Source organism: Patagioenas fasciata, chromosome 4 (assembly GCF_037038585.1).
Source record: "Patagioenas fasciata isolate bPatFas1 chromosome 4, bPatFas1.hap1, whole genome shotgun sequence".
In the NCBI taxonomy this organism is placed as follows: domain Eukaryota; kingdom Metazoa; phylum Chordata; class Aves; order Columbiformes; family Columbidae; genus Patagioenas; species Patagioenas fasciata.
Window position 1 is genome coordinate 23,904,990 of NC_092523.1, and position 288,358 is coordinate 24,193,347.

The window sequence follows — 288,358 nt, forward strand, 5'->3', positions numbered from 1 at the left end:
TATCAAATCTATAGAATAACGGTCATGACTCTTTTCCTACTTATCTGAATTCTTATGTTACCATACTGCCACTAAATAAAATACACACAACTGTTTCAAAAGCACAAAATTAAGTGCAAATACAGAACCAGTAAAAATAAATACATTCACTCCTATTGAAAGAAATGGTGCTGTTTGTTAAATACACTTAGGAATATTATTTCCTACCAATAATATAATTTTATTTTAATCCCTATAGATCTTTAAAAACTTACAGAAAGTTCAGGGATATATTGTTACACAAAGGGGAAAATTCTAGATAGATTGGGTTACATAGTGTAAAATTGACTGCAGAGAAATTCTTGAAGATTTTTGCATTAACTAAGTCTTGGTGCAGCGGTATGGGGGAATCATGAAAGTGTTTCTAATAAGGCATTTGCAGGTGCTGAAAAGTTATTACTAAGCTAGCAACTGCTTTGAGGAGTCAGATGTGAAAAATTCATTTCTGGTATCAGAGGAGCCACCACTGAAACAAGGTAAGAAAGGATTTATATGTGAGGAGCTTCAGTTGTTGCAGAAATCTTTTGCACATCACAAAACCTGAAAGGCTCCTCATTAGGATTCATTTGTAGATAAATGAACATGCTTTGCATGAAATCCAAACACAAACTCAGTGAAAAACTTGCTTTCAAAGAGCCTGAAAGTGATTTCACAGACATTGCAATGCAGCACCTTCCACATAATTTATTTAAATCTCTACTGTAGTTCACATTTTCCTCTAATTATGAATTGGAAACACTAGTTTTCAGCATGTCCTGGTAATACTGTGCTGAACCTGTAAGCTATGTGGTATAAAATTATAATGAAACAATAGAATACTAAGTATAATCCCAATTCAACAGGAACAGAATAACCTCAGGTGTTGGAAAAGGACTCCACAACCTCTCTTTTCTCAAGAGGCAGTCTACACTTCGACAGGCTAGTAGCAAGACATTTTAGCCTCTAGCTAAGATTTGACCAGGGAACAAACCAGCAGTCTACCAGTGCAGAAAAAAACACACTTGTGAGGAAGAACCCCAGCCCTCTCACCTTGCCATGGCATTATACGGTATCGAGCAGCAGATGAAAAAATGAAGGTCCCACCCTGAAATAACATATTTTAACATTAAATATTTAAGCAAACCCAATGAAAACAGCAAATTACACAAGAATAAACTGTATGAATAAACATATCTGTATGCTTATCTGTCCAACATCTGGGCATCAAAGGCAACTGAGGATTTGTCATTTTGAAGTTTAAGGTTAGTGGGATGCATATTCATTTCTTTCCTAGGACTGGTGTTCTTGCAGGTGGTGGCATTTCAGCCTAGACCACAGATGTCAGCCTTCGTGAAGTCAGGTGTACTTCACAGGTGTGGGTGCCCAGGTGCTGGCACAGTCGAGTTCCTCAGACAGGATGTGGGTGCTCCTTAAGAAAGGGCAACTGTCAGAGAGAGGAGTGAGAAACATGAACAATAGCCCTGCAGACACACAGGTGAAGTCTGTGAAGAAGAAGGAGGAGGAGGAGGAGGTGCTTCAGCAGAGATTCCACTGTTGCTCACAGATGACCCCATACCCCAACAGGTGGACTGTAACCTGTAGAAAGGACCCAGGCTGAAGAAGTTCTTGAAGAACTGCAGGCTGTGGGAAGGACCCACAGTGGAGCAGTTCACGAAGGATTGTCTCCCGTGGGTGAGACCCCACATGGAGCAGAGGAACAGAGTGAGGAGGAGGGAGTAGCAGAGACAGTTAATTTTAGTTTAATTTCTCAGCATAAACATGTGCTTGCCTTGCCATTTTCTCTTCTGGTTTGCCATTTTGCAGGAAAACATGACCCACGAAAATAAACCTCCCCTTGCCAATATTTATAAAATTTCTAAAAGCAGATTAGCCCATTCTGAAATGCTGAGTTCATTTTGTTTCTATCATGCTTTCTAGCAGTTTTGGAGTCATACACGAGAAGAACATGACCAGAAATTAGTGTTTGTTCAAGAGGATCATCTGTGTAAATGGGTTAATAGTTTTACACCTCCAGTGGGAGAAAGATAAATTAGTTATACTCTATCCATTCCTCTGGTTGTCATATGATCCTTACTACTGCTCTGCCTTGTGGGTTTGTTGTGGTTTTGGGATTTTTTGTCTATTTGTTTTTTGCTGTTGTTGTTGGTTTTAATTTAATCAGTAGCATCACAGAACTCTTGTCTGTTGGTAAGATCTTAAAAGGTATCTCATCTATCATTTCTGATGTTTGCTGCTTGGCAGACCTATTCGCAAGCACTCAGTGAATTAGATGATAAATGTGGTATAAGTATTTAGAAAAGCAGACAAATATAGCTCTCTAAATTCATTACTTTCAACACAGTACTAATCCTTATGAAATCAGGTGGATGGTGTTTTATGAATATTATTAACACAATTTTTATTGTACAAGTCAAAAACCCAAATTAAAATAAGAACTCTCTCAACACAATAAAGTTATTTTATTCTAACTGAAAACTAAGTTCAATTGTTTCAAGTGCAGCAGTTTACCAAAAAAAAAAAAAAAATCTTGTGGGCTTTTTAAAGCATCTAAAGACATATGAAGAAGTTTTCCTAAGAATTTTTAAGGAAATAAATATAAAACTTCCTTTGTTGGTAGCCTTGACCCACATGCTCAAGTTCACAGCAGTGGTAGTTAAGGACATGTAATTTTACCAATAAATGAAAAAAAAAAAAATTCACAAGAATAAATCTTGGCTTTGGTATAAATATTATCATTAAAATTGCATGAAAAATACCATGAATGGTATGAAAATTGTGCTGATTCGTAAAGTTAAGCAAATTGAAAACAAAAGAAAATACATGACCCACATACCCCACCAAAGCAAGTCAAAAGCTCTAGAGCTTTGAATACTAGAAAAATGCTCACAAACAAATTTTACCTCGTGAATTGTATGTAAAATTTATTAAAGAAATGATTTTAAATACACAGAAAAATAAAACACTACTTATTGCCAAATTACAAAACATACTGCTTTTATGAATGCATTTTACTATGCATCTATTTTTGTTAGTATTCTATACTCAATGTTTCTTTAGACAATGCTCTTTCTTCACCTCATTCTTTCATGGTGTTAAAAATAACATAGAAATGAGCCAAAAGTACAAGTAAATAGGCATTTTTTTCTTTTGCTGCACACTATAGGTATGCTTCCTTTTGGATATGAGCACCACTGAAGCCCTCTGTTCATCTTTAGACCATGGTATATAATAGCAGCACTGCATCTACGCATAGCACCAGAATGGAGCTGGAAAGATAACGTGGTGTGTCTCTGATGAGAGGTCACCCTCAGCTATTTCAGTCCTGACAGACCTTGTTAGACCTGTATGCAGGGACTCCATAAACTCCTCAGGCAACTTGTGGTGCCTCATGAGAGTCTGTTAAATTTCCTGACCTCTGAACTGAATCATAAGCACTTTAATTTAGCCCAATAAACAGAAATAACAGATTTTTTCTTTATTACTTCGCAATAGCTGCATTGGTATTTTGAGACAGTTAATGTCCTACTCAGTCCTCTCTTGAAGCTAAAGAGTACCTGTATTTTTAAATCTTTCAGACCAAAGTGGGAAACGGCAAGACAAAAAAAAAAATCCTATAGAATAGGATGGGGAAGTTGCACTGGATCATAATCTTAATAAAAGTCAGTGTCACATTGTGACAATGTAATGGCCTGTAGAAGGGCCATACTGAAATGTACAGTCCCTGTACTACTCACATCACTCACTTGAAAGAATAATACTAAATTTCTTTCCTCTTACCTTCTTGGTTGACTCAATCTGCTCGTTCATCCCTCAAAACAAATGTGTTTGCTTGAAACAACTGTCTTGCTTTCGAAAATCTAACGATAAAAATAAATAAATAAATAAATAAATCACATTTCCTTCAGATTAAGGCCATCCTGCTTAAATAAATGTGAGGCTAAAAATGACCACATAAGCAATTTAACTTTCAGTCCTTTCATGAAGGTGTTTACCATACCAACATAACTTAATCATGTGCTTTTCTGTACAGAGGTGGCTTTGACACCGTAAGGGTTTTTTAGATTTTGGACTTTTTTTGTGGATGGCTATGTGTGTATATATGTATATGTATACGTATGTATATGCATGTGTATATAAACAATACATACATTAAGTTATTGCAAATGTACAATTGGATTTAATTAACTTTGTTTGCTTCAATTATCTCATTATCAGCATTCAATGCTGCTGGCCAACTTGTTTGCCATGTGCTTCATGTGAATACCAAAGAGGCTTCAGCAAAACCCTACAAAGAATTTTTTTTTCCTTAGGCATTTCCTTATCATATAGCTAAAGGAGCAATTGAAAAAGAGCTCTCTGTGGCCTTTTTTCTTGCCATACATTCATGTATATTATATCCTCATATTGTGCTGCTATGACACTCTGCATTCATTAGCTGAAGCTACTGATTAGTCCTTTCATACTTTCTATTTGTAGTTTATTCCAGCTGCAGATCATACAGTATGCTTCCTGATGGCACAGATTAGACTGAAACTACTTTTCTACTCTTCCCTTTACTCCTTCTGGATATATTTAAGGTAGAAGTCAAAATCAGGTCCCTGGTTAGGTCAATGCATAAACTTCAACCAGTGTCAGTGGAACGAGGGTTTCATCTCAAATGATTACATTCAGACTTCACTTGCCTTTCAACTCTGAAAACTGGCAGTTCTGGACAAAGTAAAACTATACTTTTTATTTAACTGTTTCTTGAAATGAACACAGACAACACCTATATTTTCTCAGTATAGTGTTCTGCCTACATGGTTGATTCAATGTTGGTTACTACACACATGCAAAGTGGCATAGTGTTACACCTCACAGGAAAACAGAAAAATATTCCTAGCTTGCATCAAATCACTAGTACTTACCCTTTCCTTCATGCCAGAACAGGCATCAGTTCCTTTGAAATTTCAGTCTGAAGTACCAATTCCCACTACACACTGACAACAGAGAGACTTGGAAAAGAGCAAGACAGGGCTCAAAAGCTATGCTTTTGAATATCTGAGAAAATACACCCAATAAGGTTTATAATTTAACTCACTGGAAAACATAAACTAAGCCAGACAGCAAAGAACAAGATGTACAAAACATGGGGCTACATGTGAAATAATGCCTCTCTTGATGTTGATGGTTTGGGCTCAAGGGAGACCTTGTATTCACAGGTTAAGCTCTGTCCCAGAGCAGGACACTCCCACTGTTCTTTACACAGCAGCAAACAAACCTCAGGTTTTGCTTTCATGATAATGACAGTAGAGACTGAAGTTCAGATGCATATTCAAAAGAAGTCAAAAAGGAAGAAAGAGGAAAAAAAAAACAGAGAAGGAAATTTTAATGCAAAATACATAAATGGGCATGGAAATATTCAATGAGAGATAAAAATGGTGGCACTCAATAATAAAATTAAAAAAATAAGGAAGGGAAATAAGAAACTCAGAAGAAAAACACTGTAAGAGAAAAATAACCTTTTAAGGAAAAGTAATACGGTCATAACTCTCAAAACACCTCGGGAGCCCTCTGGAGGTATTTACTGCATGCTGTACTTTTGCAGCTGTCAGTCAGCACCACAGCACGTACACAATCAAGGCTGTGATGCTTGCATATTTTTACCAAGAACAATAATTTGGGGAACCAGCTGTGCAATTATTGTATATTGTTGAAAGACCAACTGCATTGCAATAAGAGATAAAAATGCTGCTGTTTAACAAAAACACTATAGATAGAAGTGTAAACATGACAGAGAACTTGAAACTGGCATCAGTTGTATTGACCTTTGTGGTTATGTGGTTTGTGTGGGGTGTTTTTTGCCTTTTTTTTTTTTTTTTTTAAACAACAGTGAAAAGTATCATTTCTTAAATCTCTGAACTTTTTTTTTAATATAACAAGCTATTTTTATACTGGTATGCTGTCTTAATATCTGATAAGTGTGTGAGTTTCTGCAGCTACAATTTGACTCAGAGAGTAAAGCCAGTAGGTGAAAATTACTGTTTTTCATTTACTTGCTCTGTCATATCTGATCATCTTTGGAAAGCACAAGTATATATTTCACAGTTATCAGTATATTTGAAAACTGCTAGTTTTACTTCCACAAAGCCTTTTTTGTCATTTTATTTCAGTGACAACTTTATGCTTCTGGATTACTTCATTCTTTCTCTTCAGATCCTATGTTCTGTAATTCACTTTTTGGTTGTTATGTTGATCTTTCAGCATTATCTGAGTATTCAGGAAATGATCCATCAGACTTTCAGGTTACCACTAAGCTTGTTTACCAATTAATTTTGCATGTGGTACTACATAAAATTCAGACTATAAACTAGTCAATGAATATTAGATGAAAAGCAATAGTTAAGAAAAGTGAATAACCTTGCCACTGTTTAGTGTACTTTGTAAAAAGCTCAAATTATATCCCTCTATATCATTCTAAAAACGTGGAAACTTGTTGAATCTTGCACTGATAGCAACATCAACCCTTCCACCCCTAACTGTACCAAAGCATATCAGGAAAAAAAATAGTGAAGGTAATGTACTCAACAGCATAGCAGAGTTCCTGTGCTCCAGCAACATAATAAGGCCATACATCATACAAACTCTATTCTCTCCTGGGAGTTTAGTTAATAACAGAAGGAACTTTCTTTGGGTTTACCTGTCAGATATATGATACATATTTCAGTGAGTGGAATTGTTCTACCTCATTCTACAATGGTGGCTTCAGAAGGACCTATCACTTCTAATTCATCAGTCTTGTAAAGACAAGTCAGAAGCAGAGAAATGTAAATCTCTTTATAACTAAATTAATCCAATCCTTTTTCATTTGTCACCACAGTGACAAAACTCCATTGTCAGCTGAACAGTTGTACTCAATGCTTGTCACTCGCATGTGTTAAAGGAACAATAACTTAAAAAGCGATAATTTCTCCTGACTTAACACTTGTCAAAGAAGAACAATTGTTTTTTTGTTTAGTAGTATGCTTGAGTGCTCTGTTTGCTTTACATCACATATGAACTTCTAATACCAGTGGTATATGGAAGAAGAATCATGAATGCATTATACCTCCCAAAATTCCAGGAATCCATAGCTCCTTTTATGCTTTTATTCTGTCTTTATATTGAAATGTACAGAGTTTATATATCATAATGAAAGAATACTTTGTAAAATATTCTTATTAAAACACAAATGTTGACCTTCCACCAATCCTTAAGTTAGTACTTTTTCCCTTTGTTTTTTCTGGAATAGACATTGCAACAGGAAAACAATTCTTTTGGCAGACCATGCTTCTTTTATTTTTCTAATGACATAACATTCTTTAGAGGTTTTGTTGTTGTTACTTTCTTTAAAAAATTGGAGTAGAATATTTTCCTTGAAATTGAAATGAAAGCATTACTTTTTATTATTAGTAAATTAAAGATTAATAGATTAAGTCACTGATTACATAAGAAAAAAATCAAATATTCTTTTATCCCATGGAAAAATGACATAAATGACAAAAAATAATGTAACTATATATAAGTAATAAAGATATTAAAGGATCATCCTTGAATTCCTAGCTATAAATTACAATTTTTGTACTCTATTCATCTACCTTAATTCGTCTGCAGTCTGTCCTGATTCTGGGAGATGCACTGCAAAGTGCTGACTGCTGACTTAGCTTTGTTTGCATTGAAATACAGTAAGAATGAAAATTACATCATCCTAAGATGTCTGAGATACATGAAGGTATTTTAGTCTTGGAAAAAGTAACAATAGTTGCACTTGAGTAAAGGAAAAATACTGTATGTTTTGCTAACACTTTCAGAGTTCTGGTGGAAAGGAAACTTATCAGCCCAGTTTGTCAAACTCAAACTGCAGTTTAGGTTAAGACACCCTTCAAGAAGAGTTCCTAAGAAGGCATTTCTTAGCGAAGCGTTCACTAAGTCAAGAAGAAGTGCGCATTAGGTCTAAATAGCTGATACTTTCAAATGTCCTCTCTGAGGGTCTAAAGCCTATCTTGTATCCTGCTACCTCCAAGAAAAATTGAGCACTAATAATAACCTATTTCCAGTATCTCACACAGGCTCACTTCCTTACCTATTGCAGGCTGATAATCTCTGCTCTCTTCCAGAGCAGTAATGAATAAAAGTACTTGTGTATTCATCAAGATCTGTCTCAAGAAACAAAGCAATACAAATAATGATGACAAATCATAAGCATTTGGGACTCCAAATAAAACTGTAGCCTCTTCATTCCCAGCCTGAACAACCAGGCCCTTCTGTCTGCTTATAGCCAGGAAAAAAAAAAAAAAAAAAAAGAGAGAGAGAAAATTCTAGCAATCCTAGTTGCCACCTACATAAATAGTCGAAAAAGACATTGAACAAGAAATTAAGGCGAAACTCTGAACAAATACTGTTCTGTATGATTTTTTTTTTCTATTCCACAAATGAATTACAGTTTCTATAATTTGTATAATGATTTCTATCAGATTTAGGAAAATAAAACCAAAGCTGTGCAAGCTGTAATTGCAGTTTGACCACAAATCTCCGTTTCCACATTAATCTGCATAAAGATGTCAATCCCTGTACATGTATACTTGAAAGGATGGAAAAAGGCTGAAATCAGCCAGTGAAAGTTGTGCCGTCTCATTTGTTTTTGCAGCACAAGGATGAACCTCCTTTCTGTGTAATGCGAAAAAATAACTGCCTGCATTGCAGAAAGGATTCCCTCTTTTTCTTGATTTGCACCAGGAGAAAAACTTCTTACGAAGGACTGGAGATCACCTGTAGATAAAGGCAGGTCAAGATGCATGGCGCTACACATTTTTTTTAAGATCTGTAGGTCATTACTGACATTTCTTGGTCATTTAAAATTTTAGTCTGGAAAAATTATTTCCTCTGTCTCAGAAAAAAAAAGGGTTTTAAATCTCTCTTCGCCACACATGGTATGTTATACCTTCCAGTCACCTCCACATGTGATCAATTGGTAACAAATTCCATTTTCTTTCTCTTCCCTGTGCCCATTAAATGGCTACTTCTGGCTAAGCAGCACTAGTCTTTCGTTTACCATTTAGTGCGGCCAGTGTGTGATCTCCAGTGTGTGTGCAAGAGGAGGAAAGAGAAGTGCTTTGGTTTGGAATTTTTTTAACTTTTAACAGTGATTGTAGGAGGCTGGACACAATGATGCAGGAGACCCCTTTCAGTTCTACATTCCCATGTCAGAGGTATTTAAAAATAAATCAAAGTTAACTGCCTTAATACCAATAAAGTGAATGCATTTGACTTGACTAGTTTTCCCTCTATCATATTAGAGAACAATTTTAGCATCTCTGTAATGCTGAATTCACCTTTCAATATACATTACTGCTGTTTTTTCCACCACCACTATCACCCCCCATGCTATGTATTTGCACATATTCTAGAACACTCAGACTGACATTTCTGGGTAAAGCCACAATGTAACTAATAACAAAAACAAATTCTACACCTAAGTAGAAAGACTACCAATAGATAAAAAACCAAAATTAAACACTGGCTGTCACAGGCAAACAAATGCACATTTTCAGTCTTATGTGGTCATTTTGGATAGACAAGAAAAAATAAAAGACAAATCAACAGTATTTGTAATCAAATACATCAACAATACATTTAAATATCTAATGCTTGAAAGTTCTTTTTACCACCTATTCAAAGTGAAAGCATACAACCTGGATACAGTTTTAAACTTATTTTCATTTGGCTTACCAGAAGGAAAAGGAAGGAAAAGACAAGGAACAAAATTAAATGTTACTGGCAGAACATCCATAAATACACTAAGCTCATCAGTTCTTTGAAAAATAATATTGGGAAATGGCCAAGCTATTTAACTTTGCAAAACAGCTGATTAGCATTCACATCACTCAGTACCACTAATGCTACGAATGTCTCACAATGTCTCGGAATACTTTTATTTAAAAGAATGTCATTTGCAAAAGTAATTCAGAAAAGAAAGGTGCCAAAAAAAAACCTCTGAGAAGCCTCAAACCTGCTCTGACAAATATACCTTGATTTCAGCCTTAATCTAACCCTAACTATGAGAAACGTCTTCCAACTAGCAATTCATTTAAGAACAACTTCAGGAAGTTGGTGTAATCCTGGGGATAATGCTCTATCGTTCATATCCCAGGTTCATGGAAACAATTTAAAGCACAAAGGGAAAACTATACTCCCAATACCAGTTTTCTACCACAGTTTTTTGGGAGGGTTGTTTTCTATTTTTTCTTCATTCTGTTGTATGAGCAAGGTTCCAAGAAAACTCAGCAGCATTATAAAAGCCTGGGCTTTCAGCAGAGACATAGGTTAAAATACTTACTGGTTCAGTCAGTGTAAGAAATCAGGAACTGGTTGTTGCAGGATATCGATAACCTAGTTCTCATACATAGCAAAAGAGATGCCTTGATGCCAGGTGGTTTCTGAGAAGCATGAATGAAATTATTCTGCTTGCAATTCTGCCACTTTGAGCACAATGAAGAGGTGGGTAGAGCAGTGCAAAATTAACCATTCAGATGTGGCAAGAGAAGGGAGGAAATAATACAACAGATGATCTTGAATCGTCTTGAGAAAACTGAGGAGGAAGGAAAGGATATAGAGTGTGGTGTAGGAGGGTGGTAATCAGTGGCATGAACGGCTTTTAGCTGAAAATCTGAGCCTGGGAAACTTGCCTGATCTCACACTTGTAACTATGATTTTCATCACTGGCCCTGCAACTTTGTGACATTTCTTAATCCAGCAACTAGAATCTACAATTTCCAGTAAAAACGTACAACAGTATCTATATTGTTCTCCAAAGTGACTCAATTCCCTCTCTCTTTTGAAAACAAATGGATGTTTTCATAGTTCAATAAAGCATCTATTCCTCCTAAAATCTTCATCTGAGCCATCCCTTTTGGCAGAGCTGTCATGTTGTTAAGAACTAGATACAATATTTTTTAAAATAATTTCAAGACTTAATGTGTTGTATTTCCATTGAAAAATCTTTTCATTCAATGAGAATGAATCCTGCCTTTCTTCTGTGCTGACAGACTTGCAAAGTCAGAACAAAGACAAAAAAGAAGAGGCTGCCACAGGGGCTGGCTATCATTTTATGGGAAATTTTCTCTAACATCTGCAGCTGCCAGTCTGCTATGAAAACATGATGAATTTCTCATTACTAAAACTGTGAAGTGTAAATCTTCATATATCAAATCTAAGGAAATTCTAATGTTGTTCCTTTATGAACACTTTCCTTTCCCCTCTTTTTAACCTAGATATATAGCCCAATAAAATGCCTATGCTCTTTCCTTAGGTCTCTTAATGATGCTTTTTTTTTTCCTCAGTATTAGTTAAGCAAGCACTAGCTCCATGGGAAAGCTGTTAACCTCATCTTGTAGCTACTTCCTTTTATATTTTGAAACATACTAACATTTCTGTCTTTTGGAGAAAGGTTGTATATTAAATAGAAGCTTATTATTCTCATTACAGCACCAAATATATTTCCTAAGAGGCCTAGAAGGTGCTGTGCTGCATTACATATGAAACATTCAGACTGCTCCTTCAATATGAATCACCTTACATTTACGCAAAACTGTGCACCTGACCTTATACTCAGCTTTTCCTAGCTTTGGTTAACCTAAGCGACACCTGCAAATTTCCTTCCTTTTCCCTATTTGTCTGCCAGTAAATTCATAACTAAATGTGTATTTCAGAGTGACTGGGGAGAAGAAAAACAGGACAAGTTACACAGATTATGTTTTCATGGCAGCTGGCCATAAAGGGTTCTGCAGGAGGTCCAGACAACACATATACGGATTGATTAATTATTTACTCTACAACACTAGGCAGAATAAATATGGGCTGCATTCATATGGACTAATGGTGTGTTGACCCTGGCTGGACACCAGGTGCCCAACAAGCTGCTCTATCACTTCCCTCCTCAGCAGGACAGGGGAGAGAAATCAGATTGAGAAAAACTCCTGGGTCAAGATAAAGGCAGTTCAATAAACCAAAAGCAAAGGCTGCACACAGAATCAAAGGAAACCAAAGGATTCATTCTCTACTTCCCATCAGCAGGTGATGTCCAGCTACTTTCTGAGTAGCAGGGCTTCAGTATCTGTAGCGGTTGCTCCACGAGGCAAACATAATAACAAATGCCATTCCTCCTTTCCCTTAGCTTTTCTTGCTAGACAGATATCATATGGTATGGAATACCCATTTTGTCAGCTGTCCTCGCTATGCTGCCTCTCAAGATCTTGCCCACTCCCAGCCTATATGTGAGGGCAGGGGGGCATGTTGAAGACACAGCCCCAATGCTCAGCAATGGCCAAAATACATGCATGTGTTATCAACACCTTTCTGGCTACTGATACAAAGCACAGCACTATGAGGGCTACTATGGGAAAAATTAACTCTGTCTCACGGGCTGGACCTTTAAAGGTCCCTTCCAACCCAAACTATTCTATGATTCCATTATCTCAGCCAGATCAAATATAGGAATGTACACAGCATGGAAAAACTGAACTTCAATCTGAAATAACAACATATTTTCTCCAAATATCATTCAGTAGCAGGAAGTTGCTGTGGGTAAACTGCTTTCGGCATGCAGGAAATTTATCTGTTTTTCTGCTCAGTAGAACTTTTCCTGAGAAAAATGTCTTTTAATTGCCAGTAAACTTAAAAAAATATATATATAGAAACTCACAAGGTATTGCAGGCTACCCTGAAAAAAACAGTGAACATGATTTCAGATTCTTGTACTAGTCTCAAGGAACAGCATTCAGCAGAGCCAGTCAATATGACTAAAATGTGCATTTATAAAGCAACTACAAAAAGACTTCCATGTCAGTGACAGGAGGTGATTCAACTACAAGGCTGGCAGTAAAGGTTGTTTACTAGGTTCTGGATTCCTAATTGGGTGTCTAGCTTGCTAAGTAGCAGCTGGTCTTTAATTAGTTGAAGAATTATTATCACTAAAAGTTGCCATAAAAAGAAAAAGAAGACTATAATTAAAGCATTAGAATTCATATGGTGGGATACATATCTTCACTTGTCAATAGCTGCTTTTCCTCTCCCACTCAACATTAATAAGGCAAAACTGTTCCTTTGCCAAAAAAAAGCCTCCTTTTAAATTTGTATTGAAAGTAATATTAAAATAGAAGTGTGCTGAAAGACTGTACATTGTGAAATGTTTTTCTTTGACTGTGAAATTATCCATGATACTATTTGCTACAGGGATGAGCTAGGATTGATGAGTCACCCTTACCCGTACACCTAATCATGTAGGACATAATTATCTCACCTTTGTTCATTACTTATAAAGCAAAATTAGATTAAAACCTCTTTGCACGTAAGACTTGGCAAAATACAAATGTTATGCCTGTGATACATAAAATATGACCATAGCCTCAATGCACATTGCAACCTGTAACTGGAAATCTGCGAGCATTTGCACTATAATTATCTGAAAATATTTTATGCACGGATATTTTTAGAGTTTTACAGACCTTCTCTGCACTTAAGGAATATTTGCCAATGTATGTGGAATGATCAAATTACGTGTGAAGCAATATGCTGTTAATATAAAAGAATAAGTATAGGCATATTTTTTTCTAAAATATTTTAAACACCTGTGCTATCCATTTTAATATTATAGAGTATTATACTATTTTTATACTTACTATACTTACTGAATTGGTCAAGTGGGGAGGGAGGAGGACAATTTTACTTGGTTTTGTAACAGTTGAATCCCCTTCAGTTCAAAACCTGACAGAATAATCTCTTTCATTAACCCTTTTTGTGACAGAGAAATTCAGTAGTTGTTCTCCTTCTCCGGAGACATTCAAAACACACCTGGATGCCTTCCTGTGTATCCTCATCTGGGTGTTCCTGCTCTGGTGGGGGGATTGGACTGGAAGATCTTTCGAGGTCCCTTCCAATCCCTAACATTCTGTGATTCTGTGTAAAAGTATTTACTTAAAACAGTGGTGCAGTATAAAAAAAAAAAAAAAAACAACACAGAAAAAATGTTAACTCTGTTTAGTGTCCAGATTCGTTGTGGAAAATGGATAAACTCTACATTGCTCCTTTTAGCAGCAGGCAACTTCCACTTATCTACATTTGTTAGTGTTTATACTGCAGCAGAGAAATCTAGGAAATTAAATTATCTTCTGCTCCACAGGAGTAGATTGCCCATGTTCCAAGCCTACAAAATCTTTGTTAGCTGGAGCTAAAACCAGGACATTCAGTATGAAAGAAAGGAACTGTTTGAAAGCCTAAATTTCCAAGTGACTCAATTATCCTGAACTCTACCTCTGCAGCGCAAAGTTGAGAAAATTAATTTTAAAATAACCTGTCACGATAAAATAAATTGATTCTTGGTAGCAACTACATACAGTGGAAAAAGCTTTTCATAATTTTACATAAATCCTCTTTTAAGGTTAGGAAGTTTCAGGCAAAGCAGAAAATCTTCATCAAAAAAGCAGCCTCAGTCCTTCACCATAATGCCTTCCAAAGTGTAAGAAATTCTTCTTTTCCCAACTGAAGTGTTGTTTCTGATCTAGATTCTTATTCAAACCTTACTCATATTAGGCTACTGTAAAGCATCAGAAGAGATTAATGTGCCCTAGAGCAACTATAATACAGTAAAAAAAAAGTATCAAATTTTCAGCTTAAAATATATTATCACCAGGTCTTCAAATTACATTGCTAGGATGAAGTACAAAAGGTTTATCCAGGAATTCCATTTCATTTTTCTCTTGAACTGATTTTTATAGGATGCTAGTGTAATTTTCTGTAATTTAAAATACAAAGGTTTTTTTGGTGAACATGAAATTATTTAACACTTATATGTCTATAAAAAAGACATGACTTCATTTTGGCAAACTATAATAATATTGGTCTCTAATTTAGATTTAAGGTGTATTCTGTGCTGATTTACCCATTTGAAGAAAACACCTTGAAAATGCACATTTCAGCAAATTACTTAATTATTTAAAGAAGTTTAATGAAACAAATATTTATAATTAATAAAATAGTCAAATAATTCTGTGTTTAACTACTAACTGATCAATAATAATTCTATAACACTTTAAGACAGAATTCAACAGTCATGGAGAACTGAGACCAAATTTCTGTGAACCAAAATTTCTTTTAAAGTGTTTCACAAACAGCCACTGCTTTTTGCAGTCAAGGGAATTTGAGGGGGTGAAGGGAGGGGGTGTAGGAAGGAATTTGGTTTAATATATTTATTTCTTCTCCTGTTCTTAATAATAAAATAAGCCATAATGATGGTTAATACTTTTTCTACCTTCTGTTACACACAGGTCAACAAAAATCTCTACGTGACTGAAAAAATTAGTTATATCCTTGACTCCTTGTATGGTGAAGAAATTCAACACACTACAAAAAGGCAGGGAATGCACTTGTAACTCGTCACTGCATTACCGTTTAAAAAAAAAATCACTGCTAGTGTTTGTCCCCCATAATGTTATTTAATATTGTCAGCAATATTGTAGTAACTGAGCTGTGTTACAGCTTCCCAGTCTGGGTGAAAAAAAAGAGAGGTCCCAGTTCACTCTGGCAGTAGAATGGGGGCCGTGGGACTGGAGAGACCTCTCTTTCCACAGTACTATGAAGCACAGGAAGGTGAAACATGGAAAAAGGGGAAAATGGAGCCAGTACTGAAGAACATGTTGTCATTCCACAAGAATGTGATCCCCTTGGCTTGGACAGCAAACCTGCAATCAGGTTAACCATAAGATCAAACCAGCAGCTTTAAAATACATTTATTACACACATATTAATACATACCAACTAACAGCAGCAGCAGAGGCACTAGCATTAGAGAAATACTTGATGAACTGCAAAGGAAACTAAATATTTTCACTCACAAATACACACGTATAAGGAAAAACGTATGTATCATCAGTCTGGTAGACAACAATTTTCCCCGATTTTATAATAAATATAACAGCAAACTGCCATTTATTTACACTTACAGACAGCTTTGTCATGGTCAGGACTCCATACGTTTTCTTTCAATTAAGTTGAATCCATATTTATTTATTTTTTTCCGTTTTAAAAATCATTTTTGAATCAGTGTGGAAAAATGTATCAAAATAAGGCATCATAGCTGCCATGTTGTTGCACAGACCTAGATTCATAGAATCATAGAATCGTTTCAGTTGGAAGAGACCCTCAGGATCATTGAGTTCAACCATAACCTAACTCCAGCACTAAACCTAAGAACCTTGTCTAAATGCCTTTTAAACATCTCCAGGGATGGTGACTTTCCTGGGCAGCCTGTTCCAATGCCTGACTACCCTTTCCATGAAGGATTTTTTCCTAATATCCAATCTCAACCTCCCCTGGCACAACTTGAGGCCATTTCCTCTTGTCCTATCACTTGCTGTTTGGGAGAAGAAACCAACACCCTCCATGCTACAACCTCCTTTCAGGTAGTTGTAGACAGCGATAAGGTCTCCCCTGAGCCTCCTTTTCTCCAGGCTAAACAGCCCCAGCTCCCTCAGCCACTCCTCACAAGACTCGTGCTCCAGGTCCCTCACCAGCTTCATCGCCCTCCTCTGAACTCTAGTATTTCAATGTCCTTCTTATAATGAAGGGCCTAAAACTGAACAGAGGATTCAATGTGCAGCCTCACCAGCACAGAGTACACTGGCACAATCACTTCTCTAGTCCTGCTGGCCACGATATTCCTGATACAAGCCAGGATGCTGTTGGCCTTTTTGGCCACCTGGGAACAGTGCTGGCTCATATCCAGCCGGTTGTCGATCAACACCCCCAGATCCCTCTCTGCCAGGCAGCTTTCCAGCCACTTTTCCCCAAGCCTGTAGCACTGCCTGGGGTTGTTGTGACCCAAGTGCAGGACCTGACACTTGGCCTTGTTGAACCTCATACAATTGGCCTCAGACGGCCCAGATCCCTCTGTATGGCCATCCCACCCTCCAGCAGATCAACACTCCCACCCAGTTTGGTGTCATCTGCAAACTTACGAAGGGAGCACTCAATCCCCTTGTCAGATCATTGATAAAGAGATTAAAATGAACTGGTTCCAATAACGAGCCCTGGGGAATACCACTAGTGACCGGCCGCCAACTGGATTTGGCTTCATTCACCACAACTTTTTGGGCCAGGCCATCCAGACAGTTCTTTATCCATTGCAGAGTAAACTCATCCCGGCCATGAGCTGCCAGCTTCTCCAGGAGAATGCTGTGGCTTACAGTGTCAAAGGCCTCACTGAAGTCCAAGTACACAATATCCACAGCCTTCCCTCATCTACTAGGTGGGTCACCTTGTCATAGAATGAGATCAGGTTTGTCAAACAGGACCTGGCTTTCATAAACCTTTATGTAATTTCCAGTGGTAGGTGATAAATAAAGAGATGAAAAAAGAGAACTGTTACAGAATTCTGATAAGCAAGACCTTTCTAACTTCAATGACAAAAATGAAGACTTTATCTGATTTCCATGAAACAGACTGTATATTACAAGCTGGAAAACGGCTTATTAAAAATGTTAGCTGTTAAAAGACAACACTCTTACAGTATCTATTTTCTGTGAGGGCTAAGCTACCCTGATCTGTCTTATTGAAAGTTCTTTAGACTCACTAAAGCTTACAGGGAGAGAAGGATTAAATATGAAAAAATCACAGAAAAAAAAAAGGTAAGAAAATTTTTTATTTATTTAATTACAGTTATCAAATACAATAGTTTTGAGCTAGTACTCTGCACTATAGAGTGAAGACTGGTAGAAAAGATGAAAAAAAAATGTGTTCATTAATGCCACAGAGGCCACCTGCAAGATGTTTAGATGTTAAAAGCAATCACTTTAGAGAGACATGTTTGTAAACCAGTGAAATATACCAGTTGAAGAATCTGCTATTATTCACTAGACTGCACTGGTATGGGAAAACCCAAAGAACGTACTTGATCTTTTTGCTCTTTAGACTTTGTTTCATTGTTTCTCAATTATATGCCTCAACAAGGTGAGCTGCCTGGTACACTGCTCCCTCTTAGCTCCATGTTCACACAAAGTTCTGAGATCAAGAATCTACAAGAGGTAAACATAAGCAATTTATAACAGCTTGCTTACATTATTCAGCATGTGGTATATGAGCACAAAATATTTACAAGCTTCATTTTACATGCACATTAATTACGTAAAATTAGAGACACCAAGAGAGAGCCATTAAGTGTCAATTAGACAATAAGATCAAGAATACCGGCAGTGCTGGTAATAAGAAATCTAGAGTTTACTTCCAAAGGGAAGACAGTTCATTAACATTTTAATTTCTTTCTCAACAGTTCAATTATAGCATGCCTAATGGACTGGACATGAACCTTAGGGGCCATAAACTAAACTGTAAATCAGAAAAAAATGACCTTACTCTTTTCATGAAGATGCAGATGTGACTTTTTGGGGAACTTTTATTGCTGTCAAACCACCTTATTCTGGAATCTCTTCTAAGAGGCAGACTTCCTTCACCTGTTAATGTTTAGGGCAACACTCAGTAAATTGATGAGAAATTTTTCTTTTCCACTGCAAGATGGAGGTCTGCAACTGAAAATAAAGTGCACACAAATGTCAGTGAACACAACAGTAAACATATGTTCTTAAAAAGGAACATAAAAAGTGGTAACACGACCCTTTTTTCAATTGCAAAAAATGTGTCGCACAATGAATATGTTAGGTATCTTTGCCTGTGTGGTAAAGCTTTCTCGTGGTTCGGTCAATTGTCAATTAACTTGAATTAATTGATTGCAAAATAACTTAATTATTTTTAACATACAAATCTAGATCCCGATGTTTTTCCAAGAAATCTATGGACGAGTTCTGATTCTGGGAAAGAAAACAACTTCTGTGTACATAGTAGTTCAGAAGTTGTTATTAAATCCAGATAGTGATGTAGACTTTAGCCTCTTTAAATTTATTGTCTGAAAATGGAATATATAAATATGAATCTTAATGAGATTTTTTTCCTCAGAGTAAAGCCTATATAACTTTGCTTGCTTTCAGAGTTTTACCTCCTGTTGCCCTAGTAGACAAAATAAAAGGAGAAAGTAAGTGATTTTTGCAATCCAAGTAACATATAAACTGGCCCTCTGTTTAAGATCTAATCATAAATCCAGCTGCATAGCTAATATCCTTTTACTGTGCAATTTCTTTTTGCAGTTCATTAATTGTAAAGAGGTAACTTGAAAGAAAAAGAAAAGACTTTTATAATTTTATGGTAGTGTCTTGCATGACCATGGTGATGGGATACAGTTTTATGTGTTCTTCTCACTAATCATACATGAGGGAATAAAGGTGGACATCCATAGCTAAGAAGCTGAAAACATTAATAAGAATAGGCAACATATTGTGCTTTCGGAGGCAAGAAACTATCTGACCTGCCTTTAATTTATACTACTTATTTTTCAGCTCTGAACAGCTGAAAATAGGCAAGGCTAAGGAAGATTCTCATCATAAGAGTTAAATAAAAACAAGGGAATGTGAGTGCAATGGAACACAATTTGACCACTCTTCATTTAATAAATAACAAAAATATAACTTCGAAAGTAGTAAGGAAGCAGCTACTGGAAAGAGTAACGTAAGGTATATACAGCAATAATAGATCATTTCTATCCATTGCCTTTGCTTAGGACAAACAGGAAAAAAAAAAATGAGCATTGTCTGTCTATTAAAATAACTGCTAAAAAAGTAAAAAAAAAAAAGCTTGAATAGAAAACTTGAATGATGTTAGTTTATTTGTAAAATATCTTTGAATTACTTTTTATTTCTAATGAAAGATTTACTATGAAAGACAAAGTGATATAAGTGCATTATCAAAAAAAAAGGTTCCCAATTCAGTCACAAATCTATGATACTACTGACTGTATGTTTTAACAACTTTTTCCCTTTTATTACATACCAGGTAATGTTCTACCAGAGATCCAATACTTGGCTGCCTGACTTCCATTGCTTGATTAGACAACAAAAGCAAATCACATGAAATCTCTATTACCTGTGAAGAGGAAAACTCTATTTAGATGTAAATATCCAAAAGGAGTGTTCACCCTAATAGTCTGGTACACTTAACTAAAATCTGACTATAAACTTTCTCCATTTAAAGTGTGGTCGCTTCCACAAAAAAAAAGTTATTTGACTATAGATTGCATTAATCTTCACTAAAAAGTCCAACACCAGAATAAATTCTAATAAAGATCATTTACAAATAATATATTCTTTTTAATGCAAATCTCAGATACAGGCCACAGCACATGCTCAAATATGAAAAATACTTTGTTCTTTATAGAGCGGGGGTTTTCACCTTTCTTGTCCTAGCTGTGTATTCTAGACATGCCAGACAAATTGTAGAACTCTGCAGATCAGTTTAGTCCTACAAATGATTTTTCCAAAAGCTACAGCAGAGAAGTAATTAGCAACAATCAGTAAAAAACACATGACCAGATGCATACCAACAAGGCCTAAGTCTGGACTATGGTGTCCACAAACTGGAAGGGAATTGCAGAAAGTCCTAAATTCCACTTGCTTAAACTACATTTGAGGCGTTTTTAGAACAACTGAAATAAAAAATTTGGTGAAATCATGGAGAGAACATTGATCTTTGAAGTCTATTGCAAAACACAGGTGCAACTTCTTGACAATGACTTCTCACTTGATTCAAGCCTTTTTAAATATTATTTTGATCACCCTCACCCACCTGATGGAGAAAGAGCTATTCTAAAGCCAAAAATATTCATGTATTGCAGAACTGATACGTATAGATATGTATTTCAGCATGGGTAGCATCCCTCTGTTTTGTTATATGCCTCTCAAAAATAATTCAATGTAGGAACCTTGTGCAAACACATTAAGGAGGAGGCTTTTTTTTTTTTATAAATAGAATTTTCAAGATGAATCTCTGGCTGTACATTTCAAATTCTAAACTAATGCAGGTCTTTTTTGAAACCAAATGAGTTTGGAGAAAGAGAAGATGGCCACAAGAGACTCAACTGGACATAAATTGACTACTAACTGCAGAAACGTCAGATTCTGTGTAACTACTTTGTCATCAATAGCTGTAACAAATTAAGGTTGCAAATACTCAAGCAACATATTAATGGCTGTTGAATTTCAATAGCAATATTTTGCCTAATGCTGTCAGGATGTTTTGACAAATTCCAATAGTAAATGGTAAATATCCTAAATTTGCATTTTTTATGAATTCAGTCATATACAAGAAACTTCCAAACTCTTTTCATGACTGACATTAGAAAAGACAAATAATCATCACAGGATATGTATTTATCCCATTCAGAGAGCATTAAACAAACTAATGCTGCATTGATGTAGCTAATTTGTAGGAATACAGACTTTCATAAAAGGTCTTTTTAAAATATTTTACATTTAGTAACTTCTCTCTATTAAGATTTAAGTCTTGGAAGACAAGGTTTCAAAATGAAATTCACAAATATTGAAAATTCATAGAAAGTTCAAGCTAGTGAGAACTTTTATTTAAAAGCTGGGGAAAAAAAAAAAAAAAACTCAACAATGACCCTGAATTAACTCTTATTTTGCTATTTAATGAGCAAAAATAAACTTTCTTAAGTGAATGGTGAGATTTCTCACTTTTTTTTTTTTTTTTTCTGTACACTAGTTTTTGGAACAGATCCTATGCCAACATTTTCAAAACTCATTTACTTGTCTAAGCTGTGCTATACAAGATCAAAAAGTGAACTAAACCAACAACCTTCAAGATATGGATAAAATGTACTGTTGTTTCATTCAGCAATTTAAACAAGACTCCAAGGTATATTCTCCTACATGAAAGTTGTTTTATCTCCCATGAAGTCTGGTTTCCCTGGAAGGAAAGCCTGTAGGGATCCTCTTGAAAAATGTTCTACCTATAAAAGAAGCCTAGGAAGACCTTAAGATTGTTATACGCAATTTATGATATTTATCATCCAATGAGCCTGAAAAGTTCCTGTGTACAAGATGAATTAATAAAAAGTGGAAGAAAACCAACAATCCTGAAAACAAATTAAGTGCTGGACACCAATCACAAGTGAAACTAAGACACAGCGAACTAAAGGCTAATGGCTAAAGCCTATTCGAAGAAATTATATTTTGATCACGTAATTTAAACAGACACACAAAGTAAAACAACTCAAATACAAACAAATTATTAGCTTTTAAATTGAACATATTGGAACCATAGATAGGGAAGAAAATAACAAGTTCTAAAACTCATATGTAAAACAAACCTCTATTTATTCAGACCTGTTAGTTCTTAAGCAGTCTGCATTACTGGACAAACCAATGCTAATTAAATTTTGAAAGAAATGGCTTTATGTTTACTGTTTAGGCTTTACTGTTTATGTAACCAAAGGTACAACTTGCAAGAAATTGCATTCTTATTACCAGGCACAACACATATTATAGGATCATTAAGGCAATTAACTAAAATAATTTTAAAAAAGCAAACAGAGTACATCTGCTTTAGTTTGCCTTCTAATTTGCTGAGGACTACAAATGTAAATATGTAAAAGACCTTCAGAGGCATTTATAAAAATAAATTACAGAACTTTGCAACACCTATTTGTCAACATCAAAACCTCTATCTCTCGGCCAGTTCAGTGAAATCCCTTTACAGTGAAACACTGAGAACATTCCTACCAGGACTTAAGACAAAGGTTAAGTCAAGCTTGACCATAATGCACATACCATCTGCAAAGAAAGCCAAAGTCAATAGTCAAGAGATGTCATCAGATCTAAACAGAAAGCATGGCTGAAGTTTGAGTCACAAACTAGAAAAATAGCACAAAACCACATCAAGCCAATGAGCAGAAGAAGAATGTATATGGAAGACAACCTGGGATGTTCCAGAGTCTATGACATTGAATAGGGTCTAGAACAACAAGCAGGAAGGCCAGGCAGGCCAAGCAAGTATTAAAGCACTTCAAAAAACTGAAGTGCATTGCAAGCTTGGTAGCACTCTTAAGAACACAAACTGTGCCAGCACTGTATCAGGGGTGACAAGAATCATAGCAATTAGATAAAATTCCTGTAGCTTCAGCTCTCTGATAAACCTGTATCTGCAGAGCAGTACAAAACTACCCCTCTATATAGCCATGGAAGGCACTCCAGGGATGCCTCTGGCATCCTAACAACTCACTTTAGGCACAACAGCCCAGAGCTCTTCACAATGAAGAAACAAAAAAAAAAAAAATCAATGACATGGCCAAGCCCTCCCAGTTAACTGAAGAAATCTTTGGGGAAATCCTTCCCCTGCTGGACAGATTCTTGGATAACATTTGCAGAACCTTAAAATGTAGAAATTGCGTCCCAACCTGAGTCACACAGTAAAAGTAAGCTCTGCATCAGCTCACTGTAGAACTCGTATGATTCAGCTGACCACACACTAACACGCTCTCTGCTGGGGGACAAAAACTGTTCAAACTACTCTTTTGAACCCAAAATAATATCTCGGAAAAAGATCTGTTTCAAAGAAAAATGCCAGTAGGGTAGCCAATAATCAGCTCAACTAAAGGAAAATATAAAACAGATTCCAGATTGTATTTTAATTCAGGTTTGATGTTGTTTCCTTCCCCCATCGTGATAAATGTGAGAAAAACCACACAAATAAAACCAGGCATTATGTTCAAACAATTAGCATAAATCAGGTTTACATGTCAGCCTTACACCTGCATTCGTTGCAAAAGTCTAACAAGGTAATGATGAACCTGAGATTTACCGAAATTCTTTTAATCCTAGTCTTCCCACTTTAATAAGCCATACATAAAATACCTGTCTCTCATTTAATTTAATTTTGCTGATCAGAAAGTAAACACCGGGCTATTTAATATGGAAAGACACACATATATTTTTGTAAACATTTTTATTGATTTCATTTTTTCTGAAAAAATTCATTGCCTGTTTTAGAGAAATAGCATTTATTAAAATAATTACCATTTATTGTCTGAAAATTACTCTTCCTTTACCATTCCATAACATAAGAGAGGAAGAATAAAAGATCAGCAGCCATTAAGGTACTGCAGTAAAGCATTTATTCTTCAGGTCTTCAATCAGTCTGAAATCTGTAGTGCAACAATGATATATCAGATAATTTGTCCAAAACTTTGGTACCTATTTGAAAGAATTCATTGCAAATTTAGTTTCTGTTTTCCTTGGGTTAACACTGTCACCATTCAATGTATCTCTGTGGATGTGCACGTAACTGTATGCACACATACACATGTACAGAGTGAATGTGTATATACACATACAAACCCAAATTCAAACATATTTTAGTAACAAATATTTTCTTCTTGATATTTAGGGCCTTTTAAAAACAGCCATACAGATAAATTATCTGTGATATGCTTTTGAAATAGAACAAATAGTTCTATAGTCCTTAGATCCAATAAAAATACACAAAACATTTTCTTCACAGACATACTTCAATGCACGAAACCCTTCCATTGCTCCATTTGTTCCATTAGTGTAGAGGCTTAAATGGTGCACAAGGCTTTCAGCAGAGGTAAATGTCATTTTTAAGAACCCAATAAAGAGATAAACAATACAGCAATCGTTACTCGACACTGAAAAATATCTGCAAATAAAAGTACAACTGTAAACAGTACATTCAAGTCCAGCCTCAGCCAGAAAGTAATTTCTCTTGATAACACTAAGCCCCGATTCAAATCGGCAACTAAGAATGTGGTTATTAACATTAAGCACCAGCTTTAGTCAATACAATTTAAGTTCAGGTTTATATGCTTTCTTAAGCCAGGGCCTCAATGATTAGAAGAGGCTCAATTACAAATTAAAAGTAGCAAAACTCTCAATAGTACACCGGGAAAATTAAAATCTGCACACTTGTTTCAGATTTAACAACTGGTCAGATATGGTAAGTGCAAAGTCTGAAAGACTAAGGTTGCTTTGTCAGGGCTACATTCCAGATGAATAAATACAAAACATGATAAAATATTTGAGTTTGATCTCATTTTCCTTGAACTTCTTAGCAGAGTTGCCAGATACATTATTTGAGTCATTTGTCTGATTTCTTTGATCAAAGAAATTATTTTTCCAATTAAGCTGCTTAATGCAATTAAGAATAGAAGTAAATTATGTGAGAAGTGTTACGGCACCTGTGATTACCGAAAATAGAAGAGAGGATAAGCGAGCATCCTGCTTCTCTACGGGAAGAAATTCACTAACATAAAGCAGCCTCAAAACTATCCATTAATAAAAATCAAATTTCGTTCATGCTGATTAAATTTAATTTTTCCTCTGAAATTTTAAGGAATTAAGATACTATTTAAAACAATTTTCAATAAACCATTTATTTTATTCAAAGTTTTAAAAGTTTAAAATTCTCTCTTCTAACCTATGAGGTCTGGCCAATTCCAATAAAACTAAAAGCATCAGTAAGTTCTTAAAAGGCTGGTGAAAATCTGTGGCAGAGTGGCTAATCAGACCACAAAAGTGACAGCCGCAAAATAAAGCAGATGCCCTTATTAATGCCTCCCCTGAAGCAAAGGTGCAGTGTGAGCTCATTAGCTCTCTGCTCTGTTGGTTGTGCTGCTTAACCAGGCAGCACCTGCAACACTGGAAGCAGCCTCAGCACAGCGGTGCCTTCTGCCCATCCAGCTGTTATGGCACACAGTAAAAGTTGAGATATGCCATAAGAGAGGAAGGAGGAAATCCCATGGGACAAGTGAAAGTGAGATCCACAAAACAACTGAAGAAAACCAAACAATTTCATTGCTCACACAGGTATTTTGAAGCCAGATTCTGATTTTTAAATCTAAGCAACTCGGGGCTTAAAAACTAAAAAAGCTGCATGGTAGTACATCACGTGTCGTCAGAAACTGCCACCTACATACTCAGAATGCAGCAAATGAGGTGAGGCTGTCTCAACCTTGGGACCTCTCCTCACACACAGAAGAAGATCCTTGTGACAGTTGTAGCACAAGCATTTCCTAGTCCCCGCGAACAGCATACTCTTCACCTTGCTCCTCGTGGTAAAGGGAAGGGTTAATCTGCTCACCCATTTAGTAACTGGCACTTCTTAATCAAGTTAGCACCCTTCTGATAGATATGCTTGTGCATGGACCATTTTTGTTAAGGAAATTAATTTTTCATGTGAATATTATATATTCATCAGATGCCAGCAACTTTGTCAGCACCAAGCAAGCTCTATCCAGACAGTGACAGAACAGTCTGCCTTTGTCAGCCTGAGCTAACCAAGGCCTGTTGAGCAAAAAGAAATGATGCTACTCTTCCAAATCATATACCCTTTTAAACTAGATGCTGCTTTGAAGACTTACTTTTGTCATCCTCAGTATTCTGTCTCATTGCTTAGATGTTATAATCAGATGTATACCATACAGACACAGTTTTGAGATGTCAGAACTAATACATTGTCTTATCTACTACATTCCTCTTCGTTTTGATTATTTCACATGCCATTCTGTCAGACCACAAGTCTATGGAAGCAAATACTAATTTTATTCTTAAATAAAAAAAAAAATGCAAAAATCGCTTTTCAAAGCAGATATTACTCATTTTTATAGTGTTAGACAATTAAAAATACTGCTGGCCAACTGTATGAATTTCAGTGTATATCTTGTCTTCCTTTCAAAAAGTTATCTTTCCAGTACTTAAAAGATAGTACAGAATATAAACAGAACAAAAGCTTTCGATAGAGCTTAGAATTATTATATCAAAGAAAATCTGCAACAAAAAAGTAATAGACAAAACCCTGGTGTCATTGCACTGCACAGGAAAACTTCCAGATTTTAGGGGGTTTATATATTTAGTTCTCCTTGTTCAATCTTAAATTATAATGTGGCATACACATATACAAAATCAACACCTGCATATAAACAAATCATATTTCCTCTGCACTGTACAAACTACAAACATCAAAAAACCACTACTTTTGTCCAGGGAATACAGACACACATAATACAGACACAGGATATCAGCTGGAAGTTTCATCATGAAGTGCTCTGTTCTTCTGAAGCACTGTATTTAGTTCCTGAATCACATTTGATGGCAATTTGTTGTCTAATTCCAAAGTAGTTTTGTTTGTTTTGTTCTTCTTCTTCTTCGGTGCCCTATGTGATCTTTGGTGTAGGTCAGTCATCCCTGCACCTACATGCTCAACAGAAATCAAGCTCCGATGTGTTTTTGCATGATTTTGCACTTTCTCCTCCTTCCGTTCCAAACATTGTGCCACAATAGATGCTTTTTCTTTCAAGTTTTTTCTGTCTTCCAGAAAGTCAGTTTCATGATGCTCACCAAATTTTGATTTCCCAGACTGCAGTGCTATATTCTGAGCAAACAAGCAAAGAGAAGATCATTCACATTAACATAATATTAAATATTTAGACTGCAATTCTTGCTCATTAGTTTCACATAAGTTTAAAAGAAAAATCAATAACTTGAGCTGAGACAGCACAGTTAACAGCTTTAAATTCCAACAATTTGTACTATTAACACTTAGTAAGTATTTTTAGTGGACATATTTCCTCTATTAGCAATACTTCTGAAAATTCCATAAATCTTTTAATTAAATGTACCATGACAATAAAGTCATTAATTTTCATATGTTTACAATTGGTTTTTTCATTCTACCACAGCAGACTAAGTTTTCAAGTTTTTCATGTTTTACAGCAAACCCGTATACTCTTAAAAACTCAGAATTCTTAAGCTGAACAAATACAACTCAGAATTTTGCAATTTTGCTAACTTAATGTCTGAGCTACATGAAAGTATGAAAGATTATTTTATATGATCACACAAACATTCTCAGCAGCTGTTCAGTATTCCTTGATAAAGTCAAGAAGACTGTAGCGACTCAGACTGACTGCTTGCCCCGAATCGTGGCTGTTCAGGTCTCTGGCTGCAGGGAGTGCCAGAGTCTGTTGCTGCGGGTGGAGGATGGCCAGCATCCCAACCGTGTGAGGTGTGAGCAGGTGCAAGATCTGCTCAGCATGGTCGCAAAACTTAAGGAGGAGGTTGAGATGCTGAGGTCCACCAGGGAGTGTGAAAAGGAGATCGACTGGTGGAGTAACTCCCTGGCATGCCACTCAGAGAGGCTCCAGGGGGATACCCCCCCAAAATGTGATGGACTGAAGACCTGAGACAGCCCCTGCCCTGTTGCTGTTGGGCAGAGGTAGGGGACCAAAAAGATGACGAGGGTTGGAAGCAGGTTCCAGTTCAGTGCCGCAGGCAACCGCCCTGCAGACCTGCGTTGCTTCCCCAGGTGCCCCTCCATAATAGGTTTGAAGCCCTGGATCTTGAAGAAGAGGTAGGTGAGGATGTGATGCAAGGCCCACCTATGAGGTCACATAGAAAGAGGCAGTTGACTCCACACCTCAAGACCACCTCAGATAGAAAGAAAGAAGGGTCATTGTAGTAGGTAATTCCCTTCTGAGAGGGACAGAGGGCCCAATCTGCAGAGTTGACCCTCATCGTAAGGAAGTGTGCAGTCTACCTGGAACCTGGATCAGGGACGTCACCATGATGCTGCCCAACCTGGTGCACCCAACAGACTACTACCCACTGCTGATCTTCCAGACAGGTGGGGAGTAAGCTGCATCCCATAGTCTGAGGGGAGTGAAGAAAGATTTCAAGGCCTTGGGATGGATGGTAAAAGAGTCTGGGACTTAAGTGATTTTTCTCATCCCTCCTTCCAGTTTTGGGTGATGACATGAGATGGAATAGAAAAATTCAGTCCCTAAACAATTGGCTACAAGACTGGTGCTACAGGCAGGGCTTTGGGTTCTTTGATAACGGTTGGTTTTACAAGACACCAGTCCAAACAGTGATATGTGGGAAAGGTTTAATCTCATGGGGCAAAAGGATGCTGGGATAGGAAGTAACAGGGCTCATCTGGAGAGCTTTAAACTAGATTCGAAGGGGGATGGGATTGTAGGTGGCCTTGCATCAGTGGGGCAGCACTCTAGAGTTGATGAAGGCTGGGTGGCCTCCCATACCTCTAGGGTAAAATTGGTGTGCTCAGTTCGATCTCTGAAATGCCTGTACACCAATGCACGCAGCATGGGGAACAAGCAGGAGAAGTTAGAAACCTCTGTTAGGGCAGGAGACTATGACCTGGTGGCAATTACAGAGACGTGGTGGGACAGCTCACATGACTGGAATGTGGTCATGGATGGCTATGTCCTTTTCAGGAAAGACAGGTCAGCCAGGCACGGTGGTGGAGTTGCTCTTTATGTGAGAGTGCAACTACAACATATTGAGTATTATCCAGGCACAGGTGAGGGGCAAGTTGAGAGTCTGTGAGTGAGAATTAAGGGGCAGGCTGGCAGGGGTGATACAGTTGTGGATGTCTATTACAGGCCACCAGAACAGGGTGAGGAAGTTGATGAGGCCTTCTACAGGCATCTGAGAGCAGCCTCACAGTCACAGGCCCTGGTTGTGGTGGGGGATTTTAACTTCCCTGATGTTTGCTGGAAAGACTACTCGGCTGGCCAGCCACAGTCTAGGAGGTTCCTCTAGTGCCTTGACAATAACTCTGATACAAATGGTGGAGGAGCCGACTAGGAGAGGTGTGCTGCTGGACCTCATGCTCACTAACAAGGAGGGTCTAGTTGAAGCAGTAAAGGTCGAGGGCTGCCTTGGTTGCAGTGACCATGAAATGATGAAACAAACAAAAGTGAAACAAACAAAAGTGAAACAAACAAAAGTGAAACAAACAAAAGTGAAACAAACAAAAGTGAAACAAACAAAAGTGAAACAAACAAAAGTGAAACAAACAAAAGTGAAACAAACAAAAGTGAAACAAACAAAAGTGAAACAAACAAAAGTGAAACAAACAAAAGTGAAACAAACAAAAGTGAAACAAACAAAAGTGAAACAAACAAAAGTGAAACAAAAGTGCTGGGAACCTCTTCTCTATGTGTTTGAATATTTTTTTCACATTTGCATTAAAATACATGAGGTATCAAGATTCCATTTGACAACTTGCTCATGTGCTATGGATGAGTAACTCCATAAAAATCCAGCCAAACTGAACAAGTGGCACATAGGAAAGACAAAAAGACCCAACGTCTCCCTCAGCTTTGAGTACCTTCTAGTAGTCAACAAAGATGTCATACACAAAAGAATTCCAACACCTTATTTTCTTCAAGAACTATAAGGTTCTTTCACAAAATGAATGACCTGCCTACTGCCACACCAACTGAGCAGACAGAATACAATAAATTCCTCTGCCGTTCTTATTTGCCTTTATATTTAAAGTGATATTTCTTTCTTCATGAGGACAGTAAACATAAGCCCATTACAAAAAATGAGTGTTGATGCAGCAAATTAGTTGCTATGGAGGAAGAAAAACAATAAATATTAAATGAGTTTACATTAAAGAGATCTAAGGTATAAAACAATGTCTAAATTTGTGTAGTCTCTTGAAATTTCACCTGAGCTAGCATCTGTTCAATAATACAAGAAACAAACATTTGGGTGACATAAACCACAATTTTTAAAAGAGCAGATAGAGGGGTTATTTTATTGCTATCACTTTTAGCATTAAGGAGGCTAGTATTTCTGTTTGCATTCACTGAGAATGAAAACTACCCATTAATAATGAAGCACCAGTGGCCATCACATGTCCAACAAACAAAAAAACAAACAAACAAAAAACACAAGTAAAAAACAAAACAAAGCAAACAAAAACCCCACCCACAACAGTCCTAGAACAACAATGCATGCAAGAGTTAATACTGCTGCATGGGCTACCACTGATGCATGCTATGGAGCATATTTTAGCTTGCCTGAAGATTCCTTTAAATTTTACTGCCCTCAGTAACAACTGCTACCAGTTTAGGATCTCCTGCCATCACCTAAGCCAGCCAGAAGCATCCTAATATTTAACGTGTTCAGCTATACCCAGTGGAAAAAAGTTCAGGGCAACTGAGGAAGTGTACCAATGACTCATGAATGTGGGGAATTCTGTTCTGCCAAATATTTTAAAAAGCTCTAATTTTCCATTTAAAATAATGTTATTGCATGAACAAGAAAACAGGGAGATTATCACCAGTGACTCATGTTCAATCACTAAAATAATAGCAAAGAGACTATCTGTGAAAAGCTGCATGTAAAATGTGGAATGTAAATTTCATGCAGTACCTTTTGGAAAACATAGTAACACATTCCAAGCTACACACTGTTGCTCAGCAAACTAAGAATTATTAGTGAAATTCAGTCACGAGCAAAAATCTTCTATTTACAGAATTTTTTACATCAAGTTCCAATTTTGCATCTTTTCAAAAGAAAAAACACCAACTACACTTCTGAAGTCAGTATAGTTCTCATTTTAAACTGGGCATAGCAAGAGTAGGAAGAGATCAAATACAGGACAGATTAAATTTAAAGATTGCATACTCATCTGAAAAAGTCTTATATATTGGTATGTAGACCCTTAACACAGACGACTACTCAACATTTTTAGCTTTTAAAGTAGATTCAGTATATACAGGAATCCTAAACTCCAGACATTTGCATTGTAATATTCAACTGATAGTGAAATGCTGTTGTTCAAATTAGAGAAATAACAGTTACAGTTATAAACAGATTCCCTTAAAAATAACTTATCACTATGATGTGTGAAAAAAGCTGCCAGCTCGAATTTCTTGATGATAATATTATTTCTTAGCATTTGATCCACTGTTAGTCACATACTATAAATTACACTGCTGGACTCCATACTTTTCTCCCAATAACCCCTAATGTAAAAAGCAACAATTTCATGTTAGAAACAGATGTTTGCCTCTAAATTTCAGCCCCTTAATAAAATAATTGATGAAAAAAATGATGATAATATTCGGTACAACTAACTACATTTTTCCTTCTTCTGCACATCACCAGCAAGAAAATATAGAGCAACCCTATCTGCATCCTTCATTATCACTGTGACATACTGTTCCTTTCAAAACACTACACAGGTATAACCTATTATGTCAGTATGATTTTTGACTACAACTTGAAAGAAAAAGTTTCTGGTAATTTCCCAGTCTTCCCATATTTTGAAATAAAATCACAGACTTACTGTAGACATACAGCAATGTATTTCTATTTAAGTTAAATGATTCTGTATGAGAAATATGCATATTTGAAATGCACAATCCATGGATGCAACAAGTGGTGCAGAAATAATGGAAATAGTTTGATGGTATTTGTTATTAGAAGTTATACAGTGTTTCCAGACTTTCTGTATTATATTTTTCTCTCATTAGGACACAATAAAATTACTTCCAATAATGGGGAAAAAAGTAGACATTCAATATAGACTTCTTAGCATAGAACATTCATAACAAACTTGGTTTGTAGATATCTTTGAGTTGTTTGTTCTTTTTTGTTGTTTTTGTGTTTTGCTTTGTTTTTCACGTGTGTTTTTGTTGTTTGGGTTTGGTTTTTTGTGTGGTTTTTTTGTTTGCTTGTTTCGGGTTTTTACTCCTCTTTTTATTTTTTCTTTTTTTCCTCCTTTTGTCTTCACATCAAAGATGTCACTTTCTTCACCATTTGTAAAATTTTCAAGTCTCTTTTCCTGCCTATATGAAGATAACTTTGATCATATTTCCACTACAAGTTTGTGCATTGATCTGTAATCAGATGTCCATTTTTCATAAACCATCACATTTCTAAAAATGCTTACTTCCCTTATTACACTCTTAATGCTTAAAAATGGAGATATCTTTGCTCGTTGGAGAAGTACTACAAATATATGGAAAGAATGAAGGCATAGTCTCCAATGGGTATCTATTGCTTTACTGACTACACTGCTGTATGATATTTCTCCTTAGAAAACCATATCATATATTTACTTCCCAGTACTGTTTTATTGTTCATTAAAGTTTTAGGTTTCCATGAAAAAAAAAAAAAAAAAAAAAAAAAAAAGAGTATTAGTTTTTATTTTCCATTACATAATTGTGTCACCCTTCCTAAAGTATACAAATTCTCATTGCATAAAATTTCTCCAGATCTAGTCATGGCATAAATAAAGGCTGTGATCTTCTACTTTTAAGTTTAAATGCAGACTTATCCTATGTTGCGGGGTTCAAAACGTTACAGTCCTTCCTAATGAAGCACATTATCAACAAAAATAACAATTAAAATATAATTCTAGTACTATAAGGTATTAGGGATTTTAAATCATGAAGCTCAAAGTCCAGTAAACCCCTTTATCCTAGAATGTCTGAATTTGTGGCCATTTCAAAGAATGCGTTAGAGATCTCAACTGTACCTGCATAAAGGACAGGTAGGAGACATTTCTAAGGGTTATGAAGCTTTTTGAATTATCTACTTTCTTCAAAAAAAGTTTAAAGATGCTAACATTAGAAGGAAATTATCAAAGAATTGCAAAAATACTTTCTGAGAGAAGGTTGAAGTGAAATGAGATATTAAACAAAATCAGAAAACCATAATTGCATTCATGCTGTGTTATGCAGTAAGGCAGAGCAGAAATGCTGGAATAAAGTGTCACAGGAGAAAGACAGAGTTGCTGTTTAGATAAAGCACTATTTCTGCCTTCGCTCTCGGTTTGCTATGGAACTGAGCCAGCTTTGCCAATCTGTGCCTGAACCACTGTCTCTGTAAGTGGTGATAACACTGTGGCAGTTGCACATCCCCTCCCCACCCCCTTTTCCTCGATGTGGAAGGTGCAGGTACACCCCTCTCTTCCCCAACACATTCCCCCTCACCTTCAGTGGGGCAGTTGACAGCTCCTTTTGTTTGCCGCTAGCCAGGACAAGGGAGAGGCGCGGAGAAGTGGGCCACAGCCAGATCTGACAAGACTATAAAAACAGGGTTCCCGCCAAGGATCCCCTTTGTGCGCTCCTCTCTGAGCTGCGGGACTGCTGCCATCGAGAGCCCTCCTGCGACTGGGACGCCATCTAAAGTAACCTCCCGGGACTGCCTCATCTCTGCGTGTGGGTGAGTGATAACTTCCTAGATATTTTCCTCGCTGCACAAGCAAGTGTAGGTCCTTGCTGGAGACAGGGAAGTGTATTTCCTCACCAGATAAGCGAGTGTATTAAATAATTCCTTGCTAAGATAAGCAAGTGATTTCCTCACCAGATCAGCAAGTGTAGTATCCTGAAGTCAGCAACGGCTTTGGCGTTGTTTTTTTCTAAGTGCGGGTATGCATGCTGTGGATCTCTATTATTCTTATTTGCTGTACCTCAATAATTTCCTCAACTGATGTCCGAACCTGTATTTTATGTTACTGGAGTGCTAACTAATTGTATAAACCCTGTTTCTAATTGGTTGTTTTGCCCGACTTTTCCGGACAGAATAGAAGTCTGGACTTGGTTGTCTGCCTAAAACTAATTTCAAAGTCCCTCCATGACAAACACAAACCATACTACCTACCTCCCTTCAAAATCCTTTAAAATATGCAAGAAACAACACTGCATACAGTCAAAGGACCAAGGTGTTCTGTTTCAACACTTATTCTCTGCTGCATTCAGTTTAGTGACCACTATTTTTCCCCAAGCAGAACAGCACCTCCACTACCACCACCACTTCTCAGCTGGAAGTAAGGCAAATAAGTCCTCCCCTGAAGCATCAGTATCTCTGTATAGATACCAGAAATTAATCTCAAGCTAATATGGTAAGGTTGAGATATATTATTAGTGCACGTAATGTAGTGAGACATCTCAGCCTCTGCAAAGAGTTGTAACTAAATCCTCTTGTTCTTCATTGAGACTAATAATATTACAACTTAAATGTATCACAGTCAGCTCCATCAGAGCTTTTCCATGACATTCATGGAGCAGATAACCAGAACGGTGCAGTTATTTTATACAGACGATACGGTGGAATACCCATGCAGAACAGTTTTCAAGTACCTTGTTAAAATAAAACTAATCACATGCACTGTAATAAAGTGCATTATATTTCCAGCTAAAAGTCCTATTTACTTCTAAGGAACAGTCATTGTTCAAAAATCCTCAAACACACACAATCCACTATTGATTTACTCAATAGCCAAAGAGGTGACACAAGTTTAGGTCACAATGTTTTTTTACATTAAATTGTCCTAACTGTTCCTTTAATAATAAAACAATGAAAATTACATACGAGCATCTACATTTTATATTTATCCATCTCTAGAAAGTTCAGTATTACTGGACTATTTAAAAGTACAGTACTGTGGTTAGAAACTCAAGATCAAGTTTAAACCTCACTTACTTCTGTACTCGCTCTGATTTTGCAAGTGTTCTTCTCCTGTTGAATGGGAATGAGTGATAAGCCTCCAACCTTTGGACTTTTAGTTATAGACTGTTTTCTTGCTTTTCCAGCAGGTGGCCATATATCTGCATGCTGAAAAACAAAAGGACTCCTTATTTTTGATGTTCAATTGTATAAATACATTATATTCTTTAGTATGTAAAACTTATAGAAAAAGCTATCTACTGTACAACACTATGCCCTCCTGCTGTGGAAGAAGAGGGGAAAACACTATGGTGTTTGAAATTACATTAATATTTTCTAAGTGCTGTACACTATCGAGTGAACAGAACCAAAATGTCTCTATACAATTTCATGTATTGACCATCTTCCTTCCATATTATTATTCCAATTATCTTCTAAGAAAAGAAAATATCATAAATCAAGACAAACACATTGACCTGAGTCACAGTTTCAAAATTTCACATAAGTGTGCTTCCAGGAGTCCCAGCAAAAGTTTCTGAAATAGAATTACTGCAATTTTCAAAAAAAGTGTTTCAAAATTTATATTAATAATTTAGGAGAAAATAATTGCTTTACAAACAATAACAACACGTGTTATCCAAAAAAGAAATGGTTTGACATTCTGAATGCTCTAAAATCATAATCTATAAATAAGCAGATCTGACTTCAATAATAGTCTTTGCTTTAGCTCTATTGAAACAGGTCAGTTTTGGGGAGAACTCCAAAGTGTACAGTTTCACTCTGAGTGAAAAAAAAAATAAGTGGGAAGAGAAGGGAAGAAAAAAAAAAAAAAACACGACACCCACGTTAACTGAATATTTCAAATAAAACGTTAAGAGATCTTTCTGTAAGAGGTGTATAATGAACTTTCATTAGCAAATCATGTAGAATTTCACATGCAGAAATCTGAGTACATGTGCTTGTAGCTCAGAATTCTCTGGCGATGTTAATGGTAACCAGAAACACAGCTCTGAGGACAAGGTAATGGAAAAGGATTTTCCTAAAAAAAGCTTCAACATGAGATTCTGTGAATCAATGAGGATGTACAAGGCCTACAGAAGAACAGTTTCTAAAGCTTGGAGATGAGTGCACAAAGGGAAATTAGCACAATTCCAAAGGAAAACGGGCAAGCCAGAACTGCAAAGGAACCCTCATGAAAGCTGAGAATGCTTCATGTAAATATTGGCAAGATACTAATCTGAAGCATCAGTTACAATAAACAGGAACAAGAAATTTGCATCAAAACATAAGAAAAACACAACATTTTTTACTGTGAGAGTGGTTAAACATTGGAATGATCTGCCCACAGAGGTTGTGGAGTCTCCAGTTATTCAAAGCTGACTGGACACAGCCCTCAGCAACCTGCTCTAGGTGACCCTATTTTGAAGAAAGGAATTTGACTAGATGTTCCCCAGAGGTCCTTCCAACCTAAACAATTCTGTGACACTGCCCAAATCTGTAATAGATTTCACAGATATCAGAAACTTCAGTGTCCTTTATTTTTTTAAATGGTATTCAGTCTTCCACACCCATGAAGCAGGAAGGCTCTTCAAGACTGTATACAAAAATCCACAGTTGTGGAGCTGTGATCATACTTGCAGATGGTTTGCAAGTAAAAACAGTATTAGTATTTAAAAAAAAAATAGAATTATAGGGTTAGAATAGTAATCTAGAAATCAGAAGCTCCAATTCCAAATTTAGAAAAAGTATTTCTATAGATTCATATCTTTATGGAGTAAAAAATCTCACACATGGTGCTGACCCCTTGGTCATGATGTTAAAGTCTGTTGTAAGAGTTCTCCCCAGTGACCATTAAAAACACTTTCTTCCAATGACACATCGGGAAGGTATTACCTGAAGGAGCAGGTCTTGCCAATCAAAATCAGTTTGTTGTGGACCAAGATACAACAAACAGATACAGTTTAGAATGGGACTGAGAAACTTTAAGTCAGCTTCTAAAGGAAACTGCTTCCCTTAATTCTCAGCAAGCTTAAGGAAACTGTTCCTGTCAGTTAAGCAGCCTGATTTCCTTTTTGTGTCTGTTGCATTTCTTAAAAAGAATTCTGGGAAAGTATATCAGAAATACTAGTAGCATTTTAGGCCACATAATAAATGTATTTATTCATAGTTTTGACCTATCTGCTTAACTGCACCTCATGGTAATGTAATGTGCCTCTCTCTAGTTGATCAAAGGCAGTGGAACTGGAAGAATATTATTGTGTCCATCTTCATATCAATTAATTGCTTCCAACAGTATGCTATGGATGCTATTAAGTGATTTTGTACAAAACTATTATAGAATTCCAGAATGAACTTTCAGCCATACTTTTGAGGAAGATTTTGCATAGAACTTAAAGAAACAATAGGCACCCTGCAAACCTCCTTAGCATTTACCAGCTTGAAGTACAAGATTAATAACCTCTGGACTATCTTGACTTTATGTATCAAAACTACTCTTGTTACTAGATGACAGTGGTACCTACTCTTTGCTATTTATAGTCTCTGCTCTGTTTATACTACAGGAATGAGCATTATCAGAAAAGAGGGGAAAAAAAACAAAAAACACCCCAATAGTAATACTATCTTCCTGAAATTAATTACCAATAAAATCTTACTGTGTTCAAGGACTGAGGAGCACAGTAACATAGATTTATCCCCCTTCTAATTGCAGTGGATCATTAAATGTCAATGTCTTAACACTTCAAAACCTGCTTTGCATTATTTTTCAGTTTGTAATCTAACCTATTCCACTTACAAAATGTGCAGCCTGCAGTCTCTGTAACATAAAGGTGTTCAAATATTGTGATAACAGATAAGGTAAAAGACAACCTATCTTCCCTAAAGACGACCTCAATTTGAAAATTTAACTAGAAATATTCTCGGTTGACATTTACATTTTTTTATCAGAAGTGGAATAATGTGATAAGAATAGTCTGCTGCTGCATGATACAAAATACTTGGAGATCTCACAGTAAATTTTAGTAACATGAGTCATTGCATTCTCAAGGCTCAGCATGTATTTAAAGCAGTAGATTGTAATAACAACAATACAGTTGTGGTGGATGTACTTGATCCCTCCAGCCAAACCAGCAGCAATTTGGTCCAGGCTCCAGAGGAGGCAATGGCCTGAGCCATAGCCAGGCCAAGAACTCCTTTTAGGAAATGCACAAGGAAGCAGAATGGCACACTGAACACTGATAAGTTGTGGGTGCAGGGAGTCTTTTCCTACTGTACGCAATTTGACTGCAAGTCAACCACTTTATTCTGTAAATATGACAGCCTGGGCAAGCCCACTTTGAGCTCTCTCTGCTAAATAAGTAGGCTGTATGGCAATGGTTTTATTACTCACAGGTCAGTGGATGAGCCCAATTTAAGTTTAATATTAATCATTTAGCTTAAGTAAATGCACACTAAATATAATGAATCATATAGAAGCATAAGGTTGAATGATTTTTAACATACTCTCTGCTTCATGTTACTTAGTAAGCTGGATTTGCTGAAATCTTAAGTTGCAAAGTTCTGCTCATATTTACCAAAAGCAACTACAAACTCTGCTGAACACTTGCAATATAAGGCCTGCTTTGCACTTCGCTGAGAAGGATTTATTCAGACAAAACAGAACCTGCAAAGCTATGAACCATAAACAATGTCCACAGCTAAACAAAACAAAGAGGCACGTATGAGATCAGTGAAAAGGATCTAATAAGAAGCAAGAAGTCAAATATTGCTATTGGACTGAATCACAGTATGAATGGTCTGTAAAGATATAAAAGTCCATGGTTTTCTATACTCTGCGCAGGTACCCAGCTTGAGCCAGCGCTCCTACTATTGTACTCCTCCCCTGAAAGTTTGCCTTCGGGGCTCTAAAATACAGACTTCAGAGCAAACAGAGAAGCAAGTAGAGAAGAATCCTGAAATTTGCACCATGACAGGCATCAGGCCTTGCCAGAAAGTTTGCCTCTGGAGTTCTAAAGCACAGACTCTGAAGCAAACGGTTACCAGGGCGGTAAGATGTCTGAAAGTTTGCTTTGTGAACAGGTACAGGCACCTGGAAAGAAAGTAAGCAGCATTCGGCTTGGCATATTTCCCCCATGCAGTAAATAACAGAGTGAATCTGCCACCAAACTCTTTTAAGTCGTACTTCTCTTTGAGAAATCTAAACACTATTCTGCAGTAAGCAGAACCCTAAATCACTTCCCTGCAAAAATGGCAAATCTGCATCATTAGCACTTAATTTCTCATGTAGTTCAAAGACTGACAAATTTACTGATGTCCAGAATGCTGATAAAAAAAAACAAACAAACAAAAGACCAAAAAAACACACACAGAATAAAAAACAAAAACCACAAACACAATGAACTCCACAAAAAACCCCTCTGAAAACCAAAATCAAAAAACCCTCTGAATGTAGCTCATTAGTACTGCTAATTCAGTGTACTGTTTATTCATCGGAATGAAGTTTTTTAAGAAAACAGTATTAATTCATAGGATTTTTTTCTTAATGCACACTAAATTATTTAATGTTTTATTAGAAAAGTATCCTGAATACTGAGCAGTACCTCTCAGTTTTTTATTTAGATTGTCAGAGGAACATTCTACATACCACACTACCTGATCAGAATCCTAATAGAGTACCCTTCTTGTGATTTTACGTCAAAAGGACTTCAATAGTTACCAGGCTTGCATGAGTTATTTCTAAGTAGCCTATATCAATAACCTCTGAGCCTATTTGTTGTGACACTGCTCATGTTATGCCCATGAGATGTATGCCAGGACCAGTGGCTGTTTCCATAGAAACTGCAATAGTTACTTCAGTTAAGGGAGCTGAAAACAAATAAAAAAAAAATTTGGAAGTCTTCCTTACGAGTCATGCATTAGACTTCTAGCACTACAATACATGAAGGTCAGATTCTGTTTTAGAAAGCCTGTATGTATTGCAGTAGTCTTGTGCCTAGTCTACCTTATGCAATACGTAAAACTCAGAGGTAATATACCTAGTGATGTTTATTGACAGTGATATTCTCAAAAGTTCCTTGAACACTATGGGAAAGACAAGAAAAATCTGACACAAACAAAATCTTTTCAAAACATGAAACTACATTTTAGTTTCCTGTCAGGTTGAATTCTTCCCATCTCTCTTACTCCTACTTCCTCCTGTGTAAATATTAACTCAATTTGCAAGGATGTGTTATATGGCACTCAAATGCACACCCTCCTCACAATCTAGTAGCAAACAGAAGATTACTTAATTTAGGATAATGCCTATCCAACACAATGAACTATGTTTTTAAACAGGACGCTTTTCTTTCACAACTACTTTGCACGCAGCATCCAGACTAGTAAGTAAAGAAATAGCATTCACGCACTGTGGCACACAGACACACCCTTAGGTCAATGGCCAGAATTTCACTCAGAAGAGTTTCTTACTGCAAAGGAAATGAGTTGTCTTTCTTTAACCAACTTCTCTACAACACAGCAGGGAAAAAAAAAAAAAAAAAATTATGCCAGAACACAACATTCTTCTCCCTTACTCTCAAAGCACTCAGTTTTCACATAGAAATCACATTTTAAATAATAGTCTTCACAGGCTAAGACTCACCTTTTGGCAGTTTTATTACATTGAGTATTCCAGAAACTTCAATGGCATAGCAACTTTATATATAACATATCCATAACAAATACATATAATTGTTTAATGGGATTTTCATAACAGTAGTAAAATTTACATTTCTTTGATCTGATTAGTACCTGTGCAGTAAAAATGCTGATCATCCACTCCATCTGTGCATCTTGTCCATGACAACATATATACCTAGAATGCAATATATAATTAACAAGGAAAACAACAAAATCTCCTGTTGCAGTAAAACATATTAAAAAATAGGCCTCTAAACAACTTCAAACAGTGCTTACATTTGTTTATGAATGCTGTCTATATTTATTATTGACATTCACATTAGAAGACAGGGAAATATAAATACTTCAAATTATCACTTTACCCTACTTTCAAGTGAAGGCATGTGCTTTATTTAAAGCACATGCATAGGTTTAAAATCTGTCATTCTAAATTTATGAAAACTGTTTGCTTTATAGCCACAGAAGGGAGACAGAAACAACCCCAAGAGATTACCAAAGCATTAGGACTGTTTAATTATTTCAGAAAAACATTGCAAAAAGTCAATATGCAAGGAAAATAATGCCCATTAATTGTCATACATTCTTATTTTGAAATTGAACATTTCAACAAGTATTAGACACTGAAGTTAAACCAATGCTGTGTTTTGCGTTTACCTACCACTGGTGCTTTTCAGAAAATAATGCGAGTCCCCAGCTGAAACAAATAAAATTTTCAAAAATTAGTTCCAGAAACTCAAGACAGGGACACATTCCTCAAAGTACAGAGAAACACTGCTTTCATGTAGTGCTTTTAACCAAAAAGATAAAAAAATACAAAGTTTAAATGTTTACTGCAAATCTAGAATGAAACTGTGGGTTTGATGATGGATTTTGCTCATTTTCTTACAGTTGATTCCAAGGTAAAAGAACATTCTGTTCTGGGCAAAGGGTTACAGCCAAGCCCTGCAGATGACGGCTGACTACTTGCCTCATTTCGGCTGTGGCTGTACTTTCTGAAAGCTGTGGGAAGTAAAACTGCAAAGACGGTGCCCAGCAAAGAGTCCTCTACAGTGTGGAAGTCAGAGAGGGAAGAGAGGCAGGCTTGCACTAGAAGCAGAAGGAATCATACAAGCTTACGGAGATTTAAAAATTGTTAGAACAAAGGGAGTAGGTGCACAATGAAGCTTCTGAGGTGAAAGAAACACGAACGCTCCTGGAGACCCAGAAGACACTTTACAAAATCTGCTTTTGAAAGTAGACTGAAAATAAATGGCAAGAAAATAACTTATTTGCAAAGAGTCATTTACATAATCTTTTTATGCCTGTTCTGGACTAATGTCCTACTCATTCTGTGTTTAACTCAAAAAAAGAAAACAAACAAACCACCACAAAAGAAAACAAACAAAAAAACCCCCCACAAAACAAAACAAAAAAACCCAAAGAAAAACAAAAACAAGCAAACAAAAAAAAAACAAACAAGACACCACCAACTTTTTCTCTAACAGAACTAAGCTTTGAGATTTACAGACCTTTTTGAGGCGTTTTGATGTGCCAACTGTAAAGGAAAAGTTCAAGTAGATCTGTTTAAAGGCTACAGTCAACTTAGAATCCCCTTAGGATAGGATCCTATGTACATTGTCTCAGTGCCTCAAAGCTTTGACCAAACAAGTACTGGAAACACCTGAGAAAAACAGGTGTCATTTATCACTACTCTTTTCCAGAGACATAGTCACTGATGTTTGTAAAGGGCACTGTAGTCTTCAGCTAGAAGAAACATCAAAATAGCAAGGTTCCAGAGAAAGTAAAATCCTTTACTGAACAACAGGGACTGTCACTAAAGGCCATGACTAGTTGGTTTTCTCTTGTCTCGTTCTTTTTGGTGCAAAGAAGGTGTGTCTACCAATCAAATGCAGGACACATACTACAAAATTAAGTGAGCTAGCAGCACACATATCCGCAAAGATAATACATTTAAGATTAAGAAAAGCCAATCAATAAAGTAATTTCCTAGCAGAGAAGAGCTAACATGTAATACAAAAAAAGAGATAGAAACAGAACAAATAATATTATGGAGGGTAATTTAATTCAGCATAGTTCAACTGGCTTCTTGACTTCTCCTTGTTCCACAATGTTTTATGTTCCCCTTTCTTGAGGATACTGCAAGTACCTGGCTACACAGCGTTTTAACTTATTTTCTTCTCTATTCTTACTTTGTTGGTGGCTTCATTTTCTTTTTCACTCCAAGATAAAGCTTCGTGGAATTCACAGGCAACACTTTTTCAGGTTTGCTAGCCTGCAAATAAAATAAGATTCTAATTATTGTATCAGGAATGTGCAAAAGAGAAAATGCCACATGGCCATCTTTACAGTTAGACTTCTTTCATGAGCTGCACCCCTTTTTTCTAACAGATCATTACATTTTTTCTCTCTTTCTATTCCATTAACAAAGTCTGACAATCTCTACTATAGGAAGCAGACTAATGAAGAACTTGAGGTCCACATGAAGGCACAAAACTCTAACATAATTGAAACAATGAAGATGTGGTGGTAACATTTACAAAACCGGAGTGCCATAATACAAGGAGACAAGCTCTTCAAGAGAGACAGTCAAGGAAGACGAGGAGCGGGGTTGCCCTCTGTTAAAGGAGCTCTTCTGCAGGATGGACAATACTATGGTATTTCACAGAATCAGAGAACAGTTGGAGTTGGAAGGGACCTCTGGAGATCATCTAGTCCAAGCCACCTGCTAAAGCATGCACATCTAGAGCAGGTTGCACAGAACACATCCAGGCAGCTTTTTACTATCTCCAGAGAAGGAGATTCCAGAACCTCTCTGGGTAGCCTGTTCCAGTGCTCTGGCACCCTCAAAGAAAAGAAGTTTCTCCTCATATTCAGATGGAACTTCCTGTGTTTCCATTTGTGGCCATTACCCCTTATCCTATCATTGGGCACCATTGAAGAGTATGGTGCCATCCTCTTGACACACAACTTTCAGATATTTATAAGCATTGATAAGATACCCTCTCAACCTTCTCCAGGCTAAACAGGCTCTCTCAGCCTTTTCTTATAAGAAAGATGCTTCAGTCCCTTAGTCATCTTCATAGCTCTTTGCTAGACTCTCTACAGTAGTTCCTTGTCTTTCTTGAACTGGGGAGCCTAGAATAGGACGCAGTACTGCAGACATGGTCTCACTAGCGCAGAGGAGAAGGATGACCTTTTTTGACCTGCTGGCAACGTTCTTTCTAATGCACCTCAGGATACCGTTGGCCTTCTTGGCCACAAGGGCACGTTGCTGGCATGGTTAACTTGTATACCAGGACTCCCAGGTCCTAAGGTGGTGGTGGAGACTGAACTTGGTGTCCTTTGGACCAGCATTCTGCAACCTGGCCACTGGTCTAACAGAGATCCCCACCCATTTGCTTCAGCCCACTCAATCAGGATGAAAAAAAAGCAGATGAAGCCTTTAAACAACCCAATGAAGTCTCTGGATAATAGATTCTGGCTCTTTGGAGCAGGGGATGGAGAAAGCAGGGATTTGCTCTCCCTGGTATCTTCTGGAAGGGCAACACAGTGGGACACTAGCAATCCAGCTGGTCTTTGGAAGGTGTCAGGGATAAATTCCTGACACTGGAGAGGCCAACAAGGGGCAACGCACGGCTGAATCTGCTATTCACAGGCAAGGAAGAAATAGTCAGGGATGTGACAATGTGCAGTATTGGCCATAGTTACCATGAAATAATAAAGCTCAAGACCTTGAGGGTGAAAAAGATGACAAGTTAGCAGACAACAGAAGACCACAGAGATTAGAAGAGCAATATCTGGCTTTTTCAAGGAACTGATAGGTGTGTATCCATGGGAAGATGCAACTCTGAAGTATGAAGGAGCTAAGGAAAGCTGGTAAGTCTTTAAGGACAGCATTTTCCAAGAACAAGAACAGTTCATCCCTACAGTCAGGAAAACAAGTAGATTTATCAAGAGACAAGCCCAGTTAAACAGGTAGCTCATGGTGGAGCTCCAATGTGTACAAAGCCTTTATACAGCAGGTGGAAGCAGGGAGAGACTGTGAAGGAAGAAATTGAGAAACTGCCCAGGACATGTAGACATGGTGTTAGGAAAGCCAAAGCTCATTTAGAATTTTGATCTGCTACTGACATTAAGGGCAACAGGAAGAGTTTCCACACTGGTACATCAGTAATAAAAGGATGAACAAGGAAAACGTAGACCCAATACTGAACAGGGAGAGTGAATTAGCAACAGCAGACACAGGTAAGGCTAAGGTAATTTAATGTCTTTTTTGCATCAGTCTTCACACCAGCAAAGTCTCCTAGGCCTCTACACTTACATACAGGGTTCAAGAAGGAGAATGACAACTGTACCAGAGGAGCACTGGACAGAATCAGGAAAGACTTGAGAGAATTTGTCATGCAAGTCCATTGGATCAGACAGACTGCATCCAAGGGTTCTGAGTGTACTGGCTGACATTCTTGAAAGGCTGCTCTGTGCCATCTCAGGAATGTCAGAGACCAGGGGCAACTGCTGGTAACTGGAAAAAGGAAAACATTGCATCCACCCTCATCATCAATCATCCTGGAATGAGTTTTCTGGAGCATGTTTCTGAGCATGTGGAAGAGAAGGTGCTACTGGAGAACACACAGCATGACCAACATGATTGATTCCTGCAATAAAATGACTGGACTTGGGGATGCTGGGAAATAGTGGATGTAATTTACCTCAACTTTATCCAGGCTTCTCACACTGTCTCCCACAATATTCTCCTACCCAAGTCGGGATGTTACAGTCTGCATGGGTGGACATCAGACTCAGAGGGTGACAGTTAATCAGATATACTCCAACTGTGGACCTATGACAAGGGAAGTACTGCAGGGGTCGGTCCTGGGACCTGTCCTTTTTAACATCTTCGTCAATGACCTGGAGAAGTCAAGCATCAGGTTTGCACAACAACCCAGAGGACCCATCAGTATGCTTGGTGGTATGGCTGAGTTCCAGAGGGTCCTATACAGGACAAAGAAATGGGCCAACAGGAATCTTACAAAATTCAGCAATGACAAATACCAAGTTCTGCACTGGGGAAGGAAAAAAATCCTCCAGTGACACAGACTGGAGAGCAGGTCTGCTGAGAAGGACTTAAGGTTTCTGGTAAGATAGCAAGCTGGGCAAAAGCCAGCAGTGTGCCTTAGCAGCCAAGAAGGTCTCCTGGGCTGTGTTAGCAGAAACACAGTTGATAGGCTGAGGAGAGTGATTTTACCCCTCTCCTCAGCACTTGTGAGACTGCACCTGCAGTCCTGTATCCTAGTTTTGCACCCCCAAAAGAAAAAACTCTGGAGCAAGTTAAGCAGCAGCCTACCAAACTGCCTGGGGTTGCAACACTTGCCCTGTGAGGAGAGGCTGACCAAACAGCAGCCTCCCAGCACCTATAGCAAGCTATCAAAAAAACCAAGTGAGGCTCTTCACATCATCAGAAGATGACTACATATGAGGAGAAATTTTTTCCCATGAGGACAGTCAGGTATTGCAACAGGCTGTCCAGAGAGTTTGTGCAACCTCCACTCTTGGGGATTTTCAAGACTTATCTGTACCAAGCCCTGAGCAAGCTGTTCTGACCTCAGTTGCCAGCCCTGCTGTGAACAGCAAGTTGAGCTACTGATCAGAAGTTCCTTCCTTCCTTGTTCCTTCTTGAATAAACTACCTTTAGCCAATCTACAATATCCATACTAGGTATGAAAACTAAACACGCCTGGAGTACGAAATACTGAAAGGAAACAATGAAGTTCTCATGTATGCTATTGTACTACAGAACACAATCACACGGCTTTAGTAATTTCATGTCAAGTGGTTTAGCTTCCTATTTAGGAAAAAACAAAAAAAACCCAACACAAAACCAAAAAAAAAACCCAAAACAAGCAAACCCAAAACCAAATTATTAAACAAATCTTATAATCCTAGTACATAAAGATACTTCATAAGATCCTGGATTCTCAGTTTCTCCCTCTACAGCTTTTAATATCTAACACTCCAATGTGGGGAAAAAGAGACAGAAACTGAGAAGCCATAAACATTTAAAAAAACAAAACCAAAACACCACACAACAGTTGTATCATTTGTCTTCTTGTGTAACTTCTCGCTCAAAACAGCAGTACTGCCAGGATGAAAAAAAACACCCCTACAAAACACACTATTTAGTTAAACAACAGTATATTTCTCACAAAAATGCACTTTAAGGAAGACATTTGTCTCTACGTGAGCTTGTCTCTTAACAACAGTATATTAAAGCAGTATGCTATTTCAGTCAACTAGCACAACGTTGTAATTTAACATACAATATTTAAAAAGTGAAAAGTTTCCATGATAATCTCTCCTGAATGAGAAAAACCCTTAACAGAATGTATCTCCACCTGCACATACAAACTTAATTTGCTGTTAATGAGAATATATAAATTAATTAGTACAGGCAGTCTTATTAAATACAACTTCCCATCTGCAATGTCAAGCTTTCCTACTACTCATTTCTAAATATGACTAAAATTAAACCAAGATTATTAGTGGCAGACAAACATCTCAAAAGGAAACAAAAACTGATATAGACTATTTTGTCAGAATAGTATTTCCATTTGCATTTAAAAAAAAATGTAAAGCCATTTAAAAATAACACTGTTCAAAACTCCACTTGAGTTGGGAATTTAATGTTTTATAAATCAGAATGGCTAAAAAAAGCAGATTGGAAAGTAGTACAACAATCCTATCATAAACTCTTCCCAAGATACTAGTTAAGGTTTTATGGGCATATTAATTTATTCTCCCATATGTGCCAATTTGAGTTTTAGCACTGCATTATGAGACACTATTTTTGACATTCTGGGGTCATTCTAATTAAGATTATATCCACAGTATCACAAGAAAATACAATATTTCTTTTTGCATTAGCTTACTTGAGCAATGGATCTGTTTATGAAAAAGTAGTTTATGAAGGTCAGTAAGTAAACCCCTGTATTAACTGCATGGGCAAAACCAGCAGTCAGCAACAATAAAAATGCTTTAAGACTTTTTTTTTTTTTTTTTGTAAAAAAAAAAGCAAACAAGCAAACAAAAAGCCACAAACCAAAACCGAACAAAAAAAAACCCACCACAAACCAAAAACCAGAATTTATAAAATCTAAATGAAAACATAGTTCACAATGTATATTAGTTTCATACTTTGATACAAGCTGCATATACCCAAATACACTTTTTAAAGAAAACTCTCATAAAATATCTAAAATCAAACCCTCCACGCTTTAAAGCATGCTAAAATTTGCTTCTTTGTCATTGTGAGGTGTATCTAATTATCAAATACTAGTTTTCAGAGGACTCAGAATACATCTGAAAACTGTTGGTAAGCAGGAGAAGATTTTGATACTGTATTGAGAGTTATTGCTTCCTATAATCTCTTCTGTCATGACACTTGTAGGTATAAGAATCCTACTGCTTGTAGTTTCTAAAGGCTTTGTATGAGATACCAAGAAGAAAAACAGCACGCAGCTCATTTAAGTTCTATATTACTTCTAGTACTGCTCTCTACAATAGGTTTCCAAAAAACTCAGTCACAGCCTAAGCTGTGTGCATTCCTAAATATAGGTTTATTTTTATTTTTTAAAGCTTCTAATAATGCATAATTATAATAGCTAAAAAGACTCTCAAAGTTCCCATTTAATATCAGAAATGTTGATTTGTTTGCCTTTCTTCTCTTTTTTGTACAAAAAAAAAAAAAGCTTAAGCAAGTGCTTAATCGTTTGGTGAAGAGTTTGTCTGTTGTACCTTCATATCTTTAAAAAGAAGCAAGTTTCCTTCCCGTAACACAAAATAACGCTCTTGAAATTTGTTTCCAGACAGCAGTTTTGATGGTTCTTCTTTGTACTTCAGATTGCCTGCTTTCACACTACCTTTCTCATTTTTCTCTATCAAGAAAATAAAAAAGCATTTTGTTAGAAGATTTTAGAACAATGGAAGCTGCTAGTTTGTAAGTGCCTCTAGTAGTACTGTTTATCAAAAGATTAAAATTACAATTCCTCTGATCTGTTATTATCTTACATAGAGAGAAAATGAAATTAATTATACAGAATATATAAAGTACCATAGCTAAATGCATATTATATGTTAATATATATTATATATTAATAAGACAGGTATTCTTAAATATTGACACCATTATGACTTCAACTACTGGGGGGGAAAGAGGTCTTCTCTGTTTCACTTCTAAGATAACATGGAAAGAATCCACCAAAACACTTTAAAGGAATCTTTTCAGAATAGAATGTGCAGTTAAGTCCAAAAGCATGACATGGATACTTTCATAAAGATCTGATTTTATCATGATTTTTTCAGTCAAAATGTACACAGAAATACATATTTATTTGGTATTTTGCCCAATATAGGTATATTTTTTTTAACGAGTTTAGCAGCTTTTCCCAGCAAGTCGACTTTCAAATACCAAAAACTTCTGATCACTAATTACAGTAATTACCATGCTAATACGACTCCTGCATATAACTCAAACCAAAACAGTACTTTAACAAACCAATGACCAATAAAAGAAAAAAAAAAAAATCCAACTTGCATCATACAAAGTCTTTACAAAAGAGCATCGAATTCACTTAGGACTTCAGCATCTGATACAAAAATCTATTATTAAGAAGCAGCACACAATATAATCTCAAGAAATAAAGCTAAAATGTTTAAAATAAATCAACACTAAAATTTAACATAAATTACACTTTAATTTGATCAGGAAAGACAGGAATACAGAAAAGACCAACTTTGATTTTTTGCCTAATTTTTTAATGTGTGAAGAGTGGTTTTACACAGACACAGCTAACTACACAAATAGTCATGCTTTGGAAGTGACATTTTCTGTAACACGTACTAATCAAAATTACATATTTTGTCAATCTTCATACATTCTGCTAAATGAACAGTCAATATCTTCAAGTACTCTATGACATGCACAAAGTAAGTATGAGAGGTGACAAGGAATAATTAAGAACTTGCATGAAACATCACTAATGACCATAAAATTCAAGGTATATTGCGTGGTTCCGTTTTGCAGCTACCTGTATTTCATTATTACTTGTTCTTTTTTTTAAAGAACTTGTAGACAGTTATTCCACTGTCCTGGTTTCAGCTGGGGTAGAGTTAATTTTCTTCCTAGTAACTGGTATAGTGCTGTGTTTTGGATTTAGTATGAGAAAAATGTCGATAATACACTGATGTTTTAGCTGTTACAAAGCAGTATGATACAGTGGGGCCTAACAGAGCAGTCAAGCAATTTTCAGCTTCTCATAATGGCCTGCCAACGAGAAGGCACGGAGTGCACAAAAGGTTGGGAGGAGATACAGCTGGGACAGTTGACTTCAACTGACCAAAGGAATATTCTGTGCCATATGATGTCATGGTCAGCATATAAAGTGCGGGAAGAAGAAGGAACGAGGGGATGTTTGGAGTGATGTTATTTTGTCTTCCGAAGTAACTGTTGATGGAGCCGGGCTTTCCTGGAGATGGCTGAACACCTGCCTGCCCACGGGAAGTAGTGAATGAATCCCTTGCTTGGGTTGCATGCGCAGCTTTTGCTTTACTTATTAAATTGCCTTTATCTCAACCCACATGTTTTCTCACTTTTACCCTTCTGATTCTCTCCCTCATCCCACCAAGAGTGAGTGAGCGGCTGTGTGGTGCTCAGTTGCCAGTCAAAACATGACATCAACACATGACTATGTAGGAACGGCCCCAACATTTTAATATAGTGAAAAATGCATTAGTGCATTAGATGCAAGGTGCATGGCTGTGCATGCACAAAAAGTACATCACTGATATCCAGTCTCAAACATCCAATTACGCAAATAAATATTAAAATAAATTTTAAAAAGACAGGTTATATTTAAAAACTCAGAATCAGATTCTACTATCATTGGTACAGTGTAGAGAGACTTTGAGACTAACTTGAAAAACTGTATCTCAGTCCCATCTTTCATATTTGTTGAAAACAAGCCATTTAAAGAGTCATAATTAAATTATTCCTTTTAGTAACCCTAATTATTCACAAAAGGAAGATAATTAAAAATTGCAAATCTAATTCCTTCTTGCTTTATATCTTAGTACAAAGTGAAGTTATAAAAAACATTTCAAAATATAACAGAAATTGAAAAGATAATAAACTTCTTTGATTTCATCAAATAAACCCAACTATTTTCTCATCAGCATGCTAGCCATGAAAGGAAAATCTCAAAAGAAAATTTCCCAGTATTTTTATTAGAGTTTAAGATAGAATCTAAAGTCAGAATCAATACATTTCAAAAATTAAAATCAGAAGTTACTTGGATTGCCTCAGTTATAAGTGCAAATATACACGCACAATTTAAAAAAAAAGTTTTAACATATTCCTTTGCCATTAAAAAGATTTATTTCATATTCAGAATAGAATACCAGTCCTTATCCACACAATCACAAGTGGTGGTGTTGTTTTGTTTGTTTTTGTTTTTAACCATACCAAATGAAAGCAGCATGATTCTTCCACATCTGTACCAAAATGGAAAGTTTTGAATTTCTGCACATAGTTCTCAATATTGCAAAAACTTGTTCTAAACCTCACAGCCTTCCCACCACAGCAAATCTATCATACACTTGATACTCCAAAATATCTTAGAAAAACCTGAAGAAAGAAAAATAATAATCTTCTAAATTGATGATATTCTATATTATTTAGAAGCTAGTATTCCATAACATAAATCTAAAATAACTGTGTCCTAATCAGAATTATTTTTCAGATACAAACTTTACAACACTTGCAAAACTTTCCAGAACTTTGCAACTACGAGGAACTATATGCACTTAATCCATTCAGGATTGATCTACCTATGGTTTAGAAGATTGTGTTTCAAATATCTCTGACTAATAGCCCCTGTTCTCAGAAATCAATACTTCCCACTCAAATTATACAACTCTTTACTGATAAAATTTCAAGGACCTATATACACACACTTCATAGCGAATCTATTCTCTCCTATTTTTCTAACAAATAAAACTTTAATGTTGGAAATTTTCAGATAAGAAGAAAAAGGGTCTTGAAATAGAACTAAGCTATACTGAGTATCTCTTACACCACAATATAATGCACACCTTGCCCTTCTGAACAGCACTTGAAACAGTGCTCCTGCAACAAGTATAAAAAGCTATGGAATACATTGTCAAGAGAGAACAAATAAAGATCTGGTGGAAAGTGGAAAACTAACCATGAATGTACTGAAACTTATCAGTACAAATCAACTAAAATTTTTTCTCCTTCGAAATAAAGTTGACTTCTATACAAGAAAAAATTTACATCTATTAATGAAAAAATAATTTAAAATGGACAAAATTAGAATAAGTATAATAATAATGAAAAAGGAGAATATACTATGTATGAAGAACATGGCAAAAGTTGCACTGACAGGGAAGAAAAGAACAAGTTGCCAGGATGAAACGAGAGCAATAGAATTATTCTATCAGACTCACTATTGAATCAATATTATTTCAAATGCCATGGAAGTCTCTGAAGGAAAAAAGGAAATAGTGCTTATGGCATAAAGCTCTGAGGTAACAGAAAAAAATGGTCAGGGATATTGTGATGTAGTCGGTAAGATTCTAACATAAATTAGAGAAACAAAGGAAAGTAATGGAATTTAATTATAAACATAATATGGAAGTCAGCACAAGCCTTGGTAAATCAGTAACTTTTATAAAGCAGTAATAATTCAGATGTTCTGTGACAGTTTCCCCCAGAGGAACAGCTATAAAATAATTGCCATCTTTGTGTCCGCACACAAATTATCTAAATTTCAGAAAAGATACATACCATTGTAGAGTTTTATCATGTCTGCTGTCAGAAATCTCTTTATTATCAGATATGCAGTGCCAGGGTCTGGAAGCAAACTCCAGTGAAGAACTTGTTCTAGTACATTTTCTGTGTAATGCAGAGGACGTTCTGAAAAATGACAGAGGGGAAAAAAAAAAAACGAAATAGATTTTAAAAAATATTGGATGCCCTTAGAAATTACACATACTTATACATAACACTGTTTCATTTACATTGAACTACAGAAGAAAAACACTGCTTTCAAAATAAGACAATAAGGCACTTCATTGGCTTTCTGCAGCAACACCTTTTTTGGCATGGTCTGCACAGATAATGAATATACTGGGTCTCACTGGCCTAGGCTCAATACAAAAATGGATCATCGTAGCTACCAACTCTCTGCAATCAAAACCCAACGAATTTGGAGCAGCTACAGTGAGGGGGGAAAAAATGGGGGAGGGGAAACTAGCATAGATTATTTGTCTATTAATCATCAAAGCAGACTGAGACAGACTCTTGGTTTCATTACAATCCTCTAACTAGAAGGGAGAAGTATGCTGGTTTACTATGTCTTCTCCCTGTTGCTGCGGTCAGGGAATTTCCAGACTTGCACCTTTATATTCCAGCATCACACCAAGCGTACAGCAAGATTAAAATACCAAAGAGATGAAGGCATGATTGCACTGTATGCATGCACTTCAACACTTCAGTTGCTCAAACATAACTTTGTTGATAGGTATCATCCATCCTAAAAGAGAAACTCTGAGACCCTTTCACAGGATTGAAAAACTGCAGTGATAAGAAAGTCCAGCCAGTACTCCATACAAACCCCAGTTCATATACCAAATGAAAGAAGGGAAGATCTTGCAAACAATCCCTAAATCTGCATGACCAGATCCAGCAGAAATCCAAGTGTGACATGTACTGCAGCACAGCCTGAAGTATCATACCAGAAAAAATTGACGTGGATGGAGGGAAACTGCACAGTTCCTCTCTCTATTCAATCCTTTCTCCACACACACACCTGAAGGCTTTCACCTGCTCAGCAGTAAGAACCTGCTGTATAGAGAGAGCTACTTCCTCCACAAAACCCTCAAACCTGGCTTTGTAGGCTACAACTTCGAGCAGTGGACCCAAGTGTCATTTTATCTCCAAAGAGAGATATTTCCAAAAGTTTGAGTTCACATTTGCATACCAACTTTTGCAGGTCAGGCCTTGAGAAGAGCTGGATACAGCTCTTGAAAAGTCACACCTGTGTGACACTGTCACGGTTGGGTCAGGTAGTCTGGCCCTGTGTCTCTTGAGTACTGAAGGGAAAAGTATGCCACCATAATCTCATTTTTCTTTTCTGCTAGGGTAGATGAATATGAAATGCCAACAGCTGCTTTGGGACTGTCCAGCATTACACTCTAGCAGAACATACTTTCCTGAACACCAGAGCTTTAGAAAGTGGTAGCCACAACTAACACACTTAAGGGACAGAAAAAAATGACCTCTTTTTTTTTTGGATACAAAAACAAAGCAGCAAAGCAAAGCAGCCTGACAAAAATACCATTCTGCAGACAGCAGCTCAATCCCTGCTTCATAAGACCAGTTCTTCTGGCCTTTTTGTTTTAAATGGTCAAACTCAAAAACTTTTCAACTTTTGGGAAACTGCAGAGTCCGTTGCAATAAAGTTAAAACAACTTGTTGCCTTTGTACAAGAGAGAAAAATAAATTTTAAAGAGAAGAACTTTACAAATCAAAGGCAGGAAAAACTAGCAAATCATAACATCTTCCTAGAACACCAGCACTCACAGAGTAAACACCTACTGTTTTATTTATAATTACATTTAAGACCATCTGTCATAATGGATTGCATGGTACATAAATCATCATGCTGAAATGCATTAGCTATTTTACTGGCAACACACCTCATTTACAAACTATCCATCAAGTAGAAATTACTAAAAAAAGATATGCACCCTATTTTGTAAAAGCATATGGTATTGAACATTTTGCATTAGGCTAGATAAAGTTATAAATTATTTCAAGTTTTCCATATGCAAATAATTTAGTTGATTTTTAATATTGCAATTTCAGTATTTTGAACAGGAAGCAGTCAACACATACATCCAATTACCCTTTTACTTAGGTCATCACATGCTGGTAAATATCCAAAACCAGCCATTTTCGCCTTAAAAAACATTAGCTATCAGGAGAAAATTATTTTTTAGGAAATATAAGATTCTAATTTCCTTGCCTCCTCATGGCTCATTTTTAGGGAAGTATATCTTAAAAAGTAAAATAACTCTCATAAAACTTCAGGATCAAGTGTAACAAACTGAATATCACCATGCACTGGATAGGTACCAGACCATGGCAGGAACAGAAGCAGAAAATTCATTTCTGTCACAAAGACACTGTAATGTACCTTTGAAACAAATAAGCAAACTTTGTTTCTGCCATGACATGTCAGAATCTCAACTTATTTGTAAATGCCTTGGGTTATGTGATGTTCAATGATGTTTGTTAAATGATGCTAGTAAGATCAACTTAAAGTAGCAAAGACTCAAGAAATTTTTTAGTTCTTTAGTGTAAAATTTGAACAAAAGACTGCAAAGGACTATTTTTCTCTGTTTTTTTTCTGTGTTTCAGCCTTTTGAAAAATCTTTGAGATTTAGCCATAGCACCACAGGAGTCTTCCTGAGTAAATGCCTCTTACTACATGTATATTTTTATTTTTCAACACTATTAACTCAGTTCACCTGTTCTGATGCACAGATTCTTCCAGAAAGGGGCCCATGAAGTACACATTTTATCATCATAATCTCTACTGACAGGAGCCAGGTGCCGATTAGGACTTTATTTAGTTTGTTTTTTGCTTGTTTGTTTTGGTTTTAAGACACTGATACACCATTTCTACTTTGTGTTGTAAACTCTTGTTTCAATGGGATACACTCTAATTCCTTGTCAGTATTTATTGTATCAGACAGGGCCTATAGTGTCTCAATCTAAGCTTAATTTTGCCAATCTTCCACAGTCATTAGCTCAGACAACATTTCTAGCCCACACTAAAATACTACATGTTGCACTCAAATACCTCAAGGAGCTGCTGTGGGGCTTATCTTTTGTATTTATTTGCATGTTCTCTTGGTTATATCTAGTTTAGTCTTCTTTTGCCTGGCAGTGTTATATATCAAGCTTAAGAAGGTAAAATTCTGTCTTCAATTGTTTCCATTGCTCATTCAAAAGACAGGATTTTTAGAGTACTTGTAGGAGTTATCAGGACTCTTCTAAAGATAACAGATACTAGCTTTCATTGCCAGTTGACACACACATCTGTGAATCTGGAAAGGTCCTCTGTGTTACAACTCTACACAGCATCAACACAAACCTGCAAGATGCAAAGAGGGAGCGGGATCATTCATTTTAAGTCAAAAGGGAAAATGCACTTCCATTCTCATTCATAGTGCCAAGGTTAAGACTCAGTGTATCAGGAATATTAGTAAATCTGAAGAGATTATTTTAAGTGCATCTGAAAATCAAGTACAATAAAACTATTCAAACAATAACACTTAGTAATCTTAGTATTCTCATTTTTTAAAATTTTTTAGCTTGAAAATAGCTGTCTTTGCTATAGAAATAAACTCACTCACAGTCCACTACTGTAACATAAAAATAGTAAGAGCAGCAACTTATTATGAAGTGCAAATAGATGTTTTTTACTAAAAGCATACTTTTGTCCCCCATGGATTCTTCAAGAATCAGATAGCATTAGTGAGTATTCATCAAAATATGTTTTTATTAAAAAAAAACTCTTTTGCTTTGTGTTTTTTTTAAGTATCTCTAATGATAAAGTGCAAGTTCCAGCATGCACAGAGCACTCACAATGTTAAAACCTCCTTATAGTTCATGAATATTGTGATCATGTGACATTTGCTCTTGTTGGCAGCAGAACCATATTTAAAACAAATGTTTCAAGATTCTGTTAGATACACCATAATGCCACTTGCCATAAACACATGATCACACACTTTATGCCTCCTTTTTCATCTAAACAGATAAAATAATTGACTAAATAATAAAAAGTCATTTCACCTAAATATTACATGTATTTTTGCAATTCATTTCTGAAAAACATTATTCCGTATAAAATCAACTGCTGACATTCTAGTGAAAATAAGTTTCTTCTATAAGACTTATTGGTAAAACCTGCTTTCCTATAGCTGATAACTAACAAACCATGAAGCAGAGTAACATAAAGAACATTTTTTCAGCCCCTAATTCATAAGCATTTTAAAACAATTCATCACATTATTTCTGATAAAGTATAGAAAGAAATCATCCAGATGCCCCAGTAACGAAATATAAGACAAGGCTTTGAAGGCTAATTGTTTTGTTTGTGTAAACTTTTTAATAACTCTGTAGCTACGCTTTTGATTATGTTAAGTGTTGAGAAGTAAAAATAACAAAATTGAACATGCATAAATTTAAGTGTCACCAACCTAGTTCTCCATTTTCAAGTACTTCAAAAGCAGCCCAGATATCATCTTTGTTGGGAATAATGTTTTTGATTCCTAAAACATCATTAGTTAATTCTTCTGCTTCCATCAAAGGTGATATCTGTAATAGAAATTGAGTCAGTTAATAATATATTACAATTACAGATTTCTGGCTTTTTTTTTTTTTCCAAAATCCTCCTCCCTGCAGTTGACTAAAAAAAAGGCAGGTATATAAAGTTGGAAACCCATAATTTATTTGTCAGAATGCAGCATGCTTTCCTTATTTTGTTCCACTACATTGAAGTTATAATTTTTAGCTGACTGATAATTTGGTAACTTGAAATTCCTTTTCTCTACCCTTGAAAAATTAGGGGAAAAAAAAGCATCTTGGTGTGGGAAGGTAAATACTACCATTTTTTTATCTTAGTGATACATATTTCCATTTTTTCCTATTTAAAAAAAGCATGTGTTATCTGCATGTATCTGTGTATCTGTGTGTACCACATACCACATATATGTACAAACACAAGCATTTGTGAGTCATATGCTGAACAGAACAAAAAGGAAACAGGTATAACATTTAAACAAACATACCAAAAAAAAAAAAAAACAACATTCCCCTACATTTTCTACCTCCTTCTTAAAAATATCTGTCCTTTATCATTACAAAACTGGAAGTTTTTTCCTCAGCATCCAAACAATAGAGGACTACTAGATGGAAATGAGTGTATTTAAAATACGCTATCAGATACAAGGCTGAAAAAACTCAATTATAGTAAACAATAAGCTTTGGTTTCTTAGCACTCAAGGAAAGCAGAGAGCCATCAGCTAAGAGAAAAATCAGAAAAGCCATTTAAATGGCCTTGTACTATTGAATAAAACCATTGTTCAGTATGTACTTATTACAGTTTTTGTGTTGCACCCATGGGACTGCGAGAATTTATACTGCTGTAAAACTGAAGGAACATATCTCCCCTTTAAAACTGTATCGTAACATTCTCCTTAAAAATACATAAAAATCAGTTTTTACAAAATGTATCCAACATGGTAAATTAAAAATGAAAAAAAACAGTGATAGACACAAATTCATACTTGCATTATATATGTGTGTATACATGTATATGTGCAAAAATAAATTTGATATACTTCATGAGAAAGCGCTTAGTAAAAACACTGTATCACTTTTATACACTAACCCTGATTATAATACTACAGTCTGGCTCCTTTCTTTCCACGTAAACTTCAATAAGCAAATCCCCAGCCTGGGAAACCTAAAACAAAACAATCGGGGAAAAAAAAAATTAAATAAATAAATTAGACTGTATCCTTTTAAATGGAAGTACAATTATTATCTAGTAGATTTGTTAGAATCTACTGAACTCAATTTTGGTTTTTTTCCCCACCCACGTATCTATAAAAGTAGTCCAAATGTTGACTCTAATGAGAAAACGTGCACTACATTCACTTTTATTTGATTAGTTTAAAAAACAAAACCAACAACAACAACAAAAAAAAACATTCACAGATTCAGGAAGAAATCCAACAGAATCATATCAAACAAAACGAACACACTTTATAAATATACATTCAAGAGCAGGAAAACTAGGAGAGACTTGAAATAAGTGGAAATTTTAAACTCACATTTTAGACTGTAATGTTTAAGACACGGGATACCTTTGTATCTTAAACTGCCAGAACAACAACCCTGACTTAGATGTTAGCACAGCCAAAACACATGAACAGAATTTAAAATAATGAAAAAGGGCAAGAACCCCAAACTAAAATTATTTAGTTAAAAATTACAAATAACAGAATATTTCAGTGCTATAGCCATAAGTACACATCCAGATAATCAAAATTCATTCCTACAAAGACTACACTTATTATTATTAATCCCAACGAAAACTTGTCATTACATATTTACAAAAAGAATCAAAACAAGTGCTCTTGATATCAACCTTTGTTAATTATAGCTCTTCAAATCTGTTGTAGAGACATCTGAACTCTATGTACACTGCTAACATGTGGAATAATTAGATGATAAAGCAAATATATTACTTAATGTATAATAGCTTAATATACCCAATATGAAAAAACATAATTTAAGAATGTCTAACAACACAAAACTTACAAAGAAATTGGAAAGTCATTAAATCCAACTTTTTATGATCAAGCAGAAAAACCTGATTCATAATAATTTAGTATTTTCCATTGTTACTGGGTTTGCTCATCTATGGTAATATCTTTGCGAATGAGAAATTACTGTACTTTTCTACAGTTAAATATGTCTCACATGTTGTCTGATCCAATTCCCTTGTAGCTTAGTCATAAGAATCTTCAAAAGATCGCAATTCATCCCAGTACTAAAAATATTTTCTAAAACTAAGTCCATGGTGATAAGCATAAGAAGAAAAAATAAGGCAGAAAACAGGACCTTTCAGGAGGCGTACCCTTTAAATAACAAGCCAATAAAAATAATTAATAATCAAATTAACAATAACTATTTGTGTCTTGAGAACTGTATTCATAGTGATCCTACTTATTTATATATTACTATAAATGAAAGAGGCTAAGTAAAAAAACCTGTATCATATACAGAATAACATAGGGAGAAAATGACAGAAACGGGCAAGCTTTAGGATACATTTTGACTAATGTACAAAAAGCTAAAATTGCACTTCTATAGAAAAATAAATGGCAGCACTCAATTTTATAGAACTAACATTCTGAAAAATGGTGACTTTAAAGTTAGTTTAGCCTCTGAGAATAGAAAACTAATGGAAACATTTGCGAGGAAAAACATTACAAAGCTACTTTGAAGAAAGCTGCTTAATTATAGTGGCACAGACTCAAAAAAAAGCTCATTTAGTTGTAAAATTTGCTTTTCAGATGATATTACAGAAAAAGGTTGGAAATAAGAATGAAGCTGACATTTGATTTCCACTGGGCTCATGTAAACAAGCGTACGGAGAGAAAATGTGATGTTAATTACAGAAGCAAATAAAAACAGCTGGCATAAGTATATGGTGGACAGAAAATGAAGAGCAGCTAATGAAGTGCCACCTGGAACGGAACTTCAGTGACATTTCAGACACGAGAAATTCTGGGCCTTCAGCAGAAATTTGGTTCAGTTGTTCTTCTCTGAACACTGCATCACCAGCCTGGAGATAACACTACTGTAACATACAGTACATACATATTAAGTATCCGCATCAATGATTTTCCCAAAATATGCACACATTTTGATGCAATGTCAGACTATGAGATGTTAAATGGAAAGAATTCTTACACACAGTTCTTAACTGTAGATGCTTAAGGCCTAAGTTGTCAGTCACCCATGATGTAATATCACTCAATCTGCACCATGTCATCAGTTTTAACAGGAACTGAAAGCCCATCCAAAAAAGTTCCCAAAGAGCTACCTCTCCTGCACAAGTCTGAAGTCCAGTCTCCATGCTACATGGTCTGTATACGCAAGACTTCAACATGCATGGCCTTACAAACTGCTTACAGGCTGAATGGTGGTAGCTACTCATAGAGGGAGCAGAGCAGCTGAAAAAGAATGTTTCAGCCCACCCTTTTCTTTCACTGAAATAATGAAAGATATCAAGTTAAAGCTACAGGATTCCAATTTAGCCCTGCTTCTCTTCTGAAATGCCTATCCAGTTTCAGGTCTGTGCTGGCAAATACAGCTCATGACAATTGGCTAGGGTCTGGCTATTCCTTATATAGTGTTAATAAAAGCATCCACTGCTAATTTGGACTTAACAAGAAGCAGTTTAAAAGAAGTTTATGTGGCCAAGACTGGTAAAATATAAAGTGTAGGAATCCATGGAATCTAGCCTCTGAAATGATGAGTAATATGCACTTTATACTCATGATAGAATTTTTAAATGAAAAATCTAACAAGGAGGAACATCAACATTTTTCAAAAGTACTTAGTCCAGGTTGGGCTCTCATGTATTCCCCCAGCAAAACCTACTGAAAACACCATGCATAGTTAGGGAAATACCGAATTCTTCTAGAGAAAAAGTTACATATAAAATCTCAAAACATCCTTGTAACCACCTAGACAAAGTTTCTTTAATCAGTGGGCTTACTGATCAAAGTAATACTTTGAAATAATCACCTTTCATCAGAATTATTCCCTTCTGCATTGAAGTGGTCCCAGGCATTAAACCTTCATCCATTTCATGTGTTATGTGCACATGGAGTTTCAAAAACTATTTTTAAATTGAAACACTAATTACATTAATTATGTCTACTACAGAAAACATGGCAACTGGCAAAAAAATCTTTCACAGCTTAATTCAGAGGGAGAAAATGTTCACAGTTACAATCAAATTGCCACAAATGACAGTCAGGCTCTTGAGGACTCCATTTCTCAGCTGTTATATTCCAAGGGTAAGCGGCTGACCTAAAAGAGAGATTGCAATCCCTGTCCTTAAAAACAGTTCAAACTTCAGCCTATCAACCATTAAAAGGCAGATGTTTTCTTCTAATGTTAATCACTTGTTTAGAAAGCAAAAAAGAAAAATGACGTTATCTTGGGGACAAGTGTTCCCAAACAACTAAGGTCTCCCGAGTTCATTTTTGCTATCTTGACTTTGCTATCTGGTGAATCTTTCTCCAGCAAGTGTTATACAGCGTAGAGATACAAATTATTTGATAAGATACAAGAACTTTTTCTACCTTAAGCTTGGCATTTCATTATGTCTTCAGATACAATATTGACAAAGATCAGTTAAGAAAATCTAGCAGCTCAGTTACTATTTTCCTCAACAGGCTGTGAAAGAGAGTACTGGATATAAAGAATTCATGTTTTCAAGTAGGAATCTGCAGATATATCATTTCAAAATGCCCCAGTGACCAAGTTTGTTCAGAATTCTGCATTACTTATTTTCTTTACAGGGAGAAGAATACCAACCACAGTCAAGACTGTTGTCCTGTTTGGGAAACAGGGAAGTCAATAATTCTGTACGTTATTTTCCATTTTATGCCATTAAAGTCTATATGAAAGAATAAAGCCATAAACCAATGTTCATAATTTACAGTGCAAATCCAGTTTGCACACACAATACAAATAATATAGCATAAAATATTTCACTAGGTCTAAATAGCAAAATGTTTCTAGAAGAGAGTGAAAAAGGTGTTACTTCACTACACAATTTTGTTATTAATAATCAAATCTTCTGTCTCAATTTCAAACTGAGATTTTCTAGCATACAGGTATTTCTGATATATTTTTCCTTTGTTTACAGTTCATATGGAAATCCAAAGTACTTAGTCACAAAGTCCTGAGCAATGCAAAAAGATTTTTCTGTGTTTAATTTCACGATAGCAATCCTAAGAACAACCACATACATGGGGATCCAATGAATTAACCTTTTCTACTAAAATATTCTTGGTTCCTAAAGTATCTTTTCTTACATAGGAGTGGTGCTACCTTGGTAAAACCAGCGAGTTCAATCTATCTAACCATTAAACTCATCCTGAATATACTGTTTATGAGCCCACTGTCAAACCCAATTATTTGAATTCACATTTCTAAGACAGTGCCATTACATATAGTCTCTAAGTTATTCCAGGTGATTGTAAAGTTGTGGAAGGATTGTATAGGGGTGGAATCAGATACAAGGGAAATAATACACTCCACTGCAGCTAATAGCTGTACTACGCTGTAACCACAGATATTCAAGTGAAGAAAAAATGCATTCAGGTCAGCCCTTAACCTTGCTCAAGGAGGCATTTTGCTTCCTCATTCCTCATCTGCATATTAAAATGGAAGAAAATGTTCAAATTCTTCAGAAAGTACCTTATCTTAGGATGATGGTTTGGCTCTGTGAATCAGTATCTGATACACACATGTTCAAGCATGCAAGAAAGGGGGAATCTAAGAGGGTTCTTCCTTCAGCATCCCAGCTACTGGCTAGGTCAGAAGGCTTTCTATGCAGTATGCTGATTGTTAAGACTCCAAATCTTCCTTCCCTACCCATTTCACAAGTAACTTCAGTGTGTGACCTGGTACATCTGGAATCCAGGAGCCTTGCACTACAGACTTAAAATGGAAATACTGCTTCTTACTTGACACGATGTCTGTATTCCTATCATCAGAAACCTAACACTATGGGTCTGGAAAGAACTAGGGCACACTCCAGTCAGGTCTCTTCCCCGAGCAACGGGGGTCCCAAGATCACAGAGCGAGTCCGAGAGTGCTTCTGTACCTCAGGTAATGTTAGACCTTGTGCACCTAAGACCTTTGGACTTTCACAGTTCTTTGTGGTACACAAACACAAGGCCACTTGCCACAAAATCAGCAATACTGATACAGAAATCACAGTTGTGGCGTATCTAGGGGACTCAGACAGGTTCTATAGTCCAGCTGAGACACTCTCATACACCATATCTAAGTATTTAGCGCTTATTTAGTACATTCTGTGGAGAACCTTTTTCCCCATGGGATGAAAAAATACATTTTCAAATTTATATGTTCAGATACAATTTCTAATGCATCTCTATTTAGCCCTTTCTCTCCTTTTAAACTAAAATAGGAAGTGCAATTTTGTTCAATTTTCTAAGTTCTGTTTGTACAACTGTACTAAAGTAACTAAAAGTAGTCATTTCTAGTAACGTGTTTAGAATGAAGAAGAACAAATTTGACAGTTGCATACCATCTAATAAAATTAGAAGTCCTTTCACTGCTGCCTTCCAAATTTGAAGTACTATAAATCACTGCAAATCATCCCTTTCTACTTATGAGGCCTGGATGGATTAGCAAAGAGCTTCTGACTGAACTCAGACACACAAATGAAGCATGGAAGAGATGGAAGCAGAGGCAGGTAACCCAAAAAAAGCACAGAGCTACTCTCCTATTATACAGGAATGAGGTTAGAAAAACCAAGGCCAACCCTGAGTTGAAGTTTGTAAGGGATGTGAAGGGCAACAGGAAAGGATTCTACAAAAGGAGACAAGGGAAAACATGGGTTCACTGCTGAATAGGGCAGGAGACCAGGTGACAAACCACACAGAAGAGGCCAAGGTACTCACACCTTCTTTGCCTCAGTGTTTACTGGTCAGGCTGACCTTCAGGAATCCCAGGCCCATGAAACCAGACGAAAGGTCTGAAGTAAGGAAAATTACCCTTAGTAAAGGACGAACAGGTCAAGGAGAACTTAGAGAAACTACATGTAGCGAGTCTGACCAAGCTGCCATTAGGGTTCTGGTTAGGGTTAGGGTTCCAAGAGCCACAAAGCCTACAGCTCCAGGGACACTGGGGCTGCAAAAGCTATGCCAAGCGGAGCACGGCACTGTACCTACAGTGCTCCCTCCAAACCTTTCCCATCTGAGCCCTTGATCGTGCTGGAGACCTCAGTCCAAAGACCAAGCTGCCATTATGGTTTGGGTTAAGGTTCCAAAAGCCAGCAAGCCTACAGTTTCAGGGACCCACGAGTGTTGAGGAGTCTCACTGATGTCACTGTAATGTCAATCTCAATTATCTTTGAAGAGTCACTATGACTGGGAAAGGTTCCCAAAGACTGGAAAAGCACAAGTATCGATGTCATCTTTAAGTAGGGCAAGAAGATTTGGAGAGCTACACGCTGTTCAACATCACTTAAGTCCCTGAGAAAGTGATGGAGAAAATCCTCCTGGAAAGTGTTTCCAAATACATGAATGAGAACAAGGTGACTGGAATTAGTCAGCACGGACCTACAAAGGTGAAACCATGCTTAACCAAACTGAGAGCCCTCTACAATAAGGATACTGGTAGATGAAAGGATAGCAGTGGATGTTTCTTACCTCGGTTTAGTAAAGTCTTTGGCAGTATCTCCCATAACATCATCATCAACAAGCTGACAAAGTTAGATAAGTAGATAGTAATGTGGATTGAAAACTGGCTGAACAGCCAGGAGAGCATTGATCTTCATCAGTGATCTGGATAACGGGCCATAGCACATTCTCAAGAAGTTTGCAAATGGTAGTAAAATGGGAAAGGCAGCTGATACATCCAGAATGACATCAATGGGCTGAAAAACTGGACAGAGAGGAGCCTCATGAAGTTAAAAAAGAGGAAATCCAAGTCCTGCACCTTGGGACCAGTAATTCCAGGTATCGGTACACACTTCTGGAGAGCAGCTTTGCTGAGAAGGACCTTGATGTTCTAGTATACAACAAGCTGATCATGAGCCAACAATGTGCCTTCACAAAAAGAGAATGCCAATGCCTCCTGGGTTACATTAGGTAAAGCACTGCCAAGCAGGTTGAGCTAGGTGATTTTTCCCTTCTATTCAGCACTGGTGAGGCCACACCTGGAGTACTGTGTTCAGGGCTGGGCTCCTCAGTACAAGATAGATATGGAACTACTGGAGAGAATCCAGTGAAGAATCACCAAGATGATGAAGGGACTGTAGCATCTTTGATATAAGAAAAGGCTGCAAGAGTTGACACTGTTCAGCCTATGGAAGAGAAGGCTTGGGGGGAATCTTACCAACATGTACAAATATGTGATGGGTGGGAATGAAGAAAACTGAAATACTCTTCTCAGTGACATTCAGTGACAGAAGAAAAGGCATTGTTCACAAATTAAAACACAGAAAATTCAATCTGAACATGAAAAAAAACAATAATACTCTGAGGGTGGGCCAACACTGGAAAAGGTTGACCAGAGAGGATCCATCCTCAGAGATATTCAAAATCTGACAGAACACAGTTCTAGACAACCTGCTTTAAGAGGGCCATGCTTGAGCAGCAGTGTAATAAGACTAAACGATCTCAATAGGTTCCTTCTAACCTAGACAAATGGAATAAAGTTGCATCAGTGGAAGTTCAGATTAGACATTAGAAAAAGGTGGAACAGGCTCCCCGGGGATCTGGTCACAGCACAAGGTCTATCAGAGTTCAGGAGCACCTGGAAGACAGTCTTAGCCATATGGTTTAGTTTTCGTCAGTCCTGCAAAGAAAACGAAGTTGGGACTGGATGAGCCTTGTAAGTCCCTTCCAACTTTATATGTTCTATGATACTGCGATAATCGTGTAATGAGGTAGCAGATTTTGTTTCATATTTAATGTTTAAATGATATTTCTATTTTTTGTAAACAATTTAAAGCTCAGCCATGTGTGTTATGAGAATCAAGCCAGAGTCTATTAACACAGTAGGTATAACCACTGATTAAGGAAGCTCATTATTAATGCTAGAGACTTTCCTGAGAGCAAAATAAGAACAGTTAAAATCATGGTTCAATCTTTTTATAACTCCGCCTCCCAATAACCTGGAGAGTCCCAGGGAAACCAGTCCAAACACGCCCAATTATTCATAAAGGTTCAAATTTGATTATAAAGTTTAAAATTTGGAAGACCAGCTTTTCAGGTCCTGGAAGCTTTTTAATAAAAAATTTACCAATTTTAGAAAGCCTTTCCTTCTATTTTAAAAAAAAAAAAAAGTATTTTTCTTCAATAGGTACCCATCTAAATACAATAAAACTCATAAAAGTTTATTTTCACAGCGGTATCTGGGATGGGAAAAATACAGAACAAACCCACTTTATATTTGTCACAGCTTCAGCTTTAGACAAACCCACCTAGCCAGTAGTTGCTACTATATTATTCAATCCACCAACAGCCTTTCAGTTTCCTTTCTACCTTTTTCTCACTGTCTATTCAAACTTCCTCCACTATCTCTTTCTCTGTTCATGGAGATTCTCTTCAAATTTTCCAGAAGGTATTGCAAACATTTAAGCATTACAGCTTCCCAGAGTTGCTTGGAAAATGTTAATAGTGTAATAAACTGTAACAAGTAATTTTTGGGTTCTAAAACCACAGAAAATACTGTATTTAAAAGTCTAAGCATTTTCACTACCTTAGGCTTCAAAATTGTATTCTTTAATCTCAATAAAGTCCTTTTCAGAGACACCAGAATTAATAAATTCCAAAGATACTTCAACCCCTGCCTTGCAGAATGCTCTTAAGGATCTGAAATTTGGGTTGTTGTGTTTTGTTTTTCCATTACCAAGGTAGATATTTCTATTCTGCAAGACAGACATTAGAAATAAAATTTTAAATGTTTCCCAGTGACTTGGGTCACTCCTCATCAGGCACCAAAAGGATGAAATAGGCATTCTACCTTCTGTATGCACATTCACAGGTGGTCATCATGGTCAGAAAACTTCACACCACTCTGACCCAGACAATAAGGGAATATGAGATAAAAATAAGACTCCATATAGCAATTCACAGAACATACAATTTCAACATGTGCCAAGACCCTGTCTTCTTAATGACGGCTTACAAGGTACCACAAAATTGTTGCTGGAAGGGGGAAGGCAGCCAAGAGAAAAAGCATTATAGATTTTTTTCTTCTGGCTTTCTGTTAGTTTCTAAAGCCCTAAAGCTCCAAAATCACTGAAAGCTTTCTCCTCCACTACTTCACATTTCTGAAAAAGCTTTTAAGCTCCCTACATTTTCTTTTCTTCACTTCATTCAATCACCTTGGTAGTGTCATGAAACTTACCAATTTTTGCTTTAATTCAGACTGTACATAAATACCATTCAGACAGTGAAACATGCTGTCACTTTGTTGCTTCTTGCCACCCTGAAGTTATTCAAAAGCTGTTACAGGTAAGACTGGAACTCAAGATCATAATGAGTGGTATAAAATCTCCCAACTTCTTGTCCTGAATTTTGGTTTGACTGTTAATACATGTCTGAAGCTTCCCCAAATAATATTTGTGCTTTGGGATTCTAGAAGTGGTCACAAAACAGGATGCGGCTAAGGATTCCGATGCTTTAAACACAAAGGAATCATGAAACTTTATTGAAGAGAGACCAAGTATACTCAAAGCTCATGAAATAATAAAAGTATTAATATACACTTGAAGGTATTTAATATGCATGTTTAAAAATTTTAAAAAGGCAGGTAATCACTTTCACACTTGCAAAAGTTGACCATTTCCTTCTAGTACAATTTATGAAGCGTAGTAAAAGAATTTAACAACCTGTAAGATATCCAGGTGCTCGGGCCAGAACATAATTCCACAGTATGCTCTACCGAGAACTGTTTTGCTTTAGCAGTTTATGCCTGCTCTTTGATTTCATGTTATTTCCCCTTAGCTCTGTAGTTAACAACACTGGTCACTATACAAACTTAGAAACTTACCTTTAGAAATCTAGTTACTAAAAAAAAAAAAAAAAAATATACCCAAACCAACAAACTCTAAACAACGAAAGTCTCTGTTAAACTTGTTTTCATACCAGTTGTTATTTGCCACGTACCTGAGTGTCTTTCCACCTGGTAATAAAGCTGTTCTCTATATCCATTTGGTTGACCTGGTCTTCATTTATCTGTTTAAAAAGGATAACTTTTGATCAATTAATAAGTATACAGGAGCTAGTGTAAAAATTACAACATAAACTAGAAAACATGAATTTGATATAATAAACACAGATAAATACACATATAAAGGAATGCTTACATCTAACAATAGTAAATAATTAATAATAATGTAACATTAATAAATATGTTTACAATTAACAATATTGTTAATCACATTCTTATAGAAGCAGCTATGCAAAATATTCTATCAGAAATAGCACTTCATTGATGGGACTCACTACTATAAACTTTACAAATATATATCAGAAGAGAGAGGACTCCAAGGAGAACTGCCAAACAATGTTACAGTGGTGCAGCAAACTCTAAACCAAAATAGCTAATACAAATTGCTGCTAGTAGTATCTTTTCTATCCAGTTGGATTTAATGTTCTTTCTAGGTCTAAGGAACTGAACACCTTCTCTAGTCTTTATTGTAACCACAGCTCTGAGACTAGGAAAACAGAATTCTTCCATGTTTCAGTTCTGACCAAGCCCATTCAATTTGAATAGATTATTTCTTATAGTTATAATCTTAACATTTTCTTAAAATGGGTATGCTGGTGTAAGCAAGAAGGATGTGCACCATTTCAGAAAACAGCAGCTCACAGCAATCCTATGAATACAGTTTTTCCTACACAGGTTAAGCTAGATGGGAAATAAAATTTAAAGCAAACAATGCCCACTGAATTGGAGTTCAAAAGCTGTACAAATCCCTGGACAGCACAACTAATAGGAAGATCATCTTTTAGAAGATTTTTATATTTTAGCACATCTAACAGGTGAACAATTAGGACACTTCAATATAGATACTTACATCAAAAAGTTGCACATAATTTTTAATTAGATCTTCAATTACACTGACTTCTTCACTAGTTTGGCCTTTAGTTTGAAATAAGCATGAGGAAAACACCATGGCTAGATTGTGAGGGTTCATATGATTTATTTCAGAACACTTCTGCACCCTGTTGAATGAAAAAGAAAAAAAAAGTATTTAGAAGGTTTCATTGTTCCTTTAATTGTCTGAGGTTCTTCTACAGAATACGGAGTGCATTTCAAAAAGTATAACTTTATTAAGTGTAATTAAAAAAATCTAATTGTTTTTTCTATTTATTTATTTGTATTCTTTAACTCACATCTCATTACAGAAATGAAAGCTTATCTCAAGTGATAAAAAAATTATTTAGAATAGAATAAAACAGAATAGTTCAGGTTGAAGAGACCTACAACAGTCCAACTGCCTGATCACTTCAGGGCTGACTAAAAGTTAAAGAATGATCTTAAGGGCATTGTCCAAATGCCTCTTTAACGTTGATAGGCTTGGGGAAATCAACCACCTCTCTAGGAAGCCTGTTTCAGCACATCTCCACCCTCTCTGTAAAAAAATATGCTGCCTATTATCAAGTCTGCACCTCCCCAGAAGCAGCTTTGAACCATTCCCACACATCTTGTCCCTGGATCCCAAGCAGAGCTCAGCTCCTCTCTCTACACATCCCGTCCTCAGGAAGCTGTGGAGAGCAACAAGGTCACCTCTCAGCCTCCTTTTCTCCAAACCAGACAAATCCAGAGTCCTCAGCCTTTCCTCACACAACATTCCTTCCTGCCTTTGCACCAGCTTTTTTGCCCTCCTCTGGATACATTCAAGGACCTCAATATTCTCCTGAGATTGTGGCGCCCAGAACTGTACAAAGTACTCAAGGCCACATCAATGCTAAATAAAGCTTTACTATATTATGTTACATAAGTATATCCTAGAAACTTATGATCTAAGATCAAACAAAATTAGGAAAGAAATTAGATCCTCCTTAGTTTCTTTATTTATGGTAAAATTTTCATATCAGTTCTGTTGTTTGCATGATGTGCCCTCTTTTAGAAGCAAATATTTTAAAATATCACAGAATTTTGGCTGTTATACACATGAATTCAAACTACTTTCAGAACTGATATAACAGCATATAAGTACAACTGAACTGGATATGCCTAGAAATGTTGTTAAACACAATACTTAATATAATCTTTATCCCAATAATGGTACCAATCAATTTAATAATCATATAAATAGTTTTTAAAGGACATCTGCTATATAACATAAATTCTGAATGCAATGTCCTGTAAAGAAAATGTTCTACACATTCTCCACCCACTACAATTCACGAAGAATATAATTTGACTTCTACAACAGCTAATATAATGTAGGGTGTTTCAAAAAGATGGACCCAATTTGAAATCACTGTATCTTTGAAGTTAGGTCCATCTTCTTGAAACATCCTGTATAATACAGACCATTAACATTTAACCGTGAAACATCAGAATAATCCAAGTAACAAAAATGTTTATGTATTTGCTGCTGTTTATTTGACCTAGAATATGAAATGACCTTTCAAGTTTATATTTTGGATACTCTACTGCTATCTCAGTTGCAAAATGAAGCATTGGTGAAAAACAGAAAGGGCAGTTAATTCTCAAAGTTATTAGGTGAATACGGATTTTGGAGAAGGACATTTTCCCTGAAAAAATATTTTAATTTCAAGAACCATTTGCAACAATCCTCTGGAACACTAGCAGACTTTGAAAAATGAGTTTGTATAAAGAAGCTACATCAAAAATTACCCTGCTTGGACACATACACTGGCAACCCTCTCTCGCTGTAAGGCTGTTCCATCCCATTGATATTTATAGATATCTACTGCTAAAAAATACAATAGAAGAAAAAACACATTATAAATTAAAGGGAATCAAATACAATTAATCATCACAACTAGGTAAGCTTTTGATGCTTACTAGTTAATGAAACAAGCCACATTTCACTTGTGGTAGAGCTATACTGAGAATACATTACAAGAATTTCTCCAATACAGTGCATCATTTGCACTGACCTGTAAAGATGTTCAATTAAAGCAGCCAAAGTTGCCCTGTTCACTGGTGGAAGTGTCCGAATAAAAGCCCCATACTTCCTCACACGTTCCTTTTCACTCTGTGTATCTGTTGGAAAATAATCATCATTGGGCATTAATAACAATGCACACAAAAAACAACAGCAGTTCTTATTAACTCTTAGCATCATCTAGTCATTTAAAATTACAATTTAGCCAATCAGCGTCTTCTTCATAACAGTATAATAGATTGTCAGTATTGTTTTTAACAAAGTCCATTTTGTACACCAGTTCAGGGAAATGGCATCAGCAATAAAGAGAGACAATTCTACATTTAAGCATCATTTGCTACAGTTTAAGACTAAATCCCAGGAGAGCAATTGCTTTTCCTCTCAAAGGTACTTAATCTGTAGTTTGTGTGTGCACATGTATGAGTGCACCTGCCTATGCACGAGTGCAAACGTATGTCTAAGAGTTCCCAGAGATGAGACAGGAAAAGACCTTTTAATCTTTGTTATTTTTATTGAAAAGGGTCTCAAGGCCCAAAGTAGTTTAAAGATCCAAATATATAAAACTGATGAGAGTAGAGCAATGGGGGAAGGGCGGTGAACAAACTGGACAAAGTTACATAGCTTAACAGTGGCAGAGCCAATGATGGGAATTCCAGTATCTGAGACACAGTCCCAGCTCTCTGCCTTCGACTTAAGTCTGCATGCCTCTGCCACACAGATACTACAGACCATAATCCTGCTCAGGCCATAAGCAGAGCTAATGTAGATTTTATGTATTTATTTTTTTGTTCTCAGTCCTTTGCTTCACTCAAGTTCTGAAAAGAAAAAGCACAGCAGAACTTTCACCTCTTCCAGCTGATTGCTAGCACTCTCCACTAAGTACTGCATTATGTTTTATTTCTTCAGCAGTTGGAAGAAAAAATGAATGAACAAAACAAAACAAAAAAAAAACCACACCAGTTGAAAGGCCTTTTTCTTTATCTTAAGAGTTTTATTCTTCCCACAAGTACTGTCAGTGTCCCTTAACAGGACAGAATTCTCTGCTGTAAAGTTTAAGCAGAATTTTATCCCCATGTACAGATGCTCAGGAAGTTAAATCACTGTAACACCATGATGCACTTTCCAAAAACAGCTAACTTGAATTTAAACTGCTACAGATACAAGTATTTCTGATTTCTAATAAGACTTGAGAAATCTTGTGGTGAGAGAATAAATTCTTGTTATTATTTCCTGTAGTTTGTTCAAATCAAGGTTAGAGGTCAAAAATGTGTAATATTCATACTTGAATTTCCCAGACTTCTAGTGGTTCATATTAAAGCAACCTCTATATGTTTGAACTTAAGCAAATCAGAGGAATATGGTTTTACTATCTCTTTTTCAAGACAAAACTTGCCACACAGCAAAGAGGCCTATATAATTTCAATGTATTAAAGCCAAAATTAATGTTCTTAGTTTTTTCTATGCATCTCTTATTGCTACACATCATCTCCAATTTTATAGCACATTTTGGGAGGGAAAGAGTTTGTTTCCTGCATTCTGTGTATACTGCAATATAGAAACAAATAGAAACAAAGCTGTTTTGTAAGAGCATCATCATTTATGTAATGAGTAACTAATTAAAATTTTATTAATCTCATCATTCAGTTTTCAACCATACAGAGACACACATCCTCATATTTTAAGTATCTTACAAGTTACAGTTTGGGTTGAAGTTAATTTAATCTGAAAGAAAATTTAACTAATATTTCTAAGGAAAAAATGAATTATTTGGTACACTGCTCATACAGAACTTTCTTAGCATAAGTCCTTAACATAAGTAACTAAGTTTGCTGTGGACTTTCAGACTTTCTGCCTGTTAAGCGAAAAGGGCCCCAGAGACTGTTCAAGCTAGAAAATGAAGGAGCTTTGGATTGTCAAAAGGAACTACATCCCTAGAGATAAGTAAAGGAATGGAACAGCGCGTCCATAAGAAGTCAAGACACAGAAGATCATTTTGGTTATTGCCAAGGACTTATTTATCTTCCCAGTTGCAGGTGCAAAATAGCAATGGAAAGTCAGGACTTGACTGACATCTAGTCTGGTCAGTAAAAGGCAAATAACTATCGGCAGGGATCAGAAATTACCTGTCTGATGAAAATGAAGAGATCTAACGAAAAATGGGGAGACCCCAGACTCTAATTTTACAGTTGACCAGAAATGACAAACAAGGGGTGGGAAGCTTAGACTGGAAGTGTATAATTGCCTCAGGTTTTCTTTATTTGAGGTCCCTCTAGCATAGGCACCCAGCTCAAGTTGCTCTACACTGTATCTTATAAATAAATTATTTAAGAATTTCTGGAATCTGTGGCTGAAGCTCTGCTTCAGGAAACCTAGGGAAAACAATCTTCCTTAACAATAACTTTGTGTGAATGTTCATAAAAGATATTTGAAGAATTTAAGCAGCAAGTCCGTAATTTAACTGTCATGCAGATGATAGCATCAGCATTTGAGAAACCTGATCTAGTTGAGGATGTCCCTGCTCACTGCAGGGAGGTTGGATTAGATGATTTTTAAAGTTCCCTTCCAACCCCAACTATTCTATGATTTTGCCCCTTCTGCATATGGTCGAAAGACAGAGCACAGGCTTTTTCCCTATACTACCATTCCTCTGTTTCTTGAATTCTACCATAAATGCCTCCAAAATATTAATCATCACTTCTTACCTTTGCTGATCCAACTATAACAGAGTACAGTCCTGGGCTACTGTTTACAGAAATATTGTCAAGGAAACATTGCTATTTGTTATTATTATTCTCATTCACTTGAAGGCAATAAAATCATCTCTGATTAACATAACTCTATTGCAGCTCAGCTCTAGATGTTTGTTTTCCTCACTATAATTGTTTTGCTGGTTATCAAATGACCTAGGTCAAAGGGCAAGTAATTAACAACTCCTTCAAATTTGATACTGAAAATGTACCTACAACCTTTTTTGTATTGAGTGTTATTGAATACATTACCTAACACAGAGATCCAAAATGGATAAAGTTCTTTAGTGAGAAGTGCATCATCTATTTGAGAAAGGAAAATTTTCAATACATCAGTCACATCTTCAAGTTGATGTTTTCCTGCTCTTAGTTTAACACTTCTTGCATCTTTTTTGAAGCTTTCCAGCAGTTCAGCCACATTGGAAGAATCACCATTCTTAAGGTAGATCTGTTTGCTACCTAAACCTAAGTTACAGAAATACAGGACAGAAAAATAAATAAATGTAAAAATCAAGAATTCTTTTAAATATTCCAAACATTATTATATAAAAAGCATATTTGGCTGTCAAACACATCCTATTTACTACTAAAATCTCTCCCACCTTTTGCACATACTCACTTTTTTAGTAAAAACACTGCCCAGTTTGCTTACACCCAACTATAGTCAGTAGCACTTAAAAGAACTAATTCTGTCTGCAATTGCTAACCTGAAGATATGTAAATCCTCTCAGTTTTAGGTCAGTTTGCTACTCTATCAAAGACAAGAGTGACTTGCAAAACACCTAATCAGAAACTACAGACACCACAGACCTTGCAGCTTTAGACATTTTGAAGCCCGCAGAGTAGTTGAGTCTTGTTTTAACACATCTCAAGACTGTTGGATAAAATGCCCTTTTACCTGAACATTGCTCGTTATATGCTAAGATGATTACATAACCAATATGCAAATGTGTAACCAATTGGCTCTTTAGGACTGTCCCGAGTAGTGATAAGATTTTGTATATAATGGCTGTTACTTTTCTTTCTGGTCTGCTGGCTTTATTCCAGCATCCGGACATGTGCAACTCTGTCACAGACAATATCTTCATCTCTATGTGCTACAATTTGGCTTATCTGCCCTCTGTTTCTTAGAAACCTGTTTTTGGGACAACACAACCAGACCTTTTTGCAAAAATACACATCATAATATTAAGCAAGCCTGAGGTCGCAGTTTCAGGAATACTTTACAGGCAATTCAAATTCCAAAATCTCTTCAGGACTTTCTAAAACAATAGTTCCAAAAGGTACAATAAAAGAAACAAGTTTTGATTACTGGTATTGTATTATACATAAAATACAGCCATTTTCATGAGCAAAACTATCACTATTTTATTACTGCACTGACCAACTCGAGAGTCAGTAAAGCACTATGGTATTCATCCAACCTGAAACATTTCAGTCTTAAAAGCCTCTAGATTAGTAAAAAGAATTTCTTTTTGCCTGATTTTTTCTCATGTTCAGGAAGACATCAGGCAGCCACTACTGTTGTGTTTAACAACTGAAAACATCAAAGCCCAAAGCCAACTTCAAAGAAAATTCATAGTCTAAACCACAGCCAAGGGTACCTTAAATTACTGCCTATAAGAGTAACCAAAACTTTTTTTTTTTTAAACTTGTGGAAGATGTTGGCATAGATGTGCAGTCCTGTTGTCTCTTTGTGTTTCCCACATTCCCCACATTTCTTGAAAGAGAATAACATTTTATTAAAAAAAAAAAAAACACACCTGTTTTTCTTACATAAACCGCCAAATTAAGTATTCTTTCAAAACATTTTGTTGTGGTTAAACCCAGCAGGCAGCTAAACATCACATAGCTGTTCACTCACTACCCCTCAGTGGGATGGGGTAAAGAATCAGAAAAAAAATTAACCCTGTGTAGTTTAAATGGGACAGAAAAGGAAGGGAAAATAATAATTAAAAAAAGAATGTAAAAAACCCACAAGTGACGCACAATTCAATTGCTCACCACCTGCTGACTGATACACAGCCAGTCCCCAACCAGCAGCCCCCAGCTAATTTTACCCCTAGTTCATATACTGAGCATGATGTCATATGGTATGGAACATCTCTTTTGTCAGCTGGGGTTAGCTGTACAAACTGTGTTCCCTCCCAGTTTCTTGTGCACCCCCAACTTCTTCGCTGGCAGGACAGTATGGGAAGCTGAAGAATCCTTCACTTGGTATAAGCACTGCTCAACAACTAAAACTTTAGCATGCTATCAATATTATTCTCATTCTAAATCCAAAATACAGCACTGTATCAGCTATTAGGAAAAAAAATTAACCTATCCCAGCTGAAGCCAGGATGCCTGCAAAATCACATTTTATGTTCTTGCCAACCACCTTTCCTGTAATGCCCACAAGCACTACTATTGGATACTGCTCTTGTGTTGCTACTGTCAGGAACAGCTGTGGATCCAATAGTGTTTGTCATCTGTAGACCACAACTACAGACAAAACTTTTACCATGACGACAGAAAAACATGTATAAATGCAAGTAATGCATACAAATAATTCCTTCAGCTTTCAAATGAGTATTTTAACATCCAGTAATACTGATCCTGAAAAAAAACGTTTTCAATAGAAACCTAACATATCTATAAGTAATTAGAAAACTGAATTTTAATTTAGAACACACAGGCGTGAATGTTCTGTGAGGCAGGCATAACTACCCTGCTTTCACACTAATTCATCACATGAAACAGTGCAAACTATACTTAGAAAAATTCCTATAACTAATGATTAAAAACTAATTCATAAAAATCTTTTTTTATTGGTTTCTGGCAATAGCTGTAACCCAAACACACTGCAGTGTTGTTATATTCAAAAGTTATTTAGTTAAACTTCAATCACTCGGATATAAATTAGTCTCTCTCATACTGACAGAGGTTATAGACACATTTATCATAAAAACAGATTTGTATAGAGTTGATATGTGTTTAGCATTTCACAAGAAAACTGATTTGCAGTAGTAAAACGGACACAGACATCATCTGCATGTTATCTAATGCTATGGAACCTTAAACAAGCAGTAACTGACTGCATGACTTGGGTCATTATGCTGAAAAAACAGCAGCCTCAAGACTGAACTCAGCTCCACAGTTAATACCAGCTTCCCAGAAGATGTGTTGACCAGCGAAGCCATTGCCTTTCCTAGCTCATGTAGCTTATTTTCAGGGCTGAAGTGTTTTGCACTGAGGCATTGGACCCCAAGGCTGAGCTACATCAGGCAAACAAATCATTTTTTTAAATTGGAAGGTGTCAATAAAGGGCATCTACCAACTTGTATTTCCCCAAATTGCCCATTCTCAGATGTGTCGCAGTGTACTTCAGCGTTGCATCAAAGAGCAATGAGGATACTGAGGAATACGGTTTTACAGTAGGTAATATATAAACTCATTCAATAAGATCTGGTGGTGTGGGGGCTTAGGTATTATAGAAACGATCTTAGGTTGAATAAAATCCACTGTACTTACCATATTGTGTAACAAACGCTATACAGCTGTTCACTATAATAGGAACATCATTTTTGCTGAGCTGCTGATCTTGTAATGCGTTACCATCTGTACTTGCTGCTTTTTCAATTGCAGTATACCAGACCGTGAAATCCAGCTTAGTATGGCCATGGATGTATAGTGTTCTGAAAAGTACAAAAATATTTTGAATGCAGGAAAGAAATATAAAACTGATGTCATCGTACTACAGTAACATAGCAGATATCTGGAACAGATAAGAAATAACTTAGAATAAGACACCAAGGCACCTTCCACCACATAAAGCTGTGGTGGCCTATTGTTACAGTACCTTTTTTTTTCCAATTACGTTTGTACTAGCAATGTCACAATAAATGAAAGATCCATGAACACTGTGAAAGGACCTGACCAACACTGTATTTACTCTTCAATCTTGCTCCTACACTGTGCATTCATAAGTCCAAATCATAGTGAAGTGGGAAACAGGCTTGGAAACAACTTTCAATACTGGAAAAGGCTTTCCATCTTCTGCATTTCCCACCCCCCCAACACTTTGATGGAGAATCTGGGACATATTGAACTTCCTTCCTTCACATGTACCAAAATGATCACCCCACAGGAAACCACAGAGCTAATGAACATGTATGAAAAACCTAAGAGTTGAGGTACAATAAACAAATGCAACACTCGAATTACCCATTTATCTCAAAGCGTGGCCCTGTTCAGATATTATTTAAACCTGTTACAATGGTCTTCTCTGTTTACCCCTGACAGGCTAGCTTCTAAGAGACAATTCCAGAATCAAAAAGTTTAAGGGTATATGTCCACCATATGCATATATGTGTTAAAATAGCAAGCAAACTTGCATACATATGTACTCTTTGTCTCCCAGTGAAGAAACATTAAGGACAGATTTTCTTTAATGACAATTTAATTGCTTATTAGGAAAAGTTAAAATGTTCTACTGAACTTCTGTGAAAAATACTTTCATCAAAATATAAACGAACTTTAATTTTGAGTATTTTATTTAGGAAAAAAATACAACAAGGCATTTTATATAGTGATGGAATGTTTCATTTCCATTTTTTTACTAGCATCTTTCCATTTTGCTTTTATAAACATTTTCTTCTAGCATTTCTGTCTTGATAGGAAGTGAAGGGAGGATACAGTCAATGCACACACACACACAGACATAGTATCTGAAGCATTCTCATCCATCAGCAGCAGAATAGGAGACACTAAAATGTTTCATTTTATTTAAGCTCCTTTTTAAAAGCCTCTACTTATTCATGAGTCCGAAAGCCATATTAACCAGCACACATGCCTGGCTAATAGAAACACTCAGCCTCTCTCTTCCATTAAGAAAACAAAAAACACAAACACAACAACCACCACCACCAATAATTTGCATAAAGCTCTAAAGTTTTTACAGAAAAATGAATGTGTCTAATTCAGTACTTTCAAGTATTTACTGAATATCTGTCAGAATAGATATCCTATAACAGTGGTTCTCAACCAATGTCTTCCAAGCAACACATCGCACTGACATCCTCCAGTATTGCTGTAGCCATAAGCAAGAGGAAATGAAAAAGCTTGAACTGAGTGGAAGAGTCTGTGCAGTGCATGTTTCACTATTCCTTTAGTACTATCATTCATAGATCAGCAGAGGTTAGGACTATGATTTATGAAATATTTATGGTGCTTCCCAACACAAGACATGCACACACATATGCATATTCCTGTTTTTTTATTTTCCCTGCAGAACAGGATTCGCATTACAGTATTATGCAAAAGGATAAATGGAAGTCTCAAGAGATTATGTTTTTGTTATATAAAGAATTATGATAGGTACAGGAAGCTGCATACTGTAAAGTGAAAATATTATTACATCTAAACAAGAAAAGGGCAACTCTACTGTATATGAATGAATTGGTACCAGAAGAGGAGAGAGGAAATAAAGTAGTGTATTGAACTTCAAAAGGTAATTTAAACTTATCTGTATTTTTTCACAGAGATATGAAAATCTAAATCATGTAGTCTATGTATCTTCCCCATCTTCTCCTCAATGTATCAGATTAGAAAAAAAGTATCAGAACTACCAAGAACTACCCAGAGATGATGCTCTAATTGTTTTCTAAAATCTGAAAAGCTGTTGAGTTAAATTCAAATTACGGAGGAATAATTAACAAAGAAAATTGGGTATCTGTTTTAAATAGCAGTCCTACAGCAACAACACAGTCACGAAATAGAAGCTGCTGCTAAAAAAATATGAACACGAAAAATCTTGCTGCTTTTTTGGAATTGTGATTGTTCATGAAAGGCAACTAATTATTTTCCAAACAACTATTAACTTTGCCCAGTCAAAAATCTCCAGAGCACTCACCTAAGAAAGTCAAATAAGTGAGAAAAGCAATTTCAGCATTTACTACAACACCATAAAAGAGAAGGAGAAAAAAAATGAAACCAGTATCAAACACAGTTCAGAATTCAGTCAGTTTGCTGTGTAAGTTGCTTAGAAAGCTCATCTCGGACTGCAATATTTTTTTGAAGGTACATTTAAGCCACAGAAACATACAACAATGTATGAATAAGAAATTTAAGCATTCCTCCTCATCATAACAATTTCAGCCAAACCCAACAACATTTTTTTCCTACTTGGAAACCATTTATTGATCTCCATGAACCTGGAAAGTTGCATGAAAAGGGAAGGGGAAATAGTTATCAGCAGAAAAGCAGAACTTTCCTCAAAGCACGGTAGCAGTCTTCTATAGAACTTCTTGAAGTAACAGAGACAGCTTTTCAGATCTAGCTTCTGCTTTTCAAGTCAATGTCATCATCCCTTTCACAGTTTTCAGATATAGTTCCGTGAGAAATACATGTTTTTCTTATTACTACTAACTGCTATTATAAAAATTTAAAATTATATTAAATGCAAGGCTTGAGACTCAACATAAAAACACAGGCTGAAGTGTACTGATGTCCCATGTATCACAAAAGTGAACAACCATCTCAAGAGTACTTCTAATCTTATAGAAGTAATCATGTTTGAAAGAGTTTTACTGCAATGTTTACAAAGATCCATCAGGCAGACTAACAACTATGTTGCAGGGGCTCTGAACTGAAATGCATTCCTATTACACAACAGAAATCCAGTACCTTCTGTATTATGTTTATATATGTGCTACTTCTTCCACTTAAAAAAATTGATAAAGAGCATACACTTCATAACAAAGAGTTGGCAATAGTGACTACACAGTGAGTAATGGCAGAGTTTTTACTCTGTAAAGTGTGAAGCACATACAGTGCATAAGCAAGAAATTAATAATTTAAGTACTAGAGTAAATAAGAGACCTCATCAATGTAGGTTTCTGTCTTAGCAAATTGAGGCAATTGAATTGGCACAAATGACGGCAGCAGTCCAAGATCACCTAATCTCAACATCAAGGAAACTATTGTCTTTCCAACTTTATTGTGGACTACCATCACATCCTTCTGCACCAGTAGTCAGACAAACAACATATGTGACCACACTTCATGCACAACAGTGCAATGGTTTAGCTTTAACCCACCTTGCAAAGTCCCCCAGCTTTAGCCATGCTTGTATGCTTGCACAATTCTGCTTTGGGAAAGCAGTGATACTAAGGGATTCTGGGTAAGGGTTGTGGGGAGAAAGGGTAAGAAACAGACATCAGTACAACTCGGTGCCCTCCAACAATTTTCAGGTGATGTCTGAAAACAAAAGTACTAAGAAGGTATTCATTGCTATGTAATTATATCAGAATAATTAAACTGCAACTAAAGCATGGAAATTCCACTAATAATTACAGATTTATAATAAAGATCAGCAATATTTCTTGAAAGGATATTAGGGGTCTTATGTCCAGCACATCATACTGGAAGCACAAGTCCTTTCACTAATCTGAGTCGTATGTTCAGATAAGGGCTATGACCTTATTGGCATCACAGAGACATAGTGGGATAGCTCCCACGACTGGAGTGTTGGAATGGAAGGATACAGCCTCTTTAGGCAGTGGAGTCAAGGAGGGGATTTCAGCCTCTATGTGGCTGACTGGCTGGAGTGTATGGACCTCTGCCTGGGGATGGATGAAGAGCCGACCAAGACCTTGCAGGTCAGGATTAAAGGGACGGTAGCGACAGGTGAAATTATAGTGGGGCTCTGCTACAGGTCACCTGTCCAGGAAGACCAAGCAGATGAGGCCCTCTATAGACAGATAACAGCAGCCTCACGTTCACAAGTCGTGGTCCTCATGGGGGACTTCAACCACCCTGATACCTGTTGGAGGGACAAAATAGTAGGGCATAAGCAATCCAGAAGGTTCCTGTGATGTGTTAATAACTTTCTTCTCCAAGTGATGGAGAAGTCAAAGAGGAGAGGGACTGTGCTGGACCTTGTTCTCACCAAAAAAGATGAGCTGGTGAGGAATGTGAAGTTCAAGAGCAGCCTTCACTGCAGTGACCACGAAATAGTGAAGTTCCTTAGGGCAGTAAAGAGGGCGCACAGCAAGCTCACTATCCTGGACTTCAGGAGAGCAGACTTTGGCCTCTTTAGGGATCCCCTTAATAGAGTACTGTGGGATAAATCTCTAGTGGAAAGAGGGGCTCAAGAAAGCTCATTAATATTCAAAGATTACCTCCTTCAAGCTCAGGAACGACGCATCCCAAAGAGGAACTCGGGCAAAAACACCTGTACTGATCAATAAGGAGCTCCTGGACAAATTCAAACACAAAAAGGAAGCCTACAGAAAGTGGAAGCAAGAACAAGTAGCCTGGGAGGAATACAGAGAACTTCTCTGAGCAGTCAGGGATCAGGTTAGGAAAGCTGAAGCCCTAATAGAATTAAATTTGGCCAGAGACATCAAGGAAAAAGTTTCTTAAGTACACTGGTGATAAATAGAAGACAAGGGAAAATGTGGTCCAGAAGGAAATAGCAGACCCAGTTACCCAGAATATGGAGAAGGTTGAGCTACTCAATGCCTTTTTTGCCTCAGTCTTCACCAGCAAGTGCTCTAGCCACACCACCCAAGTTGCAGAAACCAAAGGCAGGGCCCTGGCAGAATGAAGAACTGCTCATTGTAGGAGAGGACCAGGTTTGAGACCATCTAAGGAACCCAAAGGTGCACAAGTCTATGGGATCTGATGAGATGCATCCTTGGGTCCCTCTCCAGCTTTCCTGTAGGTCCCCTTTAGGTACTGGGAAGCTGCTATAAGGTCTCACCAGAGCATTCTCTTCTCCAGGCTGAAAAACCCCAATTCTCTCAGCCTGTCTTCATAGCAGAGGTGCTACAGCCCTCTGATCATCTTTGTGGTCCTCCTCTGGAGTCGCTTCAACAGGTTCATGTCTTCCTTATGTTGGGGTACCAGAGCTGAATGTAACACTTCAGGTGGGAGTCTCATGAGAGCAGAGTGAAGGGGGAGAATCACCTCCCTTGACATGCTGGTTACACTTCTTTTGATGTAGCTTGGGATACAGTTGACTTTCTAGGCTGCAAGCACACATTGCTGTACAAGCTGAAGAGGGACTTTTTACAAGGGCATGCAGTGACAGCACAAGGAGTAATGGCTTTGAACTGAAAGAGGGAAGATTTAGGTTAGCTATAAGGAGGAAATTCTTCACTGTGAGGGTGGTGAGGCACTGGAACACGTTGCCCAGAGAAGTGGTGGATGTCCCATCCCTGGAAGTGGTCAAGGCCAGGCTGGATGGGGCTTTGAGCAACCTGGTCTAGTGGAAGGTGTTCCTGCCCATGGCAGGGGGGATGGAACTGGATGGTCTTTAAGTCTTTTCTAACCTAAACCATTCTATGATTATATGATTATTTCTGGATTCTAGAATTGTGTGTTCATAACTACATTTTACAAGAAATCTTACTGCTATCGAAGGGTTAAGAAGAAAGCATTGTAATTGATGAGCCATCAGCATAAAAAAAAAAAATGTGCCAGTATGTAGGGTAGGTGTACGATCTACAATAAGAAAGAGCTAACTACAGAAGGAGTGTAACAGGAAAAAAAACCAAAAAAAGCAGCACCATCTGGATTACACTGTTACATTCACTGACACCTAAGAGAAAGCCTAAATAATTACAGGAAATAAATAAGAAACATTTGAAACTGAATTGTCTGCACAACTGTTTTACCTTCAAGAATGGCATTAGAGATTTTGCACTAAATTTTATATAGAGAGGATATATTTCAAAATTACTGTATAAAGTTGTTTGCAAACACCTTTCCTCTCTTCAATGTACAGATCCCTCTCTTGACCTCTGTTGAACTACACAGGAATAGTTTCTTCAGTATGTAACTTCTGTTTGGATGGCAACAAGAGATCAAATGTCACCAGTCATCACAAATTTTACAAATAGATAGGAGAGATCAAGGGGAAAAAAACCCCAAACTGAATATGAAATAAACGAGAGGACATCTCTAGGTGACCCGGGTGGAAGTGTCAGACTCAGGAATCCAGAAAATGGTTTGCACTTCTAGCAAGTCAAAAAGCATTTTAACTATGAAAGCAGAACATAAGAGGAGGCAAATGACAGTATTGCGAGAAGTCAGGATTTCCAGCTGGGTTGGAGGCAGTTCTAATAGTTTGGACAAGAGAGATCAGAGCACAATAAAACTTCAATAAGTGCTACATGAAAGGGAGCATATTCCTCTCTAATTTACTTGAGCAAATATACCCAAATTTGAGATATGAAAAATATAAACTAGAATTACAAAAAGTCTAGGATTACTGTGAAAATTTAGGAAGTAAACTGAGCTTCAAAAACAACCACAATTTTCAAGAAAGAAACAGTCCTGTTGAAAATGTTTTAACCTGGTTCAGCCTCTTATGATATGCTATTGCTTTGCAAAGTAGAGTGTGATTACCACTTCTTATTTTTGATCTACTAGTCTTCTTTCACTGAAAGTGTCAGATAGAGAATAAATGAACAGCAGAATTCATAGATTGATTACAATTATTTCAGCAGTAAGACCTGGGAGTTTTTATAGTTCCGAAACTGTTTACTTGTGTATGAAATCACACTTAAGTTGTTGCAAACAGACTTCTCACTGAAGTCATTTTTTGCCTACAATAACCAATGGAAAAAGTGTCAAAGAAAAAGGTATATGGCATATTCAATGTACAGTTTTCCCTAATTAGTCAACCCAATGATTGAGACTTGAAAATAAGGCATATTTGTAAGTAATGGGAAGTTAGTTTAAAGCTAGTAAAAAAATGAGCAGAAGAACAGTATGACCTTCAGTAGAAAAATACTCCAGGTATTTTCATTGCATTTTGTAATAAAATTTAGCAAGATATTGTAAGACATTGACCACACTTATTTCTTTATGCAAAAATGGGTGTGGTTGTTTAATATATTTTTGTTTGGTTTTGTGTGTTTGTTTGTTTTGCTTTGTTTTGTTGTGGGGTTTTTTGTGGGTTTTTTTGTGTGTGTGTGTGTGTTTGTGAGTTTTTTAGTTTTTGTTTTCGTGGTTTTTTTTTCCTTTTTTTTTTCCTTCCCTCAAAATTCTCTGTAACTCTAGAAAAATCTTACTTGTTTTGTTTTATTAATGCAATGCTGTTTTGGAGGATTTTCTCATTTATCCTGCATTTAAGTGACTAACAAATTAACGTGAAATACGTCAACAGATCAGTATACATGGTTTCTTCCAAGTGATTACTCTATGCCAAAGTTGGCATTAGACAAGCACTGTTATAAAATAAAAGACAAAATAGGAAAACCTAGAAACTATGATGTATCATTTAGTTGATGCCGATGACGTCTCAGCAGTATTAATTCTTTTATCTAGGTTTTGCAGAGGCAGGAGGAGGTTTGCTGGTTTTGTTTCCATTTACAATAATTGAGTCTAAAGATGAAGGTGATTTAATATGTAATAATTTTCCCCACGTACACACACTAAGTTTCTTATCACTGCAAGATGCAATATCATGCAACTGTGCTGAACACCTGAAAACTTTTGGAGTAATATCCTATGCAAGAATCATTATGCCAAGGCTTATAAACCCATACAGTGTATGAGCGGTTAAGATAAAGTGAACACTATACATTTAAAATCTTCGTGGCAGTCTTCAGTGAAGAAAAATTAATCATACTCGTGGCCACCGTAAATCAGCCAGAGCCACGGTTGAAATTATTTTCAAATAGTTCCGAATTTCCATTAAACTAATAAAGCAGTTCAGGAAAAACCCATCCTCACTTGACCGAAATATTATCATTAAAGAAATAAAAGCTAACTTGGAGCTAGAGGTTTTGCTCAGCACTGATATCTATGAAACCAAATGCACAGTTTGTATTAATCTCTTGGACTGCAGCTTGAACAGGATACCTCTGGTTGCCGGTTTGGTCTATGCATCTTAATATTGAACCTTTCAAAGTGTTTCTTTGAAATTAAAAAACAAACCCACAAAACAAAAGCAAACGAACAAACAAAAATGAAAAAAAAAAAACAAACAAACAAAAACACACACAAACCACCAAACAAACCAACCACAAACAGGAAAACAACAGGAAAAAGTGTTTGTTTCTGATCTGCATCACCATACTGAATTCTAGAACATACGTAGTATCTTACAAAGAGTTACAATTCAGAACACAAAAGTTAAAATGACTGTCTCCAAAAAGCTTCTCCAACTCTGAACAGATGTCAAAGTTATCTCTGGATTTTGGTTTGGTTTTGGTTGTTGTTGTTTCTCCAACAAAGAGAAAAACAATCTTCCTTTATTAACCTGTTATTGGCTGTTCAGAAGACTGTAAACACTGTACCACTTCTTACACAGACATTTGCCCAAAAATCATTGCAATAAAAAAAAAATATCACCAACCTATTACAAAATAAGAATTATTTTCAATAATTCTACTTTCATCATTAAATTTGTATCCATATATGAGGCAGAAATACCCTACCTCACTTCAAGTTTCAGCCTCCCATATCACTATATTTGACAGTATCATCTTAGCAGAATATTACCTACTTGGAAACAGATACACATCATGTTTGCTTCACAAGTATGTTTGTTTTTTTTTTTTCTAACTAGTATGTTGTTAACTGAGATCAGACATTACAATAAGACTAACCAAGGGACTCATACATACCCTCTCAATTCCAGCCTGCGCAGAATGAGACAGAGAATTCTGGGATGTAAGAGTGACAAAAAATTTGAGAAGTGGTAAATACTCCACAGAGGTACTCTTTCTTTACAGAGTAAAAGAAGTTAGGTCCTTTAGAAGGAGCCGTTATTGGCAGACTAATCTGACTGGGAATAATTTTCTCAGTGGGAAAACTGCTTTTAATTAAGCAGTACTTGTTAGCACTTCCTGACACAGACATAGAACATAATTAATCCACAAAGACTTTCCCTCCTTTAAAAAGTCTGCAAATTTACTCTCCAGCAACTGCAAGTGAAAAAGCTCCATGACTGATCAGCAAGAATCCTAAGACATCAATATAAAAGCAGATCAAAGCTTTATTGAGATGGGAACTTTACCTTCCTTTTTCAACAAGCAGCAGGACGTCTATTTTCTCTCCATTTTGCATCACACTACTGATTGCTGAAAAAAGAAACCACATACACATTCATGTTCTACACAGACATGTACACTTAAACACATGCATGCACATATTGATATGTTTTTTTCAAAATTACCTTTGGTGATAAAAGGAACATGGAATTCTTAAACATTTCAAATAAAGAACGCTGCTGATAACAGAAACAAAACTCCATAAAAATACCACAATATACTCACATTCCCAAGAAAAAATAATACAGAAAGTTATAAAGAAAGGTTAAAGAGGTACTTTCTAACATAAAAATATGCTACAGTATTTTATGATATTAAAATTCAACTTTTAAATAGAAGTTTTAGATTCAGAAGTAAGCTGGATTTTTTTAATCCATTAATTTACTTGCACCCTAATGATTGCAGGTATTTACAATGACATAACCTGAGTTATACTGTGAAGATGACTGCCACCATTCTTCATGTTGTCTTATGCTATCCATGCTAAAAAAGCAGCTGGCAAAACACCTACATTATACATAATACAGAAAATACATCTGGACATTTTCCAGTAACAGTGCATATAAAGCTATACTGTGCACTATACTAAAAATGGTAAAATAAATGTAACCTGTTTACTAACTCAAAATTCTGAAAAGTTGATTCTTTCAAAGTTTAGATCTTATATATAATCCACATCTTATCTCAACTAGTTCCCAGAGACAGTAAAGTCCTGAAAACCAATGAGACTCAATAGATATATCCTGATGCAAGTTTTTTGATGTTTTTGTATCACACATACTCCTGACCTCATTTACATTTCCTGACTCAAACACCAAAAAAGATAAGTGACTATACTTCCACTGATGATTCATTATTTGGCAAGTTTCAGTTATACAATTCAGTCTCAATAGTGGAGCAGATCTAATTTGGGGAAACCAGAAATCAGAGAAAGGACAGAATTTTCCAAGAAACACAACTCTGTTATCTAATATTGAAAAAACAAAACCCATTTAAAAAAAAAAAAAAAGAAAAAAAGAACCAACACAATCTTCAGCTGAAAGCTAAATGTGTGTTTCATTTCTGTACTTGAGATACACAGAGATTTTGAATGTTTGTATGATTAGGGTAGAAGCAATTGCACTTGCATTATCAAAACTAACATGCAAAACAGTTATCCTGCTGCCTAGTGTTTTAACTTTGAATCAAAATCAAAAAGTATTCACAAGTCAAGAGATAGCTATAGGCATATAAGTACTCCTGATTAAAAACCATCTTCATGGTGTTATTGCATTATAGCAAATGCAATGTGGCAGTAAATAAATAGTAGAAACCTCAATAGCATTTAGGCAAGTTCCTGCGAAACAGCATTTACAAAGAGGATCATCAATAAAGAGCTAAATTATCTTCTCTATGTTACTTTAATATAAAATCTCAGATTATTTTTGCTTTCCTACACAACATATTGCCTTGTTCAATATAAAAAACAAGTTGGACAGATAAGCTTAAAGAGGATTCAGAGCATAATTACAGACAATGATATAAAATTAGTCATAGAAGACCATTTGTATAAATACTGTTATCTTTCTACATCATTATATTGAGCAAAGAGTATTTTTAGTATCAGAAAAAAAGAAAAGTCTATTAGTCTGTGAAACAGTTTTCCAAGAGAATTATAATTTTTCCAGTACATTTGAGTATTTTAAAACTAGGCTTGTCAATCAACTCCAGAACATGTTCCGCAGTGCGTACTTCTGCCCTGCCAAAAATATGAGATAATAATCCCAAAAGGTCATGTATTATTATTCAGTTCTGTTCTCCTGTAAGAAAGATACTGTTGTAACTGGAACAAAAATTGTCTTCATTCATTATGAAGCTGTGAAAAATCTCTCTCGTATGCATCACTAAGGAGGGAAAAAAAATCCAAGACAGAACTTTAACACCCTCATGTTTAGATCAGACTTGGAAAAGAATCTGGCTCATGCAAAGGATTAGATACTGAGTTTCCTGATGTTTATGACTTTGAAATGTAATAGAAATGTCCTTAACAGTTCCATAGTTACATAGAGTATTTCCTGAAATCTAGATGTTAAGTAAAATTCTTACTTAGTTCTTGCAACCTCCTTAGATATATGGAATCTTCTTTAGCATTCTCCACTTCAAGACAAAAATAAAGGCTCGACTTCTCTATAGCAAACCAGCCTTTTCTCCACTGATCCAGGTTATGGCAATCTTTGTAGTACAGCTGGCCAATCAGGTCACAGTTCCTCTCTAATAAGCATTCAGCCACAGGGGGAACAAAATGCTACCAAAGAAAATGGGGTGAGTCAGATGAAGAAAAAAAACCCTCTTCCCCTACAAGAAAACAAATCAAGATATTGCAAATCTCTAAGACTCAAGGATGAAAGTCACAGTTATAAAAAAAAAAAAAAAAAAAAAGACTTTTAGATTTATCATTTATAAACCCTTATATAGACTAAATTTATGTTACAAAATCAGGTATAACATTTTTTCCATTCATATTCTACAATTCGAACATTTTTACTTTTTAAAACACAATTGATTTAATTAGCAATGTGACTATTAGCATTTGGCACTGTATAAAATATGGTACTGCTTTATAAATTCTGTTTCTGCAAATAAAAGAATATAATTGAAACCACAAAAAACTTAGCTGAAATATATTCGTATAGTTTATGTCTTTATACTAGGAGAATCTTTAATATATTCTTAAGGTTGGCATTCAAATTTTGCTTCAATTCCTTTTCCATTTTATTTTATTATCTTGTTTCAAATATCAAATCACAAAAGTTATTTCTTCCTGCTGCACAAAAAACCTTTACACACAAGATAAATCTGTATTCATCACAAATGATTTCTCAGAGGATTTTAAGCTAACAATGACACTTTATTCTTTGTGCAAAGGCTCCTGGCCTAACTGGAAAAGAAAATTATCAGCATTACCTTAGTTATTGCACAAGTCCATTTTCTCTGTGAATATGCAGTTTCAGCTCCAAACAAAAAAACGCGCTCCGACATTAAGTAGATTTCAAAGGTAAAGATGTCCCTAAAGCAAGCAAGAGGAAAAAAGCAGCTCTATTTAGTCTTCACAACAGTAGACACACACGAGTCCCATATCTCTCTCTATTTTTCATTATTTCATACCTATGGAGTGAAATTTATCTGCTTTTCTTCTCCAATCTTAGAAGAACAACCCAGCTATTAACTGAGCATTTTATAACACAACATGAGCAAAGTGCTTTTAGGTCAACAATACATGTTTAGAGGCTACTGCAAAACAGTTTTTTCAGTGATTCTGAAATTAATACTAATGTTTATATATAGTCACTAAAATTCACAGAGAAATTTTCACTTTTGCAAGTTCACGTGATTTCAGCATGTATATTTTTGTGACGTATAAGCAGACTAATTCACTGAACGGGAAGTTGTAACTGAGTTACCACGGAAATGTTGCTTCAAAGGGACTTTTAGATGTCACTTGGTCTAATCTCCTGCTCAAAGCAAGACTATCACTAACCATAGATCAGAACCACAATGAAAAGCCTTGAAAACCTTTGAGGATGCAGAATACTATTTCTCTCAGCAACCTCTTCCTGTTCACCATCATCCTGCTAATGAAGAGCATTTCCTTATCATCCAGCCTGAATCTCCTAGGCTGAAATACGTGGTCACTGCCACTCCTTGTATCACCTGCCACCACCAAGAAGAGCTTGGTTCTGTCATATTTATTACTATCCTTTGAAGCTGCTGTAGCTCAAGAAGTTCTTAACAGTTGGGTTTTTTTTTTGTTTTGTTTTTGGTCTTTTTTTTTTCTAAAGTATATCATACTTGAACAGATGAATCCTGTTTTTCCATTTTTAACTGACAAATAATCAGGATAGTAAAATGAGAAAAAAATCAACCAGTTGAAATTGGTGAGGAATTCGGAAAATATCTTGTTTGACTTAGGGTGAGCCTTTAACTTATAAATGATGGCTCAATGATTTATAGTGCGACTTCATAAGTAACCTTTCCCTGGAATCCAAACAGATGGAGTATGCTTTTCCCTTTAAATGCTGGAGATTGAGATTTGCCTAAATCTTGAGAACTGAACATGGGTCAGTTCTCTCATTTTTCAATAACCACTCTGAAAATCATATATAAGTACTTAATTCCAACTAGTAGAATAGAAATTTTAAGGACTGTTTCGCTACATGAAATATCAAATTTAGTGAAGTTTCTCATAAAACTACCCAATTGCAGGTAAAGCACAGAAGATTAGTCATTCCCTAAAAGCGAAAGTATTTATGTATTATCCTGATGTGGAACCATTTGGAGATGTAAGAAGCAACAGGTTAGATTCTATGACAGCAGAAGAAAGTGCTAGTTTCTTTTTTCTGGATACGACAAAGCTATGCTACTGCAGAACAGTGAAGGTCATCTTCACTGTACTTTACAGCATATTGAGCCATCACCATGTTTCAGGATTTCTCCCCTCTGAATGCCCTTAGTCTCTGTAGTAGCTGAAGTCCTTTGCTCCCATTACCTTTCCCAGGAGCTCACTGATTAGACACTGTTTTCTTTGCAGACACTTTTGCTTTGTAACTACAAGCATTACAGTACTATACTGCAGAAAGTTGTTCTTATTTTACACACAAATTTAAAAAGAAGTGTTATGGAGTTTGTTAGACAGATCCAAAGTATAGTTTAAACAAAAACGTTGCCCTCAAAAAATCAACTATCACTGGGATACAACTCGGATTTAGATGAATTTCCACAAGATCTTTTAAATGTATAAATGGGATATGAATGAAGTTTTAAAAGAAGACCACAAAAATCTTATCTTCAAACTAATATAATGTTCAACAGTTACAGTGTTGTCCTCAGCTGCAAAACAAGGAATGGGTTTCAAAGGCCGATAGATCTATGACCAAAACCAAGAGCACAGTGGAGACCTCTAATCTGCTGCATTATTATCAGGAGGAAACAAAGCAAGGATTTTGGCTTCAGGCAGAGGTCAATCCCAGAAAGAAAAATGAGCATTAATTGTACAATTTATCATCGTGTAACCTTTTAAGCACTGAGGATATGCATTACAGTTTTAATAAGAAACAGATGTATCTAATTTATGCTGCCCTTTAAAATTACCTAACATTTTCATTATGTCAGATAAAAAAAAAAGGAAAAAAGAAAATCCGCAAATACCACTTAGCACTTCATTTCTTGAAGTCAACATAAAATAATCCAGCTTTTTTTTTTTTTTGTAAATCACAGGTTCAAAATTCAGGAACAAATAACTCTCAAAACCCAGAATCAAATCGGTGAAATACCCAAGTTTGTTTATTGAAATATTAATTTCAGAACCTACCCTCTATTTAAAAAGAAGTCAGACTTGTGCACTACAAGACAGATAACTTCACTGATGTCAATCATACCATTAGGAGTGGTAGTTTTATCATTTTCATAGTAGCTCAGAAAGCCACTTTCCAGAGTGCACCATCTTTTGTTGCAATCTGTGATTAAAGAAATAATAGAAAAGTCAGTTGACTTAATCATAAAAATTACGTCTTCCTATAGAACCTGACTCACAGAATGCATAGCTCTGTTGTAATTAATATATATATGATGAAATCTCAGTCTCATTGACTTCAGTAGGCAAGGAAATCCATGTCTGTGTTGATACTACTTAACCTACAGAAGCTTTAGCACATAGTAATTCAATACAAGAATATTTCAATATAACACACATTTTTACTTTATGAGTATACTGAATCACTTCATAAGTTAACTTTATCATTGTATAGACCTTTCACTTGCTGTAGACCTTGACGGGGGAAGAGCTAGTACACAATACGATGTTACATGTTTAGCAGAAGAGAGTTCAGGAAGCAAAAAGAAAACATGCTACTAAGTTAAAAACATTGAAAGTTACCTAGAACAATATATTCTGACAAGAGCCGATAGCAAAAGGAGCAAGTGAATCACCGTGTGCATCAGAAAAAAAATGGCTAATCTTTCTTTCATGTTACTGGAATTAAAGGCCAAAACCAAGTCAATCTGTCCTCCACTGTTTGGTAATGCTTGGGTGACCACTCACTGTCACAATACCAAGGAAAACAACTTAAGCCTTTCAAATAGTCTAGAAAAAACAACGTCATACATGCCAGAACTTGTATCCCTTGCACACTACTAGAAAACACAAGGAAAACCCTATCAGAAGTTGTGTTATATAACCAAAATAGTAGATGATGACAAACTGTCTGCTTGCTTTCTAGATAGATCAGTGGTTGAGTTCAATTCTCTCCTACTGCAGGCTCAAGTGTCAGATAGTAATGAAACTGTACAGAATTTATTCCTGTATACTGGGGGAGATAAATTGATGTATTGTAGACAGGCGGGAGCTACAGCCATTTCAGGATGGCATGTTCACATTAGAATGAATTGGAGATCTCTCTTGTTGCAATTCACATACAGACCTGGCAAGGGTAAATTTATTTAGCAACACGGTAGTTTACAGAATGCTAACATTTGTAGGGTGCTTTCAACATGTAACAATTTGCAGTTTCTGGCAATGGTTAAATTACCTAGTTAAGAATTCTATCTCCAAGTACCTAGGCACTGGATATATTGGAGTACTTAGTAATTGCCATATATATTTTATTAAAAAAAGAATACAAGGTGGAAGAAAAAAATCTGGAGAACTTAAAAGTATTATTTAGCATATTTAATTAAGACCAAAGGTCTATTTCCTCTTATGCATCCAAAATATGAATACAGCACAGGACGTAGCATATTAATGACTATTTGCTACTCAAAATACTAATCCATCAATTCTACCTTGCATTTAGTTCTTAGAATATAATTTGAGGTGCACCTATCTTGAGCCCACCGCTGCAGAGAAGCAGATCTTAAAATACTCTGTTTATTTCTACAGTCTTTAAATTCCTATACAGCTGCAAATATTCTGGTTAGGTATTTATGAGAATTTTGTAAAAAAGCTCTGGAAAAAACAAACACATGCCAAACACACACTCACCAAAACAACCAACCAAAAAACCAAACAAAAACCAACCGAACAAAACCACAACAAAAAACACCCCAATAACCACAACAAAAAACACCCCAATAACCAAACTGCAGTGGTACTTAGCCAATACCTGCAATTAGTTTTTCTGCTAGTTGATCTATGATTTATACATGTTTTATAAATATCTTGATATTATTTCATTAGTATTTATTTGTATCATACTACTTGCTATCTAGTTCTATCTATATTGTCTAAATATGTATTTTAAATATTAAAATAAACATAAGATAAAGGATTTGAAAATGTATAGATTTACAGAGTTGAGCACCAAACTCGGAGGTTTTAATTGTTTAGCGTTTCTTTGTCCCCCACCTTTCCCCCTCCCATCCCCTAAAGCCTATTCTACAAAATAGCTCACTGTTCCAATACTCATTAAAATCTGTCAAAGCTTTTAAGAGGGCTCCATAAAATGTTTTACACTGAAAACAGAAGCCAAAAATCAAACCTGAGCCACTAAACCTCTAACCTTTACTCTTTGATCCACTGCATCAGAATAGCACCACCGCTTGAGCACTCTTCCTGCTGATCAACAGCTGTTAATTAACAACAACCTTCTTCAGAAGTTACACACCCTGCTGAAATCACTGATGCTGTTATAATGAGAAGTACACACAACGCTGGCTTACTCACTCCTGCACTAGGTGAAGCCCACATAATGAAAAACTGGGCTGTATTTCCAGGTGTTCCATCTGGTTTCTCATAAAACCTGGGTTCAATTCATAGCAACGAAGGATTTCTTGAGTGTCCTTTTACCACGAGGGCTCAGGCCACAAAGGGATAACAGTTTTCTGTGACAACAAACACAGCAGTTAAATTTTCAGCCCTTGGCAGTAAAGGCAAGGCTGACAACCACCTCAGAGATTCGTAACACTGAGGGAGAACTTAACTCTAAAGTTTAGACAGCTTTACAGGATTCTGGCCTTTTCCACAACCAGCACTCAAAAAACAAACAAACCATCACTTAACGTACTTTGGGACAAGCACCAAAATTTAGATAAGTGCTGTAATCCACAGCCAGAGAACGGTGCTCCCTCTTTGGTCCAGTGAGAACTCAGTTCACAGCAAGTCAGAGCTTATTTCTTTTCTCTAGAAGCAATAGAAGCAAACAGCTAGGCCACTTTTTGGTGTAATGGGGCCTTCTTATTTGAATCTTCACAGGCAGAGGAGGAAACTGAAACTGTATCTGCCACATATTAGTACTCTAACCAACAAATTATTTTCTGAAAACAGTAAGAAGGAAAAAAAAGTATTACCACTTATTCCCAACAATCTGCAATATGCACATCCCATATTATTTCATGTTAATGTGATTTTATAAAGGTAAAACCAGTTCTTGATGTAGGGGGGGGGGAATCAATACAGAAAACAGATTACATGTTCTATGTTTTAAATAGCAAAAAACCCCACTTCTGTCATAATACTTCTTACACATGGCTGAGACATACTAGAGCCCTCAGGCAAGAGCAGTTTCTAATTCCAAATTGCAGGGATTTTTTTTGTTGTTGTTGAAAGGATGTTATTTTTACATCTTCCTCCCTTCTTCAATTTGTCATTTGTTTTCTTGTACTGCAAATGGTCAGGGAAACCTATCTTGCTATATATCTGTAGAGCATACATTCCAGAACCATCAGGTTTGACAAATACATGGGTAACTCAACAGTAATGCAAAAACAACAACAACAACAACAACAAAAGCCTCCCTGCACCTGCCCCCAAAAGAACCCGCAAAAAATAAACAGCAGAATATCTACCATCTGCAAGACACTATCATAATTTCAGATGCCAAAACCTGAGTTGAGGGAAATCTGGTTTCTTTCCATTTATTGTGTGTTCCTCCAAGTAGTAAGTGCAATACTAAGCAATAGACTACAAGCTCTCAAAATAGCTTCATTTCTGCCCACTAACAACTTATGATGGAAAAAAGTCAAAACTCCGTTGTTTCTTGTCTGAGGCTTTTCTTCATAAGTATTTTTCAGGCATCCTTCTATGATGCTCTCTTTCACTGCACCTCCCCCCGAAATATTATATATTCTATGAAGTTTTTTAGCTAAATCTTCAATCTATACAGGTATTTACAAACTTGCAGTGCACTTCTAAACTACCGTTGTGTTAGAAGAGATCATTCATATTGCCTTGTATTTGCTCTCTACTTCTCTTAGTGTTTTGGGTTTTTTTCTTTAAACTTTTTTTATGGACATAGATATATAGAAATACCCACAGTACAGAAGACAAGGTCTGCACTTAGAGCAAGCAGTGCTGAGGCTTCAGAACACTTGTCAAGGCAGTCCTGTCCAGCAGCAGTCCTCTGCCACATCAGTTGTCTTTGTTAACAACTGCAGAGTTGCTGGGAAATACCCATAATCAGGCATCAGCTCTGTTGATCACCCAATGCTTCAAAGACTTTGGACCCATGCTAACATAAAGATACTTCAAAAAGCATAATTAAATAGGAGTTCACTTGCTTTAATCTCCACTAAAGATCTTAAAGGCATACACCATGAGAATATGCACATAATCATACAAAAATATGAATATATTGACACAGGATATCGTGTCAAGGTTTTAGGAGAAATAACCATAAATCAGCCCAGATTTTAAAGATCCACATCATTTGTCTGTTTAGATTGAAGAAAAATGAAAGAACACAACTGGGGAGAAAAGGGAAAAAAAAAAAAAAAAAGGCTAGGAAAATTATCTGATAGCATCTCTCTCAAAAAAATACAGAAGACCAATATATACTGAAGACCATATGTATCTACTGCAATATACACACATTTTCACCCCATAAAACCCAATTTGTTGTAAAGTTGTTAGAAGTGCTCATTTCCACTTGGAATACTTTTAAAATTCGTGAGCTTGAGAAATATCCCAGGTGTTAGCCATTTGTACTCTTACTAAAATGTGACTAATACTTCTAAATTATTTCTGAAATCTTACAATTTTAGATGGAAACTACTTTTTGTCAGTTAGTAGCATCCATCTAAATATACATAAAGAATTATTTTTTATTTATCAGTAAGTGTTGTTAACTGAATAATTTTTCAGTAGTTCATTTTTCTCCTCTGTCAACCGCTGAATAAAAAGATCAAGACAATTACTATTTTTGTTATCTGAAAGAGGTCTATGAAATCAAAAGAGGATATGTTATATCAAAGACACTTTATCTTTTAAAAAGTGATGCAAAAAGTTAAAAAGAACCAAATTCATCCAAACCATACATATTCATGTAATATTCAAATGCACAAAGTAAAAGTGAAATACCTTCTTTTAATTTCTTCTCTGTAAGAAGCTTAGCAGTATTAGAAGAAACTTTGTATAAAAATTCACAAAGAAAGGTGGAATGTGAAGAATCTTCAGAGAAGCCACTTTCAAAACAAGTATCATAGTTTGGGAAATCTATTGAAAGACAAAGGAGTGAGTAACATACAACAATTCAGTTATATCAGTTACAACCATTTCTCCACAGGTCTTTCTAACTGTGCATCTACAGGTATGCAGTTGTTCTGCAATATTTTTACCACAACACAGAGACACCTTATTCATTTATTTTTATGATTAGAGTAAAACTCTTACATACTGATTAAAAAAAAAAAAGTTACAATGTTACAGCATTGTCATTTTCTACTACTGCTTGTCAATGTAATCTAACATACAGTCTTTTGGTGTACTGAGCTTTTCTTTTCAACTCTTACGTAACATACTTCAACAGAAGGGAATTGTTTTTCTTGAGGGCTTATGGAGAAGTTTACCATCAACTCTGGCAGCAGACAGAAAACTCAGAGAATCACTATCAGCCTTTCTCTTCAGAGAACAAAAAACACTAGCACCAGCATATGGTTATGCTGCCTTGGCTGGAAGGCTACAAGTAGAAAAGACAGAGCCAAGATGAGCAAACTTCTCTCTATAGCCTTAGGACCACTGGAGAGCACTGCTAGTAAAAACCCAGAGCTGCACATTTGCAAAGTGACTGAGCTCAGCATCCTGCAATCCAGTGCCTTGTGACAGAGGAATGCTCAGGCAGAACTAAGGCACCATGTTTGCTCTGAAAACCGCTAAATCATTCCTGTGTTTCCCACTAAAACTTCTACTGGTAAACCTAAACAGTGTTGCTTTGCAGAGTGGCATGAAACAAAGGGAAATTGGTCCAGGAGTGTGTCCACAATGCCGGCTGCAGTACAGCATAGCTAATCTTTTCCAATGTAAATCTGCATGTCGACTTTCATTCCTAGACTGCTTCAGATCCTGTATAGCCCTTTCGAAAGGTAAGTTCAGGCACATCCATACTCTACAATTTATTTATGTATTTATTTTTAAGAATGGCTGTCTGTTTTCAAGAGCCTCATAAAGAGTCATACACTTCAACCAGAACTGTTGACTTTTAAGGCCAAAGTTTATCACGTGCTCTGGGCTTTAACTGAAATTGTGATCTGGGATAGACCATATTACAGGTTCAAGAGGTGAGTTTTATACTGGGAGAAGAGTGTGTGAAAAAACAGGTAAGTCTGTGTGCAACAGTGGTAGGTTATCACTTTATTTTTAAAAAAAACAAAGCCCCAGACAATAACTTTAGATACATATTAACTGAATATACCATTTTTTCTGCTAAAAGCCTGACAATATTGGCAGAACCAATGATGTTTTTCTTCTGTGTTATAAATAAGGGTATGAGTTATCACTGATTACTTTATTATTTAAGTCCTAAACTTGACATCTGAGAAAAAAAAAAATATAACTCCTACACAATTACATACACTGTCTACAAAATACATTTAATGGCACCACAACTACCCTTCCACTATACCACTCTTGTTCAACTCAATGCCTTTTTCTTCTGAATTCCTTCTTTCCCTCCCTTTTGCTCAATATAAAATTAGAAATTTAAAACCAAGAAAATATATCCTACCTGAGAACTTATTATGGTACAGGAATTCCATTTGCAGTCTTTGTCCAGCCTTCTTGGCTAATAAGTATGGAGTACTGTAAACAGGGTCTCCAGTTGCACATATAGCATCAGCCCCACTAAACAGCAACATCAGAGTTTCTAGCACATCTTGTTTAACTACGGCAGCACACAGGGCCTTATAATGGAGAGGGAAAAAAGGGCTGGTTAAATTAGAAAGCTATTGGCAACAAGTACATGTAGCAAATCCTTTCACCTCCAGTATAGTTACTCTGCATTTTCAACGGCCATACACATACAGAAATAGCCAGAGGCATGCAGTATGGTCTGAATCTAAGAAAAAAGGAGCAACAACAGAAAAAGAAACCCCAAAAACATAAGCAACCCCAACCCTGCAAGTTGTTGCTGACACAAGTTTCACTTGGGAAGGATAACATGAATTAATACAACTGCAGTGGAAACTTGTTATTTATTTACACAATAAATTCCCCCTCATTTTGCTTCACACACCAAATCACTAAAAAAAAAAATGAAAAAGTAAATAAAATCTTCTTATTTCAGACCTTCAAAGTTCAACCAAAGAGACAAGATTTGATCCTTGAACTCTGTCACTAGGAAATCAACTGAAATTCACAGGTAGTTTTTCAAAACTACAGTCAGTCAATAAGGCAACTGTTCTTTAGGGTATCTTCATACCTGGTCATCTTTCCTGCGATTTAAAGATCTCACCACATCCTAAAACATCAGTCTCCTTTCATTTTTGCACACATGAAGACAAATATAACCTTTTTATTTTTTAATTAATTTGTTCTGAAATAATTAAAGCAAAAGTCAGTAAAAAGAAGAAGAGTGCTACTATGAAACTCAGCTGCTCTAATAAACATATAAGCATCCAGTAGCACAACATGACAGGGCAGACAGTCCAGTAAAAGTTTTAGAATTACTTAGCAATGGCCACCTCATTACACAGTAATTTCATGGCTTGACAGAGATTTGACCACTACATCTGATACTTTCACCAGTAGTTAAATGGTTAATTGACAGACACCCCCTACCCACCAAAAAAAACCACCACCACCAAAGACTTGAGAAAAATCAAGCCTGTAAAACACAGAACTATTTTTTCTAGTCCACAGTTATAATTCTTAAATAAATTCTCTTCCATAACTGCTACCAATAAATAGAAAACAATCCAAATGTTTTATTTGGAAAGACAGAATTTCCCATGAAGCCTAAAAATGTTTCCCAATTCCAATGAAATGCAGAAAACTAAATGGAAGTTATACAGTGAAATGGTTCAATACTTCGGCTAGAGGTGTTTTAATGACAACTTATTTTAACTTCTTATGTGTATAACTAACACACAACTTAAAAAATGTACAGAAAATAACAGTTCCTTTTTGACACAACAGCCACTAAACAAATGAGACCTCTCTAGTTCAAACCACAATATCTCATAAATGCTACAGCCTCCCCACAATATTTGCATACCTTTTGAGACAATGACTCATGTAACTGAATTAATTAGCTTTGTAATATATATGCATTTAAACTCTTCTATATTCATAAACCATAAACAACCATGACTCTGAAATCAACAAATATTTGAAGTCAGTCAAATGGACATAAAAAAATTACACAGAAATTTATAATTATAATTAGCATTTTCCACTTCATAACTGTAAAGAATTTGTGTCATTTGTGTAAAAGGAAACACTGAGAACACACATTTTTCATCTTTAATTTAGCTTGTTTCATTTCCAATTATCTACAAGTTACTATATAAGCGTGCATGAGCTACTTTCACCATTGATAACACTGAATCATCTAATGTCAGATGTCAGACATAAAAGATATCAAAAACACAAAGAAGGAATCCAAAGAAGTGGGAATTTGCATACCCAGAGTGTGCATTTGAGGAAAAATAAAGATCCACATTCATTGACGGTTCCAGAAGACACAGTACTGGCAACATATAGGTACCACAACCTTCTGCAAACTAACTGGAAAAGCTGGGAACTAAGAAATCATGAAATGACTCCTGTAAAGGCTCCGAAACAACCCTTATTCTCCTCTGTGAACATGTCACTCAGGATTCTGAATTTATTTATCACCAGTCTAACATGACCAAATTGCACACTAATAAAGTACAAAGGTATGGTACAGGCTTACTTATTCCAGTATTACCTTATTCAACTGTTCCTTGGTTTTGTAGGAAAAAGGTGCTTTCCTGAATTTTCCCTCTTTGTATTTTTGTGTAATGAATGCTATCCTTTTTTCTGCAGGGGCATCCATATGTAGTTCTTCATCTGGAGGAAGATTTCCTGCCCAAAAACTGTTTGCCCTCTTATTTCCAATGACGATAAAAAGCTGGATGAGGTGCAAGAAAAGAAATATGAAGGATACAAAGCTAACCTCTAAATAGTTTTCAGCTGCTCCAAGTAAAAAAAAAAAGTTATTAAAGAAAATTGCCTGCAGGAGATGGAAGAAGCCTGTCTCAGTCACTGCCTATGGTCATCTAGAAATGAATAACAGTCTGTCACAATCATTGACCATCAATAGCAACTAAGCTTCACAAGACTAATCAGTTATAATATTTCAATATGTATTAGAAAATACCAGTAAAAGTTCAGAGAAGACTAGCATATGTTTTAATGAAAGCACTGATGATTCAATCCTTCCTATCAGAACCACTTTTTCATACCCCAAGCAACTAAACTGCTGGTGAGAAGTTTCCTTTCTTTTCTCTTTCCCAATATTGCCTTTCCTGATTGCACTCCAAAAGAATTTTGTTTCTGTTTCCCCCCAAAATCTAGATGCTTGGAGATATACTAAGAGAATTTGTACAGGTAGTTATCAAAACAAACGAGTATTTTGAACGACACAAAAGTACATTATTCCTGGAAACACCAAGTTTACTTTAACAGCAGCATGTTATTTAGAAGCTATATGTTCAGTTTTCTTGCGAGATAAACAATAAATAACTCTTACTCATACAGTAGTTTTCAGGATGTAACAAAGAGTCATTAATAGAATACTACCACATACCTCAATAAGTTCATTGCTCCAAATGCTGGCATCCATTTTTAGACTCCGGACCTTTGAATCTCTCGGTCCTAAAGATCTGTGCTGTCCTGAAAATTCAAAAGTATTTTTACTTAACTAAAGCAATTAAACTGGGTTTTTCTTTTGCTAACAAAAAAATAATGAAGACAGATTTGTTCTAACTGCTGTTCTTAAAAAAAAAAGGTTGGGTTTGACAATTAAACAAAAAATAAAAGCACCAAAAAACTCCAAAATGAAAAAAGTGGATTGTATTTGACAGTAATGAATAAACAAAGTAAGGTGTCCAATTCAGAATACGTTTGGGAGGGTTTGTTTAGAACAAAAGCCAAGAGTTACAAACTTTCCCTGAATCTACTGCTTAAACACATATTTAAACACAAAACATGATAAAACTGAATTTTTAGTAGTATCTGGAAAAGCTCTCCCTGTTGGCAGTAAAATATGTGCTGATGTAACACAATTAGTACCCCAAATTTATACACTGAAAATTGTTATCCTTTGGCATCCAGCCTTGCAAAAGCCAGCCATCTCCCACAAAGCGTTAGTGTGTTAATTTCCACTGATTGCAAAGGGTTATTCATCTGAGTGAAACCAATCACCTTACAGACCTGTCATTTACTCATGGAAATGCTTTAAAATAAGGATATAAGGTATAATTTTAAAAAAAGGTCACTTTTTGTCAAAACTTTCACAAGGATGGTACTAAGAAAAATGAAAAAAAAAAAGCCATTTCAAGGACATATACAGATATGCAAATATGACATTTTGTAGAAGCCACACAGGCTGTCATTAATTACTCTACCTGCACACTTCTTACAAATGACAACACAGAGATTGATGGATGCCCAGTCAGGATCAGGAGCTTTACAATCGGCACAGCTCCTGTTCGACTCATTGAACCAAATCTTCTCAGCTACTTCATAATCAGAGAGAGTTTCTGCTATTGATTGCTGCAGTGCTTCAATCCAGTCTTGTTTCTCTCTTTCCGACTCTGCTGTAAAGCTGAAACAATTGACTTTTCTGTGTTATTGATCTTCATTTTAAAGCCAATTAGACATAGCCTGTAATCTCTTCTATTTATTACTTTTACACCCAAAATCACAGTCAAAAAATCCTCCTCTACACAGATATAAATACACAGATGGAATGTATTATTTTGTGATTTTAGTCAATGAAAACTCCCTCTGTTTTGGTGTTCAGATTTCAACAAAACCACTACTAGTTAAATACCTTTTGTCGCATTCAAGGTACATTCCTGAGTTACTCTTTTTATGGTACCACATGCTAAATTTAAAATCTGAACTTTAACAAAAACATAGAATGAGCTACAGAAACACAGAGAGTTACTGAGAAGTAAAACTGAACTTGCTAACTACAACAGCAAAAACCTGCTTCTCATTTAAATTGATATTTTAAAAAAATATAAATAACAAGAAAACACCAACATGGTAATGGATTAGAGAAAGTCAAAGGACTAGCTACCTACCAACTAGCCACAGCTTCAGATCACTGATCAAGACTACTTTACCTGCTCCTCTAGTTGACTGAGAATGAAAGGAAATTCTTTGCTAACAACTCGCAAGCCCGGGAGAACAAAGTGACTCCTTCTCCTGCATTACTCAGATTTCACTTAACAAAAACTACAACACTTAACAAAAGGCTTTTATTAGCATATACTTTTATTGAAAATAATTACAAGTCAAAGCATCAGCCAAAATGAAACTTTCTACTGATTTCAATGGATGATGTCTACAAGGCAAGGGACAGAGTGGTTCTTTGCTAATAAAATGCTTAATGTTAAATGGATGCACTACTGCAGGTTATTATATCATTATATTATTCTTTAAGATGGAGTCAAGTTGTTAAAGTGACTTATTTTTTTCCTTTCTGCCCTTGCACAGAATGAACAAAGAAGGCTACAAAAAATACAAGTCTGTGGGCATAGGATGTCTAGTCAGGCAGGTAATGGATGAAGCACACAGCTAAACAAAGGAAAAAAAAATCCTTTTTTTTTTTCTTTTTTTTTTCTTTTAAATGCTGAGAATTCTTATTAAAAGCATTACCTTTTTATCCAAGCTAGATATGTCACTGTAGCATGAAGCACATATTTTTTTTAGCTCGTTAGTTATTTGCATATCTTGTAACGTAAATATTAAAGTCCTCACCTAAAGCTTTTATAAGGAGTAATTATTTCAAAAGATTGCTTTGCAGTTCGATCCACTTGTTTTACATTTGCCACATTCATCGGGATTAAAGTGATACCGAATCCTGTTTTAAAATCCTAGGGAAAAGACAATAAAAGTTCAGGGTTTTATCATTCAGGAATCAAATATATATAGAACAATTAAATCAGCATGGTCCAAAAATCCAAGGTCAGTAATACACATTTTGGCCACAACATGCAAGTTCCTTCTAATTCATTAACATATAAATAAACTCATACTAAATTTCATCCAAACATTATGCTTCTAATTGCTAGAATGACCTTACTTGATTGTTATTAGGAGAAAACTGCACACTGTAACTATGAATAAAGGGGGGAAAAAACGGTTAAATAAGAGACTGCATTAAAATGTGGATCCAAAATAGCAGAAGTATCTCACTTAAATCATGCTTTAGTGACTAAATAATGTTTATCTATCTAAAGCCTTCTTATTGACACCAGTGTTGCCTGTTTTAAGCAGACTTATAACAAAATAAAATATTTTATGTATAAAATTCTTTCTTAAACGTTGCATTTCTCAGTTTCTGATGTATTACATGAACTAAACATGTCAAAAGTGTCTTTGAAAAAAAAAAAAAAAGTCCTATACAGGAGCTATGATAGACAACAGGTTATCTGTGACTCTCATATTAGAAACGCTAAGCATTTTTGCTTTCTCTTACACAAGAAAAATTATTTCTTTTCTGCTGCATGGAACAGTGTACTTAAATAAAAATCAATCTTACATCAATACAGTTGGGAAATAAGTGTTCAATGACCTTTTGTGAGGCTCTCTCAAATACATCTATTTTGGAAACACTGATAGGCACATGCGTTATTTCTGATCTGTTCGGAACACCATCAGTATCTGCTCCTTAAACTGATTTAGATGTTCATCTAACGGTAGTCACTTCCACAAGTTTTATTTCTGGAAATATTAGCATACTTCTTGGAAACAGTAACTGTATCAGAAAAAAAACCTAAACAACCTATTACACATCACCCAAGCAATAAGCCAAATCCACACATTTTACCATCTGCAAGATGTTCACTAAGTTACCTCTCAAACAAAGTATGGATGGATAAAAAATACAAGCACTGAACAGAAAAGCTTCAGAGTCACTTGCCTGTACAAAGACGATTGTTTTTCTAGTAAACGCATATTTAAACCTGCATCACTGGCAAGTTTATCTTCATAAGATTTTCAAATTTTGTGAGCATTAAAGCTTACGTGGAGAAGGTACTTCATAAAACTCTTTTCACCTCATTCCCCTGTTACAGGCATGAGCAAATAAAAATATTATAATGTCCATTTTAATATGATGTTTTTAAAACTCTTTAATTTCCACTAATGAAACACAGTCTGGGATAAGTCAGCTAATGTTTCCTTGACAGAATTCTTATTCAGAATCTTGTTTTAACTTTGGTTACATTTGATACTAATGGTGCAGAATCCAAGTGTGGATTTCAGCACAAACCTTTAAAAAGTAACAACTTTTCAACAAGTACCCTGGCTTATCCACTCTTCATATAATATATTTTTTAATATTTCCACTTTCCTTATACCCTCATATCCTGTAAGAGACATTTTTATTCTCTACTCTCATCTTCAGCATCCCCCCATTTTCCTATAAATCAATGGTTTTCATACTGACACATCTGCCTTAGAAGAGAGCAGAGAGTTCTGTGAAGCCTACACAGGCCCTAATTCATCCTCAAAGATCAGTTCTGTGGGAAAGGAGTGGGCAGAATAATCTCTTTTTGAGTATGAACTTGACAGCATGCTCTATAGCCGTGAAGCATTCTAAAGTCAGACATCACCAGTGAGAAAAACAGAAGCATGAAATACAGAGTAAAAAAAAAAAAAAAATAGGGGATAGACAGATACTAAATTTGTGTTTCTCTTAGCAGCAGCGTCTTAAATGAGCAAAATAAAAAAGAAATTAAAAAAAAAAAAACAACTCCCCCTAACTTTCTAGAATTAAATGGTTTGTGCTTCTGAGATGCAACTCGGATACAGGTTTTGTTTGTTGGTTTCAACTATTTCAAATAATTGTCCTTAAGAAGTCTTGATTTTTAAAGGGCAGGTAAGAAGACTATAGTTGTACCTGAACAACATTGCAATGTATTCTCTGTTTATTAAATAATAGATGAACAACTGCCAAAAGCCACGATTAATAGGAGTTCAATAACCTCTTAGGTCTAAATTAGAGTTTACTGAAGGTAAAAAATGAGTCACGAAGACGACTGCAATAATAACTACCATACTGAACCAGATCAAAAGTTCAACTGGTACACTAGTTTTCCTCTAAGCAATTGCTACTGGCAACTGTCATAAAAAGAATGTAAATAAGAAAGTGTAAATTCTTATCTTCTCAAATAAGCTTCCAGCTCGGAACATCTCTGAATAAACAGTTGCACCAAAGCAATCATACTTACTAGCCACTGACAGCCACATTCTCAAGTAATTTAAACAAATCAATGTTTTGAGGCCCACACAACACCCTACTTCAAAAATTTCCTAAATACTCCTTGTGCAAAAAAGTAGTGCCTTTTGTGCAGGTATGCTGGTTTTTTTTTCCCAATAACTGAGCATTTCATTACATGATACTAGAGAAAACAAACAGTAACTAAACTTTATTAATCTACCTATACTATCCATGCTGTTTCTTCTTGAAAAATCTCTATCCAATATTCCCTTCAGTCTCTTTTTATGCCTTCAAGCAGCTACACCCACTTCCCTTGAAGTAAAAAGGGAACAGGGCTGAAGACTGCACATGGTTATGTTTGTGAAGACAGACACCAAACCTTGTACTGAACTTAACTACGCAGAACTAAGAAAGCCCTCTAGAAATTAAATGCATTAATTCGAAAGTCTTCACCTTTAGCTGGAGCACCAATCCTCTAAAATTTGCACACATACCTAGCGCATAAACAATCCCACTGAAGAGAGAATAACTATTATATTTTAAAATCAGCAAATTAATGAGAAATTACAGTACTGAATTTTAGGGTGAGGAATGTCAGAAAGGTTAAGAAATTCAAAGTGAATATACTTTTCAGAACTGAAAGTGGTGGCAAATTAACCGATTCCATTGGTACATTAGAATGAAGTTACTCCCGTAGTAGTCCAAACAAACTCTTCAGAGTAACAGTACAACGCTTGGCATAAACCAGGCTTTGTGAGCGACAGGTACACTGGAATCTAATTTTCAAGGTTCAGAATTATATGCTTTCAGGAGTGCCGTTCTGTTCCCTCCTTCAGAAACAGAAGTGGGAATTGGTACAGGGAAGAAAGAAATGCTCCACTTTGAAAGATAAATTCATTCACTTTGAGTGCACAAGAGGACAATAGGGTCATTCAAGCACTACACAAAATGTACTGACAGCAAGACCAAGTAGTATCTTTTCAGAATAAAAATTGTCTTTCTTCTACAGACTGAAAGCTCATTGTTTCAGATAGGTTAAATTGTGTTACACTTTTCGACCAATGAAGAAAAGCTTAAGAAGGTTCAAAAATACACAGAGAAAGCTAAGGTTTCGTTGTTTTGTTTGTTTGTTTTTAAATATAGTTATGTCTTAAATGTCTATATATACACAATCCTCCTGAATTTGAAGAAAGCTTGAAAAATGGGTTGACAATTTGAGTTTTTTTTAGAAAGCCAAATTCTTTACAGATATAATAATAGATCAGAAGTATTCAACAAACACCACGGTTAATTGAAGGCTAAAAATACTAATAGGGGAAAGCAGTTAACTACAAGATGAGTACTGGCTTTCTGGTAAGCTGTTTTTCCATCTTGAAGGAGGAATGACTATAATGTGTGAGTTCTGCTGTTGTTACCATCCCTGTCAGAAAGAGACATCACCTATGAAAACTTGCCATCTGTATATTAACTGTGAAATGATAACTTAATTTTTTAAAACATACCTTTAACATGTATTTATGAAGTGCATATCCGTGTACAAAATCGCTTACTCTGTTATGTATTATCTTTTCATAGGCAAAAGCTACTCTGAGACAGACTACACTAACATTTCTTCAATTGTATTTCAGATGAAATTAAAGGAGCTTCAAAATTAGTCTCATACCTTTTCTAATATATCACCACTGGTTTACAGACATGGAAATAAACACCCAAGATAAGGAAAACTTCAGTACATGAATGAATAAAATCATGCAGCTATATCTAAACAAGTCTAATCTTCAGAGCTGCTAAACACGTAACTTTTGGTACGCTGTCTTAAAAAGACAAGCCTAGGCATCTTTCTCTATGGAATTCTTAAATAATTCTGTAACCAGAGGTTGAATCTTGTGGTTCTCAATTAATGAACAGACCTTCTCTACAAAACCACTGTTTGCTTCCCTGAACAGTAGCAAATTTTTTTTTTTTTTTTATTATTTTTACCCTCCCCCTCACTTTTGCACTAGTAACACTTGGCCTGATATAATTGTTGGTTTAGCCAAATCAAAATTCACCTGAACACAGGAGTTCTAAAGCTGCTGCTTGTGCTCCTCAACTTCCACTGTTTTAGCCATTCCAATCATGCCTTGATATGTGCTGTCTTTTATGAATCTAATATTATTCCCACAGTATATAAAGTTGACCAAAACAAACAACAAGCAAAAACCCACAAACCCAAAACCCAACCAACCAAAAATAACAACAACAGCAATGACAACAACAAAAACACAAACAAAGAAAACCCGACAAACTTGCCTCAGGAAAATACCTTGGGAAACACACCCCTCCACCAAAAAAAAAAAAAAAAAAAAAATCACATAAAAATCACATTTACAAGTTTACCCTTTGAAATATACCATAAGAAATATTAGTCCATATTTTTATCTCAGTGTTTTGCTGGAGTATTAAGGGGATAACAGCAAGGAAAATTGCTGCCATAATTTTAAGATCATATGTTTGTACATACACACATGTATATACATATGTAAATATCTATTTGTAGCATATTTTGAAGTACAAAAAGTACAGAGGTACATAACTCTGAAGTGCAGAAACTGTACTGGTGTATGCTGGGAGAATAGCACTTTTGGAAATTGCTACAACTGAGTATTCTCACTGCACATCGGTTTCCTTTCTGTGAATTAAGAGGTCATGATCTGTTTGCTTTTTTTGTCTTCAGCTGTCAGATCTTGAGGTCATGCAATATTCAAGGATGTGTGTGCACACACTTACATAATAAGGCTCCAGTAATGGTAAGAGGTATCAGATAACACAAGAAAAACATACTGCATACATATGTGTGTTTATATATGCACATGCTTTTTTTTTTTTTTTTTAGTATCTATCAGCTTACCATCCCACCACTAATTTACAAATAGCCCATTCATATTTCTAGCATTACCCTTGTCCTACTGCCATACATAGAAAGTGCTTGACCTTTAATCACAATATTTCTGATGAGAGTTCTAAAATATGACCTTACGTGTTTCCTTGAGTTTACCTCTGCTTTGGAATAACTCTTTAGGTTTGCTTTGGGGAAGCTACCACAAAATTTCTGACAATTAGATTAAGACTTATTTCTGAAAGATCTGAAAATTCCCTGAACAATTTATCATGATGTAGACTTTTCCTTCATTCTAACCCCATGGCATTTGACTCCCTTCAAACAATCAAATTATTCCAGCGAGATTAAAAGCCAATAACTAGAATTCTTCAGATAAAGCAACCATAGTTTCTCTCCTCCTTAATTGGAGATATATATTTCAGCCTTTCCAGCTAGTAAGCAAGGCTAATTTCTGCAACAGAAAGGTGGGAAAAATTTGTTTCCATGTTAATGAAAAATTAAGACATTTATGTATGAGAGTTCGAGAAACAATAACTAGTAACACAGGAATTGCTTTGATGATATTAATTCTTCTCCGCAAGTTTATATTGATTTCCTCTTCTTTTAAACTGTAGTTCAGTTTAGCCTCCCCAGTTACCTTTCATCAGGCTTTTCAAATCTTTAGAGACTTACATGCCTGATCGCAGACTAAAATATTTTAATATAGATTTTAGCCGATAGTTACATATCATGGACTGAAAAAATAAAACCTGCCGCAGTAAAGACATATGCACTCTCTCTTCCTAAAGCAGTCTCAATATGCAACCACAGTGAAGGATACAGTATATAATTATACAGACAAAAAAAATTATGTTTAAAGAACATGAAATCAAGCCCTGATGAGCAAGGAGATGCTAGAATTCAAGTCATCTGTGCACATTAACGCAGTAGCTTCCTGCTCATCTGTTACATACGAGGCAGTCACATCATCAGTTTTAAGTTTTTTAGTTAGCTAAGCAAAATTCCTGTGTCACATAATAAAACCACTTCAAAATGATTCTAAGATATTACTGCAAAACATTTTCTAATGGCAACCGAACATGCATAATTTTGGAGGTTAAAAAGAAGGAAGAAAGCAAAAGGTATGAAAGACCACTTAGATTAGCTCTACTCGGTGCCTTGCAGTAAGCTTGTTTGCAGTGGAGTGTACTGGATGTGCTACTGGAGCACAACCCACTCCATATTACTGCATTATAAAGAAATCTAGTACAAACACTTTGAGATGGCTCTATGATGAAAGCAAATACATAAGAAGCAGGGACAACTCAGATTTGTTTCAAAAACACATGCCTAAGCAACACCCTAAGGTAATTCCAATCTTAGAATTTATTTTTCATATAAGTTACAAATCTCTCTATTCACTTAAAAAAGTAATTTATATTCCTGACTTCATCAGCTATATGTGTGCATTTTGTAGTATCATACGATTGCCCAAGAAAGTTCATTAATATTCAAAGATCACCTTCTCCAAGCTCAGGAGCAATGCATCCCAATAAAGAGGAACTCGGGCAAAAACACCAGAAGGCCTGCACTGATCAACAAGGAGCTCCTGGACAAATTCATATACAAAAAGGAAGCCTACAGAAAGTGGAAGCAAGAACAAGTAGCCTGGAAGGAATACAGAGAACTTCTCTGAGCAGCTAGGGATCAGGTTAGGAAAGCTGAAGCTCTGATGGAATTAAATCTGGCCACAGACATCAAGGGCAACAAAAAAGTTTCTAGAGGTATATTGGTGATAAATGAAAGACTAGGGAAAATGTGGGCCTTCTCCAGAAGGAAACAGCAGATTTGGTTACCTGAGATATGGAGAAGGCTGCTATTCAACAGCTTTTGTGCCTCAGTCTTCACTGGCAAGTGCTCTAGCCACACCACACAAGTAGCAGAAACCAAAGGCGGGGCCTGGGAGAATGAAGAACTGCCCACTGTAGGAGAGGATCAGGTTCAAGACCATCCAAGGAACCCGAAGGTGCATAAGTCTACAGGACCTGATGAAATGCATCTGAGCAACCTGAGGGAACTGGCGTATGAAGTTGCTACGCCACTATCGATCATACTTGAGAAGTTGTGGCAGTCTGGTGAAGTTCCCACTGACTGGAAAAGGGGAAACATAACCCCCATTTTTAAAAAGGGAAAAAAGAGTAGAGCCAGAGAACTACAGGCCAGTCAGTCTTACCTCCGTGCCTGGCAAGATCATGGGGCAGATCCTCCTGGAAACTATGCTAAGGCACATGCTAAATAAGACAGTGATTGGTGATGGCCAGCATGGCTTCACTAAGGGCAAATTGTGCCTGACAAATTTGGTGGCTTTCTATAACAGGGTTACAGTGCTGGTGGATAAAAGAAGAGCAACTGATGTCATCTACGTGGATTTGTGCAAAACATCTGACACTGTCCCCAGATGACATCCTTGTCTCTAAAATGGAGAGACATGGATTGGACAGATGGACCACTAAGTGGATAAATTGGCTGGACAGTCACACTCAAAGAGTTGCGGTCAATGTCTCAATGTCCAAGTGGAGATCAGTGACGTGTGGCATTCCACAGGGGTCAGTATTGGGACTGGCGTTGTCCGAAGGAGGGCCATAAAGATGATCAGAGTGCTGGAGCACCTCTCCTACAAGACATGCTGAGAGAGTTGGGGTTCTTCAGTCTGTAGAAGAGAAGGCTCTGGGGAGACCTTAGAGCAGCCTTCCAGTACCTAAAGTGGATCACACAAGAAAGCTGGAGAGGAACTTTTTACAACAGTATGTAGTGACAACAGGTAATGGCTTTAAACTGAAAGAAGGAAGATTTAGATTAGCTATAAGGGGGAAAGTCTTCACCATGAGGGTGGTGAGGCACTGGAACAAGCTGCCCAGAGAAGCTGTGAATGTCCCATCCCTGGAAGTGTTCACAGCCAGGCTGGACAGGGGTTTGAGCAACCTGATCTAGTGGAAGGTATCCCTGTCCACAGCAGGAGGGCTGGAACTAGATGGTTTTTAAAGTTCCTTCCAACCCAAACCATTCTACAATTCTTTGAATTTTAAATCAGTTGATTATGCACCTTCGGGCCCATGCCTTGCTTGTTTTATGGGATGGATCTAGGACACATGAAGATTAAAAAGCTCCCTTCCCGTATAGGCTGGAAAAAAAAAAAAAAAAAAAAGAGAGGATCACATAATTAAAGTGACTGAATACTATCCTGGAGGGGAGCTGGCTCTTATCTTTGACTTTGCCTATTCCTGCTCAGTGTAAATCAAAAGCCTTCGTATACAGTCATTTCACAGTATATTTTCATTTCCTAGTACCTGACTTTATGCTCTAGGGTTTGATTTGCAGAACTGCTGAGCAACTGGAACGTCAACTGAGACCTATGAAAGCAATACTTTCAGCAGATATGGTATGACAGAAAAGTATTCTCTCCTAAGCCCCCATAAAAGACAGAGAAAACAGAGAATGCAAAATATATGGATATTTGAATCATTCATTCTGTTTCTCAGAAAGGAACATGACCATATGACCACACGGTTACCTAACAGGAACTGATGAAGACTGAATTAAACATCATTCCTCAAATAGCCAAACACACCAATTACTGATCATTTCCTCACAGAACATTACATTACTGGTGAACAATTCTTTCTGTAGGGCATTTTTCAACAGTGTGCAAATAAAAAGGCACAGGTTACTCCACGAAAAGAACTTGAAATTATCAAATAGTTACTAAGTAAACAATGCACTGAATTAAGCAGCAATCCTGTGGAAGAAAGTATCTTATTATAGTACCTACTGCACAACAATAAATTGTATTTGTAAATTGTAAATGGATGAAATTAAGTTTTTAGAAATAAGCCCAGTTTTACCATGTTTAGAGTGCGTGCACAAATCTATAATCATGGTAATGTTATTTCACACAGACTTTCTTTGGATTTTCACAGGTTTTTAGCTAACTTCTCCCCCAAAATGAAGTTTACATAATCACAGAAGCGTTTGTTTCCCTGCCTAATGCCAAGTAAATTTTTAGTCTAGACAGATGCTTGGCTTCAGACAAATTCAACATAATTGCAGCCACTGAATACCTCAGTTCTTAGTAAGATTTAAGGAACATAAGGCAGAGCAAAGGACACAGACTCTGAGGTTTCCCCACTCCCCTCCCCTCCAGTCCCAGAAGGAAAGGCTTTAGCATACGGTCACAGTGAATGAAGACAAGATGATACAATCTAGAAAGAGACATTCAAAGGCAAGGGCTACAAACAAATACATACCTACATTAAGTAAAAGCTTCAATATCTTAGTCCTCAAAATCAAAGCAAAAAGATGACAGAGAGGAAAACGTATAATGCCAAATATTCCTAAGTTTCTCACTTGTGCAGAAACATGCTGAAAGTAGAGTAAAAACACAAAACAAAAACCAAACATGCTGCAACCGAGCACTGCCATTAGATATAATTTGTATGCATGCCGTTTAGTGATGGTTCAATAACCTTTACGTTATTTCTGAAACAATTTGTGTGAGCTGTTGCACCAACGTAAGGAAGAGAATTCCACATACATTTTAACACAAAGCAATTTAAAGCTATTACTTGAAAGCAGAGTTCGTGACTTGAAGGGACCACCGTCATTTGCATTGCTGCTTTAGAAAAAAATAATGAAAGGACTGAATTCTTCAACTATTCTACAATTCAGAGTTCAGCTGAGGTACAGAAAGTGTGATTCAGACCATACTTCATTCTGTGTGCACATGCTTTCTTTTTCTTGTCACTCAACATTCTAGGAAAGCCACGTTCTCACATCTGAGGCACAAGACAGAACTGAGCATCAAAAGCAAGCTGGTAACACTGCACACAACACCTGCCTTGCTATCTTCTCAAATACCCTGACAGATACCAAGCAAGAGAGACAAAACTGCTCTCTGTTGCCAACCCCACGCCCCAGTGTGACAGACAAGTGCAGACAAAGCTCCAATTTGAACAATTACAGTAACTCTCTTCCAGCAGGGCTGCTCTGCAGCATGGAGCTCATTCCAGAATCAGCATCTTGTTAGCTAGAGAGGTTGAAGCAACTGCAGCCTGCCTGGGCTGTGATCTTAGCTTTTACTGCTTCATGAAACATCATGACATAAAGATAGTGCAGTTAAATAAACACACAAATAAAATTCAAAGCCTGTCATGTGCAAATACAGTACATATTCAGTGCTTTTACCTTTATTCTAATTCCAACAGCCATTTATAACACTGGCTTGTATTAAAAGAGACAATCATCTTCCTTAAGACGCACAACTTATAACACATGGAAATTCATTCCATTTCAGAGTTCATTTCTTGCTACTCACTTCACACATTTTTCATCCCAAATGGATGGCAGTTTAACATATGAAAAAATCTTGAAATTCCTCAGTTTTACTCACTTCTGTTGTTTGAACCCTTCCACCTGCCTATGCTATTTTTTTCCCCTTAGTGGCTACAGCAAAAACTGTTCCTGCTATCTCAAACTCACAGTTTCCCAAACACTTTCCCTGTACTGAGGACCCAGAACATCTCTTGTTGAGACAAGGCCATTCTTAAATAGAGCTGTTACTATTAAAATTTTAAGTAGCCATCTGGACTGTTCTTTGGAAGTGCTTCACAACCGAAATCCTTCTTAGAAGATTTATCAGGACTGTTCTCTCAAGACCAGAAGGATCTGTGTATTTTAAAAGTACCTCACACAGTTATGGTTTCCTGAATTCACATCTTTATAATTTTCTTGCTGAAGCTTTACAAACACATCAAAGACCTTGTTATATATTCATAGTCCAGACAAACTGCTAACAAAATGTTTCAACTCTTAAAGGAAGGACAGATTGTGAATGTTTTTGTGATATTCTAAAATATAGAATGGTGGTCATGCAAAATTTATAAGCCTCTTTACAGACCTTTTTGTACGGTTGTCACTGGACAACATAAAAAAACTGGTATGATATCTCTACTGTCAAAGATCTCCTAATGAGTCTCCAAATAATGGAGATCCTGTTTTCCTCCAAATTTACCTGTGGAGATAAGCAAATATGACATTGACCAGTAAAAACTGTTGTTGAGCACACACAATGCTTTTACTTTTTGACCACAAACAGTAAGATGCTAAGACTATCAGTCCTCACTGTATATATATTTTATTTACTGCCTCCTACTTCAGTAACATAAAATTCTATGATATTGTATTCCACAAGTAAAAATTCACAATTAATTTAAAAAGTTTCAACACTTTTTGAAGTGCCAACCAAATAGGATTAACTTTTCTGCGGCTGGGTCTCAGCTCCACCGTGGACCTCCATGGGCTGGCAGGGGACAGCCAACCTCAACAAGGTGTACACCACAAGCTGCAGGAGAATCTCTGCTCTGGCACCTGGAGCAGCTTCTGCCCCTCCTTCTTCACTGACCTTGGTGTCTGCAGAGCTGTTTTGCATATTCTCACTCCTCTCTCCCAATGCAATTGCTGTTGCACAAGGTTGTGGGTTTTTTTTCAGTTCTTAACTACATTATCGCAGAGGCCTTATCAATGTCACTGATGGGCTAAGCCTTTGGCAGTGGTGGGTCCATCTCGGAGCTGGGTGGCATTGGCTCTATCAGACATGGAGGAAGTTTCTGGCAGATACTCACAGAAGCCACCCCATAGCCCCTCCACTACCAATGCCTTGCCATGCAAACCTAATACACTCTCCTGAGAAGACATCTTCCTTACATTTAGTTCAACCAAAAATAAAGTGTTTGGTTTTGTTTCATTGGCTGGGGTTTTTTTAGAGGAGGTGGTGGTTGTTTGGTTGGTTTTGTTTTAAAGAAAATATTTTCTTCTGCTGGTTTTAGGTTCACATATAGTAATTTATCTTTCTGACACAGGCCCAGATGAAAATAGCTGATGAATCCACAGAAAGTATTTTGATTTTTCATAAAGCAAAATAACTAATGGACAAACGTAGAGCTACTGCTTAGCAGCTGTTCACTTCCATATTTGCTTAGGTTTTCTGTCATGAAAGTAATGATTCCACATCAAGAAAACAGTTAGTATAAAAGTAAATACGTAAAAGAGAGTTTCACAAATCAATGCAGTTTACAAATAAGCAATCTACTTTTCAGTACTTAAATACCGGAATAACTGGAGTATTAAATGCTTCAGCACGTTTACTGCACTCCTAGTAAACTCATCATAAATAATTTTTATTATGAGTTCATGTAAAAGCCTTTGCTATTTGTTTCTAGTGAAATTTTGATTTTACAAATGATTAAAGCTAAGAAGCTACACAATTTAACCAAAGGCATTCACAACTCAAAGAATAACCCCACACATTAACTGAGAAGCTAGTCAAATATTTCTATGATAGTGACAAGTAAAACAGGGGTCCAGCTCTAAAACTTCTGCACTATACTCACGTGTCAGGATTGGATCCATAATATAGGCTTACTGAAACAAAACGCCTTTGTCTTAATTAACATAAGTTTAAATTTTTAGAAATAACAGTCTTCCAAAACTCAAAACTTACGAGCTAGAAGTACCTTATGTAAAAATCGAATAAATTCAAGCTTGCAATGAAACTATTTTCTGCTAATGAGAAGCAAAGGCTAACATCCAACAGAAAAATACAAATTATTTGTACAAATATGGAGCAATCATACTCTAGAAACATACTATGACAAACTAAAAGTTAAAAACCAAAACAAACTGAAAAAAATCCTTAAAACACCCCATAACATACTTCTTTCAAATACCCTTCACGCTCTGTGTTACTAACTAGCAAGCTAGTTGACAGAAAGAACACCAGGAATTACATTACAAATTATCTCTGTTTACCATTTATCTTCTGTTTGTTTCACCAAGCTTTCCATTATCACACAATGAACAATACAGGAAAGTCTTGTAGGACCCAGAAAAGGTACAGAAACTGGCTCCCTTGTAGCAAAATGATTCCACCTGTCTCCTGTGTTCTTTTCATTTCTCAGGTATCTCACTCCTACCCATCTCCTTACACAAGGAAGAAACAAATCTTGCTCATCTGAATTTAATGAGAGACTGAAAAAGCAACACTTGCCAATAGCAATGTTAACTCTGCTTCAGAGCACGTTCTTGGGGTGGGGCAACAGGCCTTGATCGCTACTTAAACTGTGATTCTAAAACCATTATTCAATTCTGAGTAATACAGCAAATAGAAGCTTAACACATTCCACAAGTTTACAAATTTGTTTCCTCAATGTTCTAATAGAACATCCTTCAAAATCATGCAATAATAAAAAATAAACATTATTTTAAAACATATACATATTACTATGTTCAGATAACTGAAGATGCCTTACAAATCAGAGATTAGTAAGGAACAGCACATACAGTGGCAGTTTGTTCATGGAAAGTGACAAAAAAAGTGAAGCACCCATTTATGGGCTGATCTAACAGCAACGTCCTGGCCCAGACACCAGCAAATTAACTCCATGTCATGGTGAAGTGCACCTATGAAAAAGCTGTTCTGGCTCCTAACTGAAAGTACACCTGTACACCTCATCACACAGAATTTGCATCAAAATTGCAAGGGCTTGATCCAGATAACTCTCTAAAATAGAATCTCAAACAGCAAAATAGAACTAAAATTAAAATTATAAAATTGCTCCATTTCAGGATATTCAGAAACCCTGCAGCAGCATTTTGTACCAATTGTAGGTGAGGAGGCTTGTAACATGCTACAATGATTTTTGAAAACAGAAAATCTTCCCAAGAAATCCTTCCATATTAGCAAGAATGGGTAGCTGCAATCTGCAGACACAGTGATGTGGAGAGAAGGTATATTTTCCCAGCATGACCATGCTATTTTAGAAATTAGGACAAACAAGAATTCTGCAACGAAACAAAATAAAGGACTAAAATGGGAAACTGGCAACTCTGACATTAATGGCGAAGCTCCAACTGACGTTCACAGAGCTGGAGATTCACCCCAGGCATCTGTGTTTAGATCCTATAAGCAACAACTTTCCTTAAACTGCCCTGTATATACTGAAAATGAATCTTTAACTTTTCCATTTAGAAGGACAAGCAGCTAGAAGAAAATCAGCACTGGCTTCTTAAGGTTGATTTTAAAATACGTCTGCCTGCAGTGTAGGAGAATGAAATTTAAGTCTCCAGATGAAAGACCTGCACAATTAGAAGACCTGAACAGCCAGCACAACAGAATCATGCAGAACTGTGATGAGATAACATCTTTCGGTTTTGTACCTACAGCGGACTCTATTAACCTTTATTTTTCTTCTCCATGTAAAATTCCAGTACAGCACCACCTGCATATATTAAAAGATATGTTCTGGTATTCTGCACCTCAATGAGAGACAGATGAAGAAATAGTGTCTCTGAAACAGAGCTTTGTGTGGATGTGACCCTTTTCTTTCTACATTAGAATTTATTGCTGAGAACCCCAATGAAGACACACAAGTTTCACATCTACACTGCTAATTGTACACATTCACTGTTATCAAGTGAAAGTACCTAAGATCATCCTCAAATCAGGCTTCTAAGTTTTACCAACTGCACATTGTCATTAAATAAAACAGAAAAAGCAAAGGAAGTTATATACCATCCTTTTTAGCTGTAGAAGGAGAGTGAACAACCTGTAAATAAGTAATGCTGAGCAATGATTACAGAGCACACAGAAAACAGACAGAGAAGCAACTGATGTATTTATTAAAGTTGAAAGAAGCCCTTTCCAGATAAGTCACATAACAACAGCAGGCACCTCTGCTGTGTGGTTGGTTTGTTTTAAACAAAATAAGACAAAAGATGCTAGAACCCTCCTCACTTTTCTTTGGGGGAGAAAAAAAGCAGCACAAGGTAAAACAAACCAACCTATGAGTCAGAATCCATCTGCCACCTGGGCACCACTGACAACCAGACTGCAATGTCTCCTACTCCTATGGCTACTCAACTAATGAATTTTGCCTTGATCATTTTCTCAGCTTTGGCTATGACCCCCATCTCCTGGATCATCAGTTTTCTTGCAGCCCAGTAAATTGGCAGCTGCTCAGTTCCTTCAGGGGAGAGAAGAGACAGTCAATTGTAATAATGGGCTGCAATTACTCCTGTGTTGCAGGAACTGAGCTCGTGTTGCTGACTGCTGTCATTTTATCTGCCTTTGAACTTCTCCATGACCCCATGGCAAGGAATTACAGCCCTCGGCTAAAAAAAAACATCACACTTCTCATAATCACACAACGTCCTGCAAAGCCTCTCAAACAAGTGCCAGACAGGCTGATTGTGGAACAGAAAGCAGCATACAAAGCCACATTAATTTTACTAATGCAGCCACACTGCTTCAAGACCTTTGTCAAACTTCACTCACGTATCTCTAACACAGTTCTGCATAATGGACTTAGACTGTAGACATGTATAAATGTGGACAAACGCAGTTGATATAGACTCCTCTCTGCCTAGAGGCAAAGTATTGAAATATGTACAATTTGAAAACACCGGACAGTAGAAGACAGAGACAACAATTTTGCCATAATCAGAAGGGAGTCATATCCAATAGACAGCCATGTTGTTTTGTGGGTTTTTTTTAATAGCTTAATTCACCTTATACAAAGAAATGGACAGGAGCTGTAATAATCAATTAAATATTAGATAACAGAATCCCCAAAAGGACTGGCAAAGCCAATAGTTAAAAGTGTTTATCTTCATGAGTAAAACACAATCATCAGCCATCGCTTTCTTTGGCTCAACATTTTTTTTGAGCAACTTTTATTGGAAATACTGCAAAAATACAACAAAAAGGTCCCTAAAAGACAAGAGACCCCAAACAAAACCAGTTGTTTGAAATGCTCAAAACATATTAATGTCACTAGGTGTCACTTAAAATTCAAACAAGATTATTTCCACCTTTAGCTGCCTGAGTCATTGCTTTCCATCTTCTCTGTTATTTTCCTTCTCAACCCCTGTCCTGGTCTGTTCACGTGGTCCTCCAGCTGCCCACTGCCAATTGTTTTGACAACCTTCTACCTTAAGTGAAGGTAACAGCTTGATTTTGCTGCAATTCAGTGCATGTAACATTTTTCAAATGTTTCTTTAAAAGTGTTTAGATATCTATTAATAATTCTGGTGGATCTCTGAGGTGGGCCTGACCCATATACTGAGAGAGAAATAACTTCTGAGTGAAGTTTTCTGGAAATATCTGTAAGATATTTATTTTTTAATGAATGAGATTTAAAGCGTACCGTCTCTAACGATATTATTTTGCATGCAAAATATTTAAGAGGGGGAATTTCATTTACTGTCAATGGCATTGAAGTGTTACATGAGGTAATAATTCAGTTTGAGTTGATTAAGTTCAAATTTGTTGGCCTAGCAATTTATTAACCAGAGACAGAAATTATTGCTGAGAAAGCACACTGGGGTATTTCCCAAATTCTTACTATGCTGTAAGTTATAAATTCCCTTCCTTTTGCTGTGAGGATGGTGCATTTATTTAGAATAAAGTTTGTAGGCATCAGATGGTGGAGTACAGAAACTAATGTTTTGTTATTATCTGAAAAAAATGCCATACTGTTACAAACAACATAGAGAAACCAGCACAAATGAAAAACAACTTACTTGAGGTCCAAAAGATTAAAATACCACGTAAGCTACAATGATATTAAAATTCTCAGTATTTTAAGGATCATCTTTATAATGCTTACTTTAAACCATCCACTGTGCATAACTGATGAAAACTCAAATGGCTTAACTATTTTATCAGTAGTCCAATACTAACTCCCAACCTGATCTCCCTCCACTGCCAGCAAAGATACTGTACACATTTCCAGTGCACACTGTGCACAAGACAACAGTTCTGGAGAGGTGATGGGAGGTGAAAGTGTATGAGGGACCGGAAGAAAGAGGGACCGGAAGAAAGAGGGACCGGAAGAAAAAAGAAATTATTAAAATTTCTGGGCATTTAAAACAATTCCAATGGTCCTTACTCTGCTGAACTCCCACAGATATTGAAGTGAGACCACCTTATCTTGAAAATCATCATGAAGGAACAACAGAAATCCACAAATGCTGAACAGTTTTCCTCATGAACCATTGTGCTTTTCCTGCTTGTTCAGCTTCTGCAAGCTAAATGCATTATGATCAATCACCTGGCCTTAAGTGCTCAGGGTTCTAGACATTACAGTGTCAGTCACAAGGCACATTAATGAATTGCAGGCATACTCTTTGGTCTCCTGCTGGTGCATGCTAATCCCTTTTATCTAGTATTGCAACCTAGTAAACATTTTAATCATCATAATGTCACTGCCAGTGCTCATCTGATCGTACTCATCATATATTAGGCAAACCCTAAGGTCTTCAAGACCATTGCTTTTCCACTTCAGACTGGACAAAATAATAGTCTCACCTCTCTGTTAAGCTTAGTTTTCACAGAAGTATAGCCATATAACTTAGCTCTTTATCATATAGGGAATGTATAAAAATCCCCAAAATATCAATTTGTGATATTATTTGTCTGAGCGCTGCCACACCAATTAAATTCATAAACCACATTTAGTTAATTGAGTTGTAACAGATTTCAAAAATGGCAAGTTGATGACAGAAGGTATACACTACATAATTAAAAATTTTCAATGGCATAGCATGGTACTTTTAACTTTTAACTAATTACAAAATGGAATTCACATACACTATCACATGTGTGTACCCATCTTCAGTTTATGGAATGAATACTTCAGTGAGAATATGTTGTCTACACTGTCTCAGAAATGCTCTACTTTTCACTGTTGTAACAACTTTGTAACTTTACCTAAATTTTAATATTTCAGCTCTACAAATTAGTTTAATACCTGAAGTAAAGGATGCAGACTGAGGAAAAAAAAAATGGTAATCAGTTTTGGCACTGGTATATTTAAATTTCCTTCTGTCTCAAACACAGCAAAAGCATGGATAGGAAAAATTAATTTTATATTGCGCACAATTTAAAGGCGCTATAGCAAACCAAACTTACTGAGTAGTTTTTGAGCATGTTTCCTATAAGAATTGACTGAAACGTTTACAATAACACAAGAATCAACTAGGTGCAAAATAACGTTCTAGCTACATTTAACTCCACAGCTATTGAAAGATGATCTAATTATTCTTGAAAAATACTTTTTTTTTCAGTTTCATTGTAATCTCAAACCTTCTTGTTGCACGCACACACAAAAACCCACACCATTACTTAAGTGTTTATGTACATATGGACACACTATACTATCCTTCAGATTCAATGAATGCAGAAGTGACTTGTTCATATGATTTAAAATAAACAAATGCAGACCTGGTCTACCATTATAAATAAAAGTACACATAATGGTGCTATACTTCCTACATTATAGGGCTTTTGATCCAATAGATTATTTTAGCATAGGATTTGAAGCAGAGCTAGTAGTTCTTAAATGCAAGTAACATGTAGTGATGGATAATGCTCTCAGGTAATTCCAGTACTCTTAGAGGAACAGATTTCCCCAATACTGCATTAAGGGTGTTATAACCTTATGATAAGCAGATATAAAGCCTTTTTCAAATTGTTTACACATGTGTTGTGCCACTCTGTAAAACATTTTTCTTCATAATATTCAAACAAATCCTACTTTTCTTCACTGTTAATTTTTACGTGATCAAGGTAGCTAGCTGTATATGCATTAATCATTCAGAAAGCTTGACTGAGCATTAATAAGAAGCTGAGAACTTTGTCATTTTCCTTCCTCCTTCCTTACCCTCCACCCTCAATCAATCATGAAGCCTTTGAACACTGTAGAAGCATTAGACTTTCTACTATGGTTCATGATTGCTTTAGATGTACTTACATTTCAATGAGATCTTAATAGCATAAAAACAAATGAACAGGAAAAATAAAATCCTCATAGAGCCAAATCTAACTGCACATGGAAGAGTTTAACATTTTTTAATCTTTGATAGAATTGCTGTTCATGCCCTCCTCCCAATTCTTTAATTCTTATATGTAAAAATGTAGATCTTCCCTGTAAAGGTGATCACTGACTCATTTTTCTTGTCTGATTGAACCACCTTAATGTAATAGCGTATTATTTTAAATCCATTTAAAAAATATTTTTGGAGGAGGGGTGCTATTAGTTAAAAAGTGAAGAAGTAATGGTCAGATCAACAACAACCTTTGCCCAGTCAACACAATTTCCTGTAATCATTAATTTCGTATTGCACAACAAGCAAAGGAAATTTTTAAGATTTCTTACAAAATTCAAGGTATCTCCTGTTTAGTTGTTTCTGTTGTCATGCACAGCAATCCATCTTTGCCATGTTTTGAGTGTGGAAGATTTGAATTAATTTCTTGCCAAGGAACTGCTGGAATATTAGGAATATGACCTTAATCTATCATCCCAGCTACAGCTTGATGGAAACAACTGTATTTGAAAGAGGCTGGATCATGTGCTTCCACTTCAAGTCACCAGTGTAACAGTATATTCATTCTTTCCCCTCAAATATATGCGGTATAGTTTTAGGTTGTTTTGGTTTTTAGCATCTTGCTAAATATTTGTATTGCTCTGAGGTAAAGAGTAAAACCTGAATGAATCAAACATGGACAAAGGAGGACAAACATTCGTTTTTTCCATCACCTCCACCTGTTTAAGGCATTCCAGGCCAGGTTCATTCATATGTTTGTAAATATAGAATCATAGTCCACAGCAACAATCAAGTAGGGAATTCCTTCTTTATAGAGCTTCACAGTTATTATTACAAATAATAGCTTATCACCACAAAATCTCCAAAAAGACACGTGTTCTTGGGGCAGGGAAGATGAGCATGTTGGACACGGGGAACACGACACAGACAACACTTTGTTTTCTCATTCTCAGTAGTTCCACCTTTCACTGCCCCACCCCAGTGCCTATCAGCCATTTCTCTCTCCTCTCACCTCCTATCTGAAAGGTCTTCCCATTCCTCCTCCTGGTTTCTTTTGTTGCTTTTAATTCCCTACCTCTTTCTCTAGTTTCCTTCCCAAAACTGTCAGCTGCTTTGCTCAGGGTTCCTCATTAGATCTCCAAATCTTCAAGTAAATGTTTTGCTTTCTACTCAATTTACATTCCACTAACTCTTCTTTCATATTGCTGTTGCCATCACCTTGGACTCATTTTATATTCACACATATTATCACGATGATATAATGAAGAATCTAAATACATCAAAAAGCCTTTTTCACACTGCTTCAGCATGACAAACAACCACTACTACTCATCTTCAGGACCTCATTTAACTGTTCTTCTCTGTTCACGTTCCATCCTTTACTTAATTTTTTTAAGGGCTTCTCTTTCTCATTCATCATGTTCATGATTATTAATCAGGATTTCATTTTCTCCAGGGGAAAACCAGAACATTTCCTAATGAACAATCCCCTTGCAGAAGATCATTTTAAATTCCCATCACTACATACTGAAAAGTCACAGACTTCTAAGTCTGCCCCTGAATCCCAGCCACATTGTTTCTGGCACTGGATTTCACAGAATCATACAATGGTTTGGCTTGGAAGGAACCCCTAAAGATCACCTAGTCCAACCACCCGCATAGACATAGTCATCTTTCACTGGATCAGGTTGCTCAAAGCACTCCCCTTTAAGCCTGTGTTTCTTAATAGAGTTAAGAATAGGCACACAGATAGTCGCACACATCCCTTCCATCTCTTTCAGAATACCAGTCTCAAGAATCATCTTTAACTTGCCCTTCAACCTATCCCCTTATCAGTTCTCCACATTATCATACCCTTTGCCATCTTCTACATGTTTAATGTAATTTCTTCTAATACATCTGTTGATGTTGTCCAGTTTTGCTTTAAATGCACCATTAGCATTAGAGAGGAAATGAAAATTACTAGGCACTCTCTTACTGGTTCACTCAACATGAATAAACATTTCCATCTGCCACAGAGCAAATCACTTCAATCTTTGACAAAACAAAAAACCCTCTGAAATCAATAAAAGCAGTGAGCCAAAATGAAACAAGAGGTTTTAGATAAGCAATTGATACCATTGCTTGTACATAACAGAAAATACTCACCGCTATTTGAGCTTTAACTTGGAGTCATGCAGGAAAGAAAAAAGTCACAATTATGGCACACAGCCACACATACCATTTCCCAGTCTTTATATTGGGCAAAGTTCCCTCAAATATCCCTGGTAAATACACCTATTTCAGAACCACCGAAAGCAGTAACAAAGAGCATCCTGAATTCTCTTTATCAAAGCCAAATTCTGGTGCAAACACTGCGACATATACGCACTCCCTGACTTTAGATACACCCTAATGAAGGAGGTATATTCTAGTAGACCAGGGAAACACCTGTCAGAGGCCTTCTGATGGTCACAGAGGGGAGATTACCACTGGCACCACCACAGCAGACTGACGTTTCAAGTCAATGTCTGAGTTATCATGAAGGATCAGATGACATGTTTTTATTTAAGCACAAATGATTTTGAAATAGCAATGGGAATTTCAGCAAGTTGCAGGTTGAACAAATTGATTTTGTACAACGTATTTTTCACTTTTGCTCCAGAGAGGAAATTTAAAAAAAATTCACACTATATGGAGGGTCAAAGAAATTGATGGTTTCATACTAGCACTATATCACTGCCAGAAGCTGAAGCTAAACCAATCACTTTTAAACTAGAAATGAGCCTGAGACATGATATACTGATCTCAATTGGAACTTCACAAAGTTCCTGGTGGTTATGTTCGGATTGGGCATTTGACTTAGGATCCTCTCCACTTTAACAAAGAAGAACAGTCTTTTAAAGTAACAGTGGACTCTCCTCTATCAAGCTTAATAGGAATCAATGAATCAGCTTGATCCGATCTCATTTCAACATTGTAAGAAGTCTAAATAGGTGTCTTTTAGCACTGCAGTTGTTATAAACCCCTCTAAGTCTCTCTGGGAGTCGTTCTTGTATGGATGTGAATTCCAATATGAACAGGATTTGAGAACACCTTGAACATATTTTCCTGGTAATTTGCTGAATTGCAAACCTGAGATGGGGAAATATTTTTAGAACAACAGAGCCCTCTAATGGATTAATGCTATATTACTGGGTTATTTTTCAGTGCTGCAGTAAAAGTAATTCAGTTTTTAACTTGAAAAAAAACCAAACATAAGAGGTAGCTAGAGAAGAATTACAGACTATGAAAACTTAAAGACAGAAGCTATTTCTTCTGACTCCCAAATAGCCAGAAACCACATAAAGAAAGATACATTGTTCAAATGGAGGATCTAAAATAAAACCTCTTAGGACCATTTGATATTTTTGGTTTTAAATAAACAAGCTTTGGAAAGAAAAAGCTGGTTTTGCACCACTGTTTGTAATATTCATACACACACAAGGAGCTGACAGGCTGGTATAACTTCTAACCTTCACTCTGTTTCAGGGCTTGATTTTCATTTGCCTTCTGTGGCACTGCAGTCAATGATCTCCGTAGAGCATCCATGTAGTAGAAGGGAATAAACATATAGTAGAAAGGCTGTATAGGGGTGTGCTTTCACAATCAGCTAAAGTAAAACTGAAATCGGTTGATGTGGAAAGCACAACTCACCATACAGCCACACAAGAAACAGAACCAACACACATGTGCACACACAAAATAATAATTTAAAAAAAAATCTGGAAGAAAGCACAAGAAGGGGGAGGGGTAAGCAGTCTTACATTACTTTAGATAAACATGATCTCCATCTTGAAAACATAACGGAGCAATCAAGAACCCTTCAACAGTGAATGGCTCTGGAACAGTTTTGTATCAACACAGGCAGTCAGAAAAACTGACTCAGCATAGTGGGCAGAGCTGGGAGTGCCCAATAGCAACAGAGAGAGATCCAAAGGACTACCAGAGGCAAGAAAGATGCTCCCAATGGTTACATGCAGGTAGAGTAAGAAAAAAGCAAGAAAGCAAAAATTGGATGTCTGGTATTGAGACTCTCAAGAGGGTCATACCTAGTTTCAAATGACGTATCACTCTGGAAGGGAAATTGGTCCACAAATCCATATACCTCATTGAAGTACCACATTTGTCCCTTAATCAAAAAGTTCAGAACACCCATAACGGAGCACTCTAAAGCATTCAGGGGCATAAGATGAATATAGTATTGATTCTGAAGGTAAATATGGCTCCTTACGATGAACATCCACAAAGACTCGACTCTCATTGATGGGAATGCATTCCATGGACTCTTACTGACAAAATACCTTGAAACCCCATGATGGAACACTAACATTGAGCATCGCAGCACAGTGTGGGTCATCCCAAAGGTAGGGGCTATTAAGTAAGTTGGAGAACTACTGAAATGATGTAAAGAAACCTCAGTGAAGCACAGACTTTGATGGTAAGGGTGTGGCATTTGTGTTTTGGTTTTGTTCCTCCTTAAAGACCTCTAGCTAGAAACTTCAGTTAAATACACTAACTAACTGGCAACAACAATTGAGACTGAGGATTTCAGCATATCTAAAGAGTGCTGTGCTCAACTATGAAGACTAATTCCTCTCCACAGTGCTCATTTAGCAAAACACATGCTGTAGGCTTAAATTCAAATATCTGTAGCCAATACACTTTTGGTCAAATATTACATCTAAATCATTTGTGGAGTTTTGTTAGAGCCACAGAACAATATAAATCCATAAATTGCATCACATTTCTGATTAGGTGTTTGTTGCCCAACCTCAAAGAATGTACCTGACAAGTAAAACTTTCTCGGAGTACAGTACATAGGGAGAAGAGAGGAAAAAAAAAAAAAAAGGGGGGGGGGGCTTTCTCAGTCTCAAATTTCCTGCCTTTCCCTGGGAAAAAACAGTAAGATTAAATATTGAACATTATGTGTTCCCTCAAGCTTATCTAAATAATTTCACACTTAAGAGGATAACAGGAGAAGACATGAGATCAACTCCAAAATGACAGGTCTTACTAAAAGACCAGTCGTTTGAAACTGGAGTTTCCTTACAGAAATTTGAGAGAAAATGAGAACAAGGCAAGCACGTAACAACATTCTCCCCCAAATGCCCTCCCAGGTTCCTGTTACTTGCGGGTCATCAGTTTCCTCACATACAAATAATACTTTCCATTTAATGTCCTGCAATAGATGCTTCTTCCGCACAGCCATTCATCAAACCCAGTTATTCCCATTCATCCTCTCTCTACAGTATCCTAAAGAGTTCCACAGCTAACTACTTCATATCATAATACATTCATGCCCAAAACGAAACACTCTGGATTTTGGGATTTGCTTATACTGTTATAGTGCACAACAGAAACCGGCCAACCTACATTCTTAAAAAACAAACAGAAGATCAGTTTTGAACATTTAGCTGAAGTACCGGTTAAATCTACTTCTGTATAGCACCCTTTAGAGAGCATTGTATTATAGGGCAGTGAAACCAAGGCACAAAATAAGCCTTCTGATTTAGTAGAGTGCTTATGGCCTACATTTTAAGAGTGAATTAATCCCAGTCCTGTCACTCACGTGTTGTGACACTCAGTGCTTTTCACTTCACCTCACTATATATTCATTTTTTCCACTGTACAATAGACATAATGATACTTCACCTGCTTTTTGAAGCCTTCTGAGAGTTGCAGCAATAAAGTACTACATAAAGAGATATGCATTTATATTGAAATGCACCTATTCACAAAGAGCCATCGGTGTCCAACTCACTAGTTAAATCATCTTTATAAGTATTTATTCACAAAAAGCATATGAAAAATTTACCTGCTCATTTTTGCAGATCCACACAGTGCTCCCCTGAAGTAGAATAAAGATTTTGGCTTTGTATCCTTTCAGCTCAAGATATCCGCTTTTCTCAGGGGTGACAGAAGTTCGAGACTGCAACTTATTGTCAGACTGCAATTTCAAGGCATTGAGCATCGTATTAACCCAGTCATTCCTTTCTTCTAAACAATAAAAAAAAAATAGACAAAGATACATGGTTATGCAGCAGCTCAATTCATCTCTACGTATTGGTTTTTCTGTTCTTCCTACTATGCTGGTTGATGGTATAGCTATACCACAGAGAGAACATCCACCTTGAAGAAGAGGTGTAAATAAAAATAACATGAGAGTCTGCTTCAGTGGAGATGTTAACAAAGACAGCCATTCAATTAATTCCCAACAATCAACACACAAACTGAAAGATATACAAACCAACGACCAAGATTCTTAAAACCATGCCTACTAAGATGCTTGATTCCAAACAGCTTAAAGACTGACGTGGTAAGTGGTACGCTCACTTTCTAGAAACCAGATCAATGGGAAAGAAACATACAAGCTATGTAAGCAAAAACCAGGGAGCCTAAAAATCATCTGTCACTAAAGAAACAAGCCATTGCCAATGCTATTCCATGTCTGGCCATGCTTTTAAGCAAAAACATTTGGCAATTTACAATGTATTCCATTAAGGTGTAGTGGTTAAGCTTGATATTGTCAAGGGTACTGTGTAATCAAGAAAATGCATGTTTGAATATCTGTGCATGCATTATTAATTTAACATCTTACAAATACATGAATATAAGTAGGTGAAGTAATAAAGTTCCACTCAGTGTCATTCACTATGTTCAGATATTTCACCAGACTAAGATCAATATACTTTAATGCTGAATACTCCGAATGAATTAGACTTGCCCCATGCAACTGAAACACCCCTGAATATTTCAATTCTTTCCTCTAAAAGGTTCAGGTCATAAAATATATTGGGGTAGGGGTAGAGAGGGAAGGAAAGTTCTATCCATGGTATCTCTCAAGTTGACATAATCATTGCCGAACGCTGCAAACAGCACCATTAAAAAAGTAACACATTCACTTCATCAATGCCATAGGTGTGCAAGAAGGAACAAATACACGAATTTAAGCATCAAAAAACAGTTTGAAGAAGAGGAAGATAGCAGCTCGACAGACTAGCACAGAGAAGGTGATACGGGTGCTCCTCTTAGTAGTTTTGTTGTAATATGTGGGTTTTTTTTTTTTTTTAGTACTTTGTAAACACCACTTGAATATCTCAGTATAATTAAGGGTATCAAATTACTCTAAAAGTTGCTTTTCTAACCTTAAGTAAACAGCTTTACAGACATGCCACTATGTCCAGAGATGGTTATATACCAAATGAAAATGCAATTTCATGTATAACAAGTGGTTGCTCTGAATATATAAGTCAGTATAAGCTGTTAACATTTTCATATTCAAAAGCAACAGTCCATAAAGCAAATTAAGGCCCTACAAAATGTACTGCACTAAGATGGTTATGTACCAATTTACACATACAAAAAAAAAGTTAAAAATAAATTTGGAAGAGAAAGGTAAAAATAATAAAAATAGGCATACTTCTAAATTCAGCTAAGAGCATAAAAATGCCTGAAATTATTTGAGCCGAACCTGATAAGAAGGATTTGTTCACTGATGCTGCACTTGTGTTACAGCCTGCAGCAAATGTTTACAACCAAGCTATAACCCATAAAAATGAGATTTGATAATGGAAATGCTGAGAGACCCTCAACTGTAATGGCTCTGGCAATAAATACATACCATTTTTTTCTGTAAATACATATAATTTTTTTCTAGGTATTCCATTTTATTTGATTGTTTCCAGAAATAAGTCATACATAGACTGACATTGATTCCATGTATTATGGCTGTAGGTTGATAAAACATTAAATTAGACAGCATACTAACTTGCTTGCTGCAATTAACACTGGTATTCTCTATTAATACAGCAGTGAAAATACTGTATAAGACAGAAAATAAAGATACACAGAAAATCTCAGATTTCCTTTGATCACAGCATCGCATTCAAGCCATCAACTTCTTTGTTGCTCTTTGTCAATTTTATATCAAGTGGTGACTCAGAAAAGATGGCTGAGAGCACACAGGCTGTAAGAGCTGCTAGTGAGACCTGAGGAACATACAGAAAAATTCATCTTTGGGAAGGATGGGGAAGGAGGTAGAAGAGCTGGAAAACAGTATTCTAAACAGTATTCTAATTTTAATATCTTTAAAAGCCATTCCCCAATGATTTCAGTTGTTCTTACAAAGCTTACTGTTATCTCCAGTTTCACTTCATGATCCCAAAAGAGCTGGATTCCAGAAATATTGCTGGTAGTATAACAAGTTATATTTCACAAACATAATTTATCAGCAATGACCACACAGCTTTTTGGCAATCATTAGAATTACACACGTTCTACTTACCTTCTTTATCCACACGGAAGACAAAAGTCCTATTGGATGTGACAACTTCAAATTTATTCTCCCCGTGAGCTCTCACTGTTGCTATAGCAGAGAGCAGTATTATTCCCTTTGAGAACACTTCCTATAATAGAAATGCAATAGAAACAGTTAAAAACACTCAAGGACTTAAATGTCTCTCAGGTAATATTACTTGACATGATGTTCAGAAAGTTTGCATGCACAGGTTATGCTCCTAGAAGTTCACTACACTATTAGTAAAACTGCATCAATAAGTAAACCACTTTATCACCTACACACCATCAGCTTCACTGTTCTGGGTCTATGTAAACCCACTGCTTTCTAAAATAGAGTAAAATCCCATGGTGCGATAGAATGCAGATATTTGAGATACCACTTCATGAATAGTCTCGTGACACTAATATCACAAAATATCACATAAAATTTACAATTTTATGCCAAAGTAGCTACATTGCCTATGTCACAGAATCATAATCTAAAAAATATAATTATGATACCTGTAGAATAGAAACAGACAAGGGAAAAAATTGTGCCTTCTCCAGGTAGAGAATTCCAAATGTTGTTTCTGTTCCTTCCCTGCTCCTTCAGTGGCTAGTCAATAAGAAAAGTAAATTCACTGATTTTATCCTTAATTTTTAACTCAAGGGCAGTCATCACTCTAGAAAAATCCATTGCTCTGTCATTACTGTCAAGAATCCTCTAGCTTGAATCAGGTATTTTTCTGCTATATGAGGTGGGAGGAGAACAATCCCTCAAAAACTTCATTTGGCATCAGAGCAAGTTTTCCTAAAAGATGCTCATTTCCAACTAGGAAACAGGACAACTGAAGTGAACACAAAGGCTATATAGGAAAAAGGAATTCTACAAGTACTTTCTCCAAGAGGCTTGTCTTTTAACCTAATTAACTCAAGTATTGCATATAGGGGAAAAAAAAAACAAAAAAAAACAAAACAAAACAAAAAAAAAAAAAAAACAAACCAAAAAAAAAAAAAACCACACACACTCAAGCAGACATGCAAAAATATTTCTCCACATTTTCTGAATTCCAGAGTTAACACTGCTACTCCTGTCCTCACTACACTTTGATCAATTGGTTTTCTGACTAAGACAATCCAGATATACTGCTAAGATTTATGATCCAGATGCAGTAATAGTCCAAGAGTCAGCTCCCCATAAAGAATTTGACTGCAATAACTTTCCTCCCAAACTATAAATTATTATAATGGACTTCATACAAGGACTTCAGAACCACTGTGAATGATAAGCATGAAGGATACACACAGAATCACTTTTTTGTTTACTGAGTTTAATATGCTACTGATTTTCACAAAATCCACACTCTCATGTTGTTTCAATTGCAGGTACTAATATACATAAGTGAATGCAATTTAGCAAATAAGTAGAAATACATGTGAGCATGTTACTATCATTACACACAATAACTACTCTGTCACTCAAAATGATCTTAGCATTGCACACCTATTTCCATTATGGCTATGTTTGTTAGAAGATTTTAACAGATTTGTTAATAAGGACAGATATTATGTTTAGTGATCCTTAATAATGGCACAGCAAATGTATTACATGTTATTTGTAAATGTGTTCGGATTCAATTATATAATGGTGTTTGCAGGCATCTACTGGCTGTATTCGGTACTGTAAGAGAACAATTCAGATTTCTGAAAGTCACAACTATTTTATTGTATTTGCATTAAAAAAAAAAAAAAGTGTTTCCTTTTACACTTAGCATAGTTTTGGTTTTGCTATTTAAACAATTATCATTTTTAAAGCTTTTTATCCGAGGCATATATTTCAAACCATAATAATTTCTTAATCTTTTTTCTGCAGCAGCTTCTCTTTCATGTGCAAGAAATTATGCCTACTGTTCAAAAGCTCTTGTTGATCAAGAAACAATTTCTCTCTTTTAGATACTCCGGACTAGAAATTAGGTGAATTATTTAAGAATGGGGGGGGTAGAGGGGAATAAACACAGCTAAAAACTTAACAGATACTTCTTCTGTAACTGAAAGGTGTAGACTAATTTTAGGGCTGCTACAAATTATCTGACAGAACAATTTTCTAGTGAGGGAAGCTTTTGGATATAAACTAATTTAATGAAAACTTTTATTTTCAAATACAGCCCAATGGAGTCTTCCTTAACAGCTGTGTTTCAGAGCTGGGCTAAAAGATACTGGAAAACATCATTTTGCACTGCTCTGGCTTTCCATCCACAACAGATTGTTGATTTCAAGAATGACAATGATTCACCTGTTTCATAGTGGTTTTCGTTTTGGGGTTTTGTTTGTTTTTTTTTTTTTTTTCAATTTTTTATGCTCACATGCAACATAACACAACAAAATATTTAAGTTCTCCACATGAAAATGCAAGACTTTTTCTTAAATCACTAATGTAATTGTCAGGGACCAAAAGATGTTTTTTTATAAAAGCTTTCAACATCATCACCAGATTTTGCCTCACCATAAAGTACATGTTAGAGCACTAAAGTTCTCCTGCCCAAAGTGGGAAGAAATTTGAAACAAGAACTGTACATATTGGGTAACCGAAAAGAATTCTCAAATTCTACCTTCCCCTCTTCAGTTTGCTCTCACTTTAGGTAACCACATTCTGTTATGACAAAACCACATGGGATGCTGCTCTGACCACATTCACTTGCTCACAACCATGAACATATTAAAAGAAGAAATGAGCAGCATCACAGATTCAAAGTCAAATCGTTCCTAGGTCAGATGCTCTTTGTAGAAAACTTAATATATTTTTCATATATGCAGATATGACCTAGACATCCCTATCAATTAGACGTTTACACACAACTAGATCAGGGTTAGTGAAATATTTAGAAAATTAAGGTATAAATCAGAGAAGCATTTAAATGGACTAAGTACACATTTTCAGGAATGTGTCTTCCCTTCCCATCCTCCACTTGTTTCATTCTTCGTTAGCCATGTAGCACACTTCCCCTTCTTGAGAACCTCACTCCTCTCGAGTTCCTAATTTGAATGACAAATAGAGCTATTTAATATCAGTAGTGTTTCTGGGTAAAATAAACAGTTTCATTACACTGAGTCTACCCTTCTCTGCTTGTACTAATCAGAAAAATATCCTAATATGGATTGGTTTCCTTTTAAGAACTACTTTTAATTGATATATGAAACCAAAACTACAGCAATTCACACAGAATCACACAGAATCACAGAATGTTAGGGATTGGAAGGAACCTCAAAAGATCATCTAGTCCAATCCCCCTGCCAGAGCAGGAACACCTAGATGAGGTTACACAGGAAGGCATCCAGGCAGGTTTCGAATGTCTCCAGAGTAGGAGACTCCACAACCTCCCTGGGCAGCCTGTTCCAGTGTTCTGTCACCCTCCCTGAGAAGTTTCTTCCCAAATTTAAGTTAAACCTTTTGTGTTCCAGTTTGTACCCATTACCCCTTGTCCTATCATTGGTTGTCACCAAGAAGAGCCTGGCTCCATCCTCGTGACACTCACCCTTTATATATCTGTAAACATTAATGAGGTCACCCCTCAGTCTCCTCTTCTCCAAGCTAAAGATTCCTTTATAACATGCTTGTCTGGGTAGGAACATCCTTGGACACACAATAGAATAGACAGATCTTGCACTTATTATCTGAAGTTAAAACAACTTCCCCATTTAAATATCTAGCTAGCTAACTAGCTACGTAGTGAGTAGGAACGACCCACTGCCTTGCAGGGAACTGTGTAATTATCCCTTTCCCCAGAATTTCACTCCCAAGCTGCATGCAGGTCTTGATGGGTCTGCAAATAGTTGCTTACCATGCCAAGGTAAAAACACATAAGCAACAACAGGAACATGCTGGTTTGCATCTAGCAGGCAATATGGATGCTCTGGGGGTGGGAGCAGTGATCCAGCAGATACCAATGTATCAAAACCTCATGCTGTCCAGTGATATCACTGACCACACAACGCAATCCCACTCCGCAGAGAACTATTAATAGCCAACAATGTTTTCCTCCTAACAACAAGCTAGTCCAAGAGTTTCACCAATTTTCTGCTCCCAGAATTTGCTTTAGGCCTCACAGTTTTCAGACATACAAAGTACTTAGCATATGTGACTCATCAAGCTAACAAGTCAGACACCCAGATTTGGTCAAACTGTAGACACACACAGACCAACCCAGGTCTCTTTCAGTCCCAGGAGTGAGGTTTTGTACTAAGATTTCAGGAAAAGTGAGACAAAGAAGCTTCAGAGCAAGCCTTTTGCAAGCTCCTGACAGTCTAACCTACCGCAAAGAACTATTAAATAGAGAATGCAGCTTTCTGTGCATCATGTGACACACCAAATATTCTCCTCAGCAGAAAGGAAGACTTCTGGAATCTCCTACCACAGACAAATGCACAACAAGTACTATTCTAGAGTAACTGACCTCCAAGTAACTTTTTCAGTGACCTCCAAAACAAAAAAAAAAATCCCCAGTGCAGATACAAGATTTAAAATTCTGAATTAGCAATTCCTTCACTAATTATGCTACAGACAGTGTTAAGCAAATCCCAGTGCTGTATTTTCCAAGTCTTTCTTAATGACTAACCCTGCTTTTCAGCTCCTCTAAAGCCCTGGGATGAATATCACAACGGGGTAACATTTTTGGCAGTGAAATCCCTATGTTATTCCATTGTTCCCTTCATCTACAAAATCATATATTCTACTGTGAGCGAAGCAAAGTAAGCAAGTAAAAACAGATCGTTCCATGTTCCTAATCAGCAGGCATAAAGATCAATGTAAATAATTTTTTGAGTTTGTTCTTAATTTCCCTGGTCTCTCAGGAAATAAGCAGCCTTTCCTACTTCAGTTCTATGCCCTCCCCTCCATAATCTGCTAAAATAAGTCTAAGAGTATGCATATTATAAAGCATCTATAGAGCACTTACTAATTAACACCACCCTACTGCTTGGGAACTTTTACCTGAAATTGTATTTTTTTTTCTAATTTAATATGCATCTTCAACAGGAAATGCTTTCTAGCATTTCAGGTAACATACAGGTATATAAACTCACCTGTGCCAAACACGCCTATTATACAATCACCTATCACTTTTGAGTTTAAGAAGTTATTTATTTCTTCAAGAGGATAAATTAATCATAGAGAACAAAAAATGTAGTGGTCTAAAGTGTATTAAATAAAAGGGAAAAAAAAAAAAAAAAAAAACACCACAACTTTCTTTTACAAAGAAAGCCATGTTTAAAGACAGTCTGGTTCCCTCCCCCTGCCACCTCAGGCACTTTCTGTTGTGTAAAGTAATATCAAAAGGTCAAATAAGCCTTTTGTAAATCTCAGTTTCATAGAGGGAATGCACATTTTGTTGAAAAGCAGGATTTACAAATCTGTTTCTGTATCACATATCAGAAGTGAACTATTTTAATCAAAGCAACTTATGAGCCCACAAATATTTTGTTAAGAGTCTATCCTTAGGTACAGAAACAAAGAACAGGCACTGACATCACAGTGCTACGCTGAGGAAGAAGTTCTGGTGATACTGACCTGAAAAGGTCAGGCATGCAAGCCCTTCCAGAAAACAAGAGGATGATAAGCACATGAAGATCTCAAGGACACATTAACATATTTAATCATGTCTCATGCTAATACTTTGCAATTTAAAATTAATTTAAAATGAATATTCATGCATAATTATTTCTGAATTTCTTCATGGTAATTTGTGTATTACACAGATGCATTTTGTTGGAAGCGCAACCAAAACGTGTCACTTACCTTATCGTTATTGTAATAAGAAATGCTGTCTCCGTCAAACTTAACCCAGCGCTTCTGAAACATACGTTTGCTGTGAATCAAAAAATTAAAACGTTTATAAATACAAGTTAATGCTGTCTTTTAAGAATATCTCAAGCACAAATTATGAAAAGGACAAATCATGTTTAGGTTCCTGTGTTTCAGTCTAAACATTTTGAAAAGTAAAACAGATCTTAGCCCTACCATATATTTTCAAAAGGAGAAGGCTGTTTTCAAATACAATAAAAAAATTTGGAAATAAGAAGTGCAGTATTACTGGTCTTCTTTTATAAATCAGTGTCTCATGTTTTTAAACAATTCAGTTTCCTTTCTATTTCCTCTCCATGTGCTCCGTGTCATATCTTAAGCGACAGAGGAAAAAAGAACTTTCAATTATGTACTTTTGCTTGAAACTTTCAATGATGAGAACTGACTATTATTATTGGAGTCAAAGGAATATTCTGAACATAGAGCATACCCTTAAGTGTTACAAGCTCTGTAAGGTACTTTCCAAAAAGGAAAGCTGAGAACCTAAAATGATCATATCATCATGTTTATAAGGAGGACATCTCTGTTTACAGGCTATGGTATCTTTAGTCATCAATTTCTCCTGAACACTCTTTCTTCTTTGGCCAATGAATAAATAATGTTCACACCAAATCACTCAACAAGAACAACATAAAATTTCATTTTCCATCTGTGTTATTAACTAGACATCATTAATGAGAAGCTCATTTGATTATTTCAGTTTGCTGTTAACTCATGCTCTATAAGGACCTCCTAAGAAAAAGTTTTACATGAACCTGAAGTATTCTGTTATGCTCATTAATAATGTTGACAGCCTATTAGTTATAATCTATATAAGTTTCAATTCTAAAATCTATTAAACAAGTTAATTAAGCAAGAACAAGACCCCACTCTAACATCTCTTTTCTCAACATTATTTCCTTTCCTGCTAAATGAGTGCTCTGCTTTAGGATTAGTAGACTGTGATAGTTCATCAAAACTTTAATCAAATAGCAGCTCTGGCTTAATTAACTTGTATTATATGACTACAATAAATCATCATCTTTCATAAGCTGGAAAGGCCAATAAAATCTATTTTCCATTAAAATGTCAGTAAACTTCAAGATGATGCAGGGAAGAAAAAGTGAACCCAAGTACCACATACAATGTGAGTAAACTGAATGGCTTTACAATTTATTGTGAGATAAAAAGAGAAGCTGTACTTTAAATGCACAATTTGTGGTAATTTAAGACAACAGTAAATATTCATTCCCTGAGGAGACAAAGTGCCGCATGTAAATGGGAGCTTTATAAAAATAAGAAGGGACACTGGAAGAAACATTCAGTTGGCAGGGACAGAAATAAAATGTGACAGTGCTTTAAGGTATGATTTTTTTTTGGTTGGTTCGTTTCTTAAAGTCTTCAGATATTTGAGAAATGGTATTGAAAGAAAGAGAACCAAAAAACCAAAAAGTTGTTTTCATTAAACAATGCTTAAGAAGTCCTTGAAATTCAGCCGAGGAATCTCACTGGCTCAAGGTTAATGACCCTGCAACTGCTCTACTCAGTCCTAAGGACTACTAATGTCATTGTTAACTCTTAGTCTTTTTCCAATAATACATTCTCACACAGTACTTTATCTAAAACCTTCATGCTTTGTGTGCAACTCTGATCCTTCAAAAAGCACAACATGAGTCAACTGCAAGCGTTTTTAACACTGTATTAGCTAACTGCCAAAAGTGTTGGTTAAAAAAAAAAAAAAAAATCCTGTAAGTGAAAGAAAACAAAAGTTAAAGCGAACTGCAGCTCTCTGACAAGTCAATACACTAACAACTCTGAAAAAAAAAAAAAAAATATATATATATATATGTACAGATGCCTATTATACTGGGAAAATGTCTTTTGACTCTGTGTATAATTATTCTTCAGTTCTTTAGCAAAAGTAAACAATGACAATCCATAAATGTCAATGAAACTCTTGAAACAATTTTTAAAAGTTTCAGCAGATTGAAATTCCATAATGCTGAAACAGGTTTATTAAACCAGACTTATGCCTTCTTGCTATTCAGCTTGAACAACGTATCACTGTATCAACACAAATAAAGCCAAAATCAAAGAAATTATAACTTGTTAGATCAGAATTCTCAAAAAGGAACAACAACAACAAAAAAAGTAAATTGCTATATAATAGAGCTCCTTCCAGTGGGCTCAAACCAGAATTTATTCTCAACCAATTCTGTTCAATAACTTTGTCACTAAACTAAAATAGAAAATTTAAAAAAATAAAAAAGTATTAGTCAATGAGTAGTGATAATGATTGTAGCTACAAATAATGAAAGGAAAGGTCAAACAGTTTAATATCACCTTCTAGTGTAGCTAAAAATACAGTCCTAAGAACAAAGTATGTAGAACCAAATAGAAACTTAACATCGCTCATGCAAACATACACCTTCACAACTATACAGTAATCACTACAAATACCATACCCTTGAGGAGATAATTTATCCAGCCATCCTACTTTAACCTTCTTTACTGATGATCCATAAAAACAAGCATACGGTGTTATTGATTCATTTCCAGTCGAAGTTTGATCTCCACCAAATTGCCGAAAATGAACTTGTTGACTGACCAAGCAATCTGTATCTCCACTTTGTACCTTGCTACAAGATGTTGAGTGTAATTTGGTTTTATTTTTCTTTAAAGGCAAAGAATATTGTTCCACAACAGAATATACAGATTCACTTTCAGATTCTTCTGGTGCTAATGATTTGTTTTCTGAAGCCAGAGATTCATTCCTTGCAGATTCCTTTGTCTTCTCTTCCTGATTATTAAAGGAACTAGAAAGAAAAAGTGCATTTTACCCTTAATGCATTGCTTCAATGAACAAATACATTAAACTATTAATTGCAACAAATATTGGTGACACATATTTATAGCATGTTTATAACTTGTTAAACCATTGTGATAACCACAGACATGCTAAACACAGTTTATCTTACAACTGACCATATTGAATTCTGTTTTCTCCACTTGACAGGCCTGGTAGCAAGGTAATGCTTGCTGGTTCCTTTAGAAGCCTGAAGAGAAATCTAAAATGAATTTTCCTTTCTCAGGAAACTAGCTTCATTCATTCTAATACTTCAGAGGAACTGTGGTATCATGTCTCTCTTCCCTCTCCAACCTCAACAGTAGTCAGGTACAGAACAGAGACTTAAGAAGCACATCAGCTCTCACTTTGTCAAATCACGGGCCACTGCCTCATGACAGGAATAGAGAATAGTTATTTGTTTTATGTTCAGGTTTGTTTTCTAATGGGGATGTATAGAGTATGAGAGTACTCAGACACTGTTAGCTAAGAGACATATAAAAATAAAACTTGTGTCTTCCTTGTTCTGATTGGGGAAAAGGAGGACATCTTCCAAATCCACAAAAGATTCTGAATCCTGGGTTAGACAGTCTCCGGACAGGCACAGAGCCAATCTTTGCTTCCTAGAGCATGGGGTAAAGGCTCAAATAGGGAAAAAAATTAATACAGTCATGGTTGCACCTTCAGAGGTAGAGATCTACTGTGATACCAGTAAAAAACTCCCTCCTCTTTACATTTTCAATTTCTTTATAGCTTTTATTTAATACCATAGATTCTTGTAAGAAGAATACCCTCCATTCATTTCTACATCCGATTTATTTTCACAAGCCAGGAGCTCATTTCCATTATGTTCCTAGAAAAAAAAAAAAAAATTGTAATCAACATTTGGTACCAAAGTAGTAAGTCATGTTTAAATTACCATAGACACAAACCACACACAAACAACAACCTAAACAGCATAGTTATTCTTTGTCACAGTTTCAAATACATACTTGAAAGATCATGTTTGTAAAAGTATTTCAAGAAATGTTATTTTCAATATTTCCATTTTAAATAATAAAACTCATAAAACATTTGAGCATAGTCCCAAATAACTGATACAAATAAACTAGATAAAGAAATTCAGTGCATAGAAACATGAGTGCTCTGACTTTTGAGGTACAGTTGAGTATTATTTTTACCCTGAAATTTTCTAAGCTCAAGAGCTACACGTTGCATACACATAAAGTACACCATTTATTATTTGCCACTGCTACTCTATCTTTCATATCGATTTCAATATCCATTCATATCCAAATTAAATGTACAGTATTCACAGTACACTAGAGATAAAGTAATGGTAAAATACAAATTCCTACAGAAAGATTGAACTCAGCCATAACGAATATATCTTGCATTTTCTTGCCAAGTTCTTCTTCCTAAAAGGCACATTTAGTAATGTCTGTTTAGAAATCTTTATCACAAAATACTTGCAGTGTACAAAATGTCAAGGTTAACACTGTTCAAGAACATTGTATTTCACACTTCCTAAACTTTATCTGACAATCTTATAGCATTGCTAAGCTTCTCAATACTCATCTTGTTTCCTTAAAAACAAGCAAACAAACAAAACACTAATATGAACATCTTTGTGCATTCTCTGGAAGGATTTTAATTTACTCCTTTAAGCTTTAATGTGTATGTCACAAAGCTAAAGGGCGGCAGAAAAAAAGTGGATAAGCTTTCACAATGGTTGCCATTTGTTTTCTGAGCAGCAGTATCTCATCTTGTACTTGAGGGCTGCACCTTGGCAACATGAAAAGACAAGCTTAAAAAAGCACACAGCCCAAAGCTGTGTATGTGTACACTGCAGTAAAAATTGTGTAAGTTACAGGCTGATGATAGGGTAAACCTAGGTGAACACTCTTCTTTCCTCTGCCAGCCAGATCCATTATGAAAAAAAAAAAAAAAAAAAACAAACAAAAAACAAAACACACACAAAAAACAACACACCACCAAAAAACAACCACAACCCACACACCAAGGATTAGATAAAAAATAATAATAATAATACACCCATACACCTTGCAAACAAACTGAACAGAGAACTCGAAAGCAACCTTTCCACTGCTTATCAGATGCTTGGATTGACTAGAATCTTCCAAAAGGAGGGAAAATGGCAGTGTCCCACTTCCATGTAATAGTCAAGATGTTAATATCACCCATGAAGCACCTTCAGAGTAAAAATGGTCAACATCTTTTATCTTCATTTGCTTATCAGGACGCAAACCAAACCCACTGAAGCCATGTGGTAGTACGTCTTTCTCCTCCTTTCTCATGAACCATTACGATAACAGTTTTACGTCCTCCTTGTGCCCACTCTGCAATCTTCAGCACTTGGGCAAGCGAATTCAGGGAGCCTGAGAACTTCCAAGCAATAATCAAAAATGCATTTCTATTGCTAGTAGATTTTAAAATGCAGAAGTCTACAAATAAAGACAGATTGTGGGGACCAGAAGTTCTATTTTCTCACAAAGACATGTATTTCACCCAAAATAAAACCCATGCATTTCCAATGTGTTGTTTACAGAATTGCTCTACAAGATGCTCAGATTCAAGATCAGACAAAACTCCCATCTCCCACCTCCTGCAAACCTCCAAGGTATCATACAACAGTAGCTAGCAGCAGCATTCTCTCGTGCAGACACCTTTATAAGAGAAGTATTTCTGAAGAGATAGATACATATAATACACAGAAACTGTTTCTAAATATATACTGTTCTTACGCATAGGAAGCACCTACCCTTAAGGAACAAATCTGGCTTCTGGATCCCAAATAGATGGAACTGCCTACTTGTAGTCCTACATAAAAACACTCTGCCTTCAATCAGGAAGTAATTCAGATGCCCTTTTCATTTTAGCTTTTCCCAACAGGTAGTCTTAATCACAACAGCAAGTCAGAAAAGCTGATTGCTAAATCATATGGACTGCACTAAGAGTATCGGGACTGAGACTACCTTAAACAAAGACCCAATGACATTCAGCACAGGCGTCTTCTTCAAGAGATACTGCCTTAGTCTTCTATTACAGCTAATGTCATACCATTCTTCTCGGGCTGATTCTTGAATCATGGTTTGGCAATACAATTTTATAACAGGTCCATAAAGACAAATTCTTCCTTTTAAAATACTAAGGGTTCTTATTTTTAAATGGTAAGATTTGCAATCTGGCCAGCATTCCACAATGTCACAATGCTTTGGAGCTCACATAGCTTACTGAACTCAACATGCATGTTTAATTCAGTCTGGCAGTCTAAAGCAAGAAATAAAGCCAATATTTACTCTACAGGCCTGAACTCATCAGAATTCAGTTTTTCTGTAAATGAACTCTAATATACTTGACTCTTCAGTTGGACACAACAATAAATCAGCTCTAAAATATTTAGAATGTTATTTGTGGTTTGTTTTTGTTTTGTTTTATATCAGTATAATAAAAAAGTTCCTTCTTCAGTTCCCCTCTAGAGGTTTCTGCTTCTAGCTGTCTTTCTTTCTGACCTAAGTCAAAGGTATATTTTCCTTATAACCTTAATTCCCTGTTCTCTTGTGCTCACTTGCCTCCAGTCTGTAGTGACTCATTACCTATTTCTACAGACACTCCCTTTATAAAAGCCTACAGAAGCTTTTTTTTTCTTTACACCAATGAGACAGGAAGAAGGGTAACAGCCAACTTACAAGCCCTTAGAACAAACTACACTTAGTCACTATAACAATTTGCTGTTTTCTTGTATATAGACAAAATATATTCCCACATGAGCTTATTTTTTAAAATGAAGTAACAATCACAAGCCCTAAAATCTCAGAGATTTACAGTGTTATCTAAACCTTTTTATTTGCTTCTAGGATACTTGATACCGATTGAAAAAAAAAAAAAAATCTGCAAGTGAAATGTATCTTAGGACCTTTGTTTTATGGTTCTTTATGACCTTTGTCTGCAATTCAGTTCTAATGGAACCAAAATTAACTATGAAGTTTCCAACAGGCATGTGATAAATATAACCCAAGAAATTGTTCACTTAAATGAAAGTGATAATTAAAATTCAAATCTTCAGATCAGGGAAGGCATGTTATAATAAACCACATTAATCATGATTCTACAACCAGCAGAAATAACAATTTTATTTCAAGCAGTTAATCCAGTTTAGCAGCACGGAATTTTTGTATTTGGTGCCTTTGTAAGATAAAAAAGATTGCTGACAACCTTACTGGGTATGCTTTTTTATAATCATTTCAATGAAACATACAGAATAATGCTAAAAAGTAATAAGGTGGCTAGGGAACTTTCTCCAAAAAACCTCCTTATCCCATTGAACTAATTACAAAGAAGTTAAATTTTGAATTTTTAAAGACATTGGCATAGACAACAGTAACTGGCACAGGCAAGACACTGTACAAAAGGAAAGAAAACAAAAGCTCAAAAGTCACTTTTGCACACAGGTAAGAACTAGAAGGAGAAACAAGACATGAACTTATGCATACCTCCTTAAAAAGACAACAAAAAAGCACAACATATTTCCAAAGAAAATAAAGTACGCACCAAAAATAAAGAATATTTTTATGCTTCTAAAACCACCCCCGTTAGAAGATGAAATTTGAACCATTTATTTTCCCTGAACCTTTCTTAAAAAAAAAAAAGAAAAATAAAATTGGGAAAAATGAAAATCCTAGGCATCCATGTGACTAGCTTTCATTTTAGTCAATATTGTAAAATAGTTTAAAAATTGAAACATTAGAGTGAAGATCAGGACAGAAACCGAGAATAATTTACTGTTTTCTCTAACTCAGTGGCTTGAGACTGGTTGGGACAAGTATAAGCAGTCACAGAATCAACAATTTGTTTTGCATCCTGTTAAGAAAGAAGTAGGAGCTGGGATTCACAACACTTAGCGGATGTCTAACTAAGCTAGTTTGCCTCCCAGATCTCCACACAATTCCAAAGTCTGTCCACATGCCTTCTACAGCATTCACACCATCCATTACTGACCCCAACAAAAAAAGTTCACTTCAGAGAATCCTACAACAGTGACTTGCTTCAAAGAATCCTACAGCAAAAGTGACTTTCTGGTTAGGGAATGCATGAAAAATATCAGAAGTCCTGAAAACATTCGTATACAGGAACTAAAAAAGGCTATGGTCAAAAGTGACCATGAGATCACCAAAGCTAACATGTAAGCTGCATAGAGATGCCCAGGCTTGATTTGCAACTATCAGAAGACAGAAAAGCCACTTCTACCTTTACTAGTCAATTCTAATGGTTATTCACCACTTAACCTCACTTAGGCACAAACTATTACAATACACCACTGTACCAAAGAAGGGAAAAGGGAGTCGTCAAGGTGGTCTGCGATTGCCTGTAACTGACAGGTTTGCATCTGATATGGCAGCCCTGGGCATAAAAAAAAAAAAAAAAAAGGGTCCTATATTGCTTTAAAAACAAAGTAACAACAACACACCACCCAAAAAACCCCACATGCCACAGCTTACTATAACTATTGAACAGTACAGAATGTATCTCAAGATTAAGAAAAGTCACTAGTCCACAAATATTTACACTATAAACCTTTTGCAAGTACCTAAAATACAAAAGCAAAAGAGGTACTGGGAAATGAAAAACCAGAGAAAAGAGAATTAAGGGTAACATAAAATACATGAAATATGAAAATTAAAGTGAAGATAGACTAAAGGGAAGATATCCAGACTTCAACTTACTTTAGCATCTTTAAGGTTGTCACAAATAAAGGTTTCCCCATATGGAGATATGATGGGTGGCTTTTCTTCCGTTAAAATTTCTTTAAGAGAAAAAACAAACCAGTCAATACTCTATTAAAATACTAATAAAATCAACAAGGAGAGAGATTTTTCTGTTTGTGATTTCTCTGTCCTTCTCAGCAAAAATTTTGAAGAAGCAGCTATTTCCCATTTCTAACAGAACTCCAGACACCTTTCTTCCCCTCTCAGACACTACTACTATATAATTCGAATATAACTTGCATACAGGCATTTTCTTCTTTCCTACTCTGCATCAAGTTAAAACAAACAAACAAAACAAAACCAACCAAACAAAAAACAACAAACACCACAAATTCATTTTTGAGTCTTCATTTTGTCACCAAGTATTTGCTTGAAATTAATATGCATAACTTCAAACAAGACATATCTACAGAATATGACAGAACTTTTGTTTACAACTGACCGCAAAAGATTTCTAAACTCTTCCAGTATAATATTTAATACAATTATTTTCCTGAAGCTGTAAGCAGTAACTAAAAAATTAAGCAGCATTAGTCAAGAATATGCCCCTTATATCTTTCAATGAAAAGTTAACTGTGTTTAAAAAAAAAAAAACAAAACCAACCCCAAACAAACAAAAAAACAACCCCAAACAAACCAAAAAACAACCCCAAACAAACCAAAAAAACAAAAACAAAAAAACACTATGTATCGCATCTTAGAAACTCAAAATATTTTACAGTAAAAAAATAAATTAAATGAGGTTTAAAGACTGGATTTTCTAATTTTCAATGTATTAGTTCATAAACAAAAAGTATGTAAAAATGCAGAACTCTTTAAATGTTCTTCTCTTCTATTACATACATCATTTTTCCAGACCTTCCAGATGCCCAATATTTCTTAAAATAAGGAAGTCAGTATCCATTTTAGACAACTTCTGGTCTGAGGTTTCTTTTTCCTCAATATTCAAGATATAAATATCAGCATGCTTAACTCACTGTTTTGTGATGTTTGCCTCCCAGCACAAGGAATATTTACAAGATCCACACCTCTTCTTCTCTGAAGGGAACTTGAACAAAACAAGGCAAAAAATGAAAACATTAAGTGAAACTTCCCAGAAATTGAGCAAAAATATCTTATGCAGTTAAACTATTAAAATCATATACAAATATAGAAACAGTCATTTTTAAGCCTTGGGAAAATTTCTGATTTAATCTCAAAGTCACCCAACAATGTGTTTTCCTCCCTTTATGACACTGACTACTTCTCTGATCCTAGTACACATCTTGAGTTTGGTTTATTTGTTTTGAATTAACCTAACTATATATTTGCATTTCTGAGAAGTACGAAGATCCCCCACCCCTCCCCCATCCTTCTCCTTCACATTGATTAAAAACTTCTATATATATAAAGAAGGATGTATCATGAAAACCTAATTTCACATGAACATCTAAGGGAGTCTGGACATGGAAATTCAGACAAAATATGCTCTCAATCTCTGAAAAAAAATGCTGTAAGTTTTGATTTGTTAAGGTCATTTTTTTCCCAGAAAGTTTTCAATCTGAGTCACAGACAAGATTGCATTGCAACCGCCTGTGACTACTGCTGAGCATTTCGTAGATAGATAAGAATATGTCCCCACACACAACAGACAAATTATTTTATCATTGGTGTTGTGTTAGCCCCTAAGTATTCCAGCAATTTAATGTCTAGTGGCACTCATCATGCTGCTGAAGATCACATTTTTTTAAATTATGATTATTATTATTATTGAGATTTCAGGTCGAGACAGTAGCTTTAGAATAACAACACAGGAACAAATATGCCTGAATTAGTATCTTTGCTACTCTAGCAGTCTGTATAAGAGGTGTTTTCATCCAAGCTCTGATTGCCCCTGTTAACATGAATAATTAGCATTTTTTCTTCTTAAATTCATTTTCTCTGCTTGAAGTAACGGTGACATAGATCCTCACGCATCCTTATAGAATGTTCATTGACTGATAAATGCCATACAAGATCCTTGAAGTTATTCTAACAGTTGGCAGGTCCCCCATCCTTCAGAGGCAAAGATGTTTTAATAAAAATATCAATATTACTAATTTTTGTTTCCCTACTAGACAGATTGAAAAATTTTACTCTTTTAAGATTAGCTATATTCAAAACTTTAGAAATACTGTTCCATTAAGTCCAAGTTGAATTACTCTACATGGCAGGCTGATGTTTCTCTGTGACAGAAGGCATACACTTATGCACTCTATTTCATACCATTTTTAATCCCCTCCTAAGTCTACCTCAAACAAATTATTAGATTAAATTCAATACAGAAGCCACAACTTATAAAGTTATTTGACATTTCATATGTTACCCATGTTATATCAACAAAGCTCCTCAATTGTTTACTCTCCCAAGTTTTAATTACAAAAAATACACAGCAAATACTTTAAAAGTCTATGCTTCTTCATACAATTTACTAAAATTGATGTAGTTTCGAAGTTACATTAGCAAACTAACTTAATGCATTTATACTAACCCTAATTTTAAACAACCTGCTATACTCATCAAAAAATCCCCAAACTTTTTCAATACAGATACATTTCTTTGTCATTAGATTGGGTTTTCTTAAGTGTATTACTAGTATTAAAATAAATCAGAGATACAAACAAACGGCTTTAAACCAAAGAGCTTTTAAAATAATGTTTTTCTTCCATATGTAAAACAGTTTCAGGGTGGCTGGATTTAAAAGTGGGTAATGGTAACAGCAACAAATGGAGATAAATCAAATAGGAAATGAAAAACAACAAGGCAGCTTACAAAGACATGCATTTTTTAATTCATATATTTTTCAGGACTCGTGTGTTCTTTTTTGATTATTTACCTACATGTATGCATACATGGCAAGAAAACCTGCTAATAAGCAAACTGTATTCTTATTTTTTCAGCAATCAAAAATAAAAATTTTGTCATTTTTTAAAAACAAAAGTTGCAGCTAATGTAATGTAAAAAACTATCTCAAGATATAAAATAAATAGAACAAACTTACTTTGAATATCTGCTTAATAGATTATGTTTAACAAATAACGTACAGTACCAGATACAAAATTACAATAATTTGTCAGTGCTCAGTAGAATTTAATAGATAATTACTGTATGAATTGAATACCTGGATTAAAAGATAGAAAAATATGGAAGACTTCTTCATGGGCAAGTAAGATGGAAAGAAATTTTATATCTACATACATTATGATTTTCCTTAAACATTTTCAAAATTTAATACCTCTTCAGATTAAGGACCTTCTTTATTTTCTCTTTATAGGAAGTATAGTGCAAGCAGTCTGTCAATCACAAAGTGTATCAATTTTACAAAGATACAAAAATTTCAATTAAGTTAACACTTTGTTACAGATTAAGACCCACTATTTTCATATATCAAGAGGTACCGGATGCGGCTCAGGCTGCATCCTCTTCCCCACCGCCCTTTCTTTCCTTGTGCATAAACAGGATGAAAGGGTGCGATGAGGCAGCGACTGGTCTTGCTAAAGGCCGAGACTGGAAAGGTGAGCACTTCGCACTGGGCTGAGCTGCTTTATTCCACATATTTCTGTCACCTCACAAAGAAAGTGAGGGAGAGAGGTCAGTGCCAGCAGTCAAGGCTTCAAAGCCTTCACTGGCATTCATCTGCTGAGTGTTTTAAATGAGCAAAGCTTTTGTTTTCAAACTCATTCAAAACATGTTTTATTCTCTGTCTATCTCAAGACCTTAACATGTTTGCTTTATGGAAGGGTTAAAAGTGCTCTAGCATGCTCTGTTAGAGCTTTGGGCTTCCTCAGCTTTTTGCAAAGGTAAATTAACAGTGATGCTTGACCATAGGAAAAGAGACAACAGTTTCTCACTCCTAAAAACTTTGCTTTGTGTGACAGAACACAAGAGTAGAGAGACACACCAGCACCAGCTTTGGCATCCCATAAGCAATTTTGACTACTTATATGCTAAGAAATAGAATCCAAAAAAATATCAGCACCAAACAAGATGTTTCAACCATGGGATCTGCCAGCTACAAAAAGCAAGCAGTGCCTGCTCAGCCAAGCACCATCATATACTGATTTATATTTTCCCCCAAAAGCAGCATATTTTCCAGAATTACTTATGGTCTATTATTCTTCTTATTTCTCTTAATAAAGAACATGAGTGATCCCACTACTCAACAATACCAGCAGTGTGCTCAGGTGGCCAAAAAGCCCGACCGCATTCTGGCTTGTATCAGAAATAGTGTGACCAGCAGCAGTGACAGGCCTGGAGCACACGTCTTTTAAGGAGTGGCTGAGTAAACTGGGGCTGTTTAGCCTGGAGAAGGAGGCTGAAGGGAGACCTTACACTGCCTACAGCTACCTGAAAGGAGGTTGTAGCATGGAGGGTGTTAGTCTCTTCTCCCAAATAGCAAGTGATAGGATAAGAGAAAATGGCCTCAAGTTGTACCAGGGGAGGTTGAGATTGGATATTAGGAAAAAATTCTTCATGGAAAGGGTTGTTGGACATTGGAACAGGCTGCCCAGGGAGGTGGTGGTGTCACCACACCTGAAGGTGTTTAAAAGGCATTTAGATGAGGTTCTTAAGGACATTGTTTAGTGCAAGAGTTAGGCTACGGTTGGACTCAGTGATCCTGCGGGTCTCTTCCAACCAAAAAGACTATATGATTCTATGATTATATGATTCTAACACAAGTAACAAAGTTAGTGGATATGAAAAAAATCTGAAAGTATACAGAGTTCATCAGTCTGAAATTTTATCTGTGTAGCATTCAGTAGCAACAAACAGGTCTACCATGTTACAAATCTGCTTAAGCTTTTTCTTAAAACCCTAAAACTATCTCTATACTTATCTTTAATCTTGAGCTAAAGGCACATCAGTGATTAGCTCCACCCATTACTTTACTTTCCCTAGTTTGTCTTACAAAAGTCTCAATTTTTCACTCCTGTCTGTATGAAAGAAATAACTTCAAGTACCAAAAGAGACCAGAAAACTTCCAATCCACTCTGTTTAACCTTTTGCTCTGTTCCGTAACATTACTGGGGAACCATATTAAAAATTTGAGACTGCTCACTTCAATACAGAATACAGGGTCTCATAAAGGGTGATGAATTTGTCTAAAAAAGGCATTTTAGACACATTTCTATTGATAAAGATGATTTTCAATCTCCTTAACAACTCCAGTGCTTTGAAATGCCTTTAGAGTGATCTTTACTAATTCTGTATCAAGAGAGCTCATGATGTTATAAGAAGAAAGAGCCTAGCTGACAATAATCTAGCATAATTACACGTCACTTCAATTCTGACCAACAAAAACCACTATTACAATCTGCACAATGACCTCACTATCAAGAACACTGTGTAATAGTAACTGGTTTTTTGTTTGATTTTGTTTGGTTGTGGTACGTTTTCTTTTGTTTGTTTTCTGGGTTTTGTGTGGTTTGACTTGGGGATTTTTGGTGGTTTTTGGCTGGTAGGTTTCTTTTTAGTGCTATTGTGACTTAGTAGTTGGAGGGTGGTTTTTTTCACAGGCAAGAGCCAGAAATACAAATAAGGCACAGAGATATAATTGCAAGAGGAACAAGCACATTATTGGTAATAAAAAAGCGACATGGTCAGAGCTCTACTATGGCACACAAGGAGATGGACCATATGAACTTTTTGTGCCAGAAGGCACATAGGCGATCACAAGAAAAGTATTTCCTTGCATAAAAATTTAATGAATAATATCCATGCACAACTAGAAGGAAATGTTGAGTTTCCCAGAAGATTTCAGCAGGATTTCCCAGTCTCTATGGAAAAGCCTTCACACAGTGTCACAAGGATGAAACCAGTCCCTATCAACATATGTCAAATGAGAATGTTTGTCTATGCAATTCTCTAAGACAAACACAATCTTTCCTGAGGTTAAAGATGTTGCAAGCTGCCATTTTAAAGTTCTGCATTAATTTTTTTTGCCTCTAAAAAAAATACCCAGCATGGTTATCAAGAACACTTCTCTGACATTTAAGTTCTGCTTTGAAGTTCTGGTTTAGCCTTGATCTTCCTCAGACACACTGCTACTTGCCCTCCAAGACTTCCATATTGTTACAACTGAAGCATAAGATTAAGAAAATGAGTTGGAGCTCACAAATCAAAATTATGAGTAATGAAGTTAGAGACCCAGTCATATTTCACTAATAGACTGGGTTTTGGAGGATTTCTTTTAATGGTGAAAAGACTACAAATACCGCAAATACTTTCTTTACTGAGTGCTTGTTTCTCAGAAGACATTAAGAGTCTAAGTTGTTGTTATCTTTTAGGATGAGATTCCTATTCAGCAGGAATAACTTTTGTAGAGTGGCTATCTGTACTTCATATAATAAAGTCAACATAAAGCTACCTCCCACTGAACAGTATTCATATATAAGTTTCAATGAGCACACATTTTTGGTGATTTAGAAAGCACTGAAGAAACATTTTTTAAGACACGCAGCAATCTCTCTTAATTGTTACAAAGGATCTTTGCCTCTTCATCTGTTCAAACAAACAATTGTACTACAACATTTAATACTGACTTCTTTCAATAATTTAAAAGAAACTTTTAAATGCTGGGAAAACTCTGCATTTAGGGCACGTATAAACTCGCTAATCTTGCTAATGATGTTTCTAACTGCTGAGATATGCAGATGAAAAAGACAAGATAAATACAAAACATTCTGAGACATGTCCCTTCCAGGCATAGCTAGGGTTGTGGGGTTTTTTTTGTTGTTGTTGTTTGTTTTGTTTTGTTTTTAAAGACTAAAAAAAGGGCAACCTAATGATTTGTTTATGGCTATACTGACAAAACTTTGCATCTGTCTCTGGATGATTTTTTTCTTTTCTTTTTAAGACACTTAACCAGCATGACAATTAAAACCTTACAGTTAAGAGAACAAAAGTATCACACATTCATCTGTGGGGAGATATTCTTAGTTTACACAGCCTGTAATACTGTGAACTACTGCAAATTCAGTACCTATTATTTTTAGCATTCAAACAATATTACTTTCATTTAGACAGGCCTGGAGTGAAGTTCTAACATCTGACCTTTTCCTCTACATTCCATCATATTTTTCCAAGACAAGCTACAACAACTAATGCTTATTCAAGACAATAAGTGCTACTCACTAACTTGTGGATTCAAATTATGAACTCAACCATTTTGAAGGAAGAAAAATTCATACCCACATCACATGAATATTTTGAAAAAAAAATGCAACTCTTCCATGCAATTTATCACAACAAACTTTACTGGACTCCATTCAATACTATTCTCACCAGTGCTGCACAGATCTATCCTTACAAACATTCCATTCTCTTTTTCCACTTTTTTTTTCTGCTGTAGTGCCTCAAAAATATTTTTATACTACAATCATCATTAAAGGTTAAGTTTCCGTTACTATGAGAACATCAGCAAAAGCCAATACCTAATATGACAAACTGGTTGCATACATTCTCTGAGTTAACACTTAAATGACAGCCAGTTTAGAAATCGATCTAAGAGCCACCTTGACTAAAGTTCTTGCTGCAGACCACCAGTATGATGCAATTTCCTCCTCCACATCATATCATGTTCTAATTTAAAACAAAACAAACAAAAAAAAATGTATTTGTCTTTACATATAAATTCTATGTGCTTTAAGGCTAAGACTCATATAATTGTCTTGTTATGTCCATGCGTGCAATCCTATCAGATATGTCCTGCGTTGTTTACACAGTGGCTATACCATACAATGCACAAAAATAGACCAGAAGGTTTTTCTAAATTTTGCCCCACTTTTTGATAAAACTACATTAATACATGTAGTTGTGTAGAACTTCCTAGATCTTTCTTATAAGTTACATGTGAAAAAAAAATTATAAACTTGTTTTGTCCAAGAACAGTATCTCTTGAAAGGTACAACCTTAAAAGTTACTAAGAAACAACCTGAATACCTGTGTTTCACAATAACTTATCTCATCATAAGAGCAGATTTTTATACTTGGAGGTGAATTTTTAGCCCTCTTGAAATCACCATTTTGTCACAATTTTGCAGTGTATTTACAGCACATATCTTAAAAAAAAAAAAAACAAAAAAACACCAATCCACCACCCACACAGAAAAATGACATAAAAAAATCGCATGAGAAACTCCAAACCAAAATTTCTACAATTATGATTACAATAGAAATTTTTTATTAGAAAGGAACAGCAGTTACCTTGATGAAGCTTGAGCTTTACTTGATTCAGGAATTTCTGGTACAGGTCGATGTCTTAATATAAAAGACCGGCTTGCTCTTGGAAATACTTTCACACAGTTTTGTGTACAAGAATCATATAAGTCATTGTCTATCATTTCTCCTTCAAACTTAACGAATGGAGAATTTGGCTCACTATCAGGTAAATCACGCTCATTTGCAGACATCAGATGTTTGTTTTCGCTGTGTTTTGTCTCACATGAATGAGCAAATGAAGGAGGATCACAAAAGGCTAAACAGCCAGCGAAGTGCTCATCAGCTTGGTATGCAGCAGCCTCTTCCAGTGGTGTCTCTGGCTGAGAATTCATCTCAATACTTCCACTTAGACTGACAGCTTTTCGTATGCTGTCTGAATTCTGGTATAAACTAGAAAAATCCACATTTGTAATGCTATCATCATTTGACCCAGATAAGTTTTGCTGTGCAAGTTCAAACCTTTCTTTATCAATGTCAGCTTTATTAAGTTGTTCTGGCAATGTTGCAGGTATCAAGCTAGTTCCATCTACACCTGAATCGCGTATTGGAGACTCCTGATCCAAGGACAGACATTGCCTCTCTTCTAAATCTTTCAAGTCTTTTAGATTTTCATAGAAAAAAGAATTTCCTTGCATTTTTGAAAGAGTGGTATCTAATTGCTTAAGAATCCTTCTGCGGTGCCCTGTTGGCAACACTCCCATCTGCTGAAGCACACTGTTATTTATTCCCACACAATCTGTCACAACTTTATACCCATGTTCCTTAAAGTTAGGAAGATACCGTCCCAAGTTAATGTTGGCCAAGAATTCTTCAATATCAGTGCCATTGCCTGTGGACGACATGATGGCCGCTTCATCCCGAATATTGCCCCACACAGTCATGTAGAAATCTAGTCAGGATGTGTACATATTCGCCAGCAACAAAGCTCTCTAAATTTGTTATCAGCCAGCCAGTGGAAAATATCAGTTTCTTCAAGGCATGTCTTCAAGGTTCTTCAGTTCAAACTGGTTTTTTTTAAAAGACTGTAAACCTAGAGAAAAGAAAAAGGACATTAAAAAATCCCACCTGAACTCACAACTCACAGTAATCACTTATAAAATTCTGAAAGGCTTCCTGTCATTTGTATAGTAATATTTTTTAATTGCTTATATATGAAAATTTCAAAGATGGTAAATAGCAGAACCTCTCCATCCTTTTATCTTGGCCTGCATAAAGAGAAAAGAGAAATCAAAGTCTTAACTCTGCACAAGCTAAACAGTCTTAAAACATACAATTCTAGTATTTAACATTAAGATGAACAGTTAGGAGATGAACCGCTTACCTACACACACGCTTTTATTTACACACTGCTCAGACAGAAGGGGGAGAAAAAGTAATCTAAGACCAGAGCTGGAACCTGGAGCTTTCCCATTCCTACACTAGCACCACGTAACTACAGCATAGGGCTTCTAATCCCTTATCTTCTGAGCCTTAAACCGCTTTATAGAACATAAACACACTTTTAGCAGGGGAAAAAAAAAAAAAAAACAAAAACAAAAAAAAAAAAAAACACAAAACAACAACAACAAAAAACAAACAAACAAACAAACAAAAAAAAAAAAACACACGCACACACGACTGGTCAGAGCTTTCTACGTGAACCGTGGGCTCAAGCTCTCTTCAACTGAGAATCCGACTGAGCAAGTACCATAACTAATAAAATGGCTTACAAAGGTAGAATCACTTGAGCATGTTGAGGGGGAGTGACGTACCTTAATTGTTTAAATAACTACAGCCAGAAAGCTAAGGAGGCGATCAAAGCAGGTCTTGCAGAGCAGGCCCTTCAAAGCCCTGTCACGAGGGCAAACAGGAAACAGGTAACCACCAGCTTTCAACCTAGCCAAGGAAACAGTTTTCCCTTGGTCACAAACAGCAGCAGGGGCATTACCTCGTAGGCAAGTTCTGGCCTCCACACCAAGGACGTTCAGCATCTCATGTGCCCATGACATTTTTCCCTCAGTATTTTCCAACTCAGCTCTTGCACTCTCCAGATTTCACCTATTTGAGTTGCTCTTTCAAGACCCCATCTAAATTCACTATTTAGAGAATCTGAAGAGGACACAGAAGCCATCATTCTGACAGTGTTTGAGACAGCCTGAAATCATATCTCTTTATAGAAGGTTTAAGATCAGCAGCAATCAAGAGGCTTCTTCACCTCCCTCTTCCTGTATAAAGGGTAATTTGGCCTTAGGAAACCTGCTGACTGCGGCAGCTGTCCTGGCACGCAGGTACAAGTCTTAAGCAGCCTGGAAAAGGTTGAACAGCTTTGGTAGAACAGACTTATGTAGTAGTTAGAAAGAAACTATATGGCCAGAATATATCCATGGTAGTGGGTACTGATACCTTATACTTCAAAATACTTCCTGACAAAAAGGGTACTACTTAGGATCTAGAACTGAAGCTTAAGAGATTGCCTATTTTTGTACTGTATCAGTTCCTCCATTAAAGGACAAAATCTCTTCCTGTAAGATTTCTCCAATATCTTTTAAATAACTAAGTCATTACTCAGAAAAACAGTCATAAATAAATCTTTATGCCCCTCCTCATTCCCCAAGCCACATATAAATAAACATAAATTTAATATAGTGTACTGAATTATTATTCAGTATTATTATTATCACTTCTATTAGTGATTGCAATATATCATTATTATGAAATAAATTATTAAATAACTAATTCAATCACTAGAAGTGTTTTACTGCAAAATTTTGTAAATACCTTTATTACTCCCACACTTTCAAAAAGTGGTAACAAAAAACAGGGAAAAAGCAAATCTCTTTATACTTACACCACATATATATGGCATAATAAAACGGAAAAAAAAAAAAAAAAACAAACATGAGCAAGCCTGCATTTTTCTGAAAGACACACACACAAAAAAAATCAACATAGCATACTTACTATAAATGTTCCATTATTTAACATAAGTCTTTGGATTCTTGCTAATCTCTTTAACTTCATTTTGGAGGTAATATTTTTATCAGTGTGATCACTGTCCACAAGTCTGAGAAGTGACTTATTATCTTTAATATGAAATTCATGCAATTATAACTTTTCAGACAGAGAGCTCTATGGGCCACTCAGATATGAACTTCTCAAGAGAGATGAAGTTCTTTAGGGAGTCAACCCTCACTCCCAAGTCATTTAAGTTCAAAAAGCATTGGATTGAACTAAAATGATTAACAATCAGCATTTAGATTTAACTTTGTCCTTTCCCAACTTGAGCATTTATCTAAACACAAATCATTCCTTTAAAAATGTCAGACATCAGCATTTCCTCAAGCTCTTCACGTAAGCTTCTACAAAAGATAGAATTCAACAGTATAGCCTCCACCCATCTCTAAACCCTGAAAAACAGAATTATAACTACATAGTCTCTTAAGAAGCTGAATATATATTCTGAGTACAGAATGAGAAATAATTAGTACAGAAGTTAATAAAGTGGGCACAAAGTATCAGGCAGGCACTGTTTGTGCCAGAGAACAGAGTCTTTCTTGTTTAATGAAAAAAAAAAAAAACAAAACAAACAACCAAACAAAAAACCACACGTGTTCAAATGTATAAAACCCCTACAACATTAGTGTATCAGTCTAAGCGCTTTAATGTTGAAGTTGCACTTGGTAATCTCAGCCATTACCACCTTCCTTGGCAGTTCTGGGTCTCATGATGGTGTTTGGGTATTTTTTTTCCCTGAGGTTTTAGTGTTTATTTCAGAGAGTATCATTTTCTCAATCCTACTACCTTGAGCAGTAACCAAAAAAAGAGGCTTAGGAAAGCAGCTTTTAGTTACATATGTATAAATAAATATATATTTTAATATAACCATATATTTATGCTCACGCACTCTTCTCAATATCTAAATACTATATTTTTCTACATGCAATAGCTTTACCAACACCTTATTCTGGAACGTCTCCAGTGTTGTTACTTCAGGAACTCAAATAGTCATGCATTATCAGCGATTTGGATCCTAACCCATCTCTGTATAAACCACATAACAAAGCAGAGGCATACTTAGCACAGAACAAACTTTGCTTCCAAATTTGCAAGAACCATTACTTTTAGCAGCAAATTTTATAAACAAACTATGTATCAGATCGAGAGAGGAAAAAACTGCTTGCTGACTTTTTGACCACAAAATGCCAGTACTGCTAGAAGCCAAAGTGCTTTTTTTTTTTTGTAGTAATCTACAGCAGAAGGTGTTAATGCACCCATCAACTGGCAACCAATGACAGAACCCAAGGGAATGGCAGGAAGATGTGCCAGGGGAGGTTTAGGTTGGACATTAGGAAAAGGTTCTTCACCCAGAGGTGGCAGAGCACTGAACAGGCTCCCCAGGGAGGTGTCACAGCCCCAAGCCTGACAGTGTTCAAGAAGAGACTGGACAACGCCCTCAGACACATGGTGTGTACGTCATATGCAGGGACAGGAGTTGGACTCAATGATCCTTGTGGGTCCCTTCCAACTCTGGACTCATCTTCTAAGAAGATTTATAAAGACATGCTATTAATTCAATCTACCCATACAGCTGCTTAGATACTGGTAAGTTCACAGTCACACATATTTTGTGGGTCTGAGCAACGGGTTACACTGACTCCTGTTTTGGTTTAACTGCTCAAAGGTTCAAGTAGTAAACAGCTAAACAATCTACTCGCATTAGTGAATGGTTTTATCGCAGGCTAGAAGATGTATATTGAATCATTTCTTATATTACCATTACCATGTTTTATCCTTACTAAAGGCTTAAACTCAAGGAGCATACAGAAAAGCAGAACTCTAGGACCACCTTATTCACTGTATTAATGTATTTCAATGTAATGTATATCAATTAAAAACTAATTTTAACTCCTTTACAGCTTTAATTGCTAAGTAATAAAAATCATAAAGAATATTTATACAGCATTAGATATGTAATGCATATATATGTTATATACACATGGATATGCATACACACTTTCACATCAATATTTGTACCCCTATGACAGTTTAAATAAACAACAGTTTTCAACATTAGTTCACGTGGTTGCATACATCCTATTAAAAAAAAAAAAAAAGGAGGGGGAGGGAATTTGTCTTTCTTAAATGAAACCGATTCTTGCTGTACTATCATAGTCTCCATCGTGGAGTAATCACGACAAATGTCAGCATTCAACACGGTTACTAAAAACAGGAAAGTGCTATACCAGTTATACAAAAATCAAGCTTCTCAGAAGAAAATTGACCATTCAATTTTACAGAAATAAGTGTAAACATTTAAATTGCCATGTGGAATAAAAAACAATACAAGGGAAACCATCTGGGCTTTTCTTCCAAGAAAATATGTTTTGGCAGGGGATGAACTGCAGTTCGTGTTGCACATCTCAAGACTTAAACGAGATCATCCAATTCTCTTCCATAGAAGATACTTCTCACACTTCCTTTCAAACAGATTTTCACATCCTTCCTTTTCCCATCTGATGGAAGGAACTTAGATAAGGAGGTACATCAACTAGAAGTAGTTATTTTGATTTTACTAAAAATGACAGCTAAACATCACCTAAGAAAATGACAACACTGGTACAGAAAAGAAAAAACACAACTTTCAGGTCCTTTCCTCACATGGAGGATAAGTTCCTGCATCTAACTTTCTAAAAAGCCATATCAATCCATTTTGATTCTTCCATTCTATGATTTTCAAGTTGAAAATTCTTCAAAACAACAATGATCGGAAAATAGACAAATCTTTGTTGAAGCAAGCAAAGAATCCAACTTTTAATAATGAAATACGATATAGCTGAACACAGAACAATTTAAGTGAGATTCTCTTTTCCCCTTTTTAAGATTACTACAGATGTTAGCCTGAAGAAAGTGTCAAACCTTTAGAAGTGCATGGCAAGATAATCACACTTTAAGCAATCCGTTCAACAACCAGAAGCAAGTTCAGGCTTGTCCTCAATTTCTGCTAAACCACATACTAGATTAAGATCTAAATAAACGGATAAAAATTCCCCCAAAAACCCAAAATGAAACACTACAAAAGGACTCACCTCAGAGCAGAATGAAACTCACCAGTAGTGAATTTCATCTTCCCATTGTACTTGACTGCATACAAACTGACCAGATTAACAGGCCCAGAAAACATCCTAACTACTGCAATATTTATACAGTCCTAAACTTACATTTGGCCCTTTGAAGAAAACCATGAGGCTGATGAGGCCCCCGGTTAAAAGGAGTTTGACAGCCCTATTCTAGACCATTAAAGATATTTCCAAAAATCTACTTAATGCAATCAGCATATTGACTGCATTCTACAGAGAGAGAAAAAAAAAAAAAAAAAAAAAAAGCACAGACACAAAAAAACAACCTCAAATGACCTTTTTAAAGTGGTTACTTAATGAATTAACATTTGGGTCAACTCAGAGCAAGATAACTGATTGCAACAATTCCAATAGAACTGTTCCCCTTCCAAATGCGAGACAGGTACTAAGTGTAGTTCAACACAGTGGATAATTATGAAATACCTTCAAGCACATCCTCTGTCAAAATGTCCTTTTTTTTTTTTTTTGTAAATTACTGTATTTCAGAACATTTCTCTTCCAGAGAAAAGTTCAACCACTTTTGCTACCTCAGAATCAAACCTCATACTGCAAGAAATTCCAGTGGAACAACTTGTAGGCAGACTCTGGAGTAAAGTACTGCATGGCATTAAGAAGCAAACTAAAGGTGGAATTGGCAAAGTACATTTTAGCAAGTTGCTGTGGCAACACTCGGGTGCTGTATCATTCACTTTGCCTTTTCTGTCTAGGACATCCTTTGACTCTCTCAAAGTAAACTTCATGCATTTTCTCGTAAAATTTCCAGAAGTATACCGGCATCTAACAAGAAGTCTGCTTATGTCTGCTTCACAAGGATGACTCACAGAGTAAATAAATATACAATAACAAAGCAATGTTCCTTACTCTGACATTTACATACAGACCGTTAAAATAATTTAAGCCAAAAAGAAAACAGAAGAGGAAAAAATACACCCCTCATCTTCTACCTGCCTACAAGCTATTTCTTGTCAAATTCCACCTTTGGTATCTGACGCTCATCTGAGACATGCCCTATACCAAATCACTCAGCCTCGCCCCTGAACTCGCCACTGACTTTAAAGTTACTTCCCCGCAGCGTGGTTTCCGCTGGCCGCCTGGACCTCCAGCACCACAGCAGCGGCCGCGGTGAAGCTCCGAGCCCGCAGCGGCCCGACCCGGCCCACGGAGCTGCCGGCGCAAGCCGCCGCACAGCGCAGCAGGCGGGTAGACCTTGTCCTCTGCCTCGCAAACTCCGCGCCGCGCGGAGGATGGCTTACCTCTGGCAAAAAGCAGCGTGGGACAAGGAAAGAGAGGGGCAAGAGGAAGAAAGAGCAGGACTTTAGATTGCTTCAGCTTTCTCTTCCCTCTCCGCTCGCTCGCTTTCTTGCTCTTTCTTTTTCTCCTTCCTTCCTGCCTCCACACCCCACCCCACCCCCGCGCTGCTCCCCAGCAGGCCGCGCCCGCGGCGCGGAGCTCCCCCCGCCCTCCCCCGCTCCCGCAGGAGGCGGCCGCACCTGGGCGCGGGCAGGGAGCGGCCGCCGCTCCGCGCCCCTCCGCGCCGCCGCTCCGCCCGCGGGCCGCCGGGGCGGCTGCTCAGGGCGTGCTCGCCGGGCAGCATATTTCTTGAGGAATCAGGAGGAAGCCCGCTTGCAGCCACAGGCACCGGCTTGAGGGGCGCTTGCCGGCCCGGTGCATGGCTTCGCAGCCTCCCCTGTCCCCTCCCACAGCCTGGGGTGGCCGTGGGGCTCTCTGCCTTCCCCCCCTGGCAGCAGCCAGCCAGCCAGCCAGCCAGCAAAGGACCTCCCTGTCCCACGCCTGGCACCGAACAGAGCCATGCTCACGGCGGGCGCTCCAGGTGCGAGGCAGTAGCGTTGACTTACAGTAGTGGCACAGGTGTTGAGCGATGATCACTTTCTTTTAAATAAATAAATAAATAAGCTTTCGGTAACGCATGTAGCTTCCCCACTGCTAGGAAGTCACCCACATCTGTGAATTACTGTCACTCAGCTGAAACTAGCTTTCTGTTACAAAAAAAAAAAAAAAAAAAAAAAAAAAAAAAAAAAAACTGAGAAGTACTTTCATATACTCCATCGCTGTACATCTATCTCTTCCTTTTGATACATCAGTTCTGATTTTGTTCTATTTAAGTCCAAGGATGTACCAAAAGACTCACACTGTTGTCGCTGAAGTCAGAGGTCTGCCGCTCTGTTGAAGCAGAAATGAAGCAGAGATTTACTGCGAAATAGAGACCAGTAATTAAAGTGCTCGTTTAGGAGCAAGTAAACCTGGCTTCTTTTTCCTGCTTCAAAGACTGCTTACTACATGCTAAATGCCGCTTTACTAAATAGCCTTACTATTAGTAAGGTTGTTAAAAACTGTTGGTGCCATGGTGGTAAATTGAGGTTTCAAGATCCCAATTTTGAATGTAAACAAAGTTTTTAGTCTTCAACTCCTAGTCAAAACAATTACAAGTTTGAAGTTCAGTGTTACAGAACCAATTCCATCAGTGCCAAAGCACTTCTGAAAATCCTACTGCAAGTCCTAATTATTAGATGCCTAAATACCAGTGTACCAAAAAAATGCAGTTAATTTTACCTCCTAAACTTACATTATACAAGCAAATTTTGTGGCAAGTTCCACTCCAGTGCAAACACTTAGGTTTGCCTTTTTAGGTAACCTAAAGAAATTTATTATGTTCTTGCTTGACTTTTTATTAATGTTTTTTGCTGAGCTGTCTCAGTGACATTCCTAATTATTTGCAGAGGGATTCATGTGTCCAAACCAAGTTAGTGCACAGATGTAATTCAGGTAAGCATACTAACACCCTTTTTGGTCATAGCCTTTCTGGATTGTAACCTAGTGACTCACAGAGTCATCTGATCATAGATTTGCTTAAGATTTCCAGCTAAGCCTAGCTTCCTTTCAGAACAGTAAGAATACCAATGAATGCTGACTTAGAAAAGGAATTTTAACCACAGTAACTTAAAATATTTGAAAGATTCGGGTCTTGTAAACAACAAAAGACCTGCCCCCTTTGCAAAGCCTATCTTACCATGAAAAAAAAAAAAAGGCAGTTTATGATGGGCTGATTTTTTTTTCTGCAAGTCTTAAGTTATGATTATTGATTAATACCCTTGAGCTCTTCTCTGTCAAGAAATTCCCTAGTCCTTCTATAAAGTCAACCTTTGTTTATCTTCCAGGCGCCCCATGTGATTTGCTCATGTAAGTGGGCCAGCAGCAAAGACAGACAATGGTCCCTTCAGCATTTGTCTTTAAAACAGCTGTCAGAGTCTGACATGGAACCCACTAAAAGAGATTGCCTTCAGCACTTTAATACTTGTGCAGTAGTAGCTTCTCCCCTCAGAGCATAACATGACACTGTGCTCTGACAGTGTGTCTCAACCAGGATTATTTACTTTTCTTGACCACAACAGGAGACCACAAGACCTGATTTTTTTTTTTCCATTTTTTGTTGTGTTTTGTTTGTTTCTTTGTTTTTGTGGTTTGGTTTTGTTTTGTTGGTTTTGTGTGTGTGTGTGTGTGTGTGTGTGTGTGTTCGGTGGTTTGGTTTTTTTTTTTCGGGGTGAGGGGGTAGAGGGGGCAAGGAAAAAATTAACATCTGAAACACCTTCTCAGTTGTGTTTACATATTTGTTTGCATTATGTCCAGAAAAACTGCAGTACACACAAGTTCGTTTTAAGCCATATTGTGCTTTTGGGGCTTTAGGGGATTTTCTTGTCTTTATGTGTATATCTAAATGACACCGGCAGGATCAGGCAAACCTATATGCTGTTTTACTAGTTGTTAGAAATTAAGTAGCATGATTTATCAGATTCTAAGAAGGCTCTCAAGTCTCTGGTTTATCTACAGCATATAGTTCTCTGCCAGAGCATGGAAGGGCAGCTTTCTACCACTATGGTAAAAAAAAAAATACAAAAATCTAAAAGGAAATTACATCCTACGAACTCTGATGTGATTCAGATGTGACATAATGCATACGATTATTCTATGGCTTCTTGATATTCTGTAGTTTTGAAAATCTGCTTTTAGGCTTGCAAACTGCAGAGATTTTGTTACCTGATGATAATTTCATCTTCCCTTGAATTTATTTGTTCCTATCATGAAAAAATGTTAGGTAGCTAATTTTTTTTTAGTAGGTGAAGATAAAATTTGAGATTAGAATTATAAAAATAAGTTGCAAGGATTTTGCCATATCCTCTGGAAGACATTAAGGCCTCCTGTATCCTAAAATACCTTTGACTGTTCAAGAAGGTCATTCATAGTGAACATGCAGAAATTGCCTTCCAGCTCAGGCTTATGGTTACGAAAACTTTTAAAATAACCTTGTTTTCTATTAGCTGATATTGGCCTGATTATTTTATCAGTCCGTAAGAATAACCATGTAAGTCTGTGTTTAACTGAAGATGGCATAATATCATCTAAACTGTGCGGGAGCTGAAACTTAGAATATTAATCTACCTCAGATGTCAACAATCCATCTCTGTGATTTGTCATAACTCAAAGTCAATGTTTGCCACATCTTCTGTTGTTCATTAAGCTAGTAATGTAGCTGATTTAAGCTAGTCAGTCTTTTTCCAGTTTTTAAATATTTTGGGGGTTTTTGTGTGTCTTTAAAACTATTGATCAGTTCCACTTGCTGCATATTTATTGTGTTTAAGAACTCCAAAGCTAGCTGCACAAACAGCAAATTGCTAAGATAAATTGGGGGAAACAATGGCTACTCCTTCCTTTATAGATGGCCTACAAGTATCTCTGATATTGTACACGACATTTTTCAGCTGTCTGAAAATACACAGAACTGAGTATATTTTTTACTTTTAACGAGATTATTTCTCTCTCTTCTGTAAGAATAGCACATCTTTACTACCATTGCACACAGTCCAAGCTAAATAGCACTGTCTAAATTTTAAATTCAGTCTTCTGCAGTCTTTTCAGTTTTGTTTGCTCCCCTTTAAAGAAGAGGCAATAAAATTCATGTACCAGTGTCCTCAAGGTGTTGAGAAGGTTAAATGTATTTAAGTTTTGGAGCCAATGAAATGTCATAAGAAATGCAATGTTAGGTACATCTCAAACAACCAGCAGGTGAATATTTAGGCTTTTTATTATTAGAGATTCACTACTACTGTTATAGTATAGCTTTGATATTATTGTTAATAAAATATCAGGAAAATAACCTTGGAAATTGAATAATGCATTACAATTTTCACAAGCAGAGTTCTAGCATGAGGTAACATTTCACACAGGGTAAAAATGCTGCAAAGCTTCAGAAAAAATGATAGGACTGCAGTTAAGAATAAGCACAAGAGTTGAGATATCCACATTCCATTTTTGCATTTGCTATCAACTGTTTTTGTAACCTTGGAATTCCTCTCAGCCAGTTATTCAGTGCATTATAAGTCAGTTAATATTGTATGTCTCACTGGACACCAACCTACATTTTTACTCAGACCTCTAAGCCAGTTTGATGCCATATTTTAATGTGATTGTATAATAGTCAGTCTGATGTCCAAGAAGCACCCTATCCCTGTACCATATGACGGATCTGTATTTTTAGTCTATCTCTTTATAAACTAGCTAATGTTCTTCTTCACAGATATGACAACACGACGATTGTGGCTTTTGCAATCATGTTTTCTTTAATGACTATATGTTTAACCTTAATATAGTCTCCATTTTCTTAGAACTACTGATGGACTCATGAGGTAGGCACTTCAAGTTATTTTGATACTCATATGACTTTTGAAACAAATGACATAAAGCTGATATAATAGGGCGATTAGGGTGATACTGTTTACTGATTACTTCTGCAATATCATGATTTTTTTTCTTCCCCTTAGTTGTCAGTGAATTTTCTGCCTTATGTATTGCATATTGAACTCAGCTGCAAATGCAAAATCCTCCAAATGCAGGAAGTTATTCCAATTAACTGGAATAGTCTTTATGAGAATAAAAAAACTTATAAACCAATAGTAACACGCTCTAAAAGCACCTCTTATATGGAGGCGATGGGTGAATCAGAAACATTGAACTTGACCTCACTCTTAATGGGAGTTCACAAAGATGGCAATTCAAAATACGACCTTGGGACAACTTGAGGTTTGTGGAAGATGAGGAGGGTCTATCTCACTGCCTTTTTGGCAAAGCACAAAACATGGTGCTTACCTGGACTGACCCGCTCCATGTCTTGCCTTGAGTCAGCTCCCAAACTTCCTTATCCCAACACTTGTGTCTCTCACTTGTATGTAAAGGTTTTCAAGTTGGTTTTGAATACAAGTGCAGCTCCAAAGCATGTGCTAAGTTCCTTTCTATTTCTTTGCTAATGCTCTCATTTAGGGGACCTCACTACCTTGGTATGAATTCCTGACAGCTTTGAAAAGGCTAATGGAGCATTCCTAAACTTAAAATTAAAACAAAACAAAACAAAAAACAACAAACAAACAAGCTTGAAAATAAATCTCTCTGAAGAACTTTCCTGCAAAGAAATGCTAAATTTTTCCCATATTCGTCTTCTGCGCAGTTCATTGAATTGTAACAAATCGCACATCATTAAGGTTTTATCTCCACAGCATTGGCTTGCTTGCATTCTATAGAAAACACATATGACACATCTAAAGATGCTATTTATCTTAAAGGTCATCATCTCAGATACATCTTTCCCTCTTTCATTTTACTTGTTGCTTGAGTAAATTTGGCATGGAAAGTAAAGAAACATAATAGACATCACAGAACTATTTTTAGGGGAAAAAAGTTCCAAAGTGCAATCACAGTTAAAATTGTACATAGTTCTACATAATTTCACACTATTATTTAGGCCTAGTGACACATATTATCTTTCTTCTGTTTCCTCTCTTCCTCATTGTTTTCCACCCAACCAAAAAAACCAACTCTCGATAGCTGGATCACTCCTCAGAACTCTGATGCTATCGAAGGGGCTAAACTGGAGGTTTTCTGTATATACAAACAATACTTTAATAGCAAACTCATAATGAAGATACCCCATCTGTCCATGAATAATTTATTGTGAAGTTACTAGATTAAATCAGAAGCTGAGAAGTATCAAGTCTTTGAATTCTTACTACATACATCCCATTTTACATACTGTTTCACTAATTTTCAGTCTATTTTCGAAATAACAAATTGAGAAACAACCTCAAATGTAAAATGCTAAAAGTCAAAAGCCCCCTGGGGAGTACCAGGTTGTACTGGGTGTACCAGTACCCTTAGCTATTTTAAGTAATTGAAGGATGGCCTAAATATTCTGCCTACAATTTTGAATTAGATTGCGATTTAAGAAATCTGATTCAAATAGTTTGCTTGTGTTACAAGCTCTGCTGAAATTAGTCACATCACACCATTCTATATGCAGGTAGTTACGGTTCTCTATATCTATTTAACATCCTTCTACTCAGAAAATATAATACTTCCTTCAAGGATAGCTTTATACTAAGGGTATCTCTTAAGAGTAACAAAGGTTTAACTCCATTATTGAGGACAGCAGCGTAACAGAGACTGGGACTTCGTCATTAGGAAAAGAAATACCGTCAAGTGTAAAACAATGTGTTCATTTCATATTTCTACAGCCTCTCACTTTCTAAAGTTTAATTAAAATTGCAATTAAATAAGTGTCACTTCAATTTTGGACAAAAAAGCCTACAGTTTTTCTTATATAATGAAACACTAACATTAAACCAACATCAATCTTGTTTAATAACTACAGAATACTGTTGCTGATCACATCAACAGACATTTTTTTCTTTCAATAATTATTTTTTCCCAGAGGCTATTATTAGGTTATTACTTAATCTTATGAGACAAAACAGCAGAGAGGCTGTGGAAATTATGATCTTCTCCTGGTAAACAGTGAATCAAGTTTCTGACCTTTCAGAGACACAGTGGTAGTATCGACCTTCCCTTACAAAACTGTTGGAAAGACAATGTATCACATAAGGCTTCCATTCAAGAAAACTCAACTTTGTGTGCACAAAGAAAAAAACTACACAAGACCAAAACCTTGACTAAATCTTTTTGCTTTATGCACACTGGTATGGAATTCAAATTGCATACTCTGTTTAGCTACTGCAATATAAAACTTGTCCCTTGTTAATGAACGTTTGGAATCCTGGAAGCCTTCACAGTTCTTGCATACAGAACCAAATTAAAAGGAAATAAATTTTAAAATAAAGGAAATTCTAGTTTAAATTAATGCACTAAAACCATTCATTGCCATTTCCACAGTGCACCAAGGGTCTAAATGAGCATGGAAAAAATGTAATGAAAATTGATTAGGATATTTTAGTGGCTATGGCAAGGCTACTTTCTCTTCATATATGTCATCAAATCTCACTTCTCCCGTACCTACAAAGAATTGTCCATTTTAAGAGAAGCATCAGTAAAAGTGGTTTGTATTTCTTTCACAAAAGTGTGGTATAGGACATGCGTATTACAGTTCAGCCTGGATTCCAGACAGAGTAGGTTTTCACCTAAGTCCATCTCCTGTAGAAGACTGTAAGTGGGATAATAAAATAGATGGATTTCAAAGTATATATTGTTATTTTTATCTTCCTCTACATTCTTGCTAAATTTTGTAGGTCCATGCTGAAGTGATAAAGGACAGATTAGATGGTCGAGAAGTTCGTCTTGCTGTTCCAAAGATGAGGACCTTACCCACCAAAAAGTAATCACTCATAAAGTTTCAGTCTACAGTCTTTTTGTCTTTGACCAGTAAATACATGATTATTTGTTCCCAAGCAATATTATTCAAATTATTTACAAATAGTTATCAACAACTGAACTAAAAGAGAACACATAAAGAATACAAGCTGCTTTTTTTCCCCTCCTCCCAGATCACAAAGCTAACCAAAGGCTGCACCTATGAAATTTCACATAGATCAGACTCAGAAATGAGAAAAACCCAGTTTGCACCCTGATCCCTTGTTATGTGTGTTAGCTCCACTCCAGCACAGCTGAGTGTGGCTTGTTTTCTCAACACTGGTTACCTGAAACCTCCACAGAAGCTAACTTAAATATAATGGCAAATTCAGGCCAAGAACACTATGCTGCCTTTTAGTGAACATAGGTACACAGGTGGCCCCACACCATGGTTTAGCGCAGGCTCAGATTTACTTCCCTCCGACGCTCTGGAACTTTGCCTTTGCTAACGTGAGGCCCATGCACATGATTCATAGTTAAGATGGTTTAATGTCAGGTACTGTGACCACAGTAGGAGAGATATACCTTTTCTGATAATCTTATTTAATAATTATGTATTTCAAGGGGGTTATGTCTTTCTTCAAAACATCCAGCACTGGTCATTATAACATAGTGCTAAATGAACCATTCAGATGAGCATATAATATAATTTCTATAGCATGGTACATCTTTAGCACTTTCTTTGGTTTTCTTATACTGTTATTATTTATTCCCCTGGGCTTTAGAATACCAGAGGCAGGAAGAAAAACCATTACACATATTTACAAATATTAATATATCAATAAATGCACCAAAATGCATTTATTTTCACCTACTGAACTTTGCATTATATAGAGAGTATAAAGGTAGAACTTACCGGATCTGCATCATACAGTCTAATGTCTTTTCCTAGCAGGGCAAAGTCCTCTTCTTTTGTTATCAGCTATACAACAATATTAAGGTATTCTGAAAACAACATGTGCATCTGCTAAATGATAACAATTTAAATCTAAATGTTGATCCCTATTTTTCTGGATTTCATATTTTCTTACTCCAGCATCCAAGGCCACTATGTAATGTGGACATGAAAGCTCTCTTTTTAAAGAATTATTTGAATAGTTAGATAATATATTCAAAAGTGAAAGTAAACCATGAATAGGAATTGTTTTAAACCAAAATGAAGAGTAGAGCAAATTTTCCACTTTGTCTTTTTTTGCTGATAGAATTTTGGTGAAGACAAGGATTACTCTCCAGAAAGGTGAAATTCAATGGAGAACTAAGCTCTGAGGATGAGTGCACCGCTCTTTTGTTGAACTCTTTCACACACAAAAAAAACAAACCAAACCAAACGAAACCAAACCAAACCAAACAGAACAAAACCAAACCACAAAAAGAAACAAAAACAAACAAAAAACAAACAAAAAAACAAACAAAAAACAAAAACAAAACAAAATAAAAAACAAACAAGACCTGAAAAGATACAATCTAGTGACAATTCTACATCTCTCACAATTGTTCTTGCACTTTTCTTTCTTACACAGTGTCTTCTAATTATTTTCATTTTATTCCCTGTATATTGCCTACCCAGGCAGAGGGCCCTTTTTTTGACAATCAAGTTTCAGGACACCCATGTCTCTTTTCCTCAGAGTCTGTTAGTGCAAGCCTAATTAGCTGGTGTCTGTATGTAGAGCTGAACACAATAGCTTGTGTCTTCATCCTAACGCTATGGAACTGATTCTTTCTCAGCTAAAGTATGTATTTTAGGCAAAGATTTCCAGTGAGCCTGGCCACCCACAGTGGCCAAATCTGTTGAGCTGCTTCTGATACCTCAGAACTGGTTTTCTTTGTGTCTTTCTTTTCTTTGTGTGCATGTGCGTGTCTCTGTGTGTGTGTCTTTTTTTTCTTCTGCTCAGGACTTTGCAGTAAAAACTGAAAGATGAAACTATAGTTTTGCTGTTAAAGTTGACTCTGCTGGAGAATGGAGTAATATTGCCCTAATCAAGTCTACTTATTCCTGCTGTCTCAACCTCCTCTTATTAGCTAGTGTGCCTCATAGTAACCACCTCAGATAACTAACTCAGGCTGAATTTAACTTCACAAAAGCAAAAGCTTGAAGTGATTGTAAAACTCCAGCATTAACTGTGTGGTATAAATTCTACTTAAGTAACCTTTGTACTAGATTCTTTATCATATTGCATTGAAAGGACTTCCTCTTTCACGTATGTCATCTATTACAGTATCTTATTCAGTTTATTCTATATTTTAGTATTGGCAGTCATATTTTCAGAGAATATACACTCACTTTTCTATAACATTTCTGAATGACTCATGTTTGGTACTTTCATTACCCATCATGCTTTCTGGTTATATTTTACTCATATCAGCAACTTTCACAATTTGCAGTGTTCAGAAAGCTCCAAGCACAGCCCAGTTCATCACCTGCACTCACCAGGTGAGGCTGGTTTGGATCATGAAGGCCTATGGGTACATGCAGGGACCTACAGCTGGATCTCCTTGGGCAAGAGCTTGTGTCAGGTAAAAACATCTGATTGTTCCCAAAGACTTTATAGTTATACTGTCTAATACCTGCCAGCATGGTATATAAACAAAAGCCTTAAATCATAAGACTATCCCCTAAATAGCATGAAAGATCAAGAAATCCCATGTACATAATGTATCACTATTTTTCAAGTAAGAAGAAATGGTGAATTAGTAGCAAAATATCACAAATAACAGGTTTTCATAGCCCAACACTGGAAGTGAAATTAAAATAAGGTGTGGGAACTACTTTTGGTTAAAACTATGGTTTTGCTATATGAATGGCTGAATTTAAAGACCTTCAAATATTAATCACCAGACAACCTAAATATGCATTCTCTTTACTACTGAAGAAGAGTTAAAAAAGCTGGAAGAATCAACTGTCATTTGAGTTCCATTGCTACTTAATTTTCAGTCATGATGTGTGATATATAATCATGTGCTTAAAATTCATATGTCTCCCAATAGCAGCACTTGAGTAGTAACTGTTTCATTAATAATGTAGTTTACCTAATTGCCTCTACAATAAATTCTTGTACAGAGGTCTCTATAATTTTGCAGACCCTTATACCATGTAGTACCTCATGTTTTTGCAAAAGCTTATTCTTTTGCATGTTTCACTCATGGTTACAGAGAAGAGGAATATTTTTTTTTTTTTTCTCTAAGTCTTGGTATTATTTCAACTACTTATTAAAAAATTATAATAGTTTCTCTTCTCTTTTTGAACATGTTTTAGACAACTGTATTTTCTAAACTAACTAATGTCCTATTTCAAATATGCATAGAAAATTTATCCAGATATTAGCTGAAGCAGGAGGATATATATTTTTTTGACAAAACAAACTAACAAAAACAACAACCAAAAAATCCCCACTTTGCTTATGGTAAAGAACAAGAATATGGATCAGTTCTTGTCATATCTTCTAAAACTGTGTGTTGCAGTAGCTTCTTGTAAGCTTTACAACATTCAATGAATAGCATATTTTGATAACAAGTCTATTTATTATTATCTATTTCACATAAAAGGTTACTATTTCAAAAACAGTTCTTCTTCTACCTTGATTCAAACTATTGTCTTTTTTCATAACTTGCATCTGCACATCACTAATTTATTTAGTCTGAAGTAATCTAAGCAAATGCATATGTTGGAAAAGATCCAGAGCTGATGAATCCAGCTATACTATGGTTAGGGGAACAATAGGGACTCACACCAAGAAGTTGGTCTATACAATACTGTAAATATATAATATTGCAGCTTTGCTCATTTTTTTTTTTTTTTCCTTATATATCCCAAAATGTTGGGGTAGGAAGACAACATTTAAAACGTTCTATACATGAAAGTGTATGTTCTTTTCAGATTTCCTTTTTTACTAGGAATAATTTGTGAAAATGTAGAGATGTTGAGCCATCAGAAACAGCAAATAGGTTAATGATTCACATATCTTTGTGTTAGCTATGCAGTACACTTTCAGTGTGATGAAGCAAACTATAATGAGTCAAAAGGAACTTTCCTTTTGAATTTAATAATTACAACTGGCTTCTGCTCATACATTTGATTAAAGACACTTTATATCTTTCATTGTTATTTTAACATTTATACAGTGCTTTACATCTTCAAAGCACTCTGCTGACATTACTTTATTAGTTTTTGCAATGCTTAGATGGAATTTTCAATGAGCTTTTACATCACAGTCCCATTTTAATTGCTATTTAAAACTGCATTAATTACATTTATCATGGGTCATAAAAAGGAATATTTAGTAGGAAAGCCACTGTACCAACAATTTGTGTAGTACATTTCTTAAACTATAAAATATTTTGATATATGAGATACTTCTGCTTTAGCCCAGTACAGAACTCTCCCCTGGCACAGCACGATGTGAACCAGCATCACTAAGTGAATGTCAGTGCTGTTCCCCACTTGTTTTCATCCATTAGTTATTCGAACTTTTAGCTGTTACTGCTTTTTCTTTACCTTTCTTCCTCTGTTATATAAACACACCCCAGAAATCATTGCAAGTTTCTTTACATGTTTATTACTAATAAATATTTTTACTAATCACGAAATCAGATTTGTACATTCTTTTACTGCTGAAACCTACGTATAATTCAAATACATCATCCATACTGCACAGTAGCTTGGACCCGTCCCACCTATTTGATGTCTCTGAACAACAAAAGAAATACAGTTGTCACAAAATGGTGTCAAATGACTTACTGCATTTAATGTTAGCCTGCAATGAAAACTCTTCCTTGTTGTTGGTGACTGTAAGATATGAATTCACAACTAAGATTGATTTCATGGGTACTGATCATTTACAGCAATTGCAGTGAGAAATTGCTCAGAGCTCCTGAAATTTAAGTCACTGCTACATAACTTAGTCACATAATGTTCCCTAAAGGTTCATAGTTACATTGGCCTTCCTTAGCAATCCTTGCACGTAGTTACAGGACAGCCACGCCTCTCTGTCACCTAGTAACTTTTTAATAGTCAACATCAACTCAGAGTTTCTGATCTAGAGTTTGATTTGTCAGTGTGTGTGGAATACAGAACATTTTAAATGCTGTTTAGGCTACAAACACTAAATAGTGTAGTAGTCTAAAACCAGGACAACACCTTGTGGAAGTGTTTGAGCAGAAGAAAAGAATTGTAGCAATATATTCTGAACATGAAATAGAAATGGCTGAAGGTCAGATTACACCTGCGAGCAAATCAGGCCAACTCCTGGAAAAAATCCGGCACCTGAACTTGCTAGTGAGAGATGCACTTCTGAAAAGTGATCTGGGTAATGAAGGTATAGCGGACTATGTACTTAGACTGAGCTCTTTAACAAAAGAGCTGAGCGGATCTCTCAGACAGCAGCTGAAGAACGTTATGGAAAGCATTCAAGACACCTGCCACTTGCTGAGTACTCTCCATGATAAACACAAGGAACTGACCGCAAGTCCAGGCAAGTATGGAGGACTTAGCTGTAGACAGAGTGAACTGGGTGTATTGGATGTTAAGCTAAGTTGTGCTGTGTGATGATGCTGGGAAACCTGACTTTCAATTTGTTAGTATTTCAGTGTTCAGTCTTTCATTAGACCAAATTAATTCATATTTCAACTGTTATATCACACTATTTTTGAGTCCATTACATAAGATTCAACATGACACTCATAATTCTCATTATGTGAGAGAAATATACATATAAATGAAATTAAATAAGAAGAATTGTTTCAAAGTTTTGTGTATATTATACTTCAGGGGGTTTATCTTGGCCAGATACCAGATGCCCACCCAGCAACCTACTCCCCCTCGTCAACAGGGCAGGGGGAGAAAATAAGATGGAAAAGGTCCTGGGTCAATATAAAGACAGGGAAATCCCTTACCATCATGGGCAAAATGGACTTGACTTAGAGGAAAAAAATAATTTAATTTACTGATGATTGAAACAGATCTGGATAGTGAGAAATGAAGGCAAAAAAACAAACCACCATATTTTCCCCTTGTTGTGTTGTCAAGCATCAAAAAAGCACAGAAAGCAAAGTGTTAGAAAAGGATGGTGGCAGGAAGTAACACAAAAGAAGGCATATTTCAAGGTTAACCTTGTAACAGAATGCAAAAAATGTATTTTCATGCAACACCGTAGGGTAGTGTAGAGTTACAAGGCCATGTCTTTGTTTGGCTTTAAGCACTTGCAGTATTAGAAAAGTCACATTCACAGCATAGAACACCATTGTTTTGAATGACCCTGTTATCTTCAAATTTGATTTTAGGGAAGTTTAAGAGCTATATGATGTGTTTGGGTTGTTTTTGGGTTGTTTTTAGTTTTGTTCTGTTTAAAGAATGCAAAATCCAGGGAGGAAACAGGTTAATTTTGGCACTTTTAACTTTCAGTGAGACTGGGAAGTGGTCTTTAAAAACCCCTCATGCAAAAGAAGCTATGTGATTTCTAACCCTTTTGTTTTGTTTGTCAGTCCTGATAAACTATTTAGAAGTTCTTCTTTGCTATTGTAAAAGTAGGTGTATAAGAACAGCAGTACCTTAGAGATCATATAACATCACACATTGGTGTGTGATGACATTCCTACCCAATAAAACTATTTTCCAAGTTGAAAAACTTGAGTTATTGATTTACCCTATATAATGTTATTGAAAAAAAGTAAATGTAAGCCCGTGATTTCCCATAAAACTTGAATCAGTCCTTTCTATTTTCCTTCCCTTGTGTGTCTCTATCTATTATAAGTGGAGAGCACACCATACTGTGTTTCATTCTGTACAATATTCTTATTTGTATCGACTTTGACTGGATTTAGCCTGAAAAACAAAGCTTTCCGGGATCTCATGCAGTGAACAGAAATAAGCAAAAAATTTTCCAAGAGGTTTGCAATATGCATAACTACCAAAGACACAGTTCCTGTTACAGAGACTGACAGCATAAGGTGAGGGGAGAGCTGGAAGTAATCTATCTGAAATCCTTAAGAGAACATCTAGAAGGATTTCTAAGAAAAAGTGTTAAGAAAAGTGAGGGATCAGAAATTAATAGGCTAAAAATAAAATCTTTCATGGATGTCATATAGTGATTGTGTGCTTTTTCTGCTTCCTTCTTCACCAAGTGTTTTTAGTTATATGCAAGAGCAACCTTCATCATTCCTACAACTGGATGTTACAAACTGCTGAACTTCAGTATTGAACACATGCTGGTGGTTTTGTGTTATCCTCTATTCTCCATCATAAAAAGTCAAAGCTGCTAAGCGTGTTTAATATTGAGCCCATGTATAACAGCTTTGTTAGAGACTCATGTACCAGAGTCTTGCAGGATTCAATTTCAGGAAATATCTATATAATTAACGTTTAGTTGTAAACCTCGTCTCAAATTGATTTAGCTATTATTTGCGAATTCCATGTTTTAGATAGTCAGAATTTAGCTAGTGACTGATCACTAGAAAGGTGTTCATTAGAGTTACCAGAGTAGTACTTCAACGAATATACAGTTGTACTTGAAAAAATACGCAAATGTACTTGTCCATAGTAAATTCTTCAGAAATTCACTTAAATTGATTGGAGATAAATGTAAAAATATGAAATGGAAGCCACAAAATACGTTGTTCATCATGTATTGTATGGCACTATGGAATTAGGTGGAATTCATTCAGCATGTGTATAAGTCTTCACAATTTTGGCTTTCTTTTCGTAGCAAAATTTGGTTCATTACTATTTTTTTTCCTCAGAGTACAATGCAATTATAGATTGTCTGCAGAAAGTGAAGAATTATTTGATAAATACAGTCTCACACCTTCAAGAAGCAGAAAATAAACTTTATGTTGCTAGTTGCAGACAAGATGATGAGTCTCTGATCCAGACTGCTCAAAATGCTTCCAGAGAAACAGATGTGTGTTATCCAGAAGGAGAAGCAACAGAGTCTGTGCACGGATCTTCCAGTCCCTGCCAGCAACCCCTAAGAACTCCTTCCCTGAACAAGGTGGAAAGCCAGAATGTTAATCAATTCCAGCCAACAGAAACTGAAACTGAAGAAAAAGTCATTGTTTCATCGTTAGTTGAAGGTGTATCTGCTCAAGAACAGGACCTTAGGAGGGAATCTCTAATGAAAAAGGAAAATGGTGAGCACAGACTACTAACAAACCCTGTTACAGAGAAAAAAGATTGCAACAGAAAAGATAAACCTCAAGGAAGTAGCTCTGTTACTGAAAAGTCTCCAGAACAGGCTTTTCAAAGTGGTTTTACAAGCAGTGGCAAAGGTGTTCTATCTGGGACATTGAAAGATATTTACAACAGAACTGTCACAAATCACTTTGAACAGGTAAAGAAGGCAGTAGTCGAAGAATTTTCAAAAGTGGTAGAAAGTGAAGAACATGGAAGAACAATGGAAGACAGTAAAATGGAAACACATGAGACTTGTAGGAAGGATCTACTTACCTTCACATCTGCAGCACAAAGATATGATCTTACTCCTGTGTATCCTTCTATGAATGATTCAGAAGTTCAAAAATCTGGGCACTGGAGGAACGAAGAGTAAGCACGTATTCATCTTTATAGGAACAGACTTACATAATTATCACTTATTAGCATACAAATAAACATCTGTGGGCCTAGAAACTCAATATGCATCTATTGAACAGCTGCTGGGCATTAACATAATAGCAGTTTACAACTTAAGCATGTGCAACAAAGATCTTCCATTTGGTCTAAAGTAAACTGTAAATTTCTATTTGATTGCACTTTTTTTTTTTTTAATGCCAGAGAGGATCTGAGTCATGGACAGTCAATTCTCAAATTGTTGGAAATCAGTAGGAAACGACACCAATAAGTCAGTTTTATAATAATTTGTAAACTGTTCTGAAGCAAGCTAAACATTCCTTATTTTCCCTTCTACTCATAAACATATATTTTTATGAATTATCTGCTTATGCTACAATGCAGCAAATTATTATAGCATAGTATTTAATTAAAAATACAAGACATCACCCCACCCAAAACACAAAGAGTTACATGTTATGTTTTTTTTCTCCAGACTTCTAGTGGAAGACCGTGGTAAGAATGAAGCAGCTTGTTTTATTAAAGCCCCTGCAAGTGCTTTGGAGAATCTGAAGTGTAAGATAGTCAACGACACTAGTTCCTTGTTGGTGGATGATTCTGAGGAACTGGTCAGCAATGTCATCAGTATTGAATGCTCTGATTATGAGACAACAATCCCTTTCCCTATCAACATTGCAATTCCATTCACTTCACACTTCAGAGGAAATTATCGGGAGATTATGGTGAAGGTGACTGATGTGAACTTTCAATCAAACTACTTAACTCCTATTTCTTTGGAGGGATACCAAGGAAACCATAAGGTGGGTAACCTCTTATTTGAGCATTGTAAAAACATCATTCCAGGTTCTCAGTTAATCCTCTGTGGAGCTATACAAGTAAAGTTTTCATTATTAAGCCGCATTGCTCACTATGTGGGGTTAAATTGAACTTTTCTTCCTACTTTCTCAGGAAATAATTCTATTTAAAACCCAGGCAAGTGATTGATCCCACAATGATTATGACTGTGTAATGGTTCATGATTTTTGCAAATTGCGTTATTTGAGAAAAGTAAAAACATAAGGGGGATTATTTTGCTTTCAGATCACAGAGAAGTAACACAATTCTGTGTGTAACAGTCCAGACTCCACCTCAAAGAAACACAGGATGTTTGGGGTTTTTTTAACTGCAGAAGAATTGCGTTGATCCAGATTCATCACCCAGTTTATGAGCTCATTTCATTTCACCCCAATCTAACACTGAAATGTTAATGACATCACATGATGACTAGAGATCACCAGATAACTGGGCATCCAAGTGGCAATAACAGTCAATTTATTTTAATTTCACACCTTGCTCTAGAAATAATGTTGCCTTCTCAAACTGCTAATCCACTGTGGAACTCAATTTCTTTTCCTTCCAATGTACTCTAACCCCACATTCTCTTTGTGCAGGAGACGTTTGCCGAAGTGAAAGTTTATCAGCTGGGTGTTTTTTCTGTGTTATCATGCTTAAAAAAAGAAACATTTACTGTTCCAAAAGTAGGGCTCTCACAAAAGCTGAGCATGGATTCTAGAATCTCTTTCTGTTACCATCCAGGAACATTCAATTCTCCAGCACCTATGCAGTTAAAGGTGAGCTTGAAATACTCAATACTTGTTCCAGAAGTTGTTATCTGATCAATTCTGAAGCAAGGGTGCCAATAATGTTAAAGGGCAACCTGTTCCACTCTTAGAAGTGAAAAGTGGTTGCAGCTCCACATCCTGTATACCCAGCGAGTGGTTTGCTGTCAACTTTGCTAAAACCACAGTGTCATCAGTAGGTAACGATATGTCTAGCCAAAAGGAAGAACCATCTAACTTTGTTTTTTTTAAACATAAGAAAATTCAGTTGTTTTCAATAGTGACATAAGCATCAACTCCAAACTTCAACTGTTTTACCCAGTCTTTAAGTTAATGGAACAATTTTTCTCTCCTGACCTCCATCATTTGTACCAGGCAGTGCAACAGAACGTTTTGTAATCTTTTAGTTTCAGGGTGAGAATAATCTCAAAAATTTGCTTCAGTTATGATGTGTTTCTCCCTTCCTTTATAAAAACACTGATTCTGAGGTGCAGAAAAGGTAAAATTAACAGTGAAAAAAAAAGCTCCCAAGCAAAACAGATTTGAAAAACCTTAGAAAAATATCAAACTCTCAGGTAGCTCAGGAACAAAGCAAGAACAAAACAATCACAATATTTTAGTAAGTAAAGGTTTGATTTTTTTAATGACATTTAAGCAGTTGATTGTCCATTGTATAAAGTGCCGACACATTGGTAGGGTTATTCCTGGATTACAGAGAAGAGCCTAAAACCTCTGTAACAGTCTAATCTGATTCCAAAAGATAAATAGATGTATTAAAAAAAAAAAAAAAAAAAAAAGACAACAAAACAAACAAAAAACACAGGCATCTAAGAGAAGGTTTATTCATTTGTAAATTAATTGTACAACTGCTTTCCATATTTAGGTTCAGCCAATTGAACCGTCATTGGTTTCGACACTGAAAGCAAGACATGATATGTACCACTCAGTGGTATCTACCAGTGCACTGGTTTATGTCCAGCATCCTTCAGCCCAACCATTTAACAACTCTGTCACTATTACTCTACCCTGTCCTCCAAACCCAGAAAAAAAAAGGCAAGGAGATGAGACAGAACATACGAGAGCCATTGGTGCTACAGTAAAGAGGGTTGCTACGGCATACCATTCTTGGTAAGAACAACTTTGCTACTAATTCAGCATTTTCAGAACATTGAAATGAATTCATTTTGACAGTTGCTGATGAATATTTTTTTGAATTAAAAATGTCTTAGTTCTTTAATACAGTCTGCTATACTTAGAAACATTGTTAGAAACATTAGAGCAAATCCCTACAATTCTTACGTTATAGCTTCACCAGGAAAATTCACATAACATTTGGTGTATAATCTTTAAATATGATGATCACTGTATTTCTAGCAGGAGTCAGGATGAAAAATGTATTAGTTTTTTTCAGCAAGAAATGTTCAGCCATTTTCACCAAAGCCAAACATTGAACATAGAGAATAACCACATCTCAAAGCTGCTGTGATAATTATTTTACCAGTCAGTGGTTTGGCTATCCTGGCCTTTGAATTTTCTGATCTCTACACATTCCAACAGCTACCTGAGTCAAAATTTCTGACACAATGATTTGGAGTAGGTCAGTTTTGTGGTAACTGCTGCATTAGGTAAAGGCCCAGATTTTTCTAGAGCACTCACTACAAAATCTCTCAAATTTAGACCTTTTGGAATGTCTTAAAACGCATTAAAAATAAGGACACCTGAAAAAATCTCTACATTTCAGCTGTTAACTGGCAGTGCATTAAAATTTATCCATCGTGAACATTAGGACAGTGGTAAAACTTTTTGGTGGAAAAAATGGTCAAAGCTGACCTCATCTGTTTTGACAGCATAATAAATGGTGTCCTTACCATCTCATGTAGGAAGAAAAATCAATCTGAACTTATCATTTGATTGTTGTCATCATTCTGTTACCATGGCTAACTCCAGGTTCAGAAAGGCTTACTGAGATTTCTTGGTAGGGACTAGCTTGGGGCAAGGTCAGCTTTGAAGTACTTCTACTTTAGATCATGAAAGAGTTAGCTTATTTCTACTGTGCTAAACATTGGCTTTTTCAAAATTCATCTACTTGCCAAGAGTATTATTAACTTGAAAAAAAAAAAAACAAGATACAGATGAGGAAGTCAGACAATATTCTAACTTTAAATTTCTGAAAAACTCAAATAATGTTTTAAAGAGCTTACATTCACACTGCTCTCTCAGACTATAAATCCACCTTTGTCACAAACAGTGATGAGAACAGAGAACAGTGCCCATACAAGTTTATAGGAGATTCAAATTTCATTTCCTGTGCCAGAAGCATTTAATTGTATGGCAGTACTCTCGTGGCATCTGTGTTCTTAATACCAGTCTAAATGTCACTTTAGATTCTCAGTCAAAACACATCCACCAAAAGACCCTGGCTTGATTACTTATTTCTGTACAAATTCCTTAGGAAACAATGCCAACCTTTTCCTTTATTTGCATGTAAGCTGAGGCTGTATGCTTGAGAAATGCTTAGGCTGCCCTGTCTGGTGTGTTTTGTTTTTTGGATTGTTTACAGGGTGCGCTTTTGAGGTGAATGGGTGATTCACATCCAGTTCTAAAAAACAGTCGAGCAGAGGTGTGTGCCAAAGTTATTGCCTTTTCTCAAAACAAAACAAAAACAAAACAACAACAAACAAAAACAAACAAACTCAACAAAAACCCCAAACAAACAAGCAAACCCCAACCTACCAACCAAAACCCTCATGTTTCATTTATTAGGATAAATTCACCAGAGCATGCCATGTCACAGTTGCTTGATTATGAGTGTGATGTAATCACCTGATTTGAAGAGAAACTACTTCTATTTTCTTTGTTGAAACAGATAATGGGTAGCAGTCTTGTCTTATTTTCTAAATTCCTTTGTGGTTATTGAGCAATATTTGCTTCTGGATGAAAAGGTGTCTGCTAGTTTGTCTGTTTTGCCTAGATATCTAATTGTAGAGAATCTAAATCTTGGTTAATGACTTAAAACCAATCCATAATAATCACTGTGTGTGATATTGAATGACAGATCAAACTAGATTAATTTAGATAGAAATTGTTCTTTTTCCTTTTTTTAAATGTTTTCTGGAGAATTTTTTTTAAAATCTCTTAACAATTATATCACTTCATAGTCTGGAGTATAGTTCCAGATGCGGATGCACATGTAGTCATCAAGCAAAGCAGAAGGCAAAGCAAAGCTACAAATGCAAGCATACTCTTTCTATGGGATATATTTTTCATTACATGTTTTCCTATGATTCCTTGGCTTTCCAGGGCTGTGAGTGCTTCTGTGAGAAAATACGGGGAGAATATCAGTGATGCTTTGAAATTATTAGGTCAGAGAAACAAAGAAGAGGGGTGGAAGGTGTTTGATGATGTTATTATCCAGAATGCACGGAATGGGCTTGTATCATTTGAACTAAATGAGCATTTAGAAAGGTAATGTATTAATCATTTAAGAATTTTTTTTATGTACTAAAGTATTTACTTCCAAATATATGGATCAATGGAAATTAGTAAGTTAAGAAATCATCCACTATTCATTGTTAACTTGCCAGCATCTCTTTATTCCACTTCAAAGTATAAGATCATTTAGGTTTGTAATTCATAATTAGAGAAAATATGATTTTTTAAAAATATTTTTTCATCTATAGACTGTACACAGTGTAATATATACAAAACTTGGAACAGGAAATGCAAATATTAATCTTTATTTGAAAATGGAAGTTAGGTGGGATTTAGTACTGCAAAACCATATTTTTTTTTTTTTTTCAATTTCTCATTAGGAAATATTATCTTATTTTCATCTAAAATTTGTATGAGAGGTGGTAGATGCCCCATCCTGGAAAGGGTCAAGGCCAGGCTGGATCTGGCCTCACCTGGAGCACTATGTATAGTTCTGGGTGCCACAGTATAAAAAAAGATATAAAGCTACTGAAGAGTGTCCAGAAGAGGGCTGCAAAGTTGGTGAAGGGTTTGGAGAGGGAGCCGTATGACAAGCAGCTAAAGTCACTAGTTTTTTTTCAGCCTGGAGGAGACTGAGGGGAGACCTCATCGTGGTCTACAGCTTCCTCACAAGGGAAGGAGGAAGGGCAGGTGCTGAACTCTTCTCTTTAGTGACCAATGACAGAACCCAAGGGAATGGCAGGAAGATGTGCCAGGGGAGGTTTAGGTTGGACATTAGGAAAAGGTTCTTCACCCAGAGGGTGGTGGAGCACTGGAACAGGCTCCCCAGGGAGGTGTCACAGCCCCAAGCCTGACAGTGTTCAAGAAAAGACTGGACAACACCCTCAGACCCTAGTGTGAACTGTGGGGTTGTCCTGTGCAGGGACGGGAGTGCCTTATATTATTTTGCATAATAAATTGTTAGCAGTTGATAAAATTATTTAAGACAGATATATTCATTTTCTTGACTTTTTTTTTCTGAATACAGCTTTGTTGTTATTCGCCTTTCGTTCCTCCTGGAGGACACGTATCTTCTCCTCTTTGCTCAGGCTCTAGAAGAAGCTGTTTATAGCACAATGGCTAATGTGATACTGTATCGGAAAAGAGAAAACCCATATAAAATAGTAGTTTTGCTATCTGCATCCAAAGAATTGACCTGGGAACTTCAAAATCTCCATGAGGAGGGTTACTTTGGACCCCCAGAACCTACACAGCAGTTCGCATTAAGAGAAGGAGAGCAGATTCATTTTAGATTTAGAGGCAATATTTTTGCTTCAGGTAAGGTAATTAATTAATACATGCATCTGGATGAACATTATCAATCACCTCAGCTGTTCAGAAATATCATATACGAGCATTAGTAGATTGTGGTCAGTCACAGCACATTTAGTTATTTCAGTGTTTTATTTCTTGTAAATGATAGGTGCATGGAACTACATGGGAAACAGCTCTAACTGAAAAATAAAATGTATTACATGAAAAATATCCCGAGCAACCTGCTCTAGATGACCTTACTTGACCATGCAGGTTGGACAAGCTGATCTTCAGAGATCTCTTCCAACCTCTGCCATTCTGTGCAACCTGTTCCCTCAGAAACTGCTGGTATTTCATCTTATATTTCAAAAGGACAGGATTCCATCAATGGGGTTTTGATATAAAGAAGGTTTGATAGGAATTAAACAGGACATTTGATAGGCATTAAACACATTCCAAACAAAACAGAAACAGTCCGCTATTTTACCAGTTGAAATTCACTTAAAGTAAGATTAAATGCTGCAATCCAGGGCAAAATATTGGGTTTTGTGAGTTGCACTATGAACTGAGGTGATGAGAGCCGTTAGACCATTTCTATTAGCAGCCTCAGAAATTCCATGCAGTGGCTGCCACTATTCAGAGATTTGCTTAAAGACAGGTAAGAAGCCTCAGAAAAAAATTGACACAAAATTATGTACAGTGTTTTCCATCAGTTTTGGAAAGAATCAATATATATTGGGCCCTCTGAACATTTTATACCTAAACTCTCCCATTGAAAACTCTGTTTAATCTAAAGAAAGGATTATTCTTCAAAAAGAGAAGCCTCCAGCCCCCAAGGAATGCCTGCTTATCTATGTAAAGAGTAGTGTTATAGATGTATCAATTAAAACAGAACTACAAATCCTAAAAACACACCTACTTCTCTGCCCCCATTCATTTTGTTACAGATAGACATCCATCATAAATAACCACAAAGTATGCACTTCTAATTCCATTCACAACACCATTTTATTTTTATTTCTCTCTGTGTTATGTACTTTATCACCTTCTATCCCCCACTCCTTGCTTTTCAACTTGTAGCACAGCCTCCACCACTTGTTCTTTATGCCAACAATTCAGAGGCTAAGACAGCTAAGTATGAAGACATTTCAATTACTGAAGCAGCCTGGCAGAAATGTTTGAACCCCAGATATTCAATATAAAGTAATAGTGATGATAAAGAACAACTGAATGTTATGTGATTAGCTGTGTTTGACTCACCCTAACAAATTATTTTAGATGTTACACGTTTAAATACGGTATAATTTTTTGTTATTTGCTTTTGTGTATGTGGTGGTATTTGTTGTTTGTTTTTTGTATGAACTGCAGAGAACGGAAAAGATTTTGCAAAAGTCTACAGGCTGATTTTTCATTCACAAAGAAGACCTAGGCTGGAACTTCAAATTAAAGAAGTGGATGAATACGGTAACCACAGCTCACCTCATTACAAAGGAACAGCAGTATTTTATAAAATTACCAGAGATACGATAACCAAGAAATGGGAACAACCCTTGCTATGTGGTGAATATCAACACCAGTCTCCACTGTGTAAATTAGCACTAACATTACCAAAGGTGGGTTTCTCATTTGATAGTGTTAGAGATTTTTCTCTTCTTCCCTTACCACATGCTTACTAGGCAAAAGGATATTGGTATGATTTTTGCTATACAGATACATACAGGACTCACTGATGGAGCAGTTCTGGTCCATCAGCAATGTACAGAAACCCTCATGATTTCTCTCACCAGGTGAGAGGGACCCTCACCCAAGCATGGGGAAAAAAAAAAAAAAAAAGTAAGTTTAGCAGAAGTTTTTCACACATTTGCTCTCCCCAGATGGTATGGCCCTAATAAATTATTACTGAAGTTTTAGTTATATACATCTTGTATCTTTGTTTTGGGAACTGCAAAGAGCAGGACCATTAAATGGTTCATGTAAACGCTTTCTCCTGTAATGCCTGATAAGTGTCTCCAATATAGCCACGTGGCAAATTGTCTCCATCTCTAGTGAAAACTATTTTGACGTAAATTAGTATTCCTGCGATGAAATCTCGTCATAATCTTTTCAAGGAGCTTAGGCATGAGCACCCTATATTGTACAAAATATTGCTGCTAGACTACTGTTATCAAATTTGCATACATTTTAATATCAAAATACGTACAGTAACACTTGGTCTAAATGTCTGGTGACAAGCAGTAGCATCTTTTTTTTTTTTAATTTGGTTAACTTCACTTTTCCTTAAGCTATCACCTGCCTATACATCTTTTGTTTCATAAGCATAGCTCTTGATTTCTCTCTCATCTCCACTCTGCCAAGTAAAAATTAAGAATTAAGAACAGTTAAGTGCAGAAGATTTTAAAGACAGATCTTTTAGTGACTACCTCCGTATAAAAGGTAAGTTTTTTTCAGAGAATCACATGCTTTCAAGCACTCGGCTTTTTCACAGGGCTAGCATTCTATGGGCAGTGTTCACAGAGTGTGAAATGCAAACTCTTGACGTCAAGCGAGATAATTAAAAAGCAAAATAAAACAAACAAACAAAACCCACAAAAAAAAACCCAAAACAATCTGTGCTACATCCTTAGCATCACTTTTCTTCCACCCACCTGCCTAGCTTCCATCCCATTGATTATTTTTATTTAATCTTACTGCATAATAAGAATAAAATTTAAAGGACTAAATGCCACTTGTGCTAAATCACAAAGATAATTACCAAGTATCTTAGATTTGGGTTGGCATATATGGTCTACTGCTATACACAGTAGTCATTAAATGTATTATTTAGACTTTTCAAAACAAATACTTCTGACTACCCCTTTTCTCCTACTAGATTTAAGGCCATGTTTCTTCTTTCCCAGTGTGGCTTAGATCTTGAAGTCTGGCCAGTCTTTATAAATGTATAGGAATATATAATATATGTAAGCACACAGTAGGACCCAGGCAACCTACTAATTTAAATGGAAATAAACAGAGGAACTGTATAATATGATCATTGCTGGTAAATTAGAAATCAGAAATTAAGTCCAACCTCAGGAATGGTGATAACTTTTGAGAGTAGCTTTTCTACATCTATACTTTCAACTGAATCAGTTCAATCGCAGAGAATCACAGTTTGATGTACAAAGAGTCTGCTGAGAGAAACAGCGTTATTATATCACTTCAGAAAATCAGTGTTGCAGCATCTCAAAAATAATTTTTCTTTTGCTTCTGGAGGAGCATTTCAAAGGAGCCGGTATCTTCATTAGGAAAAAAAAGTGACTGAAATGCTTGAAAATATTTGCATATTGTGATTTGTATTTTCTGCCTTGCACAGAACGAAATACCTCTCTATAGAATAAAGCATCAAAATAACATCTTCCCTTATGTTACAAGTCATCTTTGTACACAAAATGTTATACTTTGGTATAGTTGGTGAACCCTCCTACTTTTTGATCCATCTTCCATCCATCCAGAGTAATAATTTAAAATTGGTAATACCTGAAGTCATGTTTTTTAATAGAGAAGAAATATTCATCAATAATTTAGATAGTTTAGTTGCCATCTTTTTGAAAAATATAAAAGCTGATTATTTTACTTTAGTGAATAATTAGTAAATTAAATACTACATATACATAAATACAACAAATACTATTGGTATATAAATACACAAGGCAAATGGTAGTTTCACCCATAACACTGTCTATTGGTACGTAACATTCATTAACACAAAGTTATGATTTCGTTCTCTGTTTTGTTCTTCATACCTTCTTCCAGCCAAGGTTCAATAGGAATATCATATTGAACCAGCTCACGGAAATTTTAAGAGCAAAAACTGTTCTCTTTAATTTTCTCAAAGGAAGCAATAAAGTCCCACACAGATCCATGCTAACATATTCATCAGAAACTTTTGAATAACTAAGTGTTAAGTGTGATGACAGTACAAAATATTCAGAGTACTATTCACATCAGTTATTAGTTTAAACATGCTACATTTCTACAGAAGTAAGCTGATCTTCGCTAACAATTACTATTTATGGAGCTGTCATTTCCTCAGCCTTAGAAAACATGGGTTGATCAAACCTGTTATTTTCAATGCAGGTTAAATACAGTGGATTAGGTTCTGGTATCAAGTATGTGTGGGCACACCACTGATATTTCTACTGATTTCAAAGCAGTCATATTTACGTGAAACTGGGCTAAAGAGTTTAAAAGGTTAATTTCTCCTTTTCTGTCTGTCCTGTTTGATATGCTACTAGAGTCTGGTCATGTTTGCGAGGGCCATTTGACAGAGTACTTCAGTGTTACTGGCTGAAATCAGAATGCTTTGCAAAAAGAGTTTGTTGTACTAGATACAATCATTATCAAATTACTATTCTGCTGACGTTTTATGTTTAATGACTGTCTAACAACAAAATAGCATGTGATCCTCTGCTTCAGAAAGGCAATTGCTTAGCTAATTGAAGGGTCTCCCAGAGCAGAAAACTGCTTTGCCCACTGAGAGTATTTTACTTATGCTGTCAGCCAGAACAGTGGGGCCACATGCCAGCACAGCTAAACCATGGGTTGAATTTAGCGCTTCACCACAGATATTTAATCTTTAAATACAGATTTAATGTTTTAGATCTAATGCATTGTATATAATTACACTATTTCTAGACAATACTCATTTTCAATTCTTATCATTTTACTATTATTTTAACATGAAGTAGCATAAAGTGGTTCAGGTTAAAGTCAATGCATGGGTAATTTAGTTCATCCACAATAACACTGAAAATCTCATACAGACCTTTGAGGTGCTAAATTCTCATTAATAAATGAAAATAAGTTTAAATATAAAAGCGTAATTAAACAAAGCCAAAGAAAGCTGAGTCTTGGAAGAAAAACAATGCCCCCTTCTGGAAGAGCTTTATATTCCCTTTGAGGGCTTTTCAGCCACGTTATGCTATCTTCTCACTAGTGCACATCCAGTAACTGAATAGCTGTGAAAGGAGGCAAGACAAGGCAGGTACAGATCTGCAGATGAGTACAGATGAGTACAGCCCAGGATGGTTTTGCTCTGCCACACAGTGTGTCCAATGTGCATCCTGTGCACACTTAAACTGCCGGCCAAGGTGGCTGATGAAAGTATGTTTGATCCACAGGTGAAGAGGTAACAGTTATATTCACCTTTTGAATATGTAGCTCAATACATGTAGCTAAATACTGAAACCTATATAAAGTCTCTATTAGGAAAGTATTTAAGATAAGCTCAGCAAGGCTCTGGCTCAGTATGCCCAGCAGGAAGAATAAAATAATTTATCCAGTCAGAGTTTCATGCTCTTAATTCACAAATGGAGAAAACAAGCTCAGTTAATAAACCTGGAGCAAGTCTCACAGGGAAAGCTTTGCATAAATTGAAAGGTAATACAACTGAATGTGTGACAAAAGTCACAGGAGCACTAAAAGAGGAGGAAAATTACAGCATTTAATGAAAAATAGCTGAACTTAATCTCTTCTTGTGCTTAGTACTTATATGTCATTTCTTGTTCTATATGGAGTAGGAAACAACAGTAAAGGCCACAAGACTTTCTTCTTTCTCAGCCATAGGGAGAAAAGGACGAAGTATTTTTTACTTCTCTCCAGTGTTCAGAGGAAGAACTTGTCTTTTGAATTCTGCTGATTTTTAGTGATTTATAATCAAAAGGCGAACTGTGTAAAATGAATAACTATAGGTACAGATTTATAAACCGAAGAACAGCTACTACATACCTAGAAACTGTTATTTTCCTTGATATACTACAGTATGCACACAGTTGTAGTAAGAACATAGAGCAAAGCAAAGTAAATGCAGTATTCAAAATTAGAATCCATTTCATGTATGAAGGAAGATTCCATATGGATTTTCTGTACACCCAGTTTCTATACACCAGTCGTGACATAATACTACTGATCAAACATTTGTAAAATTGCATAAATTATGAACTTTTTAATAAGATGCAATAAATATCCATCTGGTGTAAACAGACTTAGTTTCAGTATTTTAATAGGTGTATACTGCTTTTTACCTGCGGATGGTGTTAACTGGTTTTCAACAATGACACAAATCCTATATGTAGGTAGAACCAATTTCAAATGTGGACTTACTGCAATCCACTCCCATATCCTATACCTCATCCCTTACTCATTTTAGTCATTTCTCTTTCCTCAACACATTTTCTTTGATAGCGTGAAAAGATGATAAACCGTCCACGAAGCACAAAAAGAATTTCTTCTGATTCATCAGGTAAGAACACATACATAATATAGTAATATCAATATAAATAAGAGTTATATTTGTAGTTTTTTTAAATGCCAAGACTTGTTTCAGCTGTAACTGACATTTTAAAATGCCATATTCAGGAATCAAAGTAGTTAATGTGTTAAAAGATATTAAAAGAAAAAAAAAAAGTGATCTATTTACCAGGAAATGCAAATGTTCTTCTAAGAAAATGTGGTGCTGAGGTGCTTGAGCAGCATACAATTCTCTGTATAAGGAGATGCAGTCTGTACTGGAAAGCTCCAGGATAACTGATGTATTAGTCATAGGACATACCCAAACCCTTTTATTTTATTGCTGGCGTTCCCCATGCAGTTCCAAAATTTATAGACCATTGCTGTATCTGCTCTTGACTAAATTAACTTCATGTCACACTACAGTTATCAAAAATTGCATTAGAAGTAAGAACTGATGTTGTTTCCGTTAAAATAAAAAACAAACCATATTCAGCTGGGGAGTTCATCCACTGAGCCTCCAGGTTTAGAAAGCTTTTCAAAAGAAAGAAAGATTTACATAGCAGAAGAATAATGCTCTTAATTTACTATTTTTTGTCCTTCAGAGGCCCTGTGGGACAACTTGCTATATTGGCTTGCAGAAGAGCTTGCAGAAGATAATACATCATTACTTGCTTTGTGCTTACCTGTTCGGCGAAGCGTATTTCAGCTTGTTAAGCTGAAGTGCCCTGATAATTTAACACACCAGATCTATGAGCTGCTTTGCTGCTGGAAAAAGACCCTTCCAAGGTCCGCTAATAAACAGCAGCTCCTGTCTCGCTATTTGCGGAAGAGTGGCAGAAGTGATCTTTCAGAAGAACTTCAGTTTAAGTGGCAAAATAAAGTGTTCACTTGACAGAATCACTGGCAACTAACAGCCCAATTTCTCTTCTTGTTGAAAGGTGCGAACGTTCTGTGATATTTTTGGAAGAATAACTGACAGGGATATACCAGTAAGGGATCAGACTGCTTATTTACTTGTTACATTGCAACCTACTTCACTAAAGCAAAGTATAATAGCGATGTCCTTGCTTGCTAAAAGCGAACATTTATCCTGTGGAGAATCGAGATACTGAAAATGTAGACATTAAGAATTCTAGACTGGTCTGCAGAGGTTTCTAAGGACTTCAATTGTCATAGTTGACATAGAATCATATTTCTGCATACTTTAAACACTAGGAATTACTCAATATGCTTTATCAAAATCATATGAATCATACCATGATATATGGATTACTCTACATCCAGTAATAACAGCTACCGGATTCTTCAGACAAAAGCATAATAGATCATTATGATGCACAGGGGAAATTTCTTCTTACTTTCTGGTTTGTTAGTAATTAATCCTGACTTCTATATTCTCAGTGAATGTTTTTTATCCTTGTGAATGTCATAGCAGATTTCAGTGTTACCACATGTGAACATCTAATCAGAATTTACTGGATTTGTTGCCACACTTCTATCTGTCATGGTAACTTTATACTTTTTTAAGGTTGCCATCAAATTTGGAAAAAGGAGTATTTCTCCTTATTTTATTCATTATACTGAGTTCTTGTATTGAAGGTACTTTGGTAAACCAGGTGTATTTGTGCAGTCCTTAGCCATGTATTCTTATCTCTAAAAGTTCATTTCTTTCCAGAATGCAAAGTAAGACTACCCTAATTTTTAAAAGTGAGAGCAATAGAAGGGTTGGACTTTTATAAATGCATTTCTACTGAAATGATATTCTAATTTCCAGTCTTCTGTTTCTTGCTGCTATATTGCAGTTCACTTCAGACAAGACACAAAAATTTTGTCTAAATGCTAAACTGAGATTCCTGTTAAAGGTTCAAAGTAGCTGGCAAGGGCCAGTGAATCACACACTTCTGGGAGAAAGTTGACTGCTTGGTATTTGCATGCACAAATATCAATTTGTGATTACACAGGCTGTCACATTTGTGCGATTTCCCTACTGTTCCAGTAATGTGCAACAGATGCAGCTGTTTCTTCAAGCTCACCTGTGCATACTTAGTTTTTAGTTATTGTTAGTCTTCTGGATTCAATGCACCAATTACATTGTGCTTTCAATCTCTCCCCTAACCACTTCAATAATACAATATAAAATTTGAATATTAATCTAAATGTTATTAATCTAGACTTTACTAGTCTAAATAAGACTATTTACAATCCCTGTATGTCTTGTTGACAAATCTTAATTGTGATACATATTGTTAGTCTGGATATTTTCTTTTCAGTGATCATATGTTTGCAACATTTCCAAATTGCTACTACAAATGAGAAAACTATATTGCAAAAGATAAAGAGGAATGGTATTCATTAGTTTGATTATTCTATTCAGTAAATCTCATCCTGTAGGATTATCAGTTTTTAATTGCAAGACAGAATATATGAGGAATTTAAATCCTTGGCTGTGCCATAATCATACTTTCTTTTATTTTCTATAAATAAAGATTATTTTTTTTTTAAACCAAAACTGTCTACTTATTAGTGGAAAACATTATCACACTTTCCTCAGTGCCCTAACACGTTTTGGTATCACATCTTTCGTCATCAGTTTCTTCTCTTTAGGAATCAATATTCTGTTGCAGGCTCAGCAGATCTTTTCAGAACGTACATAAATCACTATCCTGCTTCAATGTATGATGATACTACAAATAATACTGGAAACATTGTAAAAACTTTGACTGCATTTTCCCATCTAGAATAAAAGTATTTTAGTGCAACTACTGATATTCTGCCACAAGATGGCCTCTATGTCTAAGAAAAACATAATGCCTGTATTTCACGTGGTGAAATATATGTGAATAGAACACTGACAAAAACTAAAGACCTAACTAAATGACTAAAAAGTAAATGACACTGTACAGTGTCATTAACATTAGTGCAAAGCAGCAAGAATTGTGGGCATTTCAGTAACATCTATACAACAAGAACAACTGCATTCAGTTTTCTCATCCCAGGAATTTGAGATTATTTTTCACATTAATGGAGTGGTAAAATTGTATTAAATTTGCTTAAGTCAAAAGCTCTATTTTATTGGTAGCTAACACTAATCAAGTGACTAAATAAACCGTGTATTTTATTAAAGGTTGGGAAAAGACTAGTAAGATATTTTTTAAAAATAAACAACAATTTTTAATATAACAATCATGTTCTCCTCTGAGGAGGTAAGCTTTAGCCCTGCTAGTTTTTTTCTCTTCTTGCAGTAATTCTTATTTACAGTCTGAAACTGGTAACTATTCTTGCTGTGGCCCAGCAGGGCTGAGCTGGTTGGTGATGTTTTTACTCTGTTGCTCTCCCTCCTCATTTCCCCCACCAATTCTGCCTCATCCTGGGAGTTTCCCCACTTGCTGCTTCGGGAAACCTTCAAACCTTTTGTTCCCACTTCCATGTTATTTAATATCCTGGAAGAGCATGGGTAACATTGAGCACACACTTTTTCAGCTCACAAAAACATTTTGATCAAAAAGCATATTTTAAGTGCATATTTTAACAAAAAATTATATGAAGAACACATACAAAACAAACAAGTTTGTGCCTGCCTACTTTGTTTTCTTTGTCTACCAGATGTCCACAGAAGCACTCTCCTTGTCTAGGTCTCCCTGACCCCAGGGACTTTTGGCAGGAGGAGGGACTATGGGCGGTTTCCCTTCGTGTTAGGTCTCAACCAACAGGTGTATATACAGATACATTGTTAATTGTTTTTATATATATATTTTTTTTTTTGGTCAGATAAGAGATTTCCCCCCCTCTAAAGTTCATAGGTTGTAAACAAAACCTCCAAACAGGTTTCAGAACAAAATGTGGCCTTCTGTGCAACACAACTATGACATCAGCAGCAATAAGATCCCAAAATGTAGCTCTTCATGGCTAAAGCAAATTAAAATCAAGCTGCAGCAGAATCCAAAGAGACCTTGTCAAAAAGGGAGGAAGGGTTGTCAATTGAGACGACTCTCAAGCCTTAAAGAAGGAAGAATATCTGACTAGTCTCCTGCTTTCCAAATGGCAAATGCCATTCACAGGCTGAAATGACTGAACCATTGCTTTGGCAAATCCAGTTTCTTATCTAGCATCAAAGCTGTCATTTGCTTTTCATTCAGTCAAATCTTGTGTCCTAAATGAAAGGGTTCCCTCAGTGAGATTTACACTCATTGAACTGTAATCAAACTGTATGAAAGGCTGTGGTCTATATCACAGAATCACAGAATGCTAGGGATTGGAAGGGACTTCAAAAGATCATCTAGTCCAATCCCCATGCTGGAGCAGGAACACCTAGATGAGACTACACAGGAAGGTGTCCAGGTGGGTTTTGAATGTCTCCAGAGTAGGAGACTCCACAACCTCCCTGGGCAGCCTGTTCCAGTGTTCTATCACCCTCACTGTGAAGAAGTTTCTTCTCAAATTTAAATGGAACCTCCTGTGTTCCAGTTTATACCCATTGCCCCTTGTCCTATCATTGGTTGTCACTGAGAAGAGCCTGGCTCCATCCTCGTGACACTCATCCATTACATATTTATAAACATTAATGAGGTCACCCCTCAGTCTTCTCCAAGCTAAAGAGACCCAGCTCCCTCAGCCTTTCCTCATAAGGGAGATGCTCCACTCCCTTAATCATCTTTGAGTCTCTATATGGGACAGATCTGCTTCTGTGCTATGTGTTTTCATTGTCTGTAAAAAATACGGAGTACTGAAAGCAAAATCTGAGATTTATTGCTTAGAATGGGTATGTTTCCTATTTCTAAATAATAGGTGATGCTGTGTATTGCTTCTGAACAGGGAAGGCAACTGTACAGAAAGGAGCTAAGATCAGAAGCCAGTTTCTCATAAAGAAATCAACTAGACAACTACAACTTGGCTAACTGAATAGAGAAGATAATTATTTAAATACTGAAGCAGAAAAAAAGAAAGGAAGAAACAGAAGTATTCCTTTTCTGTCGGTGTTACGGCATAGGTTGCCAACAGTATCTGAGACTGATGAAGTGCAACGGTATAAAGCAGATTTTGCATATTCAACATTTAAAATAAAAATTCTCTTAGTGAAACAGGGTTCAATAAGCAGGATCAGTAAGCTGTTGAATACAACAGATCAGTTTAATTAAAAAAAAAAAGGCATTTATTCAATATCCCATCTCATCCAAGTCCCTTGCAAAAATGAATTATTTTATCATTTCTATAGTACTGGGAGAAGTACCATTTTCATAGAAATAACTATCTGTAGCAAAGTCATCTTCAAGCACAAGAATGTCAGCTTAAAAGCTGCTCCCATGTAAAGTGAAATAGCTGTAGTAGAAGTTCCTTCTAGCTCTTTCCAACAACTCATTTCAGTGAATTTTAACTGCAGCAAGCTAAACCCCTGAATGGGCCGGGGCACTCAGGAACCTGGCAGAAAATAGCCCAGTTGAAACCACTCCTTTATTTCCATATAATCTTTTCTCTAAGGCACAACAAAAAGCCCTTGAGCATCTCTGATGAATCTCAGAAAAGATGTCAACCAAAGAAACACATTATCTGCAATTCCTCTAGTTCTAAGCAGTTGAGTAACTTGAATGTATGTATGAATAATGAATACCAGGTACCAGCCATGTCTGAGACTCCTTCAAAGTCTCCTTTTTCATGGAGATGTTAGAATATTTTCTCTAATGACTCTGCCTATTAAATATGCAATCATTTTTTTATATATCAGTAGAAATCAAGTCTTTGTGTGATGCTCTGCAATTATATTTAGGACATCTCCTAATAATACTAGATAGTATAGACATTTGGAAAAGAGCAAACACACCTCTTTCAGCTGTTCTGAAACTGAGTTGAATAATATTGTACAAAATGAATATTATGGAACTGAAAAGAATTAATGATGTTTCCTTATGAATAGACATAATATTTTTCTTCAGAAAAAAAGAAAAAAAAAGTCATTAATATGATTACTAGATAAACTCTAAAACAGAAAGTGCAACTTTAAGGTTGTTTCCTTGTATTGTATTTCATCTTCTCCCAGGAAACACTCAATGGTCTTTCTCAGTCGTCACAACACCATAATCTACAGAAAAAAAAAATAAACCCCAAACATTCCCTCTTCCAAATACCCAGCCCAGCTTTTGCAACAGTCTGTATCATTACAAGATTCTGACAAACTGAAAAACATTGCCTTAGTACTTCTATTACTTTATTAATGTCTTATTTTAATAAAACTTCATTTGTAATGTGGCAACTTGAAGACCTCCCATTGTTAATACAGACTAATATGCAAAAAAGTTTTCTCATATATTATCATAAGTTAACAAAAGGCTTATAAATCAGTAATCTACTGTAATTTTGTAATAAATCATAGTAAAGCTCACAAAAATAGAGAGGCAGAGTCCACATTTTATTCTTTCTTCCTGAACAATGAAAGTATCATAAGAAAAATTATTCTATAATATGTTATGCAAGTGTAAGACTTTGTCCTTATCTATAGTTTAAATGAAAGGCAACACTTTGTCATTACTATTGTAACCCTATTCTTAGTCTTTCAGTAAAAAAAATAATATGCTTTTGAACTCCTCACCACATGTATAAATTCTTGATATCACAGCAGGTACATTGCCTCAACAGAAGATTTTTCCAAAGCCATGTACAGTTTCTTACATGCCTGGATCTCACTGACCTATTGAAAACCTAACACATCATTGTTCCTTTTAAGAGAAGGAATAGTTAAAAGATCACAGAAAAGGAGATGTCTAAAGGAAACTGAAAAAAAGCTTTTCTAGCCAGAGAAAAGGAAAACTGTGGATGACTTCGAAAAATTATATTCAGTTAGATAAACATAGTACTGATTCCTGAACATATACATAAATATAAATTAGGAATTAGAAGCACTTTCCTAATCATCACAACCTTCCAGCAGGATAAATAGAAGACGATATCTAAAACATTTTAGAATGCATTTTTTAAAGTTCATGGAAGATTTTATAAGAGCATTCTCCAACAATGGAGAACTGAAGTCACAAGGAGAGGAATTCTCTGTCCATTCTCTGTTCCTGGATATACAGATATAGTCTGGACAGGAGTCATCAACATATCTTTTGTATCAGTTGCTCAATGCACATCATCCTGCAAGTGGGCTATTGCCACTCTTTGTCATGAACCACACTGTTTAGATGTGCGGGCACACATACAGACACCTAAACATGATTAGCAACTAGTAGCTCCAGTTCATGTCTAAAAAGACATTAAATTAACGTGATTTATGTTTTCATGGCTGGCAATAAACTGCTGTCAAGTCTTTTGTCTCTTTTCTTTTCCAGTGACTGGTAACCATGGCTACACTACGTAATACAGTTAAGCAGTCCACAATGTTGTAATACACAGTGTGTCTATCATAACTTATTTGGTTAGGAAACTCCAAAAAGATGAAACTAGTAATTCAGGGTGAAACGCAAATCAGCTACTAGTTAAAATTTTGCTTGTATTTTAATAAAAAATGCATGCTATGTTGAATGGCATAATTTCTTTTCCTGAATAATTTATGACTTCCAGCCTGTACCATTGAAATGTTCGTATTAATTTTAATGAGCTTGTCAAAGCCATTCTAGCCATTTTATGTTTAAAAGATGTAGTTGGGGCAGTATTTTAACCCCTTGCTTCTTTTAAATGACATAAAAATCTGTTTGATACAAAACAACTTTAAAATAGCTTTGTCTTTTCTAATTTATAGATCAACATCTATAGTTAATTCATATATTACTAACACTATGATTCTCTATACTACATTTTAGATTTCTGTATCAATTTTAATTTGGAGGGAGGGGAAAATGTTTCAGTTGCAACTTCTTGGAGGTAGTATTTGCACTTCTGTTACTGTGTTTTTCCATAGTTTAAAGTCAAGGTAGCTAAACATTTTCATCTTTTCTTTGAATGTTTTCTTCCCTGCATTCATGCCAGGCCTCTTGGAACATCAGGTATTTACCTGCAGACCTTTTCCTATCCCTAGACACCTGGGCTGGCCTTGCCAGGACCAAACTCAGGCATAAAAGGTATGAAAACTCTGTTTAAGAACTATCATTAGCAGTTTTGTGTAAAAAATGTACAGAGCAGAAAACACAAATATTATTACTGGTACATCCAAAGGGACAGAAAAATGCATCCTTCAACTGAAACGTGGTCCAATTTCAATTAGCTTGCTCAGTTCTTTTCCATGAGAATTGATCCATTTCTGTCAACTATTTCTGAACTGCTAAACATTTAAACAACTTATTTGTATATTTATTTTTCCAGTCCTAAATGGAAAAAATCTCCAAAAGCCCACAAAACTCACTAGATGTTGCTATATGGCTTGGCTGAGCTAAATTTTGATATCTAACACCTTAAAAAAGATGAGCTAATTTCTATTAATTCTTATTTTATCTATAAGAAGATTTTTTTTTAATTTGACACATAAATTTTTGATGTTAGTCCATGATGATGATAAACAAATGTCTGGGATGTGAAGACTCATTCAGTAAATGTACATTCTGTCACCTAAAAATAGGTGAGCAAGACGAATATTCAAAAATTATATTATATAGACTATTAGTCTGAATTTTTTTTAGATTAATAAAGTTAAAGGTCTAAATTAAGTGCAAGGAACCAGTATATTCTTAGATTTATTAATTAATATTGGAAAGTGATCACATAATTGACAAGCACTACTTCAGTTTTAACAGGTTTGGTAACAGCTTGGTACAGGCTCCAATATGAGAAGTGGAAAACAACTCCAAATCTTTCTTACAGTAGTGGTTCAATGTTGCGCTCAGCAATGGAATGTGTTCAATAATGGAAGATTCTACCACCCATGGTCAGAGAAATGATCTAGAAATATCTGTGGGAGAAGAAGGATGGGATGTGGTCGCACTACTACACATCTGCAGTCCCCAGAAGCCACCAGAATGGTTGTTGTTACCATACAACCCATTAGTACTTATTTTTTTATTTTTTAAAAAATCATATAATGGTGGAAATAGCCCTCAGAAGCTGCTTCCACTTGTGCTAAAGTTCAGCTACTGACTGTGAAACAGTACAGAATCTCTCAGTGACACCAAACAAAACGCTGATTCCTTGACAGACAGTTTATTACAGTCTTCTACATGCCTGAGTCAGGGAGAATAGAGATTACATGTAACAGAGAAAAATGCCTTGAGAACATGCTTTCACGAGGTGCTTCAACTATGCATATGATATAATGATTTCAAAATTAAAAAACACGTGATAGCATGCAATGGGATGGAAAGTATTCATTTTTTTCCTCTTTGCCACCACACTTTTACACTGCAATAAGGATTTTAAAAACTGTTGCATCTCCACAGTTCTCTAAGTCCATCCCTAGGTTATAGGAGGGTTCCTTATAAAATAACATGGAGGAAAAGACATAGATATACAATGTTGCCATAAAAGTCTGTATGATATGAAAGAAGGTGAATTTATATTTCACATGAATTTTAAACTTCGAATTAAGAAAAAAAATCAATTAAAGAATGTTGTTCTCCCCTTTCTGTGAAAAAAAAAAATGTAACTTATGTCTTAGTCTGCAACCTCTAAGTCAAAAAAGTTCAAGTGAAATCACAGAATCACACAGAATTGGCTAGGTTGGAAAAGACCTCAGAGATCATCAAGTCCAACCCTTGGTCCAACTTCAGCCCATTTACTAGATCATGGCACTAAGAGCCATGTCCAATCTCAGTTTAAAAACCTCCAGGGACGGTGAGTCCACCACCTCCCTAGGCAATCTTTCAGATGAGTTGGTAATCCACAGCAGAAGGCTTATTCAGGCAAATTTTACACTTGCAATATTTTTGTAGTCTGCTAAAGTACGATTTTTAACTTATTTTTTGTGCTCATAACTGATGCTGTGAGGGTTTCAAAATCTGTTGCAGAATTCCTTCTTTTACTATACTCATAATTAAGATGGGATAGCAGCCAATTTTATTTTCTGCAATGGGTTTCTCTTTGTAAGCTACATTTCCAATTTAATCACCAGCACTTGATGGATCTCAAATCCTACAAAACCTCTTTAAGACTTATTAGATAGCCAGAATTACAGCAACTCTGAAAATGGGAAACAGGAGAGTGGTTTTGTGACTTGCCTTAAAACAAAACAACACTATTGATAGTTTGAGAAAACTGAAATTTAGAGATTCTGGAATTTTATGTTCCAGTGCACTGAAGACAGTCGACAATTAAAGACCTAATTTCTGGACATTCTTTGTCCATCTGACCCTCATGTTTGCAGGGGAGTGGTAACAAGGTGGAGCACAATCTCAGTCTGTAACAATTACTGGGGACCTGGGCAAACTCCATGTGCCTGTTCAAGTTCAAATCATATTTGTTTGCACTCCCATGATATTACTTTGAAACTTGAAAAATATCGTGTCTGCAAGAAGTAAACCAGCATTTTTATTTCTTTTGTTTACTCATAGCACTCGTGATAGTAAGAAAGGATCACTTTAGGACAGATATTTTTTGTTAAGGAGAAGATGGCAAAAATGAAAAAACCCTGAACTTTATCTGCCACAGTAAGGCTCTGACAGAGACAACAGTGAAGCTCCACAGGCCTAAGATGTCCACATGAATAACAATATCATCCAGGGTTACGTTAGGGGATGCTTCAGAGGCCACGCTTCAGAGGACAAACTGTAAGACTAACAACTCTGCATTAGGAAAATATGTCATCACAGCATGCCACAGGAATTCTTTCCTGAAGCAGTACATTACAGCCACTGTCAAATTAGACCAGAGGGACATTGATCATATGTTGTGTGTCTGACATTCCCAAGTTTCAAAAAAAAAAACTTAGTGAAGCTGTAGGTTCAAACACACTAAAAACACAGTTGAACTGCACTGTGTTTGTACATCTTCTCATATACCCAGGTAAATACTCTCACTCAATTCAACATTTCTCATTAATGTTTATAAATATGTAAAGGGTGAGCGTCACGAGGATGGAGCCAGGGTCTTCTTGGTGACAACCAATGATAGGACAAGGGGCAATGGATATCAACTGGAACGCAGGAGGTTCCACTTAAATATGAAAAGAAACTTCTCAGTAAGGGTAACAGAGCACTGGAACAGGCTGCCCAGGGAGGCTATGGAGTCTCCTTCTCTGGAGACATTTGAAACCCTCCTGGACGCCTTCCTGTGTCCACCTTCAGCTAGGTGTTCCTGCTTCAGCAGGGGGATTGGACTAGAAGATCTTTTGACGTCCCTTCCAATCCCTGACATTCTGTGATTTCCCTCAGGGAAGTGGGACACTACTCATGGAATAAAGTCATATATAGTATCAGCTCTGTCTTTTAGCTTTTGGTCTTGCAACACCTGCACTGAATGAGGTTTTCTTTCCTGAACAGTTTGCTCACATTGCACTTCACAGAATCACTACAAAAACAGCAGTTTTGGTTTTACACATCAGGATTGCATAATACTGGATATGCTTTAAAACAACAGTGTAAAGACTGACAGTAAAACATGATCTTTGTAATATACCATACAAAAAAAACCAAACCAAACCAAAACAAAAACAAACAAACAAACAAACCACAAAACCCTGTAATTAAAGAAAGTGGATCAAGGAGCATTCACTGTAGAGTGCTAATGCAAAACTAGCCAGTCAATTATGTTTAGGAGAGTTCAGAAAGAGAGGAGTGTCCTCAAGAGAAAAGGAAGTGCTTAAGGGGTATTAATAGACTTGGAAAAAATCCCTAAGGCAAGAAGGAGAATAAATACAAATGAAGATGATGAAGCAAATGGAATGTGACAGGGAACAAAAGGAGAAAACCATCAAGGATCAAATTCTATTGAACACTTTCATTAATGTAGTAAAATACATAATAAATAATACACTCTTAGCACATGACATCAAGACAGGAAAGGTTAAGCAGAGCATCAGAATAAAAAAAAAATGACCTTAGAAAATGTATTATAGAATTCAATGCACATATTTAGGAAAAAGAAATAAAATACAAAACTTTAAGAATGGGCTGAATATCTGACTGGGCATAAGAATTTAAATGTATATGCATTTTTGACTACTATTTTAATTTTTGAATGTGGAAAGGAAACCTTTCAAATTTCAAATATTATCTATGGTAAGCAATTCTATTGCATTTTTATTCTAAACAACTCGAAAATGTCTCCTCTTTTGAGAAAAATGAACAAAGCAGTTAGGGTAATAAGTTTCCTCGTTCATGCAGAAAATAACCTGCTTTATGGAAAATGCCATAAACAAGTCTAATTCTGCCTCCTTCTGATGGTAACAGCCTTATTTTGCATAACTTCAAATTCTCTTGTTCATGCCAGTCTCAAGAAAGGGCTGAAAGCTTCATGTAAACACTAATATTTACATGGCGGACATTTGTAAGCAGGTCAGCATATGACACTGTTGTCGATTACAGATGTTGTGCCTCTGAAACAAATTCATTCTTCCTGGAATTTTGTCTTTGAATACACAACACCTTTAATGAGAACTGCCATGAAAAAAGGCTTCTCCAGATGGCAGTCCGATCCATGTACAATACCTCTTCCTACAACGGTTGTTCTTAACTTTCTACCACTGCTATTTAAGGGTATAAACTAAAGCTTGTGTCTGGAGAACTGGTTACCCACTATTCTGCAGTATAAACACAGAATATTTCCATTTTGAACACTGTAATCTCCCAGCACTGTCCCAATTACCCTGGATGCCAAGATTGGCATTGGAAAAAATTCACTGAGCAGCTCAACCTTCTGCTACTTAGGAGTATCTGATATAGCCTATCAGCCCTGCTTCTACACACAGAAAAGTATAACACCACCATTGACACACAGGTAGTTTTCCATGGCATGATGCTGTCACCTGGCCAGTTCTACTAACTTTATACTCTGATTGAATTTAATAAGTTGCATGAATCGCTATGAGTCAGCAGCAGTTGCTTTCCATCTCCACACCGTGTTCAAACACTTGGTACTGGAACAAATCCTCCCTGTACACCAAATTCTGCCACCTTACAAAAAAGGATGTTGAAGATACATATGAAAGACAATTCAAGATGTTTCATGGGTTATTCGATGATAAACAGTTCAGCTTGAACTGAAGTATTGAATTTTAACAACCAAAAGTTCAATTAATATTTTCTTTCTTTCTAGTAGACTGTTTCCCACTAAAAGTTTTGCAGGGAAAAAATAAGAAAAAATATGTGTTAACCACTACATAGCTCTATTTCTATAAAAAACATTCTATCAGGCACAGAAGTGCTACTTTGGATTCAGAATTTAGAAAGATTAACACCCCTCCCCACCATCTTCTAAAAACAACTAAATGAAAAATAAAAACTTGCCAAAGAAACTCACTCAGTAATCAGATTTATATATAGGGGTTTTTATCTAGGACCATGTCCCTGCCTGATATCACTCACTGGGCACCACTAGTAGCTGAAGATCTAACCCACAGCTCTTTTTCTTTGTAATACACTCCAAATTTTGCTTCCTACCTGTAATTGTAGGTCCCTTGCATCTACAACCAGATGGGCATTCTGCCTCTGCATGTGAGAAACTTCATTATCAACTTAATTTCCTGTGACACCAAATCACTAAATATCAAGGAAGATTAACTACTAAAACATGAATATATGTAATTCTCAGTTTAAAATCATTAAGTAGCATTATCTTGGAGCACTCACATATTTCTCATCTTCACCCCAAGCACCTGTTCATATATATCTCTCAAAGATTTAATGAAATAAAAAATGCTCTTACTAGTGAATACAAAGGTCATATAAAGTATTACATTTATTTCTTCCAGATAAAAGTCCAGGAAATCATTCCCCAGGTGGCAGTACCAAAAAAAATGAACTTATTTTCCTAATTTGAGAAAATCATTATCATTAAAACAGTAGCAGCTTGACTAGTGATAACCACATGACAGAAGATGGATGCCCTTCACTCCTTTAATCACATGTTTAAGACGTATCTCAGAAAAATATCTGCTTTCAAGAGAATCTTCCAAAGGAAAGAAACTACTTAGAAAAGGATATTAAATATTCACTGATCTTTAAACAAAAATCTTTCTACAAAGTTGTTGTTCAGAAAAAGAAAGAATTATTCCAGAAACAGCAGCAAACTTCCTGATAAGCTAATATACATTCAAATAAATTGAGATACTCTTTTCAAGAAGTCAGAGGACATCAATCTATAGACTCAATAATAAGTGTTTTACACTTATTTTACCCTTTGAGATCTTATAAATCATTTATAAAATCCAATACCACTCAGGGAAAGAGATGTATTAGATTCAGTCTTCTGATTAGAACCTCCAAACTTTGCAAAGACTTTCATTTATCCTATAGATACTGATTTTCCACTGTGTCCAAAGGCTTCTCACTATTAAAAAATGCTTTGACTTCATTAAAATTAATGAAGTAATGTGATGAACAAAGCAAAATTTATCATATTGTATTATTAAAATGAAATCAAAACAAGACAAAATGAGAAGCAGAAGCGATTTGAGGACCTAGGCTATGCGAAGTTGGTTTATTAATTGGAATACAATTGTTGGACTAAATTAATCCAAATAAGTACATAGAGGATAAAAATGTCCAGGTGACTTTCTTCTTCAATTTATGAATTTGTTCTTGTGTTATTTACACAGGTGTGCCTTCAGTATTTGGCATGACAGAAACGGATGTCTGTGTACAAAAAAATATAGAAAAATATTTACTTGTATGCTGTAGGTGTGGAAAATATTGGAAATTCTTTTTTCAAATGTATAGCAGAAGCAACTATGTTCACTGAACTATATTTTGTAGGCAAAACATAGAGAGGCCTGACAATTTTTAGACAATTAAAATCAAAATTTCAAAATACGTTCTAGGTACCGAATGCATAAGGATATCAAACTATGTATAAAGTCCAATAGTGACAGCATAATAAACCTCAAATTCTTATAAGAAAGACAGAAGGACATAACAGCTAACCAAGATTCCCTCCATCCTCCATCCTCCTCTTATCCCCTTGCTTTAAGGCCAGTTGCTTTTTCTGGGAGGTGCATCTGAAAAACATTCAAGAGTAAGTTTAACATGTAGTCTGTGCAGTAGGTGGGGCTCTTCCTCATGGAATATGTGCTTGCATAAAGGCTGCATAAATTTTAGTCATAGGCTCTTTCATACAGCAACTTTCAGTGCAACAATGTAAGAATCTGCAGGAATAAAGAATAAAGCCTGGACTGTATTCCTTTGTTAGGAGGAAAAGTTACCAGGGCTGTGACAATTCAGAGTAAAGTAATTCTGAACCTTCTGGTCAAGTCTTTCACAAAATAAAACATGAGATAGGGTATTATTCAATTCATTATTTTGTTCACACTATCATATCATTTTAGTGAACAGTATAAATGGGTATTTAAGCATCTATCTGGAATATTTAAAGCAGGAATGCAAACTCATTCTCACCGGGGGCCACATCTACCTCACGGTTGCTTTCAAAGGGCTGAATGTAGTTTTAGGACTGTATAGGAGTAGTTACATTTAAATTAGATGGATCATGAAATGGTTGGATGGCAGAGCTCTGAGGGTCACGATCAATGGTGCAGTCTGTTTGGAGGCCTGTAGTTAGTGGGGTTCCACAGCGGTCAGTGTTAGGTCCAGTCCTGTTCAACCTGTTCATCAATGACCTGGATGAAGAGACTGAGTGTACCCTCAGTAAGTTTGCTGATGATATCAAACTTGGTGGAAGGGCTGATGCACCAGAAGGCTGTGCTGCCATTCAGCGAGACCTGGACAGACTGGAGGAATGGGCAGAGAAGAACCTAATGAAGGTTAACAAGGGCAAATGTAGAGTCCTGCACCTGGGGAGGCATGACCCCAGACACTATTAGGGGTTAGGGGTTGACCTAGCGGAAAGCAGCATTGCAGAGAAGGACTTGGGAGTTCTGGTTGACAGGTTGACCATGAGTCAACAATGTGCCCTTGTGGTCAAGAAGGTCAACAGTATCCTGGGGTGCATTAAGAAAAGTGTGACCAGCAGGTCTAGGGAGGTTATCCTCCCCCTCTACTCTGCCCTGGTGAGGTCAAATCTGGAGTACTGTGTCCAGTTCTGGGCTCCCCAGTTTAAGAAGGACAAGGAGTCCAGCGGCAGGCTACGAAGATGATTAGGGACCTAGAGCACCTTTCCTGTGAACAGAGACCGAGAGAGCTGGGTCTGTTCAGCGTGGAAAAGAGAAGGCTGAGGGTGATCTCATAAATATTTATAAATATCTCAAGGGTGGATGTCAAGAGTATGGGCCCAGACTCCTTTCAGTGGTGCTCAATGATAGGATGAGGGGCAATAAGCACAGGTTGAAGCATAGAAGGTTCCACCTGTGAGATCTGCTCTAGGTGAACATGCTTTAGCAGGTGGGTTGTTCTAGAACATCTCCAGAGGTCTCTTCCAACCCCAACCATTCTGTGATTCTATGATATGCAGGAGTAGTTACATTTATACAATCTTACCATCACATTTGACCCTTTGAAGGCAACTGAGAAGCTGATGTGGCCCCAGTGAAAATGAGTTTGACAGCCCTGATTTAGAGGAAAAAAATCACCTTGCATTATCATGGGGAAGATAATACAAGTGTCATAAGTGGAAGGTCTCATATTGCCAGTATTAAGAGATTATTGTAATTATATAAAGACTGATATGGGATTCAAGTAATAAGCAACTAGAGGAGGATAATGGAATTACTGCTAATCAACACGGGTACATGGAAAATAGATCTTGTCAAATTAAACTAGTATCATTTTTTATGAAATTATATATTAATTCAATAAAAATCATCAAGGCACATACTAATGGGATTAAAAGGTGAGTAACAAATCGATCTCAACATGTAACATAAATAGGGAATATCACCAAGTGGCTCTTTTTCTTTCATCACACTTTTCCAGGACTGATTTTACATTTATATATATTTTATTTATATTTTATTTACATTATATTATTTATATTATGTTATTTATATTTTTACGGAACTAGGTACAAATACAATTCAGTGAATGCTGATACATTTTGTGGTTGGCTCAATGAGCAATCAAGGAAGGCAGGTTCAGCCAATGAAGGAAAAATTCAGTATGGTAATATGTGCATTCAGGAGCAGAGGATAGAGGTCATTCTTACAAAACAAAAGAGTTTGAGGTTCCCCAGGCAGGACTCAGACAAGGGAGACACAACTCAAGTCTCTTCTCCTTTGCCATCAGCATGAACATCTGAGTATTTCCCCAGAGATCTCAACATACAGTGCACAAAAACAGTTCACAGAAACACAAGTGGACCCTAATAACAGAATGGGGTGCAATGGTGAGTGCCGAGGAAAAGAGTTGCGGGGTAGTTTTGTGGGGCTGAGAGGTTGGAATCATGCAACTGAATTGCTCCCACATCTAGTGGGAGATGCTGCTATAGTACTAAGCTGAGCTCAGAGCCCTGATTCTGAGTAAGTTACAGTTGCAAGAATGACAGATGAAAAGTACTAAAAGAAATTCTCAAAGCAATAGAAGACATAAAATGTGCTGTAGAAAAAAAAAGCCTGAAGAAGTTCTGTTTATCTTAAGGGATGGAGATGAGTTAAGCAGTTACAAGAGTGCTTCTACAGCTCTTAAGTTTAATTCACAACAGATGAACACAGAAAAATTCAGAGAAAAAAAATGGTCTTTGCAAGTGAGGAAGGTTAAACCCTGGAACAACTACTGGGAAACACTGCAGGGGAGTATCATAGTGGGACCTGGATGTTCCATATACAGAGAAAACTGTGATTTAGCTCCAAGTTAACTATTGTGCCTGAAGGAATGTTCTGGAATCCTAATTCAAACATTACATAGAAAGTCATGAAGCCATGGTCTCTTCTTTTTGTCAGCCAAAGAAATACCTTGCTCTATATGAAGTTCTTAGGTGTAATTGTCATATTCTAGGCCAGAAAATATCCTATCCTCTCCATTTTATTGCAATTCATTTATGTGAGGTAATCCCATCCCAAATTGTGAGAAACTACTTTAGCCTTTAGGTATAAGAATTAACAGAATAATATTTATGTCCACAAAAAGATATTTTCTTAGTTGTTTCATTGCAAGTCACTGCAACAAAATAATATATTTAGACTGCATAAAATGTGCTTGCTTCAGCATATACTGTAGACTCAACATTATTCTAGCCTTTCCAAGTTCTCGTGAATAGTCAGCTATAAATTTTTTTTTGTCTTATTTTTCTATGTATATTGTAGAACTACTTGTCACAGAACTAAGAAACAACTCTGAGGAACTTACAGGTTTGTAGAGTATTTTCTGGTTGTAAAGTAATAACAGAGTCTAGGAGGCAAATGTCTATTAATTAAAAAACGGAGTTTTAAGATAACATGTTCAAGGTTTCATTTTCAGTTTTATACACTTATCTTCTATTGACTTTAAAAGGGAGTAAAACTTCTTGAAGGAAATAGGACTGGAAGGGACTTTCTGAAAGTGTGACATGTATTGTGTCACCTGCAAGCACTCCTACAGGGCTGAAACATCTCAGCAGAAAAAAGATAATTTGCAGTTCTACACCCACATCTGTATTCTGGAGGAACTGGAGATGGAAACATATGGTGCAAACTCACTTCAAGGAAAGGAATATTAATTTTGTTTTGTTGAAGAAACAGCTTTGAAATTTTCTGTGACACTACTGTTTTCTTTTTTAAAAGGAAGCAATAGCTTCACAGATAATTTTCTCTGTGTGACTCAATTTTATTTCCCCTTCTGTTTCACCACAGCTTAGTCCCTAGAACAGAGAAGAGCTAACAGTTTATTTTTCTCTGTAATGGTACTTCCCTGACATTTCCCCTCCTGTGGGAGATGTCCTTGAGGATGTCCACAAGCAGTACCCACAAATACAATCTGGATCTATTTTTAAGGGAAAGTAGGCAAATACTCTCTTTTATACAAACACTTTGGCTTTTCTTGAGCCATTAGAATTATTATTCATGAATTAAGAAGTACAATCACAGTACAAGACAATATGCGGACTGGAAGACAACAACACTAGCACGGGATTTGTAGAATTTTCCAGCCATATGATATTACAGAAGCAACTTTATCAAGAGCATGGAAACATGCTATTATAGAAAGTGAACCTATCACCAGACTGAGGTTGAGCTATGAGCCAATAAAACTGAAATCGTACAGCTTCTGCAACTTTGGGAGAGGCTCAGCAATATATACCACCAATAGTTAATCTCTTGTTATTATTTTTGAAATTGGTGTAATAGAAACACCTAAAGGAACAGGAGCAAAAAACCAATTTTTCAAGTGTGCTTTGAAGGGGCAGCTTGCTTAGTATAAAAGACGATGATGTGATTTGAGAACTATGGAGAAAAAAAAGAGAACTGCAGAAAGTTTTATAATCACAGAGATTTTGGGTGTCTACCGTATTGAAAACTTTTCTGGAAAATGACAAACACCACTCACACCCTATACTTACCCCAAAGATGCATACACATACACAGAGCAGCAGTGACAGGGCAGGACCTTGCCAGCTAGTGCTTGTCCCACCTTCCCGGGTGAGGGAGCAGGGCTGGGGTGGGGAGCCCAAAGCCCCCATCACCAGGGATGCTTGTGGTGACAGAGCAGAGCTATGCTCCAGCTGGGACATGAAATCAGGATCACCAGGGCACAGGCACAATATGACGGCAGCATAGCTCAGGCAGGGATCAACCACAAGAGCTTCAGCAGCCCTAAGTGAAGGAGGAGACCCAGTCCCAGCTCAATCTTCTTTGAAAAGTTGCTTGCCGCAAGTCTCCAAGGATGCACCTTCTTGTTCTTTCTTTCAAAGCCTTCAGCTGCACTAGTTGTAAGTTTTCCCTGAGCTCAGGCAGCCAAACCCCTAGGAAGGTCAGTGGAAAAACAGGGCCCTGACACCCACCTCCTAATGTGACTCATGACTCAGTACAAATGTTTTATTTGCTTTACAAAGGGGTGAGCAACTCTTCTGCCATTCTGCAATCTTTACCTTAGGCAGCTTGCCCAAGTAAGGATTGCATGAGAATTGCAGCATGCAGCTGTACTTGTCTCCTGCAAAAGATTTTCATTGATTTTCTTAACTCCTATCTTTTAATCTTATTTTCTGGGCAATAGTGTTTTTCTGAGGTCATGAGACTGATGACAGCAGTAGGATATTGAAAATTTAGGGCCACGCATAGGACGCCAAGTTCATTTATCATCTGTCCTTTGATTGTCATCAAAGGTCCTCGTTTAGATAACGTTTCCATTAGCAGGTGGGATCTGAATATTAGAAGTAACGTTGAATAGTTATAGTTTGGATTTATACCAGTGTTTGTCATGGAGATTCTCTCAGGTCTCTTAATTATACGAGCTCATCTTTTCGGTTGCCAAGTTTCAAATATCAGTGTGAGCTGATATGTTGCTTGTTAGAATATCCTCAAATAGTACTTTTCAGTGGCAGAAATCTATGTTCTCTAGCCAAGTTATTCACGTGATTTTCTGCTATTGCAAAAATAACTGTAATTTTGAAGAATTTAGAGAATAACACATATTCTGATGACCTTTCCTTTGAAGTCTGGTATTACTATGCTTCAGAGGAAGGAACTCAAATGTTTGGAGTTCTGTCTTGGACACAAAGTAGTAAATTTCTGTTCCAATCGAAATGGTAATGTGGTAAAAAATTCCATGTGGTACAAAATGTGTGAGAAATGAAATAAAAAAGGAAAATGCGTGTGGTTAACTGGCAGCTGGAACCAATGTTTAAAGCTGTGTGGAACCCAAGAACAGGCCCAAATCATCCAGGTTAGCTGAGTGTACTTAGTTGCAAGGAGGATACTGTCTACTGTTGCTTAGTGGTTCTTAGCTGATCTAGTAATAGCATACTAAAAGAGGGGAACTGTAAACAACTACACAGGGACAGAAGCTGTCAAAATTGTTTGGGAGAAGTAGCAGACTGGAGTGTTTCTGGCAATGAAGTAAATTCTTTCATTGCACCATTAGGAATAGGGGACCCTAGGAGGTAGGAGTTTGCTGGAAAAGCACAATAAAACCACTGGTTAAAAATGTTATATTGGCAATTTTGGACTCTGTTTGTATCAGAGAGTGGTTCTGACATGGTGCTGAGCAGTTTATTTAGATTAGACTAGGTTGTGTTCATTCTGTGTTGCCTGAATGACACCCATAGTTAAGTTTGTAGAATTGCTCAGAAGCCAGAAATCCACCTGAAACCAGAGTTTTCCATTTTGGACTTAGAAAATACACATAGTCTGAAAAAAAATGTCTAGTATTCCTTCACCAAGTAGATTTGGCACTAGTGCCTTTTCATCTCTGATCCACAGCCAAAAAATACCTTCTTTCTTTACCACTGTATGTGATCATTCAAGAAATACACATTGTTTAGTGAAGTCAGTCATAGAAAAGGAAACTAACAATAGCTCTGTTAGAGGCAGATTTTGAATAATATATGATAAATAAAGCATGAGATCATATGCTATAAAATGAATAAGCTGAGCTATAGAATAGCTGCTTGCTAAAAGACAACGGAACTACGAACAAGTACATTGCAAAAATAGAAACCATTATTTTAAAAACAATATTATAATTCACACTTTCAATGTTGGCTTGTGCTAAGGTCTTAATCATGGAACTTGCCAGTTCCGGGACAGTTTTACTTTGCAACCACCTCTTCCAACAGTTTGTTTAAAGCAAATGCTATTTGAACAAGATCCAGCACATTTACAGGTTTGTTCTACCTCTTGTGACTATTTTAATTAAGTTAATACACTGGGGGAGAAGCAGATGAAGCAATCAGTGGATTTTGATCACATTTCTGTTTGTTCTGACAGACAGCTCAGATGCTGACAGCTTTGTTGACTTGTGCTCAAATAGTCCAGCATTACTTAAGGTAGGAGGTCTGACTTTGGCCCAGATTAATGACAAATAGGGTATGCTCAAGTATAATAATTAGGAAATTACAAGGAACTAAAAGATTAAGATACAGAGAAGTTATCATCAGGCACCAGACAAATTCCTTCTCTGTTTAACTAGATATTACCAGCAATTTATAGCTGGATTTTGAGTTTCACAGTACCCCATCCCATTTTACAGGGATTGCAATTAAACCACATACACATGCACATTTTCCAATATATTTTTTTAAAGATCTCTATGATACTCTTGCCTAAAAATCAGAATTGAAAAAGAATTGCTTATAAATGCCCTGAGCAGCACCTTGGGGAAGAACTTTTACAGCAGTGTGTATACTGTTTCATATAGGACCCAAAACCTCCAAGGGCAAAAGCACAAAGAAATAGAAAGTGCCTTGCAACAGAAGAAGTTAAACACATTTAATCCAAACTTTCCAATGTTCTTTTATCTCAAGTGACTAACCATATTCCTTTGAAGTTGCTAGAAATCATGCAGAAGATGAGCCCCAGAGTGATCTACTGGTATCTTGAGCTTCAAACCTACATGTATACCAGCTGCCTGAACCACATAATTTTTCCCAGCAGCAAGTACAAATGTGATATTTGAAGACTATTTCTAACTCTAAACTTGTAGCAGAACAACATATGACAGCACACCTCTAAGGATCTAAACAAGCATCTGCTATACTTTGTGAAAAAACAGTACACAGATGCTGGAAATCATCTGGGAGGTATGATTCACAGTTGATCAACTAAAATAGAAATCAGCCCGTAGGGAAAAATAGAAGAGTGCTTTTTCCAGAGGAACTTCTTAGAAACTACAGCAAAAAGGGTTTGCTTTCTCTTCCAATGAGCACTGATACCTAATTTGAGATTATTAGTTTATTTAAGGTGGAATATCTAGTTACTTCTATTCAAGAAGAGAAAATATAGTTTGTCTGATAAATTAAGGACTGCCAAAGCCACATTTGTTACCTGAACTAGAAAATAACCAAAAGATACTCAGTTCAGTTGTCCAGTAAAGTTGTTAGCCTAACACAAAAAATGTAGCTAGATTGTCACAATTTATATCTAAAAAGTAGCACAGATCTATTACCTACCTCATTCTTAAGGTTTATACATTTTTATTATTTAGTTCTTTTTTTCATAGCTAGAATCCAAACACCATTCCTCTTTCTTCTACTCAACAACCACCACACTCACTCTTTAAAGAGGACATGACTTTCCCAGTCTTTGATAGATGTCCCAACCTGCACAGATATCCTCTAACTGCATTCAAATAATTTAATCTATTCACTAAGCATCCTACAGTAAGTTTAATCAGGCCAAGACTATTTAAAACTGCCTGACTTCTATTAGATTTTTCCTGGTGCTCCTAAATACTTCACCTGTTTGAAATATCTGAGCCTTCTTTTTTTACAGCTGCATCTCAGCAGTAGTCACTCCATGACTAATTAGCGCACAGAGATGCTTCCAGCTGCTGCACTTTGCTAGGAGGCTTTGATGGCAAGGCTGTTCCTCACTGTTCTGCTAGTATACCACCTTGTACTTTGAAACTCTATACTCATTGCCTGAGTTGTATTATTTCTATTTTCTCCAGTTCTTCTTGACAGTGCTGTTTTATTAGTGGTATTTGTCATTAGTCTGCTTCCAATTATTCTGTTCTATTCTATTCTATTCTATTCTATTCTATTCTATTCTATTCTATTCTATTCTATTCTATTCTATTCTGCAGTCATCAGTAGAAATGTTAAGTAAGATCATTATTCAGAATGGATACTGGTGACTGTCTTTTTGATGGTGACAGAATAGTGTAAGAAGTGCCTGAGTTCTCAGAAATTTGCATGTTTGATTCATCTGTGAGTGTGTGCGTTAGCCTTTGCTATTGTCCACAATACAACCTATTCACTCCTCTGCCTGCCAGCTGCACAGTTACCCAGGTTTGATGTGAGATGGTTGCTGAATCAGACAGTCAAAAGCTGAAAGTCAATACAAAATGTGCCTTAAGACCTGCCTTTTGACAATGCCATATCACTATTTACCTACTGACCTTTAAAGAGGACAAAATTTGATGGTGCTTTGCCCCTCTGCTCCCATGGCTGCAGCCACTATGAGTTCTTGTAAATTATGCCATTTACTCAATTTCTTTGTTTTATTGGATCAGATAAGTCTTTCTGAAACAGGCTGGGAGTTCATATAAGCAAAGATCAGTACCAGGTGTGCAGACTGTTCCCTTCCTGGATGTGCTGGCTCTCCTATAAATGTGTGGCTGGTTTTTGGTTTTCGGGTTTTTTTTCCTTTGAAAAGCAGATTTGAGGCACTTAGCCTATTCACTGGAGAAAGATGATTAACAGCCCTGAACCCTATCCCCTATTCTGGATTTTATAACTTCACAATGAGGCTGATGCCTCACTACCCTTAGTTGCTAGGAAGCTGACTTATTTGTTTGTATCCTACACAACACCTGTCAGTTTGGACACTCTTTGGGTAGCAGGAATAGGACTCTGGCACTGAATGTGAATAGCTTATTTTTATTTTAATATGAAGTAGAAAAGCCTTTTTAAATTTTAGTATATTGACAATATGTAATTCTCCTTGCATCTTGTCAGTTCTCAGATGACCTCTGAGACAGCGGTTTTTCTCTGATCAGAAGATTTTTCTGATCCATGTATTCTATCAGCTTAATTGTTTGGCACTTCATCAGCTTGGACCCAATTATATGAGTTCTCTCCACATCACTTTTGCTTGAGATGCTGACTCCTCATAATTTTATCCCTGTTCAGTCTTGTAGAGCTTCTTTAGCTAGTTGATTCTACTAATTAGCTCCCTTGATGAATGAAAGATTACCTTTTGAAATTGAGAACCTCATAGAATAGGTATATGGTATATAAATAGGTATATAAATTATGCACTGAAATCTATCATGTCAGCTGCTCCACAGTAACCACCTGTGCAGTTCTTTGTGCCTGCCTAATCCCTCACTGAAAGAAGAGCAAACTGATCTGACTTTACAAATACTGTGAGCATACATAGAACAGACTACTTTGCAAGTTTTCACTTCATTCCACCCTAATTTGTGTCCCAGATTTAAAGATATTCGTTCATTTACTGTTCCAATGTAATTAATTTGTATCAACTCATAATCATATTCATATCATCCTTTGATGTTGTCCATTCATTGGATTAAGTGATATTTAATGGTGAGTTTTGCTAGAACAGTCATCAGTATCTACACCTACTATAGTATTACTCATTCTACTATCTATGCAATGCTGTCACATAAAAATTCCTGATAACATTTCTCAAAGAGAACTACAGAATCATTTATTATGAGGCACTGGAATACCACAAAAAATCCTCAGGTTTAACTAAAATTCTTATCAATCCTGTCCTAAAATCATATTAACCTGAAAAGACCTTCCTTTATCCCTTTCTGATTATTTCTTCAGTAGATTGTTACAGTGTTCTTAACTGAACATCAACTTTATTTCTCATCTTTCCTCCTCGTGGATGGAGGGCTTTAAAAGTAAGAATGATGCTTATCACTCTGTCACATTTTAGTAACTCCTTTAATAAATTGCTTGATGTCCTGCAGTATTTCAAATTCTTCTATGTTGTTTCATGGGGGAACCATTTCATTAGGATGGAATCCATTTAACTATAGTTTTCACCAATGAATACCTTTTTTGCTGTTATCTGGCCACCTACTCAGGGAAATCACTCATCTGGGTTTTTCATGTAGTGTGTTTTTGGTTTTTGTTTTTTTACCAACTTTTCTCTCACAGTAGACCTCAATTTCTTTAATCTGATGCAATTACTCAGGTTTTCTGTGCTTTCTGTGTTCACCTAAACCAGGACCAAGTGTAATATTCAGCTGAACTTGAGGAGCAGTGTTTAAATCCACTTAGCACTGTAAAGATTTAAAATTATTACAGAAGCCTTAGAGCAAGATTTAAAAAAAAAAAAAAAAAAAAAAGTCAAAGTGAATATTGGTTAATTTCAAAAAATTAAGACACTTTGAATCTAAAATAGCATTAATATGATGCGTAATGATTATCTGTCAGAGTGAAAGACTACCGGCCAAACCTGTGATTCAATTATAACATTATTTCATTTGGTAACTCATGAATAGTGGCGCAATATTCTTGACTACCACAAGGTGTCACCTTTATAACTCTTGAATGAACAACAAATTTAACAAGTTTAAAAGGGAACTACTAGCATCACTCCCTACATTTTCCCGAACTTTCTATGTCAATTTCTCTAGCTAATTTATTTAATCTGATACGAAAATTTAATTATCTATGTATTAGATCTTCCCAGACATCTAAAATAATAATCTATTTAGTTTAGCTGCTGTTTCTGCTTTTGAAATTTTAGAAGAAAACTACGATTTCCTTAATTTGCTAGTCATTTAAATTTGTACAATAGCTGTCATATAAACTTTGTGAATAATTACAATTACTCCAAATGTAAGTATTGACTAGGTAATACTACTAATATTTCTACCCTTTGGCTAATCATTTGTGCATTTATAGAAACATAACTCAGAATATTTTTAGATATATCTTTGACTATTGTTCTTTTTTATAAAAATTTCAGCAGTAATCCTTTTTTCAATGCACTCATTATACAAATTCACAGGCTTACATGCTCAGACTCACTGCAAGCTGGACCAGGGAACAGAGAACTGCAGCAGTTTCATTCCGTAAGGCTACAGAATTCAGCAACCCCTAACAACTATAAAACCACAAAAACGTGGCTAACTGAAGGCCTAAGCCAGTGTCAGTCAATAGAAACACTCCTATGAGCTTCAGCAGACTTTGAATAAACCATAGCTGAAGTAATAAATAATTTTAGTTTATTTAAGATTGTGGAAGAGCCTAAATAATTTCTTAAGAAAACCCATCCAAATAGATGCACAGTTTAAAAGTTGAAATTTTAATCTAAACCAGAAAGAAAAGTATATCAGGATAGTGGCTGCTGTTGAAAAACTGTTGAAGGAAATGTGAAATATGCAGAACTATTTGCAGGGAAGGCCTTGATCTTAAGTGGTCCCATTACTACAAATTTAGTGGGAAAAAAAAGAGTTAAATTGTAAATTCTTTCCTGTGATTTCTCACTCAAAAAAATGCAAGCAAGAAATGTTTTGAAGAATTTAAATGTTTCTGGTTTTACTATAAGCATAGCTTGCTAATTTTCTCACTTCATACTTTGTAAAATTATCAGCTACAGCAATACTTTTAACAAATCACTTATAGGTATAGCATTTCTCATCAATTTTAATGAGCTGGTGTGATTTTATAATTGCCTTGTAATCACTGATGTGGTAAATATCACTACTGCATTGCATTTCTACCTGGTAAATGAAGTTCAATTACTTAGGAAAACATTTACTGTGACTGCCTGTTTTCTAAAGCACAAAGGACTGTCTTTTCGCATGTACAGAAGTAAAACCAATTCATTATGAGGACATTTACCTTTAAAAAATCCCAACATCATTTATTTCAGGAGGTGTCACTTCATAAAAATTTGCCTCCAAATTTGACTAAAGTCTCTGAGAGTAAACACAGACAAAACAGTATCTATAACAAAATAGTTGCGCATTAATAGTTCATAGTTTTAGTCAAACCACTCAAGAACAACTTTCAAACAAAAAGAGACAACAAAGACTGTGAAAGAGGAAACTACTCAAGTTTGTCGTGTTAATCACATGCCATCAATGCATTTTAGCTTTTTGGGTTTTTTTAACAACTACTTCAAAATATTCAATTATAAGCTCTCCTTAATTATTCATGTACCTTGGGTAACACTCCAGGGTGACTGAGATCCTTAAATGCACCAACAAAGACTTCAGGAAAATTAAATGGAACTGACAGTTTCTCCTTACGTGATCATCTAAATTTAACCACAAAGGTCATTTAGCAATACGCATATTTGTACAGTGATACATAGACAAGAGGCAGTTAATTCATAGATTAGTACCCAGTTTTGAAATTTGGCTGACAAAGTAACTATTGCTAATTGATAAAGTACTAAAAGAAAGTAACTGCTCTTGTTGTGATATTGTTATTTCTCTGCTCTTTAACAGAAGAGTTAAAAATTCAATGCACAGCAAGACCTTTTTTGTTAAAGCATGATGGTTTGTGTGGAGCTGCTGCTGGTGAGAAACCCCAGTAAGTCTCAGACTGCACTGTGTGAAACTGTCTTTAAAAGGACACAGTCTTTTAATTTTCCCCCAATACATACGCACTGCGTTCCTGTAGGTTTCAATGTACACTGTTAATATGTTATATATTACCAATCAATACAAAAAGAGCAAACTGGTAGATTCAAATTGTGCATGCTCAAGTTCCTTGCATTTATTTTATATGGTTATTTTGGAACAGATGGAATCTGCTTCTCGGGTCAGGTGCCTCTACCACAATAGTGGCTTGAAAATTTCAAAAACCACAGACCTTCATTTTGTGACTGCAAACTGCTGGGGCTGGAGATACCCTGTCCATCAACTATTAAAGTATCAAAATAATGTTAACTGTAAAGTTAGGAATCTTTTTGTTTTCACATTGACAAAATCAGTCCTCTTACCTTTGAAGATGACACATAACATGGAATTATAGAACTAGGAAGCTACTAAGCACTAAGGTACCAAGGTCCTATGAAATTATCACATTGTCTTAGCTTATTAAAATTTGGAAAAGTATGGGTTGTATCTTAGCTTTGGTGAAACTCACTGGAGAAATATATGACATTTGCATTAAAATCCAAGCATGTCTGTCAGCTTTTCACAGGCTGAAACTGTTCAGATCCTTGGTTCTAATTCAGACACATATACACTATGAATAATGGAGAGCTGTCAGGATAGGAGGAGATAATTGAATATTCTCATGTAAAATACTTGTATATTAAATTTTCCTAGACAAAATTTTTATTATTGTGTTCTGTCTTTGTGAATAGAACTGTTCAATGAACCCTTTTTCTTTTAAATGAAAGAATTAAAAGGAACAACCTCCTCTTTAAATGAGTTACAGTGAAAATCGTTATTGTAAAAAAAAAAAAAAAAAAAGATTTTTGATTCATTTATTTCTGTATGGTTTACTAAGTTCAAACATGAATGGGATTATATCATTCAGATTGCCATTTTTAACTTTTGATAGGAAAGAAACTCAAAATATCTTGGAAGGATAGTGCTCCAGAAAATAAATATTAACTTCAGTTCTTTCTAGTATGAAGAAAGATCAGCCTGCACTTGAAGACTGAAATTTTCCATTGCTTTACATCAAGTGTGTATTTGTGGAAAAAGGAGGCGGAACATCTCACTAACTCCAAATTGTGGAGGGAATTCAGGAAAAAAAGGAAAACTTTTAAAGGGCTGGAGGATTTGATTTGGATATTTAAGAAGAAGCAATAGGCATGTGTGTCTTTGCTGAACAATTACAAAGGACCAGGTAGGAAAGATTGCATTTAATATCTTTGATGGTCAAGACCTCAAGAAGTTCTATTACTATTTAAGGTGTATCACCAGGTTTAGATACAATAGCTTCAGAGCTAAGTTTTGATTTTCTAGATATGTAAAAATAATCTGTCAAAAAAATGTCAAATAAATGACTTTTTAGGCCCAAGTATCCATTCACATTGCAACCTGGAAGACTGGCAGCTAAGACTTGCCTATATTTCCTAGTGAACACCATATCCATTATCTGAGACATTATAAAACCACAATTTGCTACTGACAATAGGAGCTATACTTTAGGGCAGTCTTTTGCCCTTTAAAGGATGAACTCATGCCAGCCCTATTCAGCACTTTTAATATTTGTTAAAAGTCCATCTTTTTTCTTTCTTAGAATAAGTTCTATCCATGCTATTGCCAGCAAAGATTAAAAGGAGTCTGTAATGACTTGTTACCTTCTCAAGCAAATGTGTCCATCCAATAAAGCACTCTGCATCTGTACTCCTGTCGAACAGTGGGATTAGATAGAAGCCAAGCACAAGCTGATGGTTCACATCTACTCCTCTCCTACTTTATCCAAGTAGTAATCCAGATACCATCATTTGCTGCTTCTCCCCTTCATGCACAGAAATCTGTCAGGCTTTGTTGTACTTCAGGCATGAAAGGAGGAGCAATTTTTTTTTTTTTAATTGTAATACCTATATATTAAAATAGTCTATTTAAAATCTATTCCTGAATTTAGCTGTATTTCTTCCTGAGTAATTCTTGAAACTTGGGTTACAACTCCAATGAATCTGTGTTAGTACAGTCAAAGCATGCCAGCGTTTATACCCAGCAGAACAGTGACACATATTGAGCTCCCAGCTGCAGGGACAAGGTTCTCTTACATTCAGGCACACAAGCTGTACAGAGCCTACACTGGGAAGCATGTAGAAGAGACATAACGCTTAAATCTATTCCAAGATGACTTGGCCACTATGGCTTCAGGTTACCTTTTCCCCTTCAAATGTAAACTTAGATTTTCACACCCTCACATAATTTGTTTCTTGTAGCAAACATCAAATAGGTTTTACAAGAGTGTTGCGAATATAAAATATTATCCACTAAACCATGATGATTGCTCATCTGTAGGACATAAACACTACCAAGTAAATTATGAATTCAGCCTCAAGATCTTTCCTTGGTCATCCAACAAATGATTTACACAGTGTTTTTTACACACTAGTCTCTGGCTTTAGAGGCACTGCTGAAATACTGCATCTTAAAAAGTTGTTATATTGGTATGTAAATACAGCAAACAGGGATCACCTGATTGAAAAATGCATAAATAAGAAAGACCTGAGAGTGGCTTTTCATTAGTCTTTTCTCAGTAATTTTTATTTTAGAATAGGTTCCAACAAAAAGAACACTTTTCTTGAAATTAGGAAGGTAGCAGGTGCTTTCTTTTCAGGCTTGTTGGGTCTCACAGCATAGAGACAGATTCCTGATTATGAGCAAACTGGGACATCTGAACTTGAGCAAGCAAAACACTTTTATGTAACAAATCTGTTGATTCCATCAAACATAGAAATAATTTTGGTGTATACTAAAACCAAAATGACAGAATGCAAATGCTGATTTTACTCCATTAAATTCTACAAAGGCAGACCTACATGCATTTTAACTTCTGTAGCCAGCACAAATAAAATAAAAATGAGCTTTAAAAGGAAAGATAAGGGTTTCATAGTCATAAATCTCTGAAAGCATTTTAGTGGAATCCAGGTGTTTGTATTGCAAAAGGCTTTAATGTGATAAGAAAATGCTCTTTCAAAATAAATAAAAAACCATTATAAGAATAGAGTAGATGTATATGCAGGCAGAAACCATATCTTGAAAAATAGAAAATAGTTCAAAGTATATATTATGGGGTAAATTATATCTATTTAATCCTAAAGAGCAATGAGAAATTTTTCCAGCTTCCTACCTCATATTTTAAAAACAATTTAGGCAAAACTATTTTACATCATGCAAAAATTATTTTGTATGTTTGAATACAGAAAGCATTTTATCATAGTATTATGAGACTAAATTCACTGGTGATGTATTCATAATGTAAAATATGCACTTATATTGTGCAACGTGACATTCAGTGGTAAGTGAAGGAAACAGCAGCAATGAGAACGCAAAGAGTATAATGCCACTTGCTTCAGTTCAAACCCCATTAAGTGTGTCTGTTGCATTAACTGAAGTCAACAGCAACACTCAGATGTTCATTTTTAACTTACAGTATCTTTTAATTTGACTGCTGTCTTGCTTGCTCATGTTGTGATTCTGCCATCAGTAAAATTAAACTTGTGAAGTTTTCAAGTTTTCACAATAAATATTTCTGTTCGTGTTCTCCATCATTCCTGAAGGTAATATTTCCATCAGACTCCTTAGAGAAGCAATAGGAAAAAAAAAAAATCTTTTCTTCCACAGATGCTCAAGAAGTAATGCAATTTGCATCTTAAATCCTGGAATTCTGCATCTTCCTTACTTCATCTAAAGAGTCTTAAAATCTCTTATTAGATCAGAAAGATTCAGACTCCTCCCCTACTATTTAATTTCCAATGGAACATCCTATCACCAGAGCTGCTACTACTTCAAGGCTCCTGTCCAGCTTAGAGCATGGGTTTGGTCCCCCAGTCTTTTGAGACTTCTGGGTATTTTTCAGCTTTGGTTCATCTGATAAACTAAGTGCCCTCAACAATTTTTCATCTGGTTCCCTTTCTGGCCAGCTGATCATCTGAATCATCTTGTTCACAGGTATTCAAACAGTGTTACTGAACCCAGAAGAGCTTGCAGATCCCTAATAGCAAGACCAAATTAACCCTTTTCTTGTAGTTTCGACATCTCATTCTATAATAAGCTTGGCCGATTTATGATAGCTGAAGATTTGCCCTGCAGTATCGTTAAAAGCTGTGCAGAAATTCAGGCTACTTACAGTCTGCTGGTTTTTATGACTACTGAATTCATCCATAAACTTTGATGTCCTACATTTCCCATCCAAGTCTGAGATACCAATTGATTACTGGAAATACATCTGCCACCATTCACACCCCAAACCTCGAAGTCTCAGACTCAAATAAATTATTGGTATTTTATTTGGTTTTTCAGGTATTAGATTTTCTGGTGTATTTGCAAGGAAGAAAATCTTTACAAACTGATGACCTGTTATTTCCAGTGAATGAGTAAATGCGAGATAGGTGGTGGAGTGCAAGTTATGATTTTTACAGCAAGCAACATTTTAGATAAGATGTAAAAACTGTCTTTGGAAGACAGATTTTAGATCGTGGACTTGAAGTTAAGAGTCACCTGTCCACTAGGTTACTAGCTGGAGGTCCTTTATCCAAGCTCTCATTTTGGCCCTATTTCTTTGCTGCACTTTATTATTTATATTGACTACCACAGGCCTGTCGCTACTGTCCTTCAAGTGAGAAACAAGTCCACTATTTGCAATTCCAATACAGAGAGAATTTCTAAAAAAGAAAAAGTATAACTTGTTCTCCATCTCTAGTTAGAGCCTCCCCCATCCTTTTTTCCATAAGAATGCTTCCTTAAGTTTTAGATATTTCAGGGAAGAGAGTGAAAGAAAAAAGTAAAACCACATCTGTTCCCCATAGAAACTGACTGTTGCCACTTTCAAAGGACGAATGAAAAGTAAAATGAACAAAGTAAATTTAAAATAATATAAAACAATCAAATAAGAATGAGGTCCTATGAATAGTTTAGCACTTCTCTTTTACAGTAACTTCAGTTACATGTTTTTCATGTTTAATTTAGTAGCATAGATTTTTTGTTTTAATCCTCTACAGATAGAATTCTTATTGTGTATTTGAAATGTTTAATCCCTTGCATCACTTTATCAGTGTTTCTTCAATTAAGTTTCTTCCTGCTCAGCTACCTGGATTTTGCAGTGGAGAATTTACATTAATTACTTTAAACCGAAATTATTTACTGTAGCTAGAGTAGGATGTCAACCACTTCCACGCCTTGTGGTGGTGAATCCAATCCTCGGTAGGTGCAACAGCAATGAATGTGTCTGAATTTATGGGACCTATAATTCTTTCGTTCTTTGCTCAAATATATAAACTGAAACATTCTGGAAGAAAAGAAGATAATGTGTAGCGAATGCTTGATAGTTAAACAGGGAGGAGAGAGAAAACTGAAAATGTATGTGATGAAGCAGCAGAGTAACACAGAGGAAATAAAAGAAAGTCTTCCAGACAGAAAGAAAGTTTAAATGTTTCCTACATATCAATCAGTGTAGATGTTTCTGATCCCTCACTAAAAGACTGCTGCAAATAGCTCTAAAAAGTCATAACATTGTCTTCTGTGTGGACTCCTCTATATGTCTTGAAAATTCCAAATCCTAGCTATAAAGCAAAACTGGAAATGCATTGAGAACCATGTAGATGCAGAGAAAAAGTTTTAGAAGAAGGGACAGTAAATTATCTCATTTTACAATGCTTTCACAAGCAACTGAAATTCACAAAATCAAAAATGAAAGTTGCATTGGAAAGCTGTTTTCTGATTAAAAGCCATTTTATTTCTAAGTATATTGAGATTATTTCTGACAATATTAAGAGAACAGTTCTACCCACTGATTTATGGTAGATTAGATGGGATCATTGTGATAATTTAATCTCATTTTATATAAAATAAGCCAGAGAATGTCTACCCGTTAATGGACAGATTAATGATTAGTCAAAGAGTTCTTGACCAAGAAGAATTAATTACTGTTATGGTTAGAGAACTTTCCCATTGACCAATTTATTAAGCAATTTCCACCTTTCATCTAGTTAAATTACTGAAAAAGAAACCCACTTCTGAAGTTGATCAAAATTAGCAGTCAGCCTTAGAAGCCTAGTTTATCATTATTTCAGCCTACATTAATGCTTTTTTATGGTCCGTAACATCAACTTTAACAGATTCTGTACTAATACACTCTGCAGGTGGAACTAGTCATGAACAACAGCAATTCCTCTAGCCTTAAAATAGGAAAGCTTCCAAAAGCAGGAGAAAGGGGAAAATTCTGCTTAAATGTGCAAGACAACTTTGAAATGCATTATGCATTTCATGTCACAATTTGCTTGTAGTGGGGTAAATTTATTCAAGACAATAGATTTATGCCACATTGAAACACAGCTGACTTTCAGCAATATCTCTCCTTTGAAGAGAGGACACATACTCGGAACTAAACTGTGCCATCCACTCTACTGAAAACGCTGAGGCAGTACCAGTATTAGTGATTAAATATAATAATGTGTATGAGAGACTAGTAACAGGCACCAGCAACTCTGTGTTCCAGGCGTGTGAGGCACCTGAAAATTATTCTAATGCTGCATTTCCTGGGACCTGACTAAAACCGGACTGAAGTCAATGACAAAATGTGGCATTTCTGGATTTACCCAGAACTACTTCTAGAAGTTTTTCAGTACTTTTTCCTTGTGGAAAAACATTAGCATCTCCTAGAAGCAACACATGCCCACAGCTTACCACATGATTATATCAGCCCTCATACTTGATCATTTAAAGCAACGTTAGTTAGAAGAGCAGCATTTTAATCTCTAAGGCACAGATTTCGCAGAATGCTTGAATGGAATTCACCTATGGAGAAAGCTTCAAGTGACCAATTCAAGATTTATCTTTTCTTCAACTACAGCTAAGATTAGTAGCTGAACATAGAAAATATATACTTAGTTGCATCCAAAGTCTAGCATTCAGGCTAAGCACTGTTTTCTGATAAGTTTTCTAAATAGAAAAAAACAACATGTTTTCACTCAAACAGAGCCTTTCACTGGAAACCTGTCCCACAAATCAGTGTCAGGGTCCCACCCTTTCCGGACAGAGAGAGCCTTCAGCTGTACTGCAAGTTCTGAATCAGGGATTTATTTTCAAGGCGCATGTCAGCTTTCAGATCCCATGACCTAATTTCTGTGGATCTGTTCTGCCATACCCACTACCTGTTTCTAAGTGACTTTCATCTCTTTATAATCCCACTTCCTGCTTTTTAGTGCCAGGACCACCATGCAAGGGGCCTTTATGTATTTTTCTGAATCTAGGCTCTATTCATGCTTAAAAGCCATTCATTTATAATCCTGTTTCACATCTAACAAGTGATCATCAAATACCTTTAATGAGTGCCACTGATAGACTCACCTTGTGTTGTTACTTCTTTTTATTTGTTGTTCCTGCTTCTTATCAAATCAAACGTACGTTATTCCTTATTCATTGGAATCTTCTCCAAGGGGGTAGCAGTTTCACCTGTGTCACAAAGCTATAAAGCAACTACAGTTTCTGTCCTACACAAGATTTTTTGCTATATCATAATGGCTTATGTAAATGAGTGAAGAGAGAGAACAACAGTGTCTGAAAAATTGGAAATCCTTAGAAAAAAACCTTTCAAACTTAGCAGTAAAAAGATTTGAAGAAGGAACCTCTTGCCAGAACAAGGTTGGGAATTTGAGGGAGAGGCACTGTTGGGAATTATCACAGTTCTTGTAGTCATTACCACGTAAAAGAATGAAACCTGTTCACAATTGCTAACCTAAAGATATGTATATCCTCTCAGTTTTGAGCCAGTCTGCTCCTCTAACAAGGATAAGAGTGACTTGCAAAACACCTAATCAGAAACTACAGACACTACGGACCTTGCAGCTCTAAACATTTTGATGCCCATGCAATTAGTTGAGTCTTGTATTAACACGTATCTCAAGACTGTTGGATAAAGTGTCCTTTAGCTTAATGTTGCTCATTATATGCTAAAATGATTATATAACCAATATGCAAATATGTAACCAATTGGCTCTTTAGGACTGCCCTGAGGGTGATAAGGTTTTGTATATGATGGTTGTTACTTTTCTTTGTGGCATGCTGGCTTTATTCCAGCATCCAGACTCGCGCAAGTCTGTCATAAACAATATCTTCACCTCTGTGTGCTATGATTTGGCTCATTTGCATATGCACAGAGGGTAAAGAACCCTGTTTTGGGGACAACATTCTGACTGGTCTGAGAGAACCAAATACACTGAACCAAACTCTTTTTTTAAAGAGTGGAATATTTACAGTCTGGTTTCTGTGAGAATAGAGGAAAACAAAATCTTCTGTATTCACATTTGAATTCTCCCACCATGGGCTAAGAGTTCAATTACATTAATGTTTTCGTTTGCATCAGCAATGTACTTTTGAGTGTACTAACCACCCGCACTTACTGTGCTTTTAATTTACATTATAGAGTGGTCTTGGAACAAATAGATGCTTTCCTTTTAGCTGAAACTGGATGAGAAGATATGATCCAGGGGCTTACTTACTGCCTTCCAACAAATGAGTCCACAGGATCAGACTAAAGCTAGTCCAAAATAAACCCTTTTGTCTGTATATGAGGCCTTGAGCACCAACAGTTTCACTCTGCAAATGTTCTCCTATAGGTAGAATTATTGCTAAAGCAGACACAGCTGAAGTAAGAAAGGTCAGCTCAACTTAGCAACAAATTCTCCAAAATGCTTTGTTAGTCATGTGTACTTTTGGAAAAAAGCAATTCCAATTTTCATAGTATTTAAAACCTGTTATTGAATCTGAGATGGACCATTGATAACATTCTACTTTACAAATTTGGAAACTGGAGCTAAGTAAGTTAACTGGCTCGTTAACATCATACAGGCATTTCTGTGACTGAGCTGAGAATTTTTTTCCAACTCCCACTTATATAAAGTTGTAGGTGGCTTTACCACAACATTAGAGAATCAAATCTCTGGTATGCAAAACATACTCTCTTGCATTAGTAAGACAAATGCATTTCTGCTCCACATACAAAAGGTAGAAAGATATAATACATGTTCTGCCTCAAATACATGTACAGACCTCCAAAAATTAAAAAAAAAAAAAAAGACCAGTAGGTATCATGACATAGTCATATTTAATACTCCAGGAAGGGAGCAAGGCATAAGTAGAGCTCTTACTTATGGCTTGTTTTAAGGAATCTGATTCAGACTGGTTTAAAACAGACCCAAAATATTAACTTCTCTCCCAAAATGTGAAGGAGTGTGGAAAGAAGAAGGAATGAGAAAATCATCATAGCCTGAGAAGATGCACAAGGCCCAGTCAAAATACTCCCTCTGGACAGATGTTAGCCTGTTAGAAAACATCTCTTTACAGAATAAATATTTAAATGTTCTGTGTTCTATGCAATAGAATTGCTAGCAGCTTTCAGTTCCTGAAAATAAGAATATAAGAGAGCAGCAACGGTTTGCTACAATAGAAAGATCTTTGATTTGCCTCTAACACCAAAGTTGATGCCTTTATGACTTTAGCTAAGAGGGTATCAAACGAAGAATGATTTGCTCTGACTGCAGTGATCACACATACCTGAATGCATCCTTCAGTCAGTAAACACATATTCTAACGTTTCAAGTAATGCTGAAAACTCCTATTCAGAACACAGGTTAATAATGTAGTTTACCTAGAAATAATGACCCAACATAAAAAGACCCATGCTAAAAGTTCTTAAATAAGAAGTCACTTCCTCCACTAACAGTAAACCTAAAAATGCATAATATGCCCATTTCATAAATTGTGCCATAAAGTACTGACTAAATATAGAAGTGCAGCATAAACAGTCAGCAATACTCAAAGCAAGATGGACTACAACATTTCTGTTTGTAACCTAGTGATATATAATTGATCACTCATGTACGTTGGGTGAACAACTACATCCTGAAAGAATTAGATCAAGTGACATTGTGCACAGCAATAGAAATCATTTTTTAAGGAGGCTAATTTTTCAGGGAACATCTGTTCCAGAGACCATGTACTGCACAGTTGTGTGACATTCACACCTTGAACATTTCCTTCTTCTCTTGGCGTTATCCTCCCAAAAAAAAATGTAATTCATGCAAGCACACAAATTCCTCAAATTCTACCCAAGTAAGATTGTCTACCCAAGATTTGAGACTGAATAAAAGTAATGTACAAGATGAAAAACAAGTGACACTTCAGGAATTACTATATAGGTAAATCCTATTCTTTAAGCAGTCTTCAGAGAGTTTCCTTTGGCTCAGCTTGTTGTCTGAAAAATTCAGAGTGGCAAAAACAACAAACAGAAAGTCAATAGATACATATTAAAAGAATTTTGCAGCAGAGACAGACTCCGGTCTTGTAGTCAACTCATAAGACTCTTCGTTTCAACATGCCTCTTCCTCTTCTTCTGTCCCTTTCCATGTTTCCTAAATATCATTCAGGATCTCTAGTTAGTAAAGCAATATGAAGAACCTCCTTCATTACCACTCCACAGGACCGTTTCTTCCTATCTTCAAACCTGCTTTGAGCAGCAAACAGTAAGTGAGGAGTAGGGACTCATGCTCACAACACAGTAAAACAGAAGGTCGAAAAGCATCTCCGTGAGAGAGTGTCATCTCTCCTGTACATTGAAAAAGAGGTTCTGTCAAAGGAAAGGTATGACATCATGTAACAAAGGATCCATGTCATGAAAGCTTAAACCATACAACAGAAAAAAAAGCTGGTGTATTCCCTCTTCACTGACAGTATTGGGGAACAGGTAGGAGTGCTCAGAAGAGAGAAGCAACCTAGAAGATGAGGGATGACAGCTGGAAAACTGTCTGTAAGAAAGGAGAGGAGAAGTGTCAGGAATCTGGGAGAGTGAACATTATTTTCTCACTGCCAGAGCTGCTGGGAGCAAGCATGGCATCTGAACCGAGGTTCAGCATACCTGAAGGACTACTTAGATCCTTGCCATCCACATTCGTAGAAGCTATTTTTCTTCTACACCTGCTTATTGGCTGAAAGTAAGAGTCACCTATTCCCTTGCAATTTACTGCATTGCAGCACAACTGGCATTTGATAACAAATGATTAAATGAAGGTCATATTATCCTTATGATACGACATTGAAATCATACTAACATTATTTTCAAAAATATGGAAAAAATTCATTCATTTTCTTTTTGTAAGTATTCTGTATTTAAGTATGTAGAACTTTATTTTAGCTATTCATTGATGGCATTCAAATAGTTTATTTCAATGCATTGCGGAAGTTCCTGATTTTTCCTGTTCGCATCTCCCATTCAAAGAAACAGAGGAATTTCTATAGAAGACATCCACTTCATTTCCATACTCCCAGCTAATTTTGTGTGTGTATTAATGCTATACAGAAAACAAAATTGAACTCCTGAGACTGCATTTGAAAATACTTTCCAATAACATTTTTTTACATACACTTAATGAAATACTGTGATGTTCAGCTTTGAGTCTAATCTCAAAAGATACATTTCTTCTAGGCTCAGGGCTCCCCTAAACAAACACATGATCATAACTAAAAGATACTAACCCTGAGGTACTTGAACTGTGCTTGCACTTAGATTTTTCATCTCGAAAAAAAGATCTTGTAGTGTTCAAAGTGATAGCTAGGAAAAATGTAGCTTAGGTATCAAAACACACAGGCAAAAAAGATGTAAAATGATTTACCAATGGAGAAATTACCTTTTTGAAGTCAACTACAGAAGATATAGGTATGAGCCTTTAAAGACACTGAAGTCTTTGCTTTAATATCTATGTTTAATTTCAAATACAAGTTATTCACCAGACATGAGGTTCTCTCCAGGCAGCTGCAGCAATTATTTATTGTAGCAATAGCATTTGAATTCTGACAAAGTGTGAGGCACTGCAATCTCAAGATCAGAAGCAGAATATCAGGGACAAGATACTACCCATCAGTTCATCAGTAAAACCATGTGAAAACAAACCTTTTAGCTCTGAGTCAGTAGAGCTACTGTTGTGGGAGCACTCAAAAATCAGTTTAGGCAGGCAATAAGCCCCAAACAGACTTTATTCTAACCAGAATTGTTTAGCAGAGAACCAACTAGAAATGGAGTTTATCCAAAATCTTTCAGCACCCTGACAACATGATAAAATGTACATTTGGATACTGGTTAAGAATTCAATTACTACACAACCAATTCAGAGTCAAGGGATTCTCAAAACATTAGAATAATTATTCAAAATGTGTATCTATCCACTCACAAAAAGTGAGGACTCTCAAATGTACCCAGAAGATATAGTCACTCACCAATAAGGCAAGGTGGAAATTTCCTTAGATGGCATTCTGGATCTGAAAAGGAGAGCCTGCAGATCTGCTGGTCCGAGGAAGACCAGCTAAAAGTGGATCTCCAGCAGTCTCCATTTATACCTTAAGCTGAATGTGAACTTGTGGTCATTCATGGTCATGGTCTACAAACTCCTCTCAACTGAGGCATTTCACTGGACAAGGCCCTGTCTATTGATCAAGGGGCATACACATGACCATAGTGGTCTATCGGTCTAGAAGTTTCTGGTGGTCTGGTTTGTTTTGGTTTTTGTTTTGGTTGTTTGGTTTTGTGTGGTTTTGAGATTTTTTTTTGGTCTTTGTTGTTTTTTTTCTTTATTGGTTTATTTGTTCATTTATGTTTCTTAGTTTGTTGCTGATTGGCTGTTTGCTTGTTTTTTGGTTTGGTTTAGGTTTTTGTTTGGGGACAGTGTGCAGGGAAGGAGGTGCAGCCACCACAGATACATAAAAAAGACTGCAGTAAGAAACAACCATTTTGGAATCAGCCTTCAAAAACAGTAGAGTTGGCAAGTACAGTCTTCATCTGTAATGTGTTTGCAGATGAAACTACAAAAAGTTCCTAGAACTTTGTTATTTAGTTCAATTCACTGTTTTGTGAATTTCTAGAGATGGCTTCCTGATACAGAAATGTCAAATGTTGTAAGACTTACAACAATAGATGTAAGCCTTCAAAAAGACTGTCAAAGTATTATTACACAGAAATAACATGCTAATATTAATCTAATGCTGAGATTCTTTAAGTCTAGGAAATATTGCCTTAATGCTATGTTGCAGTCATTTCTGCAGGATAAACAAATAGATGATCCTCTATACCCACTAAGAAATCTCTGTAGAGTGAACCAGTTTAAGACGTTTTCACAGAGTCATTTATTTCTGAACCAGTCTGTAGGTACACCATAAGTATTAGCTCCAGCTTGGAGGTCTCAATTAATATTTTTGTCTTTTTTTTCAAAATAAATTCAGAAGAGCTTTCCCCTTGCTTCTTGCCTCCCCTGACAACTTTAAAGCTTTTGCCCACCAAGGCAGATGACAAAACATTTTGCTTCCTAAGCTACAGTTCTAGCTTAGGCTATAAGCATTCAGTCAAACTGATATAGTCAAGTATCTAGATCTGAGGGAAGAAGTAGCAATATCCACAAGTACCTTCAGCATACTACCAACCCTCCTCTCTGCTCTTCAATTTAATGGCAGGTTAACACACAGCTTAATGAGTGCAAGAGGTCAGCACAATCAGTTAAGGCTGAGTCATCTGTGTGGAGGAGGGAGAGAAAAGTGACTTATGAGTTTTTCAACTAGCTTTTGTTTGTTAAAAAGAAAGGTGGTTGTCTTTCACTACACAGCCAGCACTTCACTATCAATTTTATATAAAGGTTGTTTCAAGTTTAAAGAGATGGCTTTTTTAATGCTTTTATAGACATTTGAAAGAGATGTGAAGAGATGGATGAGTACTGGAAGACTGAAAACTTTGTTTCCCTGTAAATGATTTTGGTAGGAAATAGGAGACAATTCACAGCAAAAATAGCCAGTAACTGTCTGAGAACAAAAGCACCTAGATTAAATAGCCCTTAGTCTAACTTGTTCATGGACAATTGTGTTACTGCAGGACTCATCTTCGGGACCTATCTGAATTTGGATGGGTTGGTGGTTTTCAGGGCTTATATGCTCAAAACTAGGCTGCAGTTAATAGATGTGAAAAGCGACAGCTTAAAGTTTGAACACAGGTTCAGTCTGAGGTTTAACATGCAAATATAAACCCTGATTCTTTTCAGAGTGTTTAGTCAATACAGCACCTCCTGTTTAAACTGTTGATTTTTACTAGCTTCATTTAGTATCCTGATATCTGCTGATGTCTTCTATATTTTAGAACATCTTTTATTTCTGAAGTTTTCCAGCAGTGTTAGGTATTTCTTGCTAGTTATAACTTCAACAGCCAAATAACACTGAAATATGTTTTAGCATACAGGTCATGTTCCAGTATATATTGCTTTTAGTTAACATTCAACAGTTACCAGAAAGGAGAAATGCAAGTATAGAGAAAGTATCTTATTTTTTTCTCCTTCTAAATCCCAACCTTTCATTTTTTGTTCTCCCTCAGCACCGAATTAATAAGTACAATGTAAAAAGCAGTTGCAGTTGCTAACTTTCCAAAAGATCTTATCCTGATAATTAAAGTGCCATTCAGAAAGCGTTGGTCTTAGGTTCTCCACAACCTGAGATTGAGCCGTCCATTACCAAGTGGATGTCTTTCCCTCAGACCTGCATGCTACGCAGTGTCATGCAAGAGGAAAGAAAAGCAAACATAGGAACTAAGTTTAGCTCCTGTCTGACAAGTGTTTTACCAACAAAATACAAGGTGTTTCAAAAAAATGAACCCAATATTCATTGCAGAGTAATAATTTTAGGGTCCTTTTTTTGAAACACCCTGTATAATAGCACCGCCACTACTCTTTCACCACATTTTGAAACAAAACAGTAAGCCCTGTTCATCTTTTTATAAGAATGGCTATAGATGCCTACTCTAAGGAGTGATTTTGGGATCTCAAATGGGTGGAGGTGATTTCGCAAAAGCTCTACAGAGAATGTTGGAGTTTCAAACACACCTTTTTGTGCATTTTGTTTTGCCTGGCTATAAGAGACCTGGCATGCAGGTTTTCTCTTCTATCCATCCCTATGTACCTAGCTCATCACATTTGAGAGCCTCATCAGTTAAAAAAGGGAATAAATAATTAGAGAGGTCAAGAGCCTGAAAACTATACTTTATAATATATAACACAGCTAAGGTTTTCCTTCGATATCTTCAGGAATCAGACCAGTTAACATCTTCAGCTCTACTTCATGTGTTGAAATGATGACAAAAGGATTTAAAATAGCAATTGCCCACTGGCAATTTACTCTCATTTGGTATAATACAGAAAAAAACCCCTGTGACATTATGGCTTCACATACAAACAACAAGCTCGTTTCACTTACCATCAGTGTCAGAGATGAAATAAAATTTACCCCAGGCAATGAGGTGCTACAATTTACTGATTCCTTATCTCCACTATCATTCAGAATCCATACCCATCTTTTCATGAAATATAACATTTTTCTTCTGTACGGAAAGATTTTTATATAAGCGTCTGTTCACTAATTTAAAGATTTATTTGACTATGCTGCATAATAAGATCTGCTATATGATGTTGGGGTATCAACATTTCACGAGTCACTTCATATTTCTTTCAGAAATTATCAGAAGGGAAAACTTGACCTGTTAAAATTCCCTAGTGTTTCCCAAGAGCTGCAGGAGAGAAGACCTTCAACAGCACAAAATTAAGTTCAGAAACAGAGAAAAGATACTTTAATTTATGTGAATCTGTTATTATTATTTTCCCCATTATAATGAAGATAAACTGGATACATATTTTCTAGTTTAATACACTGACACTGATAAAATGAAGCCAGACCTATTACAAGATGATACTAGAAAAGAAAGTGGTCTTTTTCATATTGGAACAAAGAGGAATAAAATCTCAACAGAACCACTAGGTGCAATATAGCACGGATGTTAGAAACATGGTTTTATACAGCATAAAAATCTCACTTCACCATATTTAAATTTAAATCATTCACAAATTTGGTTTATAATTTGCTTTTTAGATAGTTTCAAATAGATGTAATGAATGAAGTGACCTCTCTGAAGTACATCTAGTTTGTACTAACATTAGGTCTGCTTGATTTCTCTCAGTCTTTTAACACTTCCTTTAAAGTTATAACTTAGATCACTAACGGTTTAAAATAAAAAGTAGAAGTCTACTCCACTTATATAATTTACCGTGCCAAAACAGCAGTGCTCTACACTCCTCATCTTCTCACTATAGTATCTAACATTTTGAAAATACTCCCCTAGAGATATATACATGGTAAAACCCCTCAACCTTTTCATTTAATCTCATTTATGCTATCCAGTTATATAAATCAGTCAGCCACAAACAGCTTAACTATAAATTTGTAGCTGCCTGAAAACATTAATTTGTGTGTACTTACTGTGCATTATTGTTGTGTATACTTGCATGTGTATAGTCATACTTATTACACTAAGTATCAAGGCAATTCAGACATAATTTAGTACTATTATCCACAGATTTTTCTATTTCTCAGATACTATCTGTATAAGCACATACAAAATTTCTGTATTTTTTGAACATATTTTGAATAGCATTTAACTGTAGAATCATAGAAAATAGGGCTAGAAAGGATCTTAGGCAATCATAATGTATGCCCCAAAGTTAAAAAAATTCTACACAGATCCTTAAAAAATCACCAGTTATATTCTCTAATTCATTACATTCGCTGTAATTATTGTAGTATCTATCAACTTTATTTTGGATTTTAATACATATATATGAGAAGAGTGGAAACATGCATATGTGCCTGTGTACAACTGGTGAAGAAAGATTCTGATGGAAATGCTCTTGATTTAATAAAGAGTTCCAGTTCCTCTGTCTACTGGACAGACAATCGCCTTTCCCAGTCCATGGGGTGGTGGTTTGTGTTTCTTGTGAGGATTCTGCTGGGATTCATTCATATGAAATGTATTGCACGAACACAGATGTATCCTATCATAACTCGCTTGTCCTCTTCTATTTGTTTCTTTTAGGTATTATTCAGGTGTATCAGTTAAATCTGGAAACAAGTGACCATGATTTTAAAACTTTAGGAAACCTCTTTTTGTGTCTATGTATTTTAACTTGTTTACATGTTAACATGCTAGAGGTATAGCAACCCACAACTCCCACATCTCAAAAAAAGGCAAGAGTAATTGTCTGGCATTCTTCTGTACTTGACAGAAAAGGTAATGAAAATTCTGGCCATTTATTTTTGGTGCCTAAATAATAGAGTTGTTTTAATAGCTTGACTAAGCTTATTTTAACTTACTTTTATAAATTTGGTTTTAGTCCCACACACCCATAGAAAGAATTGTGCATTTAAGCTTTAGGGTTTAGTCAGTATAGGCATTTCATCCCCCAGAAGAAATACCACATTCCCTGAAAAAAAGCCTTCTTGAGTTAACATATAGTATTTCAGCACTATACAATATGTCATTGCAGGAGTTCATGGAAGTGTCTGTAAAAAATACATTTCATCCTCAAAACTCATTTTTTACACAGAAATCTTATGAAAAATATTGCAGTCATAGCTCAGCAAATGATTTTAAAGAATGAGGAAGTTCAAAATAACTATATCCTGAAGCAATTCCTGATCATTGTTCAATTTTGCTTAACAATAACAAAAAATATTGCCTATTAAAAAAAAAAAAAGAAATTATTGAGTACTTTGTACATGATTTTCTACAAGGAGTGAGGCTTCTGGACTCAAACACCTAAGACATATCTGAGTTAAAACCATAATCATTAAAGTCTTCCAGCCTGTTAACGGAAAGAGAGAAGCATTTCTGGATCACCTTCATTTGGTGTCCCAGAATTAATCAAACCTAAAGTGTTTATGCTCTTAACTTTGAATCCTAATTTAGTGGAGTGAGTTTGGCTCCTACTTCCTTGAGTGCACTCCACAACCCTAAGTGCCCTATGTATATACCTTAAAATACACCAATTATCAGCTGAGGCAGCTGATATTGAATCTTAGGACATACGTCCTAAATCTAGCCATTTTCTGGGCATGTCTGGCTTATGTCTACCTCTGTGCAAGTCTTAAAGCCCTTTTTCCTAGGTAAATAAAGAGCAATTACCATTTTTTTCTGGACATGGTCTCTCACTGAAATCATTGTCAGTGTAGTTAGAGATTGTCCCATTTCAACTTCTTATAAAAAGTTGTTTCCAAGAACGAAACACATTTCCAGCCTTCCTGTAAGTTTTTATAAGTATCTTGATTTAATCTCAATGGTGAAATGCAGATTTTGCAGCTGAAGCAGGAGGCAAGTTTAAACACAATTCACACAAACAGCAGCTGATGCGAAAATTAAAATCCAGCCTCTCTGATGAAGATCAGGGGCAGCTCTTACCTTGGGGCCAATCTGACAGAACTGGTCAAACCTCACTGACTTTTTTGTCATTTTGTGCTGCTAGTCTCATGAACAACAGAGCAAAGGTAATTTTATTGTGAATGTAAGATGTAGAAGCAGGAGCAATGTGTGATGTGTAGCAATCTCTCAGATGTAACAGGTTTCCATACCCCTGTTTACTGCACACATTAATACAGCTTTCACTGATGCATCACCGAGCTCTTGTGCAGACTAAATCTTAGTGGAATTTCTCTGACAGTACAGACTTAATGATAACAACAAAAAAAGGCAGGGGAACATGTAGGAAAAGTTTACAATGACTTTCAGATTTCCGAAGTACAGCAAGATTTGTTTTGTTTTGTTTGATTAGTAGGGTCTTGGTAGCAAATACCCAAAACTGTTCATGTTTTCTATTATGATGTTCTCCTAAATCTCTGGTGTGTTATTCACAGACATGCATAAATACAAGTGTACTGCAAAATATTCCACAGAGATCCCCAGAAACTAAGCAGCATTAGAGCTGCTACTGGTTTAGTCCCTGGATTGAGCAGGGAATTTGACCAGTGGCTCAGCCTACAGTTAGGTGATGAAAGAAAGAAAAAGTCTCAAGCTACAGATGTAATATAGCCAGAGAGGGACTGTGAGAGGAAAATGAAGTACACAAGAGCTACACCTCTGTGAGGAAGACAAAGGGTGTCTTGTCTAAGTCTCAGCTTAGAGTTGAGAGGAAGGGAAAGCCCAGAGCTACAAAGAAAATAGTATCAGAGAAGAGCTGTCAAAGGAAATTGGGGATTTTTAAATAACTAGCATTTTGTTTCTGGATGAATCAAAGGCCTCTGGCTCCCTATGGCTCAGCCTAGGGTGAGGATGAAGGTTAAAGAGAGGGAATGCTTGGAGCTACATACATAGCTGGGGATGGGAAAGAATTATGTACAAACAGCCAAGGGCTGATGTTGGAACTCTCTGGTGGGGAATATTCGGTTCCTGGAGGGAGAGGGATCCCCTGGGGTATGATAACCTACATATGGTTAGAGATGGGGTTCAGAGCAAGAGAGCACACAGCTACAGCTGAAGGGATTCTGGAAGGGCGCTGTCAGAGGAGACAGAAAGCTGCCAGAAGAAATATCCCTGAGGAACGTTTAGCCTTAGGAAGGGCAAAGGTAACTTAACTTGCCCAAGGCTCAGCATAACATTCGGGTTGAGGGAAAGAATATGTCCAGAGCTACATTTGCAGGGGGGTTGTAGAGTGCCTTTCAACATAAACTAAGAGTTGATTCTCATATTCTTTCGTGACTATACGTTCTCCATACAAGACAATGTATCAAGGACATATTGATGCTGTGCCACCACGGCAAGGGAACTGCTACAAATATCTGAAAACTTTCAAAATAGCAGACGATGTACATCATATTGTGATCAGAGATGAAATTGAGGAGGCAGATTTTGTATTTAATAACTTTAGGAAAATGCTATTCTGGCTAAAAGTAGAATTAACATTAACAGAAAAAAAAATATATATATATATAATTTATGTTTCTTTTCTAACGTCAATAACTGAAGATCACCTTGTTAATATAGTGGCCTGAATGAAAGAATTATTTTGTAGTTGCATCATGGCAGGATCCTACAGGCTTATTCTTATCATACCTTTTACCAATGAAGAGACAATTTTACCTTAACTGTGTCTGGGATTGGTCCAATTTAGGTTTTTCTTGGACCATAAGATGATTTTGTAATACTGCAGATGAATCACCATTTAAAATCCTTTCTTCCTAATGATCCTAGATAAAATACATAAAAATTAGAGGTTACTTCCCCCGCTGTCAACAGATCTTCTTCCTATACATTGCATTACTTCAAAGAGCTTTGCTATTGCCATCCAAACGTCTCTAGATTTCTAATCATTTTACTTCTGCCTTTTAAAAGTGATGTTTTACTACACAAAGACAGTGATAAATTTTAGACCATGACTGCTAGGATTTTAGGAAATTACTTTATTGGTAGCAACTTGGCAGTCCCAATCCCTGAATCGATAGTAAAGTGACTCATGTGTCTCTGCTTCAACTTTGAAAAGGCAGTATAGACTATTAATTTGTTGGTGCTGCAAACTGTGAGCACTCATGCATATGAAAAGGACATTCAGGCACGCATGAGCAGATTATATTCCTGGGGAAAGCGTAAAACTTTAGCCTTATTCAGATCATAGAAGTGTTCTGAATTAAATTTAGCTCATAAAAACATCTACATATTCTTCTAGTAGTAAACAAGTCAATAAACGAGTAGGAAGGACTTTATTACTCTTTCTGTGCCTGAATTCAAAAGGGTGCAAAGTGTATTAAGCTTGTGCATTGTTTGACTTCCAGTTCAACTGAAGAATGGACATTAAGCATTCAAGCATTTTAAGCATTTTTATGTTTCTGACCAGGAATACCAGCTGCGTTCTAACATTCAGAAGTGGACAGAGAAAAAATATAATGCCTTTTATTCTCAACATTGCTACATTTTAACTTTTCCTTCAATTTAAGAAGTAGTTACCATTATCTTCTGGATTTTACTTCAATCATTTCAGCATAAAAAGTCAATGTTTTATTATATGCATTTTTAACATGCTTTGACTGACTACTAAAAAGTAGTTGTGCATCTCCAACTCTGGAAGGAATCAACAGATCTAGAAACAAAACTACATAAAACAAATACAGTATTCTTAGCATCTATTACACTCATCTACTTACAATGATTTGCACTTTCAACAATTTTAATGAAAATGGGGCCAATTCTCAAATTTTGCCATTGGAGTCAAAACATATTCAGCCAGATAAAGGAAATTCCACTATGTACTAGAAAAACACTACATTAGACTACAGATTCTTAGGTGAACTAGTTAAATCATTCACCTCTTTGTCATTAATTTTTAAATTTTGATAATATGGAAAGCCTACAACTGTTATTTCTAAAGGGAAAAAGATCTATCTGTAATTAAATGAAATAACTCCTTTCAGATTGAAGTCAGAGAATAGAGAAACACATGAATCTGTTCTTGTTCGTTACATTTTTACTTCTCACCTGGAAGAATATTTCTAAAAAGTTTTTAAACCTTCACGTTTTGGTTTCCAACTGAATTTTCTTTGATTCAGGAAGGTGAAGGTTGGTAGAACTTTGTAGTGTATTTTGCTAATACTTGCATTCCTTCCAATTTGAAGAAAGTGCAGAAAATCTTTGGTTAAAATAATCTGCAGACACCAGGTATTTTTCAAACACAGTCAAAGTGACAGTGCAGGAGCAAGTGGGGACAAAATTGAACTGAGTTGAAAAAAAAAAAAGTACCTGGTAACTTTAGTTGGATGATTAATAGGACACCACAGAACTTGAACCACAGACATTTATTAATGATAAGAGAAATGGAAATGCTAAACAGAGCAGTGAAAGGAATGCTAACTCTTGAAAGCAGAGTTGTGCCAGGAGACAGGGGGAACATAAAGAGCCCTGCCAGGAGAGAGGAAGGACATGCGGAAGCTGCTGAAGTAGTGGCACGTCTGTCGTTATAAATGTTAGAGGACATTTGGAGATATGTGTAAGGACAAATTAATTTTCAAAACAGAAAAAGCTGTTGAACTAATATAAGACAGGGCAAACTGGAAACTGTGTATTCAGACAGGTTTGGCCCATGAACTACAACAAAAACCACTAAGACAGAAATGTCCTTGGGCTGGATCCTCCCTTGTCATGCTTAATCACCTGGTTTGAAGGAATAAATAAGTTTCACTAAAAGACACAAACCCATAAAAGTGCAAGATTCAGTCAGGTTGTGCCATGGTTCCTGGCAGCACAGGGCAGAACTGGAGAATTCAGAGAGGAAAGGTGCCTGTGTCCAGAAAGCCTCATCCACACAGCTCCCAAAATTCACCATCAATGGATGAAAGCTGAGCTTGACACAGGACTTTCTACCACAGCTTTCCTGGCATAGCATGTGTCCAGTCAGTGCTGGGGATGAACAGACACATCACCCACAGCCAGTTACAATCAACTCCCTATAATTTCTAAATCTTCTGTCAGTGTTCAACGCCATCCAGTTCGGTGGCAAAAGTATCATAAACGTTCTCACAGACAGGAATTAACATTCATTGCATGTACATCTGTCATGAAGTTTTAGAGGCTTCCTGAGTGTTGTGTTCTTCATGTTTGGAACATCCAGTGTGAAGTCAGTGGGTTGATTTGGTTTGTTAGCAGTTGGTTTGTGCAGATTCATTGTCCTTTCTTCATGGTTCATAGGGGAAATACTGCAGCCCTATCCCTGGAGACCACTTGGACTGTTACTACCACTTGTAAACCAGGTGGTATCTATACAACCAAGACTAAGAGATTCTACTGGCTCACAACACACTAAATCTTCATGTTACTGTTTCTTTGCTTTTGCCAAAGATTTCTTTTCTCCCCTCACAATTTTGTGACTTGTTTAAACCTGAAATTACACAGGAGATCAGTAAGAACCTATGCTTCTCCAGTTGCAGTTATCTACCGATGTATTAATTAATAGCTTACATAATATAGTCATTTAAGAGACTGTCTCAGCACATCTGCATGCTGAAGTGCAATAATTCTGTGTTCACCTGCTTATCAAAGTACAAGGCAGAAGCCTTGGCCAGCTTATTCAATACAGACACTTGGGTCAAGCCACTTCAGACCTCAGTCACCTTAACTGTACTTTTAATTCATTTCAGGCAGTCTCTTCTGTGATGGAAAAAAAAAAGACAGAAGGCCATCCTTTGGAGTGATGGAATTTATACTAAAATAGCTTTTGTGCACACAACAATTTTAGAATTCAGAAGGTGTGTCAGTTGCACATTCCACCCCCTGCCCCTTCCTTCGATGTGGAAGGTGCATGCCAAAATCAGGCAAGCCTATTTCCTTGCTAGACAAGCGAGTGCAGTATCCTGGGGTCGGATGGCTCTGGCATTGTTTCTCGTGAGTTCAGGTCTGCATGCTGTGGATCTCCATTATTCTTATTTGCTGTACCTCAATAATTTCCTCAAATGATATCCAAACCTGTACTTTATGTTACCAGAGTGCTAACTAATTGCATAAACCCCGTTTCTAATTGGTTGCTTCATCAGGCTTTTTCAGACAGAATAAAAGCCTGTTTTGGACCTTGTTTGCCCCCCGCCCCCAAAACTAACTTCAGGGTGCCTCCGTGACAGAAGGTTTGAACCTTCTGGGTATTTGCAAAAATAAAGCAATCATTTAATCTTTTATCATTATTAGTGTTGTGTTACCAAAACTGGAACGGATAATTGATTTTTATTATTATATATTAAATATAAAAAGTTACTGATGTCTTAGACTGCTTCAAGAAAAGGAACTGGTATTAGTCTTTCTTCAAGAAAGAAAATACTGTATGACTTTGCAAAAAAAAAAAATCAGTAAAATGAGTGTGTAAACTGAAGAACTATAATGAGATATCGGAATGACTTACAAGATGTAGCTGAAATTCTGCTTATAGATGACAGCATTTGGATTCATAACTCGATGCTTGTGTAAGAGCTTGATTTGGAACAAACATGACTGAAAAGTCTTCTTCTTAGAAGGGTCAGTTTATAGAATTTTATCTAATAATCTGTGGAGCAATCTGAAATCAATTTCTGACTTCTAAGATTAAAGTTCAAGGTGATTTGCTTTGTGTTAGAACATGAATGACCTGCTCTTGCTCTATCAACAGCTCTTTCTTCAGGTCTCTCACAATGATTACCTTGAGAAAGAGTTCTGTCTTTTTTGTGTCTGACTCTAGAGTAATTTTGATTGCTTAACAAACGTAGAGATATTCAAACCAAAAGGAAAGCTACTATTTGGACTTTCCCAGAATTATGATGCAAAGGATGTGGCAAATGACTCTCCGTGCAGAATGGAAAATTTAAGAGAAAAGAATAAATAAACTACTGATGTGAGCCAAAAGGTGAAAGCTTTGTCTGCACGATGTTTTGGTTACTAAAGCTAAGTAGTCCTACATCTAAAGAACATGGCCAAATGGGAACAACTGCACCATAAAACATGCTGTGACGGCCAGAGACAGACACTAACCAGCTGCTTCTTAGATCAATTGCCTTAGAAGCACCTTGTGTCCAGAGTCAGCTTTCATTCCAGGCATCAGGCGGGCAGTAACATAAAGAACAGATCTGTAAAAGCTATTCTATGAAAGCTGACATACCAAAATGCTATGCAGTATCACCGAGTCATTACAGTGGTCCAGATCCATCCATTAGAATTATGAAATCCCACATGGTTAAAAGTCAAGGTTTCTCTGCCTTTTTCCCCCCTTAAGAGTGAAAATTATTAAAATGTTTTTATTTACTGAGCATCCCAACAGATGAGTTTATTTGAGCAACAACATATAATGAGACCTTGAGCTGAAGGTCTCAGTTTGTTTGACCTCTCTCATTAGGAAATTTATAATGGATGTTGCTGTAGTCTTCACTGATACATATAATTGTACTGAGCTTTGAGGAGATTTTTAATCCTGACAGAAGCTTGAGCTGGCTATACTAAAGCTCACTCCAATTCCAAAGAGCAAAGAAGAGAAAAAGATCCTTAAAAATACTAAAATTCTAGAATTTTCTTAGTGTCACCCTCAATATGTAACAGTAAATTCTCTAAGAGGTAAACCGTATCAGCTGAAATATAATACATTGCTAGTTTAATACTTCCAGCAGTTTGTGGTACAGTATTTTGTGCACTAGTGTTAGAACAATCCTGCAGTCGTTCTATCAGAGATGCTGTAAGAATCCTTGGTGTGAGAAGTTGGTTTTTCTCAGTGAAACCAACTGTACCAACAGATGTATGGGTACAGTCACTGTAGGAGTTCCTTGCTGATAATAGACACCTGAAGGCTTAAAGGACAGTAATCCTGTTTGTAATCACAACTCAAATAATTTACTATTCAATTAGAAAATAGTAAGTAAAACTGTCCCAGTGTAATTGTTTTTTTCCTTCAAGAGAGAACTACTGATGATATTATTTTTTTTTCTTGGTGGCTTTTTAGTATAAATACTGACATTTCAGTGTTCTTGGCATTTCAAACTACATGGCATATCACTTTAAAGATCCCATTATCCTTTCATAATAGAATTTTTCTTTTGCTTAAGAGACTCTTTACCGACAACAGAGTCCTTCCAGGTCTCATATATAATCTTGGGTGTGATCCAAGGCCAGCTGAAGCTGATCAAATATTTTCTTTTCTCAGTGGATTTTGATTTGGATCTTATGTTTCTCAGTGTCTCAGTTCTGCTTTGCATAATAAAATTAATCATACTGCCGTATCTCAATGGTATTGTGAAGTTAAACCAATTAATGTCCAGTGAAGCACTTCGATATAACAAAGCAGTAGGAACAAATTAACTGTATGACTAAATGGCCCTAGCTAAAAGTTAAAGTGGATAACTGGACTTTATCTACATGAAAAATCACACCAGAATTGGTATTTGATGCAATATATTGCAGTATGTGCCTCAAACATATTTACAAAGTTGTTTTATGTGGATAAGCACCCTACTTCACTACAAAGCAGCTACATATCAATGGAGTAAAAGTGTATTATTTGTAAAGTAGTTTGAAAATTTTATGGATGGAGATAACTAGAGGCATGACAAACTCCACTCTTTTTCTTTCTAATTAATGTTTTAATTGTGGAAGGAAAGAAAACAAATTTATATAACAAGGACAGTCATTGTTCTACACTTTTTTACCCAATTTTTCAAAGTAAAGGCCAATAACTTTGCAAAGAGTTTGTAGGAAGAGTTTTCTTGGCTTCCTATGATTCTATTCTCTGCATTATTTTTATGAATTATATGTCATAACCATAACTAATACTAGTGCCCGTTAAACTGTAAATGAAGTAAGAGAATAACCTAAATTCAATGAGATTTTTTTTCTGTGAATATGAGAATATATAATACTGAATATTTTAGCGATACATCTGTGCCATTATGTAGTGTTAGTCATTTTTGTAAAGACAGCCTCCCAGATCCTTTGGCTTACTTATTTTGTTTTATTGTTTTTTAGTAGGAAACAATCTTACTATGCAGCATGAAGAAAAGTAGCAGTGTGACACCAGAACAAGCAAAACACCTTGTTAATGAGAAGTGCACTTACGTGTCAGGTTCCAAGTTTCGGAAGCAAAGAGTTTGAACAATTAATTCAGAAGACCATGGTGGCCAGAATAAAAGTAAAGGAAATCTCCTGCTTCATTCAGGAGACTAGACAGGTTTGAATATGAGGTTTGACAAACTCATGCAAATGTGAATGATTTTATGCAAGCTAATAGAATAACATACTGAAACAGAATTGCCCTTTAATTAGAGTTGGCAAGCTGGAAGGAAACCCCATCAAGCCTTGGAGCTTTTAAGGTTCATGGTGTATTAGACCATCCCAGAGAGAATTAAATTTTCAAAGGCTTTCTATTCTTCTAGGAGGTCTCCTGCCTGAAGAACAAAATTGCTCTATTATCAATTGTTTAGAATCGAAATGGAAAAAAAATTATAAATTCACTTTGTATCATCATTGATTAATCCTCTGGAAAAGAGCATAATCTTTCATCGTCATTCATTGTCCCTGGCCATCCACAGAAAAAGCTGTACCCCACAGAGCTCTGCTTAAGTTACCCATCAAGTAGCCTTCAGGACTGCAGGAATTAACATGAAATCAGACCACAGAGGTAATCAGCAACAATTTAGAAAGGAATATCACAAACTTATAGACAGACTGCTACTTCACAATGGAATTACACAGATGCAAGTGAACCACATCTGTGGGTCATGTGTGTGAAGACTGAGAATTTGAAGGCAAATCTTAGAAATCTGTGCTTAACTCTGTTATACTAAGTAGTGAAAATGAAAAAAACTGTGAAAAATAAGTGGAACAGATGGTTAAAGAGCAGATAGCCTATCTCTCCAAAGATAATGGGATAGATAGTGTTTCCATTAAGCTTAGCAGATTTCAATTCAGAAACTGGAAAAGGAAGGAGGAATATAGACACTCTCTGTAGTCCAGTTACACTACTTTGCTGTTCAGCAAAGAAAGACTATACTAGCACCCAAGCTTCATCTGTCCAGCAAAGCACACCCCTCCAGCAATGCCAGAAGCCGTATGCAATGTATGCATTTCACAAGAACTGAAACATCCCTAAGCATTCATAGGTGACTCATGTAAATAGCCACAGATCTTCTGTTGTAGCATCAGTTTAAAAATGACCTTGGTTTGCTGCACATGGAAAACGAACTGAAATCTTGTAAGCCATTTTTTCTGGTAGGATTGCTTTTTTCTGTGGCTTTGTATAGACGGAAGATTGATTATGGATGAGGGACTACTCCGATTCTCCCTTTTCCCATGCCTGCCTGAAGTCACTAGCTCTGGACATCACACAGACCCCCTCTCTATACCCCCAGGTTATACTAAGCTCTTTGTCCAGGCAAACTCCGGTATACCTCTCAGTCCCAAGGCAGGGATGGGACCAGTAGACTGATAAGCTGCAAGTCCAGCAAGGGAAATGACAGCTTCAACTTGCCATCAGCAGAGAGCAGCAAGACAAGGACTGGTGGGTAGGTACAGAGCAGGTCCCATAGGGACTGTTAGCAGATCACCCATGGTCAAATGTCAGGGATCCCATTACCAGCATCTCCCACTTCTGCTTGGTACTTCAAGCTCCTACTCATATGCTGCCAACCAGAAGCAAAACCATTCAAAACAGGAGCTGTAAGCAAATGTAATCTACTGAAGGTCCTCAGGGCAGTTCTGAAGATGTCAAAATGACAGTTTGTAGTCACCATTATGTACTTGCTGTCCATGATGTAAGTCTGCTCTTGGGCCTGACCAGCCAAGATCATGGCACAAGGTAGTTGTACTGCAAAAACAGCTAGCATCACCTCCATTATTATTCCCCCTTTACTGAAAAACCCAGGGTCTCTAAATCCACTTGCAAATTACAGGAGACTACTAGAGAGACCAGGGCAGCTCCACTGCTCCCTCCCCCGTACATCCTTCTATAGTCACAAACTTTAGAAGTGCACAAACCACTACAGCCCAACTCAGAACCTTCATATGCTTCCATAAACTCCTGAAGAGTTCCAATGACAGCCACTCAGTCTCTCTCAGACAGTGCTTCAGAAAGTCTGTCTATAAATGAATTAGCTTGTTGTTTAGGACTCAGAAGTCTCAGTATGAAAGAAGAAGAAAATACTAGAAGAGGTATGTGTCTAAAAGCTCCACTAATTCTTGGGGCACTCACATTGGGAATAGATGAAGAACTGATTTTCATTATTTTCTTAATATCTTGCTTCTCTCCTTCACATCCTCATGACAAACTTTATTCCTCTCCTCATGCTCACTCCCTGCTGCCTCTATTTGCCATAACCAGGTTTCCTAAGATGATGGGTACTTCTTGTCTCAGGGACCTGGTTCCTTGAAGGAGGTGTGTTGCCCTGTACACATGAGTCCAACCCATCATATGTGTATGTAACCCATTTTGTTATGAGGATGATGAGAGAGTAGGCACAAGAAACCTTGCTCACCAGAAAGGATGTGCTTTTCCCTCAGGGTGCGTCAGGCAACAATACATTTTGTTTAGCTACCAGAAGCTGAAATTGGGCTCCTGGTCACAGATCTCATTTGAATCACTGGCAGCAGCAACAGGCAGCATAAATGCTTTGCACACTCAGAATGGAGGTTGTGAGTGAAGGGTGACCCTTTTATAGAAGGTAGTATGTGCAGAAAGCTCTCTTCCCATTTTAATGAAAAAAAGGCTTGATTTACTGAGGTGAAAAGGCACCTGATGCAGTGTGAGGCACCAAATACACTCCGGATATAACGGTTGCACTTGCTTCATGGAGAATCTGAACCCGAGCACAGCATCTGGGTAGGAGTTCAACCAGCAGCAGGGCCTGGCACTACAGGCATTCCCTACTGGTACAGCCTCCAATCAGCCAGTCCCCCTGCCACCTCCTGAACAGGTGGAATGCATATTCATATATGCAAATGATAAACAGTTATTAATCACTTCTAATGAATCATGAAGCATTCAAAACCAATATCATAGCATCAATCAACTACAGAATCTACATTTAAATATACTTATTTGGGGAGATAATTTTCCATGCGTCTTTGGAAATTAAAGCAGCAACCAAACAATCTGCTATTAAAAGAAAGGCAATATCAAATAACATATTTGCACTGTAAAAAGTAACTGTTTTCTTTGATGACTCATACAGCAATATCACTGTGTATTTTCATCTAACATTAATTAACTTTTATGCCTTGTACCACCACACATGGTTTCAGGGCACCATAGGAGATGCACAAAAGTTATCCATTACACTATATATTTATCTCATATATATATATATGTATACTTATGCACAACACAGTATATTATACCCATCCTCCAGCTACAAAAGAAATAAAATAAAATCAGTTATTACATATGGAATATCAGAGGAACAATTGTGAAACCACTAAAATGGAATCTAGCATCAGATTACATATCAGGCATTAAAAAAAAAATCTAAATAAAACATATATATAGACCCCAACTTTAAATCAAAACTAACATGAAAACATAAACTAGCAAATATTTGCAGGGAGAATATCAGACTGGAATAATCTGTTAAAAGTCACTGCAAGTCTTATTACCTACCTCATGGCATCAGTACCAGGAAAAAAAAAAAAAAAAAAGTAAATCCCAGGTGAACTCTTCTCAGTGGCAAACAATGATAGGACAAGGGGCAATGGGATCAAGCTGGAACACAAGAGGTTCCACTTAAATTTGAGAAAGAACTTCTTCTCAGTGAGGGTAACAGAGCACTGGAACAGGCTGCCCAGGGAGGTTGTGGAGTCTCCTTCCCTGGAGACATTCAAAGCCCGCCTGGACACATTCCTGTGCGACCTCACCTAGGCGTTCCTGCTCCAGCAGGGGGATTGGACTAGATGATCTTTTGAGGTCCCTTCCAATCCCAAACATACTGTGATACATACATACATACTGTGAACACTAAGAAATTCAGTATTTGAAAATTATGGCAATTGAAGGGGATGATGGCGGGGAATCAGTCATGATCTTTGCTTGAGAAAAAAGCAAATTTAATCCCTCTCCACCATATGGCTAAGTATTTATATTTAAAGAATGTAACCCTTCATCTAGGTGATATAAAGCCCCATGAAAAACTTTGGTTAACAGGAGAAAACTCAATTCAAAAACTCAACATATAGAAAATTAAAATTACCAAATAAATTTTTACCTGAGTGAGTTACCTTATAAATCCCAGAATGCCTAATTTCAGAAACAGATTTCTGTATTCATCTCAGATTACAAAATGTTAATTTTTTAGGAAAGGAAAACTTAAAGAATTTTTTTAAGTCAATGAAAGCTTAAAATGTTTTAAATGCATCCTGTTTTAGACAGAATTGTCTTTTAATCCATCTGGCTGGACTTCCACATGTAAAGGTCTTATTAAACTGAAATTGTTATGAATTTTATATGTGAAAAATTACATGCACTTGACCCTCTGCCAGCAATAATTTTGCTTAAATAGACTGTATCATATAACAGAGAGACAGCTAGTATTCCTTATGTTTGCATTTATGAAAAGGGTACCAAATATTTATTAAAACATAAAAAAATTTCTCATTTGGGCCTGGAGAAACTTAGTAATCCACATCATGTTCATGGAGAATATGATTATTTTATAGTTAAGGTTCTAAGTAATTAAATATGCTTCAGAACATTTACTTAAATTAGATTAATCAGAGTCAGTTACACAAAGTAACTAACAGGCAATTTACATGTGTGAAACCAAATGGTATTTGTTGTCAGAAGTAGCTGCCAAAACAAGGGCTGGGAAGGGTTGAGAATCAGAAATTCTATAGACGTTTAGAAGAGAACAAGTCTCTGCTTTCACTGTTCCTTTCAAAAACTATCTTAACCTATCTGTGTGGGTACAATTCCTCTCTGGTTGGAATCCCTAGAAAACTAATATCCCTGAGTTACTTGGAAAGTATTCCGTAAGAACACTGTGGTGGTTGCAGGTGTTATGAGATCCACACTGATTGAGGCAAGTGACACGAGATGGTAGGCAACAGCCATGGGCTGACAAGCATATGCTTGTTTTCAGTGTATGATAAGCTGCATGCTTAGTTTAAAAAGGTGGAGGTGAGGTCCTTTGTCTTGTTTGTTTTGCCCTGAGTCAGGTGAGACTATCTAGAAGAAGTATTTCTCTTCCTGGAAGAAAGCATGCATACTTGTTGGGAGCAGCTTCAATATTACAATAACTTAGGAAAGGATGGAGGAAAGCTGAATAGGGAGAACAATATTATCTGGTTCAACAGGGGAAATATAAGTAGTAATCTGCAAGACAGGTTGCAACAGAGGGGAGCTCATTGATGGCAAGGTGCAGATCCAAAACCAGACCTCAGAAGTGATGGAAAAAAATGACTTTCAAAGCAATCCCAGTAAGATCATGTGGACTTCATGCAGCTAGGAAAGCCTTTTAAATTTTGGCTTGAAAGAAAGAGATGAAGAAGATGTTGCCATAGAAAAGACATATGTGGCAAATGAAAATATAAGTTTTCAGGCTTTTTTTTTACTCTTTGCTTTTCTCACCTTTTTGTCACATCAGAGTCAGTGCACCATTAGGCCCTGAGCCACCTGATCTAACTTGGTAGTTGGTCCTGCCTTGGAGGAAGGACCAGACAATCTCCAAAAGTCCCTTCCAATTAACTTTTTCCACAGTCCTATGAACTTTGAGGGGAAGGTTTGTATTTTCATTGGTAGCACAAATGTAGCACAACAAACTGTAGAAGAAATAATAGGCACTATGAATATGACACATGGAAGCTTTCTAATGGATGTGAAGAGCACATGACTCTGCTTCTCAGCCCACAGCTGATGCCTACCATTTCCTACCACTTGTCTCTATCAATGTGGATCTCATGACACCTGCAAATGCAGGTTACATTCCCTACCACTGTAAGGACAGACTCAATATTCATAACAGAATATTCTTGGAAAAAAACCTACCCAAACCTTTACAAACTATATTATGTTGGTATACTGCAAACTTTTGTGCAAATACTTTGTGTCCACAGATGAAATCTTTCCTTTAAAATGATTTGAACAAAAAAAGGAAAGTGAGAATCTGATGGACAGATTTCCCCAATTAATTTCACTACAAATGCATGCAAAATTTCTCATTCTGAATATATGCTTCTATTTTTAGAAATATAACTGATGCATTTAAAACTTTCTATTTTTCATCTGAAAAACAGTCATGCACTGAAATCTATTACAGAAAAGTTTCTCAGAAAACCGTTGGGTCAAAAGGAAGAACAGACTAATTAAGCAAAATTGTTACACCAACTGCTAACGCAGTGACAAAATGTTTTCCCTAGTATTGTTTTAAGTGACTGAAGATACAGAGATTTTTTTTGGCTCCCAATAAGAAACTGCTCTAACCTGCTTGATCTGAGTGTGAGGACTTTTTTCCTGGTGCCAAGTTACATTCAGATAGTTTCTTCCCATGTCAGAAGTTACATCATTAAAATAATCAGATAGAAGTACTGGAATAGCAAGCAGTGAAACATTAACTTCTCGAGGAAGCATAGGTGTTTTGACAAAAATAAGAAAGGAAAACTTGTGAAGCTTTAATAATACACATGTGAAATACGTATAGCTTTGTTTGAGGTTTACTTCCTCTATATTTTTCCCCAGAGGAGAATAATCTTGCTAGTTCTCAGGAACATAGTGGAAGGGTAGGATGAGGTCCATTTCGAGAACCAATTATTTCCAGAGTCAGTCTACGGTCTTGGTAAATGCTCACCTGTAGGGAGCTGGGAAGCCCAGCTGAAACATCTACACATAGAAGCAATATATTACATGGAAAACAAAGTATTTAAAACAAGCCCACCAGCTGTGGACTGTGACCTGTATCCTCAAAACTCAGTAGCATGGACAGTGTTGAGTACACATTGCCAAAGCTCCTAGATGCCTGGCCTCCACAGTAGACCAACATATCTGGACGAATTACATTGGCTCCCAACTTTGTTTACATAGCTGGAAGTCTCAGAGAGAGAAACATGACAAGTATGTTCAATGACAACTTGCCAAGATTCAGATACAGGAAACAAATCTGAGCAGAAGTATATCTTAAGTCTGCCTTATTGTAAAACTTTCTGACTTACTGCTTCAGAATAAAAATAAACATCAGCTTATTGTATTGGGCAGCAATTGTGGCATTGGGCCAAGCACTTCTGCAGAGAAATGGTACTTAAAACCTATTTCTGTCCTCACTTCTTTGCTGATCAATATACCCTGTCCTTGAAACACACACAGTAACACAGAATTCCTCCAGCCACCCAATAAAGTCAGGATTTTTTTCACTTCCTTATTCTTCTGAGGAGTGGAAGTACTTCAAAAGAGAGGTTTGAGAGTAGCCACTGCTTAAGAGTAGTATATGATGTGGAAATTACAGCATCATCTAGGGAGGTAGCGATGTGGGTCTGAAGCCTTTTAGGGGCAAATGGTATTCTGTATGGGTCTCCTGCAAGCTAAGGGGCTAGTTGGTGTAAAAGGATAATAGTTTGTAACCTCCACATTTTTAAGATGGAGGGAAATGCCTGTGGAGATTTACTGAGTTTGTTTGCTTTTTTGGGGTTAGCTTTTGCAGATATCTGAAGCGTGTATAAATAGGCAAGAGGCAATTTGTCCACCTGGACCTGAAGTCAGATGCCTGCAGTGTATCATGTGCCCAGGTCACAGATTGTAGAATAGATATTTTCAGAGCATATTTGCTTGTGTGAGTCTTTCAAGAGAGAGAGAGATCGAGAACTACTCAGCATTTAGATTCAGATTTGTCTTATGAGGAGGCAAAACCTGACAGCATTGTCACAGCATTTATGTTCCTGATGTAGTTGTGCACTGCCTGAGAAGCGAGGTAAACTGCATGCACAAAATCCCTTAGTTTGCAACTACTTTGCCAATGGTGACCAGGTTTGAGTCACAGCTTGCTCGTGTATCTCTCAACCACGCTGCAGTTACTTGTAAGCCTGTAGTGTCGATTCCTGTACAGCTGCACAACACAGCACCCATGCTGATGAGGATCTTATGGCCCTTCAGAAACTCTCCTATGCTGTTTACATATCTGCAGCTCTTGGCAACTATTAATCAGGATTTTCAGGCTCTCCACTTGGGACTGAAAGATCTCAGGTCTGTCATCCAACCTTTAGCAAAGTCCTTTTTTGGGGATCTGATTCTGTGTAATACTGAAGCTAAGTAAATGTCAGATATTCTGAGTATAGAATAATAGAAATTTCTAATAATAGAGTTGGAGAGGAACAGGAAAGATCATACAATCCATCCCATTCTTTCAAACTAGGACCAAGTCTAAATACACTGTTCTAAACATTTATCAAGTGTGATTTTAAAGTGTAAATTGAAGTGAAATTCTACAATTCTGTGCAGTCTTATTTCAGTGGCTGGCTGTTCTCACCATAAGAAACTGTTCATTATACTGAACCTAAATACTTAATGTGACTAGAGACCATACTAGAAAAATAATATAATTCATATACTTTTTCATGCAGATAATTGGCTTTTCAGAATAAGCTTTGTGTCTCCAATTATTTTAATTTTTGTGTGTTTCTTTCATACAGCCTTTTTTGATGTGATCCAGATTATTTTTTCCAGAAAGCTGCTCTGTTTTCTAATACATCATTTTATTACTGAAATGTTCTCAATAAAAAATACTATTTTATGCCAGTCTATTCTCATAATGCCCAGTGTGGGTTTGCATAAGAAAAATAACAATTGTTGTCCTAAAATAGACAAATGCCTAGTAGGGGTTTCAAGAATGTTTTGGTATATTTCTGAAAGCCTGATTTAACATTTCCATTTCGTTTAGAATTAGCTGTTATCTAATAGCTGTCATAGGTGATCAAAACTAAGGTCTGATTTACTCGTTATGCCATCTTTTACAGTAGCAGGTGAAAAATCCTATATCATCAATGGCATTACATGTGTGCATGGCTTTCACTCCCATCATCTCCCTTCCAAACTGAAGGAACATAATCCTGCAACCTCTCTTTATACTAAATCTGCTGAAGTTTGGACAGACACTTCTAGTTTCTTATTTCCCAGGTAGTCCAACAAGTGCAATGATAGGTCCAAACATTCCCATGTCTTGTTTCTGAAGGAAGCCAGTAGCAAATAATTGCAAGGAGAGTACATATGCTATAGGAAAAATAGAGAAACATTTTTTCACCTCTGTGTCCTTCCAGGTTCCAAAAATAAGAATGTAGCTGTGCCTGGCCTGCCCTAGTTAATTAATTTGCTTAATCCCTCTACCATTCCTATTTATTCTTTTAGCTAACACAGCTTTACAAATTACTTCTACAGTATAAGCATACATTTTGCAAAACTAGTTTCTATTGTTTACTTAAAATCTTCTGCCTGGCACTATCCTTGGTCACTACTATCTCTTCCATTTTAAAAAGCAATAAGTAAATGTTCTGTGTAAACACATAACATTTATTTCAGAGTCCTTTATTACATCTCCTAACAATAACTTATTTCCAAGCTCAAGTGCCTTACTTCTTGTACTACATCAGTTACTAATTAGAGGATCTAATTAGGAGAATGCGGAGATAGATAATTTCACTTCCAGCATGTATCTTACTTATCATCTTATTATTGCAGTGTCCTTTTTTTAGTGTCACAGTTTAAGTAAATTTATACTTGCTGCTTCTGGTTTTGTTTTGTTTTTGGTTCTTTTTGTGGTTGTGTGTGTTTATTTGGGGTTTTTGTTTATTTGTTTGGTTTTATTTTAGTTGGGAATCAAAATAACAGAATAAATTATTTCTGCTGTTGTTGCGTTAAAAAATTTGTAAATTAAAGAATTTGGCAATAATCCTAATTTTTTTGTCATCTTAAAAAAATGTTATGCAGTAACTGATTGAAACTTTAAATCTGAAAATTGATCCTGCAGAAAAAGGATAATATACATATCGTGGCAGGTATTTGCATTTGCTGCTGCACCAAGAACAGCTACTTCCTCGAATAAAGGATTGCATGGCTTGGAAAAACAACAATTTTCCACAAAAACATCAGGTTCTGGTCATTTGAAAACCAACTATTTCCCTATTATATATGTCTTTTTTTAATTATAGTTATAACTAACTATAATTTACCTGTTGGTGATAACAACATTTAAAATGTTACCCACATTTAATAAACTCAATTTCCCACAAAGTGAAGAAAATTTCAAAATGCCTATCTCCTGTACTCAATTTTAAGGAAAACAGACTTAGTATTCTTCTGAGTTTGTTTTAAAAGTGTGTGTTTAACATCCTCTGAAAAAGCTTATGACAGTGCGTGGTCAAATCAATGGCTCTACATCCAACCAAGTGTACACTGGTTTGTGAGTGTGAACCTATGCAAGTGCAATACGCTTTCAGGCAGAAGCTCTAGTGAATTCATAAAACCTTCTAATTCTGAGCATATAAGAACACATTAACTGAGCACCAGCTAAAACCCCACACCAGAGGGTGTACGAATGCCCCTACTTTTCCATTTTGTGCAAGGGCAAGATGCTCAGAGAGGGCATCGGAATGAGCTGCCCAGGGAAGTGATTGAGTCACCACCCCCGAAGGAATTCAAAAGATGTGTAGATGTGGCACTTAGGGACATGGTTTTGTGATGAACTGGGCAGTGATAGATAAAGGTTAGACATGATGATCCTATAGGATTTTTCCAACCTAAATGATTCTATAATTTTATAAAAAAAAATTAAGTTATTTTGAGGAATGGACTGTATATTAATTTTTTCATAGGAAACTGATAAGAAGAAAAAGTATCTTTTGATTTTTTTTTTTCCTAACCTAATTAATCTGGTTTGAATAATCTGTTTATACAAGTAGAAAGTAGCTAATCATCCTTCTGAAGCAGAAAGTGCGAGTTTTGTAACAGGGATCCACTTGTCAAAAACAATAACTCACCTTCAAAACAGGGCCTTATTTTTAAAGCTGACAAGAGGGACATCCCTGAGCTCTCTAAATTAAATATATGAAACTGAAAACAAAACCAAGTATAGTTCACCTAAATAACGTGTTCAAATTCCTGGAACTCCACTCTCATCGCTTTCTACAATTTTACTATTCCAAAAACATCCAATTTAAGGAGAGCAAACCCAAAATATTTGCTGTTTTATTAAGGAATGGAAATGTACATAGTTCATTGTCTAATTTACCATGTAACAGGATTAATGTATCCTTTTTGTACTGCATAATATTGACATGGACAAAAATAGTACATAGATATGTTTATTAGGATTTGAGGGAAATTGAAAAGACAAACGGCATCTGCCTTCAAGGGGTGGGTGGATTATATTCAAAAAACTACATAAGTTCAAGTAAATAAATAAAAATCAGGCCTCACATAAGCTTCTGACTTAAAAGTTTTGCTTTTTTAGCTTTCCTGAATTTCTGTAGAAAATCCCATTACCATTATGAAAAGAAACACCAACTCTATCTTTACTCAGAAGGTTTCACATCTCAGAAGTAAGGACAGTGAGCACTTACACACCTCCAACAAAGAAACTGTTTAAGATCATGTGCAGCTGGGCAAATAGATATAAAAGGTACTATGAATTTTAGAATCTGAAAAGCCGAAAGAAATGCTCAGCTACCATACACTTCTAAATATGTGCTCCTATATTATAGATATCATTCATTGTTTATCAAAAAACTTATCCATAACTACAGCTGAAGTGTAAGTAAAATTAGGGTCTTGCAGTTTTGAGAAGGGATACTGAGACAAATGAACCCCTGTATCTGACCTCTCAGCTGCCTGCAACTTATACTGCAGTGCCTCCTGCAAATGTAAAACAGTAGAAAAGAGTAATTACTCAAAATCCAACTGTATTACTAAAGAGAGTATCTGCCATCTTACACAGACTAGATGATGCAGAAGAAAGATGACTGAAAATACTGACTTGAACTGATTCTCAATCCTATTAGAGCTTTGCAAATACTGAATAATGGAGATTATTTCTGTACTGACAATATGGCACCATTCATATCCATTTGTCATTTAAAAAGTGATATATGGAACAGCTTCAGAGGTACTGTATACCACAATGTCTGTAGCCACAAAAAGCTAAACAATATAAAGGGAGATTTTAACCTAAGCAGATGACTTACCTTGTTTTCCTTTGTGGCCACATCTGACGACTCCACTGGTGTATGTCTTAAACTACCTAATTTCAGTCTTCTTAAGCTATAGAATTGTTCAGACGCTAAGGAGTGATATTCAAAACATGAGACAAGCTTAGTCATACAATTACTGATAAACTTCGGTCACTGCATGGAAAATTTCCTAAACAAGCATACTAATTATTTGTCTTTGATTTTATTGGTTTCATTCTTCTTTGGTGTTGAAAGGGTTTGTATACAAATAATTTTTACGCCCTGCCACATAACAGTTCATTTTCTTTAAACTGGATTTTCTTCTGTGATACAGTAAATGGAATTTGAGCAAGCTGAGCATACCAATCTTCAGCTTCCATCTTTTTTTGTTACAATGATTGCAGCTTAAATTTTGAGAGGTTTGGGATGAGTGACAACTAATTAACTAGTGTAAGTATTGTACTTGGATGCAGTGCAAAGTAATATCTGTCAATGACAGGCTTTGATTTGTTGGTCCTGTGGTGCCATATTTCGTACATTTTTCAAGATGAATTAACCCTCATAAATTAATTTCTTTAACAAATTTGGGATCCCTAAACTTTCCCTACCCTGTGATGTCACTGTTTGACATTCATGCCTTTGTTGTTTGGGTTTTTTGTTTCATTGGGTTTTGTTTTGTTTGGTTTGGTTTGGTTTGGTTTGGTTTTTTTGCTTGTGTTTGTGGTTTTGTTTTGTTTTGTTTTGTTTTTGCGGGGGTGGTGTTTTTGGTTTGGTTTGGTTTTTCTAATTTAGTAGTGCCAGAGGTCTCTTTATTTTAAAATAATAATCGATTGAACTTGGAAAATCTACAAAATTTTGTATCAGTTTTGGAGTGCAGAAAGGCAATCACGTTGAAACACATGCAGGTGCAATACAGTGAAATTACATTACAGAAAAAGGGGCAAGAGAGCTCAGACTTCACAAGAATATTTCAGACAACTCTACTCTGAGCCTTAGATAATGTTTTCTTACATAATGTAGGATTGAATAACAAACTGTTTATAGGTTCCTGTTCCAAAGTTATGGAAAAAAGATAAACTAAATAAAAATTTAAAAAATTATTCCCTCTTTCTTCTAGGCAGGTGTAATGACAGTTTCCTAAATCTGTGAAGAGATATACAGCTGAATGAAGAACAATTAAATTCTGATATGTTCCCTGTGTGAGTCCTAGCAGAATTTTTCCCAAAGAGGAGGTATGCGTTAATATTGTGAAATTTGCATTCTTTCCCAAAAAAATCAGAATGTCTATCAGGAGAAAAAGATAAAATCCTTTTGGAAAAATTAGAACCAATCTTACATGACTTTTTTTAAGGCAAATGAAAACACTTTTTACCCAGTTCAACTTTTACCTCTGTTCTGCCAGAGTTTCATTTACATTTGCTGCAACACAGCCTGGAGACCCTGTCATCATATATCCTATAGTAGATGCTTAATGCTGGAGCAGGTACAACACACATGGAGATCATGTACAACATCCAGTGACATAATTTTCTTCTGCCCTTTCCCAGTGGAAAGGATAGTGTTCACTCCTCTTGTAGCCTCTTTTATTGGTTAGAAATGGCTGGTTATGCAATTGATAGTTTTTCCCAGTGTATTTTCCCTAGAAGCAGGACCAGAGGTGATCTATGTAAGCAATCAGCCATTATATTAGCTAACAATAGCAGCTAGGATATTTTCCTTACTGCAACGTAAATGATCCAGACTAAAGTCTCGTTATGTACAGTCATACAGAATAACCTCCAAATGTCACCAAGCTGAGGTACAATGTTCTTGTTTCCTTAAGGTAAGTTCTATCCCACTGTCTTTTAAATAAGCAGCAATGCATGGACCTCAGAGATTTTCGATTTATTATTGCCTGTTTCCTTCTTCAACAGCTAATAGTAATGGCTAAAGTAAAAATTTTAAGTAAGCTGAAAGAAAGAAGTCTTCTTTAGGTTTTACTTTCAAACAAGAAGTTTAATCACTACAATCTATGTATCAAGGTTGCGCTATGGTTTTACTCACATGAGTATGAGGAAGACTGAAACAATTGTTCTTCTGTCTCAATGAATGGATGACAATACTTTCAAAAATACAGTGACTTAAAAAATATCAATGAACTAAAGTGCATTCAATGTATAGGAAAGGGACCAAATGTACTGCATGTCCAGCTGCCTCTTCTTCTCTCCTTGCCTAGTTCTTGAAGGAAAACTATTTCTATTGCATCCATCCACACTAAAGAAGTAGAGATACTAGCAAGTTGGATGATCATAGTCCAAATAAAAGGTCTTTTCAACATACTAATAAGTGAGCATCCATGATGCTTTGAAACTTAAAAAGGCGGCAAACTTACATAAGGAAAAAAACCTTGTGTTTTCAAGCAAAAGCTCTGTGAACTTCCCCACACAGAAAGGCACAAAACTGGGAAGTCTTACCTGTCTATTGAAGCTAATTCCAGATCATTGGTTTAATTTTTGGTTCTTCAAACACCACTGTAAAGCAAAACAAGTGTATAAAAGATTAAGTGATCTACCTTAAACAAATAGTGTTTAGTGAAGTATAAGGCATTGACCAATTATGCAGTTTAATGAATCTGCCACCTTGCATCGGCAGTATTTTCTAAATTAAGTCATATTCAGTATAAAAGCCTTATTGTTATTCAGGACACTTCTCAGCTACAGCTGTAAGATTTGATTAAATCACTATGTGCTTACTAGAAACAGCTTGTTGAAGGAAAGCATTGTGAAAATACATTAAATGTTCACAGTGCAAGCAGAACAAAATGACAGGCTAAATTCCACTGATAAAGTCAAAGTATGTATTAAATTCTAGCATTCTGAGACTTTGTCTCTATTACAGGAGTTTTTTATGACTATATGCGGACAAACCTAAAAAATAGAAACTAAACCTTTGAGATCGCTGTGCATATAGTCCTGCAACAGTGTCTCTAGCTGTTTTTGCTTCTTGCATACCAAAGGTGATATAAGACTAAAACATCACAATATGCAACAAATCAGAAGTTAGAGGATCACAGAATGGTCAAGGTAAGAAGAGAATATTGGAGGTCACCTTGCCAAACCCCCTGCTCAAGCAGGGCCATGTGGCATACGTTGCTCAAGACCATATCCAGACAGCTCTTGAATATCTCCAAGGATGGAGACTCCACAACCTCCCTGGGCAACCTGTGCCAGTGTTCAGTTACCCTCATAGTGAAAAAGTGTTTTGTGATGTTCAGAGGCAACGTCCTGGGTTAAGGCTGGTGTGCATTGCCTCTGGTTCTGTCGCTGGGCATCACTAAAAAGACCCTAGCTATGTTTTCTTTGCACCCTCCCTTCAGATACTTGTACATTTGATGAGACTTCCCCAAAACCCTTCTCTAGGCTACACAGTCCCAGCTGTCTCAGCCTTTTCTCATATGAGAGGTGCTCTGGGCCTTTCACAATCTTAGTGGCTGTTTGTTACTGGATTCTCTCTGGTATGGCCGTGTCTCTCTTGTACTTGGGAGCCCAGAACTGGACCCAGCACTCCAGGTGTGGCCTCACCACTACTGAGTAGGGAGGAAGGATCACATCCCTCAGCCTGTTGGCAACACTCCTCCTAATGCAGTCCAGGACACTGACAGCCTTCCTTTTCACAAAGGCACATTGCTGGCTCATGTTCAACTTGGTGTCCACCAGGACCCCCAGGTCCTTCTGCAAAGCTGCTTCACAGCTGGTCAGCTGCCAGTGTGTAGGGGTGCCTGGGGTCATTCCTCCCCAGGTGCAGGACTTTTTGCTTCCCTTCGTTGAGTTTTATGAGTTTCCTGTCAGCTCATTTCTCCAGCCTGTCAAGGCTCCTCTGGATGGCAGCATGACTTTGTGGCATGTAAGTTTTTCCACTCCATTTTGTTTCATCTGAAAAAGGTCAATGCTCATACATGACAGTAACAGGACACAAAATGAGCATGAATTTAGTATGAAGAGGCAACAGTTTCGATAAGTGTTGTTAGAATTTTACTTTCATCTGCAGAAATATTCTAATTATTTAGGTCACACATATTGGGAAGGTACAGTTTCTGACACCTGCTGTACAAATTAGACTTCAAGGAACGGCCACTAGTAATTAAAAATACCTCCTACTAGATGCAGGTCAACGGGAATTACAACATACATTCCTAAAAGATCAAAATGTTTGTTGCAGTTTATTGTAACAATTATGATTATTGAAGATACTTACAGTTTGCTTTATGAAGCATCTGGAGAGAGAGAAAGAAAATGGTGGAAGAGTTTGGATTTTGCTAAGAATAGGTTATCAAAGTACTATCCTAATTTGCCTTAGAATCTCTTCCAAAATTGGTATGTATTTTTCCAATCATTATGGAGTTATTATAATAAAATTGAAGTATAGAACCATAGAATGGTTTAGGCTGGAAGGGGCCGTGAAGATCATCTAGTGCCAACCCCCCTGACATGGGCAAGGACACCTTCCACCAGACCAGGTTGCTCAAAGCCCCATCCATCCTGGCCTTGAACACTTTCAGGGATGGGGCATCCACGGCTTCTCTGGGCAACCTGTTCCAGTGCCTCACCACCCTCACAGTGAAGAATTTCCTCCTTATATCTAATCTAAAGCTACCTTCTTTCAGTTTAAAGCCATTATCCCTTGTCCTGTCACCACATACCCTTTTCACATATATACTTTTCATGTTCAGTATTCAGGGTTCAAAGTTTTGTACACCATAAGAAAATATTTTTGTGCAGTCTGAAAGATTAAAAAAAATATAAGGGATACTAACATGATTCAATATTAACACAAATTGTACATCAGATCATCACTTTTTGCTTAGTACTTCCGAATAGCCCATGAAATCCAAAAGGGGTCGCAACTACAGAGTGTTTCTAACAAGCAGAGGTTGCTGAGCTCTGGGAAGTAACAGTACAAGTATTTGAGATAGATATTTATTGCTTTCCTGCCCCAGCTCCAGAGCAAGAAGGTTCTGCCTCAGGAAAAGGAGATCTTTGGAAATCAGTTCATGATGCAGGATGACACGTTGGCAAGGCCTGCTGATACAATGGGAGGAGCAGAGCAGCTCAGATGCACAAATAGAAACCACTACATGCACTGGTTTACATCACGGTTCTATAAATGCTTCACCCTGTTCCTCAGGACATATTATCTGGAGCATTATAAATTCAATGAAGTCAATTAATGTGAACTATTTCTAGGTAGACTGCTCTTAAAAATCATTGGTGTAAGTCTGACATGAACTAATGTCTACATTTTCCAGATCACGATCTCTTTTGTATCAGACATAAACAATAGAATCTGACACAAATTAGGGAGTTAGTATTCAATTTTTAAATTGAAGTCTAATTTGAAAAATATAACCTCCAGCAAATCTATAGTCACTATAATCAATTAAAGCGATAGCTTTGGAAGTGGAAACCATTTCCTCAGTCACATCAGCTACTGCAATATTTATGAATTGCTTTCCTCATAATAATAATTTAACTGTTACTGTTATTACAGAGGCAATGGAGCAAGAGCATGTCTAACACCAGTTATAATTAATACACAAAATTCACCTATTCATATGAAAACTATAATGATCATAAATAATCACTGTCCAGAAAAAAAAAGTTATCAAAGTATTTTAATTGCTCTTGAATTATAAAGCTTATAGATTATTTTTCAATATATTGCCACAATAGATTAAACATATACTCACATGTACACACACACACATATGCTAACATATGTATGCGTTTCTTCTATCAGCTGAAGATCCATGCCATTTGCAAGCTAAAAATGCTCCACAGTCCCCTCTAATTAAGGGAGGATGTGTGCAATGTTGTCTCCCCATTTCCATGTTAGAACAGATGAGAAGGAAAGCAATGCTCTGCCTCATGAACATAACATTTATCTTAACTCCACAATACCACTCAGCAGTTAGGGCTGCCATCCAGGAAGGACTCAATTGCCTCCAAATGCAGGAATGCAAATCCTAAATGCCTTATGTCTGGTCTTTGGAAAGGGTTACAAAGCCTGAACAGAGCCTCCCTCTGAAATGCACAAACTGGGATTCATGGACATTTGGCCAGCAGGAAGCACACAGGGCTGTTCCCAGGCTCCATCCTCATGTATATGCCTGACAAGAGCTGATAACTAAAGATGTGACCATAAGACATTCTGAGTTCAGGATTCACTCCTGGGATGAGCACTTGAAAGCTCAGACATTTCAAGCCTGCTCATCCAAATTCTATATAGGTTTAATCTTAGATATATATTTTTCCTTTCTTTTTTTTTTTAATTTCTTGAATCTGTCCATTATTTGCAGGTATAAGAAAAAAACTAACAGAAACCCCACTCTGATCTTAGAGACACTTATGATTTCCAGTGAGTACAATTTTCATTATTTATAAGCCATCTGTGGAAGTATTTACCTTTATTTAGCAGAATTCCACTAGAGCTGCCTCCTGCTATCTTCTTGTTGGATGTTACTATTTAAACATACGTAAGTAAAACAAAGGCTGACTTGTAGCTTATGCTTCAATGCAATAATAAATCATGATTAATTTTCAGTGTCATTGCAGTTGTTGGATGCAGACAAAGAACAGGGATTGCAGCTCTCTTGTGATTGATTTCGCCTTTGTCAGAGTATTATAAAATATTACATCAGGATTCTATTCCTGGATTGAACAGAGTTATAAGTTCTCTCAAGACAGTACAGGCTTCAAGCATCATTTTTTTCTTTTTTTCATTTACTCTTATTTCTTTGGAATAGCTTATAGCTACATAGACAGCTTGACTGAAATCCAAAAGGGTTATAAAATGGCTTGAGTACACACATAAGTGTTCTGGCTCTCTAAAAAAATTTGTTCCAATGCTTTAGCTGTAGCCTAAAACAAGCAATACTGTTGTGTGAAGTATTAATCATTTGTGCCTAATGAAAGTGAGTTTTTTTACATACCTGCTATTTTGCATGTGCTCAGTTTGATCACAATTTGGTAAAGCACTTCAGCACTTGCTTGTGAACATATCTTTACAGTTCAATATGACTTTGGTATTGCATCAAATATCTCTTATTTTTAATCTTATTCTGTAACACAGTTATGAAATGACACTTGGCAGAGTGACCATACTAATTTACTGGGAAAAGAAAAAAAAAAGTAGTAATAGTAAGCTAAGATTATTTTCCTTCATATTTTCAGAAAGGTTAAATTCAGAGTTCTCGTATTGCGAGCTCTCAGCTATATTGTCCATCTTGAAATGTCTTAGGAGTCTCAAAAACATGAGTGATCACAACAGATTTACTAATGTATTTCCTGTACTGCTAAATATGGTATAATAAGGTCAGATAAATGTGATGGATCATCTAAAAAGTATGCTGAAAATAGAAAATAAATCACCAGCGCAAAGACCTCAAGCCTTTGCTTTCTGTCATGAATGCCTCAAAGGGGAAAAAATGTTTTATGAAAGAAAGAGGTTATTTGTGTTACACAAAGATGGAAAATATCCGAAACAACCAGTATGGGACTCAAGGGGAAAAAGAAAAAAGCTCCATTTCTAATTTCTGCTAGTCACTTTTTCAGTTCTTATACTAAATAGTTTCTCCTCGGCTTGCAAGTACCTAACTCCACTGCTGTCTTGGCGAACACTTCCACGAGCTGCTTTGAGTGCTGTCTTCTCAGTATTGCAGCCCATTGAAAAAAGCAATTCTGACAGTTTTTGGTAGCTCCAGAAAAAGAAATGTAAAAAGCTAAGTTTTTGTACTTCATCCTTATTCTTCACTGTTTGTTATGTACACATAAATAAACACCTGTAAGGACACAAAAGAGAAATATGAGAAAATGAAATATAAGACTTTTTGCTTTTACTGTGCTACATCTATTTCTTTGCAATACAAAATACCATATACATGTGTGCATACACACATGTAAAAGAAGGAACAAAGAATTACAGTAAAATCATGAAGTTTCAGTTCTGCCAGGGAGAGACAAGATATTCTGTGGCACTACAGGATTTCTGAACCTACATCCTTCAAGTCTTTTGTATCAGTATTCCCAGAAAATTTACTGCTAGAAAAGTTAACACAATGCAGGTTCATGGTTGAATCTGAAGACACTTTTCCTTCTTTCAATGTTTATAGGGCACCTCACAAAACACAGATGTCTTCAGGTCCAGCAGATGCTGCCATAATATTAAACAGAAACGACTGTTTGTGTTGTACATGCAACACCTACTAACAGAAAATCTGTGAACCAGTTCAGAGAAGTTTGCAGTGCTACTCTCACACAAATTTTTTATTTAAAGTAAACTTAAAAAACACTGTCATTTTCTTATAATCTTCATCTAGCCATAATTTTTAGTTGACTTTGTCTATCAGCTGTTCAAATGTGAATGCTAAATTTTCAGCTTTAGGCTGTTTCATGTTACTTGAAATACAGATGTATACGTGCCTGAAAAAAAAAATGATTCACTATGCTACATTTGTCTATCCGATTTCCCCCTGGGTTCACAGTTACCAAACTTGAGAGTGCTCCCTCTCAGCAATATCTAAATTTAAATGAGTTTAATTCTAAGAGACATGTAAGTTATCAAACATGGAGGTTATTCTTACGTTTTGGGCCTTTTTTAATGTTGCTTTACTGTGAAAGACTAGTTCGAATGGCTTTTATAAAATTTACAGAGATAAAGTATTATCTCAGTCTTGGAAAATCTGTGGTCATTTTTGCCTTCCTCATTGTCCTACTTCCTGCCAAAACTTTTTGGCAGTGATGTCTGGGATACTTTATCTTCCAGAATCAACCTATATAGTGAGTGGGCTGAGCTTGAATCATACATCCTTCAAGTATGAAATGCCTTTTGCACCAATGTAAAAGCTTACATATACCATCAGCAGATTAAGACTCAATTACCTACCAAGCATTTGCAGCCCCATTTCATGTACCCGTACTTACATATTCAGTACCACCTGTCAGAACAAGACACATATATATGAATGGGATGTCTGTGAGTTAAAGCTTTTTGCACAAAGAAATATAAACTTATGTTTTTCTGCCTTCCATGCTACACTGCTTAAAGAAGTATCAATTTTTTTTTTTCCCTGTAAATAAATGAGTGAAGTTAATAGACAATGATAGTAAAATGCAATAGAACCCAGAAAAAGACACCTTCTCTATTATCAGGACATCTAATTGGAAACCACACAACAGAGATGTCAAGTCAATTATAGTTACAATAATTTGAAAATTAGTATTACCTATCAATTCTTGACTGGAAATAAATGCAGAACAGAAGAATCTGTATCTAGTATATTATTTTAAAAATATAGCAGACCTTTTTGTGTGGATTCTTAATTAAATTTAATAAAAATTTTCATGGAAATTTCTGATTCTTCAGTGCAATTGATACTAAACATGAAATCCCTTGTATTTATTTACTTTTTGGCTCTAATTCAGAAACATATCCACGTGAAAATATTTTCTTCCTGAATTACAATATACAAAATATTTATTAGCCTAGTATGAATCCTATTGAGGCAGTTCACTAATTGCATTAGAAATAAAAAAGGGACATGTTAGTTACCACATGAGTTAGTCTTTGAATTGTGGTTTGGCTATCCAAATGCCAAAATTACATTGAAAGACATAAGGGAAAAATTAGTCATGGTAAGAGGACAATTCATCACAGCAAGAGATTCTTCTTTAGTAATTAAATTCTGTCATAAATCATTGGAAAGAATTTCCCTGTCTTCCCAGAAAATCAAGAAAATACAACTATATCTAAGAATTAGGGTATGCTTGTCTTTTCAGAAAACTATATACTATTTTATTTGCCTTACAATCTGAAGCGAAGCAGGAGGAATTCATATATTTTACTAGCAATGAAGTGTTTCTACATACTACTTTGCCACAGGCTTTGCCACAGGGAAAATAACACATGAACATCAGAAAAATCCCAGCCATGAAACAACTGCTTAACCAAATAAATCATTGAACACTTTTTTAACCTTCAACAACCTTACATAACTTTCACAAAGGCTACTCCTTGGTAGCTCAGATCCATCATTTGGCCCCCAGTGGGTGATTAGAACAGAAATGACAGAGTTTAGCTGAAAAAACACAGAGCTGATAGATAACGGAGATGGTTGGTTTGATCAGTTTATGAGAAGATGGATTGTTTGAGGCATCACAAGAAGAAATATCTTCAAGAGGCTTACACAATTGTGAATACTGATGGTTTTATTTTCTACTGTGTTCTACAACAGACTTTACAGGCATTTTACTTGAATTAGGAAAGGTTTGGAGCTGGAGTAGAAGCCAATAAAAAAGGATGCTTTGGAAACCGCACATATGAGGGTTTTAAAGCTCTTTTCCTCTGTTTTCTTGTCTATACCATTAATTGAAATACAAAAATGTATCTATTCAAAACTATACCTTCAGAATAAATACACAACCATTTTCGCTATCTCAAGACTTCCTTTATCTCTCTATTACCATCTATACTTTATTCAGCCTCTTGCTTGTTTAATGATTTTTGAGCTAGTTTCCACTTTCTCCAGCTTCTGAATAATTTCCTCATGTGTCATTACAGTACATATTTTACTACCCATAGTACTACCTACCACGTAAACTCTGCCTAAATGCCTTTACCAAAGAAACTGATGATGTTATATATTCCATCATATCATGTTTTCCAGTTCCAGTATTTTTCTTCCAAAGTGAGTTGTACCACCTGGCAACCTGACCTTTCATCCTCCCAAATAAATACTTGGTAATAGCTCCTTCCAACACAACAGATCAATGAACTATAATACAGAAAGAAAAGACTGTTTTAAAACTCATACTTGTGTTTTCTTAATTTTCCTGCATTCCCAGTTATGGCTACTTCAACAGTCAAGTGAGGACACTGCTAAGTGACTAGAATTGTGATGTGGTTCTTGGTAGTCCTAACAGTCCTGTACCTCAACCTTTGGCCATTGTACAATTCCTATTTCTGATACAGCCCTGAAGTACTTCATTGGAAACAAATGGAAAAGGAAAATAATTAAAACTAAATAAATAGTATGAAAGCTAAAATAAAAATCTAACACAAACTCTTCCTTGCATATAAAATGCTTACTTTACCCAGCCAAGCTGAAATGTGATTTCATTAATAAATTTGAGGTGTGAAAATACATTTTTGTAACCCCCATTAATATGACATGCAGTTGGGTTTTTGGAAGTGTTTGTTTGTCCTCATTTCTGGGGGTTTGATGTCTCTCCTTCTACCTGTTTGACACTATTTTGGTTGGCTGTGTGAAGTTAAATAAAAGAGGGCTGCTAGCCATAACAAGCAAAAAACAACATAATGTCACCATTAGGATCTCTTCAGTCAGAATACTAGAAATCCTCAGGGGAAATAATTGGTGAACCAGTCAGTAAGAAATATCTTTCACCAGCCATTTCTCAAGGTTAGAAAGACCACTGAACTGTTAAGAACCTTGGCCTGGAGGAAAATAGAGGGGAATCCGCAGCCGAAAAAGTCACAGGATTCTGGAGGAGAAAAGTCTGTCTCTCTGTGCCAAGTTAGACAGAAGCTGTTGCAATGCCTTGGTATGGACCTAAGGTCATTTCCCAAGACTTCAAATCTCAATTGTTACAATAGGTGAGCCCCGGGTTCTATGCATCTTATGTACTTTTGGATGAATAAACAGTACATCACTTAATAATACGTTATTCTTTGACTCTGTAATTAGTCACATGCCCAGGGCTCCTGAGGAAAAGTGCCTTCTAACATTAACTACATTGCATTCTTCTGCAATCAGAGTATTTTGAACATACAAAAGAACTTCATAATAAGACTGAAAGATTTCTGAGGATCCACACGGAAAGATTTGAATAAAGATTGGTATCTGCAGATTGTTACTTCTCTTAAAAAAACACAGAGCACAAAGTCCTCTTCATCCCTAATCAAAACGTGAGGACAACCAGTGTTATCATCAGGTCATTTACTTGGGTTAGAAAGCTAACCCTGATAAGACAACCCACAGGAAAGAGCTCACAGGTACAATTTACCTGTAAGTAGTCATAGCAAAAAGAGTGAAAAATGAATAATTTGACATGAAGTATTTTGACACCACTGGAATGAAATTAAAAGGTAAACCAACTCATTTTGACATATTCCTGTCAAAAATTGTGTTAGAATTGATGCAGTCCCACAGCTGGTTCAGTTTTCTTTAGAAATACAAAGTTTTGTCAAAATTGTTCAGTGTGATACTTTTCATCCAGATTTACATCTGTGGCAGTAATTCCCTCTTGTTATTAAACTGATTCTTCCATAGCATTTATCAATCTCAAGATGCTTCACTGAGATAGTGAATATCATCACTAAATATCATCATTTTCACCCTTTTTTTACAGATGGAAAAGAGGTATATAGCTGGGGACACAGGATAACTTACTTAACAGCAGGTTACCTCATCAGAGGAAACGGGTATGGAAACATAACATACGTGTAATACCTGGAGGACCAGACAATGGAGAACTGCCACAGCTGTCCCATGGTCAAGCCACCTACACTACTGAGGCTGCTTACTCTGGATGCACCTCCATATTATTGTGGCTTTCATACTCACCAGAAACTTAAAGACCTCTAGCTACAACCCTTATCACACCAGTCAGCTACTCCCTCACTCCTTATGTGAGGGTATAAAGTATTACTAAGTTTGGTTTTACAAAATAAACAACCTGTTTTCACTATAAGGAAAAGGAAGAAAACATCCTTACCAGTAACAGCAAAAGTCACCTACACTCATATTTCATTCCCTTTGGTCCTGTAAATTAAACACAGCAGAGGAAATATTGTTGGGATAGACAAAACACAGCACCTCCTGTGACCCGTCTTCCCATCCATACAGCCCTAAAATATTCCAAAGGTCAAAGCTCCCAGTTATACTACAGTTCATGCAAGTGTTAGTGGTCAGAGGCTGGGACCGTGCTAAGGCCAGGACCACATTAAATTTCTAACAGTCTAACTCTGTGCAGAACTGTAGAGCAGACCCAGGTGAAATCTCCTGGCACGATTTGCTAGTACAAAGTACAAGCAGCATAGGTGTATTTCCGTGCTGATTTTCTATTAGAAAAATTCTCCAAAGTCACCACTTTTCTAAAACACAGTATATTTGTGGACATGTCTCAGGTTTCCATGCTGAAAATCCCAAGAAGGGCATAATATATTGCTGATTTTACTCCGTATTTTTCTATTTAGACTGAGCCATGCTATGCACTTAATGATGCACTGAGCTGTGCAACCCCAAACTCAGCAAAGCCCAACAGTTACTCACAATACTGTTAAGTATTACTTTAATTATATTGTCTTATTAGCTGTATTAAATTAGAGATTTTTTTCTATTAAAAATATTTTTTGTGAGGTTTCTCCTAAGGCCCAAGATTATACCTTTATCTATTTCACAAAGTGTATGTGTACTCAGCAAACTAGATCAAGATACTGCTTTTAGCAATTACAAATTTGTTTTCCTCATGATACCATTGTTTGACTGACCTGTAAATAAATGGTCTAGCACAACTCTTATCTTTGGAAGAAAAGAAGCCAAAGTTTAAACCATAACAGAAGTTTAAAAACATAAAATTAAAAGTATCACGTTAAAAATCAATAATATTTCCAGAACATTTCATTTTACAATTTCCCTTCTCCCTGAGAAAAGGCTGATATGCCATTACCGGAGACAGCAGGAAGTACCAGATACTGCAGAGTAAAAAATGTGAAACAGCAAATACTGAGCATTCAAACAGCACAGGGCACACATGTATAAAAGTGTCAAATGAAACCCCACTGAATACTGTATTGGATTCTGAAGTCTTTAATAGTGTGTTACCTATAAGACAATGTTAACAAAAAAAAACAAAAAAAAAAAAAAAAAAAAAAAAAAAAAAAAAAAACAAAAAAAAAAAAAAAAAAAAAAAAAAAACCCCACAACACCACACATGGGAAAGTTAGACAAGCTAAAACCTTCTGGTGGGTGAGGGAGTAAGAAAGGTCAGACACTATTTGACTACTCTTTTCATGTTCTTAATAATATTAATATCTGACAGCCCTGTAAATCTTGTTGTTTCATTCTATCATATATAAAATCTGTTGTAGTAATCATCTTCAGTTAGGGCTCTGAATCATTGTCTTTTTGGATGATGCTGTTAGTGTTGGTTTCATTTGTGCCTAGCAACATTTTGGTTGCTAAGGAATACAATGTATTGATTAGAAATTACAGTCCCAATTACAGGGATAAAGATCTGGTCTTTTCAAAAGAAAGAAAAAACAAAAAACAAAAACAAACAAACAAAAACAAAGCAAAAACAAGCAAACAAACAAAAAAAAAAAACAGAAAGCAATTAAAAATTAACAGCAACCCAGCATTTTTCGTATTGCAGTTCCTTAAGTTCTGCTTTACTAAATTGACTGCTTTATTTTGAAAGGCCTTTCTAGAAGAGCTTAGTGCCACATGTGGCAAGGGAGGTGGTGCCAGTTCAGCCAGCACACCCTCATCAGCCTCTTCTTTGCCAAAGTCAGCTACAGACAGTACAGGACCCCACAAAAGCTGACCTTTGTGCCAGGGACACTGGAATGTCACCCATCAGATCCAGGTATCTGAAGAGAAGTTCAGCTTCTTGAAGCACAGTTTCAGCAGAAGGCTCCTCAGCAGAAGCTGTGGTCTGAAAGCCCCAATGCTTAGCATGTCGTCTTAGCAGACATCAGAATATGTTTCCCTCACATGAGCTGGAGAAAGGATCAGAAGCTAGATCTGTCCTTTTCTCTAGAAACTGGGCCAATCACAAGACTTCAGTGTCATGTTCACTGTCTCTGAAATATCTAGCTACTTGTTGCAAAAAGCTCAGTTCAACCAGGATAACTCAACTTTTCTGGGTTAGGTTACTGTCCTGAAAGAGAAAATGTGAGGTTTACATCAGTCAGAGACAGCACTGAATGTTCATCTTCTACACCTGTGGCAATTATGGGGCTAAAAGCAAAAAATGAGCTAGCTTTGGTCAGTTATTTGAAAAATTAGTAGAGGCCTCAATCTGCAGCCTTGAGTAGTGTATCTGAGAAGTAAGATCTGAGACCCATCTGCTGTCTCACCAGCTACTCATGGTTGTTATCTATCCTAGTATTAATGCCAAGTCTCATTCTGAGAAGCCTATCTGCCTACATGGGTGGACAAAAGGGAGCTTTGACTGCACCCTGAGCTCCTCAGACATTGCTCAATTAGTAAAGCTGCATTATTCCAGGACAGTGTTGTGTTCACATTACTTAGGGTGAATCAGGACCCAGCTCAATCACTGGAAGGCTTCAGCAGAGCCAAACTCAAAGCTGGCGTGTCCTTCCTTCACCTCTTACCATTGTGTGCAAGCTTCAGGCACAATCAGACCATCTAGTGATAGGCACAACTATTTCATATTCCATTAGAGGATGTTACCTTCCCATTTAATTAAAGAAATGGATGGATATATTGCAGTCAGGCTTACTAATCAGTCACTGTACAATATCTTGGCCAAAGTCCCAACACTTGACAACAGTAATGGCCTTGCTTTCTACGTAGCTTCTAGGTTAATTGACAAAACAAATCTAATTATTTTAATGCGGGAAAAAAACCACAAAACTTTGTTGAAAGTAGTAACTAAAGAGTGACCATTGTTGCTATTAAAATACTTTGATTTTTTTCACCATCTTCTTAAGGAAGCAAGTGCATTTACACAAGCAAGTGGGAATATTCATTTGTTCATCTGTTGGTCCCCTCATAAACTCTTTCAAACCTGTTGGAAACCTTATCCAAACTGGGAAAACAGTAACAGGCTGAAGAGTTATTGAAATTTTACAATCAGCAACGCAGTGGAAGAGAGTAAGTCTCGGGAAGGATAAGCACAGCATCAAATAACCTTCTCTTACGTCACATAACATCTGTGCAGAGGCAGACATTCTGAGCATCCCAAACAAAATGAGAGCTTTGATAACTGCAACAGATTACTAAAAGTCTGACTGCAAGACACACATCTGTAGCAAACTACACATGGGTTGCTCCATTGCTGGTGAAGACACAGAAGACATAACTGCATCACTGGTTTCTCTCTCTTTCCCAACCTGCTGAGGTTTAGGCATTGGGCATTGGATGTTCTATCATCAGCACATCACCTGTGGTTCCTGAGCTGAGGAAAACTGACGGGAGACAGAATTATCTGTCTCACTAGGATTTCTGGGAGATTTTTATAGTCACTGAACCAGGCATCTTTGTGGGATTTCTCAGCCTGGACAAAGCACTGGGCTAAGACAGCAGTTACTGAAAGTGAACTAAAAGATAACAGATCTGCTTTCTTACAGACGCATAGGCAGAAAGAGCAGAAGACATGACAGATAAGGTCTTCCGATGTCCAATTTTTGTAGCAAGAACACAGAGAACCAGGTTTCTAATGTACTATCTACACTGGCAGTTCAGAAAATGCAAAATTCTGAAAATATAACTAGCTTACCAGGATAACAGCAAATAAAATAAAATAAAATAAAATAAAATAAAATAAAATAAAATAAAATAAAATAAAATAAAATAAAATAAAATAAAATAAAATAAAATAAAATAAAATAAAATAAAATAAAAAAAAAAATAACCCAGATATTGTAAACAATTTTCTAAAAACACATGTTTTTCTTAGCAACACCATTTAAAGAGCTATGAAGAACATGTGGCTTTCCTTAAATGATACTAAAGGATGCAACCTACAAGTCATAGTTGTACGTTGCCTTTTGGTATGATTCAATACTTTCCAGTCCCAAACCCTCTCCAAGGAGAAATTCAGCTGCTTACTGTAAATAACTTCAAGAACAAAATTACAGTTGGAGTAAAAAATTTGTTTTCAACATGAAAACTCAAGCTGTTGAGCTGCAGTAGAAAAATTCAGAAAGAAAAATTGAGAAAATAAATTAAAATAATGAAATATTCCTGTTTTCTTCCTGGCAGAGCTGATCATTTCAAGCATTGCCTCTGTGGTTGAAAACGGGCAATTACAGCAGTCTAAGAAAGAAATATTGTTACACCTTCTCATGGAATACTTAAAACTACTCAAAATGGACTATGAAACATCCCCAGTGGGTAACTAAGAAATAATTACTGTTTCAGTGTTAACCAACAATATTTTAACCAGCAGCTGTAGAACATAAAAAAAAAAAAAGCAGTGTTTCAAGACCATTGATGGTCAAGTGTAAGGGGGTTGTGATAAATGGTGCAGAGCCTGGTTGGAGTCCTGTAGTTAGTGGGGTTGCTCAAGGGTCAGTACTAGGTCTAGTCCTGTTCAACCTGTTCATCAGTGACCTGGATAAACAGACTGAGTGCACCCTCAGCAAGTTTGCTGATGATACCAAACTGAGAGGAAAGGTTGACACACTAGAAGGCTGTGCTGCCATTCAGTGAGACCCAGACAGGCTGGAGGACTGGGCAGAGAAGAACCTGATGAAGTTCAAAAAGGGCAAGTGTAGGGTCCTACACCTGGGGAAGAATAGCCCCAGACACCAGTGCAGGTTAGGGGCAGACCTGCTGGAAAGTAGCACTGCAAAGAAGGACTTGGAAGTTCTGGTCGACAACTGGTTGACCATGAGCCAGCAATGAGCTCTTGTGGCCAAGAAGGCCAATGGTATCCTGGGGTGCATTAGGAAAAGTGTGACCACCAGGTCAAATGAGTTTATCTTCCCCCTCTATTCTGCCCTGGTGAGGCCGAATCTGGAGTACTGTGTCCAGTTCTGGGCCCCTCAGTTTAAGAAGGATAAGGAATTACTGGAGGGAGTCCAGTGGAAGGCCACAAAGATGATGAGGTGTTTGGACCATCTTTGTGAGGAAAGACTGAGAGAGCTGGGTCTGTTCAGCCTGGAGAAGAGAAAACTGAGAGCGAATCTTATAAATGTTTATAAATATCTCAAGGGTGGGTGTCAAGAAGGTGGGACCAGACTCCTTTCAGTGGTGCCAATGTTAGCATGAGGGGCAATGGGCACAGAGGAGAAACGTCTTTACTTTGAGGGTGCCAGAGCACTGGAACAGGCTGCCCAGAGAGGTTGTGGAGTCTCCTTTTCTGAAGACATTAAAAACTTGCCTGGACGCATTTCTGTGGGATCTCCTCTAGATGAACTTGCTTTAGCAGGCGGGTTGGACTAGGTGATCTCCAGAGGTCCCTTCTAACCCAAACCATTCAGTGATCCTGTGGTTCAATAGCTTGAGGATATCTAATCAGCTTTTCCAGCAGGGCAACTACTTTTATCTTCTCATCCATAAGACCTGAATGTCCTCCGTATTCTAAAGGTAATTATTCAGTAAGTAGATATTTCATATTATAACATTTGCACGAATCTTTCTCTGAAATTTGTGGGCATTTGGTCATGGCTTCACCAAAATAATAACTAGGCAAAGCAAAGTTTAACCATTCCCTTCTTCCCTTCCTGCTCTCACTTGGATGTTTTCTCCCAGTCCAGTCCATCTCTCTGCACATTCTGTATAATTGATTCCTGTGCAAATTTTTTAATAATCTTGCCCAGGGTCATATCCAACTCTGTCTGCATCTTAATAATATCCTGGATATCTCCCACTTTGGCTGCTGTTCAAAAATAAATGTCACTAATGGTTTTAGCTTTATTTGGTAAAGGCCTGAGCTGCACAGTCTATAGCAGGAAGCTCTGCACAATTTGGTCCAGGAAAACAGTAGCTCTCTGTATTTGAAAATTAGTTAATTTTTATTATGTTACACTCCAGAAAGAATCTTTAAATCAGTAAGTCCTTTTCAGCAGAAATGAAATACTCCTCCAAGGCATCTTCTAAACATGTTTCTTTTCCTTCCTATGTGCTAAGAGGTAACTGGTAGCTGAGCTCATTAGGGGTGACATCAGACACTTCAGTTCAGCTGAGGTAACAGCCTGCTGCCTCTGAGAAAGGAGGTTTTGCTTCACTCCCTTCACTCTCCTCACATACTCTTGCTTCTATATCAGTTTCAGGAAAACAGCAGAAAACTGGCAAACTAATCTGGTAGATAAAAACAGAAATTGAATAGCTTAGCTGATTTACCATGCAATCAGCACAAGAGAAGCAGGGGAATCTGCTCCTGGAAGTAGGAGGGGAAGAGGAGACAGCAAAGAAAACGAGTCTGAAAATTCTCTTAAGCTGTTAAATCAGACTATGCGATGAAGTAATGTTGTGGAACTTTTTTCCTGAAAGAGCAGAAGTTATTTCACTTGGACGATACTGAATGAGGCACAAGGGGCAGTTACTGCACTTTTTTCTGAAATTCTGAATTATTCTGTCATAATTTTCATATTATTCCATTTAGAAAGCCAGCAGAGAAGACTGTAAAATGGCACGATCTCACAATCCGATAACAGAAACACAGAATCAGAGAATAGCTTAGGTTGGAAGGGACATTAAAGATCACATAGTTCCAAGCCCCTTGACACAGGCACGGACACCTTCCATCAGACCAGGTTGCTCAAAGTCTCATCCAGCCTGGCCTTGAGCACTTCCAGGGATGAGGCATCTACAGCTTCTCTGGGCAGGCTGTTCCAGTGCCTCACCGCCCTCAGGGTGAAGAATTTCCTCCTTGTATCTAATCTCAATCTACCCTCTTTCAGTTTAAAGCCATTATCCCTTGTCCTGTCACTACATGCCCTTGTAAAAAGTCCCTCTCCAGCTTTCTTGTAGACCCTTTTAGGTACTGGAAGGCTGCTACAAGGTGTCCCTGGAGCCTTCTCCAGGCTGAACAAGCCCAGCTCTCTCAGCCTGTCTTCATAGCAGAGATGCTCCAGCCCTCTGATCATCTTTGTGGTCCTCCTCTGGACTCACTTCAACAGGTCCATGTCGTTCTTATGTTGGGGGCCCCAGAGCTGGATGCAGTACTTCAGGTGGGGCCTCACGAGAGCAGAGTAGAGAAAGATAATTACCTCCCTGAACATACAAGTCCCTTATATCAGAAAAAGAACACTAGCAAAAGCCAAAAAAACTTGGTATACATGTAACTTTTTCCTTCCATTGCACTTTAAATTTTCAAAAACTTATATTTGCAGTGATCAAGGCAACCATAGCTGGATTTTCACAAGTCTAAATCAAATGGAGTGAACCTTGAAATAGAAGAATCTTTCTATGATCTCTCAATCAAAAAAACCCCAAAATTCGCCAGTGACACTATTACTGTTCTCTGCTATCTCTCTCCTGAGATTGATTTTCAAAGTAATAAATGTTTATCTGCAATTTATTTCTTCTTGTAAACAATATTATGTCAGAAAGCCTGCACAGTACAAAAAGCACAAGCAGCAAAGAATCATGAATTAAACAACACTTTTTAATTTCTAAGGTCTGAGGGCAGTGTGTTATATTGCACACTTTCTCAGTTTTAAAACTCTCTGTCACTTTCCTGTAACATGGACATTAAGTATATCGACTTCATATATTTATATATATATACACACACACACACATATGAGAGAAAATAATAGATTGGTGGTACCATGACTAAAAAGCGGAATAACGCACAATAAGGAAAATACCTGGAAAGTCTTATGCACTGAATCACACCCACTGAATGCAGTAAAATATGGATATCAAGTTTTAGAAAAACGCTGCTGTGCATTTGGAATAACTGGTCTCCCTTAATTAGGACCTGTGATGACCTTTGTGCTCTTACAAGTAATGTATGCCCTAGTAGTTTCCACAGGCTGCTTAAATGCAAGAACAGAACACATTTGATTTTAAGACAAAATGACTAGAAGGGTTTGGTAGGGCCAGTTAAAATTTCAGCAATGTATTGCTTCACTCCATGTCCAAATTATACTTTAGTTGTATTTCAGCAAAGATGCCACTTGTTGCCATGACAACAGCTGAGGCAAGAGGTATTGACAAAAGAGAACTCTGCATTCCACATAAAGGATGAGTTACGTGTTAGAACAGACAAAAGAGTAGTAAATGGCCTCTGTCTTCTGAGCTTTATGAATACAAACACCTCAGAACTAGACCAGAAAGTATTTTTCTTCTGTTCAGAAAAGAGAACAATTATAGGACAAGTCTTTGACATTGCAGATCTCCTGTTCTTGAATAGCTCACCCCTTACATTGGATCTATAAACACCATCTGTGTACACTGAAAAAACATTTCCAGAAATAAATGAGTCATATACCAAATCTCTTGTCGGTAACACAGGAGACAAATCTGTAGCAAGTGATAAATAAAACAACAATAAGTTAATATCCCAGAATCTATCCCAACACTTACAAAGTAATTGCTTGTATAAAATGAATAAAAACACATCACAAGTTTATTTTCCTGCTGATGAGTACATCTAGGTTTCTAACATGCTCTGCTTGTTTCTTACTTTACTACTAACCACAGTAAAATTGACAACTATCAGCATACATCATTCTTGGATTTCACTCAAAGTCTCATCATTTGAACATGTAGTAGAAGACTTGGAAGTCACTTACGAATAAGTGATCTGCCATGGCTTTCAAACTGGACAGAGGAAGAAGAAAAAGGACAGGGAATACACAATACACCATGCCAATTCAGAGATTTTTCTAGTTTGCATAGGTCAAGAGGTTTCAGGATCTAGAGAACACAGGTGACTTGCAACAGTGTACATAATTCTTAAAAGCTCATGATATCTCCTGTGACAAAATCAGAGCTGAGACAGAAAAGAGCATTAGCAAAGGCCTGCATGCTGTCTGAAAGACCTTACAAAGCCATGAACAAGGCAGAACAAAGGTGGCATGACAGAGGCCCAGAGGAGTAGTTTGTCTGACTGAACCCATCATTCCTTAAACAGGTCAATCACTTCCTAGCCCCCTAACTAAATGGTCAAATGTTCAAAAGACCTTTCTGAAAGGAAACAGTTAGGAGTCTGGTGTCCTGACTTAATCTCAGATTAAATCTCAGTCTTTCACACTCTGAATTTGCTGTGATGAGGTCAGTTGAAATCTGAGTTAAATATACTTATTTTGTTTTCCTTATTTCCTTTAGTTCTTTTATTTGCGTGAGATTTTATTTTTTCTTAACAAATGTTTTAATGAATAACTGACATGCAAGTAACTACATATCATGAATAAAATACTGTTTTCCATAGGATAGAATGTAATGGCTATTTAAGACGATGCTACACATTTAGAATGTACTTTCAAAAATTAAGGTAAGACCAGTTTCTCTCTCTAAACAGCATGTATCCTGAATAAGAAAGCTGGAGAAAAGAGTACAAGCTGACCAAGAGTTGAGGGCTATTTCTGAGAGTCGTAAATGTGTTATATAATTCCAGACTAGGACATGGCCTTATAAACCAATTCAGAAAAAGGTTTTGAAATATGGAGACAGAAGATTGCATGGAGATGACTGTATCAGGAACAAAGAACAAATTGATGCCGAAGTCATATTTGGCAAATGATGTACAGTAGCAATATAAAGAAAAAGAGCTAGGTGGAAAATTGGAGATGCAAAGTTATGCAAGACTGTTGGGGAGAAAGTTTATCAAAGGATAGTATTTTCTACAGCATGAAAAACGAGAAAGGAAGGTGCAAGGGAAAAAAATATACGGTCAATCAGGTGATATGGGGAGATGATCCATGAATCTTTGTGTGAACAAATGCCTATCAGTATGAATACAATCTGCAAATACAACAGTCCTCTGTATGAAAGATTCAACTCACCTTTAACGAAAGGTTATTCTAGGATGAGTAAAAGTGGGGAGAGACCTGTGATTCTGTTTGCTACATTAGCAGAACTCACCTGGAATCAGAAAGTTTTGACTTCGGATTCTGAAAATAAGTGAAATCAGAGAGAGAGAACTGAATATCCAGGGAGAAATAAGCATTTCCAATAATTGTGATGGCAAGAACCAGGTGATCGGCAGAAGCAATTAAAACTAATCTAAACATGGTTTAAATAGCACAAAAGTAGAGAAGATAGACATCTGGAATACAAATCCCAAACTCAAGTGAATGAGAAAGGCTTCTTACATTGCCTATTCTGGAATAAGGCATGTGAAATGGTTCAAGAGGAAAATAGGGAATTCCATTTTATAAAAGTAAGATTTTATAAATAATTTTATAAAGGTTTATAAGGTGTGAGGTAAGAGCATTACCTTACAAACTATGAGCAGAACTCAATAAATGACCCCAAAGTGAAAATATGTTCCTCCACAGCATACCAGAAAAAAACCTAGGCAATCACAAGCTACTTTTAAAGACCAGACTTCAGTATCCACATCAAAGACTGCCCTCATCAAATTCAAAAGTTTAGCTTCATCAAACAGAAAGTACCGTATTCAGAAAGAACAATGTCAGAGTGAGAAACGGTATTCTGTAACTTCACAATATAAGGTTTCACTAATGCAATATATTTTATTCTGTGCGTAATTCTATCTTTTATTAGCTTGTATGATGTTGAGCTTTTAGACCCTGCTTTTAGCTTTTTTTTACTTTGATCTAGAAATGTAATTTTCTGTGCTTCAATTTAATTTTTGTCATTTTTATTGCCAGCCTATCAAAATGGAGCATTCACATTGTTCTGATGGAGCACTTAAAAGAAAAACCATTAGTGAGAGGTTGAATTTATATTTTTTCTTTATGTAGAAGGTTTTATTTTTTAGCAACAACAACCCTTCTATTTTTGTAAGTTCAACAATCAAAAATCAGAAACATTGGAAAACCTTAAGTTTTCAAATCATAACACACTATTTTCTTGATATAGAATATTTAAAGAACTAGAACATTCTCTCTCAAATGATCACTTTACACCTTAAATTCTTACTCTGTCCTCTCCCAGTATCCTTCATCCTTTGTTATCTCCAACTATTTTTGTATCACTGGAAAGCTTAATTTAAGACTTCTGTAAGACTGCGAAATAAATAGCACCATTAGAAACTGTTATACAAACCACATGTGAATTGGTGATTTATGGTACCTATAATATTTGTGGAAATAACAGTAACTATCTTCCTGCTTTCTGGATTAAAAATGTCTCATCTTGATAGAGACTGCTCTAACCAACAAGCCTGAGGCTAGTCTGAGGGGGCATGTCAAAAGTGTTTTATTAAAATATGGGGGAAAAAAAAAACCTGAACATGGATGAGTTGTGACTGTCAATCCCTCTTCGAGCAACTTTTAAAATATTTTCATTAATGGCTTGCTAATATCAATTACAAAAAAATACATAAAATATGCAAGCATCTTGCAAGACCTTGCAAGCCTAAACTATACTTTATCATGTGGGTATTCTCAGCACTTTGCCTAATTCTTTCTCCCTGGCATGATGAATGTTTCAACAATTGATGGTAAATGTCATCCTGAAGATGAAAGATGTGGGTCTGAGTTCTCCTTAATGAAAGGATTTAGTCTTGTATACCTCCCTCTAAACTGCTTGATAAGAAATAAGATATCATCCCTCCTCTAGTCAGGTTTTGCAGGACCCTGATCTACTGGGCCCTATGCAGAAAATGTTTAGTTTTGAATCCCAAGATAGTTTAGGTGTGAATCAGATGTTTAACCCTCTCAGAACAGAGGTATTTCTTGACATGTCCAGAAAAAGTTCCCACCTCAATTGCTAAGGAACTCTCCACTCTTACTGAGCAGCAACACTTGGCAGCAACTAACTCGTAAGGGTGATACTGAGGATCACAGTTTTGTGTACAGACACTAGAATGGTCATTGATCACAGAGCCACTTGGAACCACTTACCACTCCAGAAACATGTTCTGCTTTTAAAAAACAACTGCAAAGTATACATGTATTCCAATAAAAAGTATATATATCTATGGCTATGAAGACTATGGCTTACAAGTCTGCATTCTCTCATTTGTTTCTTAATTCAGCATATGTAAAACAGACAAAAATAATCCTGAGTCACTGTATGACATTGTTACTCTTTGTCTAGCCAAAAGGAAACTGTTTTGGCTCACCTCATAGAAATGCTGCCTTGGAATCATAGGCATCCTAGTTCAATTCCTGATTAACAATGTTCGGCCTGTGCATACACACCAGAGTTAAATCTCCAGATGGGAAGGATGGAGACTTTCCTAATTAGTTAAGTCTGCTTTTCATATCAGTCCACCACTTGGCAGACATACAATGCTCTACTCCAAACCATTCTGTGATTTCTCAGCTCCTGCAGAATGTACTGATTTTGCAGCTGGCTATTTTCCACACATTCTTCATTATCTTAACCTGGTGAATGCAGTAGCAATTTCAGGCTCTGTCCTCTGAGGCAATCATTGCACAGGTTAATTACATTGATCAGTCACCTCAGACCTGGAGATTTTACGCTGATGAATCTGTCTTTAACCCTAAATCAAAAAAGTGTCTTGTAATTCATGTAGCAATATCAATTAGACAAATCTCATTATTTCATATATCAAACTAATTTAACCCTGTGCTCTTGCAACTGATCAGTTCACCTTCGGATCAAGCCACTTATACTATCACTATTCTTTTACTTCACCTAAATAAAAAAATTGCTCCTTTATTCTGTCAAAAATGAAGCAATAATTTCTTTATTTCAACAGACAATTTTCGTGTTGTTTGGTAGTAGTGTTGTTAAGTGAAGTCTGGATTTAGGTCTCGTCTATGCAGCTACCTGTAATTATGTTCAGATTTTTCCAGCTGCTTTTTAATATCTATAGTAAATGTTTACTCAATCAGCAACTATCATCACAGCACTTAGGTCTTTGGATTGTAGAAAAAGGAACAAACTTCCAGTTTTCATGCTATCCTGCCTTTTTATGCATTTTAAGAAGATTCAAAATGTGTATCTGAAAAAAATAAGTAAAACAATAAAGAATATTATTTTATGTTTTCCTCTTTTGATTTGTCTATTGACAAAAATACCTTTAGAATCTGAACCGCCAGCATCAAACTGTTACTCTAACCCTATTAGACACTATTCCATAAAGTATGGATTTCTACATTGCATAATTATCTTATTCACATGATAAAATAGGTTTTTAATCTTAGAAAATGGTAGTGCCTGGAAGCACTAAGACTTGTGTTGAAATTAGAACACGACTGATGTGGCAACAGCCCTTTTAGCTACTGTCAGCACCTGTCAGAAATTATAGCACAGAATAATATATAAGATGCTAGAGCTTTGCCTGTACAAACTAAAAGGTGTGAGATGTTGAGTGCCACTCTTAGCAGACTTTGGAAAATACAGAGTGTTTCAAAAAGATGAACCCAATTTCAAGTCACAGTAGACTTCAAATTGGGTCCCTTGTTTTGAAACACCCTGTATTTATTTCATTGCTCTAAGTGCACTAATAAATACACACTCTGGCCTGAATCTTCTGCTAAAATATTCTCAGACACTGGGTTCTGAAGGATACTGTCCTGATTACATAAGTTCCCATTCACTTAAAACTGAATTGTTTGCTTCCATTATGTCTTCCTCAGTGTTTTATAAAGCAGAAGTGAATGTTGATTATGAAGAAATTCAGAAGTTAAGTTCAATCCCCGATAAACAACCATAATTTCTACAAAACTAACCTATTCAGGTATTCTACAGAATTGTATGTTTTAATTTATTTCACTGCTATTTCATTGCTTCAGATACTTGTTTTGGTCCTGTCTCCTCTTCAGTTATAATAAGGTTCAGAGCTACAACATGGGGTAAAGCACCACTGGTGACAGATGGTTGATTAAAATCATAGAGACAGATTAAGCAAGAAAAAAGTTAGAGGGCTGAAGGAGGCAATTAAAATGGCATTTTGCTCAAGAAAGCAAAAGAGAGGTCATTTTTGCCCTTAAGAAATGTATTAAGTTATGCTACAGTAATCAGGATTACCAGCTGCTCAATGGTTAGTGACAGAAAATCTGCTCTGTATGTGGGTATTTCTCATCAAAATCAGTTCTCAAATTTAATTCCAGATATGCACTGTTCTTTTTTCCAAACTTAGAGAAGCAGCTCAGTCAGCTTTTCCAGAAAGACCATACAAGTCCTAGAATACTTGCTACAGCTGTGATGATCCATTTTAAGCACAGGGAGCATCACCAAAATTTGTTGTTGCAAGCATTCAAAGGCCACTGTGGTGATCTTGTTTTCTCTTCTATATAGAGCAAAAGAACAACTTAATGAGCATCTTCAGAAGCAGTCTTTCATGGCTATACTTCTAATGGCCACAGATTGGGAATATACCAGTTTTCAAATGTATCTTTATTTTGCCTTCTAGAAACATAAACAACTCGAAGTCTCCAAAACGTAGTATATTGTGCTTGCTTACAAAAATTGTGAAAAAAAATAACATGAGAAAGACTACAGCCAACCTAGTTACATCAATGCTGATGGATATTCTACTTCATTTTTTTTATTATTATGTTAATTTTTACAATTATTTTTGCAGAATCACAGAATGGTTGAGGGTTGGAAGGCATCCCTGAAGGTCATCTAGTCCAATGCCCTGCTCGAGCAGGGCCACGTAGAGATGGTTTCCCAAGACTATGTTCAGATGTCTCTTGAGTATCTCCAAGGATGGAGACTCCACAACCTCCCTGAGCAATCTGTGCATGTGCTCAGTCACCTTCACAGTGAAAAAGTGTTTTGTGATGTTCAGAGGGAACCTCCTGGGTTACAGTTGATGTCCATTGGCTGTGGTCCTCTCACTGGGCACCACTGAAAAGACCCTGGCTCTGTCTTCTTTGTAACTTCCCCTTCAGATATTTGTAGATATTTATGAGATCTCCACAGAGCCTTTACTTTTCTAGGCTCTCTTCTCTTAGAATTTTCTCATATGGCAGATGCTCCAAGCACTTCATCATCTTACTAGCTCTTTACTGGGCACTCTCCCTGTTGTGTCCATGTCTCTCTTGCACTTAGGAGCCCAGAATTGGACACAGCTCTCCTGGTGTGGCCTCATCAGTGCTGAGTAGAAAAGAAGGGCCACCTCCCTTAACCTGCTGGCAAATCTCCTAACGCAGCCCAAGATGCCTCCCTTGCCATAAGGGTATGCTGACAGCTCATGTTCAGCTTCTAAGACCGCCATGTCATTTTCTGCAAAGCTAGTTTCTCGTCAGTTGTCCCCCAGCATATTCTGTGGCATGTGGGTTGTTTCCTTCACAGGTGCAGGATTTTTCACTTCCCTTAAGTAAGAGTCTCTTCAATAAAATTAACTTAAATATAATACACTTCCTTTAAGTTTTAAATTTTTTTTTTGTTCAGTTGTAAGCATATTATTTCTTTATCATTCATAAAGTGGTGGTAGAGGAGTTTGCGAAACTATGCAGTTTTAACTGGAAAGGTAAAGACATGTAGTGCCAGTGTTCACTTAATGGTTAGACTCCATGATCTTGAGAGTCTCTTCTAACCAAAGTGATTCTGTGATTCTAAGTAGGGATTTAACCACCCATTTAAATTGGATTCCACCATGAGCATGTTTTTCCTGAACTTAGGTTATCTGTTACACCTTTTCTTGCCTTATCAGTTCCAAGTTTTGCAGTGCAAGAAAACCAAAAGCTCATCTTCGCTTGAAGAAGATGTAAAGTAGGATTACTGTTGAGTAGACTGTCTGAAATTTGAATTTTACTTTTACTGTTTTACTTAATGCACGGTAAAGTCTCATATATTTAAAAAAAAAAAAAAAAAAACCAACAACAAAAAAAACCACACACAAAAACAAAACCAACAACACTGAAACCTGTGTGGTGCTGCCAGATTCATTCACTTACACTGAATCAAAATTTTAATGAGTACTTTTGGTTTAAACATATTCCAGAAATCTCAATTAAAAATAATTTCAGTTTGCATTTCAGTTAATTTGAGAAGTCAATCACTCACACCCCATGCAATAAACTCTTCTCATCCCAGACACCTGGTGATTTCAACATTCAATATCCCTTGTCATTCAGGTAAGCATGCTAATTATTTCCTTTCTCAGATTCTATATCAGGACTTAAATTTAAGTCTGCATTGGATCTTTCTGACTCCACCAAATGTTCTAGCAATACTTGCATCTACAGAAAAGACCTTTTGTAAACTGCAAAAAGAAACAACATACCTGCTTTCAGGAACCAATTCCCACACCACCAAAATCATTGCTTCCACTTATGAGATGTCCTTTATTTCATGGGTCTTTTTGACTCAAATATTTCACCCTTTTAACTATGCTTGTACTGTGCCCGGGCTCAGGTGGAGCAAATTGAGATGACCCAGTTCAAATGTGTTTCCAGTTAGAGTACAAAAATGAATCTGCTCTCCCATGTGCATTTCCATCAATCTTTATCCAAAATATTGATTAGATAAAAGATTGCTGAAAGATGTGTGTGAACACAGGTTCAGATGTGGAATAAAAAAGGTTCTTTTCTACCACAGAAACTGAGGAATACATAGGATAGGAAGACTGTGAAAAGGAATAAAATTCAGCTTCTCAAGAAGAAAGCTGAGCTGGTATTAATTACCAGTTTGTTTTACAAAATTCAGCAAACCTTTAAGCAAGCATAACAGCTCACCTGCAGTTCATTGGTTTTAAGTGGTGTTCCCTAACAATGCTCTGTGCTACACTATGGTAGCATAGCAATGTGCACTTCAGTGCAAAATGCTTTCCTTCACACCTCTAGCACCAGAAGATCAAGACAGATAGGGTAGAGTTTAAATAAGATAGACCTAGATATACCCTTATCTTTTGTTGCTCAGAGTTTATGTAAAATTAAGATAAAATTGAGACACTCCTCAAAACAGATAAAGGGCAACAGAAGATAATTATATCTAAAGCAAAGCATGTAAAGCTAGCACCTGTTCCCAGAGATAATACAGGTAGGGATCAATCTAACATATCTGCGGGCAGAAACATCACCAGCTGAAGTGGCATCATTTATTAGCATTTGTTGACAGGACCTGTTGGCATTCTTTCAACACCTCATTATTAATGTGCTGCCATTTTGAATTAAGTATGGAAAAAAGCAACCCTGTACTTCAAAAGTGAAAGCACAGAGCCTGTGTGGAACACCAGCTAGATGTTGGAATTAGAGACATCACCAGGTGCCACCCAGCAATCTTTCCTCAATGTAGGCTGCTGTCAAGATATGCACAACACCAGGATTTGAATTGATCTATGGTATAAACAGAAAGACTGAATCACCAGACATGGTAAATTTTAAGTTAGAACTTTTTTGTAGCCTGAAACACAGTAATTGTAGGCAGTACATGAAAAAGCAGGTTCAAGATCACTTGACTGGGATCTCTCTGTCAAGAATTGATGTTGATAAAACACATCATCCCAAAGCAGTGCACATGAGAAGACAGGTGAAAGGCACTGGACTCCACTCTCTCTTTGGACATGAAGGACAGTGCTTTGAGGATGCCTCCTGGACCTTTCATACAGTAAGAGAAATACCACAGTTTCAAACATTTATTCAGTGTCAATCTTCATCTAGTGCCTCTTGTTCCCTGGAATAAACCAGAGAAAGAGAAGATGCCCACACCTCATGTCTGTATATTCACCTCTCTACGTCTTTACTGTATGCTTCAGAGATCTTTCAGTGAAATCAAATGGATTTTAGAGCACTTAAAATGATTGTCTTTTAAGCAATACTCAATCACCATGGCAACACGGCTGCTGACACTGTAAGACAGAGATGAAGAGCCTATTTGAAATGTCTGTACAACTAACTTTGAGAAAGGCATGCACTGTGACTTTTTAACACATTTCTAAGAAAGACCTGTTTAAATAGGTATGTTTGTGTAAACAAACAAAACCACAAAAACCCAAAACCAAAACAAACAAACAAAAAAACCCACACATACCTTTAAAACTTTTGGTTTTATTAATATTTGTGCAACTATACCTCCTCAAGGTGTTACAGAAAGAACAAATCACCCAGTGGTTTCACTTCATGTGAAAAGCAAGATG

The 288,358-nt window shown here is 36.4% G+C and overlaps 2 protein-coding genes across 2 annotated transcripts; one reads left to right on the top strand and one right to left on the bottom strand.

Moving 5' to 3' along the window:
- Nucleotides 1–23,990: 23,990 nt before the first annotated feature.
- On the bottom strand, nt 23,991–162,263 carry ARAP2 (ArfGAP with RhoGAP domain, ankyrin repeat and PH domain 2). Its single transcript, XM_065836791.2, has 33 exons — nt 162,134–162,263; nt 154,750–155,794; nt 147,504–147,574; nt 146,485–146,564; nt 141,508–141,593; nt 140,361–140,711; nt 137,851–137,920; nt 132,067–132,187; nt 129,598–129,779; nt 104,497–104,612; nt 103,134–103,333; nt 102,314–102,399; nt 101,453–101,635; nt 99,269–99,443; nt 97,627–97,761; nt 92,647–92,791; nt 90,243–90,345; nt 89,385–89,583; nt 87,266–87,329; nt 77,764–77,927; nt 74,503–74,715; nt 71,496–71,601; nt 69,437–69,584; nt 68,523–68,591; nt 58,454–58,528; nt 57,261–57,378; nt 52,774–52,902; nt 48,705–48,844; nt 43,103–43,185; nt 41,572–41,607; nt 41,025–41,088; nt 35,274–35,405; nt 23,991–27,396 (listed from the first exon to the last, which is right to left on the bottom strand). The coding sequence occupies exons 2-33, from the start codon at nt 155,643–155,645 to the stop codon at nt 27,043–27,045; spliced, it is 5,094 nt and encodes a 1,697-aa protein (XP_065692863.1). The 5' UTR covers nt 155,646–155,794; nt 162,134–162,263; the 3' UTR covers nt 23,991–27,042.
- A 12,415-nt stretch (nt 162,264–174,678) lies between these two features.
- DTHD1 (death domain containing 1) lies at nt 174,679–191,628 on the top strand. The gene is made up of 10 exons (XM_065837688.2): nt 174,679–175,054; nt 177,318–178,119; nt 178,619–178,943; nt 179,574–179,753; nt 180,625–180,869; nt 183,042–183,206; nt 184,201–184,490; nt 185,835–186,079; nt 190,689–190,746; nt 191,339–191,628. The coding sequence occupies exons 1-10, from the start codon at nt 174,784–174,786 to the stop codon at nt 191,626–191,628; spliced, it is 2,871 nt and encodes a 956-aa protein (XP_065693760.1). The 5' UTR covers nt 174,679–174,783.
- The last annotated feature ends 96,730 nt before the right edge of the window (nt 191,629–288,358 follow it).

Excerpts from the sequence above, each read along its gene's own strand:
- ARAP2 (XM_065836791.2), bottom strand. The coding sequence starts at position 155,645 with ATGACTGTGTGGGGCAATATTCGGGATGAAGCGGCCATCATGTCGTCC. Across the intron at positions 90,346-92,646 it reads GACTTCTTTTTAAATAGAGG|GGACATCTTTACCTTTGAAA; the intron begins GTAGGTTCTGAA and ends TGCTTGCTTTAG. Across the intron at positions 43,186-48,704 it reads TTCTTTTTAAAGATATGAAG|GCTAGCAAACCTGAAAAAGT; the intron begins GTACAACAGACA and ends TTTTATTTGCAG.
- DTHD1 (XM_065837688.2), top strand. The coding sequence starts at position 174,784 with ATGGCTGAAGGTCAGATTACACCTGCGAGCAAATCAGGCCAACTCCTG. Across the intron at positions 178,944-179,573 it reads GATACCAAGGAAACCATAAG|GAGACGTTTGCCGAAGTGAA; the intron begins GTGGGTAACCTC and ends CTCTTTGTGCAG. Across the intron at positions 183,207-184,200 it reads CTAAATGAGCATTTAGAAAG|CTTTGTTGTTATTCGCCTTT; the intron begins GTAATGTATTAA and ends TTCTGAATACAG.